The sequence below is a fragment of the Myotis daubentonii genome, chromosome 4 (assembly GCF_963259705.1).
Source record: "Myotis daubentonii chromosome 4, mMyoDau2.1, whole genome shotgun sequence".
NCBI lineage: Eukaryota > Metazoa > Chordata > Mammalia > Chiroptera > Vespertilionidae > Myotis > Myotis daubentonii.
This window is the reverse complement of record NC_081843.1, coordinates 51,462,605-51,750,962: the sequence shown is the minus strand read 5'-3', so window position 1 is coordinate 51,750,962 and position 288,358 is coordinate 51,462,605. Positions and strand designations below refer to the sequence as shown.

General features: G+C 38.6%; 2 protein-coding genes and 1 pseudogene across 4 annotated transcripts; 2 read left to right on the top strand and 1 right to left on the bottom strand.

Moving 5' to 3' along the window:
* Nucleotides 1-105,564: 105,564 nt before the first annotated feature.
* TMEM232 (transmembrane protein 232) lies at nt 105,565-266,797 on the bottom strand. Its single transcript, XM_059693928.1, has 14 exons — nt 266,672-266,797; nt 259,556-259,691; nt 245,475-245,586; nt 244,003-244,108; nt 241,551-241,708; nt 235,225-235,324; nt 231,087-231,253; nt 220,936-221,090; nt 213,351-213,474; nt 211,734-211,983; nt 206,679-206,857; nt 187,311-187,540; nt 108,875-108,968; nt 105,565-106,114 (listed from the first exon to the last, which is right to left on the bottom strand). The coding sequence occupies exons 2-14, from the start codon at nt 259,672-259,674 to the stop codon at nt 105,908-105,910; spliced, it is 2,001 nt and encodes a 666-aa protein (XP_059549911.1). The 5' UTR covers nt 259,675-259,691; nt 266,672-266,797; the 3' UTR covers nt 105,565-105,907.
* Nucleotides 266,798-267,035: 238 nt separating this feature from the next.
* Nucleotides 267,036-287,767, top strand: SLC25A46 (solute carrier family 25 member 46). Of its 3 annotated transcripts, none has more exons than XM_059693930.1 (8): nt 267,036-267,485; nt 270,189-270,231; nt 272,133-272,190; nt 272,790-272,867; nt 273,327-273,427; nt 280,330-280,386; nt 282,044-282,101; nt 286,211-287,767. In XM_059693930.1, the coding sequence occupies exons 1-8, from the start codon at nt 267,167-267,169 to the stop codon at nt 286,787-286,789; spliced, it is 1,293 nt and encodes a 430-aa protein (XP_059549913.1). In that variant the 5' UTR covers nt 267,036-267,166; the 3' UTR covers nt 286,790-287,767. The 3 variants fall into 3 exon arrangements, with proteins under 3 accessions (XP_059549913.1, XP_059549914.1, XP_059549915.1); XM_059693931.1 differs by having other exon boundaries at nt 267,037-267,458; XM_059693932.1 differs by having other exon boundaries at nt 267,217-267,458; nt 270,194-270,231.
* On the top strand, nt 275,579-275,701 carry LOC132233948 (small nucleolar RNA SNORA66; annotated as a pseudogene).
* Nucleotides 287,768-288,358: the final 591 nt, after the last annotated feature.

Here is a 288,358-nt window from a genome sequence, read left to right as displayed (position 1 = left end):
TATTCACCAGACCCTCATTCTAAAGAAGTACAGGTGAATGACATCAGATTAATATCACTACCATACAAATGAGCTTTGTTGTTGGGATATTAAAAAAACAGCCCTGGTCTCTGGCATTGAAAAAAAATTTAGCCTAATAAAAAAGGAGAACAGAAGGGCATACAATAATGAATGTTTACAGGCATTCAGGGAGAGAGCTAGATTAGTGCTTCTTTTCCTTGCAGGCTCACTGTTGAAAATTACTAATCATCTGGAGGTCTACTATTAAAATAGAATCAGCAGTGACCTCATAGGGAGCCCTAACTCTCAAATTGCACTCCCTCTTCCATTCACTGGTTGGGAGCAATCCAAAAGTGTGATGACTATGAATGGCCAGACATCTGCAAAACAGCTTTTCTTTTCTCTAATTCTTGCAATTGTTTTAATATTTATTTGAAACAAATGTACTTTTAGTTCTTAAGCCCTATTAGCATGTTCTAAAATCATGGTTGAAAGTATAAAAAGGAAAAATTACACGCCCTCCCCCCCAACTTCCTCTAATCTAGGGCTTTTGAGTTTGGTTATAGGGCCAAGATGTCCCGTAAAGCCAAGCTTTCTTTATGTTTATGAACGGATGCTAAGTGTCGAGCCTATGAGTATTGCTATGGCACTGACTTGTTTCTCCTCCTGTCCTTATTACTATGCCTACCAACTTTGATCCAGGGTGCACTGTTTGCTAAGTAGTATGCATTCTGGCTTCATAGGAATGATCTCTTTTGATCCTCATAGCCTCTCTTTGAGATTATAATTACTGTTTTACAGATGAGGAAACTGAATCTAGGATAAATGATATAACCTCTTCCAACTCATGCAGTCAGCAAACGGTGTTGCCAGATTTGAATCCAGGCGCCTAGCTCCAAAATTCCTTGTTTTAAACCCTTATGCTATAGTATCTCTAATGCTAACAGGGACCTACCACCTGAAGAAACACAGGTATTTCAGGTTCCCAATTGGTGAATTCTATAAACTAGCCAACCATTATTCATAAAATGCAGAGGGCTCACAAGTATAGGGAAAGATCAAAAACTTGTCAAGAAAGAGAGCTAATGCCCCAGGAGCAAGCCTCTCTGCCTTCTTCCTTCTATCTTACAGTAATGGGAGGTTATGATATAGAGGCAGAAAACTGGGAGAGAAGTTAATTTTAACTGGGAGCATGAGAGCCTGTCTCTGAATCAGTCTTGTCCAGGACTTGTTGTGAGTCCTGTGGTGGGCTGTGCTTTATGACCAATAAACACACCTACTATTCTGCCACCAACCAGCCTCTACCCTCCTCCTCACCCCCCGGTGCTCAAAAGTAATTTTCATTACCCCAGGACCACAGGGACCATTACTGCAAGAAGGGATACTTCCTCTATCCTTGCCCCACTCCCATTCCCCATTCTGCCAGAGGAAAAAAATAACAAGCTGAGTTAGTTGCTCTGTTTTCAGCAATTGTTTAGTCCTCTTTTTTTGTATTACAGTGTGTGTGCATACATACATGTGTGGTGCATCTAAAACACTCTATGCTGGAAGGTGCTTCAGTGTCTGTCCTGTTGCCAGGTGAACCCAGTAGGAGAGTGCTTGGGATATGGGCCAGACACTGGTCAAGGAGGGCCAGGAACATTGCTAAGGAACTCCCTGCTAGAACACTTGCTCACCGGATGCCACCCAGTCACGAGGGAAGCCATCCTGCAGACTTCAAAACAAGAGTGCAAAAAAAAAAAATAATAATCTTCCTTTTGCAATCCAGAATTTTCTTTGTACAAGCTGGCGGCATCTCCTACCTGTCTCCATCTCTAGTGCTAACAGGGACCTAACACCTGAAAAAACACAGGCATTTCAGGTTCCCAATTGGTTAATTCTATGAACAAACCATCCATTATTCATTGCATACCTGCTATGTTCAGTTTCAATGCCTGATGCTTTAGGGGGCACAGACAACATGAACTTACACTCTTAGATTTTATATTCTGAGAGGGGATATTATACTAATTCAATCACAGAATATAATTAAGGCTAAATTGGCTTTCAGGACAATACTGTATTGTCATAGCATCGTGTCTGGGTTATAAACCTCATGTTGAAAATAATATTGTAAATTACAGGGATGGTGTGATGTACTTCTCTATTTTTAATGAGAGCAACTTGTATAGTCCTGGATACATAATAGGCCCTCATGGATAGAAATGATGGTTTGAATGTTATGGCGCTCTATACAAGTTGACCTGGGCTACTGTTTTGCTAATTGAAAAGAATTGGAGGTATGGCAGAGAAATCATGTTCTAATCCCAGGGCACATTTCAAGAGAAAGAATTATATGAGCCATGCCAGAAGCACTTCTGAAGGAGATCGGCGTTAGTTGATCCAGAACATTTCAAGGTATCCTTAAAAAAGGTAGCATCCCTGACACTGACCATGTCATGTCTGGGAGACCAAACAGTGCTTTGACACTTGGTATCCTGGGCTCCCTAATTAAACTAGTGCCAACGTGTCAGGAGCCCGAGCTCCATCAGATGCCTGGGAAGCTCTTCATGGCCTCAGTGCATTGTCTGCCTGCTTTTGTTGTTGGAATACCTGCTCTTTTACTGAGTTTAAGTTTGCCTTCTTTTGTTCAATTTCTTTTTCTGACCAGCTGCCCTGAACCTCATTCAAATGCCATGTGCGTGTTTTTGAAACCTGGCCATTTAATTCACAGAAGAGCCTTGGGAAACTTTTAGGTTTCAGGTTGTGCAGGGGTCACATTGCTTTGAATTTCAGCTTCCAATTGATGTTTAAAAAACCCCCACATAACTTAAAGAGGGACTCCAGCTGCACGTTCTGAATTTCACCAGGTGTGTTAGCAGAAGCCAGCAAGAAAAGGAGGCAGGCCGATTGGAATCACATCGCAGTATTTCAAATGGATTTACTGTTCATGTTATATGACATTTCATAGATTGCTATTACTGTGCATTGTAAGTGGAAAGTATAAGGAGAGAGGAATAAGAAAGCACTAGTGAAAATGATCAGCCTTATGTTACTGGGACCCCCAATGTGAGAACCAGAATTCAAGATGCAACAGTCTCTGCTTTAGGCTGCCTGTCTTTCCAGCAGAGGGAGGCTTTTATAAGTTCCCCTAGTCTCTGCGGACCTCTCCGCTTATATTTGTCTGAGAAGGAAACTGACCCTACATGTGTTCCCAGAGCTTTAGTACTGTGAGTGAATGACCAGGTGGAAAGATGTTCTAGAAGTTCAAACTGTTTTGCATCTTAGTAACAGAAGTAAGGAAAGATCTCAAGAGGTTCACCTCTTTCCTCCAGAGCAGTGTTGCACCCACCCACCCACAAAGACAGTTATTGATTGTTTTATTATGAAAATGTCCCTTGAAAAATTAGCTTTTCTTGTAAAAATTTATTTCCTACTACCTCTTGTTGTGCATTAGGGTTACATACAGAGCAAGAGAGGCGGAGAGGTGAGAGAAGTGGGTGAACTATCATTCCAGCAGGGTTGGTGTGCACCCCTGGGAGTCCCTCTTCATTGCACAGTCCTAAGAATCTGCTTCTCCAATACACTCACCCATAATTTGGTCCTTGAGTAGAGATTTGACACTGAAGAATTATTCAATTGCTACAAAAGATGTTGTGTACATGAGAGAGGGTAAAAAGCTTGAGAGAAGAAGGGTTTCCCCTTTAAAATAGAGAAAGCTAGCCAGCACACACCCATGTTTGCAATAAAACCATTTTCCTTACCATGTTAGTCTCTATTGGTTCAGGATAAGAGTCATGTTTTCAGTTACATCATCTGTATCATCTGTACATCATAATGAGAGCACTGGACCTTGAAGCCAATTCATGTCAAGTTGAAAGTGTTTTAAGCTTTTCGTTCATCTAAACCTCATCTCAACACAAAACTTTTATTTTCCCTGAAGCTTTTCAAATTGACCTCTTTCACAGGGAAAAGAAATCATTGCATACATTAAGTTCTTTGGACGCCCCTATTTCTATTTCCTAGCTGGCACATTGTCATTTCCTCTGTCACACACAATCTGGCCTTATTGAATTCTTTGCCATTTGATCTCCTTAAGTAGCCTGGTTTCATCAGCCTATTCCCTTGAATTGAGAGGCTTTGCCTTATGCTGAATGTAAATTGTCATATTCTAGTTCTAAGAAAATCACAGTTTCAGATTTTATCTGGGTTTCTCAGAATGACTCTGTGAAAATATTCCCAGTAGCAGAGGTCCAAAAATGATAAGATTTAAATTTGGGTAAGGACCAAATTTGCTGACTCTTAAGTTCTTCCATCTGCTTCACTTTTTAGTTTATGCATTGTATCTTGTTATACTTTCTTGAAACTTTGGCATTCTATCCACCAAGAGAATAAATGCCCTCTGCCCCAATTAAAAATAAAAGAAGAAAGAGAAAAATGAGGGACAAGGAGGGGCTGCAAAGGTGCAGGGAGAGATTGATTCATTCAATGTAAACAAATTTCCCTGAAAGGAATGAAGTCTATGAAGCCATTTCAGCATGAGAAATTGCCCTCTCTGTTAAGTTACTTCCTTTTTTTAAAAAAATGGAGAATTTATTAGTACTTACTTTATTGGGCTGCTAATGGATTAAAAGAGGTGCTGCATGTTCAGTATTTAGAATAGTACCTGACATATAGAAACTGTCCCAAATGTCATTGTTATTATTATTATCGTAATAATTATTAGGTAGGTTATTGAAATGGGTACGGTGCACATTGTTACAATGTAATTTGCTTTCCTGTATCAGGTGTTAGAAATGCTAAAAGATCATTTTGGACAGAATAGGACTCTCCGTAAATATCTAAGTGATACTGAGATGCTCCAGCCACATCCTGCAAGCACCTTGGAGTAGTCACCATCACATGGTATTAGTTTGCCTCCCTAATAAAGACGACACTGCATCTTACTCTATATTCTTTGCATAGTCTAATGTCCCTTATTAATTACTTTGTGTTAATCCCTAAAAAATGTCCACTTTTTATAGGCAACTATTGCAACTAGAACAGGCATTTTCCATGTTTTGTTGGTATCACAGGATCCATAGAAGCCAGAGGTCATTTAAGTGTTCCCACTGTCATCAGATGGATGCCAGATCACTCACCTCTAACAGATGAGCTACTCTTTAAAGATATCTCCATAGAAGGACACTGCACATTGTCCTTTGTAACTTATGTCAAAATGCTGACTAAAAAATTTTATTTGACTTAAATATTTTCAAGTCTTATTAGTCTTGCTATTTTTGCTCCAATATGTTTCTAAGGCACTTAAAACAATTTTTACAATTTTTCTAAGGCACATCCTATGCCTTTTTGTGTGTTTAAATGATGTCCTCACTAATTTTTTCTTAGTAGATATAGTGCATATTATCTGTTAAACTCAAGTGACAGAAATATCAATTCAAACCAACTGAACAGAGATGTAATATAAATTAATAGAGAAGAGCAGGGCTAGGATGGCTTCAGATGCTGTTTAATCAAGGGCCAAACAAATCACCAGGATTTAGTTTATCCTTATGTCAGTTTTCCACTCTTTTCCTGTTAGTTCCATTCTCCTCCAGGTGATACCTCCACATCCCTTCACTTCCATAAGATACTGCAACAGTTCTACACTTTATTCTCAGCTGTAGTCCAGGAGGAAAGAAAGAGAATGTTAGTAAAACAAATTTTGATATTTAAGAACATCATTAAGTGTAGAATTCTGGTAGAAAATTGGTGATAGGATGAGTGCCTTAGACAGGGTGCTTAGGGGAGAACTTTTTGGAACATGTTTTGTTTAAGCAAGAACTAAATGAGGGTTTGGAAGAAAATAAGGTCAGAATTTGGCTGTGTCAAACTTTATGGATTCCTATAGACCATCACAAAAATAATTTTTGATTTTATAATAAAATAAAACCGCTGGAATGTTTTTAGTCAGGGACAAATTGTTTTGAATTACCTTTAAAAGACAATTTTGGCTGCTCTAAGAAAGATGGACTATGATGTGTGTTATCCTGGTGGCCCCTGTCCCCCATGCTCCCAAAAGTAGAGGGTTAAGATGAGAATATGTACATAGTGTATATGAGAGATTATTCAAGGGAGCCCAAGTGAGAGAAAAAGAAAAAGAAATAGCTGTATAGAAGCTACTGCAAGTTTCAGAATTTGTCACCTTATTTCTCACCATCTCTGATTAGGTTACTTGCCCTTCTCTGCACCAGTCACTTACTTAGGGAAATACCCTGATTGGATGTGACCCAGGTCACACACTACACTCTTGGGTCAGCAGTTAAGCCTTTCCCAGAGGATGAGAGCTAACAGTGGGGTGGGACGATGGTTCAGAAAGGAATTGAGGTACAATTAGCAGAGGATGATGGACAGATAATGAATTACCAGAGAGGTGATGAACGGATAATGAATGGCATAAACAATAGATCATCTTCATAGTTCCTCTTTCTTTAAATTCATAGAGGTTTGAACTCAAAAGTGATAGCAGCTGGGTCTTGTATATTAGAATTTCTTTATTAATGTGTGATATTGAGTGATAGGCTTCAATTTTTTTATTGTACTTAAATAATACAGGTGAAAAAAACACAGATGCACATCATTGATGGTGGGAAAATGTTGACAATAGGAAACCGAGTTTTGAGAGGATATTCTGCTGGAGTTGCTTAGGTAGCATTATTATAATAATTTTTGCTGAGCAATCTGTTATAGGATAGGACATTTATTTAGAATTCAATACATCTATGAAAGAAGACTTATCTTGTGAACGAGTCATTTTAAATATTTCATATCTCTTGCTTCATTTGGATTTGAATATAGCACAGAATAATTTTAGAGCTAATTTCAATTTCAGATTCTTTCAAAGAACCTACCTCTTATTCTCTCTAAAAAAGGGAAGAGATTGGAGAACACATGAAAAGTTTTGAGATGGGAGGGCCTGATACCACAGTTGAAGATAAAAGAGTGACACATCTGTGTGTTTGTGGATTGCTAACAAGGCGAGATTCAGGAGAAATGTGCCTATCTTTGCATGTGGCAGAGTGTCAGCGGAGAAAGGATTCAAGCCAGGATGCATTTAAAAGGATCATGCTAAAAGATAAAGGGAGAGACCCCATACTGTAAAAGATAATATTGTTGAAGGTATGTGGAAGCATTCCCAATAAAAGGGAAAAAAGAAACAAGAAATAATGACACCCCAAAGAGAGAGAAAGAATGTTGCACACATAACTCAAAGGTCAGATGACTGAGCTACATCCACTTGCAGGGGGAGGAGGAAGCATTTTGAACTTGGACCAATGACCACAGGCTATCCTGTAGGGATGGCTCTCTCCTGGGAGACTGGTCAATGTTGTCTTGTGGAGACCTGATATTCTAAAAATTAATTTTTTATCCTGGTCTTATTTGCTACTTCCTTTTAATGTCACTGTTCAAGGATACAATTTTAATATGTTATTGTTGGAGTACATGCTTTCCTTCCTGGTATCTAATATTTCCTACTTACCTCTCCCTGATGGCCCTACAGAATTTTATATCCCTAGGCTTAGAAGCTGTTAGTCTTTAAAAAGGTTGTCAAATCACAGGTGGATTTTGTTTTTCAATGCAATTCCTACTCTGCAGGAGCCTGTTCTCTGAGATTCATTTCTCTGACCCCAATCTTGAGTAGTCTCCACAGTGGAGCATAAGCCTGAAGAGAAGATAGAGAAACAGTGAAGATAGACACAAAACACAGTTAAGACCTTCAGTGCAAAGCAAAAGAAAACTCTGCAGTGATTTTATATTTGTTGTGGTATAAAACACTAGTTGCTATGACAGGTAAGATTTGCTATGAAATCTCGGTACGTTAACAAAGTAAAATATTTTTCTTGCTCATCTCGGGCCTGTTCTGGTCAATATGCAAATGGGTGGGTTGGTGAGGAGTAAGTATGAAGGGATTCTGCTGTACATCACTCTTAAGGAGCCAGGTTCCAGGTTTTGGTGCTTCTGTTTTCCGAGAATGCAGATGAAGATTAAGCGCTGGTTGTTGAACTAGTCTTGAGCATCCACAACAGCCTCAGTCACATGAATGCACCTTTGCAGGGGCATCTGGAAGGCTGAGCTGTACTTGCCTCCTCTACATCTCATGTAGTTTCTCCCACAGGATATTTAAGGTCCTCTTTGAAAAAAATGGGATTATTGGGGTATCATTGGTTAGTACCATTATATAAGTTTCAGGTGTACAATTTTATAGCACATCATTTATATATTCCATTCTGTGTTCACCACCCAAAGTCTAGTATACTTCTGTCATCCTATGTTTGACTCTCTTTACCTTCTTCATTCTTCCCCCAACACCTTTTCCCTCCCATAATCACTATATTGTTATTTATGTCTATGAGTTTGTTTGTTTGTTGCTTTTTGTTTTATATCCCAGAGTTGATGGAATCATGTTTCTTGTCCTTTTCCATCTGACTTATTTTATTTAGCATGATACTCCAAAATCCATCCATGTTGTTGTGAATGACAGTATTTCATTTTTTAATGGCTGGTAGTATACAATGAAATATATACACTATTTGAAATTCTTATAAGGAGGCTCAGGGCTCCAAGAGAGCAGGAAGTTCAAATACCAGGTAAAAACCACCTGATGACCCAGTAAACACTTAAGGATAGAAGAATCGCTCAGGTGAGATCTGCCTAAGTTCCTAACCCCAAAAAAGGTGAGATGGCATTAATTGGGAAATTAATGACCTGGAATAAATTATTTATTACAGAAATTGGATATTATAATACTCTGAGAGAAGCTGGTGAAGTAAAAGTCTAGAAGGAATAGTTGGAGAGTCAGAGAAGTCATTAACCAGAGACCATGAAAGGAAAGGAGTCTAAATGCCTTAGATTGTTCAGGCTACTATAACAAAATACCACAGACTGGGTAGCTTACGAAAACACTAATTTATTTCTCATAGTTCTAGAGGCTAGAAAGTCCAACATCAAGGCAGCAGCATAATTGTGCTCTGGTTTGAGACTTCTTCCTGGTTCATAGATTGTGGGAGGGGTGAAGGATATTTCTGGGGTCCCCTTCATAAAGTCATTAATCTCATCTTTGAGGGCTCCACTCTTATGACCTAATCACTTCCTAAAGGCCCCACCTCCTCATACCATCAACTTGGGGGATTAGGATTTCAGCATATGAATTTTGAGATGACACAAACTTTCTGAACATAGCACTAAGCAAGACTCTTGCTTCTGCAACTGGGATAGGCTTTGATCACTGTATGTCCCCGGGACAGGCAGTGGGAAAGAAAAGTTGGATGGAAATGAAGAATATACTGGAACCTATAGGGACAAATGGAATCCATGAGGACAAAGTAGAGATCACATTAGTCTCTTTCTACAGCCAATCTTGATGTTAGGGAAAATCTGCAGAAGGATCTGGCGCCCCTGGCTGCAGAGTTGCACAAGCAAAATGAGTTGATTACTCTTGGATGTTTGAATGAGCCAGAAGTATAAATGTGGATGAAAACTAGGATCCTTGGCTCTGAGTCCACCTCCCTCTCCTAAACCAAGTTAAAAAAATAGTGAATTCATTTATTTCACTCTGTGCCTTTTTTCAAAAATCCTTTAGAAGCTCAGAATTATTTAAATGGGTTCTTTTTCTCCTTAGAGGAATGTTTATTATATTAGCTATTTCTTCCCTGGCAGAATTGAAAGTCTCATCATTAGCAAATATCACCATTTTCACTTCTCCTCAGGGGACTTGATGGGTTGGAACTTAAGCATGAGTGTTCAGTGGAGACCATACCCTGTGATTCAGGTTAAATGTGACATAATTCCATAAGCACCCAGCCTCTTCACACCAAAGTAGCATTATCACATATAGATGGTTATTTTCTTGGCTTTCTAGGATTTAGTGTCACCTCTGAATCTTGACACTTCATGTTTCTTTTGAGGGAAAACTTGAGCTTTCCTCTCATGTTGTTTTCATGTCTAATGAATGTGTTTTTCCTGAGAGGCTTTGATGTCAGGTTATTTCTCACCCAGAGCTATACTTTAATGTGTTATCTGTGGAGTGCAACTACTAGAGCTTTACAGTGTCATTAAATTGGATAGGCAAGGGAGCTCTACAGCAAAGGAAGGCTGAAATCTTTTCATTTTCATATTAAAGGGTGCCCACTGGAAAGGAAAATGGGTTGTTTTTAATTTTTTTTGGTCTATGGTCTTATGAAGGAAAGAGAGAGGAAGGTTTTTATTTGTACTGTGCCATTATGGGATTTCGAGTAATATGCTGTACAAAGGTGATTACATTTAATTTTAGTCTTTGTGAGAACTCAGCTACCAGAACTCAGTCTCTCTAAAGAGGTTGAGTTACATGGAGAACAAAATAAATTACTGGTTTCAGAATGGTGGGGAAATAACAACATCAAGAAAGACAGTTCCCCTCTTTATTCTTAATGCTTTGGCAGGGGACGCCAACCCTGCTCTTATGTTATTCCTAGTGCCAGTGGGATGACTAACATGGACTTCAGTTCTCAGGATTTCTGAGCCCCTACAGGTTAATGAGCACCTAGTCCTAGACTAACAGCTCTATGGGGAATTCAATTTAGAGTTTTATGTAAAGTAACATCTACTTCCAAGGGAATAAACATTTCTTATCTACACATAAGGTTTGGCTCTTAGGACTAAAGCAAAGTCATCTACTAGATAATTTCTTCTGAAATATCTTATTCAAGCTAAGGTAGCCGTAAAGTCTAACCTAGCCTTATGATGGTGATCGTCATCATTTAGCATCTTCATCTTTTTAGTTCAAAATAGCTTATTCTTTAAATGAAATGCAAACTGACCTGAACCTATGCACGCAGTCATAATAAATGCTAAAGAGAAAGGCTACTCTGTATTAACAAATGCATTGCATTAGATTTGGCTAGTAGTCTCTTGGCTATTCAGATGTTACCAGTTGTCACTATATTTGTATTTAGCTCTTGTGACCTTTAGATGCTAGCTAACATAGAGGAAGAAAGGAAGACATATCTGACTGTGCAGACAATACACACTGTAAGGCAGGTTGCAAAAGCTATTGGTTTCATGACATAAATCTCTTTGCCACAGAGAGGTTGGAAAATCTTAGTGATTCATGGGCACAACCTTTTATTTACTCCTTTCCTGGGTGTCACTGAGGGATGGTAGGAAGGAGAAGCCTTATTATCAGGAGCACCATTCTTCTATTGGAAAACAGGAAGGATGCGAAGAGAGGATTCAATGGCTAATTATTACCATGCATTTGCTTGTTATCAAGGTGAATAAATGAAAGTGTTTGTGCAGAATTGAAAAGAGGTCTTGCAGCATTATTAAGCTTCTTTTGGACTGCTCATATACACTGAGGCACTAGCTGGCACTTTGAATAGTTAAGTTGTCTGTTATGGCAAGATAAACTGAAGAAAATTGTCATGAGTATCTCTTTTTATGGGAACCCATTTTTTGGAGTATCTCTTGAAGTAATGTGTTGGAATGGGTTTAAGAATCTAGTGAGGGACAAAGGAGGCAAAAGTGTAGCATGTACTTTCCTTTTTCTTAGTGGGATTTGTCATGATTTTCTGGAGAGACGTTTTAAAATATGAAAAGCAGCCAGAAAAGAACAAGCTCTTTAGACTATGATAGCGCCCTTGTTTGCGATGTGGCCTGCAGCATCGAGATGGTTTTGTTTCTGATAATGCTGTATGGTCCCATTTCCTAGCCCCATGGTGGAGCCTTTTTATTGTTATTATATACAGTTATCCTGGGGGTGCAATAGAGAGTAATTTCTGGCAGAGACCAAACCCAAAGCACAAACACTTTAACATCTCATTCAACACTTGAGGCTGCATTGTCAGAAATGTGAAGCCACAGGAAGTTCCTCACAAAGTGATTTCTCGGTGTTCACAGCACCGCTAGAAGTCCTTCACCTGTCAGTGATAGGTGTCCCTGGCACTGTTTTGCACATCATAAGCCTCCTTCCCAAGGCTCTTCCAAAAGAGAGGCTCTTGAGGCAACACTCAAACAGCGGCACAAACTCTAAAATGCACCCGGGATCTCAAGAGCACAAATCATGCCGGCAAATAACATTTGACAAATAAATCAAATAGTACGTTCGTTATCTCCATGCACCTTGAAACTTGCACTAAAATTAAGGTGTGTTTCAGGCCACCAGTGTTCTGCTTTGAGGAAAACAGCAAAGAATTGGAAATATTTTCACAGACATCAATAATGCCGTGGTTTAGAAATTTAACCCCTATTGAAACTGGTGATTTATACATCTTGGAAATAGTCGTGATGGTAAAAACAAAAGAGAACTTTTTTTCCAGTAACATTCACAAGTGGGCAGGTAAATCACATCAGTGGAATTAAGCCCATGAAGGAAGTTTTCTCATGTGCCCCTTTTCTCTGGCCCAGCAAGAGGAATTTTCCAGGTACAGTGCCTGTCCCTCAGGGGCTGGCATACTCAGGACAGCTCATAGTAGGTACAAAGCGGGGCATGCTATAAAACAGGTGTAATTGCCATTTTCCACTGGTATTTCTTTAAATACTAAATTCTTCTAAACCCATTTAGACATTGTACTTTTGTGACAGAGAAGTATATTAAAATATTAATTTATATTTGTTTTTCCAAAGGTTTTCCAGGCAGGTAGACAAACCACAGTATTTTCATTCTTCAGGTGTGTTTGTAGAGCCAAAAGCAGAAGCCACTTAAAGTCAGTGGTTATTTCTGTTTTTCGTAATATCCTAAGTTCTTTTAAGGATTGATGCTGGTGTCTCAGAGGGCAGAGGGAGAAAACGAGCCTCTCAGGGGAAACCAGTGCAAACCTCCTGGATGCCGCAGCCAGCAGCGATGTTTGCAAACCCCCGGGAAGGAGGAGCTGCAGTTAGGATGGCAGTGGGACTCAGAACTGAATTTGAGTGCATTTTAAGAGAATACATTTGATATTTTCTACAGACTAGGGTTTATGGGGTGAGATTCATACCCTCCCATATTTTATTCTCCTGGCAGTTTTGTGATAGCATGCATCATAGTTTGCATAGGTCCGTCTACTAGATTGTAAACTGCAAGGGCAGACGGATTAATACGCCACTGTCTCTCAGCTTCCAAGGCACCTTGATGTTCTACTTTGTGATGCTGGCATTGAGACACTATAGTCACTTTCTGCTTTGCCCTACCGTCTCTCTGTTAGGCGCAGCCAGTAGGGAAACCAGAGGGAGAGGAAAGCTGGAAAAGGAAGAAGGACCACTCACCTTCCTGTTTGCTGCCTCTGCTTGTCAGTGTCACCCAGGAACACTTCTGCCTCTCAGCTGTGGCAGGTCATTCTAGTAGCAGCACTTGACTAGGTTTAAGTTTTCGGTTTTCTAAATCAGAACCAATGATGTTTGCCTCTCAGAGACCTAGCACAGCTGGTCAGTTAGGCCTCCCTCCTCAGAGGCCTGGTTACCAGCCCCCCACAACCTTTTCTGAGATGAGAGACTAGCACCCGCTGGCCCACCCCTCCTCAGAGGTCTGAGCGGCAAATCTGTGCATCCCCACCCCCCCAATTTTAAGTTTTAAAAAACCTGAACTTTTCTCTCTGACCCTTTATTGTAGGGGAAGAATTTGTATCCTAATACATTTGTGATACTCATGCATTTCTTTATTATGCCTAGCTAACTGTTCTCTGCACTCTGTACATGATATTTCCTCCATGAAAGTAACCGGTGTAGTTTCTATCTCCTGACAGGACCCTGACAGACACAAGGGAATATTTTTTTTTTTTTTTTGCATGTGCCACTTTTGCCTCTGATGCCTAGAATGATATCTTGCATTCTCCATATGTTCATCCACTTCTCCCTGTGTCCCCAGATGACTTATTCGGAAATGTGTGCTAAATACGAAAAGGAAACTGTCTTGTGAGCCTAAAATCAAAGATGGGGCTTTGTCTTATCTGCTGTCCTCGTGCCTGTATGAGGAAGGGAAGCACCAAAATGCGTTGACATAAAGGTGCTGTTAGATCAAAGGGGCTGAAATGCTGAGCTAATACCTGAAAGATAGCTACTTACAAACTTGTCTGCAGAGAACTTGTCCAAAGAGAATTTAGCATAAAGGGGCTGCGAGAGATTTGAGGTTGTTATCATAGGAAACCTAACCTCTCTTGACTCATATACTATCTTTGATGGGTAAAGGATGGGGTGTAGCTCTAAATAGTTACATATTAATGTTCTTCAGACATGCATATTCTCATATAATAATCAAAGCAACCCTATAGATACGTGCTACTTTTATATCTGTTTTATAGACAAGGATACAATGGCTCAGAGAAGTGGATTTGCACAAGGGCACACAGCTGCTAAGGTGGCAGAGCTGGGGCTTAAACTCAGGTCAGAGTCTGTGCTCTTAGAGTTCACACTCCATTGCCTCCAACAATGTTCATTCACTCACCAGGTGAGGCACTGGACTGTCTTTATCTGACATCAGGATCCTCCAATATCTGGTTAGTACCAGATGCATTCATGGCCTCATCCCAGATGGTTGTATAGCAAATTTAACTAGAGGAGAGGTGTTTTTCTTGGTTTTATTAAACTGTTATTTCCTGTTGGTTATGATAGTGTAAGAAAACTGATTAAAAGAGCAATTTGCCTATAGTTAACAAAACTGTATTATACACTTTAACATTGATAAAAGAGATAGCATGTAAAATGTTCTTGTGCAATTAAAAAAAAACTTGAGAAATTGGCTTCCTCACAAAATATATATAAATATGCAAATGCACACATGCATATTGTCATGGTATAACTGCTCTGTCAAGTAGTGAATAGACACACTATTTATTATACTGATTTATAATGTACATTATTTTATTTTCAGAGTGGACACTGAATAGCCCAATTCACGGATTAAATACATTTCAGTGTTGTACATATAACTAATCTATGGAAGGCATAGGTAAGCAAATCTATGTAAAATGAGATTAGTTCATGTGGAGTCAGGTACATTGAAATGACTGTTTCATTTCTGTCCCTTTTCCTAGTTGGTTGGTTCAGCAGAAATGTCCATTTTTCCAAACTAATCCAGTGATCCATTCTGCTGACCTCCCTCTCACTTGCCTTTGCAAGTCATACGTTTCCCTTCAAACTACTCCAACTCTTGTGTAACCACGCTTCACAAAGCTTTATGAAACATCAAGTTCCTGTCCCTGAAATAAAAGTCTAGTTACCTTCATTGTGAATTACTTCCTTCAGCTGGGTGGAATTGAAACTTTTCTGTTTTCATCTGTTCAAATAACTACCAGGTCACATGGAGGCCACAAAGAAATCAACAAAAATACTTGCTGCTTAACACTTCGGTGGCTCTAGACCAGTGGTTCTCAACCTTCCTAATGTCGCGACCCTTTAACACAGTTCCTCATGTTGTGGTGACCCCCAACCATAAAATTATTTTCATTGCTACTTCATAACTGTAATTTTGCTGCTGTTATGAATCGTAATGTAAATATCTGATATGCAGGATGTATTTTCATTGTTACAAATTGAACATAATTAAAGCATAGTGATTAATCACAAAAACAATATGTAATTATATATGTGTTTTCTGATGGTCTTAGGCGACCCCTGTGAAAGGGTCATTTGACCCCCAAAGGGGTCGCGACCCACAGGTTGAGAACCGCCGCTCTAGACGCTGCAGTTAGAAAGTGAATAGGATGTATTTTCCTGTTATAAACTACCTCTTCTTAAATTTTGCCTACTCCAAATATTTTCATTGAATATTTTATCTTTACTAAAGTGTATGAGTTTTAGATATAGATCAAAAGGTCTGCAGTCTGTGACCTCTGGCCTCTAGATTTGCTACTACATTTGATAACAACTACAGCAGTTGAATCTGCAGCCATCAGATTTGATTGTTGTTCCTGCTACAGTAAGCCTTTGTCAGTTTAAATTATATTTTAAAGGCTACTGGAACAACCAACTAAAATTTATAAAAATTATTAATGTTCTGAGTATTCTTACAAAGCAAGAGAAACACTTTCTAAATTTCTTGGTGCTTTTGCTCTAACATAGGCTCCTTAAATTCTGCATTTACTGATATTTTGGGGTATCTGATTATATGCTTACTGGTGAGCATGAAATAAAAAGTCGTCAATGGTGACTACCAACTTCAAAGAGAAACTCAAGTGGCTTCTTATTATAACCCTACACTGAATATTTTTCTAACTGTGCCCGTCAACAGAATACGGGTTCCTTTGTTGAGTGAAGGGAGTCAGGGTTTTTTGGTCACAATTGCCTCTAAGTAGGTAAAGGATTCCCAAATTCATGTAATGCTATGTCTTTGTTTTGCCTGTGCCACCACCAACAAGATCTAAAGGTTGGTGTGAAACATTTTAGTCCTAGTATCCTGGTGAAAACTACATGTGCTTTACAACAAAAGCCATGCACTTTTCAATAGATTATAAAATTACCATTGTTTATATATCTGAACATCTCAAAGCTCCTAAATAGCCTAGTTTTTAAGAAAGACAATATATTATAGAACATTTTCTACTCGAAATCGAATAATTCTTTATATCATATAAACAAAGGCTGTTAGTAGGAATCATTTTTTCAAATTCAGTCTTTAATGTATGCTTTGCTACTCTATTGAAGCATAAATCCTACCCCAAAACTTAGTGTTTTAAAACAAAAACAAATTAAATAGAAGAAATATTTGCAAATGATATATCAAATCTATGTAATAGAAGCCTAAACGACCACTACAGCGGAACAACCAGAATGACTAGTCATTATGATGCACACTCAATGCAGAAGCTGCCCCCTGGTGGTCAGTGTGCTTCCACAGGGGGAGTGCCACTCAGCCAGAAGCTGGGCTCACAGCTGGCGAGTGCAGCGCTGGTAGCAGGAGCCTTTCCCGCTTTGCTTCCGTGTCAGTGCTAAGGAGCAGCAAGCCTAGTGGTAAGGAGCAGTGAGCAGGCAGGTGGTAAGGAGTGAGGGGAGGCATGTGTGACTGCCAGCGTAGGCCCACTTCTGGCAGGCAGACATCCCCCGGAGGGTCCCAGACTGCAAGAGGGTGCAGGCTGGGCTGAGGGAGGTCCACCTCCCGCCAGTGCACGAATATTCGTGCACTGGGCCTCTAGTAAGATTATAATAGCCAAACTATTTAAGCAACTCAATTATCAGGAAAAAAAAAATCTGATTTAAAAAGGGTAAAGAACCTGAATAGATGTTTCTCAAAAAAAGACATACAAATAGACAAAGATATATAAAAAGGTGATCCCTAATAATGAGGGAAATGAAAATCAAAACCATAATGAGATAACACCTACTATGTGTTGGAGTGGCTATTATCAAACAGACAAAAGATAAGTAGTGTTGTTGAGGATGTGGAGAAAAGGGAACCCTTTTACACTATTGATGGGAATACAAATTGGTACTGGCATTTAGAAAACTATGCAGATTCCTCAAATTATTAAAAGTAGAACTACCATATGACCCAGCAATCCCACTTCTGTATATTTATCCAAAGAAAATGAAATTAGTACCTGGAAGAGTTATGAGTTATCTGTACCCCCCATGTGCCCATTGATGGATAAAGTAAATGATATATATAATAAAGCCATGAGAGAAAAAGGACATACTGTCATTTCAGACAACATGGATGAACCTGGAGGCCATTAGGCTGAGTGAAATAAGCCAGACACAGAGATATTTATAGTGTATAATCTCACTTATTTGAGGAATCTAAAAAAAAAAAAAGAGTTAAATTCATAGGAGTCAGTTGTGTCTCAACACACTAGAAAAAAATAGAACAATTATTTGTTCATGGATTTGTAATTTGGGCAGTATTAGGTGTGGGCAGTTTGCTCCTATTCTGTGTGGTATCAGCTGGGGTGGCCCAAATGAGGTTGATGGATTTACTGATAAGATGGCTTACTAATGTGGTAAGCAAATTGTTGGTGCCTGTCAGCTGATAGCTCAGCTGGGGCTGTTGGATAGTTGCTTTGATTCTTCTTCACATGGATATGTCTCTGTAGCTGCTTGACTTCATAGCATGAGAGCTGGCTTCCAAGAGGGTCAAAGCAGAAACCTCTAGTTCTAACTTATGCTGTATTTTAATGGCCAGAGCAGTCCCAGGCCAGCCAGGATTCTATAGGGTGAAGTATAAACTCTACATGATAGGAGACAGGCAGGAAATGAATTTATAGTGGCCATTTTTGCATACAAACCCCCACATTGTAATAATAGAGGACAATAGGTTTAAAAGTAGGAATGAGTAACATTAGACATTTGATCTTTGGTCAATATTGACATCTGTATTTATCTCAGAAAGCTTTTAGAAATCCCTTTTTAGTTGTTGAATAATCAATTTCTGCTTTGTAAATGTCAGCTACCAGTATTTGTTTGAAATATAGAAGAGGTTGATGATATCTACCACAACTTTTTTCAGACACAGAGAGAACGCAACTAGTTTGAAGACAGGGTACTTGAAACCACAGCATGACTCTCCGTTACTACCTTCTGATTTGCTCAGCAATATCTGAAAATCTGACTAGCTTTCTGGATTTTCATATTTCTCAATATGACCATAACTAATATTAGGTGCTTTTTGCTATCAGTTAAAAAGAATACTTAAAAGACAAGACATGAAATAGAATATGTGAAATGCTAAACAGCTGACTTTGCTGGATATTAACTTAGAATACAGGAATAAATGCCTGCATCCACAAAAGTAATAATTTTTGGTCTAACTCCTTCAGAGAATTTTATCTGAGAGAATGATTTCTTTCTAGGCAAAGCTAAAATGAACATTTTTGGCATGCATTACTGATCTCTATGTCAACTTGGGTACTTAAAGCTTGATATAATATGGCTAGTGAACTTGAGAGTGTTATATCAATGTTCATCAACCTCAACACTATTGAAACTTGGGCTGGATAATTCTAGATTGTAGGTTGCTGTTCTGTGCATTGCAGGGTGATTAGCAGCCTACTTGTACTCTATTCACTAAATGCCAATAATTCCCACCAGTTGTGACCACCAAAAATGTCTCCACACATTACCAAATGTCCTCTGGGGTAAAATTATCTCTGGTTGAGAACCACTGGGTTTTAATAAATTCATAAATTGAAAAAATATTTTCCCTGAAGCAACTTTTCTTGTCTCAGTAGCCTTCCTCCATCTGCCCCTTTAGAATTTGAGGTATCTTAATGAGCTAGATTTATCTTCCATTTAAATTAAAAATAGGCTTCTTTAATTTAAAATTTGAATTGCTATTTCAAGAGATAGAAATGGATATGTTTGCTTATTTTTAATGCATTTTCCACCAATGATATTTGTGAGTGCCCCCCAAAAGTGACTTTTTAATTAAGAATTTTAAGAAAGAAATTCATAAAAAGGAAATATAAGCAAAACTTCATAGATTATAGTGCTGGAAAGAACCTTTACTGTCATCTATCATACACTTATATGACAGTAGAGCTAGAAGGGCTTTAGAAAGCAGGTTTGTAAAAAAAAAAAAAATTATTTACAAATGAAGTCAAGCCCTAGAGAAACCATTTGACTTGGTCACACTTCAGTTTTAATCAGAGATTGAATAAAAATTAGAAGCTTAAATCTCCCAATTTTCAGCCTAGTTCTGTTTTCACTATCCCAGGGTGCTTTTCAAGTGAGCTCTCTTATTATCCTCCTGGTGCAGTATTTTCACAAACATATGCTACAGTATTTTTAGACAGGACCCTATAGCACAGTGGGTGTAAGATTGAAAAGCTGCAGGAAGGGAAGAAATAACAAAGAATGCTTATTTGAAGGAAATGCCATGTCTGTAGAGTCTGTTAAGAGGAGGTTTAAGTGTACTAATAAACAGTTGTATATATATAGACATATATATAAATATATCGTTTCTATTTCCAGTGTTTGGCTATGACTATATCTACCTATGAAACTATCTCTGCCTATATTCTCTCACTCCCAATAGCCCTGAGAGATTACTTGGCATTGATACCACCCTCTTGGGAATATGATTTACTTATTTATTTAAGAAACAGGCAAAAGTTCCAAAGTTATTCTCTAGGGATAAAGCCACATCGTGGCTTGAATGTATTTTGACTGTTTTCCCAGAGAAACTAGCTCTGAGGAACAAGATCAAAGGAGAGATTGGCAGTAACCCACATTGCAGTGATGGGAGAAGAGCCCAGAGAAAAGGCTAACTTGCAGAAGGCTCATCAGAGCCAGCAGTTTCTTTTCCAGGGTTCTACCCTCTCTACTTTCTAGATTCCTTCCAAACCTCTCTGTCCCTGTGCTGCCCTTGTGTCAGTCCTGATGCCATAATTTTTTTCTCCTTTGAGTTTAGCCAATCCGTTTTGTATTTAGCCTTTAAAAATTATGATAACTCTTCTAAACACTTATTTCTTGAGAAGCAATTTACTGACTCTAACAAGTGACATAGGATGGGCAGTTCTGATGGACTGTAGGACATATTCATGTTATTCTACAGATGGAGAAATATTGGCACAAGAAGTTAAGGATGTGTCTAAAGACTCAAACCACTTAAGTGATAATACTGACAGTTCAGTGCTTTTTCCTAGACCCAGTCATTCCAGTACCTCTTAATGCACAAGCTTTAAAATTAACTACTGAGAAGTTAAATATTCAGCATCCTGCCTGTTGAAAATCTGAGCTGTGGAAGGTAAAAGTAAAGATTTAAAAGGTGGGAGAAAAGAGTAGGTTTTCTCTCCTAGTTTTCAAACTCCTTTCTTCAAATAGTATTTGAAAAATAATTTATTCCAAAAATAGAAGGATTAAATAAAACTACCATTGTTTTCCTGGAATTCGATTCAAACCTGTTGGTTAGGGTCAATGCTCTAAGTAGAGAGAGAGCAGTAATCATGAATTCAACAAGACAGTTTCTGAAACATCTGTCAAGTGAACCACTTCAAATTCTTTGCATATTGGCAGGGAATAATACATGCATGGATGGGTGGATGAATGGGTAGATAGATGGATAAACAGATGAACCATACATAGGCATTAAAACTTAGGCTTTCTACTACATAATTAAGTATATAAATCCAGCTTTTGATTGGTTGAAACATTGCTCTGAGGCTATACATTCTCTTTCTTACTCCTGTCTCATAATTGGTACACACACTCCTTCTCCTACCCCAAATGCAATCAGTATCTGTTTCCCCTTGGGAAGGAATGGAGACTTTGAATTTCTGAACTCCTTCCAGCTGACACCCAAATAATTATGATAACTTCTGATCAGGTTCAAAGGAAGATCACAAAAAAAGGGGGAAGGTACAAGCTTTTCTATTTTTTCTTAATTGTTTTATTTATTTTAGAGAGAGAGGCAATTAAAAGGATAGAGATAAAAAACATCAGTGAGAGAGAAACATCTATTGGCCGCCTCATGCACACCTCACTGGGGATTGAGCCCGAAAGCAGTCACATGTCCTGACCTGGAATCAAACCAGTGACCTCTTGGTTCATGGGTCAACACTCAACTACTGAGCCACACCTGCTGGGTCAGGCTTCTCTATTTTAATCATTGATACTTTTTAGGAAGTCAAAGCAACTAAGTAATTACACATATTTAATGATTATAAAATGACTGAATAATAAAGTCCATATTACTGTCCCAATCTTATTTTTACTTGGTATCCATTACTTATGTTCAATTTCACTGAGAATTTATTGATTTGAATATATATATATATAATCCTAGAGCATAGAAACTTCTTTTTATAGCAACTCAAAATAGTCAATAATTAATATCCTCTCTGTTAAAGATTCATGTATGATTGATACCAAGAGGTTCCCAAACATTAGTTTTCTATGTGTTTCTATTTTTTATTTTCTCTGCTAAGAATAATTCTCCTTAGGTCATTTTGAATGATATGCTCTACTTTCAACAGTTTATATAAGAAGAAAAAATTAATTGTTGGTTGTCAGAGTGCAACAAAATTGTTAGGTAGTCTTTTGAAATGATGGCTAACACATTTTAAAAGACTAATGTACATATACATTTACATTGCCTTTTATATAAAGAAATAATTTGGGAATAATTAATATTCCAACACAGTAGATTAAATTATGGTATATCCAAAAATGGGACAGTGCAACCATGAAAAGGTAAGCCTTCAAAGATTTTATTAATTGAGAAAATGCTCACCAAAAAAGTGGCATGTGCTGATTTCTTAGGGGGAAGTGTATACAAAGATTATTCTCTGTCCTTGATACTCCTGGGCCTTTGGCCATTCTACTAGCGGGTGGAGTTTATGGTATTGGCAAAGAAAAAAAAACATAAATTCTCGTGTCTATGGAGAAGGCTTCCTTGAATTTCCTTACTTGGTCTTGGAACTCTTGTCTCTCTTAAAAGTACATTATATGCCGAAACCGGTTTGGCTCAGTGGATAGAGCGTCGGCCTGCGGACTGAAGGTTCCCAGGTTCGATTCCGGTCAAGGGCATGTACCTGGGTTGCGGGCACATCCCCAGCCAGTCGGGGATGTGCAGGAGGTGGCTGATCAATGTTTCTCTCTCATCGATGTTTCTGACTCTCTGTCTCTCTCCCTTCCTCTCTGTGAAAAATCAATAAAATATATTTTAAAAAAAAAGTACATTATGAGTATAGAGGTCTAGGCCAGTGGTCGGCAAACTGCGGCTCGTGAGCCACATGCGGCTCTTTGGCCCCTTGAGTGTGGCTCTTCTACAAAATACCAACTTCTGCTCATGGGCCACGAAGTTTCAATCGCACTGTACGTGTGTGCCCGTATGTGGTATTTTGTGGAAGAGTCACACTCAAGGGGCCAAAGAGCTACATGTGGCTCACGAGCCGCAGTTTGCTGACTACTGGGCTAAAGGGAACGACAAGGCCAGTTAGTCTAACCCTAAACCAGAGGGACTGGCACAGTCCCTTGTCTATCAGATATAGTCAAATTTCCTAAAGGTTGGTTCTAGAGAGAGGCTTAAAGCTAAAGCCTGATAGTAATAACAAGAGTAGCTCCTTTGAGTTTTTGTGTGTTTGTGAACTCTGCTGTCTCTCAATCTCATGCATGATCTATTTTTACATAAAATAATTCAGTTTATCAAATGGAATTTATGAATGATACATATGAATTATATTAAAGATGTGATGGATATAATTTAAAACAATAGTGGTTATCTGTGAATGGTGCTTATTTTTCGGATGCTTTTCTGTATTTTCTAATACTTATTTGTTTATTAGAATAATCACATGTATACAGACTTTTACTCACAAACATACATGCCCAAGGAATGAAACAGTGAGAGTGTATTTCACATTCTGTGGGTATAAGTTTAGAGGCAAGATAATAATAATAAAAAAAAAAAGCATACCTCAAATATCCAAGATATCACACACTGTGATTGTGTCTGAATATTAGTTTAAATCAGTGTTCATTTGGTCATTTTATGCAGAGGGCCCATATCCTTAGAATTTCTAAATGAAGCAGGGATCATTGTTTAAAGTCTGTCCAACTGTAAACCCTTATTTAAAAAGGTTGTTTGGTTCCCGCTCAAGAATGAAATGAGCAGCTCACTGAGCAAAGATAAAGATCTATTTGTCTGGCTCAGCTCTCTCAGGGCCAATGACACAGAGCTAGAAGCCAAAGTGATAGGACAGCCAACATTTCTCCCAGTTTTGCACCTTGGTGAAGCCAGATTAGTTCTGAAAAGTCTGAATTGGAGGAGCACGGCCACAGGAGGCAGCAGCCACACACAATGAGAGCAGATTAGGCTGGCCCATTGTGGGCGACAGATAATTGCTCCCACAACTTGTCCTTCAGGGCCCGGAGGTGTTTTTGAGCCAGGTTCTTAGCTTATATGGCTTTTCACCTCCAACTCCTGCCCAATAATTCTGACCTTCCTCTCTTCAGAGTGGTCTCAGTTGAGCTACGGATATAATTCTGCACAAGATCCTAACCCTCTTAGTCTCCAAATGAAAAGCTGAGAATTGAGAAAAAGAATAGAATGAGGAGAACTGAAATTTTTCATGTCTCACCCCTGAAAATGTCTGGTTATTCTCAGAAATATATTAGCTACTAGTGCTAGACACTGTTCTGGGTGCTCAGCAATTATTCATTCTGCTGTTCAGAAATACTGGGGATTCTAATCATCTCCAGATTGGTGATGCTTCCTAGGCACCTGGGTGGATGCTGGAGAACTATAGGTGTTGCTCTACACAGCCAGACCCCAGTCCAGCCTCCCCAGGAACCTCTGGAGCATCACTCATCTGGAGATGGCCTTGTCTCAGTCAGTACTGAGGTCAATGTCAGACTGTAAAATCAGCCCAGGAGGCATATTTTGTTTACCCAAGAGATCTCTATGGATGAGAGATCTCTATTTATGAGAACCTATGGATGGTCACGGAGCTGTGAGTTCTGGAACTTATAATTGGAAAGCATATTGTGTTAGACAGAATTCTGAGGTAGCTCTTAACATTCCTGCCCCCCTGTTGTATGTGCCTTGTCTAATTATCTTCCCTCTAGTATGCACAGAACCTGTGAATATAAGGGGATGTCATTCCCATGATGCGGTTATGAATCAGTTGAATTTGAGTTAATAAAAAAGGAAATTATCTGGAAAGGGATGATCTAATCAAGTTAGCCTTGAAAGTTCTTGGGCTCTTCCTGAGAGTTTGAAGCGTGTGAATGTGAGAGGGTCTAAAATGGGCCATGGCACAAGGACTCAAGAGTAGCCTCTAATAACTTAGAGGGACTCCTGGCCAATACCCATCGTAAAAACAGGGACTTCAGTCCAGTAATTGCAAGGAATGAAATTCTGCCAGCAGCCTGAGTGAACCTGGAAGAGGACCCCAGGCAATTTGATGAGACCCCAGAATTAGTTGACTCATTTTTCAACCTTGTGAGGCTGGGCTAACTCATACCCAGACTTCTGACCCATGGAAACTGTGAGATGATAAATTTGTATTATTTAAGCTGATAATATTTTGGTACCTTGTTACAGAATAGTAGAAAACTAATATTCACTTCAAAGTTCATTTAGTTTAATATGCAAAAACCATAATAACCACATCCATGAAAATGATGCTGCTACTTCTCCTCACTTACCTTCAGTTCAGGGAACTTACTCTCTTTCAAAGAAGCTCATTCGATTGTTGGAAAGCTTTAATTATCAGGCATTATTGTCTTTTTCATATTGACTTAAAACCTGCACTATAATTTTTACTCATTGATCTTAGATCTATATTCTGATATGACATTTAAAAAATCCCCACTCCCTCTTTTATATGCTAGTCTCCCAATCTTCTGAAGGCAGCTATCATGATCTAACTACGTCTAATACTGGTATACCCTATATAAAAATTCAAAGTCCTGGACTTCCCATTTAATAATTTTTCTAGATGTTTCAGCAACCTATGTACTTGAACTTGCCAAACACGGTTAAAACATGAGACCCAGAACATTGTCCAAGTTGTGTCTTACAAGTACAAACCCTGTGCTTTCATCACCTCTCCTGTTCGGGTATGGAGCAACTAATGATCTGACCAAAATTTGTTTTACTTTTTTTAATTTCTCAATCACAGTCAACATACAATAGTATATTAGTTTCAGGTGTATGACATAGTGATTAGACATTTATATATCTTACAAAGTGATCACCTAAATTAATCTAGTACACATCTGACACTATATACAGTTATTACAATATTTATATTCCTATGCTGTACTTGAAACGTAAGTGTACTTGTAAGTGCAATGTAGGTACAGCAGAGACCCCAGCATTCTCCACAGTGAGCTTAGGATCCCTGATGGCCCTGCAGAATTGTTATAAATTGAGTATATAACTGAGCCTTTATATACTCATATCAACCAGTCATTAGATGTAGCCTGCTCCTGGGGAGGAGGTAAACGCCGCCACCTTCAGCTCAGGCCAGTTTCCAGGGAGGACCTAATCTGTGAGCCCTTAGCTAACAAGACCCCTGAAGCTGGGGAAGGAGAGTCTCAGGGTATCTGCGTGGCACCCAACAGTAGTCATTATAGTCCACTTAGTGCTGCTCAGGCCCACTTGTCTGATACAAAACTGCCATCCCAGCAAGGAACAGCATTTCCAGGATTCAGGTTGGTTTCACTTCCTGGGGAACTAAAAAGAGGAATTTGAATGCCATGAACCACAGCCCCTGAAGTTCATCTCAATATGTAGTTCATACTAATTTCTTCTCCTATATCACCCAATTTAGATGCTCCTTACCAGCTCAGTGAGGGTGGCTGCTGATCTGGGTGGATTGTTTGATAAAATGACTCACGTTCATCACCAAAAGGTTAGAGCCTCTAGACACCATGCCTTTTTCAGGCCCTGTGTACTGCAGTTGTCCATTTATTGATAAGGTTGGGCAGGGGAGTAAAAAGAGAGGCTCCAGAGAATCAGCTGGATGTCCAAGTGTTCTCTCCCCCCACTGTGAAGCAGCTGATCTGCCTCCTTCTCATGGCCAGGTTCAGTTCTCCGACAGATGTTAACTCTTCTTGCTTATTTGTATCTTGGCATGAGGAACCTGATGTAATTGGTGACAGATATAGCTTAAAGTTTAAATTGACTCTTTCTGAGTCTCCTGAGAAAAGTATTTTCTGTTGGAAAGTAGGGCCTGGGACAGAGCCTAGAATTTGGGGAAGAAAATACCAAAATTACCCAAGTGGGTCACTTGGAATAATGCTAAGTAGGACTATTAACTGCTATCTCTTGGTTTCTGAACCCATGAATTTCACATACTGGGAACATAATACTTTAAAATGATAGTTGGTTCAGGGCATATATTCTGTTATGGGGATGAGTAAGACAGAGTATCATAACCAAGGTGATACTTCAGCTGTGTCTTCAAAAGGTCATTTGATATCTGCATTATCCTCTGAGGGCTGATATATATATATATATCAGGATTAGTGGCTACCACAATCATATGCCTACTGTCATAATTCTTGCAGTGAAACAGGACCGTTAGGCAGATGCCACATATCAGATCCCACTTCAGGGAATCAAAAACTTGTAAATGCTCAGGTAAGCTAGCTAGCTAAAACCCCGTGTGCAGAGAAGGCTAACATATATTCAAAATATATGTTACTTTTAGTCAAGTTGCATTGCTGACTCTTCCAGTGATTCCACCAGAATGGCAGAGGTTCATTGTTATGAACTTGTCACACTGACTGGTTGGGCTTTTCAGGGAATAGTGCCATCCCAGGGTCACAGCATTCGTTTTTGTTTCTGACAGGCTGAACATTTGGCAGTGGCAGAAACTAGACTGGCATTTGTGAATAAGAGTTCATGCATAGCCTACACTCCTGCCACTGAAATGACTGTATTAATGTACCGGTGGTACAGGCACTGAAGTGGCTGCCAATGGAGGCAGGTGAAAAATCAAGTAGTTAAATCATTCTTTCTATTTCACTGGTCAGTCTCTTCTACAGTGGATAAACTCTGGTGGCCAGTAGCATGCAATATGAGGGTCTTCACCCTTTGTGCCTGCCTCCACAGGCATAATCACATGCCTCTTTTCAGATTTCTTTGTTACAAACTTCTAATCTTTCTCAATCTAGTTCAAAAATTAATATGCCAAGCCATTCACCACTGTCAATGATTTAACATATATTATTTTATTAGGCTACTTTTCTGTTTACATATAGTGGATAGCCAAGTTCACTACTGAAGCCTGCTTTTTGGGAGGATTTCTTCTCACTACTATCTTTCAACAACATACCACAGTGGGGAAATAGTGCAATTTGGTTTTGGATTGTACCAAACGTACACAGCCAACCTATCCATGAACCAAGCTTATATGGATCCCCCCCACCCCCTGCCCCATAAGCTGGTCATAAGGGCTCCTATGCAGCCATAGATGTGAAGAGAGAGACAGAGGCAGTGGCAGGAGTCATAAGGGTTTGTAATACCTGAGTATGCCACTAACTTTTGTCCTCTGGCCTTGTTCATGCCAGTTTTCAAATATGCCTCTTCCATCTGGTGACAAATTGCTGTTGGGCCCACCCAAACATATCACTAGTGGGTCTGAGAGAAACCAGGTCATAATGGTTAGTCTGGTTGCATGGTCACTTGTATTTCATGATGTTGCTCTACCTCTCCCAAGACCAGCTAACATGCCAGAAGCTATTTTTCAAATGATGAAACGCTGGCATATCCTTTCTCCAACCCCAGGGTTTTGTGTTGTGATTGCTACTGGAGCTTGTCATAAATGCCAGAGAGCATCTTTTACCATAAATACTCTAATGCCATGGGATCTACCGAGTAGTATAGGCCAGCCAGCAGGGCTACTTACGTCACAGCCAGGGCCTGCATCAGAAACCTTTCCTGGCCTGGACCCTGAGGCTAGCAGCCATCTGTGTGACTCAGTGGTCAAAGCAGTATTCCTAAGAGTGAAATATGCTGTTTCCAGAACCTAAAGAAGCCAACGAGGCATTGTTCTTTTTTCTTAATAATGAGAATCTTTATATGCAATAACGTGGTATTTTCCTTTGGATGGTGAAGTCCTAGCATGTCCCTTATTACTGAATTCCTAAGAAGTTCACTAATGTGACAGGACTGAATTGCTGTCAGTTTTCTCTCCTCTCATCTCAAGCACGTGTGTCTTACTAAGGCCTTCAACATTTTTGCCACTTCTTGCGCATCCAGTTTGATTAGTTTGATGTCATAATGCATGGACCAATGTAATTTCTGCTAGGTCCCTTAGAATTGTATTATGCAGAGGGCAAGAGAATTAACATAGGCTAGGGCCAGACTGATAGAATAAGCTGTGGTAAGTCTCCTGTAAATGCAAACTTCATTAGGTCCTGCATCCTGATTGGGATGAAAAAGAACTCATTTGCCATATCAGGGGTCATGTACCAGGCACCTGAAGCCCTGTTAATTTGCTCTACTAAAGATGCTACATCAGGCACAGCAGCAGCAATTGAGGTTATGAATTGGGTGAATTTAACATGGTCTGCTTTTATTCTCCAGGCTGTTTTTTTTTTATTTAGGTCACACTGTTTATATGATGTGGACCACCTCCTAGGCAGTCTTTCAGGCCATTAAGAGTGGCATTAATTTCTGCCATTCACCTGTATCTGCACTGTTGTTATTTACTTGACTTTGTTGGTTGGGGATGGGGAAGGGAAGTGTAGTTTTACAGGCTTCCAATTAGCCTTCCTCCTTGCTGGTTGCTACCCTGTAGGCCAGAGGGAAAATACAGCAAACTGTCAACCACGGAGTATGTCATTATACATTCAGGGTCCTGGAAAATGACCACTGAGAGGGTTTATGGAGCCACAGTCCCACCATACTAATCCAAGACACCATTTTACCCCATAAAACCCACTAGAACAGGAGGGCTATGATGACACTTTGTCTCCAGGTATAAATGTCAATCTGTCAAAGTTGTACTTAACATTTCCTTTCACTAATGTATTATTATAATTCAGGCTTCTATGACAAAATGCCACAAATTGGATGGCTTGTAAACAAAATAAATTTGTTTTTCACAGTTTGGAGTCTAGAAGTCTGAGATCAAGGTGCCAATATGGTCTGGTTCAGCTGAGAGCCCTCTTCCAGGTTATAGATGGCTGCATTCTCATCAACTCTTCATGTGGCAGAGAGCAGAGAGAGAGAAGGCAAGCTCTCTCATGACCCTTATAAAAAAGCACTAATACCTTTCATGAGGGCTCCACCTTTATAACATCTAGTTCTAGCTATCTCCCAAAGACCCCACCACTTAATACTATCACACTGGGGGACAGGGCTTCAACATATTAAATTTGTGGGGGAAGGTACTAACATTCAGTCCATACAGGTATGGTTAGAAAAATGGCCATGGATTTATTGGGGAAGGATTTGATGGATCATAGTCATTACTGTGGTATTGCATGATCCTTCTTCCTGGGACTGATCCTATTCTTTCACCAGTGGGTTCTGGATCTAAAAATGGGCTCACATCCAGAATTTGGGTAAAGGATCATGAGCTTTTATTGAGGTAACTGTCTTCAATTTCCTAACCTGTCATTTTTTCTTTTGAATGTATAAATTAAACAACAAACTTGTTGGCTACCATCTGTTTTGCTCTTCTACACAGTTGTGTGTGTCAGGTTATTATCATTGTCACTCTGAGCTTGCCACTCATTCAGATAATTGTGTCCACCTTGCTCCTGATGGGTAAGTATCATGTTCTGGTTTCTATTTCTTCGAGATCCCACTCCCTTCCTATGAGGGAGTAACGGCTTTTTTTAAAATCATATTTTGAGGTATAACCAAAAGGATTTGCTGATAAATTAGATGTGAGGAATGAGAAAAAAATGAGATATAATAGATGACTCCTAGAGTTTTGGCTCAATGAGACAAAAATGTAACCATTTACCACCATATTTGAAAATTGCAAGAGTAGCAGGCTTGGAGGAAGGGGAATCTGGAGGAGTATGGAAACTTGTAAATATGGAATTTATTTTTTGACTGGATGATAAGACTGCATATAACACTGCTCCATTTCAGCAGCTTATTTTTGGTGTACATGGTTAGCTTAGCATATTGAGAAAATAATCATTCACCTTTCTTTGGAGTTTACTTACCAGGAAAGGCCTGAGCCAGAATCAAACCAACGTCTGGGGTGGTAAAGTGTGAAGTAAAGGAACATGTCAAGATGCTTGGCACTCTTCCAGTTCTCCCCATTTCTCTATATTCTGTATGGATCTGTTTCTTGGGTTACTGGAAACAGCTGCCTTCAGGATTTAACATCCACATGGAAAGACATTTTCAGACGATGGAGGAAGAAGGTGACACTATTGCCACTATAAGTCATGGATTTTCAAGGAAATTAGATAAGACACATCACTAAAGAGCACACTCAACTAGAAATGGTTCCAGTATTATTCAGCATCTAGAAAAATCTGACTCTCTCTGCTTGACTCATTACTGGATTAGATGGTTCTCCAGGTTCCCTAAAAGAATTAAACATCAGATTCAAATGCTGGCTTTTCAGCAAGCTCTCCTCACACTCTGATGATGGGGGAGACTGAGCCAGCTGCCTCATTTAGAGCCTGGCTTTTAGAATAGGCTATGTCAAAGAGCAGAAAGTGGTTACACCATTTTACAAATGAACAATGAGGGAGTGAGGGGAAGTTTTGGAGTTTTCTAAACTCATATTGAAAAATGCCAAAACTGTAAAAGAGGGGTACTGTCTGATTATGGGGTCAATTATAGGAAACATGCCCTATGACACAGAAAAATATAGCCTGGAAATGGACTCTGGCAGCACCTGTGTACATGGCATGCTGATAAAATGATGGCAATCAGATTGAAAATAAGGTCGTGTAGGCAGAAGTGGTTTTTAATGGCCCAGCTCTGTACCTCTGAAAGGTTTATTTTAGCACATTTATAGAGGATTACACAGGAAAGGTACTTTGTTGGAAGCCCTTCCAGTCTCCTCTAGCCTTTCCTCAAACAAATGTTGAGGCAACTGCCAACCTCTATTTAGGACGAACTGATTTTATTATTTATTTATTTATTTATTTATTTATTTATTTATTTATTTATGCAAACTCTTTTTTCTGGTCACTAGAGATTTGGGTCTCAAATGTCTCTGACACTTTTAATTCATTTATATTTGGCACTTTGTTGCATCATATGATGATACTTTCTACTTTAGAAATATTCAAAATGGAAAAGAAATTCTCCAAAGTAATCAATCCCAGACCCTTGAGCTATCTGAGATGATTAGTTAAAAAGTTCCATTCTCAGAGGATAAAGTCCTCTAAAGACCTCAATCAATGAATACAGTAGGATGAAGAAATATAGATGGCAGCTAAACACTGGAAGTTGGACAATTAGGATTAGAAGAAATCTTTCGTCATTGTATGCAGTGATATTTACTTCATATCTATTTACAAGTCCTATATCAAATAATTATAGAGCAACTGAGAAGCAGCTAAGTCAATAAATATGTTATCAGAAATGGTTTATACCTTTGAAGGTGTGGTAGGGAGAATAATGGTTGCCCAAAGATGTCCATGTCCCAATCTCCAGAATCTGTGAAGATGTAACTTTACATGTAATTAAGGTTGAGGACTTCGAGATGGGGAGATTGTCCTGGATTTCCTGGGTGGGTCCAGTCTAATCAAATGAATCCTTAAAGTGAAAGCCTTTCTGGCTGAAGCAGAGAGAGATGTGACAATAGAGGAAGGATCAGAGAGATGTGATGTAGTTAGATTTGAAAAAAGAAGAGGGCCAGGAGTCAAGGAATGCAGGTGACCTCTAAAATCTGGAAAAGGCGAGGAGGTAGATTCTCCCCTAGAGCTTCCAGAAAGGAAGACAGCTTTGCAGATACCCAGTGAGGCCTGTGTGGAATTGCTGACCTCCAGAACTGTAAGATGATAGATGTGAGCTGTTTAAGCCACTAAGTGTATGGCAGTTTGTTAAAATAACACTAAAAGAACTAATGTGGAAGAATTACACCTTTGATAAATTTTATTATAACTAAAAATCTTTGACATGTACAAATATCCTATAATCACCAAAAGGTGAAGTACAAGCATGTGGACAGATAGCTATGAAGAAGCCATTTTCTTTTAAAAAAATAAAATTTATGTGTTTTTGTTATATTTCTGATTCTAAAAATAATTCTTATTCAATATAGAAATTCAGGAAAAATGAACAAAATATGTCACATAAAATTTCAACATTCTTTGTCAACTATTATCAACATATTATTCTAATTCTATTTAAACATTTTCCTAGGTATGTGTGTCTATATCTATAATAGTAAAAGTATAATATGCTAATTAGAACAGACGTCCTTCTGGACAACCTTTCAGACTAAGCCAGGGCTGCAAGGGAAGCCTGGGTCCTGGGTGCCAGAGGGAAGGCAGTGCCAGCAGTCAGGGGAAGGAAAGCCTAATCTTGCATGAATTTCGTGCATTGGGCCTCTAGTATCTACATAAATAAACAGATATACATATGTATCTATGTATATGTACATACATGTATATATAGGCCTATGTAAATGTACATTTTATATGTTTATAAGCATATATTTGTATATATACACACACATAAATATACATACACAGAATAAATGGGATTTTATCATGTATCTGTAAAAGCAAAAATACTTATTTAGAATCCTTTCTCTACTCTAAGAATGGTGGGTCCAATTCACTGCAAAGCCTTTGTTTTCCTGAGCTCCTTCATGGATTTTTAAATGCATTTGTACTCAGTCTACGTAGTTACCAAACTAGAAACTTGACAGTTGTCTTTGACATCTTCTTTTTCTAAATTTCTTATCCTCAGTCCATCATCAATTTCTTCCAATATTGTTGTCTTAAGATATTGTCTGTCTATTTCTTTCCTTCTCTATTACCACCACCTTTTCCCAAGTCTGTTGGCACTACATCTCTTTACCCTCCTATGTTCATCTCATTCAGGCTCTCAGAAGCGGATTTCACATGCACCCAAAGTGACCTTTCCAAAATATATTTCAAATACCACCCTGAGTAAGATATTTCAATGATTTGTCATTGCTCTTACGGTCAGACCAAAATATCCTGAATTTAACAAAAAACAATCTACATCATATACTTCCTTTCTATTTTTCCAATGTCTTCTTGTGTAAATAAAAGCTTCGGGGGAAATGTAAAGAAGTTTTAAACTTTTGGTCTGAATCTCTGTACAGTGAGGAGACAATGCAAGAAAAGTTCCCCATGAACTAATTTTGAGGATATTTTTGCCAAAGATGTCCCCCACTGAAAACCGGATCCTCCTTTTAGCTAAATATTATGCGGTGCACGTTTTTGGTATCATGAGTTTTTCAGAAGCAGTAGAGAAGAGGAGAGGCTTTGGAGGTGTGACAATCCAAGAATCTTCCCTATGAGGGAGTAAATAGTAAGGGGATGTGTAGATCCTGTCAGAACAAACCCCAGGATTCTGCAGTTGCTGGGTCTGTGGTAACCATCTCAGCCGCTGGTCATGTGGAAGAGTCTCCTCTTCTGCCTCAACAAAGTGAAGGAAAATAAGCTGCCATTCATTAGGAGCCTGTGCTCTGCCGAGCATATGCTATGCCATCTGAAGTATACAAGCAAAGATAAGCAACTCTAATCTCAGTCGTTCTGCAGAATTTCAGAGAGAGGTCCAAAGTTAGTCATGCCTCTGAACAGGAAAATCCATGGAGCAATCAAAGGGCTAGTGAAGGTTATGGGGGCAAACTTGCCTGCCTCAGAGAGAGAGCCGAGTGCCCTGCTTTAGAAACACTTAGAACTAGAGCATGGGTAAAGAATAAAGGACAAATTGCCGAGAGTCCTATACTGATGTCCTTGCAGCCCATTTGTTTATAACACATTGATCTGATGGGTGTGGGCCTTATCATTTTCAAAATTTAATTGGTTCATCCCATCTTGTTCCAAACAGGTTTAAGGTAGACTGTAGGCTAGGTAAATACAATAAAATAACATTTATTGGAAGCAGATAAAAAATTAAAGAGGGAAGATCAGGAGTTATAAAGTGGAACGAGTAGCTAAGTATAGGAAAGTGATGCCCTGAGACAGTTGTAGACTCAGTACCAACCTCTGTCAACGTAGCACCTGCAGGCCGTGGTGACTTAAGCCCTGATAAGGATAAGGTAGTAGGGCTTAGCCCACAGTTGAGGCCTCTGCATTTTGGGAAGCTCCCAAGCAGACAGATTCCCATCCTGTTTGCTCCCCAAGCATCTCCATTACCTCTTTCAAAATGTTCATAATACCTATGGTCACCTGTGCAGTGCCTATTTGTGTTTGACTGTAAGCTCCACGAAACTTGGTCTGGTATATTCAGTACTATATTCTGTCACCTAACACAGAGTCCAGCATTTAGTAGTTACTCAGTATGTGTTCTTTTGAATTAATAATACAGATCAAGGCAGGAGAAGTCAGAGAGAAACACTGGCAGAGTCAAATTGATCCAATCAGAGCTGGGAATAAAATTTATTTTTCAAAATGTCACTTTTACGATTGTAAAATGTGCAATTATATGAATAGTGCCATGCTATGTTTAAACAATGTCCTATTGTTGGGTATCTTTTTTATTTCCAAGAGCACTCTGCTGAATATCTTAATCACAAATCTTCCCCCCATCACAGTTTGACTTTATTTTTAGAGTGAAAACATTGTATTGAGTTTGTGAACTATTAAAAATGAAGTATTGCCTTCTCTCAAAGGAGTAACTGCCTTTCAGTGCTAGCTGGATGTTTATATTTCTATCTTTTGTTATTCAGGAATCATTTTAAATTTGTGATTCCCAAGAAACTACTGCATATTTAAAAAGGCACTGTGGGCAAAACCTGTACCCACCAACATGACACACTTTTGGCAGGCAGAATAATCCCCCACCCCAACATGTCCATGTCCTAACTCTCATATCTGTGACTGTTACATTGCATGGCAAAGGGAACTAAGGTTGCAGATGGACTTAAGGTTGCTAATCAGCCAATTTTACATAAAGAGAATATTCTGGATTATTTAAGTGGGTCTGATGTAATTAACAGGCCTTTCAGATGTGGAAGAGGAAGGCGGAAGAGTCAGTGTCGGAGTGATGTGAGATGAGAAAGACTCACGACACCATTGCTGGCTTTCAAGATGGAAGGGATTAAGAACCAGGGAATGGGGCAGCCTTCAGGAGCTGGAAAACATAAGAAAGCAGATTTGCTCTTAGAGCCTCTAGAACAGTGGTTCTCAACCTTCCTAATGCTGCGACCCTTTAATACAGTTCCTCATGTTGTGGTGACCCCCAACCATAAAATTATTTTCGTTGCTACTTCATAGCTGTAATTTTGCTACTGTTATGAATCGTAATGTAAATATCTGATATGCAGGATGTATTGTCATTGTTACAAATTGAACATAATTAAAACATAGTTATTAATCACAAAACAATATGTAATTATATGTGTGTTTTCTGATGGTCTTAGGCGACCCCTGTGAAAGGGTCATTCGACCCCCATAGCGGTCGCAACCCACAGGTTGAGAACCGCTGCTCTAGAAAGAACCAGCCCTGCCAACAAGTTGATTTTATCCCAGTGAGACCATGTGGGAATTGTAACTTCTGAATTATAAGATATACATTTGTGTTGTTTCAAGTCACCAAGTTTGTGATAATTTATTACAGCAGCCATAAGAAGCTAATACAACACTCTTCAGCTTCCAAAGACCAGCTCTGCCTAGCCTCACCTGTACCCTCTTTAACCAAGAGAATAACACTTTTCCATTCCAGCAGCAAGTGCTCAGCCAGCTGCTCATGCTGCTCCACCTTCTGTTTTATGGTAGTGCCCCTTAAGATAGGAAATAAAAATAAATACAGAGGAATGTGATTGTCAGCTCTAAGCTCAAAACTCCAGTTTGGAATTTACATTGATCGACAGTCTGACCAGCAGATCAACTGATATTGACTGAAAGTAACCCTTGGCCATGACCCTACTCCTTTGGCTATTGTCCCCAGCTCTGTGTCCTTTGATAGGTACTAATCAGCGCATATTCTCTAAGGGCAAGAACAAGCTATTAGCACTGGTTTTTTAACCTCTTTTAGAAGCTGGGTCCTTCTCCTTACAGATTCCAAGCTGGGAAATCATTACACATTTTTAAATACCAGCAGCAGACTCAGGTATAGCAGATGACTTTAAGCAAGATGTTCACTTAGCCAGTGTTAATTGCACCCTCTCTGTCAACAAATCCCAAAGAGGAGATCAGTCTCTGTGTGAGTCTCACTGGGAAATAGATGATTTTTTTATGGGATTCTTATTGCAAATCTCTGTAAACTCTAACATCAGTCATGGTCTGCTGCTGTAGTGTAGGAATTTAACAAATACACACAGTCCTTGCCTAAGAGCAGTGCTCTTGGTTCAGGTGCTCAATCAAGGGTGCCAGTGTCAGATCCAGATTCAATTAATGTTTGGTGAGTACCCACAGTATAATAGACACTGTTCTAGAAATGTTCACGTTATCTCATCAATTCTCACAACAACCCTCATTTTACAAAGAAGAAAATTGTGACATATCAGGGTTAAAACATTTCTTCAGCTCACAACAAGATAGTAAGTGATGGAGCCAGTTTTTGACTCTCTCGTCTTTTGCTATGGATTCAATGCTTTTTCCACTACGCAGTTTCCAACTCACAGCACTTGGACTAGGAGTGAAGGAAACACTGGCATGAAGCTAGCTTCCACCGCAGCCTAGCCCAATGGCCAGTCCCAGTCTTTGTATAACTCCTCCCTTTCTGTCAGCTTCCCTGCTCATGGGCACCCATTATGGCTAATCTAGAGCAAGAGATGGTTGGTGCAAGCCCTGGGGGCAAAAACACATCTCTAGTAGGCTTGGAGCAGAAAGTGTGCCAAGAGATAGAAAGAACTTAAATCTCCAAATGTAATCTCACATGGGGGAATTATACAAATATTTTAACAGTGGAAATATTATTTAAATAAGTGGGGGTAAATCACAATATTATAGATCTGGAGAAGACACTAGGCATTGTCCAGTTCTGTTCTTCACTTCACTGAGGAAACTAAGGGTAGGAAATATCAAGGTGCATGGCCAAAATCGTATATAAAACAATCATGGAGGTTAAATTAAAGCCTCTTGGAACTTAGGGCAATATTTTTTCTTTATACATGATGTTATCTCTTCTAAAGGACTATAATTTTAGGTAATAGCACTGTAGAATTTAGCTGTTGAGTTTCCGTGTACATTTATGAAAAAAAAAAGAGTCATTTCTTGAAAGTAAAATACCTTGTTAAATCTACTAAAAAAATGCTATACAGCTCTAGTGAATTTTGCAGCCACTTATTGAAAGACCCAGAGTAAAACTGTAAAAAGCAGACAGACATGATTTGTCTGCATAAGTGGAATCCTCTGATTGTGGCTTTTCTGCACACAAAACAATTAAGGTAAAATAATGGGTCTTATACTAAAAGACAGATTTCTCTTATCTTTCATTAAAATATAAACACCCATATTAGTGATGATGAAATGGCAACTGAGTAAAGCATAAATATTTTGTTTCCAAAGCAGCAAAATGACCAATAACTTTATCCCCAATGCCTACATTTCTATGTGTACAACAAGAAAAATAAGCCAGAATAAAAACAAAACAAGCAATCTTGGAACAGTTTCTAAAATTACCCACTTCATCCATACATCTTAAGTTGACTATGTAAATCTGTCACTGTGGATTCCTTCATTGATCCTGATTAAGAACTCGTGGTTTCTGATTGGTGGTAGTAAAAATAAAACTATAAGGAATGAAGAAAAGAACTTTGCATGATACACTATATTCTACTAATTTAAATTTTATATAATTGGCTACTGAGTGTTCCTGTGATTTGATTTATATGCATGTTAGAAAACTTCATCTTCCTTAGTTATATTATACTAGGGGCCCGGTGCACGAAATTCGTGCACTGGGTGTGTGTGTGTGGGGGGGGGGGGGGAGTGTCCCTCAGCCCAGCTTGCCCCCTCTCACATACTGGGAGCCCTCAGGCGTTGACCCCCATCACCCTCCAATCGCAGGATGGGCCCCTTGCCCAGGCCTGACGCCTCTGACAGAGGTGTCAGGCTTGGGCAGGGGACCTTCATTTCCCCCCATTTCTGGTTCTGCCCCCAGCCCAGGCCTGATGCCTCTGGCCAAGGCATCAGGCCTGGGTAGGGGACCCCCAGACCACTCCGATTGCTGGCTCTGCCCCTTGCCCAGGCCTGATGCCTCGGCCAGAGGCGTAGACCCCCATCACCCTCCGATTGCCTGATCGGCCCCTTGCCCAGGCCTGACGCCTCCACCAGAGGTGTCAGGCTTGGACAGGGGACCCTCACCTCCCCCCGATCACTGGCTCTGACCCCCGCCCAGGCCTGAGGCCTCTGGCCCAGGAATCATGCCTGGGCAGGGGACCCCCATCTCCCTCTGATCGCTTGCTCCACCACCCGCCCAAGCCTGACGCCTCTGACCCAGGCTTCAGGCCTGGGCAAGGGGACCATCATATCCCCCCAATCCCCGGCTCAGCCCCCCGCCCAGGCCTGATGCCTCGGCCAGAGGAGTTGACCCTCATCACCCTCCGATCACCAATCACCGGATCGGCCCCTTGACCAGGCCTGAGGCCTCCGGCAGAGGTGTCAGGCCTGGGCAGGGGACCCCCAGCTCCCCGCAGTTGCAGGCTCCGCCCCTGCCCAGGCATAACGCCTCTGGCCTAGGCGTCCGGCCCGGGCAGCGGGGACCCGCAGCTGCAGAGGCCCCGCAATCGTGGGCTCTGCTTTAGGCCCAGGCAAGGGACCCCTAGCTCCCGGGACTGCCAGCTTCGACCGTGCCCAGCTCCCATCGCTGGCTCCACCCCTACTTCCTGCTATCACTGGCCAGGGCGGCAAAGGCGCCTGATTCTCCGATCATGGCTGGGGGGCCTTTGCCCTGCCCCCCAGCTCTTAGCTCCCCCCTGGGTTTCCGATCACTATCAGTGGCAGGGGGCTTCTTCTTGCTTTCCCTTTCGCCTCCCTGCATTGTGCCTACATATGCAAATTAGCCGCCATCTTTGTTGGCAGTTAACTGCCATCTCAGTTGGCAGTTGATTTGCATATAGCCCTGATTAGCCAATGAAAAGGTTAGCGCCGTACGCCAATTACCATTTTTCTCTTTTATTAGTGTAGATAGAGTTCATAAAATAGAATGTTCATGCTAATTTCCTCAAAATTGGGTGGCAAAAATTTGTTCAGGAATACTAATTCTTATTATGCCACTTTATTTTAATGAAAAAATAAATTTTCAACTCTGCAAATTCTAACTTATAATACTTTACTCTAAATCAGTGATTTTCAACCCCTGTGCCACAAGAAGTTTTAAAACATGCAATACTGACCTCTTTTCCCTTAGACTGTCAAATAAAAAATCACAATGTCCAACACAACAATACCTGTCTTATTATGAATGAATGAATCAAGTGTAAATGAATCAAAATTATACCTATTTTTTGTCAGATGAGCAAAAAATATAACACTTTTTGGTGTGCCTCAGAATTGTAATAATTAGTTTATATGTGCCATGAGGTGAAAAAGGTTGAAAATCACTGTTCTAAATACATAACTCACTTTAAATTTGATGAACATTTGTACTAAGAAGAATGCCAGGATCCAGCTCGTTAGTTAGTAGCCCATTCAGAAAGTTTCTATGCCATTGTAGGAGCCCAAATAACTTTTGTTCAGATTTCGCTTTAATCTAGATAATTTTTATAATCAGAAGTTCCCCAGGATGGCGACATCTTTTCTCTTTTCTCTCTGTTATCACAGAGTTTTCAGTCCCTACCCACGGGGATAATTGTTTGCAATTAGAGTGTACAGGGCTCATTCATTAAGAGACTGCATGCTGAATTCCTTGGCTTGGAAATAAGGCATCTTAAAACTTGATGTACTGAGGAATTATTCCCTTTTCGGTGGTCAGCCTAAAATCTATGGATTTTCTTTTCTTCTGGATCCATGGGGGGATAATAGGCAGTTACTTTCTTCCTAAATCACTTTAATTCTCTCTAGATAAAATAGGCAACTATATTTGCATTAATTTAATTAATGCGGTTACGTACAGATTCCTATTGCCTAGTAAAAAGTAAATCAGGTGCAAAGAAAATTAGTTCTGCTCAGAGACTAATTTATTTCTGTCCAGAGTACAATACCATTTTTCTTTTTATTCTTAGTGATTCAATGATAACACATTATTATATCACCTACCATAATGTGTGCCATTGTTGGTGGGGTATACATGGATGTGGGTATATGTGTATGCATGTGTGCACTTGAATGATTGTATATATTCTGTATATGTGTACATATTGCATACCTAGTAAGAATTAATATAAGTTAAAGCAGGAATTAGAAATTAGCATGCTTGCTGTTTTCAAAATGAATCCTAAGGATTTGGGGTCCTACTAAGGGTCAATCAGGAGTGATACTGAGAGCTCAGATTGGGTTTCCAGTCATTTTGTGCACTAGGAATTTGTTCTCTGCTATTTTCAGACACTATGTAAATTTTTTTTTACAATTTCTTCAAAGTCCTGGTGAGGCTGCTGCTGTTTTACATCTCATATAGGAAACAAACCAAATATGGAATGCCTCAAAGATGTAATTATGTTAAAGAAAAGGAAGGGGGAAATGATGGATCAAGATCTCTATGCTGGAAAGTCTTGGCAGTGCCAGTCCCAGTTCTAATTCTGGGTGGAACGGAGACCTACTTGGCAAGGGCCTGTCTTTAGGGAGCCAGCACAGGAAGGCAAAGAGTGAAAGCGAGAGCGGACAGACTCTTCTCTGCGGAGTACACTTCATTCTTTGATTATTATATATTTTTTTTTGAGTAGATTTTTTGCTTGGCTCAAAATTTTGTTTTTATTTTGGCATTAATGACTTCGTAGTGACTTTCAGGAGAGTCTTCTAAATTTAAGTGTTAAGTGTTTTAAGATGTTTGTGCTAGTAGAGAGAAAACACTAGACATGTCCATAAATAGAATATGAATAAGAAGTGTTCTACAGTCATTGGAAAGAGCAAAGAGATTGTGCTGATGTGTGTGTATTTATGGGGCTGTGTACATTTATTGCCACACTAAGCTCAGAGTCATAGGTCACAGATCATAATTCCCCAAACTAGAAGACATTCTGACATCTTTATTGCCATAAAATTACTATAAAAAATTAGAAAGAAATATCAGAAGAAAACACGTATATAAAGTAGTCCAAGAAACCACATCACAACAACAACAAATAATAAATTCACAGCCTTCTGAATTTGCAATATGGTGATCTAAATAATGGAGATAAATTTCCCACTAAAAGCATCTAAAATAGCTGAGTTTAATATAAAAAAAACATGAATAAAAGACAGTTTAGATAATCATATTAATTTTGAACAAAGTGCCTGTAATGAAATTTTATTAATAGAGTGTCACTTCATAATGATAATAGATTTAATTCACCAAGAATGTATAACAATTTAAAATTTTATGCACTTATTATTACAGTTCATATTTTTTAAACTTGTAAGTGACAGAACTATAAGAGAAATATACAAGTCCACAGTGTAATTGGAGGGATTTTAAAAATACAGTAACTCACAGGTCAAGCAGACCTGTAAGAATATAGATATTTTTAACAAATTAGCTTGAAATAATAGACATATGAGGACATTTTCACCCAACAAATGGGGGGTCACCATTTTTAAAAATGGTGAAAATTATAACTCTTACCCACATACAGGAGTCTGCCACTTACTGGATTTTTTCCCTTTGAGAGTATTTAAAACCCTGAGTCCCAATTTCCTCAAATTTAAAATGATATTAATGGCAGTTACTTTGTAAGACTACTGTGAGAATTATATTAAACAATGTATGTAAAGCATCTGGAATGTGCAAGTTGCTAAAATAAAGGCATTTCTGCCTTAGTCTAATATTTACCTCACCCAGGTTTCAAAGAGCAGAGCCTTCATAACACTGTCCTAATACATCAAGAATTTGGAAACAAGCTTAAATTAAATTTGTTCCTAATTTTTATGATTTCGTATGATTTCACTTTTTTTCTGCCTCAGCCCTATACTTTTACAGTCTAAATATTCCAAATATGCAATATAAAGCATTCTCTTCTTGTTTGAATCGCTGTCATTTTCCCTTTCTAGACTTCCTGTAGTGTGTGTTCTATTTTTAGAGTGTGATAATGCCAGTTGCTGCAAGGTGAGTGCATGAAGGTTTCTGGCATAGCTCCAGAGTTCAGAGGTGATGAATTCTTCCTCATATATGTGTATTCTAATTCAGTTTCTATAAATTTCCATGGTAGCTAAATGGCATTACATAGAAACTAAAAGTTCTGTGGTTTGTTCATATGCTATCACTTGCAAAAATATATATAGCAGTTAGAGTGTTCTCATGTTTGTTGGTTTTGGTTTGCAGAATATATATGTCACTTAGCCAGAATCCAAATGCCTAGAAAGACCCACAGTTAGTATTCATTCACAGTTCTTAGCAAGCATTAAGTGTGGTCATTGCTCAATAAATACACATTGATTGGTGAAGGACTAACCAGACACTTACTAAATTGGAGCATGGCACAGAAAGAGGAAAGGAGTCAGGAGGGCTGGGAGGTAGCACAGGAGAAGGAGAGACTGAAAGAGAGTTCGAAGACTGAACATTCTGGAAAATCCTGCAAGTGCAGTCATTTTTGAAGTGTGTGATGGTGTGCGATTGCTCAGTCCATTGATGATGTAGAGGGTATGTACAGTACAAACTAGAAATGCGAGCAGGATGATTTAATTTTTTCGTTAACAGTGGCACAGACTATAAAATATTTATGTTCATATTCTAAATATGTATGCCTGGAGTAAATAAATAATTTACTATTCAGGCTGTAAATTATTTACTAAGTTATTCTAAATATATAATACAATTTGCATTCTACTGAAAGTAAAACAGGTAGACTAATGGTCTTTTAGGGCTTTGAAATAAAAAGGAAAAGAATAAAACATCAAGACTTAAGCTATAATAGGAAGTTTTCTATAAAGGAGAAAAATAGCAGAAAACAGCCCCCAATATATTGGAAACCCTCCTCCTCCCCGCTCCAAAAAACCCCCAAAAACCTAAAAGCCCCACAAATTAGCCTTCCTTGTTGAAAATACCCATTTTACCTGTTATTCCCAAATGCCCAAACATGATAGATTTTCTTTGGAATTTTTGAGCTGGGTTTCTTGATTAGAAAATTTGGCACCACAAAAACTTTTTAAAAAATCCATTTTAAAGCTTGCTGTGACTTCAAAGCAGTAAGCAAGATAATGTCCTGTTTGGGTTGGGTGCTCAATAAAACGTGGCTATCTGGCTGGTTCATTCTTTGGAATCAGTCTGCCAAAGATTTCAAATCCCTAACAATGACTCAGAAGAAAGGTTCTTCTTGAATTAATTTGCTTTCTTCTTAAGCATAGTATGTGTTGGTTGGCCATACAGTTCAGACTCATTCCCTTGGCAAGCAGAGTTCTGAGTCAGAGTTGTTTTTGATACATCTGTTCTCAATATCAAGCATGGAGTCATGTCTTCTTGTCTCCCACATACAGAGCTGGATGCATCCTCAGAGTGGTTTGTGGGAGCTAAATCTATGGTGATGGAGGGATAGATCTTCTGTCCAGAGGTGATGGACTCCACTGCCCAGAGTTCTCATTTCATGGGCATTGATTTGGTAATTATTGATTCCTCCTTATGTGCATAGATAATACAACTTATACTGTATACTAACGAGAACAGAGGCTCTAGAGGCAGACATCCCAGGTTACCTCCCTGTTTTATTTGGGTGATCTTGGGCAAGTCAACCTCTACATATCTCAGTTTCCTTATCTTTAAAATGGTGACCATAGTGCTAATCACCTCAAAAGCTATGAGAATTAAATGAGTTAAAACACACAAAACACTTGAATGATGCCTTACACATAGTATTCAATGAGTGTTAGTTCTTGTTATTACTACTATATTATTGATACATGTTTTTTTTTCTATTAAATTTTGTGTTTATTCAAGAAAGAGATTTTTCCTTATTAATTTTGGTAACTAGCATGGTATAGGCCATGTCAGATGATCAGTGAATACTTATTGAAAGAATGAATAGGTAGATACATATGAATAAATGGATTAGTGAGCAAATGAAGTAAGATGCATACATCACCAGAGTGGATTATTAAGTTATTGAGAATGTTCAATGTAACTAGCTCCAACATGTACATGCATGTAAAATTCATGATATAATTGCTATATAATTAATAAACTTATTGACAACTGTGTGTCATTTAATCAGGAATTCCTCTGTTGGTTTTAAATAAAAATGTGCCCCCACTTTGGTTGGAAATTGAAAAGATATTGGTCTGATTTTCCTGTGCCATAGGCTGATGCATTTACCTGAAATTTGTAAAAATGGTGCCCTCAGAAAGGAGAATCTTGAACTTCTTGGTAATCTTTTTCTTTTACATCGTTGAGTCTCTTTACAAGCTTTCTACCAGTGAACCTGGATTCCAAACAACAATCTTCGGTGGTAGAGTGGTGGAAATCAGGGCTCTTTCCTAGGAACAATTGTACTTAAACCTTTCTCTAGGAACTCTAGCGTCACTGGCTTCCCCGTCCTTGGGGACACTGCTACCATGAAAACATGGACTCTGATGGAGGTAGACCTGGTGAGAACTTGTGGCAGCCAATGGGAGAAAGCAGTGACAACATTTCTCTCTGTGCTTTCCATGGGCAACCCAAGGCCTACATCTGGCCTTGGCTTAATGCAGTTGCCAACCCCTGAGCAGGCAGGGTGAGGTGTTGCCTTGACCATAGCCAAGTGAAAAATCTGTGTTGTCAGACCAGAACCACCGGTGGTCAACAGGCTATAGCATCTTCACCTTGAATGCCAGAGGGACGTGTGGAAGCCAACAACAAAGGCTGTTCTATTATGGCTCAAAAGGGAAGCTTCCTTGTTCTGCTCCTTTCTGCATGTCCGAGGGGGTTGCAGAGAAGAATATTTATGTGATGGCTTGATGTGGTCTAAAAATGACTCTTGGTGCTTACCCTCATTCCTTTCTTGATGTTCATTCTACCACTGACCCTTGTCAAGTCAATGTCATTTATATCAACACTGAACTATCCAAGAGACAGAATAATAAGTGAAATAAAGGAGGATGGGACTCAGGGACGGGATATGGGAAGTGGCAGGGACCTATTATATATAGTATGCGGTCATAAAGCTATGTTGATGTTTTCATGTAAATATATCAAAATATCCTGGTTTCAATTATTTTTACTTTTGGTGATGACATATCTGATAATGATTAATTATTTTCCATCTAATTTAGAGTGAAAAGTTTTCATAGCTTTTTGCCACCTCTTTCTTTTGTTTTTCTCTTAAAAATATTCTTTGATCTGTTAGAGTTAAAAAGTTAATAATGCTTTTCTTTAACATAGTGAACGGTCTTTATTTTCTTTTCTGTGCTTGTGTGTACTTTCTAAATATTATACAAAGGACCTCCATCACTTTAGTAATCAGAAAAAACTATTAAAGTAATAATGGGATTGCAAAAGAAAAGCTCACAATACTTCCCGTGAGGCCGTCCTCTGGCTTTCTTCCATGAAAACATTTTCTCTCTGCATGGGAGTCACAGAAATTGCTCAATGCTTTGTTGTTTTATTTCCATGGAGTCTGTCCCTTTTACATGACCCCCACCTCATTTCATCACCCCGCTTCTATTTTTTTAATAAGATAGCTTATAGAGGAGAAAATAAAGATGCACTATTTGTCAGTGACTCTATAAAATATTTCTGCCAACTTTATGGCTTTGATTGCTACTCTAGACACTCTAGTGTACCTTCGTCCTCCCCCAGCATCTGCTCCATTAACATTTTGTGGCTGAGCATGAACTTAAAAGAAGAAAGCTATGAATCTTCTCCCATCTTCCCCACCTTGGGTACCATGTCTAGTCTGGCACAGGATGGGAAAGGGTGATGCTCCCATCTCTATAATATATGGAAAACACTTCTTATTCTTGGTTTTACTTTGGTCTAGCCATTAGCTCATGGTAAGCATTTTTTTGTCCTTTATATTTGCTTCTTAACCAATAAAAAAAGAGCAAAGCTGACTTTACTGCTTAAACTTTCTGTTTCCACTGCTGATTCAGTGTCTGAGCTGAGTTGCTCAGGGATTGTCGCTGCCTTGGTAAACTCCTCTGCTTTCTCCACCCTTGAGTCTTTCTTTTGGGAATGTCCTTGGCTTTATTGAGTCTAGGACTTCTTTCCAGGGAGCTTCTGGGTGTGGCTGAGGCTTTGGAGGATGTCAGTTTCTTTCATCTCTCCCATTCTTTCTTCCTCTCTACCTTTTAGAAATACAACATTTCTGGATTATTTCTCATTGAAAAGTATTCACAGTGAGATTGCTAGAGATTTCACAATCAGAATCCTAGGCATGAAAGAGAGAAGAGGAAAGGGTAAGTTGCATATATTGAAGATCTAAACATTCCACATTGCAATTCCTGAAAAACCCTCTGAGGGAAGAATGGCCTTACTCTGTTTAAACACTTTCTTCCATTAGGTATGGCATGACCAATGAGAAGTCATCTACTGTTCTCTCTATTGGAACACTTTCCCTGGACTTACCTGCCTGGCTAATTTCCAGTCACCCTTCAGTATTCAGCTCAAACACAAACTCTTTTTGGAATTATTTCTTTCTGCCTTAATTTCAAGAATGCCTTTGCCCATGTCTCACTCCTGATTAGCTAAGTGAGCATTCTTCAAACACCTACAATACACTCTAGTCCTCATCATCTTGCACTGTAATTGTTTATTTTTACCACTAGATTGAGAGCACTTTCAGGGAAGGCCCTGCCTCTTCCTTTTCTTTTTTCCTTGATACCTGGCCTGGAGCTTAGCACACAGAAGGATCTCCGTGAGCATTTGCTGAATGGATAAAGGTTTGTGGCTCTGGTACTTCTGTTGCTGTATCGAAGACAAAGAACCCATGATAGGGTACAAAGGCCACGCTGTGTCCCAGAAGTTCCTCTCTGTGACTCAGATTGCCAGCAACATCTTTTTCTAGTTTGAAATCTAAGATGCCAATAGAATCAGGTTTTCCTGAAAATAAAACTCCTGTCTAGCTTCTAGGACTCCATAGCAAGGTTCCTATTGTGCAGAGGGCTACACTGCACCATTGTGCTCCATTGCAGTTGTTAGCACTTAGCCATCTCATGCAATTTTCATTTTGGTCGCTTTGTGATTCTTCATCTCTAGGCAAGAGGAGGGTAAATAAGAAAAAAGTCTCTGATGTTCCACGGCAGCTTGGCAGTCACAGAGCTTTGGAAATCCGGATACCATCCTACATTGTCTGTGCAGTGGCGTAGCTCCAAGTATTTTAGCTCTGAAAAATGAGCTTGGTTTCTGTCTGTGAGCTAACACATGCATTTTGCACACACTCTGTTAGCTCTGTGGGAATGGTGTCTTAGAATAACAATACCAGAACCCAACAGGCTCCTTGAGATCATAATCTTATTTTTAAAAAGAAGGATGTGATAGCCAGAGAGGTGGAGAGATTTGCTCAAGGTCATACCTTTAAATGGGAGTAGAACTTTAAGTCAGGTTTCTGGTGCCCAGTCTAGAGATGTTCTAAATACAATGGTCTGAGTTTTCTAGCCTGGAGAAAAGCTTGTGGCTTACAAACGATCAGAGGGAAGAGAATGACTTTTCCTTTAAAAAAAGTGGTGGGGAGGAATTCCACAAAGACTAGCATGTAACCTTAGACAGCTATGGCACCTAGCTGGGCCTAGTTTTCCTTATCTTGAAAGTGGGAATGACAATGGTTCCCCTACCAGCTATTTTGAAGATTAGGTGACATCATGTCAGCACAGTGCCTGGCACAGAGCCTGGCCTTAGGGGAAGCTCAGTGAACAAACTCAGTGAACAGGGGCCATTATTACCAACAAGCATGTTGTCCAGCTCCGTTCCCATTCCAGCTCCAGAAAGCTTCCCAGCGGGCAATCAATGCAGCAACCCGCTGGCTGCCGAGCAGTCACGCAGGACACATTTGTGAAGGGTTTGAGAAGAAATCTAGTGTGCAAGAAAACAACCAAATTCCAATAAAGCCCAATTATTTGCACTGTTTATTAATAGCTTTGCTCCTCCGCCTCTCCCCCAGCAACAAATGAGGATCTGACTTGAGGTATGGCTCTGGGAAGGGAGGCCTGGTGTGCATTCTGCAGGGGGTATCTCCTGCATAATGCATCCTGGCATCCAAAGGGGGTCTGGATGGCTGCCTGCTCTCAGCGTCCCTTTGTATCTCCCATCATTACCCATAAAAGCCTTCATTATGATTCGGGTCCCCTTTATTGCACAAATGAATAAAATCTGACAAAATTGTAAGTAAATCCTTTAGTGGTAAATGCTAATAGAAGAGGGCAAAAATTAATTTTATGCATGAAGAATCTCATTAAGTAGCTTCACAGAAATAAAAGGAACTGGCACCAGAGACTGGCAGGGTGCTGGCTTCTCTGCAGCCTTGCCCTGGAGGAGGCAGCGCACTCCCGCTGCTGCTGGTGGCACCAAGTACCACAGGTGGCTACATGGCTCCAGAGCCACACTTTCCAGGAAAGGCTTTTACTCCAGGCAGGCAAAGCCTAGCCCCAAGGCCCTTCCACTCCAGAGGCCCTAGGGATGCACAGGGAGGGCACTAGGATGAAAGGTCTCCCAGGAACCTTGAGCAAGGCCCTGGGGCAAGGCAGGAGGCATGCTCCTAAGACAGCACTGCCTGGGCCAAGCAGCCACAGCTTTCAAGATACCTGCAACCAACTCCAGTCCCTCCTCTGTAGGGCCCTCTAGTGCTAACTTAAACCTGTAAGCTGCTCTCAAAGGAGGATGAAGGATGTGCTGGAGAGGTAAGGGGAGGAGAGGAAGGAAAGTGTGGTGCAGCATCCGGGCTTTAGCAGAACCCATATTGGTCCACTGGGGATAGGAAATGGACAGTAGGCTCAAATGCTCTGCCAGCGAGGCCCACCCATCAATGATTGATTCCATATTAGTTCTTGACCGATTAATTCTATACATTTCTTCACTGTGTTTTTCTGGTTTTGATTCATATTCTGTGGGATAAATGATCCACTTAGCATGGTTTACTTCCCCTCCTGGAGAGGAAGCTGTTGACATCAAGACAAAAGTAATTTGTTCAGTCCATCTCCTCTCACCAGCTTTCTGCTTTCAGCCATTGTACGTTCCAGACGATGCTATTCATCAATACATGTTTTCTCTAGATGTAAAATAACTCATTCTCAGTTATTTGTGGTTTCAGTGTACAAAGACCATACACAAGTGTCTTATAATTTTAATTGATCAACTATGTGTGCAAATACAGTAGATTTTAAACACACAGTGAAGATCTGCTGAGAGGATAAGGTTTTAAGAAAATATTACACCTTTTACTTATTCCCCAGTGTGGCTGCATGTCTCATAAGGAAGAGACACTCAGATACAATGGGAACTATATTGGGTATCAGAGAAAACAAGCAATAACAACACTAATAAAAAACAGAAAGGAAAGAACAACCCTTCAATAGCAGCCCTTATTGATGTTAAGTTGTTCCAGGGAAATTCTGTAAATCCCTGAAAACATGCTGAGAAGACACCAGACACACTAAAATTTGCCTGTGCACCTGGCATCAATAGGGCAGAAACGGTATTAGAATAATGGTCAGAAGGGAATTGAATTCAGAAGCACCAGAAAGTGACAGAATTACATTCGAATCCCAGCTCCATCTCTTAGCAAGCCTGAGACCTAAATGGTGTAAAAGAGTTAATCTTTCTGGGCATCAGTTTCCTCAAAGTTCCTTTGAGGGTTGTAGAAAGCAACGCAGTGCCTGTTTCTACCACAGGCTCTCCATAAATGACAGCTCTTACGAGTCTTTAGGGAGCTGAGATTGGATGTGTAAGGTGAACCAGATTGTAATCTCTGGGCCTTTTCCAACCATTTGCATCTGACTATTCCTTTTGAATATCTTCTGTTCCATATGTCGTGCCTTCACTTTGATGAAAGCACCAAAGCGATTAGGAGAAAGAGCAAATACATTTTTGAAATGTCAGCCCCAGAGCATTGTTTAGATATCATTTCCAAGTTCCATTCCAAATTGTTTTTAAAGAATTCAATTTTCTTTTTAACTGTGCTTGCTGATCAAAGCACCTGCTTCATTGGTTGGGAATTTGGTTTTATCAAACTCTGTCTTCATCATATGCCCCAATTTAATTGCCTTGCTCTCATTTTAATTGCTGGATTTGCCTTTTGTTTTCATTGTGACCAGAAAAAAGGTAATATTTTAGCTCTCCTCCTTTAAACTGAAAAAACACACACTAAAATCTGACTGTCATGCAATTTATTAAAGAATTATCCATTTGTGATTACATGAAGATAGTTTAGTTTAGTAGTTATATCATGAAATCTATGCAAGTTGTTTGCTGCTCTTTTAGAAAGCTGTTCTTTAATTCACACTTAATATTGAAAACTGTGAATTTACCTATTCTTCTTAGGTTCTTTTTCATGCTTGCCCATGTGTTTGCACCATTGTGTGACAAAGATGAACTAGGAAGTACAAGAAACCTCATGGTTTTCCAAACTAGCTGCACTTTCTAATTTTATAGACCTTAAAAAATATAGAATATTGGGACTCACCCCAAATATTCAGGTGTATAGCCTGTGAAGTCCTTTTAAATTATCGATGTGCAACTGTCCCATGAACTTGTATTTAGGGAGCATTAATCTAGTCCACAGCCCATATTTCACATCTGAGGAAATTACAGTGAAGGAGAGTTAAAGCAACTATCAAGGTCACAGAGCGAGGTAATGACAAACAAGTTTCTGACCATTGGGATATTCTGAACTCACCACTTTCATTATGCTCCTTGGAACAACTAATTTGATGCTATTATCTGTATGAGATTTTAAAAATTATTTAATATATGGCTAAATGCTTATCCCAAATCATAGCAAAGAATATTACAATATCAAAACAGCAAAATACCAAGGTTACAGTAGAAGATGCCTCCAAAAACATCCAAGTCTATGGAGCGAATGGACAAAACTTAGGAAATCTGTTTTGCTTTTTCAGTAGTTTCTTAAATGCATCCCACTTATTTGAATGACACACTGAGTCTTAAGATGGCCAATCTAGTTATCTTTGGTTACTTAGCAACCACATCTGATTCCTGCATTGATGGCCCACGTACCATGGAACTGGTGCTGTAATTGGTCAATTGTATGACATGACTGGCTTACATGAGAGGAGAAACCAAGGTGCCATTTCACAACTCTTTGAGAAACAGGATTATCCCAAGTGATAGAATCGTCCATTCTTCCTACTTCTTTTCTTATTTCTGCCTTCTCTTCAGACTGGTTCTAGAAGAAGCAGTTGGAATAAAGTTGTCCAATAGCTGTGGTGTAGCTAGAGTAAGAGCCGACGGCAATCTTGACATCCTCAGACTCTTTTTATGTCCTCTGGGTTGACAGCTCTAAACTCTTGTACATTATTCCTCTCCTCTTTGTCTCAGGTCTCCTTTTTCATGGTGATGGCAGAAACAAATTACTTTGTATGTTTTCAGTGTTTGGATGGTTTGAGTTCCCGTGAAGAAACTAAATGTAAAAACAATTTGTATGATAAAAACCTATTAAATTTTGAGCTTCAATTTCCTCAATGGCAAAATGGGAGAAGTTAGCTATTAGCATTGTGTTTGATCACCAATACAAGTCAGTAATAATTAAAAAGAGCTACTGATGCCTTTGTATTACTATTCCTTATATTAACAAATTTGATCAGAGTGTTTTCTTATGAAAAATTCCAAATCTTTCACCATATTCAGAAACAAATATGTTCAGCCTGCACAGTTAGCAGCTCTTTAATCTCCTATCTACAGCATCTTGCATTAGAAAAACATAGTTCTTCAGTGTATTTATCACAAGGTATTGAAATTATTTGTTTTTAGGTCCTTATTTACTCGATTTTTAGCTCCTCAAGGAAAAATGCTGTCACTCATTCCTTTCTGAATCTTCAGGGGCCTAATGCAATACCTGACACATAGTGGGTGTTCAGAAAGTGCTTGTGGAATGAATAGAGAAGTGCTCGGGCTCAGAGACACGGGGCAATAATGGTGGCCAACACAAGGCTCCCCAGTTTAAGACCCACAAGCACAGTGGACTTTGAGTTTTGGTTTTCCAGATTACAAAGAAATGAAAATCAGCTTCGTCCTCCTCCTGCCTGCCTTATAACTCATGCTGTTATGGGTTAGAAGTCTTGGCAGGGATAAGGCAAAAAGCCATTCTGTCAAACTTGGCACCTTGTTGTAAATGTGGATAATGGGTCTACTTGGTTAAAAAAAAAAAAAAAAAGGAAGAAGAAGAAGAAAAGAGGCAATCTGGGCATTTTCTTCTCTTTAATGGAGTCAGATAGTTGTAACATTTTTTCCAGCTTCATTTAACTCCTTTCTGTGTTAAGAGAATTGGAAAATCAACTTTGACAGGAACTCGCATTAAGCTGCTGATCTACAGCTATGTGGCCATTTGCCTCAGAGGGGGATTGTTTGTAAGAAAACTTTTTTGAATTCAGAGGTTTCTGCACAGACACACTATAGTGGCTTCTTGGTTTAATACAGATTCCAAAGAAGGCACACCTGATCTATGTATTCATCCCATAAATATGTGTTATGGTTCCAATACATTAGGACAGATTTTCCTTACAGTCACTTTTAGAGATAAAGCACCAGGTAAGCAAAAGAAATTTCCTGGTCTCTAAAGCTTTAGCAGATATTTAATTCTCATTTTGCCAGTGTAGAATCAGCAGATGTTGCCAAACAAGACTCCTATAATCTATCAAGGGTCACATCCTAGGGCCCTGGCAGGTAGCAGTAGGCTGCACTAGATAATGAGAGGAGAGAAAAAGCAAACATTGCCCTCTGCACCACCCATGCTCCACCCCAAATGCATTTATGCTCATCTTGCTGACTTGGTAACTGAACTTAAACATTGCCTGCCCACTTTGATTTGCTCCTTTCTCTTAATGATTTCCAAAAGGTAACAGGAGAATTGCAAATTAAAGAACAAATGAGGAAAAGAAGATACACCCTAAGTAGTTTTTAAACAATTCACCTGGAAAGCTTATGCACAGCTGCTTACATGTCTGAAGGCCATTACCAGTTCCTGGAAGGATAATATCCCCACTTCCTGTTCACTGCATTTATCTTCTCTGCTTGGCAGGAGAAAACCATTCTACTTTGCCTTTCAGGACATAAGGGAACAATTTTCATATCACCTGCTTTCATTAAGCTCATAGTACCACCTAGTAGGCTTTGGGCATGTAGTGCTCAGTAAATATTTGTATACTTTACTCAGTAGTGCTATTTTCCCCTGTACTAATGAAAACAAGACCAAGTCATTTGAGTCTGTGTTATCTGTAGTAGGGTCTGTTTAGAAACAATTTCTAGGAGAATTCCAGGCATCTTTAGTAGAATAGCATATCATACCAGGTCACAGCCATCTTTTCACACGAGATGTGACACTTTCTAACCCCCAGTCTATATACATGCTCTGATGTTTACCATTCCCTGATGACTACTTGCAGTGCTTCCTAAAGAGTAGAGTGACTGTTAGGTTCCAGTCCTGACACTATGTGACCTCAGAAAAATTATTTAACTTTTTTGGACATTTACTTCATCTATATAACAAGAAGACTGGCTTGGATTATCTCTAAAATTAGAATGGTTAAGGTTTTTTCTGGGTACCAATACCACTCTGTCAGCAAACTGCCTGGAGCACTGTGCTTATAAGAGTTGCGAGTCCATATTCTGGCTCAGAAAACAAATACCTGGGTTGAATACACTGTCTGTCATTCAGATGGAAGCATGAGTTTAAAGACTGAGTGATATGCATACACCAGCTTTGTTCTGACCCTTAGCTGTGTGGCTATGGACAACTTAGTGAATCGGTTTTCTTATGTGTAAATGAGTATAACATTAGTACCTAACTTAAGTAGGATTAAATATGGTGAAGTATCAAGTGCATTTAGAACAGTGACTGGAAAATGGTTTACACTGAATGAAAGTTAGCTATTACTATCTTTTTTGGTTAATGTTATATTTAAATTATTTACCTAAGATCTCTTTCAGTTCTGACATTTAATTATGATAAACCAGCACTTGCACTTTCTGACAAGTACTAGCCCAGAACCACTGGTAACCACTATGCTGTAAACCCAAAATTAATACAAAATTATACTGACTGAAAACTGTAATTGAAAAAAGAAATTTTAAAAAAGGTATCCTCACTAGCCCAGCCTTGTGGTGTGCACTGAAATATCTGATTTTGGATAATCTGTTAAGTGTCAGTAGTGGTTTGCCACTGGAGGTCAAGAGCAATCATTCTTCATAGGAGGTTGCAAATATTTTTACCCTATTTCTACACCAAATGGATGGCTGGGTAATAATAAATGCAACTGGGGTTCTTTTTATTTATTTATTAATTAATAAAATATATAATTAGTTACTATCCACTATGTACTATTGTGGACACTAGAGATGGAGTGACATTTACAGCAGAAAAGATCCCTGTTCTCAAAGAGCTTAATTGTAGTAAGGCAACAGGCGATAGGTAAACAAATAAAGAAAAAGGACAGTCTCAGAAAGTTGTAAGTGCTATGATGACCATAAAGCCGTCCTGTGATAGGGAACAATCACACTGGGCGATCAGAAAAGGCTTCGATGGGGACAAATGTGTGAGCTGAACCCCAATTCCTGAGTAGGAAGCAGCAACACGGATATGAGGAAGATTTTTCTGGTCCTGGGCAAAGGCCTTATGCAGGAGCGTGGCATAATCGAGGAACAGAAAGAAGCCCAGTGTGGGTGGAGTAGAGAGGAGCACAGAGGAGAATCGTAGGGCTGAGATGAGGAGTTAAGTGGTGCCCAGTAGTTTTGGGCATCACAGGTCCTGGTAAGAAATTTAGGTTTTACTCCAAACATATTGAGAAGCCACATGAATGTTATAAGCAGAGAAGTGACACAATCTGATATATGCTATACATTTTTTCTGTGAATGGTCAACTTTATATCTGACTTTATTTTGCTCCATTGTAGCAGAGGATATCTTTTTTAAAATTTCTTTTTTCAATTACAGTTTTCAGTCAGTATAATTTTGTATTAATTTTGGGTTTACAGCATAGTGGTTACCAGTGGTTCTCAATCTTCCTAATGCCACAACCCTTTAATACAGTTTCTCATGTTGTAGTGACTCCCAACCATAAATTATTTTCGTTGCTACTTCATAACTGTAATTTTGCTACTGTTATGAATTGTAATGTAAATATCTGATATGCAGGATGTATTTTCATTGTTACAAATTGAACATAATTAAAGCATAGTGATTAATCACAAAAACAATATGTAATTATATATGTGTTTTCCGATGGTCTTAGGCGACCCCTGTGAAAGGGTCGTTCGACCCCCAAAGGGCTTGCGACCCACAGGTTGAGAACCACTGGGTTAGACAATCGTATACTTTACAAAGTGTCCTCCCTGATATTTCCAATACCCAACTGGCACCATACATATATTTTTAAATGATTGCTATGGTTCTTTGTCCCAAAGGGATGGTAGTGGAAAAAAGTGTAATCAGGTTAAGCAGTTGCCATTAATCTAGGTAAGAACTAAAGGGACTTGGAAGGTGAAAAGATTGGATAGATTGGCATATGTTTCAGAGGGGAAGATGAAAAGATTTGCATTAAAAAGTGTTTAAGATTTTATCTAATGTGGCATTTGTCTCATATCTACAAACTTCTTTAAGGCTCCAGGCCACTTTTTCCTCAAGTATTGCATTAGTTCCTAAGTATTCTGCTTGTTCTAGAAGCCTAAAAATGTTAATGCAACTTTCTTGAGTATTTGTCATGGAAAAAGCATCACTTCCACACAACTCACACACTGAGAAAACTGAATCAATAAGCACCGCCAAAATAAATGTCATTGCGTGGTCTTTAGAGATGTCACTCTAATTTTATTGTTCTTCCACATGAAATAAATTAAAGTCCACAGCAAATGATTAAAAGCCCATTAAAATAACCATGTACTAGAGAAAACATGAACAAACCTGAATTCTTAAACCAAAGAACTGTCAAAATTTACAACATTCCCCCTGCTGGGCCGGCCCCGTGTGTGGCCTCCTTGCTTCCTACCTTCCTTCAGAGCACTAGAGATTGAACTCCTCAACTTGCAATGCCTAACTTCCCCAGAGGAAGCTCTGATCCAAACATATGCCTTGCAGTATCTTTGTTCCTGCTACATTGCTCTCAAGATAAGTTATCTGGGATTCCTCCATCCTGGAGGAGGGATCCAGAGTTCAAGTCTCTTTGCTTCCCATTCAGATAAGCGATGTGACTCTGCCTTTATTGACCTTTCTTATCTAGTGACTTTCACATCTTCCTGCAGACATGTTTCTCCAGGATACTTTGACTTCTATCATGGCGAAGTTTGGGGTGTGTGTGTGTGTGTGTGTGTGTGTGTGTGTGTACACCCGCAAATCACAATTTATTTAACATTTTACAGGCATTTGTGTTGTTACTAGTTTGGGGCTATTACAAATAAAGATCCTCTGAATGTTTTTATAAAAGTTTTGTATGTACATATGCTTTTATTTCTCTTGAGTGAATACCCAGGAGTAGAATATCTGGGTCATGTTGTAGGTGTATGCTTAACTTTTTCAAAGCAGTTGCAATATTTTTCCACCAGCTGTACATAAAAGTTCCAATTGTTTCATGTTGTCCCCAACACTTGATGTGGCCAAAAATTGGTATAGTCAGACTGTCATAGCTCAGGTAACATATTTGGTTCATGACCCAATGGAAAAAAAAAAAAGAACATCTCCTTTCTAATACCATATATAAAATATTAGGGAATAATTCCACTAGTGTGCCAATCATTGGCCCATGATGTTCTTGGCTAAGAGCAGAGAGACTCTGTAATTGGAGGTAACATGATGGCCACAGAAAATGGGGAGAAAAAGTTTCCTAAAGCATGACAGGGTTATTATCAGAGGAACGGAGAGAGTAAATCTAGGTAAACAAAACACTAGGCATTTTAGTATTGCCTTGAGTTTAAGGAGTGTGGAGCCTGGGGGAAACCCTAGTAACAACGTTCAATAAAGTTTATGAGTAATACCCAAAGTAGACAATATAAATCCGGCTTCCTATGTCCACAAGGATCAAGGCAAGAAGGGGTTCAAGACAAAGACCTGAAGTGTATAATTCTACCAATAAGCTCCCCCATGAGCTGACCTGGAAGTTCTCAGTGGGAGGTAACAAATGAATCTTGGAATAATTCTCTGAGCCAAGGGGGGAAAAAAAAAAAGCAATGTAGTGGCTTTTTGGTATGTCCTGAAAGCTTGAAAGTGCCTACTAGGAGGCCATACTTTATCACTTAACTATTAGTTATGATCAAAAATTCTGTCTGTAAATCATGTATAAATATGGAAAACAGTAAGTTTAGAAATATTTAATTACTCCCAAATTAAGATAGCCCTAGTCCTAGCTTTAAAAGGTTCTATGTCTTCTCTGTATATTCCACTTTTTGTTAAAGTCCAGTGCTCTTAGAATGTGCTCAGCCAGTGGGAATATCAGTACCATTGATGATTCTAGGGCTTGGGTAGTATTCAAATAGAAATGTGGATTGTTATTTGGAGGTATCAGTTTGTCTTCTGCTTCAATAAGCCTGATCTTTTTTTGTATTTTTATCTCCAGTGTAGAAATGACATTTTTAATATTGATATTAATTATATTGTATAATTATAGCTTGCTGATGCTTTACAGTGCATGATGGAGTAGAGATTGGTATGGGATATGGATGCCTCTGAAGTGTTTCAGGATTTAAACCAATTAAATTGTTTCCATCTCTTATGAGGTTTGAATAATTATCTCATGAAACTCATATGAAATTATTACTATTATAAAGAAGCATTTTATTGAGAGTTAAGGCAATTTTGAGTTCTGAAAAAAAGGTGAGGAGAATCATTTGACTTGCTGTGCTCCAGATGTGTTGGCTTGACATTGAAATCATTATTCTTCATCTCTACCTTACTCACCTGATTTCTCTCTATCTCATTAAATTGCTGTGATAGACGTGTTCACCAGGAAAAGTTTGTCTGCCAATGTAAGCATTGCTACCACATTCTTTCAGGTATAAACACTCCTTAAAACCAGGCACATGGGCCTTGGCTTTCAGTGCTCAGTCTTTCATGTAAATTTTCCAAGGCCAGTGTTCTGTCATCTGACTAAAACAGTTTTAAATTCCAGGTGCTCAGTGGCATGGCTCCATGAAGACTACAGGGACTGAAAAGATGATGCCATTTTATTTTATATACTCTAACTTGCCTGACTAATTCTCTCATATTCATCTCATAAAAACAGAGTGGCATCTGTGCTTTGAATTTTAGGCTACACTGAATTAAAAAAAAAAAAAAAGAATGTTACATCACAATCAGAAAATGTCCCCACGTGGGTTTCATGAAGGAAAGCTCTACAACTGCAATTACCAGGAGGCTCCTAGGGATCTCAACAATCCCTCTGGGAACTCATGAAAAAAAATGGTACTTTTCAATAAATCCATCCCAGGAACATGAGTGAGCAGGGTCTTTACAGTAGAGATCACAGGAGTTAAAGTTTCTTAGGGAACACCATCAGTGGATCATAGAACATTTCCATGTAAAACATGAGCATCACAATGATAGCGTTCTTTCAGAAATTTCATTGAATAAGTGAGAGTTTTTGTTATCTTGATGATATGATAACTCAGCTAAATAGTTGCCAAGAATGTATGTGCTCAAAACTGGGATACAACTAGGGGAATTGATAAAAAGGTAGAAAAAATAATCTGTTGCATTTTTCAATCCTGGTAGCATATTTTTAATTTTGAAGAATTTTATTTTAGATTATTTTTCTTACTTATACATATAACACTCCTTGTATGTTTCTGGGAAAATTAAGATAACATTGTATTTTTAGAGTTAATCAATTTCAATTCTTGTCAATACTTTGACTATTGTGTGTCATAGCAGCCAGTTGGACAGTTTAACAGTCAGATGGTCGCTTAGGCTTCTATATATATAGACTAGAGGCCTGGTGCACAAAAATTTGTGCACTCGGGAGGGTCCCTCAGCCCAGCCTGTGCCCTCTCGCAGTCTGGGACCCCTCCGGGGATGACAACCTGCTGGCTTAGGCCTGCTCCCCGGGGGACTGGGCCTAAGCTGGCAATCAGACATCCCTCTGGCAGCCTGGCAGCCCTTGGGGGATGTCCACTTGCCAGTGGGGAGCAGACCTAAGCTGCAGTCGGACATCCTTAGCGCTGCTGAGGAGGCAGGAGAGGCTCCCACCACCACCGCTGTACTGGCAGCCATCAGCCTGGCTTGTGGCTGAGCAGAGCTCCCCCATGTGGGGGCACACTGACCACCAGAGGGCAGCTCCTGCATTGAGCGTCTTCCCCCTGGTGGTCAGTGTGTGTCATAGTGACCAGTCATTCCCAGTCTTTCTGTTGTTAGGGTCAGTTTGTTATTACCCTTTTACTATATAGAATAAAGGCCTGGTGCACGGGTGGGGGCAGGCTGGTTTGCCCTGAAGGGTGTCCCGGATCAGGGTGGGGGTCCCGCTGGGGTGCTGGCCAGCCTGGGTGAGGGGCTGATGGCTGTTTTCAGGCTGGCCACACCCCCTGTAGGGTCTGGGTCCCCACTGGGGTGCCTGGCCAGTCTGGGTGAGGGACTGAGGGCCATTTTCAGGCTGGCTGGCGACTGAAGCTCCCAGCCTCTCCTTTTTTTATTTTTCTTTTTTATTCTGGGATTTATTTACCTTCTATAATTGAAACTTTGTTGCCGTCACTGGAGCTGAGAGCCGGGCTCCTGCTCGCTCCAGCTCTGAGGCCATGGCCTGCTGAAAGCAGGTATCTGGGGTTTGTTTTGCTTCTATAATTGAAACTTTGTTGCTTTCGGAGCTCAGAGCTGGGCCACGGCAGGCGGGGAACCTTGGCTTCCTCCATCACTGGAGCAAGCAAGCCTCCTGCTCGCTTCAGCTGCGTGGCTGCCGGCCACCATCTTGGTTGGCTGATTAGCCAATGGGAGGTGTAGCAAAGGTATGGTCAATTACCATGTTTGTCTATTATTAGATAGGATAATTGACATGTCACAGAATTTACCCATTATAAATGTACAGATGATTTTTAGTAAATTTACACTATTATACATTTATCACCACAATCCTCCCTCCCTCCCTCTCTCTCTCTCTCTCTCTCTCTCTCTCTCTCTCTCTCTAGTGAGTGTACAGTGCTTTTTCATTGTGGATTTTATTTTCAATTCCTTATTGTTCAATGGTATTGAGAAACTTCTCATGTGATTATAGTCCGTTTGTATGCAATTTTCCCCATTTTAAAATTGATTTTTTTTTCTGTATTATTGAGTTGTACGAGGTCTTTGTACAAGATACACAACATTTATAGGATATATCATTAGAAAATATTTTCTCCCATTCTGTGGCTTGCATTTTCATTTTCTTAATGGTGTAATTTGCAGTACCTATATGTTTTTAATAATGTTCTATTTATCAATATTTTATTTTATAATCATACTTTTAGTGTCATAACTAAGAAATATTTGTCTAACCTAGATTCACAAAGATGTTCTCCAGTAATTTATTCTGAAAGACACATAATTTTAGCTTTTTCACCCAGATTTGTGATCCGTTCTGAGCTTATTTTTGTGTGTTGCATGAGATTAAAGTATTAGATCATTTTAAAAAATATGTGGATTTTCAGTTGTTCCAGCAGTTTTTTCTAAGACCATCCTTTCTCCATTGAATTTCCTTGGTAGCTTTGAAAAATAAATTATTCATAAATATAAGGATATATTTCTGGACACTTGGTTCTGTTTCAATGATGTAAATATCTGTTCTTAAGCCACCATTACTGGAAACAAAAATTAATTTTGTTATTTTTCAAAATTATTTGGCCATTCTAAGTCTTTTGCATTTTCATATAAATTGTAAGACCAGCTTATCAATTTCTATAAGAAAGCCTGATGAGCTTTTTATAGGGATTGAAATAAATTATAAATTATTTTGGGGAGAATTTCCATCTTAAAATTATTTGGTCTTCTTATTCTCTAACATGATATGTCTTTCAATTTATATAAATCTTTTAAAATTTCCCTCAGCAATACTTCATACTTTTCAATGTACAGGTCTTGCACTTAAATATTTTTCTAAGTACTTAAGTCACTTTGATGTTATTTTGAGTGTAATTTTTTTGATTAACTTTTGGATTTTTCTTTCCTAGAAAGGTAATATGCATCAATTTTGTATCTTGCAATTTTCTTAAATTTGATTATGTACTCTAGTAGGTTTTGGGTAAATTCTCTAGGATTTCTACATCCAGGATTATATTATCTGCAAATAAAAACAATTTTACTCCATCCTTTCCAAAATATATGCCTATAATACTGTACATGATGTAAGCTCTGAAAACCTCCCCAACACCTTCTCTATCTACTCTATCTTTCATTCAGTCCCACGGATGTTTCTTTCAACAAAGCTTATGCACCCTTATTTCTGTCTTAGGGCATTTGCACATGTTACTCCTTTTTTCTGAAACATTCTTCATCCAAATATTTCATGACTGCCCCCCTTCATCATATTTATCTTTCATGTCTCAAGTCAAAAATCATCACTTCAAAATAAACTTTCCCAGGTCATCCTGAGGAAGTTAACTCTACAGCCATTCTGTATCTTTCTGTAAGCTGTTTGATTCAGAGCATTTACAACCCCCAAATAATTTTATCTTTTTGTACATTATTTCTGTCTCCCAACTCAATTTGAATGTAATCGTCTTAGATACTGTGAACTTGTATATCTTTTTCCCTGATCAGTCCCAGTGCTGAGAATAATGCCTGCCTAGTAGTAGATGTACTTTTTGTTTTCTTTTTCTTTTTACTGTATAATTAACAAAAGAAAGAAGAAGAAAAATTTAAAGCATGCCAAGAAAAACTCTTCTAAGAAAGTGACTTTTATACTTTTAGTTATTGCTATAAAGTGGACTGGAAATTATCATAGGGATTAACTGTTCTAAATGGAAGAAAGGCTATTAAATCAAGGTAACCTGACACATTCTGATTATGTGTTGGCTCTTCGAAACACTACAGGATATAGTGTCCTAGTGCACTCATGCATGGTATTGGGATTGTCTCAGATCCTGGAGTTTAAAGGAGAGATATTCAATTGTATCGGTACAGATTCTTTCTGTGAATTAGTTTGGGAATTAAGAGTGCAATCTTTAATTCTGGAAGTTTCTGTAAAGCACAGATGAGCTCATGACATATGGGCTTGACCTTTGTTCTTCTGACCTATGCTCATCCTGTCCTCACTGCTCGGCCTGATGTCAAAGTATCACCATCCTGGGATGTGCTGTTGCAAGGCTAATGGTGCTGACACAGAGCCGTGGGGACCACTCTGGTACACCATAGCATCCACTGTTGGGCCCACCAGATCATTTATTAATTTCCTTGGTGTCATTGTCTTGACAAGTAACTCTGGGAATTCAGTGCATATTTTCCCTTCAGCTAGATGCTGCCAGAATATTTGACTCTCTGGATGTGTCAGGCAGTCTCTGTAATTAAATGGCTCAGCATTTCTGTTTGTCAGGGTGATATAAAATAAGGGGAAAAAATGTTTGCTTTGTGAAGCCCTGCCATAAAACCTTCAGGAAGGATTATACATCATCAGGCCTTTGGCTCCCAAAGGAAACTGCTCTGAAAGACAAAACATATTTAGTGTCAATTTTCAACCAGGATAAAATTGAATGAAATAAAGTTTGACATATGGAACAGTTTTCCTAAGTTGTTTCAAACATGAGTCACAAGAAAGGTCACTTTGAGGATATGGCAGATCAGGGAGATGCTTCCCATAATTTAAATAGAGCCCAGAGCTCCGTTACCATTGTGCGCTCATGGGTCATGCCATGGACCACTTTCAGTTAAGGAAGGAGTGGATCCATTAATCATTTGTGACTGCAGAGTTGGTATTTGTGTCTTACCGTTGCTTCTATAGATAGGGAGACTGAAACTAGATTGGATAATACTTAGGAAGATTATCTCTACCTTCATTTACCTAAGCCCATCACTTGAAAACAGCCCTGTCACCAAGTATTTCCATCCACATAGAATTTTTTCAAATCCTTCTATACCAGCAACTTAAATACATATAGCTAGACACATAATGAGATATAACTACCACAATTGCATCTTCAAGTTATATTAGAAATTCAACCTATAAAATTAACACTAATATGCTTTGATGAAACATAGTTATAATACCAAACCAAAGATTGTAAGAGGAGTATATTTCTTGGAAACTATGGTCACATATGCATTTTGGGGTGTTAATAAATTAATATGGTTAAAATACAACTTCATAAATTATTCATAGTTGGCTAGCCTCAGTTCTAGATTCACTATACACCACGGAAGAATTACTTCAGATTCAGTTTTTAAAGGAATTAGGGTTTACCAAGCCTTGCATCATGCATTTCTTTGCATGGCTATGAATCAAACTAATACACCCTCTTCCTCATTGCCTCCTCCCCTCTTCATAATCCCATTTCCCCAAACACACAATAATATGTAGATTTGTTTCTGTTTTCTTGAAGTTCGTGGAAAGTTAAATTACAAGAGCTTAGCGTAGTAGCTCTCTGTCCTAATTCACAACCTCAGCAAACACAAGAAATTACTGAATGCATCTTCCCTTGGAGAAGTAGCTGGAAAGGTAAATTTTCCTCCAGTATGTTAGACACAAGGAAATAAAAGGGAGCTTTTCATTTTACATTTGTGATCCCATGTCACTGTCCCCTCACCTAATGTCTAAGCCTTTGTAGATTATACTTCTTTTTTGAAATAATAGCATGTCAATCGAGATTCATAGAGTATAATTGTTCCTTTTGGTGCGAGCAGCCGATCATCATAAGTAGCGACAAGAAACATGCAAAGATACAGGAGCAGATTGCCTTTTGACCTGAGTTCCCTGCACCCCATTTCCTGGGGCTTTTTCTGTAGCATCAGAGGCAATTTTGTGAGTGCTTCTGTGGTTATGTTTCAGCTTCCCACACAGCCCACATGCTAATTCTTAGTGAATTTAAAGCACCAGGCCCTTTAGTATTAGTCATGCTGATCAATTTTAATTGAAAAAGAGAAATACACATTTTACACAGTATGACACAAAGTGCACCCACCAAAGAAGCTGCCGATAGGGAGGTCAGAACATTTCCTACCTGCTCCTCTCCTCTTTTGCTGGAGTCTATGTTTCTGGGAGAAAGCACAGAGTAGAGAAGGAGAAGAAGGGCTGCAGGACTGCTGGTCATCTCTGGTTGTCTGCATGGAGAAGGATGTCACAGCCATACCACCCTCTCTGTTTTATTCTTAAGAGAAATCAAGTCATTGGACAGTGGCTTTATTGTGTCCTAGAAATAATGAGTACCGTTTGCTAAACATGGAGGCTAAGCATTCCCCTTATATGATCCAATTTCCTCCTTACAGTGGATCTTGCCCTGTGCCTACCTCAGCATCCATCCCTATGCTCTGGCCTGGTTGATCTTCACATGCCTCAGTCCTTCTTTTTCTATAACCTTCTCTCTTGTCTCTCATAGTCTTGGCACTCAGAGTTCTCTTTGCCTACAACATTTTCTGGACATCTTTGTATAGCTGGTTTCTTATTTTTCTGTCCTTTTCTCAAATATCATCTTTTCTGGACCATCTGGTCTATAATCATCCCGCACCATCACTCGTTATTGCATATCCTGTTACTTCCCCTTACAGCACTTTCCACAGAGGGAAATTTTCTTGTTTATTTACTGAAGTTGTCCGTCTTCTTTCCCAGAATGTAAGCTCTATAACAGGAGAGGATTTCTGTCTTCTATCACTGTTGGCTCTAGTGGCACATGTCCTACATATAGTATCTGTTCATCAAACACTCATGGCAAACTAATCTGAAACCAGAATAATTATTATCAATGAATAAATTAGTAAATTGCATTTTAGAAATGCCAACTAACTTGTCTATAACCTCTAAATACGAGTGATAGGATTTGAACCCAGGTTTTCTTAGCTTAGTTCTAGGGTTACAGGTTGAATGCAGAGCTAGGAACCTCTTTTCCCACAAATTACTTTGCAGTGTCTTCAAGAAATTTAACTCATTTATGTAGCTTCTCTGGTAAAAAAAAAATCTGATCCACAACTAATCATTTATCTACACAATTTCTCAGACCTCTTTCTAAACAATTTTTTTAATTATTTGCCATTTAAAACAACAAATAAGCAAATAAATTTAAAAATAAAAATAAACAGAAAAAAAACCCTCCTTTCCTAAATGTGCTTTTGGAATTTGTAAAACCCAAACTAATAGGTTTGTTGTTATTTTGTTTTTAATAACAGCTTTGTTGAGACATAATTCACATACCATAAAATATACCCTTTTAAAATGTACAATTCAGTGATAATTAGAATATTCTTAGTGTTGTGCAACTCTCATCACTGTCTAATTACACAATATTTTAATATCCATTAAGAAATCTCATACCATTAGCATTCTCTTCCCATTTGTCTTCCTCTCAGTTCCTGGCAACCACTAATCTATTTTCTTACTCAATGCTGGATATTTATATAAATGGAATCATACAGTTTGGGCCTTTTGTGTCTGGCTTCTTTCATCTTATATGTTTTCAAGGTTTATCCATATTATCACATGCATCAGTATTCCATTCCTGTTATATTACCAAGTAATATTCTCTATGCCACCTTTTTTTATACACTTATCAGCTGATAGACATTTAGGTTGTTTCCATTTGGGGGCTAATGTAGATAATGTGTTATGAACATTTGTGTAAAGTTTTTTTGTGTGGACATATATTTATATTTTCTTAAGTGCACACCTAGAAATGGAATTGCAGGGTCATATAGAAAATCTAGGTTTAACTTTTTAAGAAAATGGTAAACTATTTTCCAAAGTGACTACACCATTTTCTATTTCCATCAACAATGTATAAAGGTTTCAATTTTTCTACATCCTTGCCCACACATTTATTATTCATGTTCTTGATGATAACGATCCTAGTGGGTAGGAAGAGGGTATCTCATTGTGGTTCTCACTTTCATTTCCTTAATAACTAATGATCATAGGTTTATTGATCATTTGTTATCTTCTTTGGAGAAATATCTATTAAATCCTTGCCCATTTTTAAATTGGGTTGTCATTTTATTTTTGGGTTATAAGAATTGTTTATAAACTCTGACTAAAAGTAAGTTCCTTATCAGGTAAGTGATTTGCAAATATTCTGTCCCTTTCAGTGGGCTGTCTTTTCACTTTCTTGATGATAGCCTTTGGAGAACAAAAGTTTTTTGTTTTGTTTTTTAATTTTGATGAAGTCCAATTTAACTATTTTATATTATACTAGAGGCCAGGTGCATGAACTTATGCACCAGTGGGATCCCTCGGCCTGGCCTGCGCCCTCTTGCAATCCAGGACCCCTCAGGGGATGTTGGACTGCTGGTTTTGGCTCAATCCCTGCAGGCCAGTCCAAGGGACCCCACCAGTGCACAAATCTGTGCACCGAGCCTCTAGTATGCATATAAGATCTTTGGTTAATCTCTTCCCATCCTCCCCACTTCCTTCTGAGATTCATCAGTCTGTTCCATGTTTCCATGCCTGTGCATTAAGCGTCTGCCTCCTGGTGGTCAGTGCACATCATAGTTACCGGTTGAACGGTCGAACAGTCAAATGGTCACTTAGGCTTTTATATACATAGTTCATTTGTGATTTTGGTGTCATATCCAAGAAGCCATTATTTAATCAAAAGTCACAAAGATTTATACCTATGTTTTTTTCTAAGTGTTTTATACTTTTAACTCTTACATTAGGTCATGATCCATTTGAATTAATTTCTATATAATGGTATGAGTACAATTTCATTTTGTTCCTTTTGCATGTGGATATCTACTTGACCCAGCATAATTTGTTGAAAAGACTATTCTTTCTCTGTTGAATTGTCTTGGTACCCTTGTCAAAAATTATTAGATCACATAAGTAAGGGCTTATTTCTGGTACAAAACTATTTTTTATCACCTTATTTTCTGAAAATGTCGTGGTTTTAGAGTATTAAGTTTCAAATCCCTATCCTGAGAATTTCAAACCACATTCTTTGGACAACATGCTCTTTATGTATGGTTCTCAAGTGTTGTCTTAGGCTGGATTTTCCCAGCAGCAGATTCTAAACCAGGATTTAAGTGCAAGTTGTTTTTTGTTTTTGTTTTTTTATTTGTTTGTTTGTTGTTTTTTACTTAGGAGAAATAGGAACATAGACAGGGTGGAAGACAATAATTAGAGTACTTTGTTATTAAGACAACTCCCCTAGAGTGGGAAACTGGAGGTCAATCTTGTGGGGAAGCACTAAGAAATTACCAAGATATTGCCCCAAGTTTTTATACTAAGAAATGACAACCTGGAATGTTTTATACATCTCCTAATCATCATTGGTTGAGGCTTGCTCCTGAGGTTGTTAATTCTCTGGAACATCCAGCCTGTGTGTACAGGGGGAGAGTGGCTCTCTGCAGTGCTTGAAGAAGCTTTAAGCACACAAATGCAGATACTGGCATTCAAAAAGTCTGGAGCACACCAAAACAGTAATGTCAGAGGGTATGGGAAAGGCATGGGCAGTGTCTGTTCCATGAACAATGAGAGGTTTTCTTAGAGGGTGCTTAAAACTTGGGCCCTACTTAAACACTATCATTCTCTACCCCAACTCTCACTTCTAGAGGAAGGCAAAAGGAATATGAAACACGAGAAAAATACCAAGATACTATACTTGCAGCAGTATACCATTTTCAGCAGAAATACTAGATAAAATGAAACAATTCAAATGTCATACATACAGCAGGAGGGAGAGACACTTTTATATTTGAGGTCACTGACTTAGTTAGGAATCTTAGGTTGCAAGAGACAAAAAGTAAATTTCCTTAAACAAAAGAGAATTCTACTGGCTTATGTAAGCAAACTATAGAAAGAGCCGGGGCAGCTGGCCTTTGGGACATCTGGAACTAGGGCCTCAAATAGTTATGATTCTGTCTCTACATTGTAGCTTCTTAAAATATGTAACTCCTCTAAAGCAGAAGGAATATGACTTTCTGCTGCTCTTGGCTCACTTACTTTTAGCCACCAAATTATAGACAAACTAGAGGCCTGGTGCATAATTTTGTGCATGGGTGGGGTCCCTCAGCCTGGCCGGCAATCGAGGCCTATCGGAGGGCCGGCCAGTGGGGGAGGGGGACCATGGGAGGTTGGCTGGCCAGTGGGGAGGGGGGGGTAGGGTGACCAGCCAAGGGGAGGGGCCGCAGGAGGTTGGCTGTGGGAGTGCACTGATCACCAGGGGGCATCTCCTGCATTGAGCGTCTGCCCCCTGGTGGTCAGTGCGCATCATAGCAACTGGTCGACCAGTCATTCGGTCGTAAGGGTCACTTAGGCTTTTATATATATATAGATGAGCACTTCTCTGGCAACTTTAATTAAAAAATATTCATAGGAAGCAACCGACTCTGATATCATGTCCTGTGCTAACCATTCTGTCCAGAAGGATGTTGCTCTGATTTGGTTCATGTGGCCAGAGAATAGAGCTGTTACCAGAAGAAAAGCTGGGCAGTTGAAGCAAAGAACCATTTATTTCTGGGGAGGTTACAATGCTGCCTAGTTAACAAGAGCTGTTCAGCTGTTTTAGAAATAAGTGAGTAACATCAAATATCAAAAAATCAGTTTTCAAGCAAAGATTAGAATGAGAAAAAGTCTAAAAATGCCTGGGAAACTCCAAAGTGTTTCCTTCATCATTTCCCAATAATTATCACCATTTATACCCTCCAGGAATCATCCAGACAGACAAGACCCACCAGCCATTTCTGGGAAGGGCAAGTCTGACTGCTTGTGAGGGAGCAATCTCTTTAAGAAAAAAAATAAGAACATTGAAACTACTTTTACTAGTGATGTGACAAACATAGCAAGTAGTTACATGCTAATTTAGCCTATCACCTTTAATTAGGATTTGGGGAGGCTGAGTTCTGCTGTCTTCAGTCTTTGGAGATGAGCACTCATGATCAAAGAGCTCTCTTCTTTAAATAATTTAAATAGATACCCATTTTAATTAAAGTAGATATTGAATATTGGATATGAAAATGGCTGCTTTTTTTAAACCTTTAGATTTGGCTGCTGCTGCTGCTGCTTAAACGAGTAGGTTCCTGTATGGAAGAAAAAGCATTGGAATAGTTCCTCTTCAGGGCTGAGGACCAAGCACACACACAGCTGAAGGCCTTCCATGATCCCAACAGCTCCCTTGGATGGAGCAGGTGGGAGGAACCCCTTCCAGAGTTACCTGTGGGTCACTGTAAAGGTCTCAACAGCTGACAGAGGACAAAGCAATCTGGTTTGTGGCGGGATAAAAACAGAGAGAGGAAGAGAGAGAGAGAGAGAGAGAGAGAGAGAGAGAGAGAGAGAGAGAGAGAGAGAGAGAGAGAGAGAGAGAGAGAGATTGGATAACGTAGAGCAAATTTTATTTAGTCATATTTTCTGATTTCTATGTGCCCACAGATTTCTTTCTAGGCCTCTAAAAAGAACTGTGCTCTTTTTTCTCCTCCTTATTTTCTTAAATGTTTACAGATCCTGATTAAACTCACCAGTCTAAGGTGATTTCATTCACCTAGCATTTCACTGAAGTGGAAAGGACAGATTAAATTCACTGCGATTCATTTTACAGGTAGATTCCATTAATCAATGAAAATATTCATGAAAAATCATAAAAATCAATCCCGGATAATACCTGTCTAGATGGTCATGAAAACCCAATAGCATGCTGTGGCCGACCTCCAGTGAGGATTCTCCATGGATTCCCATTCGCTGGGTCAGATTTGCATCCTGTCCCTTTCACACGCTGTGACTGCTCATCTCTATCACACCACAGGTCTAGCTCCCTTGCTCTGAGTAACCTTTGGCCATCCATCACCAACTTGACTCTTGGCATTTCCTTTGAGATGGGCTTTCACCATTGTTTCCTGATTTTATGCACTGGACATTTGGGCAAGAATAGCTGTCTTTCAAGCACAGGATCCCAAAGCAGGCTGCCTTCGAATTCTCTTCTCTACTTGGCCTTTACCTCACAGAAGGAGGATCTCATACAAAGGGGTTGGGCACCATGTACAAAACAACTTTGTTAAAGGAAAATAAATAGAAGTTAAGACTTCCAAACAGTTAATTAAGGCAGTGCAAGGAGAATATGGGTGGGACAGGCAGAGACAGTGGGTGGCTAATTCGGTAATGATGAGCAAGGTGTTTGAAGAATGCCAGTGATTTAGGGTGGTTAGTGTCACACTGACTGAGTCAGAAGGTAATGTGAGCTTAATCACGGTGGAAAAGAGTAAAGGAGATGATGGAAGAAGGCTCAAAGCAGGAGGGTGTGCAATGTGAGAAACATGAAAAACATTTTTTTCCAAGACGTCCAGGAGGTTGAGATTCAATTCACTTGGGCTTCTGTTTTCTCTAACACCAGCAAATTAATGTGTGGCTGAGCATAGAACTCATACATCCAGGGTAACAAGATGATGATTTTGAAACCATTCTCTTTCAAAACTAATCAAAGGTACTTGATAACTCTGGGTACAAAATTTGTGCTAAAGTAAAAGTAAAATTTGTCTTATCCATTGCATCGAATTCTGAAATGACGCTCAGCTGGCATAAAAATTCAAGATCAAGAGAACACAAACATACTGCATGACCTTGCATTAGAATAAGCCTCCCAAATGACTGGAGGTACTATAAATTGAGCAAGAATCAGGCTCTTTTCTAAATGCCAATATCAGACAGGTATCAAGATTACCATGTTTCCACTGGGGCTCAGGAAAACACTGACACTAGAAATAAATGGGCCACTGCCTGTCAATGCCCAGAAGCCCAGGTTCATCCTTTGCTCTGCCACAGTGAAATTCATAATAAAATTTGAACAAAAATAAAGAGCAAGTCAGGCCTATTCATGTCAGAATAAGTGTCTGCTAGGATGATCCTATGCGCCAAACACTGGCAATCCTGGTACGTGCATATATCTGTCAGAGAAGGGTGCATTCTGTGAGGGATGAGGACTGACCTGCAGATTTGCATCTCCTGTCCTTGGGGAAGAGTAAGAGATGACTGCATGTTTCCTGAACATGCCCATAGCCAACTGAGCTTTTTGTATCTAAGCCACTCTCTTTCGTCCTTGCTGTTCTTGCGACTGCCCTCTCCCTATTCCATGTCTATCAAATCTCTGTTCAAAGGAGAAAAATTGAATGTGTAGGTTTAAATGGTGTCATCTCACTGCAGGAGGGTCCTACCTCACAGAAGAGAATGATCAAGTATTTGGCCAAAAGAGTTTTCTCTAATCCCTGCAAATGAGAAGGCTTGGAGGATGTCATAGTCTGCCACCCTGTACACTTTGCAGAGTGACCCTTCTTTATTGCTCTCTGGAGATGGATCAACCTTGGCTCAGTGTTGCAGTCCAGCTATTAATCTCTCTTGCATTCTCTTTATACCCCGCCATGTCTTTTTTTTACTCTAAAGAAAACTTTGAAGTAGACAGAGTCAAGTGATGGGTGATAAATGGCCAAAGGAGCATTGAAATATTCCCTGTGAGTGCCTCACCCAAAGACACAGGAGAGCCAAAGTAAGGAGCTCTGTGGATATCAGAACCTGGTTATGTATAATATGAGCAGCTGGATGTGGGACTCTGAATTCCTCTTAAAATACATTGTTTTGACCATGCGATTGTTTAGTGATAATATTTTTGTAAAAATAGTGTGATAGCCAAAGGCCAGGTCCCTGAACTAAAGCAGAGAATTTGCTTGCTGGCAATGTTCACCTTTGGGAAGAGTCACCTGCCATGTACATGGTGACAGTTTCAAATAACTAGCCTAGTTCTTCAATTACAGCACACATTACAGCATACACACCATAGGGATTCACTGCCTCTGATGGGAATTAGAACCAGAGGAGTTCCTTCAGGACACTGCTGACACAGTGCTGCCATAGCGGCTTAGAACTTCTATTTGTATTAGCTTGTGTATACGTAGCACTAGGTGCTTGCTTTATTTTATTCCTTCTGTCTTGCAATAAACTATCTGGGCAGAGATGGCCTTTTGTGCTACATTGCTTGCAAGTATGTCCTGAAGCTAATAAGCATGGGCATGTCTGATGAATATGATGAGATGACTGTGTCAAATGCTGCTGGAGAAAGGCTGGTACATGTCTATGAGCAAAGAAGTCTGAGGCTCCCATATGAATAAGAGTGTGTGTGTGTGTGTGAGAGAGAGAGAGAGAGAGAGAGAGAGAGAGAGAGAGAGAGAGAGAGAGAGAGAGAGATCTCAGTGAGATATCCTGCATGCATGTATTCATTCATTCATTCATTCAATCAATTATGCAACAGGTATTTACTGAGCCAGTGCGCCAGGTGCAGGGGATAAAATGAACAAAATATTAAAGTGACTATTACTCTATGATAGGCAGTACTAGTTGGAAAGGAAATATAGTATGCTGCCTAATGCACAGATCTTGGGTTAAATAATGAAATTAATTTGGTTAGAGGTTTTGGAAAAGAAAGTTATAATTATGTGCTCAAGCATATTTAGGGATATGGTAGATATTATATTTTCTTGATAAAGTAGAATCTATTAATCCAATAGAATTAGATGAAATTGCTTTTGTCAAAAGAACATTTGATTATCAAGATATTTAGAGATTAAGTCAAGATAAAAGTGAACAAATGGTACTGCACTTATTTTGACAAGAGAATCGTAATTACTGAGGGAGAGTGTGCAGGAGCTTGGGTAGGGCTAGAGAAATAAACCAAATGGATGAGGTGGATGGATGAAAAAGACATGTAGAGCTTACATCCTTAAGGATCTATAGAACTTGGTGCATGTCATTGTGTCTCTTACAAGTACATTGTTAGCCTAACTAGAGAAACAATGAAAAGCTCACATTGCCTTGTCTACTCCACCAGTCAACCTTTTTGACTCTTTTGTATGAGGAATTTCTGTTACTGAGAGGTGGCAGAGGTCATTTTCTGGATAGTGTTATTGAATTAGTTAGAGTTGCTAGCTATTGTGGCAGCCTAATGTTTCAATTGCTCTTCAAAACCCTTGCCTCCCAAAGGAGGACTGAGTCAACACTGAGAGGCAGAAAAGGAATAGATACAGGGTGGGACAAAAGTAATTGTTTTTATGGAAAATAATACAATAATTAGTAACTAATATAAGAATAAACTTTGTTTTGTGTACTCACAATGATAAACCCACATTTGTTCCACCCTGTAGATTAAGGAGCCAAAATCTTGAAAAAATGAGCCAGGAAGCAGAAAGAGCAATACACAGCTAAGATCAGCATCTTGGTAAAGGATATACATGATTTGATGGACTGAATTAAACTTAGGTGTAGATGTCTCCAACTCAGTAATATAAATGAATTAGTCAATTCAGACGGCTTCACAAATTACCGTAGACTGGGTGGCATAACCAGCCGTCATTTATTCCCCCCAGTTCCAGAGGCTGGGAAATCCATGATGCAGATGCAGGGTAATTGGGTTCCTGGTGAGAACTTGCTTCCTGGCTTTGCAGGCAGCGGTCATCTTGCCCTGTGCTCACATAGTGGAGAGAGACAGCAAGCTCTGGTTTCTTTCTCTTTTTATAGGAGCACTAATCCCATCCTTTGGGTCCCATACTCATGACCTGACCTAAACCTAATTACCACCTAAAGCCCCCACCTCCTAATTAGGTGGGTTCAAGTTATGAATTTTGGGGGATACAACATTCAGGCAATAATAATTGCATTCAATATTTTTGTTCCAAGACCTAACATGGAGTCACTCTGTCCGGATAATCACTGTATTTATATGTCTGTATGGAGAAGAGACTACTTGTTCTCTCCCAATTGTAGAGAGAGCCTGGGAAAGGCCCCTGGGCTGATTGTCATCTGAATCCATGCCCTGGAAACATACCTTGCCAGAGGCAGGTGTGTTGTCAGCCTGACCTTTAGCTCAGGCGCCAGGGGGTGGGTTTCATTATCTAAATCCAGCCAAGTACCAGGAACAAGCATGATTATCCGGGCCCACCCAGAAGTGACGATTACGAAGAAGCCACAAGAATGCACATAATCTCCTTTGTAGCTTTAGTAAAACTTCCTGGTATTTTGCTATATAAAATAAACTTGCTGTATCGGCTCTGGATCACTGTCTCTCCATCAGAGGACAGATGTCCCACCCGGCCCCAGCTTTTTCCTTCTATCTCTGTGTCTCTCTCTTTCTTTCATTTTCTCAATCCCCAGCCGTCCCTATTCAGGAACCAGACCATTCTCTAGCCATGCTGGACGTGGAAAAGAGAGAAATATTTATACCCAATATTTCATTTTCTCTCTTTCAATAGCAATGGAATACCTAACATTTAGAAGTGAGCTCATTTCCACATATTTTGTGATTTTCTAGATTTTTTCTCTTATTGATTTCTAGGTAATTCTGTTATAATCTGAGAATATACTTTGAATAATTTCAATCCTTTAAATTTGTTGAGGTTTGTTTTATAGTACAGAATATGGTCTATTTTGAAGAATGTTTCATTTGCACTTGAAAAGAACATATATTCTGCTGTAATTGGGTGGAATTTCTTAGAAAAGTCAATTAGGTGAAATTGGTTGATAGTGTTCTTTGGATGAACAATATCCTTACTCATTTTCTGTCTACTTGTTCTATCAACTGCTGAAAGACAAGTATTGAAGTATTCAACCATAATTCTGGATTTATATTTTTCTTTTCTTTCAGTTTTTGCTTTATGTGTTTTGTAGCTTTGTTATTGGGTATATAAATATTCCGTTCTTCTTGAAGTATTTACTCCTTTATCATCATGATATATATATATATATATATATATATATATATATATATATATATATATATATATATATTCTAAATAACATTTCTTTCTCTGGCAATAGTAATATAGCTACTTTTTAAATAATATTTACATGGTATATCTTTTTTCATCTATTTTTTTTTTACTTTTAACCTATCTATGTTTTTATAAATGAATGGATTTATTATAGATATCATAGAATTGGAATTTATTTTTTAATCCAGTGTAATTTTTTGTTTTTCTATTGGTGTTTTTAGACAGCTTATATTTAATGTAATAATTTATATGTTTGGATTAAAGACTATGATCTAACTATTTTCTATTTGTTCCATTTGTTCTTTATTCCTTTCCCCTCATTTTCTGCCTTCTTTTTAATTTTTCTGTTTTATTTTTATTTTTTTAAAATCCTTCTTATTGAAAGTATTACATATGTTCCCCATTGACCCTTCTAGCCCACCCCCACATGCTGCCCCAGCCTTCACCACACTATGGTCTGTGTCTATGGGTTTTGCATATATTCATATAAGTTCCTTGGTTGATCTCTTTTCATTTTTTTATTATTCCATTATATCACCACTATTAGCTTATTGTTTATATTCCTTTTAAATATTTTGGTGATTGATCTAGAACTTATACATCAAATAATTTATTAGCACTTCACAATAGTAAAAGGCCCTCATAACAGTATAGTCTCAATAACTTCCTTTTAAAAATATATATATATTTTTATTGATTTCAGAGAGGAAGAGAGAGAGGGAGAGAGAAATAGAAATATCAATGTTGAGAGAGAATCATTGATTAGCTGCCTCCTGCACACACCCTATTGGGGATTGAGCCCACAGCCAGGCATGTGCCCTTGACTGGAATCTAACCCAGGACCCTTTAGTCCACAGACCAATGCTCTATCCATTGAGCAAACTGGCTAGGGATCAATAACTTCCTTTTATTTTTTGTGCTATTGTTGTCATATGCTTTACTTTTAGGTATGCTATAAACACACAATACATTATTATTTTGCTTTAGACAGCCATTTCTCTTTTAAGACCAATTTAAAAACAAGACAAACTGATATTTATATTTAACTACATATAATGCATTTTTAGTATACTTTATTTCTTTGTGTACAGGTCAGTTTTACTGGGTAGCATATTATTTCTACCTGAACTTTTTCCTTTAATATTTATTATAGTGTTTATCACTTTGCTATTAATTTTCTCATTTTTTGTTTGTTTGAGGAAAGTCTATTTCTTATCAAAAATATTTTATATAGACTTCACATACAGAATTCTGAGTTGACAAATTTTTTGAACTTTCATCACTTCTGGTTTGAATATTTTTAATGAGAAGCCTGTAATTCTATTTTTTTCCCTCTCTATATAATATCTTTTATCTCTGGTTTTCAACAGTATAAATATAACATTCCTAGGTATTTTTGTTCATCTAGTTGCTTATTTGTTAGTTTATTTTTGTATATATCTTGCTTGATGTTCTCTCAGTTGAACTTCTTGGATCTGTCATTTTGTGTATGTCACAAATTTTGGAAAATTCTCAACCAGCATTTCTTAAATATCTTTCTGTACTGTTTCCTCTCTCTTTCTCTCTCTCTTTCTCCATTTTTCTTTTTATGTTTTAGTTTGATTAATTTATACTGGCTCACCTTTAAGCTCAAGTTCACTATTTATTTCCTTAGCTATATTGAATCTACTGATAAGCACATTGAAGGCATTCTTTGTCACTCTCCTTTACATACCTAGCATATCTATTTCTTATATTTTTATCTCTTCTCAATTATTCATCTGATCTGCCATATTATTCACCATTTTCTTTAGAACTTTTACTCTATTGATGATATAAATTCTCTATTGGATACATCCACATCTGTGCATATCTGAGTCTGATTGTGTTGATTGCTTTGTCTCTTAATGGTAGGTTGTTTTTATATGTGTTTTTGTATGCCTCGTAATTTTTTGTTGAAAGATGGAATTGGCCATCTTGTGTAGGATAGGAGAATCTGAAGTAAAAAGAAAATGTTTAGGCATATAAATGGACATATCTTGCCCTAATCGGTTTGGCTCAGTGGATAGAGTGTTGGCCTGGGGACTGAAGGGTCCTGGGTTCAATTCCAATCCAGGTCACAAGCCCAGTAGGGGGTGTGCAGGAGGCAGCCAATCAATGATTCTCTCTTATCATTAATGTTTCTATCTCCCCCTCTCCCTTCCTCTCTGAAATCAATAAAAATAGCTTTTATAAAAATAAAAAACATAAATGGACACATCTCTTCTGTAGGCTTAGTGTGAAGTGTATCTGTGTCTGTGTGTGGTGGGAATGATTGGGTCATTATTGTCATGAGTTTAGATAGATTTTAGAGTTGTTGCAATGATTATTGTCAGTATAACATAGGCTTTAAATAATGTGGACTGGTTTGCCAGAGGGATTTTCTTAAATGTCTGTTCCACTCTCATTTTGGTCTTCCCTTTAATCTGTGCCTCAAAAAGGGTCTTTCTGCATGCTCTTTCCCATCTTCAAGCAGTAAACCACTGGCAGCTGTTAGCCTGGTGGGTGGGTTGGTGGCATTCTCTGCTGTTTTACGTCTCAGTTGTAGGTAGGCACTGTGTTCCTGAGTCTTGGGTCTGCCTCAGTGATTCTTCCCCACTTGTAGCTGTAGGTTTGGGTCCACGGGTATTTCTTCTATTCCTCTCTCAGGTGTAGAGGGTATGGTTTTGTTCCCTTCCCTTGGCATCAAACTTCTTTCAGAAGTTTTTATAGTGCACTAGGGGTATGAAGTTGTTTCCCTCCCTCCAATAGATTAAACCTCTTATTTCACAGAAGACATAAGGGAAAATGATCTGTGCTTCACCCCATTGCCCTTGCTATTCCAGACCTATATCACAAGGGACACATTTTTAGGACTCTTGCTGATTTTTTTCTGGGAGCACCTGGTCCTTCGCAGAAAAGTCTGTGATGAGTGCAAGTTCTCCATATTCTTTTTCCCCGTTTGTTGGCCTGTAGCAATTCATTGAGTAATTAAGTTGAATTTCCACTTATGACAGATAGCATCTGTTCCATGTAAGCAAGTGTTCATGTCCTAGCTCTTCTTGGATGGCTTTCCTTATATTTCTGTTAGGTTGGTAATATTAGTTTCCTGCAAGGATTGAGAAAAGTTATGGATTTTCAGATTGTTTAGCATTTCTGCTGCTGTTCCTCTTCCTGCTATAGTTGTTATTTTTGTAAATGCAGGAGGACTGGTGCTCTTTACAGCATTCTACATCCTAAGCAAAATGAAAGTCCCAGAATACACAATATTTAGTTGGGCATGTGACCAGTTGGAATCAAGACTCTATTTCTTGGCCTTTCACAGGGCTAGATCTGTCCAATTATGTATACATGGAAGTTGTAAAATTCTAGCACATATTCTTAAAGGGAGAAGGAGCATGCTTTTCTCCTTCCCTTTCCTTATTCTGCTGACTCAAATGCAGACATAAGATCTGGATCTGATGCAACCATCTTGCAACTTGAAGTGAATTTAGGAAAAAAGGCCAATCTTGGTACTACATAGAAGTACCAAGAGAGAAGGAGCCTCATACAAGCATTGGGTAACCTATATGGATATTCACCTTAGAGAAAAATAAATAAATAAAATAACCTCTAACTTGTGTAATTTACTGGATATTTTCTTTGATTGCTGAACCTAATTCTAATGTATAAATTTTATAAGCATTCAGTGATGAGCAATTAGTATCCGGATGAGTACCATTCTGCTGGTTAGCATCTCTGATGCAATAGACTTTCTCTCGCCGTAACTGGTTTGGCTCAGTGGATAGAGCGTTGGCCTGCAGACTGAAGGGTCCCAGGTTCGATTCCGGTCAAGGGCATGTACCTGGGTTGCAGGCACATATCCAGTGGGGGGTGTGCAGGAGGCAGCTGATCGATGTTACTCTCTCGTCGATGTTTCTAACTCTCTATCTCTCTCCCTTCCTCTCTGTAAAAAATCAATAAAATATATTTAAAAAAAAATAGACTTTCTCTCTCTCCATCCCCTCATCTTTAGTACCCAGTACCTAGTTCAGGGACTCACACATCACTGGTGCTCAATAAATATTCAGTAATGAAAAATGCAGGCATACCATCTGACTATAACTTCTCTAAACTATACATTTGTGCTGCTATTTTTATTCTTTTATGTAATCATGATTTATAAGTACCTCCTCAACTACCCCTCTTAACCCCACCTTCAATCCTCAGTCAAAGATATATAATGGACAGAATGAATTACTGGTCTTTCTTTTTTGCTTTTTCCCCTTTTAGGAATATAAAGAAAGCTGAAAAGGTGAGAACATGTCTACAGGGGAGAGGAAGATGAGAAGCAGGAAGCTGAAAGACTCATAACTTTAAAAACGGACCCTCATAAATAAGAGGTGACTCCTGGTCATCTACTGGGATAACTCTTTGATTCTGGTTGAGCATTGGGCCGTAAAAGTGTTCGTGGAAGAAATATTTCCTTTTCTTTTCCAGAAAGCTACTATCTTCCAGTTATTTATATCCCATGTTGAAGAGAAAAACAGTAAGACAGTTCTGCAATCTGTCACTGGACATAGAGCAAATGCTCGAAGATCTTACCGAGTCGCCAAATGTGGCCTGAAAGCACCTGTGCCATTTTGGGCAAACTTGAAATTTCTCAGGACCAGGATCTATATGCCATCTGTTTAAATTTCAAATGTCACACCATAATGAACATAATATGTAAGATATTTCTTACACCTACAGCTGCTGTAACTGCAAAAATACCAGCAACTAGCAACTTCAGGGATTTAATTGTAAATGAAGGAACTGTATTGAGAAATGACAGCTCTCCATGCAAGAAGTAAAGAAGAGGCACGTTTCTCTTTCCTGTGTATGATTAGAACTTGTCTGCCCTCCTCAGCACATCAGCACTAATGATGCTGAAGACCATGAAAGATAATTGCCTTGAGTCATTCTCTAGCCCCAGAGAAGGTAAGATTAATAAAGAACATTTATTATAATTTTGCATCTAATTTATATAATGGAACCCATAATAAATAACCACACTTAACACAAACATTCATCAAAGTCAATTTATACATCAATTTGCTCACTATAAGTTAAGCCAACCATTTATCAGAATAAGTTCGTTTCTCTGTTTTTCTTTCTTTCTATTAAACTATAAATTATTGTTATATATGGTAAATTTTTTTGCCTTTATAGAGGCAGCATTGATAATGATATATGTTGACTTCTAAGCTGTTGCTACATGATATATAATTTTGCACAGCACGTTGCTTCTGTCTGGACAAAGAGAAAATTATTGTTTTAAAAATATAAAACCATTATTGATAGTCTATTCTTCTCTCAGTAACTTGTCACCTCAGGTGAATATAGTTCATAAGAGAGGTTGTGGAATGCCATGGACTGTCACCTCTTAATTATTTACAGAATAAGAGGCCGATACAGTCTAGTAAATAAAATTATTATCTCTAAGCATTTTTTAAAAATCATTTTTATGATACCCTATTTCCAAGCTTTAGGCAACATCATCACTTCTCCCATTTTTTATCTACCCACTACTGCAAGGATAAGGTGGCTTTTACCCATGTATCCTAGAAAATGCTGCCACTACATAGTCATTTACAAATCTATGTAGCAGTGGGGGTGGGGTGGGGAGGAAGGATCCAGAATCTTATATTGACACAGAATAATTGAGGTCAGAACTGTTGTTGATGTATGTAGTACATTTCTATCAGGAAAAGACCAAGGTCATAAATGGTTGGTGGTTCCAACTGTGGTAGGCTGAATAATGTCCCCCCTTAATACGTCCGTATCCTAATTCCCTCCCAGGAGCCTATGAATATGTTACTTTTCATGGCAAAAGGGAATTGGCAGATGTAATTAAATCAAGCTCTTGAGATGGGTAGATTATCCTGAATTATCCAGATGTCCCCAGTGTAATTACAAGGTTCCTTATGAGAAGAAAGTAGGAGGGTTAGATAATAGAAGGAGAGGTGGGAGTGATGCAGGGTCATGAGCCAAAGCATGTGGGAAGCTTCTAGAAGCTAGAAAAGGCAAGGAAACAAATTTCCCCCTAGAGGTGCCAGAAGGGATGGAGTCCTGCCGACATCTTGATTCTAGCCCACTGATGCTGACTGGACTTCTGACTTCCAGAAGTATAAGGTAACAAATGTGTGTTGTTTTAAGCCACTAAATTGTTCATAATTTGTTATAGTAGCAATAAGAAACTCATGCACCCACAAAGCCAGAATAGCACTTATGAACTGTTCCTTATAGAGCCATCTCTCTAAGAAAAGTAAACAAAATCAAAATTTAAGATGCATTTGAACTAGTGGGAAATTATTTGAAATTGCAAAGACTACTTTGAATTCCCAAGAGGTCATGTTAGTTTTTTTTTAATGTAATATAGTTCATACTTCCTAGTAGACAAAAATTTGTAAGAATACATGTATAACACAAAGGAATGTCCACCTATAAAAGCAACTGTATTTATACCTGCATCCCTTTTTTAAATCTTTGAACAGGACCATGCATCTTTGTTCAGATGTACAAAAATATTCATATGATGTCAGGTCATCAGATGGTGACTTATAGAGGGGTATAATTTTTGAGATCAAAATCCATATTTGAAGACCATATTTAATAAGGTTTCTGGAAATTGATACAGTCATACTGTACGTGATATGTGATTGAACTCTCTTCTCTTCTACCCCTTATTTTTCAACGTTAGCAATGTATTTATACCATGAGGGTAATGCCTAAATATTCAATAAGTCATCCCTGGAAACATGATGTCCTATGAGATAAAATGCTAGTCTTTAAAAAACTCAATGTAATAAATTGTATTCTAATTTACAACCTGAATGTACCTTATAATGCCAAATTATGCATGTGAGTTATCTCTGGCTCCCACAGTATGAGCTACCATTTACTGCTTGTCTTTTTTGCTAATAGTATCTACACTAATAAAAGAGAAAAATGGTAATTGGCGTACGACGCTACCCTTTTCCTTGGCTAATCAGGGCTCTATGCAAATTAACTGCCAACTAAGATTGGCAGTAAACTGCCAACAAGATGGCGGTTAATTTGCATATGTAGGCACAATGCAGGGAGGCTAAAGGGAAAGCAAGAAGAAGCCCCCTGCCACTGACAGTGATCAGAAACCCAGGGGGGAGCTAAGAGCTGGGGGGCAGGGCAAAGGCAGCCCTGGGGCCGCCTTTGCCCTGCCCCCCAGCCATGATCGGAGAATCAGGCGCCTTTGCCGCCCTGGCCACTGATAGCAGGAAGTAGGGGTGGAGCCAGCGATGGGAGCTGGGCATGGTTGAAGCTGGCAGTCCCAGGAGCTAGGGGTCCCTTGCCTGGGCCTAAAGCGAAGCCCACGATCGCGGGGCCGCTGCAGCTGCGGGTCCCCGCTGCCCGGGCTGGACGCCTAGGCCAGAGGCGTTATGCCTGGGCAGGGGCGGAGCCTGCAACTGCGGGGAGCTGGGGGTCCCCTGCCCAGGCCTGACACCTCTGCCGGAGGCCTCAGGCCCGGTCAAGGGGCCGATCCGGTGATTGGTGATCGGAGGGTGATGAGGGTCAACTCCTCTGGCCGAGGCATCAGGCCTGGGCGGGGGGCTGAGCCGGGGATTGGGGGGATATGATGGTCCCCTTGCCCAGGCCTGAAGCCTGGGTCAGAGGCATCAGGCTTGGGCCGGGGGGTGGAGCAAACGATCAGAGGGAGATGGGGGTCCCCTGCCCAGGCATGATTCCTGAGCCAGAGGCCTCAGGCCTGGGCGGGGGCCAGAGCCAGTGATCGGGGGGAAATGGGGGTCCCCTGTCCAAGCCTGACACCTCTGGCGGAGGCGTCAGGCCTGGGCAAGGGGCCGATCAGGCGATCGGAGGGTGATGGGGGTCTACGCCTCTGGCCGAGGCATCAGGCCTGGGCAAGGGGCAGAGCCAGCAATCGGAGGGGTCTGGGGGTCCCCTGCCCAGGCCTGATTCATGGGCCAGAGGCATCAGGCCTGGGCTGGGGACAGAACCAGTGATGGGGGGAAATGAGGGTTCCCTGCCCCTGCGATTGGAGGGTGATGGGGGTCAACGCCTGAGGGCTCCCAGTATGTGAGAGGGGGCAGGCTGGGCTGAGGGACACTCCCCCCCCCAACACACACCCAGTGCACGAATTTCATGCACCGGGCCCCTAGTTATGTATATTAGTCTTATTTTCCTACAAAGTCAAGTTCCTGAAAGATATAGACCATGTTTTCTGAGTCCTTAAGAAGCCCTCTGTATATTTATGATTAGTTAAAAATAGACTCCATTTTATTTAAATCAAAGCTATATTAGTACATTTGTCTGGGATAAGTAATTGATTGTTCTTTCAGCCTAATGATATTGAGGTTAAATGCGTGAAACAAATAGCATTTCCAGGAATAAGTTTCCCATAGGATTTTTCTTCTGGATTTTGTATTATTATTATTTTTTTACTTTTATCTCTCAAGAAAAGGGTATCACCATATTAAACCATATTTCTAAAAATACTTTGTTTCCCCTTGAATAAGAACGGATGTGTATTGTTCTTCTTTATCCTTACTTCAATATTATTATGGAATAGAAGTGACATGTAGACTTACAACACTTCTCTAAGACAATGGCTTCTAACCTTGAGTCGTAGACTCCAAAAAGTCTGTAAAGGTGTTACGTATAACTTGGTAGGTGTCCAGGGCTCTTATGGTTTGGGAGTATGAGCAAAAGCTACAGCTGGTGCCACAGAGCCCACAACCGCCCTTGCTTCTCGCTCCAGACAGATTTGTAAAACCCACTATGTAAGCCATGAGCCCTGATGCCACGTAGTTACCTTCAGTTAGTTTGGTGCAAGCTATGTGCTTCATGGGATTGTAAAGCATGTGAAATGTGATAGTCTCAGAATGTGTCCTGATGCTGACAAGGCTACACCAATGTGTCTACATGGCTACATTAAGTCAACATTCAAATGATTCCTTAGTCTCCCTTCAGAGCTCTTAATATGAGATTGTATCCATTTCATAGCAATTCTGCAATGGACCATCATGGCTGGGATTGTTGTATGGAGAGACAACAAGAACATCAGCTCTCTACTTTGCTCACCATAAATGAATAAATATATACCTGAATAGAAATGGTTTGGTTTGGCAGCTAGAGTAGTGGCAGAGCAGCAGAGTATCTGCAGCCCATTGCGCAGTGTGTATATGCAGCTATTTCTGGAAGCTCAGGCAACAGTCTCTTTCCTGGGCCCTCCAAAGATTCTGTGAACTAAACTACCTACACCCTTTAATTAATCCCCTCTGCTTCATCTGGCAGGTCCGGGGCTCTGCCATGAAGAACCTTGGACAACACACCATTTAATTCAGCAAAAAAAGCTTACATGGCACAAAGAAGTGGAGGACAACTGCAAAAGGTAAACTTTTTCTGACAGTTGATTTTCTTCTGAGTACAGCCATTAATCCTCCTGTCAGCAGGAATAAAGATACTTCCTGAGGAAGGTGTGAAGCAGGTTCTTGTAATGCTGAGCAGTGGCAGCATGCAAATGAGAATAAGCCTCCGGCCCTCTCACCTCCTGTTTAACTTTGCTCCAGAGGGTTTCAGAACTTCAATCAAAATGTGTGTGTGTGTGTGTGTGTGTGTGTGTGTGTGTGCGCGTGCGCGCGCGTGTTTAATCTACTCTATAGGAAAGATGCTTCATTTTTTTAGGAGACAATGAGACCACATAAAATCCAAGGTATTTTTATTTACTGATTGTAACCAAAATGTATTTATGGGGGAAGAGGATAGATTTTGTAAAGAAAATGAGACATGAAGAAAAGTTACTTTAAGTCCCCTGTCTCAACCCCGTTTAGAATAATAAAACAATGTATTTCCCAGAGGCGTTGCTTTATTCCCTCATGACTGACTTACACTGTGCCAAAATGCCCTGAGTTGTCTTTTTGCCCCCATGTTGCTCAGATCGTCCTGAGCTGCACAGGGCAGCCATCTATCTCTGAGACTGTTTTTGTCAGGCTCAGTAGCGAGGCCACTCTCAAATGGCTTGTTTCTCACTGCCAACCAACCGTGGCTTTCTGCTTTCTCCTTCACACCGTGGTCACAGATAAGCCGGTCATGTTGGGCCTTGTCAGGCCCGTCTGTTTCCCTTGCAAGACCCACTTTATCCTTCTCCCAATATCAATCTGAACTCATTACTGCTCAGCTGAACACCCCCTCCAAGGTACCATGCAGCGGTCCACCCATCCCCTCCATCTATGGTTCCTTTCACTGCTCTTCCTTTTAAGTCGCTGGAGTGGGACAGTGGGCTCAGAAGCGTGTTAGCTCTTCTTGGTTTCCATCGGCCTCAAGTGACTTCAAATCAATACATATTAGCCACAGTGTTCTTTTCACACAAGTGCAGATTCAAGACAAATTCCCTAGTTGCCCTTTCTTACCAGGTGGCTACCCAGGACCTTTCTTTCTAGATATTCTAAAGCCACTACTCAATTACGTGCACACTCCCAATCAGAGCATTAGGCTCTTCTCCCCAAATGCCCTATACTCAGTGACACTGATGTTTGATCAATGCATATTCACCAGGCTGCTTTTGGTAAGAGACCTCTAAGGTGTGTACTTTGTGGAGGGAATGGGGATACACACACACAAAAAAATAATCCTTGCTCTTAAGACCCTAGCATGTACTTCTAAGAGGAAAATCTTTTCTGTGCCCTGTGGCCTGCCTACCATAGCCCTATACGATCATAAATGTTTAAATATTGACTATCCTATTTAAACAATTCCCTTCACATTTTTCAACTCTCACTCATTCTGCCTTAGATCAGTATAGATGAATGAAAAATGCTCAGTTTGGAATCAGCAAGATTTAAGATCAAATTCTGGCTGTCCTACCTATAAAATGTGTGATATTGAGCCAATTATTTAATTTCTTTGTGTTTTAGGTTTCTCAAATATAAAAGCAGAAATGACATGTCATGATTTAGCTGGTATTTTGTTGTGAAAATTAAAATTTAAGTGAGATAATAAATGTATTACCTGCCATATAATCACTATCATCTGCTCAAATAAATAGCATATTATTTTCTGTATTAATAAGCAATCAGATTTACCCTCATAGAGCTGGCACATTTCACCCAATAACAGAAGCCTGGGAGCATAGGCTTAATCCATATGAAAACAGATAAAATACACATCCTTCTCAGTGCATCAGTGAGCAGGAAAAGTCAGGTGAGCCAATTATTCTATTTTCAGATTGTATATTGCCAGAATCCAAATTAATTACTTTTATTATAAATACGGGGACACAGGATGCTTGGGGTACAAGAAATGAATCGCTTAAAATCAATAAGTAGTGTAGTGGCATTCATTAGGACAAAAATTCCCAAGAACAAGCAGAATCTTCTACTTCCTTAGACACATTTTGACCTTTGTGGCATAACTTTCTGAAAAATTACTATTTATCATGCTAGTCGATTTCTGGCTGTATTCTTTTGTTCTCTCAATCATTTTAATCTTTCTTTCTTCTCTATAATCACTGAAATACAGATATTTAGTCTGTCATTCACCTCCCACTTCCAATCCTTTCCCTAAAAGTGGTGTGTGTCAAAAACCACTTTCTGCCTTAGTATTTGGGAGCCTTGTGTCAGTGTCGGAAAATACCCATTGCCGGCTGTTGCTGTTGGGTGTAAATGAGGCTGACGTATTTTGGAAACTACCTGTCCAAAGCTACTGTAGTTTGACTAATGGATCTGAACAGTGATGTCAATCTTATTCTCTTCTTTGTTTGAAGGTGCTCAGTGGCAAAACAGTGGTTTATTTTTCTAGGTAACCCATGTAATCTAATGCAGTAGTCTAAAAGCAACTTAATATTAATGCACCATTCTTTGTTTAGCTTTGAGCACTCCAAGAAAAGAGATGAATTAGCTTTATTAATTTGGAGTATCAGTATTTAGGGTTTTAATGATTCCTTCCTATGTAACTTGGGGTGTGACTAAATCACTTACCAACGCAGGTATGACTCACCTGTCTGGCACAGCAAAGTACATCAATATGTCCTTGGAGGTACCAGCACCAGAAGAGCCTTCCCCTCTCTGCTCATCCTCCACCACTTGCTGGGCCCTGCAAGATTTCATCAGGTCACCCCCCGGGGATTTGTTCCATGACCATAGTGGCTTATTCTAGCTTATGAGTTTGATTTTTTTAAAAAAATTTTGTTTGCTTAAATGTTGAGCTTGATATGTGTTTGAGGCCTGGTTCTCTTCAGTTGTCTCACTTATTGTTGTGCCATCCAATGTCTTCCTAACACATTCCCTTTTGCTTCACTAGGGTTTGCTTGTATTGTTTACAACCAAAGAAAACCAACTCATGCAAATGTTACCAAAGGTAGTGAGATGGTAGAGGGTTTTAGGAGTAAGTATCTGCTCTATAATATGTCTCTGATTCCCTAACTGTACTGGGAAGTTCAGTAGCAGGAGTGATTGACAGCTCCATCAACATTCTGGTGATGACAGGTAACATCTCCAAAGGGTACTTTGTATTATTTTTGCTATCCAGTAACTCAAGACTCAAAGTTCAGATGTCAAGATGGCCTGGAGTGGATGACACGTGTCCCAAGAGAGGTCACTGTACCTTGATTGATAGAACTGATACAGATTTGAGAATCTGTATCAATTATTAGAGCTCAGCTCCTTAGTATATAAAGGACAAGAACAGAATGTATGCTTGTTTTCCTGGGGTGAAAATAGTATTTTAACCCAGTATTTTTAATCAAATTGGTTGCCAATATATAACAGTATTGTACCTTTAAAAAAATCAGTATTTTTTAATTCTTTTCTAAAAATCAGAAGATGTAGCATTTCCAAGCCAACCTTCCTGCAAGACAGTAATTGGCCAGAGTGAGGATTGTTGGCCCATGGATAAGGCACATGCTCTCTAGTTCCAGAGTCCTTATGATTCTGCTGTTTCCCTGAAAAAGAGAGTGAGTTTCCGTTGCTATTTATCGTTACACTGGCAGTGGTGTTTGCCTTGGAGTTGAGCAGTGTGTTTCTGGGCAATGTCTCTATCAGAGGGGGAAACTGAAAACAGAGACCAAGGAAAAATGGGCTGGAGTATTTCCTCATGGTAGTGAGAGAATCCTGGATGACTCACCCATTTGCATCAGTCTCATTCCCTACAGATACTTTGGTCTGCCACCCCACTTCTAAACCCCTCTGGATTGAGGAACATGAGAATTACATTCCTAATGCAACATTTTATCCCCAGAGAAGATGGCCAGTGCTGCTTATGGTTGTTTCCTGACTAAATCTTTTACATTGTGTTGTAGTCTCACAAAGTATCAACTTCTATTCGGACTGCTCTTTCAGAACTTTAATATAAATATTAAAATAAATAGTTGTACAGTTAGGGAATCAGAGACATATTATAGAGCAGCTATTTACTCTTAAAACCCTCTACCATCCTCACTACCTTTGGCAACGTTTGCATGAGTTGGTTTTCTGTGGTTGCAAACAATACAAACAAACCCTAGGTAATTTAAGTAAAAGGGAATGTGTTAGAAAGACATTGGATGGCACAACATCAGTAAGAGAACTGAAGAGAACCAGGCCCAGCAGCATAGGGACAGGTACAGCTCAGGGAAGTTCAGTAGCAGGAGTGAGTGACAGCTTCATCAACATTCTGGTGATGACAGGTAACATCTCCAAAGGGTACTTTGTATTATTTTTGCTATCCAGTAACTCAAGACTCAAAGTTCAGACGTCAAGATGGCCTGGAGTGGATGACACGTGTCCCAAGAGAGGTCATTGAACCTTGATTGACAGTCTCACCAAAACTGCAAACAGTGGAGGACATGTAATTTTGTAAAAACAAATAAAAATAATAAAATTCCAGAACCCTATGAAGAGAAGAAGAAGAGAAAAGTAGCCAAAAATATAGAAAATTTCACTATAACCTAACAGATGACTTCTAATGTCTTCTTATTCTGCAATGTTTTGATATAAAGAAAAATAAGAGGACCCACTGTGTGCTTTTGACACATTCTCTACAGATTGCCTTTCATGGATATAAAGCCATATACTGTTGGCCTGACTCCTTACAAAAACAGTCCAGTGCCTAAATATGAATAGAAAGGCTCAGTCTTGGTATTTCAATTCCAGAGAAGAATTTAACAAATAAATCTCTTAGACTGTGTGCAAAATTAGAAAGTCTACTTAAACTACCATAAGGCAGATAAATAGATCTAAGTGCTAAATTATATTTGCTAGTTTTCCCCCAATATAAATGGCCCTCTTTGCCATCATCTCTCTCAGCTAGGTAAAACCTCCTAATCTATGTTGGTGCCTCAGGATAGAACACTTATTTCCCCTGCAGGATTTTCTGGGATAACTAAGGATGCCCCATATTCTTATTTTGATTTGTGTAGCTTCAGCTGTCCATAGATTGTCAGACGCTAAAACAATTGCTTGACAGAGAGCTGCCTAGGACCATTCAGAGCTCAGGAGATTTACAAATGATATCAGAGGATATCTAAAGCCTCTGAGCTACAGACCTGCTACAAAGATTTGTTAAAAGCAGAGGAATTATTTATGCTGGAGGGAAGAATTACCATAGGAACACATAGGGATTTGGTCTAATGAATTCAAAACTGAGTTGAATTTAGTATATACTATGAACCCCTATTTCTCAATATAATGCAAAAACCTTTAAAAGTAGTAGCTGGAGGAGGAACCAAGATGGTGGCATAGGTAAACACCTGAACTTGCTGCCTCGCACAACCACATCTAAACTACAACTAAAAGATAAAACTGATATCATCTAGAACCACGGGAAGGCTGGCTGAGTGGACGTCCGACAACTAGAGGGCGAGAGAAAAACGCATCTAGACTGGTAGGAGGTGCAGAGGTGCGGAAGTGTGGAGGTGTGGAGGAGCAAGAACAGGCTGGCAACTGGGTACGCTGTGGTATTTTTCAATCGGGAGGGAGATACAAACTCCCAACTGCTCTGAACTCCAGTTCCAGGTGAGACTATGGGGACCCAGACTCATATGGGGAGAAATTGGACTGTCTGGTATCAGGCCCGAACACGAGGAAGACTTTCTCTGAGAGGTGCTTGCAGCATTCATTGTTCCTACATAGAGACCCAGGGACCTATCTGGGGCAGAGCTGACAGGCAACCATTGCTGGTTGCACTGCCCCTGATTCCCTGAGACCCCACCCCACCTAATTTACAACCCCACCCCAAGCTGTGTGCAGAGGCTTTTGTATATGAATGGCCTGGCCTTTTGTAATCTAAAATCTAACAAACTGTAGCTGGGTCAAAGAACCCCAGAGCTTCTAAAAGAAGGCCTAATTTTGCCTGCATTGCTTCACAGCTGTGCCTCATCTGGGCACCTCCAAACTCCAAACAAAGAGGAGGAATCTGAAGATCTCTCTGTAGCTCCTGCTGGGTGGCCTCAGGCAGTGGCTGACTTTGCACCTCCTTGGAGATCCAAGAGCCAGTGTACCCAGTGGTCAGAGTGAGACCACACCAGATTACAACTCTTCAGATCCATAAGAGACACACTCAGGGGCAGACTCAGTGAACACCAAAGCCCCACTGAAGCAAGTCCTGTTCCATAAGGGTGTCTCCAGCACAGAAGTTCTCCCATTGTAGACATAGCTGGTCCTCACAGCCAATTGGTCTGGAGGTCAGTTTCTCAGTGATACCAACAGCAATCAAGGCTTAACTACAACAAGACTGTGCACATAGCCCACAAAGGGGTGCAGCAAGAGCATCCACCTCAGGTGACTGGGGAAGCTGAGCCACTGAGCCCTATAGGACACCAAGCACACAAAGCCACTCTATCAACACAAGGAAGCAGCCAAAATGCAAAGACAAAGAAACAGGTCGCAAATGAAAGAAATGGAGGAAAGAAAACTACTGGATATAGAGTTCAAAACCACAATTATAAGGTTACTCAAGAATCTTCTAGAAACCTCCAAGAAATCTAGTGAGACCCTCAAGGATATGAAAAAGGACCAATTAGAAATTAAGCATAAACTTACTGAAATAAAGAATAATATACAGAGGTCCAATAGCAGACTAGAGGATCCCAAGAATCAAGTCAAAGATTTGAAATATGAAGAAGCAAAAAAACAGCCAACTGGAAAAGCAAAAAGAAAAAAGAATCCAAAAATATGAAGATAGTGTAAGGAGCCTCTGGGACAACTTCAAGCGTACCAATATCTGAATTATGGGGAGGTCAGAAAAAGAGAGAGAGCAAGATATTGAAAACTTATTTGAAGAAATAATGACAGAAAACTTCCCCTACCTGGTGAAAGAAATAGACTTAGAAGTCCAGGAAGTGCAGAGAACCCCAAACAAAAGGAATCTAAAGAGGACCACACCAAGACACATCATAATTAAAATGCCAAGGGCAAAAGACAAAGAGAGAATCTTAAAAGCAGCAAGAGAAAAACAGTTAGTTACCTACAAGGGAGTACCCATACGACAGCTGATTTCTCAACAGAAACTATGCAGGCCAGAAGGGAGTGGCAAGAAATATTCAAAGTGATGAATAACAAGAACCTACAACCAAGATTACGCTACCCAGCAAAGCTATCATTTAGAATTGAAGGTCAGATAAAGAGCTTCACAAATAAGAACAAGCTAAAGTAGTTCATCACCATCAAACCAGTGTTATATGAAATGCTAAAGGGTATTCTTTAAGAAGAGGAAGAATAAGAAAAAGGTAACGATAAACATTATGAACAACCAAGTGACAACAAATACATATCAACAAGTGAATTGAAAAATCAAGTGAATAAAAAATATGATGAACAGAATAAACTGGTGAATAGAATAGAATCAGTGGCATTGAAAGGGAGTAGACTGACAATTCTCAGGGGGAAGGGAACGTGGGAGGTGTGGGGAGAGACTGGACAAAAATTGAACACCTATGGACAAGAACAATGAGGGGGTTAAGGACATGGGGTGGGGTGGGAACCGGGTGGAGGGGAGCTATGGGGAGAAAAAAGAGGAACAACTTTAATAATCTGAACAATTAAGACTTTTTTTTTTTTTTTAAGTAGTAGCTGGAGATATTCAGTGGGCATTTTGGGCCTGTAATCTAGAGCTAAAAAGATTTCTACACTGATTTTCAACTGTGTGTTCAGTGAGGTGGGGAGTGAGGAGGGAATGTGTGGCAAGAAGGGAATAGGTTGAGCAGGGCCTATCTTTGTAAGCAAATTCTTTAAGCTGAAAGATAGGAGGTGCAAAGTAGAATTAGGTATAAGATCAAAACAGTGATGTGGGTTGTGGAAGAATGGGTATTGGACAGTGGTGTCACAACTGTTGCTTAGCTGACCACAATTGCAAAGCACCATCTATTGAACACATTCCAATTTCAAGGTGTTAAATGTAAAATGAATGTACTTCTTAGAATCAATGGAAAATGGTACATCCCTGATCACTATATTCGCAGCCTGAGTGCTGTTGCTGGACCTGGGCTTCTCTTTATGAAAGATGATCCTTCTTTTCAATATGCCTGTTTTCAAGAAAGGGTTTAGAGGTAATCTTTTTTGTCACTCCCATTCCTCTGTCTGTTGAATATCTTCTAGTCCCTGCTATTTAGTCTTTCTCTTACAGGGTTGGGATGGTGTTGTTGTTGTTTTTTTTTTAATGATTTTGCTCTGTACTTGTAATTAAGGGATGTGGAATCAGTTTCTGTTACACATTGTCACCTGTAAATGCAGCCACGAAGAGCTCTTGCTCTAGGCTGCAGACATGAGCAAATCCTACTCACATCCTCTGGCCAAGGTCCTCTCTATAGGGCAAGGAGTTAAGGAAACCAATTGGTGTCTCTCTCTCTCTCTCTCCCTCTCTCTCTCTCTAACCTTCTCTCCCTCCCTTTCATTCTCTCTAAAAATCAATGGGAAAAAAATATCCTCTAGTGAGGATTAGCAATAACAAAAAAGAAGTACGGTCTCAGGTTCATCCACCCAGCTACCCCTCTTGCAGATGCTGTAATAGCATCTCAGCGCCATGCTGGATGAAAAGGATGTTTAGCTATAGGCCTGTGTCCTTCTGGTCTACCCCAGGACGGTTACCCTGATGCTGCCAGGTCAGAATATTCATACACTTTCCCCCCAAGATGTTTATATCAGAACACATCCCAGAGAGTAAACAAAGACATATGGACTAGACCACTCTTCATATCAATGTTTCTCATTTTGATTTTTCACACTTTTCCAGGGGTCCGATGTCTATTTTTCATTTTTCTATCAATAAGTGACATACCTTTCTTCTTCTTCTTGTTTTGATAGTTACCCTTTTAACAATATTTTTATAAATTGTGATTAAATGCACATAACCTAAAATGTACTATTTTAATCATTTTTAAGTGTTTAATTCCATAGTGTTAAGTATATTCACATTGTTTTTCAACCAATCTCCAGCACTCTTTTATCTCACAGAATTAAAGTTATATATACATTGAACAGTAATCCCCATTTCTTCCTCTCTCTAGTCCCTGGAAACTACCATTCTAATTTCTCTTTCTATTAAATTTTGTTTGGTTAAACTACTCTAGATACCTCAAAAAAGTAAAATCATACAGTATTTGTTCTTATCTCTAGCTTATTTCACTTGGTATAATGTACTCAAGGTTCATCCATGTTGTAGCATATGACAGAATTCCTTTCCTTTTCAATGCTAAATACTATTCCACTGTATTTATAAACCCCAGTTTATCCATTCATCTGTCAGTGAACACTTGGATTGCTTCCACCTTTTGACTGTTGTGAATAATGCTGCTACATGTGTGTGCCACCTTTCCTTTGAGTACTGTATTATTTAAATAATGATAAAGGAACATGATATGTGAGGGGGAGAATAAAAACCACAATCTATATTGGTTGAATATTTTCAAAATAATATTTACTCCTCTTACATATGGTATCTCATCTCCTTAGTACTTTGATCTCATAGCTCTTCAGAGCTTTGATCTCAGAGACACAGAAATGAGTTGTCAAACACATCCACTCAGCTTTCAATGTTATTAGTGCTTTCATGAGAAAAAATAGTATTTGTCAGTTCTTCCCACAGAGGAATATCATTTTAACATTAAAAACATAAGTCAACAGAAGAACTAATTACATTTGATGCTGGAGACATTGCTTTATTCTGCTTCTTAAAGTGGGAAATAATTGGGAATTCAACCCTAAACAATCCTATCTCTTGAAAATATTCTTAGAAGGCAGCTACTGCCAAATCCAATCAAACCTATTTTCTTTGCCATTGATATGGCAGCTACAACGTGAATAAAAACCATCAAAACACCTTCATGCACCATTGTGAGAGCTCCCTTGTGCCCTATTTCGAGTTCCACATCTCTGCTTGGCTTGAAGCAATCATGGCCATTGATATGTTCAATATATGCCTTTCTTACTGAGAAGGAAAAATGAAGGCCACTGTATCAGTTTAACAGTAAAACTATAGTAGCTAAACTCTCTTTTTGGAATAGAACAACAAAAACAAGAAGAGCATTCTTCTTTAGCATATGTATTTTTACTTATAACATCTTTTCCCAACAAAATCTTAATACAGCTGAATAAATTTTAAGTTCTTGTTGTTTAGTTTTCCTTCATCAAATTTGTTTCATTCATTTCATAAATTTCTGTTTCCAATGGAAAGATGCTTAGATCCATCTTTTTTTATATTGAAAATTATTCTAAGTATTAGGTTTAAGTTGAAATTTTTTCAGCTCCCAAACCACCGTTTTATAATTTGTTATATTCTTAGCAGAGCATATTAAAATTTTGGTGAATTAAATATCAACTTCAAAAGAAAGAAATCATTACATCTTTTAACATGAGTTTCAAAGCATTACAGATTAGACTTAAAGTTGTGTGTGTGTGTGTGTGTGTGTGTGCATGTGTGTTTCATCATCCCCCTGCAATAATTTTCCACAACTCTCAGTTAAAAATCTAAACATGGAACATGGCTCTCATATGCAGTTGTACCTGATCTGGCCCAAATTTACCTCTTTAGTTTTATCTCCTTTGATCCCTCTGGGGTCTAATCTCCAGCCCCACACGATTCGTTGCTTTTCTTTTGAACATACTAAACTCACTCCTCTCACATCAGCATAGGCTGCATTATTCTGCAGTGATATATTAACTCCCAAATCTCAAACTCTTAAAACTTAAAGATTTTGTCTTTTCATACCCATCATTTTTATTAAGGGAGCCCAGATTGAGAAAGGACTCCATATGTTGAACATTGTTAATTATTTTTCTGAAAGGGAATAAAAAAGAAACGCTGTAAGTTTTTAAGTCAACAAGTAAATGCTCAGCCCAGAAATGGAACACAGCATTTCCTTTCATAATCCATTGGCCAGAATTTGCCATATGACCTTCCACAACACAAGTGTGCCATTAAACACAGTGCTACTATGTGCACAGATGGGAGATGAAGCAGAAATATTCAAGAAAAATATGCATGACTACTCCAGTCATCTTGCACTTGCTGTCAGCGCTGCCCGGAATGCTCTTCCCTCAGAACGTCAGATGGCTCACTTTCTCTTCACTCCAATGTTACAGAAATCTTTAGGTCATGCCTGAAGGCTCTCTCTAAAACAGACCTTCTTCAACACTGTTTTATTTTATCCTTCACTTATTCCTATCTGAAATTATATTTTTATTTGTTACTGGTTTTATGCACACCGACACACATTATTTTTAATATGTAGAATGCTATATTTTATGTCATGTTCATTGATTCATTGATATATCCTCGGTGCCTAAAAGAGTATCTGGAACTGGGCAGGTAGTCAATAAATATTAGCTGAATGAATGGTTAAATAAGTGCATATCCCAGATTGGTGAATAGCTGTTGAGATTATCTGTTCATTCGTATCCATATGTTGGAATGTCAGTTTCACAGATATGTTGCAAGGATGCAATTTTAGTTTCTTATAGCATTTTAATGTAAAGAGAAAAATTAGTTTCTGGAGTTTTATAAGACCATTGGATCTTCTTTCAGGCTCCCTCTGCTGGTTATCTTGGGCAGTTTTAAAATAATCCAAATCTAGGAAATCATGAAACCATTCAAATGTTAACTTGTTTCTTTGGGATAACTGCTTTACATTTCAGCTTCCCATCCACCCTCCACCCCATTTTCATTTGTAAGATGGCATTTGAATATCTGGTGGAGAGAGGTATGGGCTGTATAAGACAGTAGAGGGGAGACTGGTCCTTAAATCTTCCTAGTGTTCCCAATGTGCTGTGGATTTTCCCAGGCCTCTGCAGTAGCATGGATAAAGGGTGTGCCTTCTGCAGTAACGTGCCTTGAAGCAGATCCAATCCTCTCTGGCGATGGGTTTACTATGCTAACACCAGAGACTGAGCTTCCCATCTTTCCCCTACTGGGTGTGTCATTGGAAATGGCTGCATACAACACCTCTCCCTTCAACTTATTGACTTGCCAGTTCCCCAGTAGTGCAGGAGTCAATGCCACTAACCTGATGTGCTCAGGCTCCTGATCTATCTGAATGTTTATAAACAAGCCCTATCCCTTGAAGTGAGGAGTCAGGGTATCAAACAGCTTTGAATCTATACCTTCTGACTCTTGCTTTCCACAATGTGTACTTGGAATAGGGCTGGGCCTTCTCTTCCTCAGGGCTCTAAGTATCATGACCTGGTGATCATGCTGGAAGGTACATACAATGGAAGAACTTCTACTGTATGTGTTCTCCAGTCATCGCTTTTGATTGGGAGGCTTTTGGTTGGGAAGCCAAATGAAAAATTGGAACTGAGACTAATAGGATTCCATATATTTGCATAATATAAAAATATGCCAGTATTTATAATACTTGTAAATAAACTCATTTTCTAAAGGCTTTATTATGCTCTCAAAAATAATTTTTATGTAAGAAGAAATGTAACAGACTGCTAATGTACCTGAAATCAGGTAACCTGTGAAGGGCTTTACATTTTTTAGATCTATCCTTGCTTTCTGTTGTAAATTAGAGGAAGGTTCTTTGTTCTCACAGCATTTTCCCACCCCTATCCTGACTTCAGTATTATAAAGGATGGCTTTAATGTTAGTTGCAATGGGACTAAACTATATATTATTTTGCATGTGTTATGTATGATAAACAGGTCTTTGCATTTATAATAGAAATGCATATCCATAGCACAGCAGTGAATGGCATGAAGGCACACTCACTTTACTCTTAAATGAACAAACTTCTCTAAAAATGAGCTTTTTGTTTTTATAGAAAGATCTTGAGCCCTCTTAATATCATTCATTTACCCATTCATATAATCATTCTAGAAATACATGTTGAGAGTTTACTATGGACTACATACATACTGTTGTAAGGTTGGAGTAATTCATAATTGAACAAAATTACAAAATCCTTACTCTTAAGAAGTTTATTTCATTCTCTTCCTCATATCCGTGACTGTTCCCATATTCAACCTTAACTGAACTTGCTGATATAATTGCAGACTCAGGCCTTAGGAACACAGGCCTAGAAGTCTGTTAAGTCAGTTTCAAAAAGGCTCACTCCTCTATGTTATGCAACTTTGAACAAATTCATTGACCTCTCTAAGCCTTAGTTCCTTACCTATAAAAAGATGATAATAATCCACATGTCCAGAGTTGTGAAATGTTATTAAATGAGAAGCATCAGTACAGTACTTAACCCATAATATAACATAAGGATTCAATATATGTTGGCTTTTATCACCATCATCATCACCATCATCATCATCACCATTACCATCATGAAGTTTACTTGGCTGCCTATTGTCCTTCATCCCTACAATGTTGCCATGTTAGTCATTTTTCTAGAGTGGTTTTAAGAAGGCAAGTGAATAGGAAATGCAAGGTTTAGAATCATCACAGGAAAAGGTAAAGAAACACAAGACAGTCCTTGTAAATCTGCATTGTAAGATCTACTTCACTTCCCAAATGCTGTTTTGCCATCCCTGGAAGAACAGATAAGTCTGCATCTATAACCTTGGCATTAATATTCCATTTACTTTTCATAGGCATGTTTTAAATAAAGTTATGGGTACACTTGTGAGTAAGGTGTTGCTAAAGATTACCTGCATTATATTGATATAGAAGTGGTATAGTCATAAGAATAGGAGCTCAGAAAGCTGAGCTAGAACCCAGGTTTTACCATTTGAATTATTTGAAGCTCATGTCTACTTGCAACTATTACCAAAGTCCTCTTTAAAAACTTATTTTCCTCAAAGGTAAAAATGAAACACATCAATGAAATAGAGTCAAGGAACAATAAAAAACAAACAAAAACACATTTTCTTTTAATTGAATGACTCTGCAAGGAAACAGAAATGGCACAGCCAAAACTTTTTCCCATTGGCTACCTCTCTGCTTCCAAATGAGCAACAGTTTTTCTTAACCTAATTGAAATACAATTTCTCAGCATTATATTTCTCTTTCCCTGACTTTCAGTTGAATTGGCCTACCACGAAGCTACCTATGGTCAACTGTCCTGAGAATACAGCATTTATTCAAACTTAGTTTTCCAATGAAATAAAGTTAGCAGTGTCCTTAGAAAGAAGCTTGAGAGCAAATATAGAGATTCAAAGCATTACTGAGGTGCCAATAGTCTGACTACATATAAAACAGGTGTGCTGGTGATTCCGAAATGCTTAACCTCTACCTTGTTTATTCATTCATAAAAGAAAATCTACCTTTTCCAAAACAGAGTCATCTTGGGAAATTTCACTAGAACGTTAGATGCCTTACACATCTTTGAACTAAAAAATGCATTGGAAATGCATTTCTTTTTATTTTTGGCTTTCCAGTGAAGCAGGAATAAAAAATAACAAGGCACTAGGTATCATGTAAATAGGTCCCTGAGCTAGAAGGATTAGAGGAAAAAGTAAACTTGAATAACATGAAAGCCAAATTATCCTTGAAATCTATGTCACTATGAAAAATGCATGTAGCTCAAAAATAACCAAATCATCAACAGAATTTGCAAAACTATATAAATATATGAATTTATGTTATAGAAGATATGATAATTTAAAGTGAGTTTTGCTCTAAGTTTCCAAACACATCCCACATGTCAGAAAAAATAGCTAGAATTAATAAGTAGAATCTTACAAATATTTTGTCTCTGGTGGCAAGCCTACGGCTGTGAAGTGCATTGTGGGCTGGGTGTACTACTGGACATGTCTTTTCTACATTGGCACTGGCAGAACAAGTTTTCTTTGTCTTTAGCCCATGGGTGGGATGTGTGTGATAAATATCAGCAACTAATCAGGTATAAATGGATCTGGAGGTTATTATTCTAAGTGACATAAGTTAATCTGAGAAAGAAAAGTATCACATGATCTCACTTATTTGTGGAATCTAATGAACAAAATGAATAGGCCAACAAAATGCTAGTAAGATCCGAAGCATGGAGACATGGAACAGACTGACATACCTCAGTGTGGAGGTGGGGGACAAGGAGAGATAAACCAAAGAACTTATATACTTATATGCATAGCCCATGGACATGGGCAATAGGGTGGTGAAGCCCTGGGGGGCGGGGGGGGGGGTGTGCCGAGTTGGGCAGAGGGAGTGAAGGGCGGGGGGGGGGGGAATGGGAGGCATCTATAAAACTGTCAAAAATAAAAAACTCATAATAAAAGTAAATTAAATTTTAAAAAATTAGGACTGCTCTTGTTCATGTTGCTACTTCAGCAAGTATAGCTGTGAGAGGAATGAAGAGGGTTCATGAGATCTGTGGTAATTTTAATTAAGAGTCATTAGCTGACCCAAAGTGAGCTTAATGTTTGAGCAGTTTACCAAGCAGTTACCAAGAAGTCAACTATGAAATTTGGAAGTCAAGTTCAGTGAAACTCTAGAACACTCATTCTCAACCAGGAGTGATTTTGCTACAGGCGACTTTTGGTTGGGGGTGCGGGTGATGTTGGGGAAGGGCTGCTACTGTCATCTTATGGGTAGAGACCAAAGATGCTGCTAAAGAACTGAAAATGTACAGAAAGGCCCCTGCACATTGACTATCCAGCTCAAAATCAAAATAGATGCTGTTGTAAAAGCTTGCTGTGGAACCATTTGGTGGCACGGACATAGTGGAATGGGTATGGTGGTGTATGGGAAGAAGGAACTGTACTTACCACTTATACATTGTAACATTCTTTGGATTTATTGATATTGAAACAGGAATTTTAGGGGAATATAGGCAGGTTTAGGGAATTTTTAGAATTGGGATCCATGGAAAAAAAACACAGAGCTACTGATTGGGAAAAGGTACATTTCCATAACACAAGGAAGCCAGGAGGTGCAGTTACATTTCCATAAGACAAGGAAGCAGCAACAGGTATCCTATCTAATAAAGAGGGAATATGCTAACTGACCCTCACACCATCGCAAAGATGGCAGCGCCCACAGACAATTAGGAGGGAATATGCTAATTGACTGCCATGCCCTCAAAGATGACAGCGCCCACAGCCACAAGATGGCGGTGCCCAGTGCCCTCAGTCCTGCCGGGTGGCAGGTGTGAGCCTGCCTCCAGAGTCCCCCAGACCCCTCAGCCCCCAGCTGCCCAGGGCCGGCCCAAGGCTCAGGTAACCAGGACCTGCAGAGGCTTGCACTGCCAGCAGTGGCAGCAGCAAGAGGTGTGATGGGGCATCGCCTTCTCCTGATGACCGGGTCGCCTCCTGCCCCTGAGGGCTCCAGGACTGTGAGAGGGGGCAGGCCGGGCTGTGGGCCCCCCCCTCAGCCCCCCCCCCACCCAGTGCATGAATCTTCACGCACCGGGCCTCTAGTATTTCCATAAGACCAGGGAACTGGAAGTAGCCAAAAAAGGTCTATATTTACAAAATAAAGAAGAGGGAAGAAAGCACAGAAGAAATTGGAGGGCCTCAGGAGTCACTATAGTAACCAATTCAAAAGGGAATATTGACCAATCAAAGGGGATATCAGGACACAGGAACTGCAGCCTTTATAAACCATGGAAACAGAAAGTCTGTGGGACTCTTACCCCTCCCCACGTGGGAGTCTATGCTGTGAGAATCTTTCCCTCTCCCCACGTGGGGGTCTGTATTGTTCTTCAATAAATCTCCACCTTTGCTGTACCACCCTTTGTCCATGGATTCATTCTTTGACTCTGGGGGACAAAGCATCTGGGTTCCAGTCCAAAAATTCTGTATCAAAATGAAAAAAATTTAAATTGAGGAAAGTTCCTCTAAATTAACTAGTAGACAGTTATATGTCCCAGAGAGGATTTTTATGGTAAGAACAAAAGGAATCAATTACTTGAATTATAATTGTTAAACATTACTAAAGCATTTCTGTCATTGTTACTATGAGCTCCTTTTAATTGTCTACTACTCTGCAGGCCCCTTTTCCCCAAAAACCCACTCACTAGTATCCACAGTGAAGGTGTTTGTTTTGCCTATTTTCTTCCTTAGACCTCTCTTTGTCATGCCGTGCAAACCTTTGTGGATCTTTTTATTTCTCTTTTTTAAGTTGCAGTAGAAGAAATGCTTATTTCTATGCTTCTGTTACTCAGAATTTATAATTTATGTTTTCTCTCTTTTGTTGCCTAATATATGTCTTAATTTCCAGTACCCTAGGGAAACTAGCTAAAATTTCTATAAATATTTTCTTCTCAATAAGGAAACAGGTCTATGATATAGTTTGTGCAAAAAAAAAAAAAGTTGCTTTGGTGGATGCTAAGTCTATAGAGAATTTATAATAAATGGATGCAGGAAGACCTAGGTTTGTCCGTTAAAATAAAAGTAAACAGAGTGTAAAGTGGCATAGAAACAGGTTTTAGATAGAAAGGAATTTAGATCTGAGATAGGTTACCATCTCCTAGCAGTAGAGGCATTTACAGATGAGTAAGAGCTGCAGAGGGTAATAGACAGGGAGTATCTTTCTCCCTTTTCTTCTCCCTCTAGAGTCTAACCAACCTCTAGTGGGAAGAGTCTGGGAAAATAAGTAACCAAGGCTGAGAAACCGCAAGGTGAACAGCAGGAGAGGAGTTTAAAGAATCTGTCTGGTGCCCAAGTCAGCCTGAGGCTCATAGAAACCTTTGTAAATTTTGAGGCAAAATTAATATTAAGGGTATAATACAAAGAGTTCCATTTGAGTTTGTGTTAAGTACTTATGGGAAGAATTACAGATTAGTTATGTTAACCTCTGTTTTGTTTAAAAAGTAAAAATTTCTTTTTATACCATTTACATGAACTTTAAAGGTCATGATGCTTTCTTCTAAGGTTTTTTTTTTTTGTGGTGTTTTTTTTTTCTGGTCTCAGAAAAACTTGCAGAAATGGCAAAAAAAAAAAAAGGGGGGGGGGCTAAAATTCAGGGGGGAAAAGGGGAATTAAATTTTATTGCATGGCCTAATATGTTCTAGGCATTGAGCTTCGAGTTTTTTCCAGTTATTTAACCAGCATCTTTCAGCAGCATAGCCACCCTGCTTTTCTCTGCACTGGAGGAAGTGTTCCAGGATGGGGAGAAGGAACGTGATTCTGTCAGTTTTCTTGCTCTTCCTGGCAGCATGGTTTCTGGAATAGCCAACTTACTCCAGTTTCTTTTTCTTTCTGGGATCCCCAAACAGCCTTATTGTGCCTGGTCAGAGGTACCAGCTGGACAGTGCCTCCTACTCAGAGGGCTGCATCCCACTGTGTGTGCTGCCCCCTCCACAGTCATGATCTAACCCTTTCCTCTCCGATCCCCTGCACCTAGAGGTGGTGGCAGTTTCCTGCAGTAATGGGTTTCTGCCTGTGTCTTAGTTGCCTTTTCATTGGCTCAGTTCTCTAACACCTTTTGAAACAATTCCTTACATTAAACTCTTTGTGAAAAATGAATGATCTGTTTCCATTTTCCTGATTAACTTCTGACTGATACCAGTATATGCACTGTACCCATTTTCTAAATGAGTAAACTGCAGCTCAGGTGAGTTCAGTAACTTGCCCAAGGTTTCATAGATAGCAGGGGGTGTAAGTAGAATGTGGGCACAGATCTATGAGCCCCACTCTTTGCTAATATCCCAGGACATAGGAGGAAAACTATAAGAAGTATGAGTTGCCAAATTTTAAGAATTTTAAAGAATCTAAACTAATAAAAGAGAAAAATGGTAATTGGCGTACGACGATACCCTTTTCATTGGCTAATCAAGGCTATATGCAAATTAACTGCCAACTATGATTGGCAGTCAACTGCCAACTAAGATTGGCAGTTAACTGCCAACAAGATGGCGGTTAATTTGCATATGTAGGCACAATGCAGGGAGGCGAAAGGGAAAGCAAGAAGCCCCCTGCCACTGACAGTGATCAGAAACCCAGGGGGGAGCTAAGAGCTGGGGGGCAGGGCAAAGGCGGCCCCAGGGCCGCCTTTTCCCTGCCCCCCAGCCATGATCGGAGAATCAGGTGCCTTTTCCGCCCTGGCCAGTGATAGAAGGAAGTAGGGGTGGAGCCAGGGATGGGAGCTGGGCACGGTCGAAGCTGGCAGTCCCGGGAGCTAGGGGTCCCTTGCCTGGGCCTAAAGCGGAGCCCACGATCGTGGGGCCGCTGCAGCTGTGGGTCCCCGCTGCCCGAGCCAGACGCCTCAGCCAGAGGCGTTAGGCCTGGGCAGGGGCGGAGCCTGCAACCGCGGGGAGCTGGGGGTCCCCTGCCCAGGCCTGACACCTCTGCCGGAGGCCTCAGGCTTGGTCAAGGGGCCGATCCGGTGATTGGTGATCGGAGGGTGATGAGGGTCAACTCCTCTGGCCGAGGCATCAGGCCTGGGTGGGGGGCGGAGCCGGGGATTGGGGGGATATGATGGTCCCCTTGCCCAGGCCTGAAGCCTGGGTCAGAGGCGTCAGGCTTGGGCGGGGTGTGGAGCCAGCGATCAGAGGGAGATGGGGGTCCCTTGCCCAGGCATGATTCCTGGGCCAGAGGCCTCAGGCCTGGGCGGGGGCCAGAGCCAGTGATCGGGGGGAGATGGGGGTCCCCTGTCCAAGCCTGACACCTCTGGCGGAGGCGTCAGGCCTGGGCAAGGGGCCGATCCTGCGATTGGAGGGTGATGGGGGTCAACGCCTGAGGGTTCCCAGTATGTGAGAGGGGGCAGGCTGGGCTGAGGGACACTCCCCCCCACACACACACCCAGTGCACGAATTTCGTGCACCGGGCCCCTAGTAACTTAATAAAGAATTTTAGAGAATAATATCAGAATAAAGTTATTATCTATCTATACAGCTGATTAATAATAATCCTTATATCTTTATATATACATTCTTTATATATATGCATGTTTATATGTATCTTCTTTTGTAGGTAACAACTTGTGGTCTATGTGTCAAATTTAAACTAAAATTATATGAATTTTTTAGTTGCTTGCCAACATTTTGAAATTTAGTAACTTTTATTTTAAAAATAATCCCATCTGAGATGTTCTTAAAAGACTGGATGATCCCACAGTACTGGACATACAGCACAAGTACAACTGAATGGTGGGAACTTTCTTGGGGTAGAATAGGTTTTCTGTAGCCCTTGTCACTAATTTATATTACCTTCTTGACCTGGTAGTCGTTTGAGTTTGATATCTCTGATAAAGCACCTGTCTCTTAAGTATCATCAAGCCACCTATGCAAAATTAAAGTTGGTTTTTATCTACATTTTTCAGAAAAAGAGTATAAGGCATCACAGGAACCCCATCTCATTACTCTTACCCATAGGCTGAGAACATCAGATGAAGTGAACTGACATTGTAAAGATGACTCCTGATTGGATAATCAGTAAGTGCAACTGTACCTTCCAGGACCATCCAAATCCATTCTCATAAATACATCTGACAAAGTAAAACCACTGTCTCAAGAGTCTGCTATGGTATATGTTAAGGTTCAACTCATTCTGAGATGACTGGGCCATTCAGATTTGCTTATAAACAGTTATTTATCAAATTGCAGTGTCTGACATATGGTTTGATTTGGCACAAATTGACTATAAAATACAAATCCAAGCAGGTCTCTTACTTCTTTTATTTGAGTAATAATTACTATAGGAGTATCAATTAGTTAATGCTCATTCTTTTTTCAAGAAATAATTCTTATATGCGACTCATTAAAAATTTGCAATTTATTTCCATCTAACTGTCCAATAAATATCAATACTCCAAGAATCATTGATTAAGTATGCTGTATGATCACAAGATAAGAGTCAATTGGGAAAAGTCTAGCTGTATTTTTGAAAATGTTTAATTGGTAAAATCATTTCACTCAAATGTGATTAAAAGCTAACTGTTAATTGAGAACTAAGATGTGACTATTACAAAGCATGTACCAGGATAACAATTCCTTTCTAAGAGATTGTTTCCAGTTAATTAGAAGAATGTTTTCCTAACATGTAGCTATCTTGGTCTCTTTTATGCAATGAATTTCTGGCACATGGATCTCAATTTGGGGAGGTCATTTTCCCTTCTAATGAAATTGCTTCAGTCCTAAGAGGAAGCTCATAAGGTTTGGTTTGCTTGTGTAATTTCTCTTCTCTTTTCTTCATAATTTCTTTGAAGTGTTTTTTTTCCTCTAACTCTTTTTCTTTACGTTCTTTGGCCTCACATATTGCATCTTCTTTCTGTCGGATCTGTAGCTCTTTCTCCCACTGTTACAGAGAAAAGGTGTCATTTACATATGATTAGAAATTAACTTCTCAAAATGAAAATTTATATATTCAATTATCCTCTTAGGTTTTCTCACAGATATTCTTCAGGAATTTATACTCTACCACACTGGAAAAAATATATAAGCTATCTATCAGGAAGTGTACAAGTCCCACACACACAAAGAAGAATTCCCTCAACATCTTTAAGAATAAGAAAAGATAATAGGGTTTATATTTCTATATACCAAATGAATTTCCTTTCTTCATCAATATTGGTATTTACATGAAATCATGGAATCATAAAGTAAAAATCAAGCCAAAGAAAAACAAAAACCAAATTAAAGTGAAAGGCAGAAATTGTGATACTATTACATGTGAGGTCAAAAAATGAAATTAATCAGATGATAAATGCTGATCTATGGCTACTATGTAGCTGTGTTTTTCTTTCTTGTCAATCCTACAGATACTACCTCCCCATCCCCACTTCCATTCAGGTTAGGGATTATAAACCAGAAAATGAGCAATGAGGGAGAGTTAAAAAGAAAGATTTGAAGTCCAAAGATTTGGTTTTGTGTGTACACCAATCATTTACTAACTTTAAAACCTTGGTAAAATAACTGAAATGTAAACCACCATTCTTACTGGTAATTATTTTACTGGTTGTTGTGAAAGTTAAAGTAGCTAATGTAAGGACGTTTTATAAAGTGTAAAATGTAACGTACAAAGCAGTACTGCTATAGCTTCCTGAGAGGAAATGGCATATACATGAAGACTTTGTTAAATATGATATTCAAGAAACTTCCAAAAATCTTCCCAGGTTAATACTTTGTAGTTTGTACTACTATTTGATTAGGCTACCCACATATCAAACAATTTGGATTCTATCAAACATCCAACTTATTTTCAGAAAGGATTCCTTTACCCTTCTATAGCTACATTCCAAACAGATTCGTGGTGGGTGATTGCTTATATAATGCTTATGCCTTTGAAAAGAGGAAAAAATGATACTTTTTAGGGTCCATTTCTTAGCCTTCTTTTCCTAGCCTCCTCTCTATCATTCAAAATAATGTCCTCTAGCTCTTCACCTAGCCCCAGGCAGATGAGTTTAATCACAAAGTGATTAAAGTATTTCTATTCTTTCAACAATAAAGAATAGCAACTGAAAACTGAGTAAAAAGATGTTTGTTGTGTTATTAGAACTACATAATATATATGTGTATATATACCTTGACAATTTGCTGTCTCTTGTAATCTATTCTACATAATTCAGTTGAGTGACTGGTAAAATATAGATGCCATATTTATGAACCATTAGGAATTTTTTATACTACCCTGTACATGTGATATACTGGTTTAGCAAAACTTTCATTATTGAATAAAAATATAATACTACAGCTTTCATTTTGTGTTTCCAGGGCATCATTCTGTTTCCAAGTCCTAGTACTTGTAGCTATTGCTAGAGTAGTTTAAATATTAGTTATATGATAAATTATAACTCAGTGGGATCAGTAAATGAAATAATCTCTTATCATTTCTTAAAAGATCACTAATTAAATAAAATGTAAAAAATTAATTATGGGAGAGAACCCTAAAGATTCCATCAAAAAACGATTAGAACTGATAAACTCAGTAAAGCTGTAGGATACAAAATAAATATCCATAAATTGGTTTTATTTTTATACACAAAAATGAACTATCAGAAAGGGAAACTAAGAAAATGACCCTATTTACTACTGTATCAAAAAATACTTAGGAATAAATTTAACCAAGGATGTAAAAGACCTGCACTTGGAAAATTATAAAACACTGAAAAAAGAAATTTAAAAAGATACAAATAAGTGGAAGCATCCACAAGTAAGAATTAACATCATTAAAATGTCCATACTACCAAAAGCATTCATAGATTCAGCATAATTCCTATCAAAATACCAATGGCATATTTCACAGACGTAGAACAAATGTCCCCAAAATTTATATAGAACCACAAAAGATCCTGAATAGCACAGCAATTCTGAGGAAAAAAAACAAAGTTGGAGGATTCATGCTACCTGGTATGAAACTATACTATAAACCATAGTAATCAAAACATCATGATACTGGCATAAGAACAGACATATATATGAATTGAACAGAATAGTGAGCCTAGAAATAAACCCACACCTTTATGGTCAATTCATATTTGGCAAGGGAGGCAAGAGCATACAATATGGTAAAGATAGTCTATTCAGTAAATGGTATAAACGACTCCTAAAACAAAAAAGCAATCATAAAATGATTTAGCAAGAAATGATCAACTAAATAAGCTCAATGGATTAAAGTGTCTTAAGTGAATAGCCTTGTATTGCCACAGTTTAATTCAAACTATGAACAAAGTGATTAAAGTCTTTCTTATATTTCAAGGGCAAAGAATGGTCACTGAAAATTGAGTCAAAAGATTTTTGTTCCATTTTTAAAACTATACTGTAGAAAAAAACAGTGTTCAGTGTTCAATATCAGATTCTTGTTTAAAAAATCTACTAATTCAGGAAACAGGCTAAGGCTAGTATTTTAAAATGACAGAGGCCAATTTTCTGTAGCCCAGTGAAGGCTCTGATATGTATAGACAGTACAGTGAGATATAATTAAGTTTAGCAATGCCCAATCATGGCTCTACTTTTAAGTTCCACATGTTAATATTAAAGTCTCAGAACTACACATTCTAATTAAAAATACCTTTAAAAAACAAAGCTTTTGCAAGTAGTTTAAGAAAGTCAATCTTACATAATGGTCAATGATTCTTGTCAATTCTTCATCTCTCTTGGTGAAGAAATCTGGATTTGAAAACAGGGGGACGTCTATTACAGAAGGATGTTCCCTTCAAAAGAGCATAAGAACAGATCCAACATTAGGTATAGATATTCCTTCTCCCAGGAATATATAACTTTGAAAGTCATAATTCGTTATTAAGCATTTTGATTCTACATTGTTAACATCAAGTACTTAATTCTGTACAGTCTACTATATTATTAGCTTTTAGTTTTGGTAAGCCATTTGGGGTTATTAAAACTGACATGTTTGAGGATAGGGTATGACATATAGAATAAGCACTAGACAATAATAAAAAGGCAGTCTTCTCTTAGGAGATGTACATACTATAGCTTGTCAGTAGAAAATGAGATGTAAGGATATGAAAGGCTAAAGGATGGTTGAAGTCGACTATGATCAATGGGGAGATGAAAGTGTGCCTCACCATACATAGCCCCATGACCTTGGATATTCTGGTGGAAGTCTAAGCCTAAGAATTTGAACTAAGGCATACTACACACACACACACAAACACACACACACACAAACCTCAACAAAAAACAGTGATGTGACTTCAGTATTGCTCCTATCTCTTCGTAATACTAAGAGTGGAACTGTGGCAGACAGCTTAGCAACAGCACAATGAAAGTGTTGGCAGTGCAAAGTGGGGACTAAGCTATTGGAGATTTATTATCATACTGTTCACATAATAATTTTATTATTTTAGATATTTTGAAGTAATTATTATGAGTCCAGAAATAGGTAAAGCAACAAAATGGTGATAGAGAATATGGCTTTGTAGGAGAAAAAGTGGGTTTAAAAAATAAAGCTATTAGGCAAGAACCTAATCAGTGACATAACTGGTGAAAAATTTCCAAGTTCAAATCAGTCTGATAAATTTTTATGACTATAATGTATGTCTACATGCACTTTTTTCAAGTTGCTCTATATAGGGAGCTCTATATTTTTGATACTTGTAGGGTTCCCTCATATCACCAGGCTGTCCTTCTTTACACTGTACTAAATGCTTCTCAAATATTTCCTTTATCTTCATCTTCACCATCATTTCCCTGATTTAAACCATCATTCTTACCTGGACTTAGACCTCTTCTTTGAATCCCTGCATCTACCATGTCTTACCCTCTTCTCCCCCTCTTATCTCTGCACAGGGCTGGTTAATGTCTATTTATCCTTCAGCTCTCAGTTCAAATCCACTACCATAGCTCTCAATCCACCATGGGCCTTTCCTTCATACTTATCTCAATTGTAATTTTAAATTTATCTGTGTGCCTGTGTGAGTTTTAGATTTCCTGGTTAGAATACGAGCTACATGATTGTGCAGATGGTTTACTTATCATTGTCTTATCAGTTCCCAATATAGTGCAAACACTCAATAAATGTTTGCATGTTTAGTGAATTATGGAATGTATAAATGAAAGTTGTGACATTGGTAAGAGTCTACCACAAAACACACTATGTCAGTAGAGCAATGTCCAGTACAGCAGGGGAATGGCAATCTCAGGAGACAAGTCACAGAGTGGAACTAATAGCAGGACTTCAATTCAAGTGCCTGGTGACCAGAGAAAATATATGGAGCCCTCTCCCAACCCATAAGATTCAGAAATATTGTGGGGCAGAAGAGCAGTGAGCTTTCCACTGCATGCGGAATAGGAACTCTAGTCTTCCTATTAAAATAATAGAAGAAAATATAATTTTACAGTGCTGGGGAATCTGGGGACATCTGGGGGCTGACACAGACTAACTATATTTAACAAAATTTGAGCACTTCTGATATTCAAAGAAATGTGCTAAATACTGTGAAAAGGGAATAAGATAGAATAGTATAATTATTTAAAGGTTAAAAATATTCAAGTAACTTGCCTCAAATTCCTTCTTGAATTATAAAGGTTTAAATTTAAGTTAAAGAGATGTATAATAATATATTAGAAAGCCTTTAAAATGGAAAGGTTAGGTGGGTATGCTTGTGCATCTGTGATTTCTAGTTATTTCAGTTGAATAATTTGTACTTGAAAAGAAAGATGCATAGATAACGATAATACAAGACAACCTGAGGCATAAGAGAGACAAACATTCAATGATATAAACAGAAAAATATAGTAAAATGGTTAAGCATATGGTTCTGCCACCTTGTATTATTTAATCCCTCTATTCCTGTTTTTCTTTAATATAAAAATTATATTGGCTTTATTTTTATTTTATAAATATCAAAAAGAAATAAGATATAAAACACTTTTGATTGAGCAAATACTGAACAAATGTCAGGTGCATTATTCTTTTTTTAATTCTTTATTGTTTAAAGTATTACATAAGTCTCCTTTTTCCCCCATTCACCTCTCCCCAGCTATTCCCAACCCCCAGCACATGCCCTCATCCCCCTACTGTTTATGTCCATGGGTTATGCTTATATGCATGCATACAAGTCCTTTAGTTGGTCTCTTACACCCCCTCACCGCCGCCTTCCCTCTGAGGTTGGACGGTCTATTCAATGCTTCCAGGTCTCTGGATCTATTTTTGTTCATCAGTTTATGTTGTTCATTATATTCCCCAAATGAGTGAGATCATGTGATATTTATCTTTCTCTGACTGGCTTATTTTGCTTAGCATAATGCTCTCCAGGTCCACCCATGCTGTTGCAAATGGTAAGAGTTCCTTCTTTTTTACAGCAGCATAGTATTCTATTGTGTAGATGTATCAATGTTTTTTAATCCACTCATCTGCTGATGGGCACTTAGGCTGTTTCCAAATCTTAGCTATTGCAGATTGTGCTGTTATGAACATTGGGGTACATATATCCTTTCTGATTGGTGTTACTAATGTATTGGGATAAATTCCTAGAAGTGGAATTACTGCGTCAAATAGTTCCATTTTAAAATTTTTGAGGAAATTCCATACTGTTTTCCACAGTGGCTGTACCAGTCTGCATTCCCACCAGCAGTGGGAATTTTCTCTGCATCCTTGCCAGCACTTGTTGTTTGTTGATGATAGCCATTCTGACAGGTGTGAGATGGTACCTCATTGTTGTTTTGATTTGCATCTCTCAGATGATTAGTGATTAGTTGAGCATGTTTTCATATGTCTCTTGGCCTTCTGTATGTCCTCTTTCAAAACTAATCTATTTAGGTTCTTTGCCCATTTTTTTTATTAGATTATTTACCTTCCTTTAGTTAAGTTGTATGAATTCCCTCTAAATTTTGGAGATTTATCACCATCAAAAGAATTTAGAGGAAGCCATAGCAAAACAGAGACAATTCAAGTTCTTCTTTAAATTATTCTGATTTGGATGCCTCTATTGTGGGGTCATCCAGTCATTTAAGAATAACACCTCAGATGGGATTATTTTTAAAATAAAAGTTGCTAAATTTCAAAATATTTGTCTGGCTTTGGTATCAGGAGAATACTAGTATTCTCTCCTGTTTGATTTTTTGAAACAGTTTCAGAAGGACTGGCATCAATTATTTAAATGTCTGATAGAATTAATCAAGTTATTTGATCCTGGGATTGTCTTCGTTGGGAGGTTTTTGATGACTGATTCGGTCTTACTTGTTATTGGTCTGTTCAGATTTTCTATTATTTTATGATTCAGTCATAGTAGATTGTATGATGGTTCTAGAAATTTATTCATTTCTCCTACTTTATTTAATCTGTTGGCATATAATTGTTTACAGTGGTCTCATGATCTTTTGTCTTTTTGTGGTATCGGTTGTAATATATTTTATTTTATTTTATTTTATTTTAGTCTTCTCTCTTTTTATCTTGGAAAGTCTAGCTAAAGGTTTGTCAAATTTGGTTACTTTCTTTTAGTTTTATGGATTTCTTCAATTGTTTTCTAGTCTGTTTCATTTATTTCTGCTCCTAACTTTGTTGCTTCCTTCCTTCTGCTAATTTTAGGCTTATATGGTTTACTCTTTATAGTACCTTGAGGTATAATGTTTGTTTATTTAAGATCTTTCTTTTTTTCTTAATATAGGCATTTGTTACTCTAAATGTCCCTCTTAGAACTGTCTTTGCTGCATCCTATAAGTTTGGTATGTTATGTTTCCATTTTCATTCATTTCAAGATATTTTTTATATTCTCTTTGATTTTTTGACTCATTGATTGTTCAGAAGAATATTGTTTAATATCTACATATTTATGATTTTCCAGTTTTTCTACTGTTAATAATTTATAGTTTTATAACAGTTTGGTTGGAAAAGATACTTGGTATGATTCCAGTAATTTTAAATTTGCTTACACTTGGTTCGTGACCTAAAATACTAGTATGATCTATCCTGGAGAATGTTCCATGTTCACTTAAGAACAATATATGTTCTGCTACTTTCGGGTAGAATGTTAAATATATTAGGTCAGTTAGGTCTAAAGTATATTCAAGTTCAATGTTTCCTTTTTATTTTTCTGTCTAGATAATCTATCCATCATTGAAAGTGGAGTATTGGTGTCCTCTACTATTTTTGTAATATTGTCTGTTTCTCCCTTCAGATCTGTTAATATTTGCTTAATATAATTTGGTGCTCCAAAGTTTGGTGCATATATATTTACTAGAGGCCCGATGCACAAAATTTGTGCAAGAGTAGGCCTTCCTTTCCCCGTCTGCTGGCACCAGCTTCCCTCTTGCACCCATGACCTGGGCTTCCCTCTCAGCCCCAGCTTTGTCTGGAAGGTCATCTGGAAGGATGTCTGGTCTAGTTAGCATATTATGCTTTTATTATTATAGATAATTGTTATTACCTCTTGATTAATTGAATTCTTTGTCATTATATAATAGTTTTTGAGTTGAAGTCTATTTTGTCCAAGGTAAGTATGGCGCTATTCTTTTTTTTTTTTTGTAATATATTTTATTGATTTTGTACAGAGAGGAAGGGAGAGGGATAGAGAGTTAGAAACATCGATGAGAGCGAAACATTGATCAACTACCTCCTGCACACCCCCTACTGCCCTCAACCAAGGTACATGCCCTTGACCAGAATTGAACCTGGGACCTTTCAGTCCGCAGGCCGACGCTCTATCCACTGAGCCAAACCGGTTAGAGCAGTATGGTGCTATTCTTGCTCTCTGTTTCTACTTGCAAGGAACATCTTTTCCATCCCTTTACTTTGAGTTTCTTTGTGTTCTTAGAACTGAAATGACTCTCTTGTAGGCAGCATAGAATTGAGTCATGGTTTTTAATGCATTCAGCCACTCCGTAGTTTTTGATTGGAGAATTTAGTCCATTAACATTTAAAGTAATTATTGATGGGTTTAACTCACTTCTCATTATCTTTTGTGTATATACTTTAGGTTTTTGCTTTGTGGTTATTATGGGGCTTATATAAAAGATCTTATTGATATAACAGTCTATTTTAAGCTGATAACAACTTAAATTAAGTCAAAAACAAAATTAGATCTTAAGTTTACCATCCAATTATATTTCAGTACCATTTTCCCTAATTCAATTTTAATTCAGTACTCTTAGGAACCATGGATCTTTCTGGAAACTGAAAGTTGTCCAATCCTTAGAGACACATCCTATCTAATAAAGAGGGAATATACAAATTGACCATCACACCATCACAAAGATGGTGGCACCCACAGTGGAGGCGGAGTTTCTGTAACACAGGATGGCTTCACCCACAGCAGAGGTGGGGTTTCCGTAACACAAAATGGCTGTACCCACAGTGAAGACCGAGCTCCCATGATGAACCTTAACAAGCAATCAGCAGGGACCTGAGGCTGCATGGCTCTGGGCTGGGACAGGGGACCTGAGGCTGCACCCCCCACCCTGGCCAGGAGACCTCAGGCCATGCCCCCTACCCTGGCACCAGGCTGGGGGACCTCAGGCCATGCCCCCTGCCCAGCAGAACTTGATAGGGGACCTCAGGCTGTGCCCCAAGCTTGGCAGGGCTTGATGGCGGACCCCAGGCTGCACCCCCTGCCCCAGCACCGGGCCGGGGGACCTCAGACCACACTCCCCACCCTGGCATTGGGCCAGGGGACCTGAAGCCGCACCCCCTGCCTGGCAGGGCTTGAAGGGGGACCTCAAGGTGTGCCCCCTGCCCAAGTGCTGGGCCAGGAGACCTGAGGCTGCACCCCCCTCCCCGCAGGGCTTAATGGGGGCCCTGAGTCTGCGGCCCCCTTGCCCAGCAGGGCTTGACAGGGGATCTCAGACCATGCCCCCTGCCCAGTGGGGTTTGATAGGGGACCTCAAGGCGCGCCTCCCACCCAGAAGGGCTTGACGGGGGATCTCAGGCCACGTTTCCCACCAGTAGGGCTTGACAGGGGACCTCAAGGCATGCCCCCTGGTCCAGGCTGGGGGACCTCAGGCCGTGCCCCCTGCCTGGCGGGTTTGACAGGGGACCTGAGGCTGCACCCCCTGCCCAGCGGGGCTTGACAAGGATGGGGCCGGCTGGGTCTGGATCTTGCCCAATGGGGGTGGGGCCAGCTTGGTCTAGCTCTTGCACAATTTTGAGGTGCTGCGGGTGGGCGGGGCCTTGACTCTGGATCCCACAGCGTGCCCCAGACTCTGACAGGAGGAAGATTTTCATATACATTTTACTAATTTTCTTTCATCTCTGACACTTCTATTATAGAGAAAGGGCAAATAGCAATATTAAAATATTTTCTCTAATTAATCCCCTTTTAATATGCATGAATTTCATGTACCAGGCCATTAGTTTAATCATAACTTTCATACTCAAAACCCCACCTGCTAATATTTAATCTTTTATGCATCTTTAAAGCAGAAGGATTAAAAATAAATGATTTTTGGACACATAAATGACTGATTTTTCATCTCAAATAATGTTGATTTTCTATTTTATAAAGCTTATTCATTCAAATAGCAAATTGTATGTCTTTTCTTTAAACACTATTCTTGCTTTCTTTCACCATAATTTCCTTGCCTAAATCAGAGAACCTCAAGATTATAGATTTATGTAGGAGACAAGATTTAAAGTATGGATATTTACAACAAAGTTTTCCAAAGTTAAAAAACTAACAACATAATGCTCATTATGCTAAGCAAAATAAGCCAGTCAGAGAAAGACAAATATCACATGATCTCACTCATCTGTGGAATATAATGAACAACATAAACTGATGAACAAAAGTAGAACCAGAGACATAGAAGCATCGAACAGACTGTCCAACCTATGTGGGAAGGTGGGGAGTGAGGGGGTAATATATCAACCAAAGGACTTATATGCATGAATATGAGCATAACCAATGGACACAGATAGTAGCAGGGTGAGGGAATGTCCTGGGAGATGGGGGTGGCTGGGAAGAGGTCTGTAGGGGGAAAAGGAAACTCATGTAACACTTTAAACAATAAAGAATTTAAATAGATTCTAGAGGAACCAAGATGGCGGCATAAGGTACAAACCTGTATGTGCTGCCCCCCACAACAACATTAAAACCACAACTATAAGACAAAACAGCTATCATCCAGAACCATGGGAAAGCTGATCGAGTGGAAGTTCTACAACTAGAATGAAAGAAAAAAGCGCATTGAGACCAAGTAGGAGGGGAGAGGCACCGAGAACAGAGGTACGGAGGCACGCGCAAGGCTGCTGCACCTGGGTGCACGGGTTTTTTCAATTGGAAGGGGACAAGCTCTCGAACGCACTGAACTCATTTACGGCGAGAGGCTGGAGTCCCAGGCTCCTACGGGGAGAAACTGGACTGTCTTGCAGCGGGTCGGAAAGCGAAGGTGACTTTCTCTCAGAGCTGCTGGCAGGGCTGTGCGGGGAATCACTGAGTCGGAGTTGCGGGGCCGCTGATGACATCATTGCTGTTTGCCCCACCCTGGGAACTCTCTGAGACCCCGCCCCACTACATCCCCTCCCAAGCTGTGCTCATGCACAAAGGAGGCACCTGCGCTTTTGCAGCCTAACTGCAGCGAATCAGAGAGCTCCAAAACTTCCAAACAAAGAGGAGAAATCTGTTGATATTGCTGTAGCCCCTGCTGGTTGGACCCACACACATAAGGGTGTCTCCAGCACAGACAGTGGCTTCTCCCAGTCAGCCAAAAATGTGAAGACAAACATGTCACAAATGAAAGAAATGGAGGAAAGCAAACTAATGGAGGACATAGAGTTCAGAACCACAGTTATAAGGTTACTCAAGAATCTTCTACGAACCTCCAAGGAACTTAGTGAGACCTTCAAGGATCTTAATGAGAATGCCAAAAAAAATGGAAAAGGACCAGTCAGAAATTAAACATATGCTGAATGAAATAAAGAATAATATACAGAGATCCAACAGCAGATGAGAGGATCCCAAGAATCAAGTCAAAGATCTGAAAAACAAAGAAGCAAAAAACACCCAACTGGAAAAGCAAAACGAAAAAAGAATCCAAAATATTAAGATAGTGTAAGGAGCCTCTGGGAAAACTTCAAACGTACCAACATCCGAATTATAGGGGTGCCAGAAGAAGAGAGAGAGCAATATATTGAAAACCTATTTGAAGAAATAATGACAGAAATTTTCCCCTATCTGGTGAAAGAAATAGACTTACAAGTCCAGGAAGCGCAGAGAACCCCAAACAAAAGGAATCCAAAGAGGACCACACCAAGACACATCATAATTAAAATGCCAAGGGCAAAAGACAAAGAGAGAATCTTAAAAGCAGCAAGAGAAAAAAAGTCAGTTACCTACAAGGGAGTACCCATACGACTGTCAGCTGATTTCTCAACAGAAACCATGCAGGCCAGAAGGGAGTGGCAAGAAATATTCAATGTGATGAATACCAAGAACCTACAACCAAGATTACTTTATCCAGTAAAGCTATCATTCAGAATTAAAAGTCAGATAAAGAGCTTCACAGATAAGGAAAAGCTAAAGGAGTTCCTCATCACCAAACCAGGATTATATGAAATGCTGAAGGATATTCTTTAAGGGATAAATACCACATGATCTCACTCATTTGTGGAATATAATGAACATCATAAACTGATGAACAAGGACTGATCCAGAGACAGAGAGGCATTGATTGGACTGTAGGGCCCTGGAGGGAAGGTAGGGGAGGGTGGGGGTAAGGGGGAGAAATCAACCAAAGGACTTATATGCAAGCATATAGGCCTAACCAATGGACATGGACAACGGGGGGGCGGGGGGGGGGGGGTGAGAGCATGAGTGGGGGGGGTAGGGGATAACGTGGGGATAAGGACACAGATGTAATATCTTAATCAGTAAAAAATATATTTAAAAAAAGAATTTAAATAAAAACAAACAAATAAATCTTGGATATTTTTAAGGGTGGGTTAAGAAAGTAATAGCTTGTTCTCAACTTGACTATTACTATTACCATTGCTTGATCTCACGTTAATCATATCTTGTACCTATTTAAAATTTGCCTTTGTTTTGTAGTTCTTGCATTATAAAACATTCTATAGATTTAGTCCTTTCAGTGAGAGTTAAAAATTGTTCTGCTCTCACCCCTCCAACATCTATAGCCTGAGTAGTGATCCTGTTTCTTCTTGGCATGAAGAACTGCCACTCAAGGGAAACTGCAGGCTACTTGACTTCTACTATTCCCAGTGATCTTGTCCCAGGGGCTCTTTCCCAGACATCGTCTGCTACAGTTTCAGTCTTGCTTTTCTTTGCCAGCCAGACTATTGATCTGGTAGTTTCCATATACAGTACCTATTATAAAGTTTCAGGTGTCACTTTCACATTGACTAGACCTTACAGAGGCAACTAAGGAACACAAAGTCAAGGCTTTTTGAATTTTAATTTCTTTTCATTTCACTGAGTCAAAACTTCCAATGGGATGTTCCACTGAAACTATTATTCCTACATTTCAGACATAAAATTTTGCAATGTTAGGCCGAGGATAGTTCTCTGCCACCATAGCATTGCTGTTTATCCACAATCCCCTAAATAAATTTAGTCCTTAGAGTCTGAGGTTTTTTCATAAGTTTCATTTTAGACAAAAATCTGTGTGGTTATCAGAACAGAATTGTGCTGTGACTGAAAGATGCCAAAAGACATAGTAAAAGGATGCTAAGTTTCTTTAAAGGCAGTTTATAGAAACTAATGGAGATGGTTTCACAAAGTAAGAGAAAATATATTGTGCTCCAGGCTGAGGTAGGGCTACATGAACACCTCTGAACAACCTGGAAGGATGAGTAGTATTAGTGTGAATAAGGGTGCATATGTCTTAAGTGAGTACATATATCAAAGAGCTTTTTGAATTTGCATAAAGAACAAGTGACCACTTTAGTTTTGAATGTGTTGAGTTTAAGTGTCTTCTTTTTAAAGTATATATATTTTTATTGATTTCAGAGAAGAAGGAGAGGGAGACGGAGATAGAAACATCAATGATGAGAGAGAATCATTGATCAGTTGTGCAACCTGGGCATTTTCCCTGATGAGGAATCAAACCACAACCTCCTGGGTCATTGGTCAATACTCAACCATTGAGCCATGTCGGCTGGGTGAGTTTAAGTGTCTTCTTACACCAATTGGAACTGGTTGTCACTAGGCCTGTCATCCTGGGAATACTCACCACTGTTTTCTGAACCCACTATGTTCCATTTTTTAGGTTTATTCCCTCATTTGGAGAAACATATTCTTGATATGATTTTAATCCTCTTGAATTTGGAGAGACTCTGCCTGTGTCCCAATATGTGGTCGATCTTTGAAAATGTCCCATGTGCGCTTGAGAAGAATGTATAATCTGTAGTTTTGGGGTGGAATGTTCTAAAGATGTCAATTAAATCCATATGATCTAGTGAGTTGTTTAGGATTGATGTTCCTTTGCTAATTTTTTGTCTAGAGGATTTATCCAGTGATGCTAATGGGGTATTAAAGTCTCCTACTATGATTGTGTTGTTGCCAATCACTCCCCTGATATCTTCCAGAAGTTTTTTTATGTATTTGGGTGCTCCTGCATTGGGTGCATAAATGTTTACCAGAGTTATATCCTCTGGTAATATAATCCCTTTAGAATTATGAAGTGGCCTTTCTTGTCTCTTGTTATGTATGGTCTTCACTTTGATATCTATTTTGTCAGATATAAGTATTGCTACCCCAGCTTTTTTTTTCATTTCCATTTGCCTGATAGATATTTTTCCATCTCTTCACTTTCAGTCTGTGTGAGTCTCTTGTTCTGAGGTGGCTCTCCTATAGACAGCATATATATGGGTCATGTTTTCTTATCCATCACTCACTTGATGTCTTTTGATTGGAGCATTTAATCCATTTACGTTTAATGTCATTATTAATAGTTACTTGTTTGTAGCCATTTCTGTACTTTATGCCTGTGTTCCTTCCTCACTTTCTATTTCTTCTTTTTATGGCAGTCCCTTTAGCATGTCTTGCATTGCTGGCTTGGTAGTGATAAACTCCCTTAACTTTTTTTGTCTGTGAAGCTTATTTACTTTCTTGGCGATTTCTCATTTTCTTTCATCTGGGGATTGTTTCGTTGCCTCTCCATTCTAACTATCACCAGAAGGTTCAAATGTAGAGTTGCGTGGGCCTGGGCTATGTGCAGTGGGAACTTCGCAGCACCCAAGTGTCACTGAAGAGCTTTGTTACCAAGATGTGTGGCTGCTGTGGGTTGATGGGAGCCACACTCACCCAGGATCAGAGACACCAGCGCTCAGTGTGGCCTCATATGCACACCTAGAATCAAGGACCCTGCCTGCGCTGCGCTGAAAAAGAGACCCCGCTGGCATGTGTCAAAAATCAAAGTCCCCTAGCACATGCCAGGAGGAGTTAGCGTCCCCCTGTGCCTACACCAAGAATCAAGTATCATAGTCTCTGTTGTTTGGTCTGGCCTTGTGCCGAGAATCAGGGTCCTTGTGTGTGCATGTGCCAAGAATTAGAGTCACTGGCTCTTAGTGTGCATGCACTGGGAATCAGGGATCCCAGGTGCATGTGATGAGAAAAAGAGTCAAGTCACTGGTGCTCAGTGCTGCCTCTCATGTAGAGAATCAGGGTCCCCGGTCTTCTTGGGGAACCAGGTTGCATAGTCACACTGTGTTGGCAGGAGGTCCACTCTTGTGCTATAGAAAACAGACTTCCATGTGTGCTTGTCCAGAATCGAAATCAGGTGGCACTGCCACCCTGCGTGGGTGTGGGGTTTGGTTGCCCGATTGCATTGCGGAGAACAGATTCCCAGTGTCCAAGCATGCACCTAGGCTCAAATTCCTGTAGCAGAGCTGTGGTCCTGTGCGAGGGGCGGGTCTAGCAGTTCCTATGGCACTGCCGCCAGCCTGCGGGGAGGGGGATGGGCTTTGTGACTCACAAAAATCTGCTGCCAGGATGTCTGGATTCTTGGTGTCTATGGGTCTTCAACTGTGGTCACAGGTCTTTGTCCCTAGTGGCTGTAGGGTCCTGGTCTGAGACCAGAGTGGGTGGTACTGATGCTAGGATCCTAGTCTCAAGCAGTTCTGTTTTTCAAGATGGCATGGTCTCTATGCCCGCACTGGCTGCCCTCAGAGTGTCCCCATTGGCAGTGGGATTTCGCCATCTAAGACTGCCTGGTTTGGCAGCCCCTTGGAAGACCTGCAGGATCTAACTGCCCTTAGCTCATGCACACACACACCACACACGTCCATACACTCCTCTATCACTCCCTCACTCTTTCACACTCTCTCCCTCCCTTTGGAGAAAGATATTCTTAAGAAGCATCCTCAGATATGGAGACTAGTAGAAGGTAAATAATTTGAAACTATCTTTATCCTACCCTCAGATTTAACAAATTGAAGCAGTAAAATATCCAGGTGTCATTTGGACTCTACCCAAATGAAAAACAGAATAGAGTCAGTTAAAACTTTATATGAAATGTTTATCTTTTTCCCAATATATTATTAACCAAATATATTAACACCAAGGAATGTTTGTGATTTTAGAGTGAATATTATTTTCCCTCAGTTTATTGAGGCTGTACCATCTTCTTGCTTCTGATCCTGCTTTTGAGGAATCTGATACCATCCTGACTTCCAGGCATTGTGGTAGCCTATTTATTCTCTCAAGAGCTATATTATTCAAGATATTTACTCCTAATTTTATTAATAAATGCTGTCATCTCAATTAACAAAACAAATGTATTTGTTGCTTACATAGAGTCTGATGCAGTTCATAATATCTCTATCAAGTGTTGACAGGGACTGCAGACAACTCAAAAGTCAACAGGGGGAGAATCTACCTTCTAGCATATTTATAGGACTAGTGGCAAGCCTCAGTCCTAGCTGGCTATTGGTCAACGACATCAGTTTCTTGCCACTGAAACTTCTTGGAGCAACATGGCAGTTGATTTCACTCAGAGTGAGTGAGTGTGAGAGAGTCTACAAGAGAGAAACCTCTGTCTATTTATAACCTAATCTTGAAATGGCATCTTATCACTTCTGCTGTATTTATTCATTAGAAGTGAATCACTAAGTCCAGCACATACTCAAAGAAAAGAAAGTATACAAGAACATGAATACTGAGAAGCAGGAGTCACAGGAGGCCCTCTTAGAGGCCTCCTACCACAAGAGTGAAGGCTTTTTCTTGGGGAACCCCAAAATATCATATCTACAGACTTTTTCTTGACATCAGAGACATCAGACAATCTCCTACCTAGGGAGTATCACTCTCTGCCTCCCCTCCCTGCCTAACTCTCAGGGAAAGGAGGGAAGGGGGAAAGTGGGAGTGACAGAGACAGAAAGTCAGGGCTCTGAATCTGACTCTTTCATATGAAGACTTCACCTTCACCCAAGCCAGTGTGGCTCCGTGGTTGAGTGTGGACCCATGAACCAGGTAGTCATGGTTCAATTCCCAGTCAGGTCACATACCTGAGTTGTGGGCTCAATCCCCAGTAGGAGGCATGCAAAAAAAAAAAAGACTTCACCTTCATTCAGTACAACATTTTTGCAGTTAAAACAGTATGATAAGAATTCTGTTTCAAAATGATTACTCTGACAGTTGTGCAGATTGAACAAGAAATACTGAAAGTTGCAAGACCATTTCAGGAGTTATTGAAACAGAGTGTTGGCAGTACATATTAAAGATTGGAAGTTATCTTACCAGAGAAGCAATTGATTGCCATAGCAACTATACAGATTTGGGGGTGGGAAAGTGGAGAAATACAAAAGACCATGTTTTATCCTCTCTTTTCTGCCTTTGAATGACTCAATTCTTGCTGGTTAAAGAGCATAATAGTACAAATTTTTAGGCTTGAAGCTAAACTACTAAGAATGTTTAAATATTAATATCCCACTAGTGCTTTATTCCAGAGGTTCTAAGCTATAATTTCTTGACATGTTGGCATTTCTCCATAATTGTGAGGTATACTACAAATAATTTCTTATTAATAATAGCTAAGGACTGAATTCTGAAAATTATTCATGCTATTATAATACACTATACTAGGCTTACAATATCCCCGTAATAATACTCTCATTCTTGTCTACTTATAATATGTTCTTGAATGGAATATGATAAATGGAGCATGCTGAAAATGGGACATAATCCAGAATCTGTATTTACTAGTGGTAATCTTTAGTAATATAGGAGTCATTGTAACTGGATTGCAGAGTGGAATTGAGGATTCAACAATACTCTGCTAACAGAAATAGGAAAAAGGCTCATTTGAAAGCAGGTAGTCTTAGCTTTAGAACTGTTTGCTCCCAAGGTCTTTAACAACCAGAATTACAGGCACTGAATTTTTGCAGCACCTGGAGAGCTACTTTTTATGATCCCATATTAGTTCCCCTATATATATAGTTAGCTTCTTCAGGTCATAAAAAATAATTAAAAATTAAATAGAAGAAACTGATGGGTGAGATTATATTGCATCCTACAGAGGTTATTTACCACAAATGAAATTCTATTGGGGGAAAGAGAAATATCTCAAAGATAAGAAGAGCTCTATTTTTCTAACAGACTGTTTTCCAATAACACTGTTTGGAGATCTGAGATCCAGACAGAATGGATAGAAAAATACCTCCTCACATTCCAGCATAGCCACATTAGATAAAAGCCTGCCAGATATTGAAACCATATTAGGCAATACAGTCATCAGTGTGCTACCCAGTTGTAGGTCTAAGGAGGGGTTTCTACTGGCATACAATTGTGTAGAGTGGGACACAAAGACAATGTGTAAATTCTGTCCATTGGCAATCACCGGTCGTATAGAGAACTCTCGTTAGTACACAGCAAATTGAAGAAAACTTTCAAACAAATCTGTAAATTATTGATAGACATGAAGAATTATACATTATCTCATATATCCAGAAGAAAATAAACTTTTAAAAATTGCTGCAATTTTAGAAGACATATGAAACTGAAAGAAAGGTCAGAAAACTACTTGGCACTCAATAGGACATAGGATCAATAAAATAGGAGCTGAAAAGTTAGAGATAAAAACAATGTGAGATGAGGAAGGATGGTATGAAAACATAAAATGTTGTGGTAAAAGATCAATACATAATAAAAGCAGTTTTAAAAATAAGAAAAAAAAACATTATTTAAAATGAACCAGTGTTTTGGATTACCAATTCAAAAAGATTTCCAAAGTTAGAGGAAAGTAAAACATGAAAATAAATAAGGAAAGAAAGTATAACTAAAATGGAATAAATAAAATGTGATTCAACCTAAGAATTACCAATTAAACTAGAGAAAAATTTTTATAGAAACAATATTAAAAATATGACCACAGAAAATTTATAGATCTGAAAAATGACCTAAGTACATGGAAATGATTTTCTGTACCAGTTCAAAAAGGAAGTAGAGACTCAAGTAAAAAAATAAACTACAAGGATAAAAGTAAAATTCTCCACATACTGAGAGAATAATAAGTAAACATAAATAAAAATCACCCTTAGTTTTCTCCCCTACAATATGAAATTTTAAAAAAATGATTTGCTCTTAAGAATCTTTAGATTTTTACATACTTAAAAATAAATTCCTTCTCTATACTTTCCATGAAGTACTTACACTAGGAGATTAAGAATGGGGATAATTCAAACTTTGGTGATGCTTCTAATGAAAATAGAAAACAAGAAAGAGCAATCCTATTGAGAGAAAGCCATTAGACTGTAAGCTCTTTGAGGCCAAATGAACTGTTATGTAGTTCTGGAAATTAACATTTAGCCAATACTTGTACAAAGACTAGCAATGAGAATTGAACCAAATTAAATGTAAATTCAGTCTAAATAATTGTGTTAAATTTGTTACACCATTAATAAAAACATAATTTTGCTTAAGGAGAAAATGTAATTTATTTAATAAATTTAAATCATATTAATATGATCTAAAATATATATTATAGTTTTAAAATATGAAAAAATGAACTGAAAATGTGTTACATTCCTCGTTACATGGAGTACATAAATGATCAGAAGAAAGATATTCTACAAAATATATGTTTTATTATTTATTTAGATACTTTTTGTCATACAGAATTTTTTTAGAAATGTAATCCCCAGAGGGAAAGTAGGGGAGGGAGGGGGCAAGGGGAAGAGATCAACCAAAAGACTTGTATGCATGCATATAAGCCAAACCAATGGACATGGACAACAGGGGGATGAGAACATGACCGGGGGGGGGGGGGAGGGAGGGAGGATGGGGATTTAATGGGGGGGGGGGATGAGGACACATTTGTAATACCTTAACTAATAAAGAATTAAAAATAAAATAAAAAAATAAATAAAAACAATATATATGCCTTTCTAATCATTGGGGTAAATAAAAATAAGAATAACAAATTCTAAATAGAAGAAATGCAAGGAATTATACATAACACTTAAAAGAAAAAGACAGAAGACATATAAATTGTAATAATAACATGAGATGCCATTAATACCATATTAGCCAAATAAAAAATTAAACTAAATGTACCTTACAAAAGACTGTTGGAACAAAAATTAAACTTAAAAGAGAAAAGGAATAAAAATGATTTGCTAGGAAAATACAAACACTAAAATGTTACTTACAATATTATTTTCAAACAAAATAGAATTCAAGACAAAAATCATTAAATGGTTCAAAGAAAGTAACTTTATATTGACAAATGATGCATTTGACAACTGTTGCATTCAACATTGACTATTGCCATATTCATTTAAAATAACTGGAAGGAAATATGCCCATTTTAACAGCAATAATCTCAAAGAGATGTGATCATAGATAATTTGTACTTTCCTGATACCTACTGTTAGTATTCATATTCATAAATATTTGGAAAGAAAAAAGCAATTGAAATAAAACCATCTATAAAATAAAATAAATGTAACTGGTTTTTGACCCCTAATTGTTAAATGAAATGATTGTTTCTTTATTCTTCACATGTTGATATCACTTACTATGCCTGATCACCCCTTTTAAGAGTGTTTCTCTATTTTTAGACACAAGTTTCTTCTAGGTCTTTTCTTCCATCTATGGTTGTACCTTCTCTGAATTTTCTTCTCCTTTAATTATAGGGATTTCCCCAAAGTTTTCTCCACTTGCTGTCACTTTCTACCTTGTCATCACCTGGATTTAATTCCTACCATTATCTAAGAGGTTTCAATTACCTCCTTATCCTGCTTCTACCTTTGCAACTACTTGGTGGACATCTCTACCTCAACATCTTAATAATGCCAAAATATCGATATATCTAAAACTGAAGTAATTTGGTTTCATTCACCATTAATTAAATGAGTATCTATGGAGCATCTGCTATGTGCTTAGTGTTGTATCAGATTCTAGGACTACAAAGGATCTAGTGGATCCTTCCAAAATTTGCCTCTTTTCTGGTTCTCTATTTTGGTACAAATGCCAGATGTAATCAACCAAGTACAATACCAGTGCTTTCCATCATTTCTGGATCTACCTACCCCCACCCCATAGTCAGATGTGTTCATGGGTCAGAGACTCTAAGGTATTCACCAAAATCCTACTGTATTTGTCTGGGACACGCAGAGAAACTGCATTTCCAGTCCTAGTACTGCTCATCAATGGAATAAGTATGAATTTTCTCAGCTGAATTAGTTAGGCATTTATGCCTCCCTCTTGCTTATCCTTACCCATATAAATAATATGGAGGATCTACGGCAAGGTAGAACTACAAAATGAAAGCACCTAGGTCCTTGAATGACAAAACAAGGCCAACTGAGAAGGAACACCACTTTGGCTGTGATAAAACAAGAAATAAATACTGGGTTAAGCCACTGACAATTCATTATTTACCTATTTTTTGAGCTAGAATTGCCCTACTATATCATTCTCTCCTCTGTCTCCTTAACACCTGTCTGTCTCTATTTGAGAAGCATTCAAACTATAATTCATTTGCCTTTTATTTTTACCTCTATCTCTTCCTTGAAACTCAAAACTCCTTTAAACTCAAAACTCCTTAAGAGCCAGAAACTCCCTTTTATTTTATCTCTAGCATATTTGCATGAAGTTAAATAAACCCTAAAATTATGCCTCTTTAGTGTTGCTTTTATGAATGATTCCTTATATTTTATGATATGTTTCAATAGTCCTAATACTCTGATGGTTCTTCATAGCCTAAAAAGAAAAGTTCAAAGTCTTGAGCTGGTTTGCAAGGGTCATAATTATCTGGCCATGGCAGGCATATTTTATCTTACCTTATACAGCTTTCTTATTCAGTGTCTTAATCTTATTATACTCACTATTTTCAATAAATTCCCACAATCCACTGCTTCAATGACTTTGTTTATACTGTTTCTTACATATAGAATTAATTTTTAATCTGTTCAAAATATATTTCTTCCTTAAAGCTGAACTTAAGTAACTTACTATTAATTAACATTTCCTAATTTCTTCCAGCAGGAAGTTTTCTTTGCCTTCTAGGAAGTCTTACAGCTCTTTAACTTCCTTATATCATTTATTATTTATATTTAATATTATAGGTATTTATGAACCACACTCATTACACATTTGGTATTTTAAAAACTCAATAATATGATATATTGCCAAATATTGGATCTTTTTCTAAATATGATAAAAATTACTATCATTATCTCCTTACTAGAGGCCTGTGCACGAAATTTGCGCATTTGGCGGGGGAGTCCCTCAGCCCAGCCTGTGCCCTCTTGCAGTCCGGGAGCCCTCGGGGGATATCCGACTGATGGCTTAGGCCCGCACCCCACAGGGGAGCTCCTGCATTGAGCGTCTGACCCATTGTGGTCAGTGCATGTCATAGTGACCAATCATTCCACCGTTGGGCCGAAACCAGCTCTCCAACATCCCTGAGGGGTCCCAGATTGCGAGAGGGTGCAGGACAGGCCAAAGTACCCCATCGGTGCACAATCAGGGCCGGGAAGGGACACAGGAGGTTGGCCAGCCAGGGAGGGACCATAGGAGGGCTTAAGGACGTGTCTGGCCCTTCTTGCTCAGTCTTGACCGCCGGACCCCAGGAGCAAGCTAACCTACTGGTCAGAGCATCTGCCCCCTGGTGCTCAGTGCACGTCATAGCAACTGGTCGACCTCTCAACTGTCTTCCCCCTGGTGGTCAGTGCACATCATAGTGACTGGTTGACCTGTTGACTTCTGCCCCCTGGTGGTCAGTGCATGTCATAGCGAGCGGTTGAGCAGCATTAGCATATCATTAGCATATTATGCTTTGATTGGTTAAACGGCTGACTGGACGATCAGACATTTAGCATATTAGGCTTGTATTACATAGGATAGTTCAACAGTTTACTTAAGGGAAATTTGTTTACAAGCTCTATCTAAAATACTGAGAAAAGTTCCAACTACTATTTTTTGTTGATTCTGGCTAAGTAGTGCAGTATGTTCTAGCAAAGTAAACTACCATAGACTCTTATTCAGTTTAGAATGCTTTTTTTAAACATCTCACTTCTAAAGTAAAGCTGGCTACAGAATCATGACTTTAAGAAATTACCTGTTACAACTGCAGTAGAGTAACAATTGTCCATCATGCACAAAATATTACATATACTTAAAAGAAATATAACAAAATGCTATTTGAATTGATTTTATAATAATTACTTTAAATGATAGGAAAAGCAATAATTAGTACTAGGTAAGACAAAATGCATTTTGTAGCACAGGCAACTGATGATTGTTGACTAGTTGATTAGTTAATCTCTTCCAGCTTCTTAATTTTCCTTCATTGTTCCTCTCAATTTTGAACAGCACAATATAGTACACTTTTATTTGAAAAACCTATCCAGATGGCTTACATTTCCATGGGATTGATTTTGCAGCATCTGAAGTACAGGTAGTAGATTGTTTGGTGTGCACACAGAAAAACCTTGAATTGATTTAAAAGGAAGCAGGTCAGTGTAGATCAATTTAGGCCATGTCAACCCATGAGGAGATGCAAATTAGGATTGTCCTACTGAGACTGAAAATAGATTCCATCAAATCTTCTCTAAACAGATTCTGAAAATGTATCTTAAAAGAGACAGCCATAAAAATCCCAAGATTCGTGTAGTATTATGAATAAGAGCAGGGGATAAAAAGATATTTCAACAAAATAATTTCCCAATATATAGCCTAGAGTTTTTGTTTTCTATATTAATTAGTTTAGGAGGCACTGTTGGAAGAACAAATAAAGGAGCAATCTACTAATGACTTTATGCCAACTGAGCTTGTCATTTATACTTTCTCCTGCAAAAATGACAAAGGGCAGTATTCTATTCCAAATTTAAGGTACAACATTGCGTCTGAATGCATGCATAAACTCTTTTCATTGTGTGAGGTACTTAGCAGAAAGATTTTTAGTGAAGCACCTGGAAAACCAAAAATTTATAATATATAAAGCCACTGCACCAAAAACTGGACTTGGAGAAACACATTGCTGTGGCATAGCAATTGCTTGGCTGATGTCAGAAGATCATTGCTCTACCTTGTCAACCATTTCATCTTATAAAGAGAACTAGAGGCCTGGTGAACAAAATTCGTGCAGGGGTGTGTGTGTGTGTCAGACAGTCGGACATCCCTCTCACAATACAAGACAGCTGTCTCCCAACCACTCGCCTGCCTGCCTGATCAATGCCTAACTGTTCCCCTGCTAGTCTGATTGCCCCAAACTGTTCTCCCCTGCCGGCCTGGTCTCTCCCAACTGCCCTCCCTTGCTGGCCTGATTGCCTACAACTGCCCTCCCCTGCCAGCCATCTTGTGTCCACATGGGGGTGGCCATCTTATGTGCTGGAGTGATGGTCAATTTGCATATTATCTTCTTTTATTAGATAGTATATGAAAAATGACTTCACAATGTCTTTTGGTCTATTTCTCTACAGCACAATGAGCTGTTCCTCATAATTTGTTACCAAAGAGAAGTGAATTCCCTATTTTGAGAACCTCATGTATAAGATACCTGACTTTAAATCTCTATTGTATACTTGAAACTGTTAGATAATAAGGTGCTCATTCAGAGCAAATTCTTTGGCAGACATGTTTTCAGCTTGGTTGGAACTAGAGATTCCTCAGTGGGGATATTTTATTTATTTTTTGTTAATCCTCATTGGAGGGTATTTTTCCATTGATTTTGAAAGATAGTGGAAGGGAGGAGGAGAGAAAGAGAAACATCCATGTGAGAGAGACACATATACCTAGGCTCCAGTGGGGGCCCCGACCAGGAACAGGGCTGGAGCCTACAACCGATGTACATGCCCTTGGCCAAAATAGAACCAGGGACCCTTCAGTCCTCAGGCTGATGCTCTGTCCACTGAGCCAAACCAGCTAGGGCTGCAGTAGGATCTTAGTCCTGGTCTGCCACTACCCAGCTAGGTGTAACACAGCCTCACAGCACTTCAATTTCCTCATCTCAGCCTCTCATTTGAACCTCTCTTCTGTTTGTTTGTCTCTCACTAAGCCTTGGTTTTCTTATCTGAGTCATTCATCTCAGTGGCCTCTTCAGGTCTTTTACTATTTCACTTTTTAACAAACAAGGCTCAGTTTTAATTCAATAATCCAAGAAATAAAGGCCAGTGTTATAAAACAAATACCTTAGGGCTAAAAAAGGACATTACAAAATGATGGAAAAAAATGTAATCCACTAAGAAAACAATCCTAAATGTGTGTGGATCTAAAAACTGTGCTATGGAATACATGAAGCAAATACAATGGGACTGAAAATAGAAGTAGACACATCTACAGTTTGGATTTGACATATCCATAATACTTGGATAGTTCAACAATTCTCTCTCAGAATTTAATAAAATGAATAGACAGAAAATCAATAAGGATATTGAAACCTGAAATAACACTATCAATCAACTTGATGTAATTAACATTATAGAGCATTCCAACTAACAGCAGAATACAAATTATGGCTCAGAATATTGTCTGTATTCACCAAGATAGTATTCTAAGCCATAAATCAAATTATAACATATTTAAATTAATGAAAATCACAATAGGTTTATTCTAAGACTGTAAAAAAAAACTTAAATTAAAAAAATGGTAATGGAAAACTACCTGGAAAATCTTCAAATACTTGTAATTAAGCTACATGCTTCTAAATAATCTATGAGTCAAAAAGAAAGTCACATGAGAAATTAGAAAATACTTTAAATTTAAAGAAAATAAAAACAAAATTTGTGGAATTGCAGTTTAAGCAGTGATTCTTAGAGGGAAATGTATAAAATTAAATGTTTATATTAGGAAACAAAGAAGTCTCAACTCCTTGATCTAAACTTCCACTTTAACAAATTGGTAAAGAAAACCAAATTAAGTCCTAAAATGTAGAAGAAAGTATAAAATAGACATGATACTCAGTGAAATTGAAAGTGGGAAAAACTATAAAGTAAGTAGAAACCAAACTCTTGTTTTTCCCAAAGATCAATAAATATAATAAAATTCTAGTCAGACTTACCAAATAAAAAAATAAAACAAAACAGAAACAGAAGATACAAATTACCAATATCAGAATAGTAATGGAAACATCATTACAGATTCCACAAACATTAAAGGGATAATAAAAAATTATAAACACTTTAATGCCAATAAATTCAACAACTTAGATGTAATAGGCAAATTCCTTAAGGCAAAAACTATCAAAGTTCACTCAAGAATAAAAGGAGTATAACCTGACTACTCATATAAAGGAACGGAATTCTAAGAAAGAAAATACCAAGCTCAATCAGTAATGCTTCTAAACTTTTAAGATAGAAATGCCGATACCATAGAAACTTCATAAAAGTAACATTTCCTAATTCATATTATAAGGCCAGCATTGCCCTTATATAAAACTAGAAATAAGAGTTACAAGAAAATATTAGGGATCAATATATTTCATGAACATGAACATAATATTTTAAGCAAAATAATAGCAAATCAAATCAAGTAATATATGAAAGGGATAATAATTATGAACAAATAGGTTTTATCCCAAGAATGCCATTTCAACATTGAAAAAAATCAATCATAATTACCATATCACTAGACTAAAGAGGAAAGCCTTTATATGATTATTTCTGTAAGTAAAGACAAATTTTTAAGAAAATTCAATATTTATTCATGATAAAAGTCTTTGAAAACTAGAAATATTAGTAATTAGTATTAGTATTAGTATACTTAATCTGATGAAGGACATCTATGAAAACCTATAGCTTCCATTCTCCATAAAGGTGAAAGCTAAACGTTTTGCCTTTAAGATCAGAAACAAAACAAGGATATTTGCTCTCACCACTCCTACTCAGAATTGAACTAGAGGATCCTAACCAGTGCAATCAATACTTTTTAAAAAGGAATAAGTAGAGACTGTCTTGACTCCATTGTATGCTCTTGCTTCCTTTGTCAAATATTAATTGAGCATAACAGCTTGGGTTGATTTCTGGGTTCTATGTTCTGTTCCATTGGTCTACATGTCTGTTCTTGTGCCAGTACCAAGCAGTTTTGAGAACAGTGCCTTTTTTTTTTTTTTTAACAATGTCAACATTTATTGAGTGCCAATAAGTTATGACCTAAAGACGTTACAAACATCAGGAGTAGCTGGTATCATTAGTAAGAATTCAACAAGAAGCTGTTTTATTTGGACATGATTTTGGAGTTCCTGCCTTCCAGAGGCTTGAAGACTGGCATGCATCCGTTTATCATTGCACTTCCTCCCACACCCTCTCAATGTTTCTGTCGCTTCCACCTTCCAGTATGGTTAAGAGTAATTCTTTTTCTTTCCTTTAATTTCTTTATTGCTTAAGGTATTACAAATGTATGCTCATGCCCCCCATTAACCCCAACCTCCCCCCTCTCATGCTCTCATCCCCCTTTTTTACCACAGCGTAATATACCACTGTGTAGATGTACCACCATTTTTAATCCACTCATCTGCTGATGGGCACTTAGGCTGTTTCCAAATCTTAGCTACGGTGAATTGTGCTGCTATGAACATAGGGGCGCATATGTCCTTTCTGATTGGTGTTTCTGGAATGTAGCTTGATATAGGTCTTGTGATCCCTCCAACTTTGTTGTTCTTTCTCAGGATTTCTGTGGCTATTCAGGTTCTTTTATTATTCCAGATGAATTTTTGGAGAGTTTGTTTTAGGTTTGTGTAATATGCCATTGGTATTTTAATGGGAATTGCATTGAATCTATAAATTGCTTTGGGTAGTATGGATATTTTAATGATGTTGAGTCTACCAATCCATGAACACGGTATGTTCTTCCATTTATTTATGTCTTCCTCCATCTCTTTTTGCAATGTCTTGTAGTTTTCTGAGTATAGGTCTTTTACCTTCTTCCTCCTTAGTTGTTATTCCTAGGTATCTTAATTTTTTTGGTGCAATAGTAAATGGGATTTTTTTTAGTTTCTCTTTCTGTGAGTTCATTATTGGTGTATAAAAAGGCCATAGATTTCTGGGTGTTAATTTTTTATCCTGCTACATTGCCAAATTCATTTATTATGTCTAGTAGTTTTTTGATAGAGTCTTTAGGGTTTTCTAATAAACTCAAAATGGTTAAAGGACTTAAGTGTAAGATGGGAAACCATAAAAATCTTAGAAGACTCCTTGGGTAGCAAAATATCAGACATATGTAATAGCAATATCTCTACCGATACAGCTCCTAGGGCAATGGAAATTAAGGAGAAAATAAACAAATGGGACTACATCAAAATAAAAAGCTTCTGAACAGAAAAAGAAACCATCAGCAAAACAACAAGCAAGCCCACTGCGTGGGAGAACATATTTGCCAATGTTATCTCCTATAAGGGTTTAATCTCCAACATTTACAGGGAATTCATACAACTTAACAAAAGGAAGATAAACAACCCAATAAAAAAATGGGCAAAGGACCTAAATAGACACTTTTCAAAAGAGGACATTCAGAAAGCCAAGAGACATATGAAAACATGCTCAAAGTCACTAATCATCCAAGAGATGCAAATCAAAACAACAATGAGGTATCATCTCACATCTGTCAGAATGGCTATCATCAACAAACGACAAGTGCTGGCAAGAATGCAGAGAAAATTCCCACTGCTGGTGGGAATGCAGACTGGTGCAGCCACTGTGGAAAACAGTATGGAGTTTCCTCAAAAAGTTAAAAATGGAACTTCCATTTGACCCAGTGTTCCCACTTCTAGGAATATATCCCAAGAAACCAGAAACACCAATCAGAAAGGACATATGCACCCCTATGTTCATAGCAGCACAGTTTATAATAGCTAAGATTTGGAAACAGCCTAAGTACCCATCAGCAGATGAATGAATTAAAAAACTGTGGTACATCTATACAATGGAATATTATGCTGCTATAAAAAGGAAGGAACGTTTACTATTTGCAACAGCATGGATGGACCTGGAGAGCATTATGGTAAGTGAAATAAGCCAGTTGGAGAAAGATAAATATCACATGATCTCACTCATTTGTGGGTTATAATGAACAACATAAACTGATGAACAAAAATAGATCCAGAGACAGAGAAGCATTGAACAGACCATCCAATCTCAGAGAGAAGGCGGGGAGTGGGAGGGTGAGTAAGAGATCAACCAAAGAACTTGTATGCATGCATATTAGTATTACCAATGGACAGGGACACTGGGGAGGTGCGGGTTTGTCTTGGGGGGTGGGAGTGGTGGGGAGGGCATCTCAATCAGGGAAAAGGAGACATATGTAATACTTTAAACAATAAAAAAAGGAATAAGTAAAACTGTCTTTACTTGTAGCTGATATGATTATCTGCTAAAAATCCTATGAAATCTACAAAAAAGTAATTAGAACTAATAAGTGCATTTAGCAAGTTTACACATTAAAAGGCCAATATATAAAAACTAGGGGCCCGGTGCACGAAATTCATGCACTGGGTGTGTGTGGGGGGGGAGTGTCCCTCAGCCCAGCCTGCCCCCTCTCACATACTGGAAGCCCTCAGGCGTTGACCCCCATCACCCTCCAATCGCAGGATCGGCCCCCTTGCCCAGGCCGGACGCCTCTGGCCTAGGCGTCCGGCCCGGGCAGCGGGGACCTCTGCAGCTGCAGCGGCCCCGCGATCGTGGGCTTTGCTTTAGGCCCAGGCAAGGGACCCCTAGCTCCTGGGACTGCCAACTTCGACCGTGCCCACCTCCCATCGCTGGCTCCACCCCTACTTCCTGCTATCACTGGCCAGGGCGGAAAAGGCACCTGATTCTCCGATCATGGCTGGGGGGCAGGGCAAAGGCGGCCCCAGGGCCGCCTTTGCCCTGCCCCCCAGCTCTTAGCTCCCCCCTGGGTTTCCGATCACTGTCAGTGGCAGGGGGCTTCTTCCTGCTTTCCCTTTTGCCTCCCTGCATTGTGCCTACGTATGCAAATTAACCGCCATCTTGTTGGCAGTTAACTGTCAATCTTAGTTGGCAGTTAATTTGCATATAGCCCTGATTAGCCAATGAAAAGGGTAGCTCGTACGCCAATTACCATTTTTCTCTTTTATTAGTGTTGATTAATTGTAATTCTATATACTATCGATGAATAATTAGAAACCCCAATACAAAGGTTTTATAATAGCAATGAAAACATGAAATAATTAGGTATAAGTCTAGCAAAATATATGCAGCATCTATATTCAAAAAATTAGAAAACACTAATAAAAGAAACAAAAAAACTATCTAAATTCAGGGAGAGATATTCATGTTCATGAATTGGAGAAGTCAATATTGTGAAGATGTCAATACTCTTTAAATCGATCCAGAGATTAGTGCAATCACAATAAGACCTCAGTAAAATTTATATTTAGCCACAGATCAATTGATTATAGCAGTTACATAGAAAAGCAAAAGAGCTAGAATAACAAAAGCAATTTTGAAAAATAAGAACACTACCTGGGTTTATTATAGAGCTACAGTAAATGAGGAAGTGTGTTATTGACATCAGGATAGACAATGAGATTAATGAAAATACATCCACAAAAATGCAGTCAATTGTATTTTGATAAATGTGCAAATGCAGTTACAATAACCTTTTAAATGGTGCTGAGATAACTGCAATGATACATACCAAAAAAGAGAAAATAACATAAAGAACTAACAAAAACTTTGTATAATATAGAAAATTAACTCAAAAAGCAAAAAGACAAACATAAAACTTAAAATTATAATACTTCCATGTGAAAATCTATATATATAAAAGGCTAAGTCACTGTCTGACTGGCCGACTGGCCGACCAGCTGGTATATATGACACACACTGACCACCAGGGGGCAGATGCTCAATGCAGGCATTGCCGAGCTGCGGTGACTTGGCAGCGGCAGTTCTTGGGTGATGCATCTCGGCACCAGAGAGGAGGGAGCCTGATTCCTCACGGGGTCATGCAATTCCATCTTCCGCCATGGGCTACGTTGTTGCTGGGCATGTTATGTTTTCAGATGTGGTCAGTTATATGTTGTTTTCTCTTGAGTTGGAAGAGCGTGTGACATTAAAGTTAAAGTTGTAAATACTTCATCACAAGGGAAATTAGTCAAGCACTCTGAAAGTGTTTTTATTCTTAATATGGTATACAGGGAGATATTAGAATAAGTTTAGTCAATTTATTAGTCATTGTTTTTATCACTGTTGTTTTTATATCATGTTTTTGTTATTTTCATATCATGTTTTTGTTGTTTTTATCATGTCTTTGTTGTTGTTATATCATGTTGTTATTATTTATTTATTAATCAATTTATATATTATTTTCATATACATTTTACTAATTTTCTTTAATCTCTGACACTTCCATTAGAGAGAAAGGGCAAATAGCGATATTAAAATATTTCTTCTAATTAATTTCCTTTCAATGTGCACAAATCCATGCACCGGGCCACTAGTAGGAGAAAAGTGTTTGTGGGTTATGCAAGATTTCTTACTATACTAAAAGCATGAGGTATTCAATTTTTAAAAAATCATAAATTGGACTTCGTCAAAATTAAAAACATTCCCTCTGTGAAGTATACTGGTAAGAGAATGTAGATATATCACAGAGAGGGAGAAAATATTTGCAAAATAAATATTATTCAACAGAGTAATATCTACTATTTTTTAAAGTCTCAAATGTCATTAATTTAAAAACAATAATAAAAAGTGGGCAAAGGATTTCACAAAGGAAGATCTTTGGATGCTAAATAAGTACATAAAAATGTGCTCTATATAACTAGTCATTAGGTGAAGGAGATTTAAAACCACAATGAGATACCACTACATCCCTATAAGAATGGCTGCAATTATAAAACTACAACAAAAAAGCCCGACAATACCAAGTGCTGACAATTAGAATATTCATATAGAATTTCTGATGAAAAGGTAAAGCAGTTCAGCTACTTGAAAAACAGTATAGCTGTTTTCTTTAAAGCTAAAGATACTTTTAACATACAATCCAGGAATCTCACCCCTAAGTATTTATTGGGGGTAAATAAAATTATGTTTATCCAAACTCTTATCTGAATGTTTAGTGATCATGTTTACAGCCACAGAAAACTGGAAACCAAATGTCCCTGAACTGATATATGGATAAAAACTTGGTACATCCATGCAATGAAATCTACTCTTCAATATAAAGAAATAGATACTAATACATACACCAATGTAGATTAGTCTCAAATACATTCTGCTTAGAGAAAAAAAGTCAACTTAGGCACTATAAGTTAAAATGGAATGCATGTAAGTTATTCCAGTGAAAATAACACTATATAGTGCAAGGAAACTATTCTATCTTTTTATAAAAATGACTGTAAAAGCCACAGTTAGATAGTAATAAATGACATACATTACAATGCATTCTTAAGTGTGTATGTATGATGTATGTTGATTAGACAAAGTGGCAAAGTGTGTGTATATATATATATATATATATATATATATTATAGTCATAGTTATATATATATTCATAACTTATTATGCTAAACATATTATATCTATCTTGAGAGAGAGAGAGAGAGAGAGAGAGAGGGAGGCTCTTTGAGGATAGGGGAATTGTGTTTTTCTGTCAAAGCTTATCATATCTTATAAAGGAAGATTTTCCATTAATTGTATCTTTTAAAATCCTGTGTCTATTTATTATAATTGTTTTTCTATTTTAACTTTATCTTAAATTAATTCATCTTTCAACTGTTTTATTTTCTTTACCTAGTTCCCTTGCAGCATTCATTTGTGGGAATTTAGGCTGCAGGCTAATTTAAGTTGATGTTTTTATTTCTCTCTCTCATCGCCACCCTTCACTTGTTTTCCTCCTCTTTCTGTCTTTGTTGAACCTTGCTGGTGTCTTAGTTTCACAGCCATCTTCAGGTTGTCCCTGTGTTCTAGTACAATACAAGGTCATAAGTCAGCTTTATAGTGTTCCCTTCCTTTAGTGATAAGGGGATATTGCAGATTCATGAGCCAACTAGTGTAGAGGTTACATCTGTGTCCTAATTTCCAGGTTCTAAGCCACGGGCTTCAGCAGCATTATAGCAGCTGTCTTTAGTCCCTTTCAGGAGATGGGGGGGCCTGACTGAAACTTCAACAATGAGTCTGGCTGTGACCCCTAAACTTATGTGGGGTACCTTCATTTCCTGAAATCCTCATAGCAACGGACCCATGGAAGTCTCTTCCATGCTGAGTCCCTTCACAACTTTCTATTTCTTTTATGATTTAGATAAGCAGATATGCTTTTCTTGTTTGTTTTGTGTGACTATAAATTTTTAATTTTAAAAACTACTTTTATAATCTCCTGTGTGTTTGGAGCAGTGAGGAGAGATGGAAAGCTCTTTGGCTTAAAGCATGAACTTACTGTGTTAGCCTGGTAGGAAGTCTTGTATATAAATGACTCCAAATAAATACTTGCTTAACTGACTTGTATAAAATTACATCTAATGTAACATTACAGTTATATTCTACTAAGCCCCCCTTCCCTTACTTTCAGCCTTATGTATTGCAGTAAATCAAAATGAATCTCTCTGTGAGGGTAATAAGAATTAAATCTTTGGGATAATCTGCAGGCATTTTTGAAGAGATGAGGCCACTTGACAGCATTTACAGAAATTGATCTAGGCACATTTCTTTCCCAGCCTTATTATTTTATTTGCGTACTTCCCAAAAGAAAAGATAGATGTTAGAGGTCACATTTTATGCTATTGTCTTGGAAACGTCAACTTTCTGCTCTTCTCAACAGTATCAGTAGTAGTTCTTGCTTCCTGGTGCCAGGCAAGGTAGAACTCCTTTAGACTACAAGGACTCTCATTTGTACTGAAGCTTTTATTTTTTGACCTATTATCAGGCTGATGTCTCTTAATGTCAAAGGTGCACAAAGCTTCAAAATGCATAGCACTGAGCTTAATCTTTAAAATACAAAACCAAAGGTTTTTTAAATCTTACGAATAAATTCTGCTTTGTACCTTACACTAGTGAATCCACAATGTAACAGTTTTGCCTACTGGTCATTGATATAAAAAATAAGTAGCTGTGAAAAAGGAGTCCAAATGCTTTTCTAAGTACTTGCCTTGGTGAGACACCAAGAACCCTTTGTTTCTTAATGGTTTCTCAATACCGTCTCCCACTGAAAGGAACCAAGGCTCCTTGAAGAAATGGCTAACCTCAGAATTGGGGCAAAAAAAGATATAAGGTGAGAGCATCTTGTTCCAGCAAGCATGGAAGCACTTAAAAAAGATTAGGACAAATCAAGATGACACAGTGGCCTGACTAAAGGGCCTCTCATTGGCAATATATGGCACCAAGTAAATAACAAGAATAGCAGATTAAAACTCATGAAATAAATAAAAATCAAATGAAACCACTGTGATATAAGTGAATAGCTAAATAAATAATTGCATATATAAGGAAGGAAGGAAAAAGGAAAGTTGTTTTGGGAATGCTGACTCAAATATAGTAGATATGATAGAGGTAGGAAATCATAATTTTGAAATTATGATAGTTATGCAAGTGATAGCAATGGATGCCAAAACTACGGGGTAAAGGTTTGTTGTGAAATGAGGTATTTAAATAGTATCAAAATATTTCCCCATCAATTAATTAATTACCAATGGAATATTGAGTAACTTTATGGTGCAGAAATCAATTACACACTCCCTTCACCAAGGGATGAACATTAAAATCAACAATAATAGAATAAACTAAAATCACCCCTGATATGATACATTGAGAAGGACACATCATTTTTGTGCTATTCTTGCTGAATGAATCTAATCATGAGGAAAATTTAAACTCAGGTTGAGTTTTGTTCTACAATGTAATTTCCTGTAGTCTATAAAACGTTAATATAAAGAAACATAAAAAAGGTTGAGGATCGGTTCCAGAAAAAAGAGACGTGACCATCAAATGCAATGTGTGATCCTGGACTGGATCCTGGGTCTAGGGGAAAAGAGCTTTGAAAGAATTTTCAGAACAAGTGGAAAATTTTAAATATGGGATCTGAATTCTAAGATAGTATTGTATTAATTTTATTTCCTGATTTTGATAATTGTTCTGTGTTTATATAAAAGAATGTTCTTGTTCTAAGGGAATATACTGATATATTTAGGGATAAGGGACATAATGTCTGAAATTTAATCTCAGATGGCTTAATAAAAATGTGTGTGTGTGCCGAAACCGGTTTGGCTCAGTGGATAGAGCGTCGGCTTGTGGACTGAAAGGTCCCAGGTTCGATTCTGGTCAAGGGCATGTACCTGGGTTGTGGGTACATCCCCAGTAGGAGATGTGTAGGAGGCAGCTGATCGATGTTTCTCTGTCATTGATGTTTCTAACTCTCTATCTCTCTCCCTTCCTCTCTGTAAAAAATCAATAAAATATATATTAAAAAATGTGTGTGTATAACATACATACATCATATATGTGTATGAATAGATCAAAGGATAGATGGATGGAGAAAGATATTAAATGATAAAGTAAATGCAACAAAATGCTAACAATTTGTGATTCTAGAAAAAGTGTTTATGGGTGCCTTTGTACTACTCTTGAAATTTTTTTTGAAACTGTATCAAAACAAAAAGTTAGCCCCCATACTTGCATTAAAATACTAAACATTTATTCTAAGAATATTACAAATTAATTATTACTTTTGCTCACATTGTTTTTTGTTAATACTTCAAAAATTGTTTTTGTACTTTGCCTCTTCAGACACACACACACACACACACACACACACACACACACACACAGTTGGATGTTTATTAGGTATCTTCAACTTTATTGTCCCAAACATGCTACTTTTGCCCTTTAGTCCTATTTTTTCCCTTGATCTCATTTCAAACCATTCTTATTTTAGTTAAGTGACAAAATTATCCCTGTTGCTGAATTCAAATGCATGGGACTTTCCCTCTTTTCCCCACCTTTTCGCCCACTTCAATTTATTAGACTGTGCTTGGTTCAGCCTTCAAAACATTCATCTCTAACCCCATTCTACTCTTTCCCTACTCCAGACCCCCTATTGCATCTCACCTGCCCTACAGTATTAACCCCCCCAAGACCTCCCTGTATCTCCTCTGGCCTCTGTTCTTCAGTTGCACTGGCCTTCTGTCAGCCCCTTACACAGGCCTGGTGATTAATTCTCACCTGAGGGCCTTTTTTATCAGAAACATCCTCCAGAGGCTCATGCGGCTGTCTCTTTTCCTCATCCAGATCTTAGCTCAAATGCCACCTCCTCTGCAGGGCCTTTACTGCATACCCTATAGAAGGGAGCCATCTTCTGCCTAATTTTTCATCCTATTACTTGAACTTCCTTTATAGCACTTATCACACACTGAAATTATGATAATATAGTTATTTTTATCCTCCCATTTTAAAGAGCCAAAGAGGAAGGACTTACCTGTCATTGTTATCTGCAGAGTGCAGTGCTCTGTACGTGCTCAAAGAATGTTATAAAACAAGTGAAAAATGAACAGAAACTACACAAGAAATAGAGTCCCATAATCTTGTTTCTACTGGACAATAATATCTCACCACTATTAGCATGAGTCAGCAACTTGGGATTATGTTGATGCTCAGGAGAGAAAAATAAGGAAAAAAAACGCACAGCCGGCCGAAACCGGTTTGGCTCAGTGGATAGAGCGTCAGCCTGAGGACTGAAAGGTCCCAGGTTCGATTCCGGTCAAGGGCATGTACCTGGGTTGCGGGCATATCCCCAGTAGGAGATGTGCAGGAGGCAGCTGATCGATGTTTCTCTCTCATCGATGTTTCTAACTCTCTATCTCTCTCCCTTCCTCCCTGTAAAAAATCAATAAAATATATTTTTTAAAAAAAAAACAAAAACGCACAGCCGGACAAGCCATCATGGGGCCAGATTATGTCTGGAATATGGATTTATACTGCCAGTTTTCTCAAAATGCCATTAATTGGTAGATGGTTGCAACAGGAAGAATGCCATACATGTAAATGAATACCTGGGAGTCTGGCCCTGCTAGCATAGAGTGTGACATTTAAGCTCCACTTTATTCAGGTGTACCACAAAGCAATAGCCAGAGGATGTACAATTCTCCTATTTAAAAACATCATCTTTATATGACAAGATAAATCATTCCATATAAAAAATAAAGAACTTTACATTTTGATCAACAGAGATAACTGAGATAGCATGTATCTCCGTGGTATTTGGAAAGACCTGAGAGATAAACCTGTATACCATTAACCTACTATAAAATTCCATGCTTCCAGCTCCCTAAGCTGTTAGGTGTTTCCCAAGGACCTTCAAGCAGTAAATCAACAACAGAACATGTTAATGCCTGTCCTGGTAACACTCATGGAGGAAGCCAGTCAAAAACTGGGACTGACTTCCCTAAGTCAGTACATCCTTGTAAACAGACAATTTTCCTGAAGAAAAGTGAGGCTAGCTAACAAATCACACCAAGAAAAGCACTACCAAAAGCCACACATTTTCAGTGTAGATACTGAGTGAAAAGCTGTCTTTACTTTCTGCGCCTGCTTAGCACACTGTCAAATGAATATGCTGATAGACGAAGACAGGGAATACCAGGTCAAGATCAGTCTGGTTGGGAAGCTATCTTGATAAAATGTTATATCAGTGAGGCATCAAACTGGAAGTTCCATAAAAGGTGGTTGTGTCCAGCTTTCTGTTTGTCACTGAGACCTCCACCTGACAAAGCTGTCACATGCAACTTGTTAAGCCATTCCATCAGTGTCAGCTATGATTGGTGGTTACCATCCTATGACAAGGCAGGTCCATGAATGGGTAGTCTAGAGCCCAGACTCCTTACCAGTCCTGAAGTTAGGCTGCCTAATATTAGCTGCGTCCAATTTCAGTCTAGGGATCTGAATGTACCAGAATATTATTTTTTATCCTCCAAAGTGTATCATTTATTTAATAAAGACTTCCATTTTATTTTGTTATTTACAATAACATACTACTAATTTGGTATATAAATAAACAATTCAAGGGATGCTTGAACAATTTGACAATTCCAAAAATCTAACACATATGTACAACCACTAATTCAAGAACTTGAAATAAATGACAAATGTGTCCAACAGTATAGCTACAAGTTACTCATCACGCATTGCTGATAAAAGTAAAACGTTTGGATATTAACTAAATGACCAATGGTACTGAATTGGTTAAATGAGCTGTGACTCCTGCAGGCAATATGGCACTCAAAACTATTAATTGGTTAGAAAATAATAGTCCATTTATTAATTTATTCTCCCAATATTTACTGAGTATCTCCCATGTGTCAGCTTCTGCTCTAGTAATGATATACAGCGAGGAACAAGACTGAACAATCTGTGCTCTCATGATATTTTCATTCTAGAGAGATTAATAAGTCTGAAAAAATTTAACATTATATGAATAAATGAAAATAGCAGGTTACAAAATTGTATGTACAAAATAAGCTCAATTATGTAAAATAATAAAGCTATTTACTAAGTGAATACTGCTATTTGAATAGAAAAGCATCTGTGGATTGATTAGGTATTGCCAGAGAAAAGGCAACAGCGACTCTGACAGATTCCCATGACTTTATTACCTCAGTACTGAGACAGAAACAAGTTGTGTCAGTGCACGTGGATCACACTCTAATGTAGATTCATATAAACCACATTTTTAAAAAATAAATGCACAAAAACAGAATGCCAAGATATTGATTTACGAAGAGAATTAATTTAATAGCATGATTTCTCCCTACAGGCAAGGGAGTTATTTTCACACAGGAAATCAGTTATTTTTAAAAAAAATGCATGTTGAGCAAAAGAGCAGAACAAAAGGAACTAGGTAGATGAGAGTTGGTTTATGTAATGCTCACTTTTGTCTGTTTCCACTGATGATTTGCCCCAAAATTCATACATTTTTTAGATGAGTTTGTTCACTCAGAAGAGTTAAATAACCTGATTGAGTGGGGGTCATTGAGTAGTATAATCTCTCTCTTATACATTAATGTATATTTATTTCTAGGTTATGAAGTTCATAGGTCAATAGTCATATCTTAGTGTTGGCCGAAGTATGATGTGTGTGTGTGTGTGTGTGTGTGTGTGTGTGTGTGTCCCCGTGTGTCAGTGCGCACACATGTGTATGGATTCTGTGTGTATGGGTTCTGGATAAACCATCTCCAAAAACTAGATCTGGAAGGGAAGACACTGAAATATTAATCGTGATTACTCAAGGTTGATAGAAAAAATGGATAATCGAGGACCTACTTCTTTTCCCCATTTTTTAATAAACATGTATTATGTTCATAACCAGAAAAAACAATCAAAGAAGATGGGTGACAGACCAATACCCCCACCAAGAAAATGGGGGGGGGGGAAAGCTTATATTATTCATCTGGCTAAAGGCATCATCATGCTGCTGACACAATGAAGAGTGGATAAGGGAAGTTTTCAAAGGAAGAGAACCATAGAGGTGAGCTGACCATTCCTAAATACTATTTCTCGATGTAATTCATCAATTCTGAGTGCAGAATGGGAAGCAAAAATCTGGGTTGTGCTTTGGTAGGTGCCTACTGGTGGGGGACAGAAAAACTAGGAGGACTCTTGGTGATCTTCTAAGGCTAGAGACAAAACTGAATAATTGAGCTTCAAAATCCAGCCAGTTTTTCTCCAGAAGTATTGCCATAGTCTAAAGCTATGCAGTGTGAGAAATTAATAAATACCCCGAGAGAAAGCCTCTGAAAATCAAAGCAGCATTTGCAACATAGTTTCAAAACTATGAAAAACACTAGTTCCAAAATACAGGAAATATTTCAAAAAGCTTGCAAACAAACAAACAAAATAATAAGAAAAATACAAAGAAATTAACATCTAGATATATCTTATTAAAACTGCTAAAAACAAAAGATAAAAATCTTCAAATAAGATCCGTATTAGTTTGCTTGGGCTGCTGTAAAAAGTATCATGAAAAAAGTGACTTCAACAATATACATTTGTCTCACAGTTTTATTTTTATTTTTTTTATTTTTAAAATATATTTCATCGATTTTTCACAGAGAGGAAAGGAGAGGGATAGAGAGTCAGAAACATCGATGAGAGAGAAACATCGATCAGCTGCCTCCTGCACACCTCCCCCTGAGGATGTGCCCGCAACCAAGGCACATGCCCTTGGCCAGAATCGAACCTGGGACCTTTCAGTCTGCAGGCCGATGCTCTATCCACTGAGCCAAACCGGCTAGGGCTGTCTCACAGTTTTAGAGGCTACGAGACAAGAAGATCAAGGTGTGTCAGTCAGGGTTTTGTTTTTCTTTTTTCTTTTTGAATGCTATGAGGAATATATATGCTCCATGCTTCTCTCCAAGCTTCTAGTGGTGTCTGGCAGTCTGGCATTCCTTGGATTTGGCTGCATCATCTTGATATCCACCTTTATCTTCACATGGCATTCTTCCCTGGCATACCTGTGTCCAAATTCTCCTTTTTAGTAAAAACATTAGTCATATTGCTTTAGGGGCCTGTTCTACTCTATATGACCCCATTTTAACTAATCCCATGTGCAGTGTCCTATTTTTAAATAAAGTCGCATTCTGAGGTACGGAGGGTTACAACTTCAACATGTTAATTTTTGAGAGATACAATTGAAGCCATAACAAATTATTGCCTTAAATAAGTTTAAAACTCCGAATACAAATGTAGAAAATAAAGGCTAATTATTAATGATATTCCTTATGAACATGAATGTGATAATACTAAATGAAACATTAGCAAATATTTGCATGATATATAAAAATAATACTATGTCATGGTAATGTGGGCATAAATCCAGGAATATAAGTTTGTTTTTTTTCAGTAAAAATATCAAGCAATATAATTTACCAGCTTAATAGAATAAGAAAACATATTTAATAGAATAAAGCTTCATGAACATATTTAAGAGATTCTAAGATTCTTAATAAAATCTTAAAAGGTTAGAAATGAGTTACTCCCTAACATGATGAACATAATTTTTAAAACTTACAGGTTTTATTACACTTACAGGTAATATTACACTTAATGGTGAGTTATTGAAATCTTTACCCATGAACCTAGGAATGACTCAGAAAATACACTCATTATTTCTATTCCACTATAAATTGGAGATCTTAGCCACTCTAATGAGGAGAGACAAATACGTAAAATCCATAAGTGCTGTTATAGAGAAAAGAATAACTGTATTATCCTCAGTGACTTTTGTACATAAAAGATAAGAATATCAATTTTAGACTTAATATGTGTATTTGGCAAGGCTACTTATATACAGTTAATGTATTCATAGTTAGTGTACAAAAATATTGTCATTTCTTTATGACAACAACAAATAAATAGCAGGTGAACTTTTAAAAAATACTATTTACAAAACATCAAAAAAAAACCTAGAAATAATGCTAACAAAAAATATTTGACTTCTATATCAAATAGTATAAGGAATTAAAGAATATCTCAGTAAAGTCAGGAATATACTTTGCTCATGGACTGAAATGCTCAATACTAAATATGGTACTTTTCTGAAAATTAATTCCTACATTCAAATTTCATAAGCTGATGCTAAAATTTGCTTGAAAATGAAAAGGGCCTCAAGGCAATCTTGAAGCAGAAGAACAAATCTTTTAATCAAGATTTATTATACAGTTACAGAAAGTAAAAGAATAATATTAGTTAATATATAGAAGTAGACCAGTGGAACAAAACACAGTCCAGAAAAAGAAATGCGGTGATTTGATTCATTGCAAAGGTGACTCTGCAGTGCAATGAAGAAAGGTTATTGCTTTTCTTTTTTCAGTTACTAGGATGAATTCATTGGATATCTATAGATAAGAAAAAGTTTGATACCTATAGCACCATATACAAAATTCTATCCCTTATAGATTGTAGTATTTAATATGAATGACAACTTCCAGGCAAGATGAAATAAGGAGTCTGTATTTATGTTCCTGTCTGCCAGACAGAACTCAGCAGTCCCCTGAATTGAGGCGATAAAGCTGGTTATACAAAAAGGCTAAGCTGGCTAGAGTTTGCAGGGCAAATTACTGAGGAGGAGAACAAGTTTAATAGAGAACTCTGGAGATCTCTGGAGGGCCCCATCAGCTGAGTACTGATCAGCACATATATTTGAAGGCCCTACCAGGGACTGAGAGGAGAATTACTGGAAAAATTTAGAGAAAATAATTCTTGGTGCTCATATAAGATGAAAAATAGTTCATTTCCAGCCAAATGTGGTAATCCTATATTTCATGGGCATCAGGCAAAATATTTACATTTTGCCTCAGTAAAGGGAAAAAATTATCCCTAGGTCAAATGCTGCCCTTGTCTTACCTAGCAAAGCTTAAAATTAAGACCCAACATGATTAAACTCTTTCTGAGTAACTTAACCATGTACCAGAACAAAGGTTAAATTAGGCAAAATTCACCATTTCTGGCATCTAATTAAAAAAATATTACTATGCATTTAAGCAAGCAACAAAGTGCATCCGATAATGAGAAAAGTCAGTCAAACCTGATCCAATAATGACATTAGTCACAGAATTGTAACTATAGTCTGTATATGCAAGATGCTGGAGAAAAGACTGAACACGTTGCAGAGAAACCTGGAAGGTATTAAAAAAAAAAACCCAGATCACAGCTCCAGAGATAAAAATATCTTTGATATGAAGAAAAGACATTTTCTGGGATTAATGGAAAAGAAACATTTCAAACAAATTAGTAAATTTCAAGCTATATCAATAGAAAGGGAAAACAAACAGAGGAAAATAAGGTGAAAAATAAAATGAACACAATATTGGTACATTATGGAAATTTTTCAAGCGATTGAATATGCATATACTTGGAGTCTCTGAAGAAAAGGAGAAATAGGGGAGAAACAAAAAAAATGAAAAAATAATGGACACATTTTTTTCCATAAGTGTTGAAAACTACCAATCCAGAGATCCAATAAGCTCAACAAACCCTCAGCAAAGAAACAGATTTCCCAAAGTACATCATAATAAAATTACTGAAGAACAGTGATAAAGAGAAAAATATTAAAACTAATCAAATTATAATTATAATTATACTAGAGGCCCAGTGCATGAAATTCATGCACAGGTAGGGTCCCTAGACCTGACCAGCAATCAGTGCCAATCGGGACCTTCCAGCTGCTGGCCAGAGCCTTCCTTCCAGCTGCTGGCCAGAGCCTTCCTTCCAGCTGCTGGCTGGGGCCTCCCATCATTCCATGCCACCCCCTGGTGGTCAGCGCATATCATAGCAAGTGATGGAATTCCCAGTCTCCTGGTAAAACTCCTGAGGGAACACTTTGCATATTAGCCTTTTATATATATAGACTAGAGACCCGGTGCACGAAATTGGTGCAATGGGGGGAGGGAAGTCTCCTCAGCCCAGCCTGCACCCTCTCACAATCTGGGACCTTACGGGGGATGTCCAACTGCTGGTTTAGGGCCAATCCTGCAGGGATCCCTGCAAACTGGGCCTAAACTGGTAGTCAAATATCCCTCTCGCCTGCCTACCTGATCACCCCTAACTGCTCGCCTGCCTGATCACTCCTAACTGCCTCTGCCTGCCTGCCTGATCACCCCTAACTGCTCGCCTGCCTGATCACTCCTAACTGCCTCTGCCTGCCTGCCTGATCACCCCTAACTGCTCACTGGGGGGCGGGGCCAGATGGGGTGAGGGGCGATGGTCATTCTGGTCTCAGGTCATTCTGGTCTTCCACCGTTTCAGTCAGTGGGCTTTTATTTTATAGAATAGCATTCGCAAGACAGAAAATACTAGAAGATGGAAGACAGTGGGGCCACATTTTTAAAGTACTAAAACAAAAACAAAACAAAATGCTGTCAACATAGAATTCTTTCCCACAAGAAATATCTTTTTGAATTTAAGGCAAAATAAATACCTTTTCAAACTTACAAAAACTTGAAAAATCCATCACCAGCAGACTTGGTTGTTTTGCATTAAAAAAATGTAAAAGAAAGTCCTGCAGGCAAAAGGAAAAGGATGCTAGATAGAATTCTGGATTACACAAGAAATAAAGAGTACCAAAAACGGTAGCTCCATGGATAAATGTAAAATCTTTTTCTCACATTAATTAAATTATTAGCACAGTTTCTCCTTCTGTTCATTATTCTACCTTCACAGCTGGAACTGCAGCAAGCAATGATTGTGTTTCTATCTTTTACTGTAAGTTTACCATTTACAGCAAAAAAATATATGTTGTGTAATTTATAACAGAGGTAGAAGTAAAATTCATGAGAAGAATAACAGAAAGGCCAGGAGGGAATAACTGACATGTAGTGTTCTTATACAATATGTGAAGTGTTACAAGAGCCCTTGAAAGTAGATTGTGATAAGCCAGCGATTTTCAAAATATTTTTAGAACATGAGATACCTGTCCGTTTAGTCAGGGATACTCACCTCTTTTCCCTTAGTTTGTCAAGTGACAATAGCCAATATAACAATAGCCACATGGTGTGAAGAAATAAAAATTATACCTATTTTTGTCACATCTGCAAAAAATATAATATGTATTTGGGAGTGTCACAGAATTTTAGTAATTAGTTTATGTGTGCCATGAGCTTAAAATAAGGTTGAATATCGCTGTTAAGCTAAAGATGTATCTTATAACCCATATAGCAGCCACATAAGTAACATAACAAGGACTTATAACTAAGAAGCCAATAAAGCAGATACAATGAATAATAAAAATACTCAATTCAAAATTAATTCAAAAATAAGTATGCGCACACACACCAGAGAGAGAATAAAGAACAGACAGAATAAACAGGGAAAAAATAGAAAAATGGTATAGGTAAATCAAATCATATCTATAATTATATTAAATGTGTATGGTGTGAACATTCTGATTCAATGGCAAAAAAGAGAGACACAATACAAGCTGCCTACAAGAAGCCTACACCTAACCACAACTAGTTTAAAGTAGGACAGAAAACAATATACTATGCTAACACCTATTATATAACATGCTAATGTTAGTCAAAAGAATGCCAGAGTGGCTATGCAAGCAGCCAGGTGTGGACGAAGCCTTCCACAATGATCATGAGTGATCCTCGTCTAGCAGAGTACAGTGTGAGACAGGGATGGCAGAAGTGAGACCATCAACCACATTCTCTCCTCCCTTTCATTATCCCACCTTCATGGCTGGAACTGCAAGCAGCAGTGGTTGTGTTTCTATCTGTTGTTGTAACAAACATTGTATTTGAGCTATTGTTTATAAAGAGTACTCACCACTGATGGGGCAGGTTGCTCAGAACAGAAGTTCAAGAGGCCATTGTCTCCAAGGCTACATCTAGTCTGGATGCACCCAGTGCACTCTATGCAGAACAATAATCCAAATATAATAGGATGCAAACCTTTTATCAGGTTATAACCTATATAGAAAAAACTAACAAGCTCTTTCTCAACCTTACCTGTAGCAAAGAGAGAAGCTATTGTTATAGTTGTTGTTGTAATTAAATGACATTATCTTTTTGATTATCAGAAGGCCTAGTCAGCAGATCAAAGGATGCTTGAACACCAGTTTCTTAGAAGAAAGGTGTTTTTATTTAGAAAATGCATTTCAGAAAATTTGAATAATGACCTTTTATTTATGGTGTAAAATAAGAATTTGAAATTATTAAAATGAATTAGCTTTTGAGATGAATAAAATTCTCCATAAATACTGAGGACTAAATAAATTATTTCATAGGTAATATTTCATTTAATCCTTTCATGAAACCCATGAGGCAGACAGAATTATTCCAATTTTGTATTAAGAAATTGAGGCTTTGAGTTTACATAGTTTAACACACAGAGCTAGTAGGCTGGACTAAAGTTTTTCAATAACAAAGTATTATTAATGCTATATTGGGCTATCTCATGACACATGTTGCTAATGAATTTAACCTAAATAATTGACCCTTAGGTAAAAATTATCTTTAAAATTATAATCTCTTTAAATTTGGATGAGAGTAATGAGAAAAATGTTGGCTTATTCAGTATTGATTTTAATGTCAGAACCAGGGTCTATATTTAACTATCAAATTGATTATTTTATTTTTCCAGACATGTTAACCTAATTGAGTTGCTCTGGTACCATCTATTAAATTTAATCAAAATCACTGGGGAAAACATTTTTCATTCTTATAAACACTGAAATCATGATTAAATGGCTCACTCTTTCAAACATATTTGCTGCAGTGTGATATGTCCCCTACTTTTTCAAAATAGTATATTATAAGGTACTTCAAATTATAATTACTTGTATCCTAAATGGAATAATTTGACCCAGGAGTTCCATTTTAGTCTTGCCAATAAATCAATTACAATGCTTGCTGAACATTTATTATCAGATCAATGCAAAAAAGCATACAAATAAAATATATTATCTTAGTACTCAATGGATTTACATTGTGGCATTGAATATAACAATAGGGGAACCACTAAGTTAAATAAAAGGGTACAGAGATAATGAAGGAAAACTAACTTTGAACAATAAGGAGTTAATAACAGACCTAAGGTAATAAAATCAGTATACAAACCATATAAAACAACATGTTTCTAGAAATAAACTAATGTGAATTGATGGGGACTTCTTTAACTTTGTAAAATATATTTGTTCAAAACCTATATAATATATATATATATGATAGTGAGACTTTAGAAGGATCTCTTGATTCAGAGAAAATGTAAAGATGCTCATTAACCCTACTTCTTGTCAAGATTATCAAGACATCCTAGTCTACATATAAGAAAAAGAAATAAGTAGAAAGTATTATTTACAGATGTTTTGATATATGCATAGAAATACAACTGAATCTACAGAAAAACTATCAAGACTATTAAGAGAGTTCAAAAGTTTTACAGGATACACCAACTGGAAATTTCCCTTCAGCTGTCAAAAAACTCCACTTTGACCCATTGTATAAGTTACAAACTCATCATCCATCCCCACTCCCCACAACCTTTATTTCTTCTGAGGACCCAGTCTCAGTTAACTGCTGCACAATTCATCCCGTTGCCCCAGACAAAAATATGAATATCATCCTAGACTCTTCCATCTCCCTCACCCCTAAAATCTAATCAGCTACCAATCCTATTAGTCTTCCCTCCAATCCAGCAAATTCACATTGCTTCACTGACATTTCCTAAGTAAAGCCATAACTATCTCTTGTCTAAAGAAATATTATAGTTAAATATGTACTTTTTAAAAAATGAAAATAATATAGAGAATATGATAAACTAATATTCTCATCTAAGAAGCAACCAGATCTCACCTGGCCTTCTAATTTTCAGAATTGTATCCCTCCCTCTATTTTATAGCCCAAGTGATATTTTTAAACTGCAAATTATATGTGGATTACCCTCATGCTTAAAAATTTGTTGATGCCTATCGTTCTGAACATAAATTTAAATTCCTTAATAGGCCTAAGAAGGTCCTGTACTATATTCCTCCTAATCACCTTATAAAGTCTTATTTTTCTTGCCTCAAATTCCTGCTATACATCCATATTGACCTTCTTGGAGTTCTGGGAACACACTATCCTTGTTCTCATATATGTTTTTTCTCCCACCTATAATACATCTCTTTACCCTCCCTCTCTCTCTCTTCCTCCTTGTTTACCTAATAATTCCTACTCATTCTTCAAGTCTCAGTTTAGATCTTATTTCCTTCAGAAAGCCTCAAATCTGGGTTATATGTTCTTCTTGCATAATCCCATGTATACTCTATCATTCCCATTATGTCATTTTACCATATTGCATTATAATTATTCTATATCCTCATTAGATTGTAAACTGCAAAAGAACATAAATTATATTTCATCTATCACTGAATCCTTAGTACCTACTATACTTAAATAAATATTACTTGACTAAAGTATTTGAATGAAAAAAAATGTTAAAGGACACCATATCAATGTGGAATGATTAATAGGTTAGCCATGTAGTATCCAACAAGAAGTTTTTCAGAAATTAATTTCATTTTATTAAAGGACAAAAGATCTAAATAAAATGGAAACATATCATGGAGATCACAAATATTCCTAATTGATCTATGAAACCATTACACTTCAAATAAAAATTTCAATAAGACCATTCAGAAAATTGGACAAATTGATCCTAAAACCTTAATAATTGATATGACCATGTAGTGCATGAAAAACTAGAGAAAGGGATTTGTCCTGATATACTCAAAGACTCATTGTAAAGCTATAGTCATTAAAGCAGTGAGTTGTTGGTATGAAAACAGAAAAGCAAACAACTGAGGAGAGAAACAGACTATATGTATATATAACAGACTATATGTATATATAACAGACATAGCATTGCAATCTGTTGTAAAAGAATAGATTATTCAATAAAATGATGCCAAGACAACTTGTGTTCCATATGAGAAATGGTAAAAATAGATTCCTACCTTATACTATGCAAGGAAATGAAATAATCCAGATGGGTTAAAGACCAAAATGTGGAAACCAAAACTGTGGAGGTTTCTCAAGAAAAATGGAAGAATAATTTTAGGCTATCAAGATGGAAGGATTTTTCTTTAAATAAGCCAGAAAATGTAGAATACTTATAAGAGATTGTAAATTAAATACACTAACTTTAAAAACTTTCATAGTAAAAAAAAGACATTCTAAAGAAAATGCAAATAAAACATATTTTGGAAGTAAAATCTGGACAATATTTGAATTTAAATTAAAAATGTAAAATTAATGGGAAAAAGTAAAACAGCAGTAGGGAACAAATGGCATTGAGTATGGTCAGGTATTTCACTGAAGAGAATTCAAAGTATCCTATTCAACCTATTAAGACATGTACAATCAAAAAATAATAGCAGAATGCAAAGCATAGCAACACCATTTCACATTATGAATTTGGGCTAAAATTTGGACTAGCAGGAATTCTTATATATTGCTGTATAAATTATAGAACCACTTAGGAGAACAATTTGGCAATACCTGGTAAAGCTTAATATGCATACTTGTATCACTCAGCAATTCCTTTTCTAAGTATGTCTCTCTGGGAAGCTCTTACTCATGTTCCCAAGGAAGCATACGCTAGAAAACTCTAACACTGGTTGGAATTGAAAAATAAAGAGTTAGAATTACCTAATTGTCCATTTGTAGCAGAATAAATGATCTGAGGTTTAGTCACATATTTATATACCTTACAGCAGTTAAAATGAGTAAACTAAATCTATAACCATCAACACAGGTAGTTCCAACATATATAATGTTGACAAAAAAACAATTGCCACATTAGTGAATTTCAGAAGCACCAGACTGAGTAAAAAGCCATGTTGCAAATAAATATATCTGTTTTTTAAAAGTTTAATAAAACACTGAAACAAAGACAGTGGATTGCTTATAGGTATATGTAGAATAAGTATAGATACTTGGACATGAATGTGTCCCTGAAATTCTAGAATAGTGATTACTTCTCAAGAAAAATGGAAAGAATATAAGTAAAGTGAAGGAATTGTGAATAGAACTCATCTCTAAATCTGGGTACATGGGTGTGTATGTTATTTTGTTATTTGGTTCATATTTGACAATTTTTATATTTTTAATTTAAAGGTGATCTTTATTTAATATATGTTATGAGCTGAATTGTGTGCCCCAAATTCATCTTGAAGCCCTAACCCCATCTCAGAATGACTATATTTAAAGATAGGACCTTTAAAGTGGTAATTAAGGTTAAAAAGGGTCATATAGATGAGTCCTAATCAAATCTGACTATTGTCCTTATAAGGAAATTAAGGACACAGACATCAGGGATACCAGTGAGCACAGAAAAGTCCATGTGTGGTCTTAGTGAGAAGGCAGCCATCCTCAAGCCAAAGAGAGACACTTTAAGAGAAACTAGACCTTGCTGACACCTGCATCTTAGACTTCTAGCCTCTGGAACTGCTCCCCAATCTGTGGCACTTTGTTATGGAAACCCTAGTAAGCTAATATAGTACACGTAGGTGATCATAAAAAATAGAGTTCATAATAGAATTACCATAAAATGGATTTTTGATCAATGTTGAAGAAATATTATAAAGTCTAGATATTTTTTCCACACAAAGAACTAAGTTGACAGCAGATTGCCTATGTTGTAATGAACAACCCAATGAGATAAACATCTCAACTTTGCTAGCATTTTCCAGATGTTATTCTTACTGCACTTTTGACCATCCTGATATTACTTCATGAATGGCCCAAGGGATATATGTGTTTGATGATTTGCATTTTTATGAAAAATAGTAACTTTTTCAGTTACCTTACTTCTTGTATTTTAAAGATTAAACTTTTACTTTTCAGATTTGTTGGCCTAATAGCACAAAGAGACCGAGAATGATAACATACCTGGTCTTGGGAATACAAAATTCGTTTACTTTAAGACAGTCAAAAAAAGGACAAGAAGGTATGTGAAATCAGATCTGCCTTTGGGAATAATAAGTTAACTGTATTAGTTTGGCTCCATTTAAAAAATTGGAAAGGTTCTCAAAGCAAACCTGACGCCTGTTTTAGATATTCAAGAAAATAGAGGTATTTCCAAATGAAACATGATATTCTAAACACATTTACTGAGATGCATTCAACTATTTTGTTATTATTTTCCACAGAAGAAAGCAAGCAATAGGTTTCAATTTTCTATTGGGAATAATGCTTTGTTTGGCTGCAATGGTTGAGCTTCCTTCCATAGGAAGCCCCAAACTATCTTGTACAATGAGTCTTTGTTGTATTATAATAATGCTTAGAAATATAGAATGATGCTCCAGTCAAATGGTATCAATTGTTGTTCAGAAATCATTACTCAAAGTAACAAAGCTAGTTTTGTAAATTCACAGTAAAGCATTCTGAGGAGTTCAACTTTCTTTGTAGCATTGTGGCTTTTTGCTCAAATAATTATATTTAATTATTATGTTTTGCCTCTCAGAAAGTTGAAATGTGGAACTATAATATTAACAAAACTATTACCCACAAACCTTTTTGGGTACATCAATCATGCAGTCCCTCAGTTGTTATATTAACTATTTAGTTTCTTAAGAAAACCAACCTCCAGCTAGTCAGAAACCTCTATTTCCCCTTAATCCAAAAGTTGTTTCCCAAAACGTCTATTTCTTTGTTAAACTGCCTACAAGATTACAATAATTTCATAATGATGATAAACCACTATCAATTTACTACATCCACATACATCAATTGAATTGATTAAACTTACATCTCATTTTGTATAATAGAAATACAATCACTGCAATAAAACATTGTCGTGGAATTAATGTCTTCCTACACTGAAAATATAAGTCTTGCCTTTGGCTTGGTATTTTATGAAGCAGCAGGAGACCATTATCCAGTGACAACACTTTATTTCATTGACATCTCAAATATATTCTTAATATCCTTTATATTTATGTTCAGTTTAGAATGAGAGGATTAGAATAGGTGTTATTATAGTGGAAAGGCATTCATTATTACATTCTGAATAGTATTACCATGTGACCTGTCTCAGCCATAAGAATCTCTTGGGAAGCATTGCATCTTTTATCCTTACACATTCACAGCAAAGCTGACTGTATTCTATGCTTTGAAATTTTCCTGTGTTGATCACCAACATTGACCCAGTTTTGTTGCTATATCATGCCCACTTTAATTAACATACTATGGAAATTACTCTGATCACTAAAATGTTTACAAAATATTTTTTTAAAGTTATCTAACTTTAAGCCAAAATAATAACCATAAATTCAAATTCTTACTTCACTTTAAAATAAATTTCTTCCTTTCATTTTGAAATCACTGCCCTCAGCACTTTTCCACACTGAATTCTAAGGATTTGCCTATGTATGTAAAATACAGAATTGCAATATTATCCTTATAACTCAAACTAAGAGAAACACAACTTCATTTGAAATATCTAGGCAACTAAGGCCATTTTGGGGCTTGGATTATCTAGTTTTCTATCACATTTTGCATATATATATATATATATATATATATATATATATATATATATGCAAATAAGTGGTAAATTATACAAAACCAGATTCTTAAATGTGACATAGAAAACAGAATAAGAAACTATGAAAATTCATCTGTGGGCATTGATGTTGAAAGTCTGTATGCACAGCAAGGGAAATTAACACAGTTTTTAGATAGTACTATAAGAAAACATTTTTAATGTATTGTTTTTAAGGTGCCAAAGTTGCCTTGTTTGTGTTACACCACTGCTATAATCACAATTCAGCTAGCTATTGAAATGCTAAGTAGTGTTTTGTCTGTGCATTATTGTAGAAGTAGAAGTGTTTTGATTAAGAGCAGATGAAGACATTGATTTTTTTTCTCTTTCTTTGTGGTTTAAGCATAAGGTAGTAAAAAGTCATGGATTGGTTTCTTTGGCTGAGACTTAAAGTGTTCATGTAGAAATTCTTTAAACTCCTTAAATTTTATAAAATTCTTTAAATATAAGAGTTCTTTAAAAAGTTGTTGGCTGGCTCCAATATACCATGGCCAGTTATATAGTAGTAGTTTTGTGACTTCTCTTTTCACCTAAAATATCCAAGAAGAACTCACGAATCAGAGCAAATAATGACTTTAAGATCTGAGGTCCTAATTTCATTAATTTTTGCTTTGTTTTGTTTTTGCCTATCTGCTCTTGTCAAAATACTTTTAGATATAATCTGTAATAGAGATAAGAAATACTGTCTTTTAGCATATACCCTAGATATTTTCCTCTATGATGACTCATATAAATTGTAACAAATATATAAAAAGTAGTGTATACCATCCCTAAATGTACAACCTGTTAAATTATCATGATGTAAATAAATTCAATTAAACAATACGCATATCAAGAAATAAAAATTGCCAAAAATTATCTTTATCCTACAATATAATACTACAGATTAGTTGTGATTCTTTTTGAACTTTAGATAAATGGCATTATAAAGCACATAATCTTTTGTATCTTGATTATTTAGCTCCACAGTATTTTGCATATAACTATAGTTTATTCATTTGCATTACATAACATTACATAACATACTGTGATGTTTATATCACAGTATATTTGTCTGATCTATCAGTGCAGATTCTGTATTTTATAGATGTTTACTAGTTTTTACCTATAGTATCTTTTTGTGGTGATTGTTTATTAAATGCATCATTTTTAAAACATAGTTGTTTTAGAGTCTGCTAAGGCACTAACTACAACTTACTTTCTGTGGATGGTTAATGCTCTAACCCCAAGTGCAATACATTTTGTAAAGAATTCACTTCAATCAATACCCACATGTACCAGGCATGTATTGTACACATATTCAATTCAACATAACATTTAAAATGCATATTTTTTCTGGTGAGAGGAAAAATATATAATCCTAATGTTCTTCCCTAAATCTACTTAATTTATAGTATTAATATGATTTTTTTCCCAATTTTTACTTTAGACAATCATCCTTGAAATAGCTATTCATTATTTTTATATTGTTTGTCTTTTAACTCTCAGGGATATTTAGAGTGTGTTTCACATCCTATAAAAATAAAAGTTGGAAGTTAAAGTTATGTAAGAGCAGTCTACTTCAGTGTTACTTAAATAAATAGCAATGGTCCTTTCAGCGTGGCTCAGTGGTTAAGTGTTGACCTATGAACCAGGAAGTCATGGTTCGATTCCCGATCAGGGCACATGCCCAGGTTATGGGCTTGATCCCCAGTGTGGGACATGCAGGAGGCAGCCAATCAGTGATTCTCTTTCATCTTTGATGTTTCTATGGCTCTCTCTTTCTCCCTCTCCCTTCCTCTCTGAAATCAATAAAAATATATTAAAATAAATAAAATAAAATAAATAGCAATGGAAGAAAAAAACCCCACAATCCTCTATATTCTCCATGAAAAAATATCATCTCTAGAGATTAAGAAATGAGTTACCATTTCCCTTTTTAATAGTTAACTCTTACTTAAATAGCCTAACAATATATTTTCATTATCTGCTATTCATATCCAAATGCAAGCCTCTAAGCAACTCACCTTATCAATGAAAAAGAATTCACAGATATTTCTCCCTCGAAAAATAATTAGAGATAACGAAAATGATGAATAGGTGTGTAAAAGAATTCTTTAAACTGGACAAAAGTTCCTAAGTAATAAATTCAACCTCATTAAAATTAGGAACTTATATCAGCATAAAATAGCATAGCAAGTATAGTAAAGCAGACTACAATTTAATCAATAAAATGAATACAATAAAGGAAAATGGAGATGCCAAGATAGCTATGGAGTAGGTGGAAGCTATACACGTCTCCTCCAATGCCAAACCAGAATTATAGCTAAATTATAGAGCACTCGACCTGAATAACCAAATGAAGGACAGCTGAATAGGAGTATTATACTCAAGGATTTACAGAAGCTACATGAAGACTGGTAAGAAGGGCAAAGATGCAGAGAGGGCTTGCCCCTGCACTCATGTGTAGCAACTGAGGAATACCTCAGCTGCAGAAGTCACTTCTGAGGAGCGTGGGGTTTCAACCCCAGGCTGGGATCCCCAAGGTGGAGCACCAGGGCCCAGAAAAGAAGCCTGCATAGCATCTGGCAGTGAAATTCAGTAGGGACTTCATCCGCCTAAAAGAGGAGGGAGTCTGCCAGAAACCCAGGCACTTTCTTAAAAGGCCAAAGCACAAAAACTTGTTCATGACACTGACCCAAGGCTCTGGTAGAGGGAAGGCAAGCCAGGGCTGTGGGAGTCCTGAAGAGATCTCGGTGGCGTGGCCCTGAGAAGAGATCTGGAGGTCCAGCCACTGAGGTCCTGTGCTGAGTCCCTATCCCACACCTCACTCAGGGGCATCTTCCCAGGGTCCAGGACTCCTGCTCTTACAGCACCAGCCTGGGAGTGCACTCGATTTCTGCCGGGGTCCAACCCCCCGGCAGATTTCCTAAAATAAAATAAAAGTTTGACAGTAGTAAATGTTGGTGAGGATGTAACCCTTATATTAATTAGAACCAAAAGGAGCTGATCATTTTGAGACACTGAAGGACTCTATTATTATAAATTAAAGCAAATAAATATCTATTGAATAAAAAAAACAAAACATGAATTCTTCCTTTCCTAGTTAAAGAACCACTGAGCTAAAAGTATAATAGGGACAAAAATACAATGGGCTTAAACATTTTATTCATAGAGAAGTTTACAGTTTCTATATTATTTTTCAAGTTAGATATAATATTTTGTAATATAATTTTATGATTTCTTAGTAAAATTGCATTTAAATCACCAAATTACAACAAAAAGTTTTACTCTCAAAAAAACTATGGAAACTTGCAGGTTTTGTTTAAACCTTTATAGTCATTTGACAGTTCATTATAGGAAGATTCCATTGTTCATGTGCTAAAAATTAGGTGACTATATTAAAGTTAATTGTGGCGTATAATACTTAAGCTCTTTGGCAATTCAAAATGATAGTGACTGCAGTTTTATTTCATAAAAAGAGTTGCTACTTTTTATAGCAGGCTGTAAACAAAGAAGTAGCAAATAATTTTAATGAATTGAAGCTCATGAATAACATTACTCATCTAGATTTTTGTATTAGAAAAGCATTTGTTTCAGACATGCAAAGCCTTATGTTTTTATTTCAGTGTTTCATTATAGAAATTGATTTAGGATGCCATCGTGTGGCACAATGACTATGTTCAAAAGGCAAATGCATACTAAAGTAGTATACCTATCTATTAGAGTAATGCTACAGTTTTCTTAAAATGTATTTCTGCTTAAGAATCTATAAGAGAATAGGTAGCTCAGATGAGAGGACAAATTCTGTTCTTTAACAACTAGGACACCTCCTTGTCTGTAAAGGGAAATAGATACAGTTAAATCAAAATTTTGGAAACTACAGAGTTAAGCTGACTCATAATCTTCCCCATTACAAAATTCCCCATTGAATGAGGTCATAAAATACTCCCAATTTCAGGGAAAGATACTTCATTTTATCTTTTTGGCTTCAAAGAATATAATTTTATTTTATTCAACTACTCCAGAAAGAAGAAAAAACAAAGAGGTAGAAACTTTTGCTATTGAATGGAAAATTACCGTGGCCTAAATCCGTGAGTACTGTTGTCTCGTGGAAAGATAAACAGAGAGGAGGTTTGAATTCCTGAGATGTGGCCATTAGCTTTCTGATTGATCAATGGTTGTCATTTAACTTATTGAACTTTGGTGTCCTCATCTCTCAAATAAAAAGTTTTGGTAGGATACATCTATGATCTCCTCTAAGTCAATAATCTTCCTACAGTTTCACCTTCCCTCACACTTTAAAAAGCCTTATGTATTAATACCAATAAAAGAAAATTGAAACCCTATAGGAGAAATAAAGATGCTGAGAATTTAATACACAGTGTGAAAGGCAATAAAATTAAAATATATACAATTTTACAGATTTCACAGAAGGGGAAGATGGACAACTAAGACTGAATGACTCTCAGCAGCTTTATGAGAATGTAAAACTTGAAACTGAGCGTAGAAAACCAGGATTTGCATGAGGGAGTATTCTAAGTGAGTGAGGGAGAATGAGAAATGCAAGAAGAGCCAACAGTAGAATCAAGGGAGCAATTAAAGAGACAGAGACTCTGTACACTACTTGCTATAGACAGAATGTTTGTTTCTCCAAAATTCATACGTTGAAACCTATTCCCCAATGTGATGGAATTTGGAGATGGGACCTTTGGGAGGTTGTTGGTCATAAGGGCAGAGCACTCAAGAATGGGATTTGTGCTCATATAAAAGAGACCCTACAGAGCTCCCACCCCCCTTCCACCACATGAGGATGCAGCCAGAAGGTGGCTGGCTATGATCCAGGAAGCAGCCCTTACTAGACACCAAATCGCCAGCACCTTGATCTTGGCCTTCCCAGCCTCCTGAACTGTGAGAAATAAATGTTTGTTGTTTAAGCCACCCAGTCTATGGTATTCAACTATAGCACCCCAAACTGACTAAGACACTAATCAACTGTATTTGATTTGACTTAAGAATGCTTTAATAATCAGGACATTTCACATAGAAATTCTTATTTTCAGCTCCTCCTATATATAGGAATTCTGGCAGCAATGGCCCATAGATCCCTGTGTGGCAAAAGCTGATGAGGTTGACCTTTTACATCATACATGCTTTCTCCAATCCTCCTCATTCTCCAGAACTCTCTAATGTTTCCCCATGCTGACCTACTCTACACACTTCTGTTATTTGTCTAGGCTTGCAGGCATTAATTCATCTGAGTATGCACCTCCTGGACATAGAGTCATATAAAGCCAAGTTGGAGCAAATGAGAACAGGAGACAGAAAATAAGTGAAGAGACTGGGTACTTTCATTGTCTAAAAGACAGTTTAAACACATCTATTCTATGAAACTTAAGTTAAAGACTCTTGAACTAAGCATGGAAAATTATGTGGAATATATATAAAAGCATCTCCAAATCTGAAAGTTTTTGTACTCCCTAATCATATGCTTATAAAATGAATTTTATATTAAAGCAAAAATAAAACAATAATGTCTGCTTTACTCAATAAACTGTGTCCCATAGCCACATCATGTGATTCAACATAAGAATACGGAAGTTGATGATAAAATTGATTTTTTAAAAGGCTGTTCATCTCTTTGCACATAGTTTGTTCATATCTAGATCATTTGACTTGCTAAGTTCTGTGAGGCTCAGAATCTTCCTCAGGTTTTTCATAAGGGGAGCTTTAATATTAAAAAATAATCATTTTTCCAATTCCAGTTCTGGGAATAACAAAGTAGTCTAATTTAAATTACCCTCCCTGAGGTGACAATCATAAACTAGGTAAAATATAAAATCCAAATACTTAATGGAACTGGACAGCAACCAAAAGCAGGCAAGCTGAAGGCAATTGAACTGAAGATAATGCAACTGGGGGATATACAAATTTATGTAACTTCTCTTGAGGGCATACTCCAGTCTTCCCAGATTCAGAATGGCTACTGTTCATGCAAAAACTTTGAAGCATATCACCTTATGTCTCAGAGGATAGAGTTTAAGGCTTCTGTAATGGATGGAAATTAATAGAGAAAATCTCAGAAAGCATGGCACTCTAAGGAACAAAGCCTGAAAATCTGTACATGAATCACCTTTAATCCTGGGATGTCCTGTGAACTGAACACAAGACTACAGAGAAGAGTGAAAAACAGCAGCAGGAAGGCTAATGGGCTGAGCAGAAATGTCATCTGTTGACCACTGCAGGAAAGAGAGTTTAGGATTTGCATGCTGCGAGGTCTGAGCAGCTTGTCCAAACTGTTAGCTGGCCATTAGATCCCAAAAAATATATATGTTAAGAGTAAAGAATATGTTTCAGGATTAAAGAATTTTCCCTAAGACGACAGCTAAACTGAAACAGATCTTCTTAATAAAGTGAAAACCAAACCTCCACAAGTTAAAGATAATGAGCCAACAATTAAATTGCTGACACTAACAAAATCAAAACTTTTGACAGGATTCTACCAGAATTCAGAGTCTCTACAATGTTTCTACATTTTATATGAAGCAATATAATACTAATGAGACTGTGACATGTTGAAGATGCACACTCCAATAACTTAAACAACCATTGACTAATATAAAATAAAATAGAAGGGTTGCAACAAAAAGGCCAATACATGATATAAAATGGAATAGTAAAACATATTACACTAATCCAAAAAGGGCAGGAACAGAGGAGAAAAGATGAAAACATAGAGAACAAACAAAAATTGGTAGCTCTGAATTTAATCATGTCAATTTTAAATTTAAGTGGATAAAGGATTCCAATGAAAAGACAAAAAATATAAAACTCTTTTTTTTAAAAAAAAAAAAGACCTAACCATATGTTATCTATAAGAGAGATATTTTAAATTTAAAAAATACAAATAAGGTTAAAGGAAAAGAGTAGGGAAAATATAGAAGTACATATCATGAAAAGGTAAGCATTAAAAAATAGTTTGGAAATATTAATATCAGATGAGGTTGATGTTCAGATAAAGGAGATTAACCAGAATTAAAGAGAATAATTCAAAATATTAAAAGGCTCAATTTCTCAGGAAACATTAAAGGGTAACTGTGTACTTAATAGGAGAGATTCAATAAATATAAAGCTAACTCTGACAGGGTAATATAGTCAAATCTACACTTATAGCTGGGGAATCTTACATCTCTACCTTATAGTAGATACAACTAAAAAGTAGTTTAAAAATTAGTAAAGATAGAGAAGAGTTTTATTATTCTTGTAACCATGGTGAGCTAATTTGACATTTATAGAACACTATACACAAGGACAGAATGCATATTTTCAAGTGCACCCAGACATTCACTAATATAGACCAAATGCTCAATCATAAAAAGTATCACTGTATTTTTTAAAATTGATATTTTACAAAGTATGGCCTCTGATAACAGTGGGATTACATTTTATGTGAATAAAAAATGGTAGCTATATATCCCCTACATATTTGTAAATTTAAAAGTATATTATAAAGAACCATGATTTAAAGAAGAAGTTATAGGTCCAATAAGAAAATATTTTGCACTCGGTTAAAATGAAAATACAAAATCTCATTAGAGAGAAATTTGTAGCTTTGAAGATACACCTTAGAAGAGAATAACAGCTTTAAAAATCAATGCTCTAAGTTTCTACCTTAAAAGGCAAAAAAAAAAAAAGACAAAGTATATCTAAAGTAAATAAAAAACAAACTATGGTATAATAACACCAAATGGATAGTCACAATAAGTACTTTTTAAGATAAAGTCAAGGCTGGAGTTGAGGATAGCAGACTCACTACTGCATCTTGGGGCTGAAAAAACCACTTGGGAAGCTGAAATCTTCAGAAAAATCATGCTGTGAAAGTGCAAGGCTTTCTGGATATATAAATAGTTCTGGACATATGAATAATTCTGGGCATACAAATAGCTCCAGGCATATAAATAGCTTTAGATGTATAAATAGTTTTAGACATATAGACAGTTCTTCCACGATACAAAGAACTTTGAACATTTTTGTAAATCCTTATAAACTCATCAAAATACAAGATATGTAATGGTGCGGTTTGTTTGCAAATCATTCATTTGCCTGTTGTATAGGGACAATAATTTTATTTCTTGAATAAGTATACTCAATATATCCCACTAAAATGTTTCCTTCAAAGAAAGTGACATTGCTCCCGTTGTTTCCAGGGCTCTTGCAAGCATAAATGGGTGTAATAAGTGGTCTGGACACCTTTTACCTGCTTACAATGTAATAGGAGGGAAAATCTGCCTTCTGTTGCACTGTGCTACACCAAAGAGGAATGCTGAAGAGCCAGTTGAGCTAACAATAAGTCATAATCTAAAGTGATAAACTCTTTGAAGACAAAATACTGACATCTCAGCTATTAATTAGCTTCTGTTTAAAATGGAATTGCAAGAGAGAAGTAAACTGTAAATACTCGTTAGGTGTGTTATAATTAATTATTATACATCTCATCTTTGTGATGTTATATAACCCTTAAATTATGATGACATTTTGAGTATAATCAAAGATAAAAACTGTTTTTCAGGAAGAGGATAAAACTTTTATTAATTTTAATCTTGGTAAGTTAAAAGATAAAAATTTTTGAGTGCCCACATTATAAAATTATAGGATAACTTTTCATGAGACAAATTTATTGTAGGCAGGTATAGCCTTAGGATGAATGCAGCATAGGTGACCATTTTGTGGGTTCTCGTGGTAGATGTAATTTAAGATAAGAAAGGCCTTCCAGACCCCAAACAGCCCTACATGACTTAGCTAGGTTCCTGGAATTTCCCACATTAAAAATTCATTTTGTAGGATCAATAGTTGTTGGGCCTTCAGGAGCCCTCCATGAAATTTTTAGTAACTGTTAGAAGAAAAAAACCCTTAAGACAGTGTAAACTAACATCTCAAAAATCACTCATTGAAACTAGAAAAGTATACAAGAGATAGTTGTGGGGGAAAAGCACTATTAGAAGTATGAAAGAGGTCTATTATATTTAACATATTTAATTTGCTTAGCCCTAGCTGTATCAAGAATATTTTAGGGAAGTAAATTTTTCTTTAGTTTTTTATGAGCTGTATTAAATTTTTCTACAGCTAGTAGAATAATCTGAAAGCCTAAAGTATAAGAAAAGTACATGCAATATAAAATAAACTGTAGAAATAAAATCATTATCAAAATGGAAAATGTCCTTGTTTATTGCTTGAAATGTTGTGATAACAGGAAAAGAGATGACTACCACAGATGTGCATGATGTTATTGCCATTGCTGGGATGGTAAATATCTTAAGTTTAAAAACAAATATTTGCTAGGACATAATTTTTTTCTAAGTCTTGTTTGCATGTGTGAGTGTGTATGTGTGATTCGTTTTTGCTGTAAGCTCCCTATGCTAGTAAAGTGTGTGTGTGTGTGTGTGTGTGTGTGTGTGTGTGTGTGTGTATGATTTATAAACAAAAATATGCAAATATCTACATTTTATAAAGCAGCAACTTTGAGTCTCTTTTAGATTTTTAATTTAAAAATCAGTATTGTTTTCATAAATACTATTCTATCCTTATGATTATTCCAACCCCATTGAATGAATTGATCAAATGTTGCCCTCATCAGGCCAGTAAAGATTTACCAGGGAATTTCTGCAATTGAAAGGGACTGAAACTCTGACCAAATAATGCAGCTGTAGGTACAGACTGAAATTCCAGTCCGTGCTTGAGGAAGGGTAGGTCTCAGCAAGAAACTTGTCAACATTTAGTATAAACCTTCAAGACCACTTTTAAATCTTGAAAAAGGGGATAAAAGAATTAGAAGAAATGTCAATTTAATTCAGCCTTCAGCTTCAGACCAACGTCTGTTCTCTTTAAAAGGTAAATGGGCTCTGTGCTTCATCTGGTTAAAACCTTCCAATGACTTCCTTTTGCACAATAATAAAACCGGAATTCCTTATCTGGATTTACAGTCCTTTGAGGTCTGGCTTCAGTAACAACTTCACCTCCTCTTACTTTACCCTTCCTCACTATTCTTGCAGCCACACTGACCTTTTTAGTTACCACACAGGTTGAGTTCTTCCCTTCCCCTGGGCCTTGCATTCACTGTTCCCTCTGCCTACATTTTTTAAAAAGCACGCTCATTCTCCTGCAGCGGGCCTCTGCCCCTAATCACTGAGATGTTTCCTGGCTGTCTAAAGTAGAATCCTCCAACTACTTTCTTCCCTCCCTCACCCCCCCAACCCCCCCGCCCCCAAGATGTCTGAAATTAGGAGCTGCTGCACAATGTAGTGAAAAACACATGGGATTTGCAATCAGAAAATTTGGACTTGGGTCATAAGTACTAACTAAATGAACTTAATTCAATTTCTTATCTCTCTGAACATCACATTCTGATACAGAAAATGCAGGCAATAAGCATACTGATTCTATAGGGTTATTTGGAGGATCAACTGAGTTAAGGTATTATCACCAAGTGGAAGATGCTAGCAATAACCTCGAAGGACTACTCATACATCATCCTTTTCTTCATCCCATGTCTAATACTACTTGCAAATTAGTCAGACTTCATCTGTATCAAAGATACCAAATGCTTTCCATCTTTTTGCCCAGTTAATTTCACTCATGGAATTTTATATAATCTGTAATTACCTCATTTACTTTCTGATTGATCTGATCTCTGTTTTAAATTATAAACTATGTGAAGGTGAGAAGCATATTTACCTGATTTACTAGATCTTTAGTGCTTAGCAAGTTGCCTGATCTACAATAGAGATTCCAGCTATTGTTAGTGTCCTATTAATTCTACCATTATTGCAAGTGTAGCTTCCACAGCTAAACTATGCTGTCCCAAATGACAATTTGCTTTCTTCTTTTTTGAATCAGGTTGAAACAGTGGATATGGTGAAAATTTTTGAGATATTTTGAAGGTAAATACCACAGGATTGTCTGGTAGATTGAGTGATTGAACATGGAATGTGAGTGAAATAGAGTCAAATATCGTTTCAAGGTCTGAGTTAATAGATGAATTTTCCATTTACTGAGAAAATAGTGGAATGGGCAGGTTTGGGTCAGAGAGAACTGACTTAAACTTTGGATATGTTAAATTTGGGGTCTTGTCATGTCAGTGGTTGTGTACCTGAGCACAGAATTCAAGGGAAAATTAGGCTCCTAAGGGTCCAACATAAAAATGGGTATCATTGTGAACCTCACTAACTTAAATTGAATAATTTATACTACTTTTCACCCATTTGCTTTAGACATATACACCCAAAGCCTTATTTGATCAGGTTTACCTATGTTGAATTCTACAGGTCAAATTTGGTCAAGATCTTTATTCTTCTCAACAAGCCCATTCTTGGAGCCCTATATTTCAAAAATACAGAGCAGGCCCTAAATTTTGCTGCTGAATGCTCAGCAAATGTTCTTGTTCACCTTATCTTCTGCTTTAAGAACATTAATCTGCGTTGTTGTCAAATGACTATGCATGAAAGAGCTGTGTGACTTCTTTTAGAGGGAAATGATTCCCTTGAGTCTTCTATACCCAAGGAACTGACCCTTAAAATTGTATAAGAACATTGGATAATTGATCCTTGATATGTGTTGGAGGTTTTTTCTTTCCCTCTCCATTTGTCGTTTGCAAGTCATGCAATGCATTCCTTTGAATATCTTGGCAGTATATAATCAGGCAACTTGTGAGAATGAAACAGGATTTATTGTGCATCTATAAATGAAAATAGCTATTAGTCTATCTTTAAATATAATAGTCACTTTAGACAGTGCCATTTTAATTCATTGTTGTTTTTGTACTAGTTTTCATCTTATAATGTGGACCTTTTACTATCTTTATTAAAAGTCTCCTTTGAGATGGAAAGCTATAAAAGACCAGTCAGGAAAAAAATAAAATTTTGAGCACACTTTTTAAAATAGCTGCTTGAGTAGAGGAAAGTTATTCCTTAGAATATTAAAATTCTGGGCTTTTAAAAAGAGATGATGCCGAAACCGGTTTGGCTCAGTGGATAGAGCGTCGGCCTGCGGACTGAAAGGTCCCAGGTTCGATTCTGGTCAAGGGCATGTACCTGGGTTGCGGGCACATCTCCAGTTAGGAGATGTGCAGGAGGCGGCTGATCGATGTTTCTCTCTCATCGATGTTTCTAACTCTCTATCACTCTCCCTTCCTCTCTGTAAAAAATCAATAAAATATATTTAAAAAATAAAATAAAACAAAAAGAGATGATAATGCTGGAATACAGGAGAGCATAGCTATAGCATCGAAAATAACACAAAACTTGCTACATAAATTGACTAGACAATTTTCACACAAGAAATCCTAAAGATTTTAGCTCAGAAAAGTTAATAAAATTGTAGTTAATTCCTATCAATGTGCCCTTTGAAAAGACTTTACTTCAACTATTAGAGTATTGCCACATCTCTGAGAATTTGAGGTGTTCAAATATGAAACCATATAGGGAGTAAGGAAATCTTAGGTTCTTATCCAAGGCTGCAGTCTTTGCTCCATATCTCCTACGTAACCTTATGAAATCTTACTTTCCTCATATACAAGAAGGGCATTGGACCAAATGACGCCTATGGTTCTTCCATGGAAATGGCTCTTGCAAATGGTGACAACTCTGACTGGTTGGCCTCCTCACAGTTGTAGTGAACTCCCCAGCTCTTAGGCAAGAACAAATCCTAGCAGTGATCATGGCGGTTAAAAAAGAAAAGGAAGGGAAGCAACATGATCTGCTAACTTAAATTGTTCACAGTGGCCATAGTGGAACATTAGGTCTTCAGTACCCCTTATGTTCTCAAACAGGCATGCTTAGATTCACAAAATTATAGAAAACAGAACAATTCTCCTTTTTTTATTCCATTGAAATGTCTACCAGAATATGAGCAGGGGATGGAAGTGGTAATGAGGGAAGGAAGAATGAGAGGGACCTGATTAGTACAACTTGCATGAATAAATCAGACTTACACACCTAATTTCTTAAATTTCTTTATCATTAAAACTTAGAAGGTGTGTACTGTTCTGGGCTAGTTTCACCATTAGGGACTCTCTAATAGTAATCTGTTTTTTCTTCCAACACACTGCCAACCATAGTAATCTTTTGTAGTCCCTGTTATATAAAGTCTAGAAATTTATTTTCTACTACACCTTACAGATATCAGTGGGTGTTAAATTGAATTTTATTTTTACCAAACTTAATTATGGTTATTGTGGCAGCAGTTATGTGTTTCTGTCTTTTAATTTTTTGTACTTTTTTGTGGGAAAGCTCTTTTTCCCTCATATTCAGTCTACTTACTTTTAAAAAATCTACTTGAATTTGAATATAATTCTATAGTCCCCAACAAAATATAAATGCAAGTGGGCTGAGAAAACAGTTTTAGAGGTGGTTGTCCACATACTGAAGGGAAAATATGGTAATTAGCACACTGTTGGGACTCACTGAGACAGCTAAATAGGATCATTCAAGTCCTAAAGGGAGTTTCAGGGGTCTGAATTACCCACTTCAGCTGTCTACATCAATCAAATTAACTGCCTTCTTGTCCAATTCTCATTCATGCAGTAACATATAGTCACAATTAAAGGTAAAAGATATGGAATGGCTCTCTGACAGTGAGGCTTATTCAGCAACAGAGTATATGAATACTGAATAATTTCCATTCCTGATAATTAAAACCCTGTTGAGTCAAGGTTGGATTAGATGCATCCCTGACCATGGAAAGCAAGAGAAAATGTCATCTTGAGAAACTCCCTTAGTGCTTCCATTTATTTAAATATATTATTTCCTAAATATGTAGTTTTATGTGTATATATCCTCCCCAAAAAACAATTATATATATTTTTATATCTTCCAGACACATTACTACTACCTTGGGTCTGTCACTTTATCATACTCTCGAATAGATCTGACCTACTGGCAACAAAACTCTGAAATGCAGGGTTAAAGGACTAAAATGACTGCTTACTAAGTCAGGAGTGGAAGAATTTATAGTAATACTACTGGCCAGTCCTATCTGGACTTATGTGTAATATTAATGGATATTCTGGATATTCTCGCATTCAGAATTTGAAGATTTTCATAACATTGAGATTAAATATAGAGTAAAATATGGAATTGAACAAGAGAGAGAAAAGGAAATTTGTAAATTACTTTCTGCATTTTTTTTTTCTTTTCTATGCATGCACTAGCCAGAATCTCTCCCTGTTTGGTATCAGTTTGTTTAACATACAGTTGGTTCTTTGGCCAGCTATGTTTAGAATTCTGTGACAGCAAGTGTTATGTGATAACTGAGTACAGGTAGGATGAATACAGAAATGTCGGTAGATTTTCCAATATGAAGTAGAGGGTCTTGCTGGTAGATTTTGGGATTCCCAAGCTTGTTCAGTTATTGTTTCCGTCACTTCTTTTGCCATTTCCACTGCTCCCCTACCTCCTCCACAATTTCACAACCGCTGATGAGATACATTGGTATGCTGAAAATAAACCTGGAAAGTCTTCAGTCTGAGTTAATCCAACGCATACTTGACCAGTACGCCTCAGAGGCCAATATATAGAATATTAACGCTGGCCGGGTTCTCAAAGCGGGGTTAATTGCCCCACCTAAGCCCATGGGCTGTATCACTTCACAGGCTCTTCTCTCCCTGCTGGGTATGGAGGTTGTCTGAGTTCCCAGTGGAATTCACTGTCTATTGTCTTTCTTCCCATATTTTATTACAGGGACAGTAGGTAAGCATTATGGGAATAAGACCAATAGGCATTTGGGAATTTGTGAGGATAAGTATGTCAGATTTGTTTTAATGCTTGGCCTTTAGAGAGGAACTCCTGAAAATCACTGTTGGCTGCAAGATAGCCAAGCAATAAAATAAGCTAGTGAGCCCAGCTGGTGTTGCTCAGTGGTTGAGCATCAACTAGGAGGTCATGGTGTGATTTATGGTCAGGGCGCATGCCCAGGTTGGGGGCTCGATCCTCAGTAGGAGACATGCAGGAGGCAGCAGATCAATGATTCTTTCATCATTGATGTTTCTATCTCTCTCTCCCTATCCCTTCCTCTCTGAAATAACTAAAAATATATTTTTAAAAAAGAAGCTAGTGAAATTACTACACATGACTTTTTTTGGGGGGGGGGGGTGTGGGGCTATGGAACAATTATCACTAGCTCTTCTTGCTTAATATCCATATATTAATGGGTGGTTGACTTGTTAGACAGATGTGCTTAGACTTCTGTGTGACAATATCGGTTTGCTTATATAAATGTTTTAGTAAAATTACAATGCTAAGGACAGCTCTTTTCCTTTGACTGCTTTATGTAGAAAATAAAACACAGAAAGGAGACCACTCAACATTAGTTCTAGCTCGACAAGACTCAGGTTAGTGAACTATTGTGAACAGCCAAGAATTTAATGACATATCACTTCAGGTATGATAAATGCTTAGCAATTACTGATCTTATATTACAGTGACAGAGTTGGCACTGAAAGTTAAAGCTGTTCAGAGTGATAAATCGATATGACAATTTATTAAAAATATAAGGCATGATTAGTGTTGGATGTGGATGCACCCTTTTAAAAAGAGGGTGGAAGGTTAAAGAAAAAATCCCAAATGAAAAGAGGATTTAGAATGTGAAAATTAAAGTTTTGGGGGAAAAGACACATATGAAGCACATGCCAAATATATAAACAAGTGTGCAAAGTTCAGACATGCAGCAGCAATATAGTTTGGAGATAAGGAAGACATGCATGGACACATGCAGATGTGTCACACAGTTTTTATACATCCTGGTACCATCTCTCTTTCTCCTGATGGTATTTTCCATCACGTTCTTCTGGTTATGATATTCCTCACTGGGCTCTATATTGCAAAACACCTGAAGCCTGTTAGGTGCATGTTTTGAACTCGCTCTGAGATCTCCAGTTTCACAGCAGCCATTGGCATAAACATTTTCACATAGTCTGGTTTGGGCTGTGTTTTACTTTCTTAAATGAAAATGGAGGACATGAAGTAAATAGGGGGCCTAAAAGTGTTATGGGGAGAAATTAATCCCTTAAGTGCATATCTCTGTGCCTTTTTTGTTGGATAGACTGGTAGGAGAGATACACTGTGCCATTGTTAATGATATCAGTATGTCATTAACAAATCTTTTTAAAAATTGGAAAGGCTAGTAAATTTTTTTAAGGCCTGTAAGCTTGTGAAATAACTAGGAAAGTTATTGAGTTTTTGCTTCTAAGTGATAATCTGCCCTCATGATTTCTTGGTATTTTGATACATGCAAATGTCTCATTAAAGGATGGAAATTCATTTCTATTGTGTGTACATAGATATACATATGTAATATACAGGATACCATACTTCCATCCACTGGATGTTGTCTATGAACTTAGAGAGCTTCATGTACTGGTTTGGCAATTTTTCCCCATTAGGCAGACAGATACTAAAATTTCCTTGGAAGTATTCTCTCTGTAATTATTTCATCACTTGCATTTGCATTTTTTGTGCAATGAGCAGAAAGTACTGACCAGAGATATTCAAAGAGAAGGATTCAATAGATTCTTTAGGATAGTCTCCCTTATCTTTCCTTGAATTAACATCTACATACACTTTAAAATTTTAGACACATATTATATTTTATAATTGTAACAAATTTTTATAAATTTTCTCAAGTTGTTATAAATCCTCTTGGATTTTCTCCTATGACTTCAGCTGTTCTTAAAGTTTGTTGTTTGTTTTGCTATAACATTCTCATTTTTCCAGACATTGAATAGTGTTTTTCCTTAAAATTCTGCCCATGGCTCACCTCTCACATCATTTGATATTCTTCACCAAGGCACTGCTGCTTGTGCCCATGACTTCAGTTACCACCTTTATTCAGACTTCTTCCCTGTTGACATAACTGTGAAACTCACTGCCTACTGGAAATCACCACTTAAAGAACTCAAAAGCACCTTCAAACTCAACATGTCCAAAACCAAACCCACAATCTTCCCCTATCCCCAACCACATCTTCCTCTCCCCCAACTGAATGGCACCACTATTGGACTAGCTGCCTGGAAAAGAGATTCTTCTCTCCTCACCTCCTATCACTTTTTCATATCTAATAATCATCAAATTCTGCTGCTTTTTCTTTCAAATATATGGAATTCATCTGCCTTTTTTCCATTTCTATTGCCACCAGCCATGCTATATTTCAATAGCATCCTATGTACTTTCCATACATAATAAAGCCAGTAATGGCAAGAGTGAAGATGATTATGATATACTAATAGTGAGATAATTATTGTACTGATTAATAGGCCAATATATTTGTTAAATTACATTTATAATTATGCTATCATATATTTATTAATATAATAATAATTTTGTGCTCATTCTGTGCCAGATACTGGAATAAGCACTTTTAATTGACTACTTCATTAATTTCTCATAAGAACCTAACAGGAAATGTGCTATCATTACCTCATTTTATAGACAAAGCCAATTTGGTTTAGAGAAGTTAAGCAACTTTCTCAAGGTCATTTAGCTAAGGTACCTCACACCTATTATCATGTCACAACCTCAAATATATAAATGTACAAACACCCTTCTCTGTTCACTCCTCTCTCTAACACATTAAACACAATCAGTGCCTTCTAAGATAAAGTTGAAAACCCTGACCACCTCTCCAACCTAATCTCCCTGGGATTAAATGCTCCATGATTTCTTTTACCATGTGATCTTGACACATACCGTGCCCTTCTGTTTAGCATACTTGAGCCCCCCTCCCAAGTGCATGTCTTCATAACACCATATACCTCCTTCCCTCAGGACACATCATTATTTATATACAATGTCACACTCTTTCATAGCACTTATCATTGTGGAGACTTAACACATATATTTGTGATTTTCACATGTATTTGTGTGGTTTTAATTAACACCTATCTCAGACACTTGGTTGGGAAGGAAAAATAACTATTTTTATTCACTATTTTACCTGAGACATTTTATTTCATAGTACCTCACCTTATTTATTTATATTAGGCACTCAATAAATAATGATTAGATAAATGAATATGGAAAAAAAAGAAAACTGGGTGCAAAGTCCCAAATTATTTTATGGTAGAAAACCAGTATGCTAAAGATAAAAGCAGTAGTTCTGGACAAGAACCATCAATCACACTTGAGCATGGTTTATTTGTCTTTATATTCCCACTGCCTAGCACAGTGCCTGCCCATAGAGATGTTTAGTTAATGCTTACTAAAGGACTAAACCACCTGTAGTAGCAGTTCTGTCTTCTGCCTCTCATTCAAAGCCATAGTAAGAGATGTTCTAGGACAGGCTGGGTTAGTGGAGGAGCAACATTTGCTCTGAAAGGTGGATAGAAAGTACCTGCCCTGGGCACTAAAGTTTTCAAAGAATTCATATGTCTGATCAAGTATTTGATCTTATCAAGGAAACATGTAGAAAAGGGAGAAGATTAAATCCTTTAACTAACTCACTTAATATTTTCTGAGAGCCTAGAAATTTGGGAGGGTATATCATTTGATTAATGTCATATCCAAGTTTACATTCCAGTTAAGCAGTTAATACATGTTTGCCAACCACTACAAATGCATTTCATCACAAGCTGAACGTTGCCCTTTTCTTTGAAAGAGCATAGTACACATGAAAAACAACAGAAAAACATAGATATTGGTTTTGGTTTTGGTTGCACAATTTTTGTCTTCCATAGGGCTATTATTTTGATTCTCATTGATCTGTATTTAAAACATAGCATGTTGCCCTAGCCAGCTTGGCTCAGTAGATAGAGCGTCAGCCTGCGGACTGAGGGGTCCCAGGTTCGATTCTGGCTAAGGGCACATGCCTGGGTTGCGAGCTCGATCCCCAGTAGGGGGTGTGCAGGAGGCAGCCGATCAATGATTCTCTCTCATCATTGATGTTTCTATATCTCTCTCCTTCTCCCTTCCTCTCTGAATCAATAAAGAAATATATATAGCCCTGACCAGTTTGGCTCAGTGGATAGAGCGTCGGCCTGCAGACTGAAGGGTCCCAGGTTCGATTCCGATCACGGGCATGTACCTTGGTTGCGGGCACATCCCCAGTGAGGGGTGTGCAGGGGGCAGCTGGTCGATGTTTCTCTCTGTCCTTCTCCCTTCCTCTCTATAAAAAATCAATAAAATATATTTTTTAAAAAGAAATATATATAAAAAAATAAAATAAAACATAGCATGTTTTTACATCTTACCCAGTTCATTTCATAACTATGCAATTTAAGAGTGCATTGCCTCATGTCACTATGAATGAAGAACTCCTAGGGTTAATGGTCATATTGAAGCTAGACTCCTATCTTAAAAGCATAAAGTCACTATCTTAAAAGCATCAGCTAAAGGTATGGGCCCATCGATCACACCTAGATTTCTAGTTCAGACTAAGGCTCCAGTGGAAAGGCAGAAGAGGATAGGAGACATTAGAAGATAGATGGGATTGACCTGTCTCTAAGGCAAGACTTCAGGCAAACTGAATCATGTATTGGAAATGGATATATGAAGCATGGTTCTGTCACTGGCAATTGGATTTCACTTGCAATATCACTTCAATCTCTAGAAGTTTTAACACTTCAAATGATTGATCTGAGTTGATGATGTAACCAACTTTTTAAAAATCCAATAATTATTTGAAACTTTCCATTTTAAATTCCTCTATGTGTATATATATTATATACATATTATATTATATATATAATATATGTGACATATATAATTTATATAATTATATATAATACAAAGTAGGTTTACAGTTGTTTATATGGAAAATAATACAATAAGTAATAAATAATAATACGAGAATAAACTGTTTCATGTACTCACAACTGTAAACCTACATTTGCTCCACCCTGAATATGTGTATAATTTAATATAATATATTAACTTAAATTATAGTATACTAGAGGCCTGGTGCATGAATTCATGCATGGCTGGGGTCCAGCCGGACCATCCTGATGGGGGCCGATCAGGCTGGGCCAGCCGGAGGTGGGGCTGTTGGGAGAGGGGGGACCTGCGGGCAGTTGGCCGGTTGGCCTCACCTGCTGGTTGAACTCCCAGTCAAACTCCTGGTCAAGGGGGACAATTTGCATATTAGCCTTTTATTATATACGATTATATACACACACACACACACACACACACACATATATATACACTAATAAAAGAGAAATATGTAAATAGGTCATCACTCTTCTATGCCCACCAGCCAATCAGGATGAGTATGCAAATTAGCCCAACAAAGATGGCGGGTTAATTTTCATAGGCAGGCGTGGAGCAAAGACTAAAGGCTCCGGCCTGAGTGAATACTGAAGACGACTGAAGACTAAAGACTGAAGACGCTTGACTTTTCCACTGTGGCCACAGCGGAGAAGCCAAGCCTCACTGTGGCTGGAACAGAGAAGCCAAACCTTGTTGCGGCCGGAGTGGAGAAGCCTAGCCTCAAGGCTTGGCTTCTCTGCTGTGGCCAGACCAAAGGCCTGGGTCCTGGGTGCTGGAGGAAAACTGGTGCCGGCAGCCAGGGGAAGGAAGGCCTATTGTGCAAATCTTTGTGCAATGGGCATCTAGTATCCTATCTAATAATAGACAAACATGGTAATTGACCATACCTCCGCTACACTTCCCATTGGCTAATCAGCAGGATATGAAAATTAACTGCCAACAAAGATGGCGACCGGCAGCCACGCAGCTGAAGTGAACATGAGGCTTGCTTGCTCCAGTGATGGAGGAAGCCAAGGTTCCCTGCCTGCCGCGGCCCGGCTCTGAGCTCCGAAAGCAACAATGTTTCAATTATAGAAGCTAAACAAACCCAAGATACCTGCTTTCAGCCAGCCGCGGCCTCAGAGCTGGAGCGAGCAGGACAGCAACAATGTTTCAATTATAGAAGCCAAACAAACCCCAAATACCTGCTTTCAGCCAGCCACAGCCTCAGAGCTGGAGCCAGGCCTCAGAGCTGGAGCCGGCTCTCAGCTCCAGTGACAGCTATAGAAGGTAAATAAATCCCAGAATAAAAAAAAAAGAGGGGAAATAAAGAGACTGGGAGCTTCAGTCACCCGCCAGCCTGAAAACGGCCCTCAGCCCCTCACCCAGACTGGCCAGGCACCCCAGTGGGGACCCCCACCCTGAAGGGGTTGTGACCAGCTGCAAACAGCCATCAGCCCGTCATCCAGGCTGGCCAGGCACCCAAGCAGGACCCCCACCCTGATCCGGATCACCCTTCAGGGCAAACCAGCCGGCCCACACCCATGCACCAGGCCTCTATCCTATATAGTAAAAGGATAATATGCAAACTGACCCTAACAGTAGAAAGACTGGGAATGACTGGTCACTATGACATGCTCAATGCAGGAGCTGCCCTCTGGTGGTCAGTGCACTCTCACAGAGGGGAGCTCTGCTCAGCCACAAGCCAGTACACCGGTGGTGGTGGGAGCCTCTCCTGCCTCCTCAGCAGCACTAAGGATGTCTGACTGCAGCTTAGGTCTGCTCCCCGCTGGCAAATGGACATCCCCCGAGGGCTGCCGGGCTGCCAGAGGGATGTCTGATTGCCATCTTAAGCCCAATTCCCTGGGAGCAGGCCTAAGCCAGCAAGTGGTCACCCCCGAAGGGTCCCAGACTCCAAGAAGGCACAGGCCGGGCTGAGGGGCCCCCTGCCCCCGAGTGCACAAATTTTTGTGCACCGGGCCTCTAGTCCTATCTAATAAAAGAGAAACATGGTAATTAGCGTACGACCGCAACCCTTCCCATTGGCTAATCAGGGCAATATGCAAATTAACTGCCAGAAAGATGGCGGCCGGGAGCCAGGCAGCTTAAAGTGAACATGAGGCTTGCTTGCTTCAGTGGCACAGGACTCCAACGTTCCCCGCTTGCCGCTGCAGGCCTCTGAGCTGCAACTCTAAGCAACTATGTTTCAAATATAGAAGCTAAACAAAACCCCAGAAACCTGCTTTAGTCCCTCAGGCTTCAGCCAGCAGGATCGCAACATTGTTTCAAATACAGAAGGTAAACAAAGGCCGGAAACCTGCTTTCAGCAGCGGAGGCCTAAGAGCTGGAGCCAAGCTTCAAAGCTAAAGCTCAGGGGTGGGCAAACTTTTTGACTCAAGGGCTACAATGGGTTCTTAAACTGGACTGGAGGGCCGGAACAAAAGCATGGATGGAGTGTTTGTGTGAACTAATATAAATTCAACATAAACATCATTACATAAAAGGGTACAGTCTTTTTTTTTTTTTAGTTTTATTCATTTCAAACGGGCCAGATCGAGCCCGCGGGCCGTAGTTTGCCCACGGCTGCTAAAGCTGGCCCAGAATAAAAAAAAAAGAAAAAAAGGAGCGGTTGGGAGCTTCAGTCACTCACCAGCCTGAAAACAGCCCTCAGCCCCTCATCCAGGGTGGCCAGGCACTCCAGTGGGGACCCCCACCCTGAAGGGTGTGTGACCAGCTGCAAACAGCCATCATCCCCTCACCCAGGCTGGCCAGGCACCCCAGTGGGGACCCCCACCCTGATCCAGGACACCCTTCAGGGCAAACCAGCCAGCCCCAACCTGTGCACCAGGCCTCTATCCTATAAAGTAAAAGGGTAATATGCCTCCCAGCACCGGGATCAGTGTAACAGGGGGCAGCGCCCAAACCCCCTGATCGCCCTGCAGCTCTGTGTGCGACAGGGATCGGTGCCCCAACCCCCTGATCGGCCCTGCTCTGTGTGTGACAGGGGGCAGCGCCCCAACCCCCTGATTGGCCCTGCTTTGTGTGTGACGGGGTAGAGCCATAACCTCCCCATCGGCCCTGCCCTGAGTGTGACAGTGGCGGCGCCCCAACCCCCTGATCCGCTCTGCTCTGTGTGTGACAGGGGGCGGTGCCCCAACTCCCCTATCGGCCCTACTCTGTGCGTGACAGGGCGGAGCTCCTCAACCCCCTGATTGGCCCTGCTCTGTGCGTGACAGTGGGTGGCGCCGCAACCTCCCCATCGACCCTGCCTTGAGTGTGACGGGGCGGTGCCCCAACCCCCCAATCGGCCCTACCCTGAGCGTGACTGAGGGTGGCATCGTAACCTCCCAATCTGCCCTGCTCTGTGCATGACAGGGGGCAGCGCCCCAACTCCCTAATTGGCCCTGCTCTGAGCCCGACCAGGGGCTGCACCTAGGGATTGGGCCTGCCCTCTGCCACCCGGGAGCAGGCCTAAGCCAGCAGGTCATTATCTCCCAAGGGGTCCCAGACTACGAGAGGGCACAGGCCGGGCTGAGGGACCCCCCTTCCCCCCGAGTGCACAAATTTTTGTGCACTGGGCCTCTAGTATATATATAAATGCCTAAGTGACCGGACAACTGTCCAGTAGCTATGATGAGCACTGACTACCAGAGGGCAGATGCTCAATGCAGGAGCTGCCCCCTGGTGGTCAGTGTGCTCCCACAGCTGGAGCACCACTCAGCTGATAAATAGGTGCCAGACACCAGGCTCAGAGCTGGTGAGTGCAGCTGTGGCAGCGCAAGCCTCTCCCACCTCTGTGGCAGCACTACCGAGAGGCGGTGGTGGCAGGTGTAGTGGAGCCGGGATGAGCAGGAGGGGCACGGCCCTGGCCTGGACTCGGGCTCCTCCCTGACCGCCTTCCCCTTCGAGCACTAATACATCTGTTGGGGATGTCGGACTGCCGGTTTCAGCCCGATCCCCACAGCCCAGGCCCGAAACTGGCAGTCCTATATCCCCCAAGGGGTCCCAGATTGTGAGAAGGCCCAGGCCAGGCTGAGGGACCCCACTGGTGCACAAATCTAGGGGTCTTAAGAGTCTCCAATTTGGCAGAGTTTCTCCCAAACCCAACTTCCCAAGGAGTCCAGTGGCCTTCTAGGAGCACGTCTCAATGACTCCAGATTTGGGGCAGCTGACATTTCTAGCATGCCCTGTCCAGCTGATCCCCAACTTCAGATAGCGTGGCAACTGAGCCCAAGGTCTTTTTCACAATTAAATTGCAGTACACAGGCAGTAGCAGTTGGACAGTGTGTCTTCCCACAAACAAAACACTGACTGTCCAATTGCTTCCCACCACTCCAGTGCACTTCAGTGAGATGAGAAATGAGGATCATGCGCCTCTTTTTGCTGCGAACAGGTCTCTGCAATAAAGCCTGTTTTTAACCTCTCTCCTGGGATGTGGTGGTATTAACCTTCCCCTACCCTGTCTCCATTCAGCAAATGTTGGTTACACCTAGTTCTATCACTTGAGAATTAGCTCATTTTATAAAAGAAGATGCAGAGGATGTGCAGTAACCTTGGATTCATCCATCCTGTTTATGAAGTCAGTCATGTAAAATTTCCTGCCTAAATGACAACAGATGTTTTCAGTCCATTCTTGCTAGTTTCACCTGGGCTCTCTTCCAGGTGCTGGTCTTATGAATGAAGTCTTCCAACATAAAATTTCCAGCAAACTAAGCATGATAAGAGATAAAGTTTTAAGCTAATATTCTCCTAGTCTTTACATATGTGCAAAAAAGTGTTGTTTGTGAGTTTTTAGCAATTCAAGGTATAATCTTAGAAAATACACTTAAGAAACCTCAGAAGCTATATGACCAAAAAGTATAGATATGGCAACTAATTTTTGAAAATTTGGTCTTCAGGGTCCTGAATCTCAGCCTTAAGGTAAATTTAAGATAGTTTTACTGACAAAGAGAGGAAAGGGAAATACTATGCTTTGAAGTAGAAGTATTATATGCCTGTTTTTTTGGCTGCAGCTTTTATGATATAGTAAAGAACCATAATGATTTTTTCATTTTGAAAGAACTGCTGAGGGGCAAAAAGAGCATGTACCCAGCAGCATGGTGCATTAACTTAAAGCAAAACTCAAAAATTCAATGTACAGAAGCAAAATAATACATTTTCTTTTGAAAAATTTTATAAAGAAAAGAAGTAAAATCTTCAAGTCATTCAGAGCAAAATATATGTTTATGAACATATAAAAGACAGAATTCCTGCTTTCAAAGAATTTTATAGGCTAGAAACACAAGTAAGAAAAAAATGTTTTTGGAGAAAATTATAGGTCATGCGATGTAGCAGATGCTTCATTAATAAGGGAAGCATTCTTCCACCCTTGAAAAAGCAAGCTCCCATTTCCTTTTTACTAGTAAATTTTCAGATCTTCACCCTGAAATAAGTATACTTTAGTGCTCTAAGGCAATAAGGAATCCTATCTTAAATTTTCTTTCCGCCTACCTCTTATATGTGCCCTATATTCTGTAGGAGTCCTTAAATGTTGGCCTTCTTGTAGGCTTTCACATTGCTATTGGTTGAAAACACAAAGTAGAGATTCCTAGGAATACTTGATGAAGAATTGGTGATATGACCCTATGCATGAAGACCTTTAAGAGGTGAAAAAGAACTTAACATACAAAGGGATGTACATTATGTCTTTGTGCTTTACCTATGCACTTCAACATGCTCAGATGTTCATTAATTGTATTAAATTCCAGTTTGTGGACTTGGACATGGGAGGTGGAGAATTAACAAAAGGAGTTAGCTATAAGGCTGTTGAGTAGATGGAGGACCAAGCAAAAAAGAAAATTTTCCACTATTGTTTAGTAAGCCAGTGGCTTCTTTTTTTTTTTTTCAATGCATAGCTTACATTTAAGCTTGCTTTCCAACAACTTTTTAAAAAACAGGGATATCCCATACCCTTTTTAAAAAATATATATTTTTATTGATTTCAGAGGGGCAGGGAGAGGAAGAGAGAGATAGAAACATCAATGATGAGAGAGAATCATTGATTAGCTGCCTCCTGCAGGCTCCACAACCAGGCATGTGCCCTGCCTGGAAAATGAACCATGACTTCCTGGTTCCTAGGTCAATGCTCAACCATTGAGCCATACTGGCTGGACTATCCCATACCCTTAATAGACAATAGAGACTAGGCCTGACCTAACTATGTCTTGATGTCATTGAGCTATAGCCCTACTCCAATCACCTCTTTTGTACCCAGATATTAGTTTGCACCAAACTGCACCTGGAAATGTGCACACTCCAGGGGGCACTGTCTACATGCACTACAGCATAAATGTGAGAGTCACCATGGGAGCTTCCGCTAGAAATGCCCAGGCTGCTGTACCCCTGGGAGTTTCTCATGTGAGCCTGGGACTCTAAGCTTAATTGCTAGGGCTCATTATGAGCAGTGAGGAAATGGATAAGGAGATAATACTTACTCAAATATTTACTCAGTGATGAATGCTTATCATTTAGGTAATGAACTATAGGCTTTGATGAGAAGCTTTTTAATCTTTAAAAGCCTATAGGTTTCTTTGGGTCTTAACCCCACTGCTCCTTTTTGTCTCTTCTCTGAGGTTGCATATTCTCTTCTCGTACTCCAAGGCCCTGTGCATACCCCTCTATTTTTACTTTTCATCCTCAGTGTGTCTGACTTTCCCCTTATATCTTCTCCCTTTCCTTTTGGTCTCTCTCATCTTTCTCTCTACTTATAACTTTTATTGCTCTGTTCTACTATTTTAAGCATTCCCAGTATGTCTCCTTTTCTCTCTGTCTTTCCTTTCTATGTCCCAGCAAGCACCATTCATCACCATCTGTCTCTTTCCCTTGCTGTTTGTTTAAACTCCTTTTGTCAAAATCTAATTTCTTTTATTTTTCTAGTTTCTTTCTTCCCTTCCTTTAACTGACCATGATGAGAAACCAAAGTACACTTTTTCAGTGTCCTCTCATTGTGGTTCCAGATTGATTTTTCTTCGATGTCTGCAATCCCTTAAGAATAGACAGGAGGCATTTGGGGACTCTAAAGTAAATCTCAATAGCCATGACATTTAAAGCTGGCATTTTCATTGTACCTTGATCACATTGCAATTTTTTGTGTTTTTATTTTTAGAGAGAGAGGGATAAAGATATAGAAACATCAATGATGAGAGAAACATCACCAATCAGCTGCTTCCTGCATGCCCCCAACTGGGGATCGAGCCCACAATGGGCATGTGCCCTGACCAGGAATCAAACTGGTGACATCTTGGTTCACGGGTTGATGCTTAACCACTGAGCCACACTGACCAGGCAGATCATATTGCAATTTTATAAATATTTATAATATATGCTGAAGAATATTTTTAAATGTTTAGTTCTGTACCTGAGACTACTAAAGTGCAGGCTGTGTGATACTTAATCACAAATTTACAAATCTTCCTCATTGATTTAAAAAAAAATTTTTTTTAATGCTTACATCTATTTAAAAATTCCCCTCAAGCATGTTTATTTTTCTGTTGACTCTGCACAAAAGAAAAGCCTGCCTACTAATCTTGCTCCATCCAATAATTATACCTGCAATAATTGGGCAGCAACAGACCCATGATTTGGGAACTCACATAATGATTCAAACAAAGGCTAAAAAAAATTTTTCCAAATGATTTAGCATCTCTTTCAAGAAATTAGAAAATCAACCACAAAATAGGTCAAAGGATAGAAGCAGTAACAGATTAATAGACATAAGAACATACATGAGTTAGAATCCAAAATCTGGTTTATTGAAAAAAATAATATAAAATAGATAAAACAATAAATGAATGAAGGAAAATAAAGGGACAAAATGTAAATTTACAGAATAACAATTGGCTGAGAGGAGAAAAACGACAGAAACAGAGAGAATGAAAGGAATCTTAAGACACTACTTTGTTCAATTATGGCTAGGTAAATTCTGAAAAATGGAGTGAAATAAATAATATTCGATGGAAGCATAATATGCTAAAATTGACTTAAGAAGAAAGAGAAAGTTCAAAAGAGGCTGGCATTCAGGATTGACACTCCAAATAATTGTATGGCAAGAGCCTCAAAAAATAAGAACTTAATCTAGCTGTTCTTGCACATTATGACTGAATAACAACCTTGCCAATACCCATATAAAATGGAAAAATTTGACAAAGAGCTACCCTTAGAAGAAGCATAAGGTACTGATAGTCTAAGAGGGAATTCTACCAAAGTTTGACAGTAGATAATTTAAATTACTGAAATTATTTTAGAACATAGAAAAAATAAGTTGGAATTTAGTTTTTAATTAAGATAGCAATTAAAATAAAAATATTGAAGAAAGATAGATGACAATAAATATTGCTGGAACAACTTAGTGGTCACATGGAGCAATCCCTCACACCAAAAACAACAAAACCCTTCCATTAGACCAATGATTAAAAATGTTTGAAATGAGTCCTTAAAAGTACCAGGAGACAGTGTGACAAATTTTTAATCTAAAGCATGCTTAAACCATAGTGAAACTTGATAAATGTTATTATGTAGAAAGATGGCAACAAAATATTATAAACAAAATTTAAAGATAAATTTAAAATGGTGCAAAAAATAAACATTTGTAATTCTAACCATAAACAAAAGGACATATTGATTAATAGGTAAATAGTTCTTGCAAAGCAGAGAAGAGAAAAGACAAAAACACAACAGAAAAATGGACAAAATAAGTACGAGTTATTCCCATATAAAGAAAAAAACAAAAGGCTTTAACATATAAAAGGTGTTTGAAACACTCATCTTAAGAAAAATAAAAATGAAAGCTACTTCTGAAAACTATATTTTTCAGAATGTCAAAACCCAAAGTTGTTAACATCATCTGTTGGAAATACTAAAGAAAAACTAGGAAGTCTCATATATTGACAGGCACTAAGATATATTAAATTTGCACAACTCCACTAAAAGGCAATTTGGAAATATCTACCCACGTTACAAAGGCATCTGCCTTCTGACACAGCAGTTATACTTCTTTTTTTAAAAAAATATATATTTTATTGATTTTTTACAGAGAGGAAGGGAGAAAGACAGAGAGTTAGAAACATCGATGAGAGAGAAAGATCGATCAGCCGCCTCCTGCACATCTCCCACCAGGAATGTGCCCGCAACCAAGGCACATGCCCTTGACTGGAATCGAACCCGGGACCCCCCAGTCCGCAGGCCGACGCTCTATCCACTGAGCCAAACCAGTCTCAGCAGCAGTTATACTTCTGAGAATTCATCTTACAGTCAATTATTCCACATTGAAAAATATATCTATGTGAAAGTTTACTTTTGTGGTAGTCTGTAGTAGTAGACAATAAAAAAACAACCAAATGCCAACCAAAAGGCAGCTGGTTCAATAAATTGTAGTGCATCCTTACTAAGGAAAATATCATAACTGATTAAAAAATAATGATAAAATGCTCTATGTACTGGCATAGAAAGTTCTCTAAGAAATGAAGTTAAGTGAAAAATGCAACAGATGTTTACTATACCAACTTTCATGTAAAAATTGAGGAAAAAATTAAAATTTACTTATAATTTCTTATATTTAGATTGTATAGAACCTGGAATGATTCACAAGCAATTAATGATAAGTGGAGGTGGGGGGTAAACTAGGCAAATGAAGGTCAGTGATGGGAGGGAAGATTTCACTTTATTAAAACATTGATTTATATTTTATAATAATACCTATTTTAAATAATCAAAATTATTTAAAACAATACATATTTTAAATAATCAAAATAATTTTTGAGAAGGGAATACTTGCTCTTGATAGAATACCTAGGTGGTGCTAGAGCCAAAATTTGAATTAAAAAAAAGAAACTGAGTTAAATAATGTGGCACATGATTATAAATAATTTCTATGACTTTGAAATATAATGTGTTAGAATAACAGCACTATTTTGAATAGTGCTTTACTTTACCTTACAGTAAAATGTAGAACTTTCTTCTTCATAGAATCTTGCTTTTTATACAGATATTTGGTTTTATGCGGTTTTATCAATGGTTTTTTCAAAGGAAGAATATCAGCGGAGGGGAAGAGTAGTTTGGAAAGGATGTTGGCAACTCTCCATCCTATATATTTGGAGAAAATTTCATCCCCTGCATTTGATGAAACTCTAGTGAAAGGATCTGTGGGGTCATTTAACTCAGCCTGTTGAAATAAAAGAAAAAGGAACCAGTTAAGATAGCATTAAATGGGAGGGAAAATGATATATTATTAAATAAAAAATAAAATGTATGTTTGTTTTCTTTGACTAATGTTGTAGTCTTTCTGTTAAATAAAAAAAGCCTTTATAAAATAGTAGTTTCCCCCCAAAATATTAAAATAATTACCATTTTCAATGACATACAAAATTAGGCAATAATGAAATTTTGAAATAACATTTTTAATATAGTGATATAATTTTTATTTTAAATTTGCATACTTCCCACACAAGAATTTCATAACCACTTATAGTATTTATTTAATAAGTAATTAAGCAAGCAGTTGAAGAAATATAGGCATTTTATTAAATAAGAATTTCACTTCTCTATGTATAATCCAAACTTTCCTTGGAATCAACAGAAAATTTCTATAGAACAAATTTGTGTCAAGTAAAAAAGCAAAAAGGGCTTTGTATTTAACTTACATTAAAGATGTTCTGGGATTAGATTTAGATTAGATTAAATTGAACATGTTCTAATAAAAAAAAACCCCTAATATAAGAATTCTACAATGTTTATCCAATCTTTACTCAGGAAAGATCTATTTTCTGTATTTTCATTGGCTAAAATTGGTAATAACAAATGAAAATGTAAGTTCCAAAATGTCATGTATTATACTTATTTATAAGGTTCAGAATAGGTTTCTGTTAGGAATTCTCTCTCACAAATAAATTATATACGTTCTCCTTGCATTTAAGATTTACGTTTTTTTATTCAATGATATCAATCTTCATGCAGTTTATTACCAGTCACTAAAGATTCATTTTATATGCTTATCAATCTTATGGTAGAAAATGGAGGAGTGGAAAATGCCTTTTTGCACATGCATAACTAACTAAGACTCTTTAGGATTCCAAGATCAAGCTTGGTTCAATGAAATACTGTTTAAATATTGACTCTTGTATTATTTAAACAAAATTATTGTGGGGAAAAAAATGAGAATCCTATATAATAAAAGGCTAATATGCAAATCTACCAAACAGCAAAATGACCAGTAGCTATGCTTAGCAATGACCACCAGGGGGCAGATGCTCAATGCAGGAGTTGGCCCCTGGTGGTCTGTGCACTCCCACAGGGGGAGTGCTGCTCAGCCAGAAGCCGGGCTCATGGCTGGCAAGTGCAGCGGCAGTGGCGGGAGCCTCTCCCACCTCCGTGGCAGTGCTAAGAATGTCTGACTGATGGCTTAGGCCCACTCCCGGCAGTTGGACATCCCCAAGGGCTCCTGGACTGCGAGAGGGTACAGGCCAGGCTGAGTGGCCACCTCCTCCAAGTGCACAAATTTTGTGCACCAGGCCTCTGATAATAAAGATTCAAAAAATAAAGGGTTAGAGCAATAAGGAAAATAGGAAAAGGGAGGTAAGTAAATATGGATTACTGTAAAAGCCATTGAATATGGGAAATAAAATGCAAAAAAATTATTAAAAAACTAGAGGCCCAATGCACAAAATTCGTGCAAGGGGCCCAGCCCTCTCAGCCCTGGCTGCCTTGGCCAGCCCTCCCAGCCTCAGCCAGCCCTGGCAGTCTCTCACAGCCCCAGGTGACACTCACAGCCCCGGCCAGCCCTCGCAGGCCCTCACAGCCCCAGCCAGCCCTCGCAGTACCCCACAGCCCCAGCTGCCTTGGCCAGCCCTTGCAGCGCTGGCTACCTCAGCTGGCCCTTGCAGCCCCTAGCTTCATCCAGAAGGTTGTCCAGAGAGTTGTCCAAAATGTCATCCAGATGGTCATTTGGCTGTTTGACCTAATAAGCATATTAGCTCTTTATTATATAGGATAGAGAGAAAATCATGCAAATAGGTAAGCACCAAAATATGAAATGAAGACTCAAGAAAGCCCCAAAATGCTGGAAAGTCAATATTAAAATTTATAAAGAAAACCTATTTTTCATGTTTTAGAAAAAGAACTTAATCAGTAGTTCTCATTGAAATACATGTATTCTTAAAATATCTTTTATTTTCATTATCTCTGGATATTTGAATCAGCATACAATCATGTTTATACTCTTTTCAGTTGTGTATCTTGCTTATTAACTACGTCAAAATCATGAAAAGCACAGTCAATTTGAAACAACAAATTAAACTGTGTCTAGGACACTTAGTACCTATTGTGACTTTGAGGACATTATTTACCTTCTCAAAGTCTGTGGTTTCATCTGGAAAATGGTAATCATGATACCTGGATTATTTATTCTGCTTAGCCTCCATGCCTTAATTTTTCATGAGAAAAGTTATTTCAATATCAATAGCAACATATAGTAGTGCAAGGACCTATTATTATGAGCTCTTCCATTACTAAGAGAGTGATAAATTAATAAATTTGTGAATGAATGAAGTAGCAAACATAATGTCTTCTGATGACAATTTCTGATAAAACACATTGTTTCCAGGGTAGCATTACACTGCTTATAGAATCATGATGCTCTCTCCTATGTCTTGACTTCTTGTTTGCTTCCCCCCAGATTGGATAAGTTGTAGATCCAGATGTCAGCTTTCTCAAGAAGCAAAATGATGGCATTCCCACCTTTCATGATGGTTCCCTGGTTGAAATTCCAGTTAACCCCTCCCCCATTGATGTCCAATGCATATGATTTCAAATATGAGTCAAATGCATCGTTGCTGGATCTATTAAAAGGTTTTGCTTGTTTGTTTTCCTACAGAAAGTAGCCAGGAAATAGTATGGGCTTTGTAGTTAGATCTGAAATCAGGTCTGGCTTTTCCATGTGCTAGTTAAGAATGTAAACTTGGGAAATGTAAATTCTCTAGGCTTATGTTTGGTGCTTGGTTTCTCCCATCTTATATTTCATTGTGATATGAAGTTAATAATAACTGACTTTCAGAATTTTGTAAGGATTCTTTAGATTGCAGAGGGTGATCTGTCTAGTAGACAGTGAGATGTTCAATGGGTGTCAGTTCCTTTCAGGGCTTCTCTAAGGCAAAGCACTAATGCTCCCCTGCATCTCCTTCCACCACCAACCCACGGAAGACTTGGTCCATCCGCTGCTGGGCTGAAAACAGTGTTATGTTGTCACTTTTATATTAGAACTAGAGGCCCAGTGCACAAAATTCGTACATGGGTAGGGTCCCTAGACCTGGCTGGTGATCAGGGCTGATCAGGTTCCCTGCCTCCCCACCTCCTCCTTCCCTCATTCCCTCAGTGCCCCACCACTGCAGCTGGTCACCCGCCATGTTCTGTGCTGCCCCCTGGTGGTCAGCGCATGTCATAGCAAGCAATTGAACTCCCGTTCTCCCGGTTGAACTCCTGAGGGGACACTTTGCATAGTAGCCTTTCATATATATGCTAGAGGCCCAGTGCACAAAAATTTGTGCACTCAGGGGGGTCCCTCAGCCTGGCCTGTGCCCTCTTGCAGTCTGGGACCCCTCGGGGGATGACCACCTGCTGGCTTAGGCCCACTCCCTGGGGGATCAGGCCTAAGCTGGCAGTCAGACATCCCTCTGGCAGCCCGGGAGCCCTCGGGGGATGTCCACTTGCCAGCGGGGAGCAGGCCTAAGCTGCAGTTGGACATCCTTAGCGCTGCTGAGGAGACGGGATAGGCTCCCACCACCACCGCTGTACTGGCAGCCGTTAGCATGGCTTGTGGCTGAGCAGAGCTCCCCCTCTGGGAGCGCACTGACCACCAGGGGGCAGCTCCTGCATTGAGCATCTGCCCCCTGGTGGTCAGTGTGTGTCATAGTAACCAGTCATTCTGCTGTTAGGGTCAATTTGCATATTACCCTTTTATTATATAGGATAGATATTTGTTAAACAGGATCATGATTATACTTCAATTAGTCATATTTTTGTATAATAGTCTTCCTTTTTCTCTTAAAGCCATTATTCTAATGTTACAACATTCAGCAAGTTAAATACCTCCTTGGAAGTAGATGTGCACAAAATATTAATGACCATTCCTTATACCAGAATTCAAATTCATGAACTTACTACTAGTTTGCATGCTAATGAACATTACCACCAGCTCCATCTTTAAATGTTATTTATACATTTACAGTTCCATCATAGGTTCCTATTTTTTTTATTTTAGCAATGCCCATGTAGGCTTTAAAATTCAGGGTTTTTCTTATTGCATTGTTGAAACTTGACATTTTCTTAAGAACAAATGGCATTTTTTAATATCTATGTTAATTTTACTGATTGAGTATTAAAATTGGAAAAGTTGTATTCTTGAATATTTATCTTATTCATATTCTAACCATATGCAGGAGCATGGCTTTGTATTGGGTATAAAGATGGTAAAAACTGCCATTAATGAAGGTTAGCAGGAAGATGGTTAAGTCAACACAAAGGGAAATTCTAAGGATACCATAATTCAGCTAATTCACTATCCTTGACATGAGAATAAAAAGAAAGAAATAGGATGTTAAGCCATTGTAACACAATTTGCAGCTAATTCTACCTCTCTCTTGCTATCTCTTTTTTGTCTCTACCTGTCCTTAACTAATCTCAGAACTAGGAATATTTAAGTTATTTTGTGAGAAAAATGGTAATTTTGTTCTTTAAACCTCAAAATTTAAATATAAGGAACTCATTGTTAGTCTCAAAAGACTATTTCCTACAGGAGTTATAAAATCTTACAAAGGACAAAATTAGTAACTACTTGCTACTCCTTAGACCATTATTATTGTCATTACTTCCTGGGAGCATATTATAAATACAGAATCACAGGCCCTATTCCTTTACACACATTAACGTTTAAGACGGACTGAGGTTGTAGATTAAGAAAGAGACTAGTTGGGAATATCTCATTTTCCAATTTACTAGTTGTCAGATACTGCACAAGTTATCTAACCATTCTGAGCACATTTCCTTATTCCTAACATGAGGTGATAATACTGCACATTCTTGGGTTGTTGTTAAGATTAAACACAAGAATGGAATATATTTTTTCACAGAGTCTGGCATGCAAATACTTTTTCACTAAATATTAATTTCTTACTTATATTTAATTTTGGAAAGAGGCACAGTAGAAATGGCAGAGCAAAGCTTTGGGTTAAGCTCACAAATGTATACATAACTTGTTTTAATTCTGTTTAGACTCAGGTCCTCCTCTCTGTGTGGGTGATGATGGTGGGAGCTATGGGGGTTAAATGAGTCAATATATGTAAAACTAGGGGCCCAGTGCATGGATTTGTACACCTTGAAAGGAACTTTGGGCCATGAGGCGGCAGTGGGCACAGGGGTGGGTCTCAGCCCATCCTCTGCGCCCCTGCCAGGCCCCTCCCACCACGCCCTCCCTCCCCCATCCCATTTGCCATCTGTCCTGCTCCCACCACTGCTTCTACTCCCATTTGCTGATGATGCCAGCCCCACTCACACCCGCTGATGGTGTGCAGTGAGATTGGGGCTGGTGCCAACAGCAAGTGCAAGTGGGGCTGGCGCCAGCAGCAGGTGCAAGCGCTGGGTGGGACTGTGGCATGTGGGAGCAAAGAATTCTCAGTAACCACCAGAGGATCACCCTAATGACAGCGACTGGCGCCCCACCTTGATCTGGTGACCCCGCTCGCTTGCTCCACCATCCCGCTGCAGCTGACACCCGCCATGTTCAGTGCTCTTCTGCCAATGCGTGCCCCCTGGTGGTCAGCGCACATCATAGCGACCAGTTGTTTGGTTGTTCGGTTGTTGCGCCATTCAGTCTATTTGCATATTAGGGTTTTATATATATAGATATTTAGCAGTGTGCCTGGTGCATTGTATAAGCTCTACAAATATTTTGTTCTCTTAAATAATATATCTGTTACATTGGAGTTCTGTTGATTAAGTATTTAAAAGGACTTTGTTGTTCCAAAAATACATCTCCTTTTCCACACTGTTTCCATTTATGTCAAAAGAGGAGGCATATGTGGAGGAGGAGATAGGTACTGAGAGAAAAGAGACTAATAGTGTTGTTTTTTCTATTTTGCTGCTTTATAGAGTACATTCAAAGTATGGAAATATTGTTAAGAATGAAAACAAATTTTATTTTAAAGATCTCACCATGAAATGTTAACTACAAAGTGCTTTCCCTGATGAGTACTCCAAATAAAGTCACCTATTCATTTTATCTATACATATTTCTTTTTGATATTTTAGGTCATATACCAGATGGCATAAAGCATTTATACATGATGACTTTTCCTACGTGTGCCAACATATGCTGCTGAATTGCTTATACAGAAGAGCCTTGCTCATTGCAAGTCTCCCTGGAAGTATTTCAAACAAAGCACATCAATTAACATTTGTTTATTATGCCACGGTGAGTATATGGCAGTTTTTTATTTCTTTCCCAAATACTCAGGCAACAGTTGGGTTTATATTGAGTATGTCAGTTGAAGGGCTCATATTTAGGAATCTATTTAGACCTTTTTTTTTTATTTCAAATCTGCTATTAAATATCTCACCTTTCCTCTAGCCTCCATTAAGCATAAAATTTTTTGAACAGATATAACAAGAATTGTAGATGATAGAAGAGTATAATTAATTTAAAAACATACAAAACATGGGAGCACATAATATAGTTAGTAATGGGTTTACCAATGATATAGAGAAATTGACATATTTATTACAAAATTTTATTCATAAATCAATAGTTTCATATAAATTGCATATTTATTTTTAAAGTATAAATAGAAAATTTCTACTTAATTTCACAAAGACTCAAGTATACTCAACACTTAAAAAATAAATCCTGCCCATTATGCATTAGTTTACAGTTAAGGCTGTTTCACTCTATGTAGGAAATATTACTTTACATGACAAGATGTTCGGGGACCAAGGTATTAGGAAAGGAAAAAAGTAAAGGTTGTGCTATAAACAGTCATTTGCATTAACTGAAATAAGAGTGGATACATATTTGATTTGAGATCACAGCATATGGGGCACAAGCCTCCGCTGAATAGATTTTTTTTTTTTAGATAGTCTCCATTCATGTTGAGTAGTGAGGCATCACCTAAAGACTGACAGTTTTTATCCGGAATAAGAAAGCTTCTAGCTAGTTCATACTATAAAATGTATTGCCCAAAGAGGTATCACAGAGCAATAATATGGTGGTTCAATAGGTTTAGAAATTAGTAAGTTATTAAGAGAAAACTAAGGATGTTTAAGGATAAATAACTAACCTCTGTAGTTTTATTACTGTAATACTGTTGCCATGATAGTGCCACAAAAAGAAAAGATCTTGAGTTTATCATGCTCATGTTTTATTGTAAAATTAGACACACCTGTAAAGATAACTAATATAGAAAGTGTTCAGACTATTTCAGACAAGAAAATATAGTTTTAATAAATTCAGAATGTTTGCTCTCATACATCAAACCTATAGACAAAATGTGCTCATTCCTTTTTTTTTAATGTGCTCAGTCTTTTGAAATTGTTTTTCTTTGTCTTATTCATATGTGTGGTGTTTAATTGTTTAACTTATTCTATAGTACCATTATTAACTCCCTTAAGGTAGACTTTAAAATATGAAATAATTATGACTATTTTCCTCAGAGAAATTAAGCATAAAAGGAATGGAGTTTCGGCTACAAACCTTGCTCCTCTCCAAAAACATTGCTCCTCTCCAAAAAAAAAAACCTTGCTCTTCTCCCCCTCTTTCCCACACTCTCTCCTCACTCTCTTTCTCCCTTTCATCAAGTTCATCTATTTGCTTTAAAATAACCCCTCAATTGAAAATTGAAAACAATTCAGGAAGGAAGATTTGCAACATAAATGGCATCTGTGAGTGCTCTGGAAATTAATCCGTTATATACATCATTCTTTTTGAGATTGTTTTATCTTCCTTCTAAAGAACTCAGAAACTCAATGGCAACTTGAAACGGAACCCAATTTAGTCCTGTCATTAAACCAAGAGGGTTTTATTCCCCCTGGTCCTCTGTCAGATTTTAAATGGATGTGGTTTTATTCCCTTTCTCATCTAATACTGGAACATATCCATCTGCAGCAAGATCTCACTTTTAAATGATGTTCTTGTATTTCAAGAGACCTTTTAAAGGGGAAAGATAATAGCTCCACTCTAGACAAAGCTCATGGCGGGAAAGTGAGTCTATCTCCAAAGATTCAACAAATTCTTACGAAGCGTTGGGCCCAAATTCTTGGTGGCTAGAGGAGGAGGTGGGATTCAGGAGGGGGACATGAATTGCTCAGAGTCACATAGTATGTCACCTGTGCACTTTCTTTCTTCTCATAGCTATTGGGTACTTTCCCTCGAAGCAAGACCCAGACTCTGGTTGGAACAAGAATTCCTGTCCTATGCTCCTCTGAGATATAGCACCCTAGAGAATTAAAATGTTCAGCTGTTGCCATTGTCTGATGTAAATCTCTCTGTATTCACCTGTTTCCCTTGGGAGAGAGTGACTCACTGGACCATGGCTGAAAACCCCACATAGTCCAAACCTTGGTGATCTGTTTGGTTTATTCTCTCAATGGACCTCTTCTCTGTAGCCACACACACACTCTCTGTCCATTCCTTATACTGTTTATAGTTCCTCCCATCACAAGGTCTGTGCATTTATGTATTTCCCACATTCAATTGTCCTAGACCACCCTACCAGCCACTGTTCACCCACCTAATCCTCTCTCATTTTTAGGTCTTATTTTAAATGTCCCCAAGGCAACCACCACCAACCACTGACTTCTCAGACTATCAGAAATATAGCTACCTGTACCATTTATTCATCACACTGATCACATTTGTGATTATTTAATTGAGAGTCTCTCCCACTTCTCCATAAACGTCATGAAAATGGGAACGGAGCTAGTCATTGTCTTCATTGCCATAGAAGTAGTCATGTGTTGACGAATTAGTCAATGTGGCCTTCAGGCTCTGGGGTGGAGGAGAAAAAGCAGGCTTGTTTAATCCCACAGGGTCCCACAGGACCCCATTCAGCTCCTGGATTTTGTAGCTGGCATCAAAGAAAGCAGGTCTCTAATACCCTCACTTCACTTACAAGCTAATCTTCAAAGCTTTCTCCTTAGGCCTCCTTATGTTCCAGAACAGCTTCTCACCTCTGAGAGTCTCCTTCTCTGATTTCATTTCTCCTGCATATAACACTGCCTCCAAATAGTTTTGCTTTTCTCCATCCCCAACCATGGTTGGAGCTCCATCCTTCTTAGCTGAAGATGTGCCTTGTCCATGTTCTGGTTCCCCCCAAATGCAGCTCTATGGATACTCCAGCCTGATTCATAGCCTTTCAGTTTCTCAAGTCCTTTGCTCCCTCAACCCCCAGAGTTCTGCATATGCTTTTCCACTGCCAGGAGTATTCTTCTTCCTACTCTGTTCATTTGGTTAATTCAGACTCATACTTAACACAACAATGCAAATAAGAACCCTTCCCTGACTCTTAGCTTCTGTTAACACCATAAACAGGGCATTTATAAAAAAAAATATTTGGAGCAGTTTACAAGGTTGTATTTGTGAGATTATTCGTGTCTATCTGTTCTAGACTTTAAACTCCAAAAAGGCTGTCCTTTTGTTGTTGTTTTTGTTCATTAGTACAACCTCCATGCCTGGCATGGAGTGTGTGCTTAAAATATTGGTTGAATGAATAAGGGTAGAAATTCTTCAAATCAGATACATCCACCTTGAGCCTCTGCCCTTTACTACTCTAAGAAAATGCGTTGAAAAGCATGGAGAGTCTCTTATATTACCTTCTCTAAATGTCTCCTACAGTAGGGAGGGCAGATACAGATGCCCTCAATTACTAACAGTGAGAGATGAACAAGTACTCACTTGCTCTGCTCCTCAGTCTCTACCTTTCCAAATGATTCCTAGAATAACTGCCTCAAAGGGTATGTTTATTTATTCATCCAACCATCCACTCATTCATTTATTCAGTAAATGGTATTTCTCAAGGTGAGCTCCTAGGACCAACTGCATGGAAACCACCTGGCTACTTATTAATGATGTAGCTTTCTAGCTCCTATGAGAAGATTATAAAACTAAAATCTCTTTACATGCAATTTTCATTTTAACAAGTATTATTAGTGATTCTTATGCACCTTTAAGTTGAGAGCCAATGGGTGTCGTGGGTTGTGATGATTGAACAAGATGCTCTATATAAAGCATATGAAAGCCATTTTATAGCACAGAGCCTGGCTCACGGTTGGTGCCACACACCAGTCCATCTTTCCATCTACTTAACCATCTGTCTCCCTAACCATCTAGCTTCCTCCATCTTTTCTAATATAGTACTTTCATTTCTCCATCTGATTCCATCCTATTCTTCTCTTCTATTTGCTTTTCCCATTTATCTTAAACTAGAGGCTCAATGCACTAAATTCGTGCAAGGGGCTTGACCCTCGAAGCCACGACTCTCACAGCCCCGGCTTCATCCGGAAGGACATCTAGAAGGTTGTTTGGCTGTCTGGTCTAATTAGCATATTACCCTTTTACTATTATAGATATCTTACTCTGCCCAAAACTAACAGGAGGTCCATCACTGAACTAAGTGATGAGAGAAATATAGAAGACAAAGACCTGGTTCTCAGGGAGCTTCTAGCAAAGAGAGGAGATATGGAACTCCACAGCTGTATACAGATGTGTGGGCACATCCTGGCCCATGAGCTTTGACCGGTGCAAATTGCCCCTCCTCTGCTCTTTTCCCCTATCCCTAGTTCCAAGCTCCCCCAAATGACTCTAGCTCTGGTTCTCAAACTTCTCCCTCCTGTGCTTCTTTGTCACTTGGAGATAGACATAGTCACTCATTCACCACATCCCACCTGGGCATTCAGAACTTCCTCCTCAGGGTAATCACAAGATAAGATTAATTATGCTAATCAGCCTCTGCAGGCAGACACAATTAACCAGAGCATGAGATAGCTCCAGAAACCTGTATAGGAGCTGCCTACCTGCTGGGTTTAATTTCACCATCCAGCACAGTAACTAGAAGGGAGAGGTGGGTGGTGCGGTGAGAGGAGTTTGCTCTTTTCAACTAAGGAGCACATTGCTCCATCTTCCAATGGAAGTTGCAAGAAGTTTTCCATGGACTGTCTAGCCATTTAATTTCCCCTCTTCGGACCTGCCACTGGACACCTTCTTGGAGTTAAGTACCAGTACTGTAGCCATTTTTTTCTTGATGGTGATACAAAATGAGGTACTTGTATTTTGATACATTTTAAAATCCTTTTCACTCCCCTATCTACTCTTAAGCACCTTTAATATTTTAAATATATATGTTTCTTATTCAAATATAAGAGAAGTTGGCCTGGCTGGTGTGGCTCAGTTGGTTGGGAATCATCCCATGCACCTAAAGGTTGATGATTCAATTCCCTGCCAGGGCACATGCCCCTGTTGTGGGTTCAGTCCCTGGTTGGGGGTGTGCAGGAGGCAGCTGATCGATGTTTCACTTCCACCTCTCTCTCTCTCTCTCTCTCTCTCTCTCTCTCTCTCTCTCTCTCTCTCTCTCTCTCTCTCTTTCTCCCTTTCGTGCTAAAAATCAGTAAAATATCGTGTGTGTGTTTTTAAGTAAGGGAAGTTGCAAAAACTTTAGATCAAGCATCCCTAACATGAGTTTCAGGAAGTGCTAGTTCTGCAAGTTGCCTTGGGATAAAAGTTTACAGTTCAAGTTTGGGAAGCCCGAATTTCTTTATCCCCTCTTGAAGAGCCATGATCAACATTAGCATATTAAAACTCTTAAATTCCTGTAACAAAGAAAACATGTTTAACTATAGTTAAATGAAGATTTTCCAAATTTATTTTATCATATATTTTAGTTTTTCTCTCAAAGGTGACCTAAGATAAGGCCTTGAGTACAGTTAGTTTGTTGAGAGACAATTTCAGAAAACAAAAGTGAGGGAAAAGTGAGGCAAGTTAGGAAAGAAAGACAATAAAGAGGTATTAATGAACTCATTACCGCTATAAACAATCGGGATTTAGTTTTGCTAAGAACTCTCTAAAGAAACATGTAGAATGCCTACAGAGTTGCCGTGCTTGAGGATAGAAAAGATTCAGCATTCATCCACTGACTCAATCCCTTATTGTTTGGGAGTTGCTCTAAGGGACTTTAACCTTTGTGTACTATTGAGTTCATCAGTTGATAAGCCTTCTCCAGCTTTGGAAAAGCAGACTGGAGAGATTCCATGACTCAATATGGGATATTGGCAATGGAATATGGAGCTATCTACCACCATGATGCTGAAGTCACGAGGATGAAAGAGGTGTGGCATGGTGGTCACAAGCACCTGCTAGATTACATATTCTTTTAAAAATTAGAATTCTAAGTTATTGATATCTAAAATACCTGTATTCCATGTACATCATTTAGGAAATGCTGCTCTGTTTGAAACTGTAGTGTCATCTATATCTAGTTCTCCCTCCCACCACTCACCCCACCCCCAGCCCCACCTGGAACATAAAAGTCAACAGTGCTGGTCAATAGACTAAGAGTAAAGTTACGTATGTCATTTCCAAGCTGAGGCAGTAACAGTCTCTGCCAAACTCTTCATCTCTCTCTTCCCCTGCAGTGGCAACTCTAAATGTACCTATTGAAATGGCCCCAAAAAGGAAGCAGACAGGATCCCTGAGTGACACTGGAAGAAACGACCCCAGTGAGCTGATTGACCTGCAATGGATTTGGGGTGAACAATAAATCAGTTTTTATGTGTTGATCCTTTAGAATTTAAGGCTTTGTTTATTACAGCCAAACCCAGCCTATTCTCAACAACAGAACAGCCTTAGAGAAGCAAAAGTCATTGTAAATCTAGGGTATCCCTTACACGGATATCTGATATGGGCAGCTGGCAGCAGAAAACCAGGAGAGGACACAGAAAGGCTGAATTGTTGATTGTGTTTTGTACTATAACTAATAGAGAATCATAAATACAAGTGAAGAAAGGATCAAACCAGTGGCCCAACCACTACATGGAAATGTCCTATTTCTGCAGAATGAGATGGTCAAGAGGGAGGTGTACCATTTGGTGAGGGCAGATATAAACAAGCTCACCCTGAAAAGTCAGCGTCATCTGGTGCTGTGCTTCTCTGCCCTGCTCTTGACTCTATGTGGGCCCATTGATCTATAAAATATATACTTGTTGGCAGATAGATGTGAATGATTGAAGCAAGTCTCCTACCCATAGTTATTGTAATTTGTTTCCAGTACATTTTCCTATGAAAACTAGCTCTGAAACCTTGGCTCTGAAAACCTTGTTCAAATATTTTTCTGCTCCCTCTTTGGGAAATCTAATTGCACATATATCTGACTGAATTCATCCCATAGCTCATTAATGCTCTGTTAATATTTTAAAATTTTCATACTTTAATTTTTAATGGTTTCTGTTGCTATGTCTTGAAGTCCATTAATCACTTCTTCTGTCACATCTAATCTGTTAATCCCATCTATGTTTTTTAAACTGTCTACCTAAATTTTGAATATTTTGAATATAGTTATAACTATTTTAATCTCCTTGTATGGTAACTGCAATATCTGTGTCCATTCTGGGTCAATTCTGATTAATCAATTATTCTCTTCAGTATCAGCCATATTGTCCTGCCTATTAATTTTCAGTTGGATGCTAGGCATTGTGAATTATGGCTTGTTGGGCGTTGAATGTCTCTGTATTTCTATAGATATTCTTGAGCTTTGCTATGAGAGACAGTTCAATTCCTTGAGAGAAGGTTTCAGCTTTTCAGATCTTGCTTTTATTATTTGTTAGGCAGAACGAGGCAATTCTCAGTCTTAGGTTAATTACTCCCAGTTATGAGGCAAGATCCTCCTGTGTACTCACACCAATGCCTCATAAATCAGAGGTTCTCTTATTTGGCTGGTGTGAACAGGCACTATTCCCAGCCCCATGTGAGCAAGAAGCACTGATACCTCTAATCTTTTGGGTGATTCCTTCCCTCACACCAGCTAGTTTCCTCACATGTGGGGGCTACTCAGCCAAATATTCAATAGGTACCCTCTTTAGGTCTTGCTATGTGAGCAATAAATACCCCTTACCTGCTTAAGTCACTGCTTTTCCTTGTTTTTGTGGCTGTAGCTGAGCATAATCTTGACTCATATCCTTCTGTTCCCTTCCTTCATAGGTAACAACTTTGGTCAGTACCATCCCCCAAACATCAAAAGCAGAAACAAGTCAGTTCTGCTTGGAGGACCCCCACATCCTAGCTCCCATTAGGTTTGATAGAACTGATGTGAAAACAGAAGCTCAGAAGTGGGAATTTTTATTTAAAGCAAGGTAATGAATTATTAGAAAAACTACATTATGGCATATTATTTATGTGTCAGACCCTGGGCTAAGTGCTTTACATAAATTATCTCATTGAATTGTCAAAACTGCACTATGATGTAGGTACTTTTCTATTTATTTATGACAGGTTCCTGGATCATTAGAACTGATTTAGATACTGTGGACATCACCATGAATCACACAAGCTACTTTTTAATCCATGAAATTACATTCTGGCAAGAGAGAAAGACAACAGAATAAATAAATAAAATAAAAATACAAGGCTATGAACAGATCTCTGAAGATCACTAAAACGTGTGATAAAGATAGAACGTGTTGCTTTAGATCAGGTTACTGTGGAAGGTGTCTCTGATGTGCCATTCAGGGCGAAATCTGAATGACAAGAGACAACCATGTGAAAATCAGGACATTCCAGTCAGAGGTCACGGCTAGGACAAAGGTCTTAAGTTGACTATAAGCATGGTGGGTTCAAAGAATAGGAAAAAAAGCCAGTGTGGCTAGGGAGTGGAGAATGAGAGGAGACAAGGCTGAAGGTATTAGTAGGAGCTGAGTAAACCAAGATCAGGAATTTTTATTCCATTCCAAGTTCAATGCTAGAGCATTAGAGGGATGTAAGCAAGGTAGTGCTATAATTTGATTTATATTTTACAGAATCCATCTTGCTGCTCTTCAGTGAATAGATATAATAAGCAAGAATGGAAGTAAGAAAATGAATTAGGAAGCTTCGCAGCTGTCCAGAGGATGAAAAGACTCAGCTGGGATATGATGATAGTGAAGATGGAGGGATGGAGATGAAATTGGAGCTGGGATTTTTAGAGCTTGTTCATGGGTTGACTATGAGCTATGAGAGAGGAGAATCAAGAATTGCTCTTGGGGATTTGGCTAAGGAATTATCACCCCATTTTATACATGAAAAGACAGAGAAAGACTATCTATGAGAGAGATGCACACCTTACCAATGGTTAGAAAATGAACTTATAATGTATTTATTTATTCATTCAACCAATATTTGTGAGATACAACAGAAATCACAGTTGTAGAGGAGAAAGAGTATATAAATAATCACACACACATGTACAGACACACAGAGAATATTTTACTTCCTTATTAAAGTGCTTAAAAGAATCTGAAATTTAAACTCAGTTTTTATAACCCAAAGCTCATACTATACCTCATGTTACAGTTGCCTGAATTTACTAGGGTTTGAAAGAAGAAACCCAGGAGTCAGGACTGTGTAGACCCTCCCTGCCACCCCACTTAGCCCACCCTGTTCTGTGCTTGGGTTCTTGTCATCACACGCAAGTAACTCAATTTTTTTCTTTTAATCTTTCTCCTCACATCCTCCATTGGTGATTATTGAAAGCGTCTTGGCAAACACTTACTGAATACCTACTAAGTGTCAGGTACTGGGATGGTCACTAGAAAATAAAAAATGAGTAAGAGCCCAGCCAGTGTTGCTCAGTGGTTGAACATTGACCTATGAACCAGGAGGTCATGGTTCAATTCCAGTCAAGGGCACATGCCCGGGTTGTGGGCTCGATCCCCAGTAGGGGGTATACAGGAGGCAGCCAATCAATTACTCTATATCTATAAAGGGAATAATAGAGTTCATAGAATTATGCCCACTTTACAGCTAAGGGAATGAAGGCACATAAAATTTGAGTGATGAATCTGCTGTGCAATTCTCACAACACATGGAGTGGGGTGAGGAGAAAGAATGTAACCTTGAATCTGGGAAAGCCTGGGCTTTTCTATTAATTAGCATTCCCTTAGGGCATAAGGTAACTAGGAAAATTAAAAATATAAAAAGAACAACTCTGCCAACTAAATACTGAAGTAATTAGATAGAAGTCAATATTAACCAGCTTTTGTGATTGCAGGGACCCAAAGGCAAGGATTCAGAAAACTCTGCCACTTAGCAATTTTGTAGACTTGTGGCCTACAAGCAAGGATATGACATAGGAATTAATTCTTTGCCAGTTGACTAGTTAGTTGCTCGATATTTCTCCAACAGGTTTAGACCCATCCCAGCCAAAACCACATAGATGTTGCAGACAATCACTAGTTAAATGCTCAGTCTGCTCATTGTTTCAGGGAACAGAGCCCCCTGCCCTGCACACACACACACAATCAGTAAAGGGTGTTTTTCCTACTTTTGACCTTGGCTACCCAAAGCACCAAGCCAAGAACTGATCACCACTCTCAATGTAGCTGACATTAAATTCATTTCTGCAACTGGATAGAGTAATGGAGCTCAAGGGCAGTTCTTCAGGGAGTAGGTGGAGCCCTCCAGCCAGAACAGGCCCATGAATCTTCTTCCTGTTCCACAACCTTAAGCAGTCCCTCACCCAGTAATGTTGGCTCTACCTCTGTGCCCCATTCCTTGCCCAGCCACCAGTGTTCATTTCCATCTTCAACTTCCTGAGCTGCAACAGCTTTACTTGGATCTAGCTTCTAAAAAATATTTGCTATGTCTGATTAACTGACTTATGAGTATCAAATGTAGTTATCTATAGATATTTACTAAAATTTTGAAGAAGAAAAGACTACCTTATACCAAATTATTAGCCCTGGAAATATCCATATAAATAGAATCCTAATTGTGGAAATGACAAATTTGAGTTGGTTTATTTACTTACAGAATAATCCATTTGAGATGTGAAGTGGCATATAAAAATAGATTTTAAAAAAGCAGGAAATAATATAAATAATTGAAAATGTCATAAAAACAGAAAAACAGGCAAAAAGAAAACAGTAAGACTTAGTGAAATGAATACATAGCGTTCTCTATTTCTGTTAGAAAATGGTCAAAACTTTGAATCATTTTTTTTAAGCTCCAGCAAATCGCTTATACAAAATCAGTAATAAGGTTTGAAGAGTACATGAAACTGAGGAGGATTTATTTCCTAAATCCTAAAAAGGTGATATTGGGTGATATCATGGTCATCTCTGTAATAGGTACAATAACTGTCTTTATTTCTATTTCTTTCTGTGCTCCTCAATTCAAAACCAAGGGACAAGCTGAAGCACAGCTGCATAAAGGAAAGTCCATGAAATCCAAAACAATGTAGTTCAAGTAGATAGCTCTCTGATTATCTTTTTCCATGAAAAAAAAATATTTTAAAATCTAGAGGGGAAAAAATGGATAGTCTTTTTTCAGAGCACAGCTAGAGCACTGCTCAGCACTCCTGCTCTGAGTAGATTTGAGGCCATATATTCCTCTAAATTCTTCCCAACTACACTAGGGCAGGTCCTCTCAAACCCTGCCCACTGTACTAACTGTAGGGAACCTAGTCCAAGTTCCTGCCTAGGGCTGGAACTCCTAGGATGCTGGACCTTAGACAGAGAAGCCATGAGAGGCTGTGGGTATATAAAAATGAGTCTTTATTGCAGAGGCCATATAGTCGTCAGACAAAACAACTCCTTCACAGCAAGTCCTGTCCAGGCAGGTGGCCAGATACCGGCTGGTTAACATGTACATCTTTCACACAAAGCGGCATTAGTCTCTGTACCCACAGCTATTATCTGAGCAGCCGCATGCTGCCCCCTAGACTCACCACCTCACATCATAGTGGCACCTAAGCTCTCTGCCTTAGCAGCTTCTCTAGCCTTTTTGGCTCAGCAGCTTCTCCTGTCTCTCATGCCCAGCACACTGGCTGCTCTCTGTAGCCTCACATAGTAACTACCTCCGAGCTTCTCTCCTAGCTCCAGCTCTCCAGCTTCATCTGAGCTCTCTTCTCCTCCCTTTGGCTGGTCAATGACAGGTATTATACTCCTTAGACAAAGAAGGCCACATGCCAATAGTAACATCATTCATTTTGGCTACAGAAGAGATTGCTGTACACCTGCACATAGTCCTTGGATCTGTGTATGGTATCTTAGCCTTGAACATTCTGATTATGAGTCCCAGGCTTAGAGTGGCCTTGACCATTTGGTGCACTCTAAACAGGGTCCCCAGTCGTCCATATACCAAATCAGACTTATGATTAAAAATCAGAGTTGAATATTTTGTTTTCTGCTAAGAATCTAGAATGTAGCTACTCTGTATAGCCAACAACCCATCCATATGCTTTGATGATCAATAGGCAGAGTGGATTCCTTATTTGTTCTTCTCATTCAATATTAATTCATACCCATAATTATTATTAGAAAACAGAGCATTAAGAGCATTAGATTAATTGCATCTGTGAAAGCTAGAAAGAACCAGAAATATTTAGTGACATTGGGGAGAAAAGTGTGTGTAAAGATAATAAACAAATTACCCTGGCTCAAAATAAGACACAGAGAAGAAAAATATTGTTAGGCATAGTTTTGAAATATAGGCTACCATATGAATAAAGCATCACTAGAAAATAATATTTGTATTTTATGAAAAATAGATATCTCATTTCATAATGATTTTCTTTGATGTCATTCAAATAGAACTAGAAAAAAACAAGAACTTGTACAATACATTTTTAACTTTAAAGAAAATTAACTTATTGTTAGTGAGTCCAGATTTGCAATTTATATTGTCTAATGCTGGAAAGAAAAAATACATACATATAAATAAGAAAATTAAATAATTTATTATCCAAATGGAGACTCCTTTGAGAGTGAATTAATTCACTACTAATAAGGAAGCTGGAAAATTAGGCACAGACCCTGGTTAACCTTCGCAATTGGAATGCATGGTAAATGTTTCTCAAAGGCACAAGCCCAAAGTAACACAATTACTCTTCCTAAAAATCAACTCCTCTCTTCAAGCTATTTAATCAGAAGATTGCCTACCCTCTTATCTTTAACTAAAAATAGTTCAGCATTAAAATTTAAAAATCATGTTCTCAGCTGTGTCACTGATGCTCACTGAATGTGGACATTCCTTTCTCCTTAGATAGAAATACCCATTTACTCCCCAGTGTTTATCTTACCTCAGCTATATTTAGTGCATTATGGATCCGCTCATCTTTTTCATGATTCTTTGTTTTCTGTAATGTTTGCCATATAACGTTTCTAAGTCCATCCTGTTCCTCATCTCCTCGAAGTTCCCATGACATTTTCACCAGGTTGTACACTAAGTCGTAGTATCCAATCCATATGACTTCATCACCTGTTTAAAAAGAAATATTCTGCCCTAGCCAGTTTGGCTCAGTGGATAGAGCATTGGCCAGCAGATTGAAGGGTCCCAGGTTCAATTCTGATCGTTGACGCATACCTCAGTTGCAGGCTTCTCTCTGGCCCAGGCCTGGTAGGGGCTCATGCAGGAGGCAACCAATCGATGTGTTTCTCTCACATCAATATTTCTCTCTGTCTTTCCTCTCTTTTCTACTCTCTCTCAAAATCAATGGAAAAATATCCTTGGGTGAAGATTTAAAAAAAAAGAAATATTCCTTGAGAAGATAATCATTTTATTCATAATACTAATATAGAAAAAGAATGAACTGATTTTATGAGCTTTGCAGTCTTCACTGCTTTTACTTCTTTAATTTTAAAAGATCGCATATTCTTTTAAAATTGCTAACCATATGAAAAAAATGAACTGCACCTAATACCAAACCTCATAAATTTCAGAGTTAAACAGGTAAATTTGAAAGTAGGTACTAAAAAAATCTTTGGAATTCATTTGTTCAAGGCAATATGAATACTTAGACCGCCATGGTGAATTTTTATAATAAATCAGAAAACAGGAGAAAAATCATTGGCTGTTATAAGAATGACCAAAATCTATGAAACATAGCATTTGAACCAAGAAGAAAACTTTGAAAACAATGTCAGAAGCAAACGAAAATTTCTGATCTAATTATAGGCTGTACGATTTTTTTTCCTAATAACAGATACATAAGTCTACTGAAATAATGGAAAGAAAGTAATGAATCCAGGAGAGAAAATAAAGTCTAAGACATTTCTAAAACTTATATACCAATTAGCAATTTATATAAATTATGCAGTTCTACTTTTAAAATATGCATTCTCTTACAGAAAAAAACAAGTTTCACTTTACTCTTTACTTTGATGATATATTGCTATGCAATACTATTCAGGAAAAGATAATTCTAATTTAGGTAGTAAAGGGATAAATAAATTTGGAGAATGAAATAATAGAGTCTTAAAGGGAATATGAACTTAATTAGCCATGATAATAGTACAACTGAAGCAGGTAGGAAAGCAAGAGGAAGAAAAGGTTCAGAAATGGAGATGAAGGAGTTTTTAAGCCAAATAAATTCTGTATTGTACTTTCACCCCAAATTCTGGTGATAGTCCATGTGATATTGGAGCTCATCGCTGCCCTTTTTGAAAAGTCACAACCTGAAAAGTCACAATCCTCAACTTTTCCTAATTCAATCTAGAATTTTATAATCCAGGCTAATAATCATCACCACTATTATTATAACTAGAATACTTGGGCATACCTACTAGATGCCCTTATTCTAGTCCTCATTACAATCCTGCCATGTAGACCATATTATACTTAGGATAATAGAAGAGAACATGCGAGCTTCAAGTTGGTTGAAAGTTTCTAGCATCATGCAGCTGATGCATGATGGAGCCAGGTGAAGGCTGGTCTGATTGTGTCCCGTTGAAGCACAGCCTCTCCAGTTCAAATAAGTAATTTTCTTTCCAATCCCCACCTTCTACTCCGCTCATAGGAAAGAAAGACACTAGAAGGTAGAAGGAAGAAGTGGAAGAGAAAGTACTAGTATGTACACATTTTGGAAATAAAAGAAAACATATGTCCAGCCTCCCAACTTAAGACACTTTCTACTCTTTCTGTTGTCTCTTATACTATAGGAGAGAAAGTATAAGCTGCAAATATGAGGCTATAATTAAGTGGCCAAATCTCTTTTATTTTTTAATTTATTAGGATGACACTGGTTAATAAAATTATATAGGTTACAAGTATAAAATGCTATATAATTCATCAACTGTATACTGTATATTTGTGAAATTAAACTAAAAAAACAGACTTATAGATACAGTAAACAGGTTGACAGTTGTCAGAGGGGAGGGAGATTGGAGGGCTGGGTGAAAAAGGTGAAGGGATTAAGCAAAAACAACAACAACAACAATAAACTCATAGACAACAATATGGTGATTATCAGAGGGAAAGGGGTTTGGGGGAGGTAAAAGAGGATAAAGGGAGAACAAATGGTGATGGAAGGAGACTTGACTTTGGGTGGTGGTCAATATTTTTAAAATATAATTTTCACTCATAAAAACTTTATTAGTTAAAACTAGTACACTGCTATATTTGAAGTTATTTAGAGAGAATGATGTCAGCAAATAGGTGGGATAGAAAGTTCCCCATCCTCATCCTCTCACAGAAATATAATTTGGCAGTCACCCATGAACAAATATGCCTTTTGGGGAAACCTTGGGATCCAGGTAGGAGGTTGGGAAACCCCAATGGAAACCAAGCCTGAGAAGGGCCACTTTGATAAGGCATGTCTGGACCCAGGTGTCAGGCCTGACACCAGTGATGTAGTCCAGCTGTGGACCTGGAAGTACCCCTGACTCCTGTGAACTCAGCTCCAACCCTGCTTGTCCAGTCCTGCCACTAACCCTATCCACCAAAGGACCCAGGAGCACCCATGCCTGTTGGTGCTCTTGGTATATGGACACTGACTGTGGACACTGAAGCAGCTCTGTGACCTGGCCCAGCCTCACTCTTCCATAATCCAGAGGCAGCTCTGTACACCCAAGAACCCACCCATAAAGAACCTACCCTTGGATCTGGCAGGAGGCAGCTCAGGAACCTAGTGGGACCCAAATCCATTTGCACTCCTGGTAACAGGCATGAGATCTGCAGACCCAGAAGCGGTCCCATAATCAGGCACCAGCCCAGTTCAACCACAGTCCTGGAGGTGGTCCCATGTTCTCAGGGACCCAGCAAAGACCAAGCTCATCATGCGCACTGACTCCCAGCAGAGAGGTTGATATAAGCAGCGAGAAGGTAGAGGAATATAAAGAGGATCTCAAATTGAGCTGAAGTGGAGAGTTCATATTAGAAATGGGTAAGGTAAAACAACTAAAAATAAAGGGAATCAGATTAAATGGTAGATGTTTGAGCAAAAGAGCAATGTTATATTTGTTCAAAGAAATGTTATATCTATTCAAGCAATAAACAGAGTTTTATGGGCTATTCCAGCTCTTTACTGTGATGAGCAGCAGAAGATTGGAGATTAGAGGAGAAACGTAAGACATTGTGGAGAAGATCTGAGAAGACTTCTTAGGGAAAAGGAAGGAAAGAAGTGTAAAGAAAAAATACATTTTTAAGCTCAGAAAATTGAAATAATAATGAAATCACTTGCATAAATTATGCAGAAGAGCCTAACTGGGAAGAAAGAAGACAAATATTATTTGGAAACTGTGACATGGTAGAGTGTGAGGGAAATCTAATTTTTAGTGTCATGTAGCTTGTCATAAAATTATAGCTAATTTTCTGCCAAAACCGGTTTGGCTCGGTGGATAGAGCGTCGGCCTGCAGACTGAAGGGTCCCAGGTTCGATTCCGGTCAAGGGCATGTACCTGGGTTGCGGGCACATCCCCAGTGGGAGATGTGCAGGAGGACGCAGCTGGCCGATGTTTCTCTCTCATCGATGTTTCTAACTCTCTATCTCTCTCCCTTCCTCTCTGTAAAAAATCAATAAAATATATTTAAAAAAAAAATTATAGCTAATTTTCAATTAAAATAGCAAAATGAAAGTATGGATTTTTAACTAGAAAAAATAAGGCTTGAACTAAATATGAATAAAGAAATAATGAGTATTTAATAACTGAGGAATTATGAAACTCTGAAATAAAAAAGTAGTTTTTGAACAATATGATAAGTAAAAATGCTGTGGATTTTAATCAATTTATAAACTTATTTATAGGCTCCCAAATTCTTTACATTAAAACGAATGATTAATAAAAATATATCCAAACCACTTTCCTAAATATACTTTAAATTATATTTTATGGAGGAACAATATTTTATAAGCCTACAATATTTGAATCATTGAACTGAATATGGTTTGCTTTTAGACTCCACAAGACCAGTGATGAGCCCATAAAATATATTCTGAGAACTGTTCTCAAAACTCAAAAAAATTTTAAAATGCCATTGATTTTAAAAGTGAGCAGTTCACCTGTTGATTATGAGTAATATTTGGTGGAAGAATCTATTACATCCAATTGACTGACAGTTAACAAAGAAAAAAAAACCTTCTAAAAACAGATGGGATGTGTTACAGCTGTCATAAAAGGTAGAGTGCATTCTAACATGCACAGCTAGACATTTGCCTAGAAGCATGCCTGCTATGAAACTCCTCAACCAGGGACCAAGCTGTAGCATAAGGCACTCTTCTGTTCTGCTTTGAGTGACCCTGTGGCAGCTATCAAAGATGTCACTTTAAATATACTGAGAGAAAATGTGTCTCTTTGCAGCTAAGCAGACAGAAACAAAGCTCAACCAAAATAAAATTCTTAATAAATCTTGAAAATTTATTAAGAAACGGTGATGTTTGAAAACCAATATTATGATTCTTTTTGTTGTAGCTATATTTTGGTGTTTGAACTCCTTGGAAGTCTTTAATTTCCAGTCTAGATGTTTACATTTCACATATACGGTGATTATAAAATATGAATATTTCTATTTATATAAATGAATATAAATAAATACATACAACCTTTATAATTTTGACAAATCTAATTTGACACCACAAATTCAAATGTGAAAAAGAAAAAAACAAACTTATGCACATTTCATAAGTTTGCCCAGATCAACTTTTGTTTTCAAGGAATATAATTTGAATCATAAATCAATTGACTCTATATTTCAGTTGTTTTTAAATTATTGATCAAAAATTTCCATTTTATAAAATATTTCTAAATTTATAGAAAGCCCTACTGAATTTAAAATTATTTCCAACTTTAAAATGCTAACATTTTGTGAAAGGAAGACATTTTTAAATATTTCTTATCAAATCCAAAAATAATTTACTTACAATTATCTGACATTTTTGAAGAGAAATAGTCCAAAAGGCCTAAAAAACTTGTTTCCCTCAGTTCTGGCTGTTCTTCTGATTTGTCCAATGGTAAAATATATTTTTTTGAACTTTTACAGTCACAGAAACCAATAAAAGCAGTTTTTCTCAAATTAGAGATGGCTGCATACAAACAAATTTCTGTAAGAATTGTTATATAGATGGAGACAATAATCCAGGCCCAGGAAAAATCAACAGAGCCATTTTCTTTCTAAAATAAGGAAATAGCTATTAGATAATCCAAACATATTCTGTTATAACAAGAACAATATACTGTATTTATAAGAAATATCTTCAAATTTTATAGAGTTGTTAAAAGAATATAATCTAATATTTCTAAATGTACTTATTAAGAGGCAGATTTTACATAGAATGCATAAAATCTAATTCAATGAATATAAAATACATGCAGCTAACTAGTATATGCAGAACAACTTTTCAACTTCATTAGTAATCAATGGAATATAAATTAATCCAATGAGATACTATTGTCCATATATTTTAAAAGAATATTTTTATGTAAAGCTCAATTCTAAATTTTAGTCCTGAATAGACAAGATTCTCTGGAGTGTGTGCCTATCAAATCTTAAGATAATTTAAGATACATTAATCTGACCTTGCTCAGAAAGGAAATTAAGTGAGTCATATCAGGAAAAAAACAAAACAAAACCATGGCACTTTTACACATTTTTCATAGGAAAGAAGAAACATCTTTTCTGGAAAGAAATTTCAACATCTACCCTAAGAATATAAAAGTGTAATTTATTAAGCTATTCTAAAGAAATAGTCATAAATGAAAATAAAGATTTTATATATGAGAATCTGTTTAACATCATTTGTAATTAATTGTGATTAATTGTAAACAAACTCAATGCTTAACAATAAATGATTAAATGATCACATCTCCACTAAAATGTAAATTTTAATAAAACCTAACAACAATAAAAATGTTTTAGAGTCCTAGCTGGTTTTGCTCAGTGGATAGAGGATCGGCCTGCGGACCAAAGGGTCCCAGGTTTGATTCATGTCAAGTGCACGTACCTTGGTTGCAGGCTCCTCCCTGGTCAGGGCTCACAGGAGGCAACCAATCAATGTGTTCCTCTCACATTGATGTTTCTCTCTGTCTTTCCCTCTCTCTTCCACTCTCCCTAAAAATCAATGGAAGATATCCTAAGGTGAGGATTAACTACAACAAAAAATGTTTTAGATATATTTTAAATATTTTTAAAGGGGAAACTAAATCATATATAACCATATGATTTCAAGTTTGTTAATAAAATTTAAAGTCCCTCTCATGTATGTGTGTGTGTGTGTGTCAAGACATATCTATTTCTATAGCTCTATTTCTATTTATCATATATATCATATATATCATGTATCTATATATATATATCTATATCTATCAATCCATACTGGGATATATGGTAAATAAGAATTTAGTTCTATATTAATTAAAATTATTATTTCAAAGTTATGCTCATTATAAGCCATAATATGGTATACAATTTAAACAGTACCAAATTTTTTTTGTTTCTATTTGTGTTTTTTGCACACCAAAATTAATAAATATACTGTTACCTGATTCTGAACAGACATAATGGTTAAAAGAAAATCTCTCATTATGTCCATTAAAGTTTTCAAGCAGGCCATGTTTAATTTGGCAGCCTCCCCAAGGACCAACAAAGCCAGTGCAGAATCCATCCTAAAAATGTTATTAACAAAACACAGACTTTAATGTACAATAAAGTTTTTAATGAAAAAAAAAAGTATTTGGCCAGAAGAGAGGAATACCTTGGATTGCAAGATACATTACTTTCAATAAAGACTAGTATTGCTTCACAAATATAATATTCATCTACCAATAAATTATAATTATAAAAAAACAAATATTGTTTCATACTGTTTATGATAAAAATCTGCAGGAAAGAGTCACATTTTAGCCAACCTAGAAATGAATAGTACTTAAGAACTTAGGAATTGAAAATACTGTTAAATAGCTGACAATGAATAGAAAAACTAGATACATTATAATAAATCAACATAATTTTATATGATCCAAAAATAAATTTAATACATAAATCATAAATACATAAATCATTCTATAAGGAGAAGATAGACATTTTAAATAATGATTTAACCATAATTTTATCAGAAACTCAGGTTTAGCCTGGCTGGCATGGCTCAGTGGTTGAGCATCGACCTATGAACCAGGAAGTCACAGTTTGATCCCCAGTCAGTGCATATGCCGGGGTTGGGGGCTCGATCCCCAGGAGGCAGCCAATCAATGATTCTCTCTCATCATTGATGTTGCTATTTCATTCTCCCTTTCTTTCCCCTCTGAAGTCAATAAGAAGTATATTTTTTAAAAAAGAAAGAGAAACTCAAATTTAGATTAAGGGGCCAGAAAGGGGAGGACTGATATAAATAAACTAGAGGCCTGGTACACAAAATGTGTGAACTCGGAGGCAGGGGTCCCTCAGCCTGGGCTGTGCCCTCTTGAGGGGTGTATGCCTAAGCCCCTAAGCCATCAATCGGATACCCTTAGCGCTGCTGCAGAAGTGGGCAAGGCTCCCACCACCGCTGCTGTGCTAGCCAGCTTCTGGCTGAGCAGCGCTCCCCCTATGGGAGCACACTGACACTAGGAGACAGCTCCTGCGTTAAGCGTCTACCCCCTGGTGGTCTGTGTGCATCATTGCGACTGGTTCCGCCGTTTGGTCGATTTGCATATTAGGGTTTTATTATATAAGACTAGTGGCCCAGTGCACGAAATTCATGCACGGGGGAGAGGGGGTTCCCTCAGTCCAGCCTACACCCACTCCAATCGGACAACCCTCTCGCAATCTGGGACCGCTGGCTCCTAACCACTCACCTGCCTGCCTGATCTCACCTCCAACTGCCCTCCCCTGCCAGCCTGATCTCACCTCCAACTGCCCTCCCCTGCCATCCTGATTGCCCCTAACTGCCTCTGCCTTGGCCCCCACCACCATGACTTTGTCCAGAAGGAATTTGGACATCTGGAAGATGGCTGGTCGACCCAGTCTAATTAGCATATTACCCTTTTAATAGTATAGATAGATTATATAGGATAGGATTGCTTAAATGGGGGGGGAAAGCCTTTTCAGCAGGAGGAGATGCTCTTGGCAGACAAAAATACATAACCCCTATATCTGGATTGATAGCCAGCCATATGCACTATACTGCCAAACTGGTCATTAAGAAATTGAACCGCTTTCTTACACCTTACACCAAACAGCTGTTGCCCTTAAAACCCCTCCTCAGCCCACACCTTAGGTTCTGACTTCCTAGCTCACCCAGATTAGGTTCTGATTGGTCGGTTTCTATGCCAGTCAGGGTCAAAAGCTCTGCCTGCTGTGGGCAGCCATTGGATACTGGCACTTCACCCAGATTTGGTTCTGATTGGTCGGCTTCTATGCCAGTCAGCATCTCCAGGCCTATCTCTGGGCCTGATCAAAGAGGCAGGGCTGATCAGCAGCGCGGAGGCCCAGAGAGAAACAGAGGCGTGGATGCTGGCAAAGCCCAGAGAGAAAGAGAGAGGCAACTGCTGATCAACAGCTGCCATGGAGGCTGCGGATCAGACCCTGCCTCTGTCTCTGCAGGCCTCTCTCTGGGTCTGATCCGCAGCCTCCTCAGCAGTCAGTGCTGGGTTGCTGCGCCATGGCAACCCAGCACTGAGTTCAGGTGTTCGGTGGAACCTTAGGTCGTTGTGGATGTTATGGACCCTGGCTCTTTATATCTATAGATTAGTCTCAATCTTCATTGAACATGGAGAAGAGAGCAGTCAGCATTTCATTCTTGACTGTGAACATTTAGGAAAACTAGTTTAAAGACTGTATTTATTTTGCCAGTGCTTGATTTTTGATACCCAGAAGAGATGGATTATATGAAAAGCCAGGCTTTAGCATGTCTGCTAAAAGGATTCTTTCTCCTGCTTACAGAATTTCATTTTTGAAGCTCCAGAGAAGAATGTGGAGAATATAGGCGATGACTTCTGTCTTGTCAGAGAAGGCATAGGTAGGCCACTGATTGTTTTCTGCCATTCAGCTCTACCAGGCACTTCTCTGACTGTGTTGGTAGTAATTAATTACAGCGGCAGGAACTCTTGTTCTTTTGTTAAAATTGTATCAAGTTGTGAGACCCTTTGGGCTGCAACCTCTGTTCCAGGAAAAGTAGTTCTTATTAAATAATTTTAAGTAGGAGAATGGTATAATCACATTTATGTTGCAGCCCTGGCAGCAGAGTCTGACAGATTATGGAGAAGAAAAATTAAGGCAAAGAAATCAATTAATAAGCTACAAGAGTCATGAGACAATAATGGCCCAAACCAAGATTGTGACAGTGGCAGTAGAGAGTAGGGGACAGTTCTGAAATGTAGTGGGTAAGCTGTCTAATTTGGTTAACTTGAGCAGAAGACATGTGTCAGGTACTGAGATGGAAATTCTTTAGGCAGGACTCTATCTGGAAAAAAATTAATTCAGATATGAACTAGCAGGAAATGAAATATTATGGGATGATGAGTGTATCAAAAGTATTTTCATATTACTTATTAAAATACCCCCAAAGCCCTTTGGGGTGACTATTATTTCTATTTAACTGCTAAACAGACTGTTCAGAGGGGTTATGTGACATTCAAAATTAGGCAGCAAAAAACAGGACTAAAACTCAGGTCTTCTGATCTAAGGTGAATTTTTTTCACTGTACTATATATAATGCAGCAAAGCATAATTGATATATTTACCCTAGATAGAGACTAAATGTTTATATTTAGCTCAGAGGATCAAAGGATCAATAAGAAATCCAGGAAATAAATTAGAAAAGTGGACCTACATTGGCATCTCACCTCATGAATAATGAGAAACATTATTAATGAAAACTTTGTTTGAATGCTGTTAGACTATCACATAAACATAATAATCACTGAGGATCATAAAGACAATGTGGATATCAGTTATCTAGCCAGAAGTAAAAGGCTTCTTGCTCATGCAAAGCAGTTGATTCTTTGATCGATTCATGTCGATGCAAACACAAATACTGTACATCTGAAAAACACTCACTATGTCAATATAATTTTAAATTGTCAAGCTTATTTTGGAATACATACATGGGGCGCATTAAATCGGCTATTTTGCTTTTGGAGATATAATTTTATTTTATACTGCTCTACTGAAATGCCATGCTGCACTTCTCAGCAATCTTCATTGGCTAATAATTCAATTATAAACACAATTCATTATTTTCATGTTGGATTAGAAAGCCCTTTGTACTGGCTTGAGCTATCTCACCAGAGCAAATAGGGCAGTTTACAAAAGGCCAAATCACAAGTTGGAGCATTGAGAGGATGAAGCGTTATATGAAGTGTAACCATATTACATGGAAATCTGCTTTACAGCAAGCTGCTTATCTGCAGTTCAGGGCTGCTAAACTTCCAAGGTAAAGGTTGGTGTATGGCAGCTGGGGGGGGGGCTCATGGATTCTCCTTTTCTCTACTTCTTCACCCTGGTTTATAATTTATTGTCTTCAGTGCACTTCCTTTCCTTGTTTCCCGCCTCCCCCCCCCCCCCCCCCCCATAGAGCAGAGGTTGCTCTAATTCTGAGTCCTCCTTTGAGCCATTTCATGGATTCAGGCTTAGCTGAAACCACATGCTTCCATTTCTTTCCGTTTGAGTTGTGTGATCTTTATAAAAGGGGTTAAGAGAAGTCTGGCAGGCACATGCATGAAGGGATACCCACTGAGGGCAGAAATGGGCAGAGGAGAACCACTTACCTGTATGGACACCAGCAATTTTTGCCAATATTAATAACATTTCTTCTAATTGATCAGTTGAATGGTCTCCCTCTGCATTTTAAATCTCTGAACATTTATTCATCACTATGGTACTTACTTTACATAGTATTTTACATATAAAATAAAATTGCTCCTGTTAATACTCACTTAGCCTTGAACTTCAGGTACTAAACCAAAGATATCTTCTGCCACATGTCACAATTCTAAGGCTATCTGGTCCAGAAAATCCTGACAAAGTCTTAATTTACTATCAAGGTCTGATGCCCCAACATTTCTATTTCATTCTAAGCATACTTAGTTCGTTTTCTTCATTATCACATGTTCCCAATCTTAGGAGTATGTGAGACCATGTAAAGGCATTTCTGATTTGATTTTGATAATTATATCACAGTTTGTTTTATCTAGAATAATTACTTTTTTAAAATTGTTTTATTGCTTAAAGTATTACAAAGAGTATTATATATGTCTCCTTTTTTTTTTTTTTCCTCCCCTTAACCTTCCCCTGGCCTCCCTTATCCCCCAGTGTCTTGTGTCCATTGGTTATGCTTATATGCATGCATACAAGTCCTTTGGTTGATCTCTTTACTTTTTAAAAGCAGTTTAGGCTATTATATAAATAACATAAATACTTTGTAAGAATAAAAGTTATTTTTTAATATTTTAATGTTAGTATAACTAACAGAATATTTGACTAAAGGAAAAGTTAGTCAAACTGTTCATTTAAAAAGACATTAATCTCCTAATGTCAGTGGGTTATTTTTGTTTCAAGAGTCATCTGTTTTTTAAGAAAAGATCAAATCATTTTCTTAAAAAAACAGTAAATATATGAAATAGGATCAAAACTGTCAGTGCTTTTTAAAACAAGTATCTTGTCCTTTCTATTATAAACAGTCACTCTGTTTTGCCATCTTTCAATTTACCCTTCTATTTATTCAGCATTGTCTAAATATTGCCATGCCCTCCCTCAATTGATTTCCACAATGCTCTCCCAGAAAAAAGAAGTCAGGTTTCAATGACAAGGTGCCCCAGAGCAGTTCTCTCCTTAATAATGCAGCCAGAATGACAGTGGGATGATGGACTAAGAAGAGTGCCACACTGGGACCCTTAAAATCTGGCTCCAGCCACTAGTAAGCCTAATAAACCTAGTCTCAGTTTCTTCATTTGTAAAGTAAAAAGTTTTGTATAAAATTCAACACACCCAAATCTATAAAATACTAAGTATAAAAAAAAGAACTGCCTTAAAGACAAATCATTAACAAAGTAAATTAGATCAATGTTGATGCAATATAACAAAACTGAAAATTGGTTAAAGGAACAATTCCTTGACTTAACAATTCCTTAATCAGATATTCTTAATCAGCCACTTTTAGTATTTCAGCACTTATTTGAACCTGTTTACGTGGTAATGATTAGAATACTTTGAAAATAAATTTGGCAAAGTCATTCAATGTTTACTTTTTTATGTTAAAATATAACTTGTTTTTAAAACCAAGTTAGAGTCTTCCAAGAGCTAAAGTAGCGCTAGTTGTTTGTCCTTTGAAAATAAATTGTGTTTGATTCCCCTACAATTTGTTTTCTATAATAAGATTGGTCTGAAAGAATCAACCTAATTTGCACCAATAAAACTCTCTAACTTTTCTTACGTTTAGCAGCTCTATATTAACACATATTTATTAATATTATATTCTATATCATTGATATAACATATTGAACCATGTCCAGCATGATCAGTTGATCAGTGGTGAACCTGAGCGGGGGTTGGGGGGGCGTGGTGAAGGATTAAAGAAGACAGACAAGATAAGACAGTTAGGGCCAGGTGGGACACTGTTCTTAGATGGAGAGACAGTGCCACAGCTTCCAAGCTGAGTTTTTATTTTATAGTCAGATCCCAGGAGGCAAAGCAAGGGCGTGGTCAAAATGTTCACAATGTTCTCTTGAGTTTCAAGTCTACTTAATTACATGCACCTGAGAACTCTATCAGCCTACATCACTCAGCCACCTGGGACCACAGGTTCAGACCATAAGGTCAATCTTACCACCATAGCCTTTGGCTATAATTGTGCTGCGAGGGCTTTGCCCTCAAAGCTGGGACCTGTACGTGGCTTTGCCACGAGAGGACCATGCCCTCTTATTAGTCTGAGGCTTGAACCTGTCCAAACGCTGTAGCTGCCCACCACACATATATTCTATTTGCATTTTGATTTTCCTATTTAAAGATGCTAGCCTCACTAGGAAGGGAGATACTAGATAAAAGAAGGTGAAGGGATTAGCCAAAATATATATGCATGACACACAGACACAGACAACAGTGTGGTGATGGCCAGAGGGAAGGAGGGGCAGGGACTGGGTTGAGGTGGGCAAAAAGGGAGAGTGTATGAGGACATCTGTAATAGTGTCAACAATAAAGTTAAAAATAAATGAAATATAAAAGAATCATGATTTTTGTTAACTGCAATACTGAGTAGGTTCTTCTCATCACACTATGAAATGGAATAAGTTCTTTCTGAACTCTCTTCTAAACTAGGCTATTTCTAGGAAATTAGACAAACTCTAAGCCATCCTCCAGAAATCTTTACTTGATCTAGATTCCCCAAAACTTCCAAATGAAACTGAGAAAACAGCTTTGGTTCATACAGGAGGCTCTTAATTCTTATAATTTACATATACAGAGACCATTGGTACAGAGTGGGCTGCCAGAGGCTTGAAAACTGGAAGTAATTTAAAGAAAAAAATATGACAATTGAATTTGAAACTTGCTATGGAATAACAGATTATTATTATTGTTAGCATTGGAAAAGGAATTCTGATCATCCTCAAATAATTGAAAGGGGTATCGCTGATCAATTTCCTCAGAAATACTCCTTTATATTTTTTCTTTCCTTCATTGAACCCATGCCCTGTTTTGTAGTAATTTAAGACTTCTTTTCCCTTCTCAAATTCACATTTGTACAGGAGGAAACTAACACTTATCAGTCAATATTCACTTTTGTTGTACAAGTAAGGCATAACAAAACAATCTTTTTCCCCCAAAATAATAAACTATACTTCATTGTTGTTTAACAAGTTGGAAAATAAAAAATGTTTTAAATATGGGAATTATTAATAATAGATTTCATTAAATAAAGACAAATTGTAATACATGCATGGTTATCTAGCCCCCCTCCAAAAAAATAGGAACAATTTATTAATGAACTGAACTAATGCAAAATATATAAATTGCCCTTGTCTTTGGAACTCAGATTATAAATTTTTTTTCATAGTCAACTAAGGTGTGATTAACATTTAAGTACAAAGGTTATTTAACATTTAAACACGAAGGTTTCTCCATGAGTTATTTTGGATTTATATACTCCCTCTTACCAGCATTTGTTTTGAAGCTGTGTTTTATGAAAGGTGAGATGTTCAAGCATGTTATTCAAATTAGGACTATTTTTCTGAACACAAGTCCAGACAGCAACACAATGCCAGAGCAGATTGTTAACTTCATAGCTTTTCTGATTGTCTTGCAAATGTTCCTGAAATTAAAATACAAAAATATACGGGGAAAGTATTAGTTGACTTGAATAAACATAAAATAAATTTTAAATATGTGAGTGAGAAGGCATATTTTATTACACCTCATACTTCACCAAATGGAGCAATTTTTCAAGTTAACCTGAATGTAATGTCTTAATATTGTTCATATGGGACCCTGGTATTCAAAGACATCAAGTCTATAGTATAACAAAATTAATTAAGGAAAAAACTATTAGACACAATCATGCTTCTTAGACATCCATATGACTCATCTGTCCATGACAAGGACCCAAAGAGGAGGGGACCAGGGAAAGTCTGAACAACGATCAACCAACGAACTAGGTTTTAAAATGTGATTTCTACTTTATGGACCAAAATACATGCCTAGCTGGACACAGTCAATGTCTGCAAAGTGTTTTAAAAGCCTACAAATTCAGAATACAAATAGGCTAGTTTTAGTTTGTTTTTTTCTTAGAGTGCTAACAGTTTTATAGATTGAATTGGTCTATTAAAGTAATTTGTTTAAGGAAACCTGACTTTATTGTTAGGTAATGATAACATAGCATTCTCATTGAATTTCTGTCAACAGTAAAGATTCAAATACACAACCTATGATATGTACTCAAATTGCTAACTTAGCTGATATTTTACTCTCTTATGCTCAAAAGAAATCCTTACAGAGACTCTACTTGTTTCCAAAGGAATTTAGAATTCTCACTTGTCATATAAAAGTCAGGACTACAGTATAATTTAAAGAAAATTTTCTTAAGATAGAAGGCCAGAAGTTCATACATAAATGCTAAGCTAAGACATGTCAAGTTGTAGTAGGCTGTTTAAGTCCCACAAATGTGTAGTGATCAGCTTCATGTCAGTAACTCAGACAGTGGAGAAAAAGGCAGAGAGAGATAAAATCTTTGCACTCTGCTACTTACACTTGGGAACAATCATTCAGAGAAGCAAATGGAAACAAGTCATTGTTTACAATGTAAAAACATTGCACATAAACGCTTTATTTTAAAACAATGTAAGACATCAAACTGAGACATACTGACTAGTAAATGCATTATTTTTTATCCAAGTAACTCAATTTCCTGCTTTGCAGTTTGGCCCACCCAAAAAATGGAACCCATAAAATTAAGTTCTTTTCCCAAATTGTTCTAGATGTCTCAGCCATGGTGCCTGATGGTCTCATGTAGCAAACTTATTCAGGATCAATATGTAAGTAGATATATTTTGAAACTTGTAGTGGGCTTGACTAATTAATTTAAAACACTTTTTTTCCCCATAATGTACACTGCATGGCTACGCAAACTATTCAGTTAGGTCAAAAGATCTTGTTAACAAACCTATGCACCATCACCAGAGAAAAATTCCCCAAAGCCTTTGGGAAAGCAAAGATTAGGATTTTGGACAATGAACAAGATTTAAGTTTTATTTCCAGTTTTATATGATACCATTTTTACTCATCATTGAAAAAGAATGAAAGCAGCCTCTGATATCTGGAACTGATTTGACATCAATATAATTACAAGCTGCTCTGACACTCACAACCAGGTCATTTTGTTTCCTGTTGGATATAAACTTACAGAATATCAACCTCAGACAGCAGTACTCTGAGAACATGATACATGAACAAACAAAGCTACATGATGAAGTTTAGCTAAGCACAGGCAAAAGTCACTGTGCCACCCGCAAAACAGAATTGTCCCTACTTTCTGGCAGCATCAAATCTTTATAGCTCCCCCCAATCACCCAAACAAAGTCCAAATCCTGTAATAGATTCATTCTAACACCCTCTTACTAAAATAGCCTGTGGGTCCTTGGGCATGTGTTCTCTCTCTGCAACAAATAATAAACCCACTTTGCTTAAAATGCATGTGCAGTCCTGCTGGGCTTTGGGTGAAGGGCAATTGGCATAATCAAGAGCAAATGATGAATTTGCTACACCTGTAAATTTTCCAGGTAAGTGAGGCTGATTTATCCTTGTGCATTTTATACATTTTAAGCATTTGCATGGAAATCTTGCTCAAGTTTCTTCCCTGTGTGTTTTCTTTAAACAAAACACACATACATATATTTGCCAAACTTGAACAAATGGGTATAATAATGATGACTATGTGATTTAATGTAATCATCATGTACATCATCAACATAACAAACCAAAGCTATTAGGTGGCGTAGAGTTCTTTGCCTTTACACTGTACATCCAAACCAGTCTTACTCAGGTGTGGTTAGCAGATACGTGCCATCTGCAAACTGTTATACAGAAATAAAGAATACACATTGAGAAACTTTTATAACAAGTTGACAGAGTTAATTTTATATATTTTGCCTAACAGAAAAAAATTATGCTTGCATTTTTATGTTTTTATTTTTGGTAATTCATTATTATTGTAGTTTACAAAACTACCAGTCTACGACAGTTTGGAAACTAACAAAAAATGTTAAGAGGGATCTTTAACCCTAGTTTGAAAAGCACTGAGCACTGCATTAAATGACTTCCAGAGACCTTTTTGCCCCTTCCCTCTCCCTCCTCCTTCCCTCCCTCCCTTCCTTTCTCCTTTTATTTTTTTTTTTTTTACTTTATGACCACTTCCTATAGTTCTTTCATCTCCCCTCTCAATATCCTGTCCAGTTTTGGGCTACATTGCTTAGCAAACTGGCCCCTGTGCAGAGAGGGTGGGAGAGACCTAAGAATGAGGAAGACCACTTCAGATTGGAGGTGGCAGGTTTAATAAGCAAGGCAACTTACCAAGCTTGTCTTGAAGGGCCACCGGAAGAGTAGATCACATCCACCACCAGAATCTTAAAGTTTATGTAGAGGTCTTAACTGGGTTCAGTCATGTATACCACCCAGATGGTCTGAACAACACATTGCTTTGTCAAGGTCACATCCTTGAAAAGGGCTCCCATTGTGGGAACAGTGAGGAGAATATACATTCTAAGGACAGAGGAGGGTTGAGGAGCTCTGACTGCCCAGGGTCGACTGGAGGTCAAGTCCTCTAGATTACCTCCTCCAACAGTGGCTATCAGTGTCAGTTTGTACAATGCCTACTTTAGGATGCCCACCTAAAAAAGTATTGTTAATTTTTTGTTGGCTGAGAATTCAAAGGGCCACATCAGCTTGAATTCTATGCAAATTTGAGTGCACAAGCTCTGAGGGTCTGACCAAGTTCTCTTTTGTAACAGAGACTAGAGGCCCAGTGCACAAATTCATGCACGGGTGGGGTTCCTTGGCCTGGCCGGAAATCTGGGCCCATTGGGACCATCTCGCCCAGTCCTTATTGGGGTCGGCTGGCCATGGGGAGGAACCATGAGAGGTTGGCCGGCCACAGGCAGGAGTTTGGCTGTAGGAGTGTACTGATCACCAGGGGGCAGCTCCTGTGTTGAGCTGGGCTTGAAAGCCTGGGCTCTATTCTGGCTGCTCAGAGACAGCTTTTTTAGTTCCATTCTTGTTTTCAGCCATTTTGGGATGGTTGACATTTCCCTGAAAGAACCTCTCAATACAAATGTGTTGCTTGGATAGTAGGACATGAATCATAGGATTGAAGGTACAGAACGGAACTGATATCTGTGTCCCTAACTCCTCTCCCAGGAAAGCCACAGAATGTATCAGTTACCCAGCCTGCCCTTATCTCGGCCAATGGGAAAGCAAGGGAAACTAGCCCCTGGCCCTCACTCAACCAACTGGAATTGACCAAGTGCCTCCACCCCTCCTCCCCAAGCCCTATAAATTCTTTGTTCTCTTGGGACTCGGGGCTCTCTTGCATCCAGTAATGGAGGCAAAGAGACCAAGCTAGCTTGAATAAAAGACTCTTTGCTTTTGCATCAGACTCGGCTCCCTGGTGGTCTGTCTTTGGGGATTTTGAAATCTGGGCATAACAGGATAATGCTCCTAATTTTAAAGAACCTGTGTCTCAGGCTAACCCAATTCCTAGTAACCATTTCCAATTACAGTAAAGTACAAAATGTCCCAAATTTAGAGAATACCTTCGGCATACCAGGCACTTAAAGCAGTCAGGATAAGATTGCTAATCATATTTTAATGTAAACTCTGCCTGTTTCCTTGCTTTCAGAAAACTATTTGTACTTTAGGACAAGTGAGCAAGGGGGAGAGTGAGAACTCAATCCAGTGGTCTGGCTCTGCAATCCACAGAAATAATTAAAGTGTACTATTTGTCAAAGTCGGTGGAAACACTGTGTCTGTATCAGCTTAAAAGGATATTGAAAGGAGAAATGGGTTCTAGCAGCAGGGAAAAGAAATGTCTTATTCTTAAATAGAACCAACACCCATTTTGTGAGTATCCTAATGTGTATATCGCACAGAATTCTTATTTCCCCATCAATTTTATAGCAACACTTTGGAAAAAAATTAAATAATTACGTTTATACTCCAATGTTTATAAATATATTAAAAATATTTTACAGTGGCCAAAATATGCTCTCATGGACCTTTTAGCATTATTAAAGGATAAGGGCTATAGAAATAAATCCATAAATCCTCTACAAAAGCATAATAACAATAAATACGGGAGAGAGAATGAATACAAGTATATCTTTTATATTCCCCTATTTAATGAATAAATACTCAATAGAACTGCGTTAGGTTAATAATGGAGAAATGACCTGAAACTGAGGCACAATATTAAATGATGCAATCAAGCACTGAATCAGTTAGCTCAACCAGCAGTGTTAGCAGCACTGTGGCTACACTACCTTTTATATTCTTTATATTATAAGGTAATGGGAGGAGAAAAGGGAGAGCAAGAAATCTGATAGGTTAAAATCTGTTTTAATCTCTTCACAGAATTACACCTATAGAGCTGACATAGAGCTTAGAAAAGGTTGGAACTGTGCCCTTAGTTCCAAAAAAATGGAAAAAGGAACAGAAATTTAGGGAATGGTCCCATTCTAAAGAGATACATTCTTTTCTTGTGTTGACATTTTGCCCCTTCCAGTTCAATCCAAGCTGTACAGCAGTCAACTTCCATTTTCTGGTGCACCAAGAGTGACAAGAACTGGCTGATTATCAGAAAAGCAGAATCTACATTGAAGGTTGCCTCCCTCATGACCAGAACACTCATGTCCTAAAGATCTCACAGTATCCTATGTGTTTAAAAGAAAAACACTCAGATCACTACATTAAGTTAAGGACAATTAACTACATAGTTAAGCACATTTAGTCAGTATAATCATGTCCTTAGATGAAAATTATTATATTTCAATAATCATTATTTACACTTGCATAACAATAATTTACAAGACACATGCTTTTTGCAATTTTCACAACAACCCTATAGATTAGTTAGGGCAACTATGATGAGGAGGATGATGATGATGACAACGACAGTGATAGTGATGTCTTTTTGTTTTTAAAAGTCAGTAATAAAAATCAATTTTACTTCATAAGTAACATGTCTCAAAAGTGATGTTTATAATAAGCAACTCAGAGAAGGCTAAGAATGTTGCATACATCATTTTTAAGTAGAGTTGGTATATAATATTATATTAGTCATATTAGTTTCAGGTGTACGATACAGGAACTGGATGTGTTGATAGTACTTGACAATGTGAGGTGACACCTTTTTAAAGATATGCAGATGAGATTTGGAGAGCTGAATGGGCCTCCTCTGGACCACACAGCGAGGTGGGGTGGTTTCTCCTCTTCATAATCAACGCTCTTTCTGTTGCTCAATATCATAGGTTATGTATTTATTGTTAAAACATTTTTAAACTTAAAAACAAAATCCTTTTTATGCATGCAGCAATTTGTGTTCATTAGCAATTACTAGTAAAACAGAAAAGTTCAGACTGCTCAGTATATGTTGCTCTTTATATAAATGGTTCACCAAGTAATGAGCAAGAGAGAAAACACCAAAGCCCAGAAAGATTTAAAATAGGTGTGCTTAAATGTTTTTCCTTACACACTTAAATTTTAGGTAGTTTTAGAAAGGGCTCAATGGAAAGATGGGAAAACTGTGAGGTAACTTCTAGATAAAACTCTTTAAAAAGCTAATCTTCCTTAAATTTCCTTAGTTGTTTCAACTTGCATTATGTTAAATGTATTTTTTTTCATTTAAAGAAAAACAATTCAAATAGAAAAATCTACACTAATAAAAGAGAAAAATGTTAATTGGCGTACGACGCTACCCTTTTCATTGGCTAATCAGGGCTATATGCAAATTAACTGCCAACTAAGATGGCGGCTAATTTGCATATGTAGGCACAATGCAGGGAGGCGAAAGGGAAAGCAGGAAGAAGCCCCCTGCCACTGACAGTGATCGGAAACCCAGGGGGGAGCTAAGAGCTGGGGGGCAGGGCAAAGGCGGCCCTGGGGCCGCCTTTGCCCTGCCCCCCAGCCATGATCGGAGAATCAGGTGCCTTTTCCGGCCTGGCCAGTGATAGCAGGAAGTAGGGGTGGAGCCAGCGATGGGAGCTGGGCACGGTCGAAGCTGGCAGTCCCTCCCGGGAGCTAGGGGTCCCTTGCCTGGGCCTAAAGCGAAGCCCACGATCGCGGGGCCGCTGCAGCTGTGGGTCCCCGCTGCCCGAGCCGGACGCCTCAGCCAGAGGCATCCTGCAGGGGCAGGGGCGGAGCCTGCAACCGTGGGGAGCTGGGGATCCCCTGCCCAGGCCTGACACCTCTGCCAGAGGCCTCAGGCCTGGTCAAGAGGCTGATCCGGTGATTGGTGATCAGAGGGTGATGAGGGTCAACTCCTCTGGCTGAGGCATCAGGCCTGGGTGGAGGGCGGAACCGGGGATTGGGGGGATATGATGGTCCCCTTGCCCAGGCCTGAAGCCTGGGTCAGAGGCGTCAGGCTTGGGTGGGGGGTGGAGCAAGTGATCAGAGGGAGATGGGGGTCCCCTGCCCAGGCATGATTCCTGGGCCAGAGGCCTCAGGCCTGGGCGGGGGCCAGAGCCAGTGATCGGGGGGAGATGGGGGTCCCCTATCCAAGCCTGACACCTCTGGCGGAGGCATCAGGCCTGGGCAAGGGGCCGATCAGGCAATCGGAGGGTGATGGGGGTCTACGCCTCTGGCCGAGGCATCAGGCCTGGGCAAGGGGCAGAGCCAGCAATCGGAGGGGTCTGGGGGTCCCCTGCCCAGGCCTGATGCCTGGGCCAGAGGCATCAGGCCTGGGCTGGGGGCAGAACCAGTGATGGGGGGAAATGAGGGTCCCCTGCCCAGGCCTGACGCCTCTGTCAGAGGCGTCAGGCCTGGGCAAGGGGCCGATCCTGCGATTGGAGGGTGATGGGGGTCAACGCCTGAGGGCTCCCAGTATGTGAGAGGGGGCAGGCTGGGCTGAGGGACACTCCCCCCCCCACACACACCCAGTGCATGAATTTCGTGCACTGGGCCCCTAGTTATCTATATAAAAGCCTAAGTGACGGTTTGACCATCCAACCGATAGCTATGATGCACACTGACCACCAAGGGGCAGATGCTCAATTCAGGAGCTGCCGAGCTGTGGTGACTTGGCAGCTGTGGTTCTCGGGTGACGCACCCGGCACCAAAGAGGAAGGAGCCCGATTCTGGGGTGCGTCACCTGAGAACTGCCCTCTCGCAACCTGGGACCCCTCAGGGGATGTTGGAGAGCCAGTTTTGGCCTGATCCCCACAGATAAGGCCAACGGCCTCTAGTTTTTTATATTTATACTAGAGGCCCAGTGCATGAATTTGTGCACAGGTGGGGTCTGGCCGGCCCACCCTGATGGGGGCCCATTGGGCCAGGCCAGTAGGGGGGAGGGGCCGCAGGTGGTTGGCTGGCCCTGCCCCTGATCGGGGTGATGAACTCCTTTAGCTTTTTCTTGTCTGTGAAGCTCTTTATCTGGCCTTCAATTCTAAATGAGCTTTGCTAGGTAGAGAAGGGCGTGGCAAGAAATATTCAAAGTGACAAAGAGCAAGGACCTGCAGCCAGGGTGACCTTCCTTTTGAAAGGACGTGGCTGCTCTGCGAGTCGAGGGTTCAGTCTCCTAAAACCCGGGTCAGTCCGGGTCAGTCTTTGCATCGGGTGAGTGGAATCGCTGAGGCCTATTTGAGATTCACCAAGGCTGGGAGGTGATCTCAGAACAGTTAAAAACACATTTGTGAAGGGATGTTATGGGTTCTCTCTCATCAAAAAGCCCACGTGTCTGTGCTACACCAACAGGGTTGCTTTAACACTGAAGCCTCCATCCACAAGCCCACCCACCTCCAGGAGCTGGCAGAAAGTTGAAAGTGGCCATGTCGATGAGGCCAGTGCCAGGCAACCTGGCAGGTGTCAGCAGCTCAGCAGTCTGAGCCCCAGGTGTGGGGAGATGGGCTCTGACATCACCATCATGTGGAGGATTTGTTGCCATCACTGGCGCTCCCGGCATCCCAGAGCTTGTTGCTATTTTGTTTTATTTTTATCTCCTTTTCCCTTTAAACCTCTCCAGGTTGCGTGCGTTCGAGAGAATAGCAGCCTTTGCAGCCTCCTCACCAGAGAGCATGCCTTCAATCTGGGTTCATGTGCAGCCCGACAGAGTCCTGTTTAGAAACACGTTTGGGTTTGCATTCTTTGCGCTGTTACCGATAAAGAGGGTTTTAGATTCTGGCACATAAATATGTTCCCATCCATGAGGGCAGGATGCTGAGCGCAGACACAGGCACAGCCACAGTTCTTCACTCACTCACAGGCCTTTGTCCAGGGGCAGCGATACAGGCCCTTTGCACACGGAGGAGGCCGGGGGGCAGGGTCGGGAAGCAAACGTAGAACACGGCCATCCGTGGGCCTGCTTTCCCAGACCTTCTGTCTCAGTCCCAGTCTTCCCGCTCTGGGTCTGTAGTGTCTTCCTCTTAAGGCAGATACAGGCGGCTGTGGGACATGATGTTTATCCCACGCTGTTTCTCCATGTTGGTGGTCAGCATGGGGTTCCTGAATCAGGCTTCCTTCGGCATTGTGGTGGTGGGGGAAGACAGCATGAAAGTGCGAACACAACCCTTGTGGACCCCTCGCTGAGCACCTTCTGTATACCTTCTGTATACTTGATGGGCATCTCCCCTCAGAAGGGGTGCTGACAACTCAGTTGCGTGCTTCCTGTAGGTGGGGCCAGACAGGGGGAAGGGCCGCAAGAGGTGGGGGGGGGGGCGATCTGGCCCAGATCAGGCTGGTTGGCTGCCGCAGTGCACATCATAGCCACCAGTCATTCCGGTCGTTCCGCCATAACGGTTGTTGGGCTTTTATATATATAGAAACTATAAAATGATAAGTATATACAACAAAAAAATAAGATAAAAGAATCAAGGTTTTAAAGTGTTTACTTCTTTGTTTGGAATATATGCAAGAAAAAGAAATAAAGACATCATCAACCCCAGAGATTGAAATGTGTCATTTGACATACATCATCCCATAAAGTATATAAACAATTACATGGCTCACTGCAGTTCTTTTTGCATAATACATTTTCATAAGAGTTTATTACATACCTAGGAATTATATAAGTGGGACAGCTAATTTTCTCTAATGTTAATGACTAATATCTGAGTTAGAAATGGAAAGGAGATTTTTCATATACTAGGGATTATTTTAATTTTTCAATTTTGAACCACTTAATTTTTTTCAGTTGATTTTAATAGCACATTAAATGTTATTACATATGAATTATGGGAGCATAAAAATATTACACTTGTTCTCATTAATAGACTGCACTTTACACACTTTCCTTTTAATAAAAATGTAGTATCTTAAAATGTTCATTTATGTGTCAAACTAAATTATGTTGCAATTTTCATTTAAACAGCTGAGATGGACTCTATAAAAAAAGGCTTATGATGTTACTCTATTTAAAGTAGTAGTGGTGAATTTTGATGCCCCACTACTAATCCCATTAACTTCTCCTCCTGGTGACATGAATTTAGTGTCTGTTGTTCCCTCCTCCCCGCAGCTAAACTCAATTTAGAAATGCTTACTAAATTGGCAAGCACAAATATTTAATCATAGTAACCTAAATTTGATTCATCCTGCACTAGTATAGACTCACCATATGAGAATCTGTGCCCTCATGTTGATTCTTGTTTTCCACACGGCTAAAAATTGAGTCAGATGGTAATTCTCTTTTACATATAATGTCCATGGTTTTCAGAATAACTTGCACATTTGAAAAAATGTTTGGATACATATAATATATCTCTCCAGAGAAAGAAAGTGCTATTTTAAGAAAAAAATTGTGAGAAATATTTCATTAATATCTTGTATAGTGTTTCATTTGTCTTTTAGTTATTAAAGTATAATTAAATTCAGTACTTCAGTGCTGAAACTGCTGTACAATTCCCCATGCAGATTTATAATGTTATGTATGCCCCCTTGTGGTGTAATAGAAAACTACAAGGTAAATAATTTGTATATGAAAGTTTATATGGCGGAATGCCCACTTAAGAATAGTTACTGCCCAGCTGGTGTGGACCAGTGGTGTAGCATTGACATTTGAACCCGGAGTTCACAGTTAGATTCCCAGTCAGGACACATGCCTGGGTTGCAGGCTCGATCCCCAATAGAAGGCATGCAGGAGGCATTCGATCAATGATTCTCATCATTGGTGTTTCTATCTCTCTCCCTCTCCCTTCCTCTCTGAAATCAATAAAAAATATATTTTAAAAAAGAATACTTACTGAACAACAATGCTTGGAAACTTTCAGCTGATAATAAATGAAGTTAAAATAGATACTATATTTATAATGAATACTTTAAAATTGTAACCCTAGAAACAAACTAATGTCATTGCTTTTAACCCAACATTCTCCATTTTTATTGCTTTTCAAGATATTATTAATTTTTTAAAGTATATATTTTAAGTATAGCAACAATTATGTCATTTAACATAAAACTATATGATATTTAACAGAACCATCTTCATGCTGTTTCTCTTATAAACTTTTAGGCTATCTCTGAGTTTTAGTTCATTGACAAAGTGGAAAAATTCGTAATAACCAATCTTCTACTGGATTGTTATATGGATCGGTGGCATCTGCTAATAGCTTTGGGTAGGAATTAGCCTGTTGTTGAAAACAGAGATATAGCCTAAGTAAGGCTGTACTTAACAGTATTTGATAAGAGGGCAAAATTTGGAGATTTTATCTTTATATAAAACAAAGATATTGGCTTTCTTGGGATATATCCACAAGAATAGGCTAAAGTGAGAACTTCAGGTTTTATTCAAAATTTACTTGTCATCATCCTCTGAATATTTGAGGAATCACTATGTTGAACACTATAGGAATTAAAGAAAGGATCCTACATAATAAAAGCCTAATATGCTAAGTGTTCGGTTGTCTGTTCAACCAATCAAAGCGTAATAAGCTAATGATATGCTAAGGCCGCTCAACCACTTGCTATGATGTGCACTGACCACCAGAGGGCAGTCAACCAGTCGTTATAATGTGCAGTGACCACCAGGGGGTAGATGCTCCGACCAGTAGGTTAGCTTGCTGCTGGGGTCCAGACTATCGAGACTGAGTTAGACGGGCCAGACATGCCCTAGAGCTCTCCTACAGTCCCTCCCCAGCTGGCCAACCTTCCACGTCCCTCCCGGCCCTGATGGTACACTGGTGGGGTCCGTCAGCCTGGCCTGCACCCTCTTGCAATCCAGGACTCCTCAGGGATGTTGGAGAGCCAGTTTCAGCCTGATCCCACCGGCCAGGCCAAGGGACCCCACTGGTGGACGAATTTGTGCACCAGGCCTCTAGTTTATAATATAATAATGAAATCAAAACAAGAAATATGATAAGCATGCCTTCCTATTCTGCCAGTCTACAGCCTTGTCTTGGTTTCAGACCTATCAGAACTTACAGTAGTGTTTATTGGTCAGTCTCCAAAAACACTTCCACTATTACCTTCTGTTCCCTCCTCCATAACTTTTCATCAAATACTATTCTGTTTTTTGTATCTTGAGTCTCTTCATGTCTTATCCTACAACTAGAGGCCCAGTGCACAAAAATTTGTGCACTCAGGGGTGTGGGGCCCCTCAGCCTGGCCTGTGCCCTCTCGCAGTCTGGGATCCCTCGGGGGATGACCACCTGCTGGCTTAGGCCTGCCCCCTGGGGGATTGGGCCTAAGATGGCAATCATATATCCCTCTGGCAGCCCAGCATCCCTCAGGGGATGTCCACTTGCCAGCAGGGAGCAGGCCTGAGCTGCAGTCGGACATCCTTAGCACTGCTGAGGAGGGAGAGGCTCCCACCACCACCACTGTACTGGCAGCCATCAGCCTGGCTTGTGGCTGAGCAGAGCTCCCCCATGTGGGGGCACACTGACCACCAGAGGGCAGCTCCTGCATTGAGCTTCTTCCCCCTGGTGGTCAGTGTATGTCATAGTGAACAGTCATTCCCAGTCTTTCTGCTGTTAGGGTCAGTTTTCATATTACCCTTTTACTATATAGGATAGAGGCCTGGTGCACGGGTGGGGGCCGGCTGGTTTGCCCTGAAGGGTGTCCTGGATCAGGGTGTGGGTCCCGCTTGGGTGCCTGGCCAGCCTGGATGAGGGACTGATGGCTGTTTTCAGGCTGGCCACACCCCCTTTAGGGTGGGGGTCCCTGCTAGGGTGCCTGGCCAGTCTGGGTGAGGGGCTGAGGGCCATTTTCAGGCTGGCCAGCGACTGAAGCTCCAGCCTCTCCTTTTTTTCTTTTTTTTTTTAATTCTGAGATTTATTTACCTTCTATAATTGAAACATTGTTGCCGTCACTGGCGCTCCCAGCTCTGAGGCTGCAGCCAGCTGAAAGCAGGTATCTGGGGTTTGTTTAGCTTCTATAATTAAAACATTGTTGCTTCCAGAACTCAGAGCCGGGTCATGGCAGGTGGGGAACCTTGGCTTCCTCCATCACTGGAGCAAGCAAGCCTCCTGCTCGCTTCAGCTGCGTGGCTGCCGACCGCCATCTTAGTTGGCAGTTAATTTGCATATTTCCCTGATTAGCCAATGGGAAGCGTAGCAGAGGTATGGTTAATTACCCTTTTTGTCTTTTATTAGATAGGATATACTAATCTTCTTTTGACCCTGTTTTTTTTTTTTTATCTGAATTACTGACATATTTCTCCTTCCTTTCATAGCTAAGCTTTTTTAAATAGTTCACCATCTCTGTCTTATACTTTAATTTTCCCTTCACTCTTTGTTTACAGTCAGTCTGAATGTTGCTTTCACGTCTCTACTCAGGAAGCTCCCAAGATCAACAGTGGCTTTCTGGTTGTAGAAACCCATCATGACTTTCAATCCTCCAGCTACTTAATACTACTACAGCTCTTAATAATGTTGATCTTAAACCAAAATCTTAAATCCAAATCTCTTTGGATTTCTATGCCATTGCCCTCTTCCTATTTCCCTCAGTTTTCTGTTACTGATGTCTGTTACTCCAAGGATCTATTAAATGGTTATGATCCCAAGACTTTATTTCTATAATTAATTTATACCCACCACCATCTCCCACCCTCAGGTTGTCTCAGCCACATTAACATGGAAGACGGTCAATTCATCCATGTTAATATCCACGAAATAAGGGAATCTAGGCTTCATGTGTTGCTCTAGTTCCAATCCTGTGTTTCTAACTACTAGCTTGGTATATATACATAAGTGACCTTCAAATTCAACATGTCCAATGTTTCTACAAAATTTTCTCAGTTTAAAACATCATTATCTCGAGCCTATTAATCAACATGTAAAACTTAGGGTTCCTCTTGAATTCCTTGCTTTCCCTTATATATTGCCTAGATCCAACACATCACTTAAGTCCAGTGTCTTTTCAAGACTACTTTACTGAATCCTATTCTCATTTTAATTGTATTTAACATCTCTTGCCTATACTGATATCATAGCTAACTGACCTCCGCATCCACTCAGTCCTTACTCCAATCCAACACCCCCATCATCACTAGGGTTACCTTACTAAAATATTAATTTAACTTCCTTACAATCTAGAGAAGTAGCGACTACTACATATAAGGAAACTGAGTCAGACAAGGTGGTAGAAGTAGCTAAGTAGAAAAGTTAAAAGTAAAAACACATGCAACCTGGTCCAGAAACTGTACCCATCATCTTTCATGAAATACACAGCTTATGCTCTTTATAGTGATAGCCTGAGCTTCACAAAATATAACATAAAACATTCATAAGTGTAGAAAATAAGAGATAGTCTACCGTATAAAAATGGTTGAAGTCTAAGTAAGTGTTCTTTAAAACTTTCTAGGTGACCATACAGGAAATATATAAAAAGTCTTAAGGAGATCAAATAGCCAATCTGTCAAAAGAGAAACAAAAAAGCATTTTTGTGTTGCATCAATAAATGTTTAAAAACCATAAAGAAAATAAACCATTTTCTTATTACATTTGCTTTTGATGGAACAATTTCCAACTCTTGAGATTGTGTGCTTTTGAAATAATTCTAAAACATATCAAGGTTGAAATACTGGTTCAGCCAAAACACATTTATAAATCATCTCTACATTACACATAATGACCAGTACTGAATGATATTCTGTTCTGTGTCCTTTAGAACAGTATTTTTCAAATTGTAAGCCATGGTCTTTAAGTGCGTCATGAAATCAATTGAGAGGGGATTTTAAAATAAAATACCATAGTGCATTGCACAGTTCCTCGTTTCACTTATATATAAGTGAGTATGTTTTAATGTGTGTGCTGGATTGCAATGTAAAATATATTTCTCCCTATGGGTCTCAGTCAAAACAGTTTAAAAACACTGTTTTAGGTAGTTTGAGAAATAGTCTGCCTATTCATAGTATTCTGTACTAAGATCCCCATTCCCTCATGAAAAAATATCATTACTAAATAAAGATAATGACTTATTTTTGTGAAGTTTAAAATACATGCATAGCTAAAACAGTTTTTTCACATAGACAAGAAAATGGAATATCTTCAAAATCATATGATATGCAAGATTTCACAGAAAATAACCAAAAAAAACCCCAACTAAGTATGGAAATAAAGAGAACACATACGCTTTTATTTACTAAATCACAGGATTGTGGAGAACCAAATAATCTTCTCTATATATAAAAGCCTAAGTGACCAAACTACCAAACGACCGATCAACCAGTCACCATGATGCGCACTGACCACCAGGGGACAGATGCTCAATGCACAGGATCGGGCTCCCTCCTGTCTGAATTGGGCCTGTGGGGATTGGGCTTCCTCCTGTCTGAATTGGGCCTGTGGGGATTGGGCTCCCTCCTGTCTGAATTGGGCCTGTGGGGATTGGGCTTCCTCCAGTCTGAATTGGGCCTGTGGGGATTGGGCTTCCTCCAGTCTGGATTGGGCCTGTGGGGATCGGGTTCCCTCCTGTCTGAATTGGGCCTGTGGGGATCGGGCTCCCTCCTGTCTGAATTGGGCCTGTGGGGATCGGGCTCCCTCCTGTCTGAATTGGGCCTGTGGGGATTGGGCTCCCTCCTGTCTGAATTGGGCCTGTGGGGATTGGGCTTCCTCCAGTCTGGATTGGGCCTGTGGGGATTGGGCTCCCTCCTGTCTGAATTGGGCCTGTGGGGATCGGGCTCCCTCCTGTCTGAATTGGGCCTGTGGGGATTGGGCTCCCTCCTGTCTGAATTGGGCCTGTGGGGATTGGGCTCCCTCCTGTCTGAATTGGGCCTGTGGGGATCAGGCTCCCTCCTGTCTGAATTGGGCCTGTGGGGATCGGGCTCCCTCCTGTCTGGATTGGGCCTGTGGGGATCAGGCTCCCTCCTGTCTGAATTGGGCCTGTGGGGATTGGGCTCCCTCCAGTCTGAATTGGGCCTGTGGGGATTGGGCTCCCTCCTGTCTGGATTGGGCCTGTGGGGATTGGGCTCCCTCCTGTCTGGATTGGGCCTGTGGGGATTGGGCTCCCTCCTGTCTGGATTGGGCCTGTGGGGATTGGGCTCCCTCCTGTCTGGATTGGGCCTGTGGGGATTGGGCTCCCTCCTGTCTGGATTGGGCCTGTGGGGATTGGGCTCCCTCCTGTCTGGATTGGGCCTGTGGGGATTGGGCTCCCTCCTGTCTGGATTGGGCCTGTGGGGATTGGGCTCCCTCCTGTCTGAATTGGGCCTGTGGGGATTGGGCTCCCTCCTGTCTGGATTGGGCCTGTGGGGATTGGGCTCCCTCCTGTCTGGATTGGGCCTGTGGGGATCCAGCTCCCTCCTGTCTGGATCAGGCCTATGGGGATCAGGCCTGTGGGGACGGGACTCCCTCCTGTCTAAATTGGGCCTGCAGGAATCAGGCTGAAACCAGCTATCTAACATCCCCCAAGGGGTCCTGGATTGGGAGAGCGTGCAGGCCAGGACGAGGGACCCACTGGTGCATGAATCTCTGTACTGGGCCTCTAGTAATAATAATAATAATAACTATCACTACGTCAATGTCAAACTATATGTGTATCTAAATCCTCTTAACAATAATGAAGAGAATTATTAGATCTACATGTAAAAAAAAAACAACAAAAGAAAATCTAAAAATGATTCTACACAGTCTCAGTGATTCACCTACAACTATTAAACAAATAAGTGTCATTACTAGACTTTGAACCCAGAATTATGTGACTTGCACCAAAAGTCATGAACTTTCTATTACAGCGGGGATTTTTCCCAATATTTTTATCACAAACTTATATCAGTAAAATAAATTCTGAGAATTCATCATCAGTATTTGTAAGTGTATCCTTAAATTATAACCATATACCATTCATAGAATTAAAAAAAAATTTGTTTATAAGGTATGCCCAAGATATCTTCTCATATAGACCACTTTGATATATTTCTGGGCCTCTCTAAGAAACTGAAGTGAATAACTAATCTGAAGAAATTTAGGATTTTGCAAAGGATTAAAGATTGGCATTAAAATAAAAATTAATGTTTTAAAATTTAATGTGAGAAAAATAGAAAACTACCTGAGACGCATATCAGTTTGATCACTGTATTATACCCCAATTTGGTCATGAGTTTTACCTGATCTAGAGTCTGTCTCTCATTATAGCTATGCTTGAGAAACAGGTTTTTAAAACTTTCCTTTATAATATTCTGAAAGGCCAGATTTTCATTGAAAACTCTACTTTTGTATGTCTCTAAAGAATTCAGAAACTTTCTGTGCATCCTGCCTCATGTATCGTTTATCAACATAGTCTCTCTGTTGCTTGACAACTCAAGCTTTACCTCCTAAAGCTCTGCTTGTCAATTTCTCTTTCTTTACTCTCCCATCTTTTTTTCCCTTTATTCTTTACCCCCTTCTCTCCTTCTCTTTCCATCTCTTCTCTTCTAGCCTTCCTTTTATTTCTTTATAATAAAACTATAAAACCACTAGTTACGCTAAATTTATTTTACTAACAAACTTTGCAGCAAGCAACATGATCACCACACATGACATCAATCCAGGAGCTTATAAAACATGAACTACTGGAAGATGATTTCCCATCTGATGGCTCTAAAATGGCTGGGAATACTGAGAGAACAATGATTTTTCTCAAACTGAGCAAGCATTTTAAAAAGTGAGCAAGCATTTAAGGTGATCTGTTGGTATTTTTAAATGAAAAAGTGGCATTTTAAAATCCTTAAAATAGGAGAAAAGCTACATATACTAAGATATAAGGATACACTTGATTTTTAATTGAATCCTAGAGGCCCAGTGCATGAAATTCATGCACTGGGGGGGGGGGGGGCTCAGCCCCACCTGCACCCTTTTGCAGTCCTGGAACCCTCACTCCTTACCGCCCACCTGTTCACTGCTCCTTACTGCTTGGCTTGCTGCTCCTTAGTGCTGCTGCGGAGGTGAGAGAGGCTACCGCCACTGCTGCTGCGCTAGCCAGCCATGAGCTCAGCTTCTGGCTGAGCGGCACTCGCCCAGTGGGAACACACTGACCACCAGGGGGCAGCTTCTGCATTGAGCGTCTGCCCCCTGGTGGTCAGTGCGCATCATAGGAACTGGTCATTCTGGTTGTTTCACCATAACGGTCACTTAGGCTGTTATTATATAGACTAGAGGCCTGGTGCACAAAAATCTGTGCACTCGGGAGGGTCCCTCAGCCCGGCCTGTGCCCTCTTGCAGTCTGGGAACCCTCGGGGAATGACCACCTGCTGGCTTAGGCCTGCTCCCCGGGGAATTGGGCCTAAGCTGGCAGTCAAACATCCCTCTGGCAGCCTGGGAGCCCTCAGGGGATGTCCACTTGCCAGCAGGGAGCAGACCTAAGCTGCAGTCCGGCATCCTTAGCGCTGCTGAGGAGGCAGGAGAGGCTTCCACCATCACCGCTGCACTGGCAGTCATCAGCCTGGCTTGTGGCTGAGCAGAGCACCCCCTGTGGGAGCACAATGACCATCAGGGGGCAGCTCCTGCATTGAGCATCTGCCCATGGTGGTCAGTGTGTGTCAGAGTGACCAGTGATTTCCAGTTGCTCTGCTGTTAGGGTCAATTTGCATATTGCCCTTTTATTATATAGGATAGAGGCCTGGTGCATGGGTGGGGGCCAGCTGGTTTGCCCTGAAGAGTGTCCCGGATCAGGGTGGGGGTCCCACTGGGGTGCCTGGCCTGCTTGGGTGAGGGGCTAAGGGCCGTTTTCAGACTGGCCATATCCCCGTCAGGGAGGGGGGTCCTGCTGGGGTGCCTGGCCAGCCTGGGTGAGGGGCTGAGGGCTGTTTTCAGGATGGCCACACCACCTTCGGGGGGGAAGGGTCCTGCTGGGGTGCCTAGCCATTCTGGGTGAGAGGCTGATGGCCGTTTGCAGGTTGGCCACAGCCCCTTCAAGGTGGGGGTCCCTGCTGGGATCCTTGCCAGCCCGTGTGAGGGGCTGATGGCTGTTTGCAGGCTGGCCAAGCCCTCCAGTAGGGACCCTCACCCCATGAGGGTGTGGCCATCCTGGGTGAGGGGCTGATGGCTGTTTGCAGGCTGGCCACAGCCCCCAGCCACCCAAGCTCCCAGTGGAGGCTGGCTGGAAGCAGGTATCTGGGATTTATTTAGCTTCTATAATTGAAACTTTGTTGCCTTTTGCGGAGGCCACAGCCGGCCAGAGCAGGTGGGAAGCTTGGCTTCCTCTATGGCTGGGGCAACCAAGCCTCCTGCTTGCTCCAGCTCCGTGGCTGCTGGCTGCCATCCTGGTTGGGTTAATTTGCATATCGTCGCTCTGATTGACTTGTGGGCATGGCTTGGGCATAGTGAAGGTACAGTCCATTAGCATCTTTGTCTTTTGTTAGTGTAGAATAGAGGTCTGGAGAACGAAATTCGTGCATGAGAAGGGAGGGTCCCCTCAGCCCAGCCTGCACCCTCTCCAATCTGGGATCCCTCTCACAATCCAGGACTGCTGGCTCCTAACTGCTCACCTGCCTGCCTGCCTAATTGCCCCTAACTGGCCCCTCTGCCAGCCTGATCACCCCTAACCACCTCTGCCTGCCAAACTGATCGCCCCTAACTACCCCCCTGCTGGTTTTGTCACCCCTCATGGCCCCCCTCTGCTGTCCTGGTTGTCCCTAACTGCCTACCCTTCCAACCTGGTTGACCCTAACTGCCCTCCCTGTTGGCCTGGTTTCCCCCAACAGCCCCCCTGCTGGCCTGGTCAACCCAACTGCCCTGCTGACAGCTTGGTCACCCCTCATAGCCCCCCTTTCCGGCCTGGTTGCCACCAATGGCACCCCTGCCAGCCTAGTTGCCCCTCACTGCCCCCCTCTGCCAACCTGGTAGCACCTCACTGCCCCCCCCCCCGCCAGCCTGGACACCGCATGCAGCCTGCTGCTCAGTCATTTGGTTGTCCCTCACTAACCCCCCTGCCAGCCTTGTCACCCTACTCAGTCTGTTTGGTCATCCTTTCGGTTGTTTCGGATGTGACGGCCCCTGGCATACATAGATATAGATATAGATATAGATATAGATATAGATATAGATATAGATATAGATATAGATATAGATATAGATATAGATATAGATAGATATATAGATATAAATATAGATATAGATATAGATATAGATATAGATATAGATATAGATATAGATATAGATATAGATATAGATATAGATATAGAGATATAGATATATAGATATAAATATATATAATTATTTTCTTACATAGTTGGTGATATATTCTCTAGAACTATCTCTATTTGAATAGCAAGCAATAATACATTACCCAGCCCACCCGGTGTGACTCAGTGGTTGAATACTGACCTGTGAACCAAGAGGCCACAGTTCAATTCCAGTCAAGGCATATACCAGGACTGCAGGCTCAATCCCCAGTAGGGGGTGTACACGGGTAGCCAATCAATGATTCTCTCTCAACTTTGAAGTATCTGTCTCTCTCTCTCTCCCTCACTCTTCCTCTCTGAAGTCAACAAAACTATTTTTTAAAAATGCATTGCCCACATTTAGAGAAGACTAACACAAACTGCCAAGTGAGAGAATATTCTATAATAAACCAAACACTCTGTTCAGATCCTAAAACAGATGCTATACAGTTATACATAGTACATGTAGTAATTACAACACATTAAAATTATTTTAAAACATACCTTTGCCAGCTTTATTTCCAAAGAGTATAAGTATGGCTTTAGGAATGCATCACAACAGAGTCTATATAAAATTGATTCCGCAAGAAAAAATAAGGCAGGTGGATGATCATAATAAAAGGAAGCATGGTCCAAGGAAGCATAAAGCACATTTAAAGCTTCTGAAAAATCAAAAAGTAGAAACTCTATAGTTGATAAATTATGCTGTTTTCTATATACTACAATTAAGTCTTACAGTGAACTATTTCCCAAGACCAGACTGAAGTTTTAAAATATTTACAAATTCTTTGACCCCTCCCATCAAGTCCGTCTCCTTGAACCTTGAACCTGATCAGGTCTAGTAGCTGCTTCAACCAATAGACTGGCAGAATTAACACTGCAGGGTTTCCCAGGCTAGATTAGAAAAGGCAATCCAGCTGCCACCTGGATCTTTCTTTCAAGATAGGACCTTTGGAACCTTAAGCTGCCATGAAGGAAGCCCAGCTTTTTCAGAAGTCACAAGGCTCAAAAGACCATAGAGACAGAGATGAGAAAGCAAGAGAGAATGCCTAAGGAGCTCCAAGCTGTTCCAGCCAACACAAAATAGATCACCCAGCCACATACACAATCGTGTGGGAAATAAAACAGAATTGGATGACAAAAGACAGTGCTAAAAATAAGTGCTATAATAGAGAAGAGTAGGAAATCAAGGCAGAGAAAATAGGGCCCAGTGGAACTGAACAAGGAAGAATATTGAGCAAAAGCCCTAAAGAAAATTGCACCTCAAATAATCACAAAGATTTGAAGAACTGTCATGTAAGTATCTGAGGAAGAACAGAAAATGCAGGGACTTGAGAAAGGAAAAGCCCTGGCATAGTCAAGGGACGGGAAGGAGACCGGCATGGCTGGGGGATAAGGAATAAGCAGGGAAGGCAGCCAAGAGCCAGATCACCCATAGCCTCGTAGCCCATAATATAAAGTTAGAGTTCTTTTTAGGTTAAGATAAAAGAAAATATCTGGAATTTAGAATGGTCACTGCTGACTGGAGAGTGGACAGTAGAATAAGGAACCTCCAGACAAGGCTGGACACTGATGAGGAGGGTGTTTCAGTTGTGGAGCTGGTAGAAAGAAATCATACTTAGGTCTTTTATTTGGAGTTCAATATTATCATGAGCTTTTGGTTGTGTGTGACAGAATACACAGTGTCTTCAAAATAACTATGCTTGTAACTTCACAAGATCAAAGTTGGAAAGGCTCCAAGGCTGGTCAAGGTAACTGCCCTCTGTGTGCATGTCTCCATCTTCTAGTTCCCCTGGTGTACCTGATGACTGTGATGACTACACAAGCACTAGGCATTTTGTTCTTTCCACCATAGCATTTAGAGAAGAATCCAGAAGCATAGGGAGGAAAGGGGTGCTTTGTTCTCAGATATGTCTTTATCAAAAGCAGTTCAAAGAATAAGTATTCCTAACAGACTCGTCTTCACATCTCTTGATCAGGACCAGGTCCTGTGACTCCCCCATCTATCTAATCACTGAAGTTTAAAGGGGTGTTGTCTTAATTAGCTTAGCTCAATCATGATTCACCCCTGATGCTGGGAAAGGCCAGTCCACTTCTGAATCACATGACTGCAGGATGCCTGAACAAAACTGAGGTTTAATTGACAAAGAAGAGCAAGTGGCTGCTGGTTGCTGGTAAGCCAAGAGTGTTTACTTCCATATCATTTAAACATTTAATAGAGGTGAAGCTGTGGATGGCACTCTGACAAAGTGCCGTATAGGCAAGTTAAATGCAAAATTGTTCTTACTCTTCTTGTTGCTTGGAAGCTCCCAGACAGCACTACAAAACCCAATTTACACAGGGAAATACTCTCTGACCTCATGCATTTCACATTCTAAAAACTCATTTTAAAAGGCACACACATAAAATGTAGGATAATGATAAAAGCAATTTTACCTCCTTAAAAATAATGGTTTTTAATTTCTTTTTTAGATTAGTTGGAGGGTAGTTTGAAAGGAGACATATAAGTGAGAAGTGATAAATGAAAAGGTAATGAGTAAAGTAGCTGTTTAAAATAAGTAAAAAACTAACGGCCATTTGGTTAATGTTTTATGAGTAAGAATTCTAAAGTGCAGAATCAAGTTTCTCTATAGTCCCTATTATAATTGAAAAATCACTAAATGACACTTTATATTACTTTTTAATTAGTTACTAATTTTAGAAAAAAGCAATAAAGACTATGCTGAGCAAAAGAGTTTAAAGCAAATTTGTAATTAAAAAGTTGAGCAAATTCATTAATTCAAAATTACAAAAGGAACTTTCATAATGAAACATTATCAGGTATTTCGATAGAAAAAGACAAATTTTTTCCTGGATCCTACACAATTTCTAAATATGAAAGGTCTCAAATTACACCTTCACTGCTAATTTAAAAAACACTTAGAGTAACTAGGAAGAATTTAGTTAAAGTACATACCATCTTGAATTTGTCCTTTGCATTGAGCCAGATATGATACTTCAATCCATGTAGTAGGAAGATGCACATGTTCCCCGGTGCCTAATGTGCTGAGACCCAATTTTCTCTGTGATGGGGAAACATGAAAGAGGCAAACAAACATGTACAATTTATTTATTTATTTATTTATTTGTTTGTTTGTTTGAATTATCCCTTAATTATATTTTCAATGTCATTCTATGAGGCTGATGCTCTGTGGCTAGAGTTGTATAAATTTTTATTTTTTATTTTTGCTTTTATTATTTTTACATGTTGACCCTTTATGTAAACTGTTTTAGTATTAAAATGTAGAGAATGTTTGCTACTATTCTGAGTGATATTATTAGTTATTTGTTGAAAATAATTATCACCATTTTCTAGGGCTTTCTTCTATTTTTATCTCATTTCCCTACCAAGAGGATGCATCTCTGATTTTAAAAAGAAAATAAAAGTATATTGATGAAATGTAATTCAATAGGAATTAGTTTCATGCCAAACAGCTGAAAAATTCTGGCTACTGTACTATAGATGGGCAGAAATTAATAAATATGACAACCCTCTGTGCATATATAGTGAAGGTTAAGAAAAGCTTTCTTGCCCTGGCCGGTTTGGCTGGGTGGATGGAGCGTTGGCCTGCGGACTAAAGGGTCCCAGGTTCGATTCCGGTCAGAGGCATGTGCCTTGGTTGCTGGCGCATCCCCGGTGGGGGGTGTGCAGGAGGCAGCTGATTGGTGTTTCTCTCTCATCGATGTTTCTGACTCTCTGTCCCTCTCCCTTCCTCTCTGTAAAAAAATCAATGAAATATATTAAAAAAAAAAAAAAAAAGCTTTCTTCCCTCTTGGGAAACCTGATATTTCAGTTACTTTTTTTTTAAAAGACAAAGTGGAATTTTCATTATCAAAAATGTATTTACCAGCCTTTGATATTTTGATGTGGGCTCTTTGACTAGTGTCAGCAGCAATATTCCCTAATAATTTAAGTGGAATCTTCACCCCAGAAGCCATTTGACATTGAATTATCTCTATATATAAAAGGCTAATATGCAAAGTGTCCCCTTGGGAGTTCCACCAGGAGAACAGGAGTTCGATCATTCACTATGACGTGCGCTGACCACCAGGGGGTGGTGTGGAACATGGCAGGCGACCAGCAGCAGTGGGGTGCTGAGGGAATGAGGGAAGGAGAAGGTAGGGAAGCAGGGAGGTGGTGAGGTGGGGAACCTGATTTGCCCTGATCATCGGCCAGGCCTAGGGACCCTACCTGTGTACGAATTTCATGCACCGGGCCTCTAGTTTGATTATAAACTTTAATTTGCATTAATATTTTTAACTATGCCTACTTATAATTAAAGAAAGGTGTATTCTTACCTTTTTCTTTCAATATTTTAGAACAAGTAATCATCTACCAACTAGAACAGAAAGTTCATATACCAACTAAATCAAATAATGTAACACTACCTTACATTTGAGAAGGATTTTTCTAGCTAGATCCAACAATTTTTCCTTCTCTTTTGGATTTTTTGTTTGGTTGAATCTCAAAATGAATTCTGCTGTGATTGAAAATGGTGGCCTAAACAAAACAAAACAAAACAAATCAATAATTATAGCTATCACTTCTAAATTTTAATTAACCAACTTCTGATGGTTAAGTGTAACTATTTTTTCTTAAAAAGCACCTTATAATAATGTTTCACACAAAACAAATCAGTAAAACAATATGTTTACAGTCCTCCTAGATTAATCTTATAATACTTAGCATATTTGGATTGAGAAACAAAATTCTCACGATGTCAATGAACTTTATAGCCTCTGGAAAAAATTTTCTGCTATGGTTGCCAGAAATCTTGTTGGTATATGCCTTCTTCCTAGGTAAAATCCAGCACAGCTTTAATTATGAAGACTGATTTATATCCTTAGATATGTCACTATTATTTGAATTTAAGATAAACTTTTATCCCATAATGTAAGCTGAATCAGTCCAACGATGGCTGGAGTGGGCAGGGAAGGAAAGATATATGTAGTAAGGTCAGAGTGACAAGTAGCCAAATTAACTCTAGATAAGATGGGAAGCCATTACAGGGTTTTGATAAAGGGTATGGCATGATTTAATTTAATTTTTAACATGATCGTCCCAATTCTGGGTTGAGAGTTGAAGTGTGTGGAGGTAGATGTAGCAAGGGAGGGAGCACACATATTTAAGTGAGAGGTAATGGTGGCTTGGATCAGAGTTCTAGCAATGCAAGTAAAAAGAACAGTTTGGATATTGGATATATCTTCACATGAGCTCTAATCAGACTGCCCAATGAATCAGAAATTAAGTGTGAGGGGGGAAAGGGGATTATGATTGAACTGAGTAACTGGAAGGATGGAACTGCCATTTACTGAGATGGGGAAGATTGATACAGAAGCAGATGTGGGGTGAGGGTGGAGAATAGGTTCAGTATTGGACATGTTATGTTTGAGATGACCGTGGCCATCCAAGTGACAGATGGATATATGAGTTTAATCTCAGGAAAAAGTTTCAGACTTGATACATCATTTTAAAAATCATTAACATATGTAAGATCTTTAAAGTCTTATGAATGAAAAGGATCCCATGAGGAAAGTATAGAGAGAGTACACAAGTATATCAAAGACAAGTGAGACAATTGAGTTGAGGTTGTATGCTAGAAAATGAGACTAAACTAGAGCATGAAAGATTTCATTTACATTCTGAAAAGATCACTACAGCTGCTGTGCAGGAGCAGGGACACTGATTAGGAGGTTGCTGAAGAAAGACAGGAATTAGATGATGGTGACTTAGTGGATGAGGAGGTCATAGAGATGAAGAAACTGCTTAACTACAAAAGGCCAAGAATTCATCTCAACACTAATTCTAAAGCTCACAAAAATCTGTTCCATAATTTAGTATTGATGTATCTGTGTTTTAGTCCTTGCTATAACTTGAGGTTCTTAAGTTTTTCCTTATTGCTATATATACAGTTTGCTTAGTGAACATCTGGTGATTAACTGATACTAAACTGTACTTTCTCTTTTCTACAGGAGCGGGGAAAGAGGCTCAGAGAGGGTAAGTATCAAACGCAAGGTCATAGCTTTAATAGTGAACAGGACCAATATTTGAAATAAGATGTCTAAGTCTTTTTACTCAGGTTTTTTTAAAAGATCCCTCAGAATATATTCCAGTATAGAAATATATACTGGGTGCATTCTTCTTAATAAAATAAACATCAATGTGACTTAAGCCTATTTCTCCACTACCATCTACAGACACCCCCAAACATACCCAACACACACAGAGACACACACAATATTTAGGGTTTCAAATATAAATTAAAAATACATTTTCTGAAATGAGATATTTTATCTCAACTTTTTCATAGGCTCTGAGGAAAAATGCATTTGTATGATTTTATTTCTAAAGCAGAGAAAAGCCTCAGGCTGAAAACAATATGTAATTTAATTTATATGCTTAGAATACACTTTATAAATAATTTAAGTTTTGTTGATTATTTTTCAATATGGATTGTGGCCTGTAATGAATCATAGAAAATATGGAAAGCCAGTGGTTTTCAGCTTTCTGTGTAGATATCACATACTTAATTGGTCTGCCACACTCATGTCAATAAATATATTAATGGAAAATCAATATAGCTATTTTAATCATTTCTTACCCATCAAAAATAAATTGAGATTGTTATAGTTATTTAATGATAAATACAACACATGATAAGAAGCAAAAGGAAACTTTGAAAAAGCAAATATAGGCATTTAAAAAGAAAACATACTTTAGTCTCACACATTGCAATTTTTTCAAATTATCAAAGAATTTCACAAAGATAAATGTAATCTACTCTAAGTGCATGAGTGCAGTTCTGTAGAAAAGGTAGTAGCTGAAGATCATTGTCTTAATTCTATATAATGAAAGCCTGATATGCAAATTGACCGAATGGCAGAACAACCGGTGGAATGACTGGTGGAACGACTGATCACTATGACGTGCACTGACCACCAGGGGGCAGACGCTCGACACAGGGGCTGCCCCCAGCCCGCAGGCCTCAGGCCAGCCAAGACAGGTCCCAGCAGGGGGCCCCGGATCACTCTGCTGGTCACCCCACAAATGGGCCCTGATTGCCGGCCAGGCCTAGGAACCCTACCCATGCATGAATTTGAGGCAGCAGGCCTCTAGTTTAATATAAAGAGAATATATTAAAGTCTCCCGACCACATGAATACCCTGCTCAAACTGACCCTTTATATACATTATCTGTGAATTCAGAATTCTTTTAGATGAAAATTTATTTGTTCAGTACATATTTAATGAAAGCCTCCTACATACAAGGTATTCTGTTAGCTACGATAGGACTAATAGAGGAAACGCCTGGCCTCAGCAAGTTCACAATCTAGGAGGGAAGGGAGACACATCACAAATGATGTAGCATAAAGGAAACTACTAAAAAGAAAAGCAAAGCTATGGGAGCACAGAAGGAGAACTCATGAGTCCAACACTTCCTAGTCCTATAAAGTTTGTTTAATCAGTAAGCTATAATCTTCCATCTGTGGAAATGTGGACAAAATCTTATAGAATTTTGAAAAGCATTAAGCCAGGATACATAGTCTGGTTCCTGGCAAATATTCAGCTGTAGATAACTGTGAGTTATAAGCATTATTGCTTTTGGTTAAATATTCAGAAATAGCTTCTTTGCACATATGGCACTTGAGCTGTCCCTTGAAGTACAGACAGAACTGGAATGTGACAGAGCAGCAGTTATCCCTTCCAAATCTTTCTCTGCTTCTTCCTGAGCACACGATCATCCAGGCACAGTCTTTATTTCCCAGTCTTTCTGGAAGATGTGTATGACCCATGGGCAAGCCTGGGGGATGTGCACATTTCAGGTCACTTCTAACTTACAGACAGGCTACTTTCTCTAGAATAAGACTTTTTTCTCTCTCTTTCCAGTAGACTGGAACACAAATATAGTGCTGAGTCAGCTTTGATCAGGCAAATGAGTACAATGCCCTATGATAATGAGGATCCTGAGTTTCTCACTGACCACGAAAATAGAGCTATTCTGTCAGCCTACACCCACTAGATTCATATGTCAGATAATACATGTCTATCTGACTTAAACCGCTGACATTGGTTGCTTGAAATTTACCCTAACAGAATGCTTAAACTCAAGATAAGAAATGAAGCTGAAAATGCTCAGTTGAGAACAAAAGTAAATGGCATTAAATAGCAATCTATGGCAGACACAGCTGCCTACATCAATGTCTATTCTCCTTCATTTCTTAGGAAAGATTCTTTCTGGCAATTAGGTATGCACTTATTTCTAGGTTTCAGCCAGTGAGATACAAGTAAAATTAAGATAGTAGTTCTGGAAGTCCCCTAATAAAGCACACAAACCTGTTTCCTGCCCTTCCTCTATTCTGCTGCACGAAGCATGACTGTGATGAGTGTCATCGCCAATGGATCATGAGGTGACCTTAAGAATAAGCCATTTACAGCAGAGCAGCTAGTTAGATGGAACCCAGGTCCTGTATCATCTTTCCAGCTCTGGACTAGTATGAAAAAAACTTCAAAGAAATAAACTTTGATTTTGTTTGTCATTGCTATTTTAAATTTTCTTAGTTGCAGTGAGCACTAATCCTATGTTATACATAGACTTTTGAGTTATATTTGATAAATAAGAGGGAATTACTGAACAGAAAAGTGATGACATTACAGCTCTGTTTAAAACGACTAAACTGAAAATCATATGTTCAATGGTTTGTAATGAGGAGTGACTGTAGGTAAACAGTTGGGCAATTATTTCAATGATTTAGATAAGAAGTAATAAAGGTCTGAACTGCAGTTTGGGCAATAATAAAAAAGGAGTAAATGAATATGGGAAATTAAGAAGAAGTAATAGAGTTTGGTGACTAATGAAATGTGAGAAAAGAAATTGTGAGGTTGGACATACACATAATCTCAAACTTTTGGTCCTACATGATTAGTAGTAGAGAGTTGACATCAAGACAATTAGATAGAGGAATTTGGCGATTCTGGACATACTATGATTTACCTGTGAGATATCCAAGAGCAGAGGCCTATAGTCCCAATGAACATGTGAGGTAGGCATTGTGAAGTGAATAAAATCTGGAAATAAATATTTCAGATTCACCTACATATCAGTGATACTCAAAACCATAAAATTTCAAGAGGAAGAGTACTGAAGAAATGGGATATCTTTTGGATAAATCCCAAAGTTAGGAAATAAGAAGGAAAGAAGAAACAAATATGATGGAGAATCAATAAAGTACTATAATGGAATTCAAATATGTGTACAATTTGAAATATAAACTCCTCCTCTGAGAATTATTCATTACTCGCTGCTGAGCCAGTATGTCTAAATTCTATATTAATACCATATGACTCCAAACACCTCACCCCCACACCCAGGGCTAAAGCTGGTTGGCTCACAATAGACATCTGGTTCAAGCTGGGCCAATCCAATCCTCTCTCAAGGGATTTTAAATAATCCTATATAATAAAGAGGTAATATCTAAATTGACCCTCACACCCTCACAAGATGGCTGCCTATGACCAGGCCATCAGGGGGTTAGTGAGGGACGACCAAACAACTGAACAGCAGGCTGCATTGGGCAACCAGGCCAGTGGGGCGGTGGTGGGGGGAGATGAGGGGTAACCAGGCTGGCAGGGGGGCCATTGGGGGCGACAAGGCCAGCATGGGGGGCAGTTGGGGTCAACCTGGCCAGCTGCGGGGGGTAATGAGGGGAGATCAGGCCAGCAAGGGGTGGGGCAGTTAAGGGTGACCAGGCAGGCAGGCAGGTGAGCGATTAGGAGCCAGCAGTCCAGGATTGTGAGAGGGATGTCTGACTGCTGGTTTAGGCCCGATCCCGAAGGGTCTAGATTGGAGAGGGTGCCTGCTGGGCTGAGGGGACTGCCGCCATGCATGAATTTTATTCACTGGGCCTCTAGTTATTTAATAATTTAATTAATTGATGTTATAGCTTAAAGGTGGCTTTTGAAGAAATGTTGTTCAAGACAACAAAACACCCTAAAGCAGAAAGCTAGTTTTTTACAATTGATCAATGTTTGTTGGATAATTTACTTTTGTATAGCCAGATTCCCTATCTTTTTAGAGTTTATAGTCTAGTGTAGTTACAGACTATATCCATTGACCATTTTATCTCCAGTATCTTTTAAAGACCACAAAGTGAATACTGAGTGAATGAGTGAGGTCTGGCTATAACTTCTGCTCTCAGGTTCCACAGGATAGCTCTATATATTGTTCCATTACGTTTTACTTTTGCTTCAATTAAACTGAATGTGCCTGTCCCATGCAAACAACAATCCTATACTGAGATACCAAACAATGGATAGAAGATGAAGACCATGACCAAAAATGCACATCTGCAGAGAGATGAAGGCCAAGGACAACAAGAGATTATTAGAGTTAATGTTAGAAAGTCAGTGGAGTTTCACTAGAGTTTCACTAGATAAATAAAAGCAAAACCCAAATTTAATAGTACTAATGAATACACGAATGAAAAAAATTAGGTACTGCTACACTTTGGGTAAGTATGATATGGGAAAGTAGTGAAAAAATGGAATGGAAACCGACTGATATTTTGAATAACAATTAACCTTAAGAATTAAAGAATTGCCAGGCCCTTTCCGGTGTGTCTATGACACAATTGAATGTATAAAGAATCCAGGAAGACAGATTTATTAAAAGACATAAATAAAGATTTGGTGATATGGGCACGTACAAAAATTTACTCTATAATCATCTCATCTAAATTTATTAATCCTGATGTACTGATTTTGGATTTGGGCTTCTGAAGTCAGATATTGGAAATATCCTCTGCATCCCTGATACATGTGTAATTTGATTATAGCATCTTTACATTGTGGATATCCAACAGACTTTATTCCATGAAACCAGAAATATGGGCCTTCGATTCATTTAGAAAAATATCTATGATTTTATATAGTCTTCAGTCTTAGTAAATGGAATACTGTCTTAAGCCTTGAAAATGCCTTTTTCTACTTACTAATTATTAATGAAGAAAACTCTAAACAGGTAAGAATCAAGGTGGCTGCTAATGCAGATTGAATTTTGAGCAGAAAATCATCTAGAAGAAAATTGAAGACTGAAAAATATTTACAAGTGTAAAAAGTTACTTTTCTAAATGTACTGTATACTCTTATACTTAGAATCATTCTATTCTGCATTTGGTGACAGCTTCAATGGTCCCTTCAAGGTTGTCTGTAAGAAGTCTATACTTAGGAAAATCTGTACTTCTAAAGCTTAATGTGAAGTCTCAAATTCACTTGTTACCTGCAGACTTTCACACCCCAAACACTGAGCTGCCCCTCCTCTCCAACACTAGAGCAGCCAAGGGTGAGTAACATATTCATTCTTGGGAGAACGAATATATTAGCACCTATTGGGTGAATCCTGACCAAGGAAGATGGACAGCAGGGAGCAGAAGAGATGAGTACTTCTTCAATTCTCTCTTCTCCGGTCTCCTGTGAGATGAGGGTTCTTCTTGAAATCGGTCTTGATAAGTCCTGTATGTCAAGTATGTCAAGTTCTTCTATGTTTCTATGTGGCAAGTTATGATTTAGTGATCAGCATGGTAATAATTAAAAATTTCTTGTCTCATTTTCTGTTAATTTATTCACTGCATTGACCTTCTGCAACTGAAATCAAGTATTAAAATCCTAATCTTTCTCATATTCTACCCTGTAGATACTTGAGCCAAGACAATGGTACAAGCCCAAGAATAAGAGGACTGTGGGTTTAAAATCTTGCAAGACACTATATATTTTGTACAGATAATCTTATCAGTAGTTGCTGATATACTATTTGGGGTAATATATCCTAAAGGAAGCTACACTGTAATATATTGATTGTGTTCATGCTTTTTATGGCCACCAGGCTCCTAAGTTACCATATTTTTGGCTAAATCATTTGTTATCCAAGGCAAATGCTACAAGTACAGATGTCTCAATCTAAAATTAACAGGTCTAATTACAAGATCTTAACCATTAGGATTTCATTTAAAGGCTTATAATAATTCAGATGCATAAAGCAAATACTATTGTTCAAATAACAAAAGACCAGCATATAAACGAGTCTAAAAAAGTTTCTTCCTGGTGCTTGACAGCAGACATTTAAAACCCACATAAAGAGCTATATTATATTAAAAATGTATACATATAAAAATCAAAATTATAGAGATATACACTATAAATATATAATATTTTTAAAATATTTAGAATATGCATTTGTTGAGCACATTTTACTAAGTATAAAAGTGTCAAAAACATTAATAAAAAGGAAACATTTCAGGCTTATTAACATTTTAGGAAGCTTTGAAGACTACAGCATCCTAGACATAAAAAATACACAAGCAGCTTCTGTAACAAAGATGTAAAATAATCTTAATAGTTTGCCTAAATCTTCTTAATGTAAGACTTAGATTCTCTTTAATTTTTTTCCAGTCAACTAAAACAAATGTGTATAGTTTATTTAAGTCTTCAAAATCTTTTGGTCTTTTCCATCTCTAGATGATGTAAAAAAGAAAAAAGCATACTATACACAATAAAATAATCTTAGTTATAAAATAAATAGTGGCAAAATAGCATCATCTGAACCAGTAATCCATTGTAAGACTGTGTGATTCTCTCTTTGGTTCAGAAATGTGTGGACTTCAGTACCTCATTTGAAGGATTTACATGGGTCCCCTTGTGTGTCTCTAACAGAACACACTCTGAGCCTCCGAAAACTCATGTTTCTAAGGAAGAATAAGTGAAGCAAGGCTTATGACAATTCATGCAACACCTAAGAAGAAGAAAAACAAAGATGATGATCTTTTGTGTAAGTTAGGTCCCTGCTTCGTCTCAAACAGCTGATGCCAGGAACAGAATCTGATTTCTCTTGATACAAGGGGTCATGGAGAGAAGACCCAGTATGTTTTCCAAGTGACCATACAGTCAAGAGAAGGCCAAGATTTTCCAATTGTGGGAAACTTACTGGAGGTTCCCTCCACATTGTCTGTTATCCCAATTCTTTCTTCCTAATCCCGGGAAGCTGAAGAGAAGGTAGCCTGGGTACCCGGCAAAGAAAGAAGGAAGGAAATGTGTGAGTAGGGGTGTGTGTGTGTGTGAAGATCAGTCTCAATACAGATTTATACCCCAGGCAAAGATATATGGCCAGGAACACTCAGGCAGCAGTTAGTTTCAGCTGTCCCAACTCGTAGCAGCTACAGACGCCTGGCAGAGAACAAATGCAAGATTATCTGGAGGATGACACAAACACTTTTCCCCCCAAGGGTAAGTGGGAAGTGATAAGCCACAACATAAATGAAAACAACAAAAATTAAAAATTTACCAAGACAATAAGCATTGGAATAATCAGACACAAATTATAAAACTATCATACCTATTCCACAATATGCTTAAAAGTATCTGCAGGCAACCAGATACTCTAAGCCTAACTAGAAGATTTGAAGAAAAATATTACTAGAAATGTAAGATATAATTATTAAAATTAAATGGATAAGTTTGGTAAGGAGAGAGACAATTAGTCATGTAGAAAACAGATCACATCAGAATAAATTATTCACAATAGAGTAAAAATAGACAACAATGGAAAATGGAGATGAATAAGCATAACCAATGGACATAAGACACCGGGGGGTAGGGGAGGCTAGGGGACTGTCAAGGGCGGCGGGGGGGGGGGGGGGGGGGGGGGGGGCGGGGAGGACACATATGTAATACCCTTTGTAATACTTTAAGCAATAAAAAAAATAAAAAAACGAAGAAAAGAAAACTTAAAAAAAAAGAAAAGAAAATGGAGATGAAAGAGTAAAGGATGTGAAATATAAAATGAGATGGTCTTATATGCATTCAATCAAGAGTCCAATAAGGAGAGATAAGAGAAAATGGGTTTACAAGGTAATATCTGAAGAAACCATGTCTAATAATTGATCGGGAATTATGAAAGACACAGTCCATAGATTCAAAAGGCTTAAGAAATCCAAGGAGAATAATTTTTAATTACATTCTGACACATCACAGTAAAACTGCAGAAAATGCAAGATAATAAACATTTTTGAAAGCACTCAAAATTGGGGAAAACACATTAATCCTAAATAAAAGAACATAAAAATTTTACCCAACTTTTCAACAGCAATAAGGGAAGCTGTGAGTGGAATGACATCTTTGGTGTGCTGCAGGAGAAGAATAAAAGCAATAACAGACCAAAGATAATTCCATATTCAGCCTGGCCAGCATGGCTTGGTGGTGAGCATTGACCTATGAACCACGAAGTCAGAGTTTGAGTTGCCGGAAGCCGGTCCATCCTTGCTGCTTGACACAGTCGCTGCAGGATAGAAACATCTGCACAGCATATGTTTCAAGGGACCTGGCGTATATGGCATACGGTTCTTAATATGTTTGCTCACCTTCTTGGCGCTGTGTTTTAACCAAGGTCACCTCTCCGAGAAAGGTTGAATCCCCAGGTAGGGATTTTCCCCTGAAGTTAGGGAGGGAATAAAACCTCTTAACTAAGTGCCAGGCGGGTAATTAATCATTTTAACTATGAACAAGCATGCTTAAGCTACATAATCTTTACTCCCTGGAATGGAGATAAGAAACGCCCTAACCTTTGTAATAGAGATTGATAGGATTGAATCAACTGGTATAAATACAGATGTAACAAGACAGCAAGACACAGAACTTAGAAGTCAGAACTCAGAAGACAGAACCTACACAGAACCTAGACACAGAAGAACTTCGCTGGAGAGAGCATGCCGGAGGATCCTGGACAGGGACTGGCCTCGGAGCCTGGAGGCGGAGCCTGGCGAGAGAGCATGGCAGGGGATCCTGGACTGAACCTGACTGCGGAGATTGGCAGGAGAGCCTGACTAGAACCTGGTGACTGAACCTGACTGGAGAACCTGGACAGAACCTCTCTGGAGATCCTAAGCAGAACCTCTCTGGAGATCCAGACCAGAACTTGGCTGGAGATCCTGGCTGGAGATCCTGGCTAGGCTGCTGATCAACTGAACACTGTCTCCGTGTCCTTCCTTCTTCGCCGACTCCGTCCACACCTTTGTGGACCCCTGGACCTGCTGGGGTTGGACCCCGGCATTGAGTCCCAGACAGGGTATATGCCTGGGTTGCAGGGTTGATCCCCAGTGTGGGGCATGCAGGAGGCAGCTGATCAATGATTCTCATCATTGATGTTTCTATCTCTCTCCCTCTCCCTTCCTCTCTGAAAACAATAAAGAAAAATATTTAAAAATAAAAATGACAATATTAATTTTCCAGACTTCTGTATGACGAAAGGTACCACAAAAACAAAGTCAAAAGACAAGCCAGACTGAATGAATTAACAATAAATATTTAAGAATATCAGTCAATTTGAAAAGACAACACAAAAGTAAATTGGTCAAACACATGAGCAGGCAAATACCACTTTGGACCTACTATACCAGCAAATATTAAGAAGTCTGACAATACCAGGTATTGGTGAAGATGGGGGAAGTGATATTTTCAAATACTGATAAAGAAAGTGTAAATTAATTCAGGCACTTTGGAGAGCAATAGCATCAAGTTAAATTTAAGAAGCAAGGCATAAAAAAATCCACTTCAAAGAAACATACAGGTACACAAAGAGAAATGTATAATAATTTCCACTATAGCATTAATTTTATGGCAAAAATTTGGAAAATAAGGTAAGTAAAATAAAAAGAATTTATTATATTTGAACATTATGCCACTGCTAAAGTGAATGAAGAAAATACATTATTAGCAGAATTCAAATAATAATATTAACTTTTTAAAATCAAATCATAGATAAATGTTATAATTTATCTCTGTATGTGATTTATGTAAAGACATAATTACGTTGAAAACCACATGGAAAATACAATTTTGTATTGGGGTATATTAAAGGAGAAAAATTAACTGAAATAACATAGACCACCATTATTATAGTTGGGAGGGCAGGTTGTCAGAGCTACAAGTTGATCTGTTGATCTATTCTTCATTAAAGAAAAATATTTGAAACAAACATAACAGTAAATATATGTTTTATTATATATCCTATTAGAGGCCTGGCACACAAAAATTTGTGCACTCAGTGGAGGGGGCGGGGGTCCCTCAGCCCAGCCTGCGCCCATTTGCAGTCCAGGACCCCTTGGGGATGTCCACCTGTTGACTTAGGCCCACTTCCCGGGGGATCAGGCCTAAGCTTGCAGTTATACATCCTTCTGGCAGCCAGGGAGCCCTCAGGGGATGTCCAACTAAAGGCTTAGGCCCCCAAGGGATCGGGCCTAAACCGTTAGTTGGACATTCTTAGTGCTGCCACGGAGGTGGGAGAGGCTCCTGCCACCACCTCTGCACTGGCCGGCCATGAGCCAGCTTCTGGTTGAGTGGCACTCCCCATATGGAAGTGCACTGACCACCAGGGGGCAGCTCCTGCATTAAGCGTCTGCCTCCTGGAGGCCAGTGCACATCATAGCAACCGGCCATTCTGCCGTTCAGTCAATTTGCATATTAGCCTTTTATCATTATTATATAGGATGTCCCTATTTCCCCCCTTTTGCCCCCTCTACCCAGCTCTTGCCCCCCACTTCTCTCTGGCCATCACTATACTGTTGTCTGTGTCCATGGGTTGTGCATATACTTTCTTTGGCTAATCCTTTTTTAAAATTCACTTCTTTAAATTTTTATTTTCAGATAAGTGCTTATAACTGCACTATTACATATTTTCTATTATATCATTTAGAATTAAGATATTTTTTAATTGAACCCTTGTAAATTTTAGCACAATTTAATAAATTATGCTAGAAGCAATTAGGAGATTTTTCATGTAATGCAGATACATTTCAATTAGTATTTTAGTAATTTTTAATTTTTTAATATTTTAATTTGAAATAATCTCATACATGTAAAAAAATAAACTATAAAATACTACAGCATATTATATGTACCCTTCACCCAATCTCTTAGGTGTTAATAATTTAAACATAACCATTATACAACTAACAAAATTTGGAATATATTTTTCTTATAATCTCTTTAATGTTACTTAATCTATTTACTTTGTTTTTATTAATCTTCACCCAAGGATATTTACCATTGAATTTTAGAGAGAGTGAAGGGAAAGGGAGAGACACATTGATTGGTTGCCTCCTGCACATGCTCTGATAGGGAATGGGGATCAAGCCAGCAACTGAGGTACATGCCCTTGACTGGAATCTAATCTGGGACCCTTCAGTCCATGGGCTAATGCTCTATCCACCGAGCAAAACAGGCTGCAGCTTAATTCATTTACTTTTAATCTATATGTGTCTTTATATTTAAAGTGGGTTTTGTTTTTGATTCACCCTCATAATCTGTCTTTTAATTGGTGCATTTATGTCACTGACTTTCAGAGTATTTACTGATAGAGTTACTGCCATATCTGGCAGCTTCTGGGGCTTCTGGGGCCTGCCAGCAGCCGGGACTGATCCAGTCCGGGCAGCAGGCAGGCGACTCCTGGGGCTTGCGGTGCCGGCCTGCCTGTGGCCCGGGACCGGATCCAGTCCCGGGCGGCAGGCAAGCGGCTTCTGGCTTCGCCCATGAGGGCCTGGATGGTGGCTCGTGCTGGCGGCTCGTGCTGTCCCGCCCTGCCTGCAGTATGCAAATTAGCTGCCATCTTTGTTGGCAGCTAATGTGCATATCTCGCTGATTAGCCAATGGGAGGTGTAGCGAAGGTACGGTCAATGACCATGTTTGTCTATTATTGGATAGGATTCTCTTTTTAAATTTTTTAAAATTTCTTAAAGTCACATACAATTTTAAATTATCAACAAACTTTGACCTAGTAACTTCATTTTAAGACATTTTATCCTAAAGCAAAAATTTGATGCAGAAAAACATTCTACTGTGGCTTAATATAAAATAGAAAAGGATTTAATAATAACTAAAATGTTCACAATGTAATGGTTATTAAATGCTTTCTCATGTGTTTCAGGATTATTATGGCAACTTAAAACATATATTATAAAAGGTTTGCTTATTTTAAACAAATGTAGAACTCAAAATTTTTGAAATGATTAATAATGACCTATTTATTTAAAAATAGTAAATTTTAAGATTTTTTTGTTCTGTACAGCATTTATATTGATGTACAAAACAGCCTGTAGTTATACTTATTGCTCACATTGTCTGTATTTTCTAAATTCTACAATACCTGTGGGTCCACTACTTTAATAATATGAAAAAAATTTTTTAACATATTTTTAACATATTTTTTTAATATATTTTATTGATTTTTTACAGAGAGGAAGGAAGAGGAATAGAGAGTTAGAAACATCGATGAGAGAGAAACACCGATCAGCTGCCTCCTGCACACCTCCCACTGGGGATATGCCTGCAACCAAGGTACATGCCCTTGATAGGAATCGAACCTGGGACCTTTCAGTCCACTGAGCAAAACTGGTCAGGGCAATAATATGAAAATTTTTAAAACTTACTTTGATTTATCAGTCCTCTTTTTCTTTACCTTTTGCAAATTAAACCTCAAGACGTTTTCTTTGTAAGAGGGAGCTATTACTCCAAATATATCAGTCACAGATGATTTCTTAACAGGCATATTCACAGATCATAAACCTAAAGAGAAATATTAAATTGTATATTAGAATACAAATGCCGGGAGCCGGTCCATCCTTGCTGTTTCAAGAGACCTGGCATATAAGGCATACGGTTCTTAATATGTTTGCTCACCTTCTTGGCGCTGTGTTTTAACCAAGGTCACCTCTCCGAGAAAGGTTGAATCCCCAGGTAGGGATTTTCCCCTGAAGTTAGGGAGGGAATAAAACCCCTCAACTAAGTGCCAGGCGGGTAATTAATAATTTTAACTATGAACAATCATGCTTAAGCTACATAATCTTTACTCCCTGGAATGGAGATAAGAAACGCCCTAACCTTTGGAATAGAGATTGATAGGATTGGAATCAACTGGTATAAATACAGATGCAACAAGACAGCAAGAGACAGAACTCAGAACACAGAACTAAGGAGACAGGGGGCTTGGAAGACAGGACCAAGAGAGACAGAGCCTAGGCACAGAACCTACACAGAACGTTCTCTAGGGACAGAAGAACTTCGCTGGCGAGAGCATGCCGGAGGATCCTGGACAGGGACTGGCCTCGGAGCCTGGAGACGGAGCCTGGCGAGAGAGCATGGCAGGGGATCCTGGACTGAACCTGACTGCGGAGATTGGCAGGAGAGCCTTACTAGAACCTGGTGACTGGACCTGCCTGGAGAACCTGGACAGAACCTGGCTGGAGATCCTAAGCAGAACCTCTCTGGAGATCGAGACCAGAACTTGGCTGGAGATCCTGGCTAGGCTGCTGATCAACTGAACGCTGTCTCCGTGTCATTCCTTCTTCGCCGACTCCGTCCACACCTTTGGGGACCCCTGGACCTGCTGGGGTTGGACCCTGGCATACAAATATACTCCGAGTGCCACATAATATATTTCATGTAAATTTATTATTTATGGGGAAAAGGATGGCAAGAAAGAAATCAGGCTGAAGTATGAAATTGTATTAAGGAAGTATTTAAATTTAAATTTAAAATGTCAGACCTAAGATTCAAACCCAACTTTGAATAAAAAACCATGTTCCATACATTCTTACTACTATAAAATTAACCTTTCATGTAATATTTAGTCTTTATTGTACTTTACTAGTTTTATCAGCAAAAACCATTGAAAGAACAGCATGGCATAGTAGTTAAAAGAATACAACCAGACTAACTGATATACTTACCTGCTCTGTGCCTCAGTTTCCTCTCCTGTACAAAGAGAATAGTACCTTTATAGTATTGTTATAAGAAATAGGTTAATATATGTAGATTGCTTAGAATAGCCTGACTCATAGGAAGTTTTACATAAATGCTTGTGATCATTATTAGATTACCATGCTTTCAGTTTTTAAGGTTACTTATAAATTTCTTTTTATGTCTCCTGTCTTTTGACCATTTAGATTATGCTTTTTCTGCTTGCCCTTAAATCCAGATTTATTTTCCTTTTGAAGCATGTCTAAGCACATTTTATAGGTGTATGACCAAAACTAGGGCACACTATTCGTGTTTAGTGGAATATTTAAACAGCAAAATGAAGTAACAAAATGGGTAGTCAGAATTATATTGAATCATTTTGCATTTCATTTTTAAGATATCTGATTCTTAACACACATCATTATATCAGTCAAGGTTTTTGCAGGAAACATATGACACACTTAAATGGGGTAACTGAATAAAGAGACTTTCCAATGACGTTGGCAGTTATTTAAATGAAAAAGAAAAGGAAATCTGAGATGGTGTTGTTCTCAGGGGCTGGCAAGAAAGGGATAAACCATTACCACTCCCAGGACTGGACTCCAATTGTCTGCCTGTGCTTTCCACTGGTGTGCCACAAGGATTTTTTTTTTTTTTTTTTTTTTTTTTTTTTTGCCATAGAAACTAATTCTGAGGCCCCTTGAGAAAGGGTTTTGGGGGAGGATGGTTCTTTTCACTCTGACTGGTTGGTCGAGGCACAGAATCCCATCAGAGAACAAAAATGTGTCCAGAAGAAAGAAGTGTGTAAGTATCACCAAGGTAGGGGAGAGCCTCCCCAGGCAAGAGATGATCTCAAAATTACATGGGACCAGTAGAAGTACCTTGGTAGAGGGTAAGAATGAGATTGATTCAGCTCGCAGGCCTGCTAGCGTGTTATCAATTACTTGTGGGTTGATTGACTACTCTTGGGGTGTGATTAAGTAATTAAGCTGAGGAGCCACTTGGAGCCGCCAGGTGCCCACCCTTGAGGTTTTCGAAGAACCAGCTGGGCCAGAGCCTCTGCTCCTCCCCAGGGATGAAGCTGGCAGCCTGGGCTCCTCGCAGGCCCCCCATGGCCAGGCCCCCCACCCTCTGTGCTGCCAGGCTGCTGTGGCTTCCATGACCCCAGCACCGCACTGGCACTACCTCACCTTAGCTCAATCCCTGTTGACTGTGACGCTGTTGCCCCATTTTGCCTCCATTAAAAATGTCTGTGTATTTCCAGAAAAAAAAAAACATAAAGGGGTAGGAATTAAAGGGAAGTTATTGTATAAAATCAAAGTTGTAGTCAGTGTAAAATGGACTTTTATGTCTAGATGAAGTTTTACATAAGCTCCAGTAACCACACAGCAAAAAACCTACAATAGATTCACAAGAGAGGAGAAGGAAGATGCAAGGAAGAAAGAATTCTACCCAAAATCTCAGAGGGTGGTGGCCCTTCTGATACCTTGATATAGGACTGTGATGCAATAAATTTCTGTTCTCTTAAAAAACAAACAAACAAAAACCACCTATGTATAACTAACCCATATGTATAAATAATGCATATATATAAATAACCCATATGTATAAGAAACCCATATGTATAAATAGCCCATATGTATAAGTATCCCATATGTATAAATAACCACTTTTTTAGCAGGAAGCTGAGCATATCCGGCGCCGTGCATATCAGGCTCTTCCCCAGATCACACTTGTTCCAGTGACCCCACAGCTATAAAGCTCACATCCCTCCACATTATTTACTCTTTTCCTTGTGAGAATCAAGTAGAAAACAAAGTACTATTCAGGGAGTTCAGCAAAAAGCATTTTATCAAGTGTCCTCTAATTCCTTTTCTTAAATGATTAACATAGACAGAAATGACTTTGGAAAGAGATGGGGGGGAAATAAACAAAGCAAGAACATCACCTTCCGATGATCAGTATGAAACTGCTAACCTGTGAATGATTCACTTGGGAACCAACTGGAAAAAAAAATTAAATTTACTATGTATATGAAAGAAAAAAAAGTTATTTGAGACATCAAAACAAAGAACATATATGCACTGAAGAGGTATGTTTCAGTTGATGAAATGGCTCCAGCAAGCAGTCTAGTGCTTGGCAGTTCATTTGCCACCTGGCATAGACCCAGAATTTTAAAAAAAGAGATTTCAACATTAATCCCTAGTGTATTTTTGTTAAAGTTCCAGTTAAATAAGGTTAGAAAAGGTACTCTTGTTTAAAAAAATTTTTTTTCCTGAGAACTGGACAATGTTAAAAATTATAGCAAAGCCTTTGGCTAGGTAACCTGCATTACAGAATGTAAGATTTAGACTATAATCTTAAGAAATACAGGATAATTGGACCAAAGACCACCAAAAAAAGAAGATATAATTCAGACATATTGTTGAAATAAGGTAAATAAGGGAATCCTATAATCATCTCACCTCCTCCTAGAAATTTTTCCTAGTCAATAACTTGTGCCACCTTCTCGATTGCCTTTTAAAAAAATTGCATTTCACATCCTCAGTGACCCCCCCTCCCCAAACACACACACACACTGCAAATTTTTGAACGAGAGAGAGAGAGAGAGAGAGAGAGAGAGAGAGAGAGAGAGAGAGAGAGAATGGGAGGGGCAATTTCACCTACTATACAAGGACTTAACTGTCCAGCGGGCTGGCCTGCCTAGGGGCGCGAGTAATGATGGAAGCTTCTTCCAACAGCCAAATCCATGGAACCCTAAAAAAACAGGCTCAGTGCTCCCATGAGTGGGGTTTTGTGGATCTCCTGGTTGCCCAGGGTGGTGAGTGTGGCGATAACCTTAATTCAGGTCCTCAGAAGCAAAACCTAGCAGTCACACACAAACTCACCACAGTGCTCAGGGTTGCTAGGGACCAAGACTGGTTGCTAAGGACGCTGTAAGAGCCGCTCTTAGAGCCCGAATGTTACTCTTTTAGCGTCTCCTGACTAGGTTTAACCAATCAGGACCTTTAAGTGCAATTCCACCGTCCTTTCCCCGCCTTCACCACATTTGTGTTCAGTATCGAACAAATAGATGCAATTATACGTGAAAGACCTTCATTAGCTTTAAAATATAATCATAAAGCACATAGTAATGATTCGGGATAATAGTTTTAATACTGTACATACGTTAGCTATCCAGCAGTGGCTGCAGCGAGAACTGGAATGACAGTGCCAGTGTCCCCTCAATGCCTGAATACCCCCTCCATAGCCTCGTCCCCCAAAACATAATAATCTACACTTAAAATTAAAACAGCATACTTATACAAAGGTAGCTGTTTCTTTTAACCAAATTGCTGTTCAAAGGCTCCTTTTACATAGAAAATCTGGATCTAATAGTGGATAAACAAAACATCCAGGGTGTTCTGTATTAACCACAAGGGGGCAAATTTCAATTCAAAAGAATGCCTATTTTTGTAGATAGTATCCATTAGTATTTTCTAATTCAAATCCTTATAAAATTCCCTGTCTACCAAGTGACGAGCAACTTCAACTTCAATAACACCACAAATTTTGAGGAATTCTGATTATCTTTAAAGTTAATTTACAGAGATTGTTCTTGTTAAGTAAATTGCCTTAAAATATTAAGAACTTCAAGACACTTTAACTGATGAAAACTTCAGATACATCAATCCAAAATTGTTTCTGTTCATAACAAGGATCAGGTAAGTCTTATGATTTTATAGCAAATTTTTATATTTTAAACAGAAAGTATTAACCCAAACCAGAATGTATAACACCAAGAGTGAACTCTTAAACTGTGAACTTTGGACAATTATGATGTGTCAAGTTCATCAATTATAACAAATATACCAAATGGTTGGTTATTGATAATGCAGGAAGCTATGCATGTGTGGGGGAAGGGAGAGTATGGGAAATCTCTGTACCTCTTATTTTGTGTGTGTGTGTGTGTGTGTGTGTGTGTGTGTGCAAACTCAAAACTATACTAAAATATAATAAAAATGTAAAATTAATTCATTCACTTTAAAAAGTAATAAAGTTTGAAAAAACAGAAATTACAATATCCAGTCCCAGGCTTCTCTGAAATACATTTCTCCTAAAAGATCAGTAAGTTGAGGGTAAAAATAAAACTAAGATATAGCAGAGAGAACAAAAACATGGTCTCTCTGTTTTCAAAGACTGAATAAGGCTGACAACTTCCAGAATGATAATCTCTTGTTCGTATAACCATCATCCCTTTACATTTCATTTTTATGATTTGCCTCTTCATGTCCTTTGCTCACATTTCTACTGATTTCTACTGATTTATTGGTAAGAGCTTTTTTCTTTTTTTTTTACAATAAAGTGACCCATTTTCTAAATCATGTTAAAAATGTGACATTTCCCAATTTGTGACTCATTTTCCAATTTTGATTAAAATGTTTTTCCTTTTTTATTTATCTAGAAATTTAAGCCCTAACTGGTTTGGCTCAGTGGATAGAGCATCGGCCTGCGGACTCAAGGGTCCCAGGTTCGATTCCGGTCAAGGGCATGTACCTTGGTTGCGGGCACATACCCAATAGGGAGTGTGCAGGAGGCAGCTGATCCATGTTTCTCTATCATCAATGTTTCTGATTCTCTATCCCTCTCCCTTCCTCTCTGTAAAAAAATCAATAAAATATATATTTTTTTGAAAAAAGAAATGTAAACGTACCATGGTCAAATTGATTAGTCTTTCCTTAGATGGCTTTTTCCTTTATTGTCACTTTTAGAAAGTTTTTCAATCTATTTGAAAAATATTCACCTTTTATTTTCTTTCTGTATTCAATATTTTTTTAAAGGGAAAAATACAATATATTATAGCTGGAATTTATTTGGGAATAAATTGCGAGAGGGGGCTGTTACTGTATCTCCCCTCAACTGGCTACCCAGTTGTCCTCCTTTTAATAATTCATCCTTTCTTCACTGATATGAATGTAAATTGTAAGATGCCATTGCTTTTACTGGGGTATTTATTAAAAGCATACACACACATACACACACACCCCTTTTCCTCCTTCTCCTTTTAATAAATAAATAAAATTTTGGATCTGAGCTAGTCCCATCTTTGAGCCAATATTCCTAAGGAACAGGGAAATATTATTTTATTGCCATGTGCTGTAACTAATACTGGTTACATAGTCACTTGGTACTCGTCCTCAAGTAATACTGGATACACATTTTAAGGGAAAGACTACATACATTTGCCCAAGCCCCATCACAACTCAAGCATGTCAGTCCACTTCAGACGAATTTGATTATCGCTGTAAATAAAGGTTCCCTTCTAGAAGATTGAGAAGAGTGCGTCAGGGTTCTCTTCTGGACGCCCTCGGAATGCTGGGCCCCAGTGGGGAGAAGGGGCACAGGAAGAACCCACGGTAGGCTCAGTCAGATCTAGGGACAGGGACTCCGCCCGAAGAGCCCTTGGAGCTGATGAAAACAGGTAGTAGGGTCATTTTAATTTTCCAACTAAGGTCTTGATTTGTAAAGGTATAAATACCCTGATTTAGATGCAGCATAAAATACCCACAGAAGACTATTTGTAGGTCTTTTGTGGCCTTGGAAAAGCAAAATGCTTAATTCCTTAAGTCCCTGAGTGTAGTTTATGATCATGGCGAGGAGCCGGAGAGGACAGAAGAGGGGGGTTGTCTCCCTGCACCTTCCTTTTTAATGCTTACTTACGCCGTCCACACCACTTCTGCGCTCACCGGGCCGAACTTATCTCGATTTTCCCTAAAACGCCAAGTGCGGGAGGCAAAGTTAGATGTGTTATTACAAATATCTCGCACCTGAGCAACTCCCCTGTGGCAGGTGAGGCGCCAGCCTGGTGAGAAAACACCGAGATCCGAGGCCTTTGTGTGGAGCGGGACGTTCAGGCTGAGATCTCCGCGAGTCAGATCCCGCGAGGCCTTCGTTATTATTTCCCTATGAGACGTCTTCATTCGACCTTCTCTGACCCAGGTCGCATCGCCCATCCCTGTTTCCTCACGGCATTTCCTTGGTACAGTGTTCCATTAACTCCAGTCACTTCACCACTTGACAGTTTAAAGGCGGGCTCCGTAGACCCGAATCGTCTCCCTAGCAACCGCGTCTCCGAAGACCGCCGGAAAAGGCTATGATCACGTGCGCTGTGAACTTCCGGGTTGTCAACGTGACTTCCGGTTGTCAGTTTCTCCGGACGCGGTGGCGGCGACGGAGGAGGAAGAGGAGGAGGAGGAGGGAGAACTGTGCGGCCCCAGTAGTGGTGGGCTCCAGGGGGCTCGCCTCGTCCTGCCCCGCCTGCGATGCATCCGCGGCGCCCGGACGGGTTCGATGGCTTGGGCTATCGCGGGAGTGCACGGGATGAGCGCGGTTTTGGCGTGGCCTTCCCTGCAAGGTCCTTCAGCTCCGGGCCGGAGCTGGGCCACTGGGTGACCACTCCCCCAGACATCCCCGGGAGCCGCAACCTGCACTGGGGCGAGAAGAGCCCGCCGTATGGCGTGCCGGCCCCCCCCACCCCCGAGGGCCCGGCGGAGGAGCCCTTTCCCGGCGGCGGCGGCGGCGGCAGCCTCGGCGGCGTGCCGGGCCCGAGCACGGGTGAGGGACTCCGGGAGCCAGGCCGGGGTGAGGGGACTGGCGGGGCGGCGGCCCGCGGACCCCGGGAGCCGCGCCGAGGGCCCCGCCTTCGGGTCCTTGGGTTCTAATCGCGCGCCACACCCGGCGCCCTCCCCGCGTCCTCTGCCCTTGAAGCGGGCCTCCTCTCTCGTCCTCGCACGAATGTTTTCTCCGGGGTGACGTCCAAAAAAAAGACACCTGTCTTAGCTAATTCAGTGACCACTGCATTCACTTGATGTGGTTCATTGTAGCTTTGTGTTCTGCAGAGTATTGTGTGTGTGTGTTTCAGCATGGACAGGCTTGGGCTCAAACCCGGCTCTACCGGTATTAAAAGCTGAGAGATGGTGTAAAACGTCTGTGAGCCCTCAGTTTTCTCATCTTTAAGGTGGATAGAAGAATAACAGGGTTTTTTTTAAGGGTTAAATAAAATGAGATGTGAGTGATGCACAGTACGTTGTGGAGCAAATATGTGTTTCCTTCCTTTTCCCTTTTAATTAAAGCAGCTGAGTCTGTTTTCTAAGCCCCAAAATACCCCCTGGCATCAAACCCCTTTTTGGTAGAAGAGAAAATGTTTATACTTTCCCGTTTTCTTCTGTTAAAACTTAATGGTAATATCAAATTGAGCCTCACTCATATTAAATGATTCGCTTGAAATACATAGAGAAGTTGTAAATTTATTCTTTTTTATTTTTAATGGGCTAGTAACACTTTTCTACTTACATAAATTATAGACCCTAAATTCATGTACCCCATGGGAACTCTGTAAAGATTTATGGAATTGAGAAATATACCCACCTTCTGCTTTTTTTTTCTGACCTAAAAATTCCTCTAACAAGCAAAAATCACTTGATACAATTTCAAGATAAGACTTTGAATTCAAGACATAATTATTTTCCAAAGGATTGTCAGAAGACCTGTCTTTTAATTGCAATACTTTGTGATTTAGATATTCTCAACATCTTTTTTAATTCATAAAATGGAAATAATGGCACCCTCTTCCCATTCTCCTGAAATTGTTAGAATAGTAGATTATATTAAACTAGAGGCCCGGTGCACGAATTCGTGCACAGGTGGGGTTTCTTGGCCTGGGCGGGGATCCAGCCGATTGGGGCCATCTCACCCAGTCCTGATGGGAGCTGGTGGCTAACTTCCTGCAGCCCCTCCTGCTGGCCAGGTGAAGGGACGGTGGGAGGTTGTCCGGCCAGGGGGGAGGGACTATGGGAGGTTGGCTGTGAGAGCACACTGACTACCAGAGGGCAGCTCCTGTGTTGAGCATCTGCCTCCTGGTGGTTAGTGCACGTCATAGCAACCAGTCGACTGTTCGTTTGGATGCTTAGGCTTTTATATATATAGATATAAATGTAAGTATATTTATCATTGAATATAAACTATAAGTATATTTTAAACATCAGTTTTATTCTCATTTCTTCTATTTTGACTTGCAGGTATAATAAGATTGATTTGGGATAACTAGGAGGAATAGACTTTACATGCAGTATGATAAGCAAATGATGTGGAGGGGGACCAGTGATTTAGTGTCATGCAATTAGCTTGTTCACTCTGTCTGGTTTTCTTTCTGTTGGTCCCAAGAGGAGTACTGGAAAATTATAAATGAAATAATTCCAAATGCATATATACCTGCTACATAGTTACATTCTTAGGCAGTAAAGTTTAGACTATTTTTCATAATTTATGCTTTGATGGGTACAATGAGGAGGAGCTCTTAATGTAACTAGGGCTGTTGTTTTTTAGCAACAGTAAGAGGCTGGTGAGTCTACTTTGCAAGGTGGATAGAAGCCTGAGAGCATTATACAGTTAACAATAATAAACCTTCCTAATACCTTCCAGAAAATATGGTATTTTCTGTTAATATTAGGGGATGATCGGGACACACAAAAAGGGGAAAGAGCTGAAAGAAGGAAAATACCTTAACTTGGGCAAAGAAAAGCTATCTCGCTTATACATTTTCCAAAATAAGGGTGAACCAAATAATGTCCTCAGGGACATGTTTACATGGTCTTGTTCTGACTGTAAGGAAATAGGGTGTTGCTTCATTTAACAGAGCAGAGTTGAGAGAGAGTGGGGAGATGGGATAAGAGAGGAGAGAGAGAAAAGAGATTGAGAGCCCTTTATTGCCCATTTTGATTCTTTCAATTTAATAATTTCGTGGTGTTTTACTTGTGACTGTTGGTTTAACATAGATGCTCTCTACCACTAACAGTGAATGACTAATTTTATAATATGGGAGGTAAAGTTGTTGGTGTACGTATCAGAGCTTTCTAGAGAAAAAATTGTATGTTGTTTGCAGTCAGAAGTTACAAACTGGTAGCCCTTAGATTCTACCTGCAGATATGTTTTATTTGGCCCACATAATGTTTTACTGCTTTTAAAAATAGTTGACAATCTTTTTTATTAAAAGATACCACATAAAAATAATTTTTTTAGAAAAATCACAGCTAAAAAACCAACCCTGAACCCACAGTCCCACATTGCAACAATGAATTGGAGCTGAAGAGCCGTTGTGCTTTGCAACTTGCCACAAGCCCAATAGAGTTCTTCACTCATTCAGATGAATTCCCTGGCCCCTATCAGGACTTGACTTGGGGACCTGGATTTAAATGAATGTCATGTTAATAAAAGAAAATATTTTTTGTTGTTTTTTACAGTAAATCTAAATATTGGTTATGAGTAATCTTATTTCTTCTATTTTAGAACAGTTGAGTAGATTTGCTGGATTTGGTATTGGACTTGCAAGGTAATGTTTTATCTAAATTTTAGTTTTTATTTATAGTTTTTACTGTTACAATAAATGATTAGTAGTGTTCCCTTTAGATTGATTCTTTGTAGCAGTAGATTAAATATTGAATAATATTTTGCAGAAAAAATTATTTAAAATTTATAAGTTAATTTTTTCCCCCAGTAAGGACAGAGAATAGTCATTAAATTTTATAATCACAAAATAATTTTTAAGGAATAGTGTTACACCTTTCATATGTATCTATCCAAAGAGTAAATCATTAATTCTAATGTTATCTATTCTCCTCCAAAAACCAAGTCATTTTACAATGAATCTTTTTTTTAAATTGAATTATAACAAGATATTTAGCAACATGGAGTCTAGGTTTCAGTTATAGTCAGCATTTAATGAGCATCTTTTTTATTATTTTATTTTTAATGATTACTTTGTATTAGAAAAACCTCTAGTCTTGATTTATGTGACCTTTAGTGAATACTGTTTCAAAAATACTGGAATTGCACAAAGGCTGATATATGCTAACATAAGTCATTGTTTTAAACATTTTAATCAAGAAAAAATGACCTTATTTGTATGATTAAACTTGAGGATGTTAATATCAATAGAAATAAAATTTGTGTAGTAAGGATTTCCTTGTGCTGTAGTTAATTTTTCTTCAGTCTCACCGTTTATACTTAAAAGTTATTATCATCCTATATAATAAAAGTCTAATATGCTAAGTGTCCAACCATTCATTTGACCAGTTGCTATGATGCACACTGACCACCATGGGGCAGATGCTCTGACCGGTAGGTTAGCTTCCTGCTGGGGTTTGGCCGATCGGGACGGGGTGAGACAGGTCAGACACACTCTGGAGCCCTTCCACGGTCCCTTCCTGGCCAGCCAACCTCCCGCAGTCCCCCCACAGCTGGCTGGCCGGCCCTGATCTGCCGGCCCTGATCAGGACTGAGCGAGAGGGGCTGGACATGCCCTGGAGCCCTCCTGCAGTCCCTCCTTGGCCCTGATCGTGCACCGGTGGGGTCCCTCGGCCTGGCCTGCGGGGATCAGGCCATAACTGGCTCTCCGACATCCTCTGAGGGGCCATGCATTATGAGAGGGTGGTTCTTGGGTGACACACCCCGGAATCGGGCTCGCTCCTCTCTGCTTCTGGGTGTGTCACCTGAGAACCCCAGCTGCCAACTAACCACAACTCGGCAGCTCCTGCGTTGATCATCTGCCCCCCGGTGGTCATTGGGTATCATAGCTACTGGTCAGATGGTCGCTTAGGCATATCTATCTATCTAGATAGATAGATAGATGCATCTATATATATGTGAGTGTGTGTAGATGCGTGCATATCCATACAGGCATGTGTTACTGTTGGTACTTAAGCCACAGTTGTAATTAGTTTGTGGGAAATATTTTCAGAACTATTTTGTAAATAAAATACTAATCAATTAACATGGTCATTGAAATCCCTATAACTTAAGCGCAAAGTACATCAAAAACAAAATTTATAGAATGAGATTCATGAAAAATAGATAGCTCTTCTGATAGGAACTTTGTGCATAAGACATCTGAAAGAAATTGAAAGGGGCATTTAAATTGTCTAGGAAAGGAGTTTCCCATATTAGATATACAGAAATGTCGTTTCATCTTTATATTATACATGTTAGTATTATATATTGTTTCCCTTGATTATCAGTTTCCAAATCTGGCTTTAATTCTTTTCATGTTGAATTTTGTTACTGGTACAGTGATTTGTAAACATGATTTTTTTTTAATTGTTTTTTTATTTATTTTAAGAATGGGAAACATAAAATAATGCATGATTCTTCAAACAAAATTTATTTCAGATACATATATGTTATAAATTAACTTTTAAGCTATATTACATATGTTTATAAATTGTTCTTATATAGTCTCTTTACAGAAAATGTACTGGCTCATCCTTGCATTGTTCTACGCCGCCAATGTCAGGTAAATATACTTCCTATGCAATAATCCCAACTCTGATTTGAAGTACAGAACTCAGTCCAGCTGGAGTGGTTCAATGGTTGAGTGTCCCCACATCCCAATGAGAAGGGACTGGAATATGTGCTTCATCCTAATACTTTAAAAAAATTATTTCACTTAAGTATTGGTCCTGACCCCCTTTACTGATTTTATGATTTGCTAATTGTTTATAACTTATAGCTGGAAAAATACTAACCATTGGGAGACACATACCTCCTGTTCCTGAGTTCTTTGTGGTTCCTGAATGCTTTGCCACACTAAATGTAATTTGACTATTTTAGGAAACAAAAATATCAAACCAAAAGGCCCTATTACATAGGCTATATTATTGTGTATATTGTGCATTTGTTTTCAGGGTTATATTTATATAACGATATGTACTTTACTTTTAATAAGTTATTTAAAGCACTTTTAAGAGCAATTTTGCTTTGCTTATGTGTAATTTATGCTGACTTTAGAATTGAACTTTTGTTTATGATATGACTCCACACTATTTCTTTCATACCCTTGTCATTTCTTGCAAAGCAAAAATAGAAAATAATTATGAAATATATTTTTTACAGGTTAATTACCATGCTCGGCATTATCATCTCACTCCATTTACAGTCATCAATATTATGTACAGCTTCAATAAAACTCAGGTGAGAATTAGTGTATAGGTTTTGTTAAAATTATTTATGTGTCATTTTGCCATAGTAATAATTAAAGCAACAGTCATTTCTTATAATCTAGTTAATAAAAATATCTTAACTCTTGTACTAAAACTAATGTAACATGATAATGGAATCTTTTTGGTGTCACTGAATAATCAGTGAATTTACACCTTTGCCAAAATTAATTAAATATTAGTGGTATTTAATCAGTAGTAGAGATACTCAGTTAATTGGAATGTTCATCTTGGCCTAAACATAGGCTACCAAAAAATATTAAAATAATGTTAGAAATTAATTTAGTTGTAGTTTTCCACTAAAATGTCCTTTTAAATAATGTCTCATTGGAAATACCAGTAAACATTCAATATCAAGTTTTATTAAGTCTCTTTTTTTGGTGTTTCTTATTTACCAATTAACAAAAATAACAATAAATTTTGTTTATTGCAGGGACCAAGGGCCCTTTGGAAAGGAATGGGAAGTACATTTATTGTCCAGGGAGTCACACTTGGAGCAGAAGGAATAATTAGTGAATTCACACCTTTACCAAGGTACCTTTCTTGGCATTTTCTCAATATTAATGTCATATTAAAAATATAGCAAAATATGATAGTTTCTAATAATACATTGAATTTAAAAACTTGATTTGCCTGAAGTAGCTAAGAGGAGAAACAGAAAATAAGTTTAATTGCTATCTTATTGAATTAGCATATGATAAAGATAAGTGCTTCCTGGTATAGTATCTATTGAGATATATCTTTCAGCTCCTGCTGCTGTGTGTCAGCAACTAGCAATTAAGGAATAAGCGAGTATGTGAGTAATTCCTGCTCTTTAAGTAGCTAGTTTGATGAAGGAGACACATGTAAATAAATTACAGTACATTATGTGTTCTATAATTAAACAAACCCCTTTCAGAGCCAAAGGGACACTTTGCATAGAGTTATTGTTAGGATTTCAAAAAAGAACTGAAATCTGAGCTAAGTTTTGACTTATGGTCAGGAATTGACTTGGCAAAGAAGGAGAGGATTCAGAGTAGAGGTGACAGCATGCCCAGTGGAGGTTGGAACATCTGGGTAATAAGTGTCTTATGCTAAGAATAGTGAGCATGTGTGGAGTGGAATAGAAGGAAACGAGGTTAAGATGCTAAACTGAAGCATGGCAATGCCTTTGTAAGGGATATAGGTTTTATTCTTTGTGAAATTGGGAATCGAAGGTGTTATTTGTTGTTTCTTGTTGGTAACATATGGGTGATTTGATCAAGGATAATATTCAAGTGATAGTGTGGGAAAAAAAAAAAGACTGGTGTAGACTGTCAGTAATCTAGAAAAAAGAAAAAGAAAAAGAAAAAAAGACTTGTGCAGAACTGTCAGTAATCTAGGCCAGATTGAGAAGGGTTTAAACTATGGAATAGAATAGAAAACAATGAGCTGGAGAGACATTTCTGAAGTATATTTGATAACTGGTGATAGATTGGGAATGGGCATATGGGAGAGTGAGTTGTCATCAGTAACTGAGATTTCTAGATTGGAATCAAGTTGAAGAATTCATGAAGGAGAATAAATTGGAATGGGAAAGAAGATAAGAAATTTAACTTTCAATAGATGATGTTTGAGATTTCTGCAAGACAATTAGGGGGAACATGTCTAATAAGTGGTTGGAACCGTGGGTCAGAGTCTTAGAAAAAATTTGAAGCTGAAGGCTTAGTTTTGAATGTAGTGATATAAAAGCAGCAGTTGGAACATTAGGAAGGATGCATTTCTAAAGGCGATAATGTAGACTAAGTGACAGGAAATGGACCAAACACAGAATCCTGGGTAATGTGTGAATGCACACACACATGTGTACCATACCTGTATGTGTATTAGGAGAGGTAATTGAGGGGAGTAATAAGAGATGATCACAAAACTCATTGAAAATAGCAGCAAACTGTAGGACAATAATGTCATCGAAGCCAAGAGAGGTGAATTGGAATTGTTAGATACATTTGCAGGGAGAGGGTAGAGAAATTGGGTAAATTTACTTGTGCACTTGTTTTCTCTCTGAAACAGGATACAAGGTCATTAGGTGAAAGAAGAATGAGGGGAAGTATGAAAAGAATGAGGAACCTAGGTTCTCAAACTTAATATGTTCTTGAAGGCTGTTAGAAAACTGAGTCATGTTTTCCCATTAGAAATAATGTAAATTGAATTAATCTGTTCCAGATCCCCAAATGATTCCCTGCTTTAACCTTTCTTATATACAGTACATATTTAATTACTGATTAATCTATAAGTAAACACTTTAAAAATAAAAAGGACATTAAATGTAAGTGAAAATTTAACAAAAAAGAAATGAAAAATTTCATAATAATAAGCAGCAACAACAACAACAAATATTCACAGCATAATTTCCTGAGATGTTAACGTAAGATTTAGTGGTAAAATGACTCATAATCCCGCATTCTCTCCTTTGTCGCCTGAGAGATCAGTGACTGATTATATAGGTATCATCATTGAAAGGGCTGTTGGTTTGAGAAGTGAATTGTTTAAGATGGGAAACATTCGAGAACCAGGTTCAACTGTATATGTTTGGGACAGTCACGGCTACTATGTGTAACAGAAGGCGAACCTTACTAGGAATATATGAAAGGAATGGTAATAGATAGTATTGGAAAATATAAATTAGTGTAAGTGCTATTTGGTAGGAATCTTGTGATTTTTCCCTATCAACACTAGATCCCAGAGATAGCATTAAAGATCTTGAATGGTTTGCTAACGTAATGGTGGTGATAGAAAGGTATTAGCCTCAGAAGCTACTGTGGTGATTCATTCTATCCTAGTACAGTGTAAAAAAGAGATTTTGAATGGTTTGTTGATCCAAAGGTGGCCCCTGGCAGGTGAATTTTTGGGGTTGATAAGGAAGTGAGGTTGTTGCCGGTACAGTCAACTGGCATCTCAATCTTGGGATTCAGTCTTTATAGGGAAGAAAAGGAAGACAGGCAAGACTGATAGTAGGCTTTTTGCCAGTGTTTGCTTTCAAGGACTGTATAGTCTTGAAGGTCTTAAATTTCTTTTAACACAGCTTTGCTAAATGTTATAAACAAAACAAAACATTTGGTCAGCGACAAGTTTCTCATCATACTTTAAAAATCTGAATTTATGATGTTGGCTAACTTTATTTACCCTATTGCTTTTTATATCACAGGATAAAATGGAAAGTTAGTACTTGTCATCAAATGTTCTTGAAGTTTTGCCAGAAACACAAAATTTTATAAAAATTTAACAAATTTCAGGAATTTCTGTATGGTAAAGTGTAAAGAATTCTACATTTGCAGTCAGACACCTTTGGTCCTGCCTACACCACTTTTTAGTTCTGGGAACTTAGGCAAGTAATGACACTTCTCTAAAGCACAAGTGAAGTAGTAACTTTCACTCCAGGTTGAGAAGGAAAAAAGAAATGGGAATGGGAAGGCACAGAATTTTATCAAACTTTCTCATTCTGTAGACATACAGACACATCAGATTATGTGGACATTTTGAATCATATTTAGGAAGACATGAGAGGTTATCTTTGTTGTATTTTATCTGGATAATTTTGGTAATAAGTCCCACTCATTAATTAATTTATTTACTTAATTTACTAATATTTCCTGAGCACCTACTATGTTCTAGGACTAGGTCCTGTACTAGAAATCAGGTATACAATGAGAAGAAACAAAAAGTACCTTAGGTCTAGTATAAGGGACATTCATTAAGTAAAATAGTCCCACTAATGAATAACTAAGTACCAGTTGAGATTGTTCACAGAAGAAAAAGAATATGGTTCTGTGAGAGTATTATAGGGTTAGGAACAGTGTCAATAATAAAATGACACTAGTTTTTGTGTAGATTATGCATTAACTATGTATATTCATCTATCAAGTGAAAGAAACACGAGTGCCTGATGGCTGCTGAAAGGACAAATAAGTTGCCAACTAAAAACTGCATTGGATTTAGTGTCATGCAGGTCATGGGAACCTTGGCAAGAACTGTTTTTGTTGGAATAATTGGGTAGAAACCAATTTGGAGTGCATTTAGAGGTGAGTGAGAAGTTAGGACGTGGAAATAGCAAACTTAGAAAGTTGGCTGTGATGAGAGATGAAAAAAATTAGCTGAAGATGAGAGGTTTGGGTTGGATTGAGGGAAGATTTTTTTAAGAGGGAAGCTATTTGAGCATGTGAAATGAGAGACAATGGAAATTAAAGACTGCTTAACTATAGTTATTTAGACAACTAGGGGCCCAGTGCACGAAATTCGTGCACTGGGTGTGGGTGGGGGGGGAGTGTCCCTCAGCCCAGCCTGCCCCCTCTCACATACTGGGAGCTCTCAGGCGTTGACCCCCATCACCCTCCAATCGCAGGATCTGCCCCTTGCCCAGGCCTGACGCCTCCGCCAGAGGTGTCAGGCTTTGACAGGGGACTCCCATCTTCCCCCGATCACTGGCTCTGAACCCCGCCCAGGCCTGAGGCCTCTGGCCCAGGAATCATGCCTGGGCAGGGGACCCCCATCTCCCTCTGATCGCTTGCTCCACCCCCCGCCCAAGCCTGACGCCTCTGACCCAGGCTTCAGGCCTGGGCAAGGGGACCATCATATCCCCCCAATCCCTGGCTCCGCCACCCCACCCAGGCCTGATGCCTCTGGCCCAGGCATTAGGCCTGGGCAGGGGACCCCCAGCTCCCCGCGGTTGCAGGCTCCGCCCCTGCCCAGGCCTAACGCCTCTGGCCTGGGCGTCCAGCCCGGGCAGCGGGGACCCACAGCTGCAGCGGCCCCGCGATCGTGGGCTCCGCTTTAGGCCCAGGCAAGGGACCCCTAGCTCCTGGGACTGCCAGCTTCGACCATGCCCAGCTCCCATCACTGGCTCCACCCCTACTTCCTGCTATCACTGGCCAGGCCGGAAAAGGCACCTGATTCTCCGATCATGGCTGGGGGGCAGGGCAAAGGCGGCCCCAGGGCTGCCTTTGCCCTGCCCCCCAGCTCTTAGCTCCCCCCTGGGTTTCCGATCACTGTCAGTGGCAGGGGGCTTCTTCCTGCTTTCCCTTTCGCCTCCCTGCATTGTGCCTATATATGCAAATTAACCGCCATGTTGTTGGCAGTTAACTGCCAATCTTAGTTAGCAGTTAATTTGCATATAGCCCTGATTAGCCAATGAAAACGGTAGCGCCGTACGCCAATTACCATTTTTCTCTTTTATTAGTGTAGATGGGGGAGCAGTGGGGACGGGCAGGCTGGAGAGGATCAATGGGGGAGGGGTGAAGAGAACATGTAATACTTTCAACAATAATGAATTATTTTAAAAAACAAAAAAAATAAAAATTCTATTGTTTTTGTGTAGATTATGCATTAAGACACTATCAAATAGAAAACTATTTTGAGAAAAAGCAAGTCACTTCTCTCAGTTTTGTTGCTTGTTTGAAGGGTAGTTTTTGCTTGTGAAAACAATGACTTAAATGTATTTACACAGGTTTTGGTATTTAATAATGAAATATAAAAAGGTTTAATCACAAGTAGATTTCTACACTACCCTCTTTCCTGAAGCACTTAAATGTGCTAATTTAAATTTCTAGAGCTGTGGCAGTTAGCTTTCCTCATTTTATAAAGGAGTAGAGAATAGATACAAAGAAAAAAGCCTTAATTTGTTATAATTGATTATAAATTTTATTTTTCTCTTTTTTACCTTAATAATCTTCCCTTAATAATTAGTTTTGTATTCAAAGGGAAGGTGGCCCTGTCCTTTCAGAAACAGGCCACAGACCCGTCTGTCCATAATGTTAACAACAGTTTCGTGCTTCAAATCAGTGTCATAATAGCCTTGAAAAGAGTAATAGTGCCCAGATGATTGGCAAACCATGTAGCATATTTTGTTTTATAATTATAAAGTCACTGTCAGTAAGATGAAAGGCCTAAATTTTTTTTCATTTTTCATCTTAATCATTAAATATCATCTTGGCTCTATTTTTCTGTGGTTGTTCAGGCCTGTAGTATTCAAGTCCTAATCAGAATGTGACCCGGAAGGTTCCCTAGGGTCTAATAAATCAGAGAAGGTTATTCTATTGTCTAAAAATTTCTCTGCAGACCTCTCAGTCTCTTGTAAAATGTAGGAAAGTTCACCTACCACCCGTGCTATAATTGTACTGAGTCTGTTTTTACAGCACTTATATTATTAGTGATTAATTATTTTTGCCTTTTTAATGTAAAATATACTTATTCCTTTATCTCCTTATGTTTCTTATATTCACTTACTTGAGATAGAAAATGTTTTCTCAGTTTCCTGCTGTGGCTATTGTGCAGTAAGTGTCAATTTTATCAGGGGAACTGGTAGTAGCTAGTCTCTTCTTTATTTTACACCCTCTTTTCTTTGTTATTCTCCCTCTCCCTTCCTCCTCCTTCCCCTTCCCTTCAATCCTCACTGTCTGACTCTTCATTTACTCTCCCTTTTGCTCTCCATATTCTTTTCTCTTTTTTTACTTTTCTCTTGATACAACTTTTTCCTTTTTTGTTCTTTCAGCTTGCCTCTCCTCTTTTTCTTCTTTTTCCTGGTTTCCAAAGGTAACCTATAAATAGCAGGAAACACCCAGTGCTAGACCTTGGTTCCAGATCTAGCATTTTTTATGTGTCTTTTGAACATGTCCCTGTGACCTTTTTGAAAACCTTTATTTTCTCAAAGTAAAACAAACACAGTACCTGCTCTGCTGCTATCACAGGGTTCCTTCTTGTATCAGATGAGATGAGAGGGAGCGGAGGCAGAAGCAGACTTCACGTCAGAGACCAGGGTTTAGAGCCCTTGTTTTACTACTAACATTAATCTGCATATAATTACTTCATTTTGTTTATTGTTTTTTATTCCTATTCTTTCATACTTTTTAAAGCTTTATTTGTCCCTTTATCCTATTCCTTGTTACCTTTTCCCTTTCCCACCCATTCTTTTTTACTCAACCTATCACTTTTTTAAAAATATTTTCTTATTGATTTCAGAGAGGAAGGGAGAGGGAGAGAGAGATAGAACCATCAATGAGGGGGGAGAGAATCATTGATCGGCTGCCTCCTGCATGCCCCCTACTGGGGACCGAGCCTGCAACCCGGGCATGTGCCCCAGAGGTAACGCTTCAGTACACAGGCCAATTCTCTATCCACTGAGCCAAACCAGTCAGGGCTCAACCTATCACTTTTATATCTCCTTTAATTTCTCATGTTCATTTTTGTAATCAGTTATAACTTCCTCCTCTGTCAGCCAATACAAAAATACTTTGAACATTGTTTTTCTTTTCAAACCACTACAATTGTTTCAAATGTGTCCCAGAAAGGAAAATGTTTTCCATTAGAATATATTTCTCCTATAGATTTTTTTAAATTAAAACTTGATTGCCTTTTTGCAAGTTGGGCTAATTCAAGATGTTTTAAGTAACATGACTTTTGTTTTACTTGAATTTATTTTTTAGGGAGGTTTCACATAAATGGAATCCTAAACAAATAGGAGAACACCTTCTGCTGAAATCGTAAGTGAAATTTATATTGAAAATTTATATTAATTTTTATAGCATTATAACTGAAAATTTTATTAAATAACTATACTGAAGGAAATTAGAGCAATGAAATATTTGAGGGACTAGAATTTCAAAGGACAAGTTACAGGGTTTAGGAATAAAAATCCTGAACTATTATTATCTTTAAAATAAATCTTTCTAATTTGAAAGGGTGAAATCACAACCTAATTTTTCTTTGTGTTCTTAGGAAGTTAGCAGAGGTCCTCAACTTTTTAAACACAAGTTGCCAAGAAAGTTATTATTATTATTTTATTATTAATTAGAGATAACAAATTTATTTGTATGGTGATGAGCAAACTAAAAAATGTAGTCCTGAAGGCACTTAGTGATTTTACAACATTGACCATTTTCGTAGATTAGAATTTTACTCTTCACTTTTTAATTTTTTTTGAAGATTGTGAATTGGAAAGCCCCTCCAGCTTGCTGGCTCCCTTGGTGGGGCATTCTAGCTCATTATTACTTAGTGATGTTCCATTCACCTTGAAAACCTACTACTTGCCAGGACCTGGCCCGTAGGGTTAGGTAAGTCCCACCTTGATATTATTTTAATAACTATATTTTGCAGGCTTGCAAAGTTGTAATATTACTCTGCCTAATATTAGTGGTAGGAAACAACTTTGCAAAGCTGTACAATATTGTTTTTTAATAATAAAAGGGGACTTCACTTACCATTGAAGACTGGCTTAACTCTGCTGGGTGGGAAATCTGGGAATGGATAATGATAATATAGGATAATAGCAGAACTTGTTCAGATATCACTGAGAAGGCAAGCAATAGAATGGATCCCACACCCTATATTTTAAGTGTCAGAGTTATAGGCTTCATTACCTATGTGCAGGTAGAGGTCCAAACAATGACTCAAACGAGCCTCCATTTCATACTGCTTTAAAATAAAATCTATGTTATTTGCAGGCTGTCCCTGTGTTATTATTAATACTTAATGTTTCATTTCTAATTGTTGAATAAAGATTTTCTGTTACAGGTCTCTGAAGTATCTTTAGGCTATAGGTATTAATAGTTGAAAACCTTACAAATATAACTCAGGCTTGAATATAAATTATGTTGATACATTAAAGTAGATATTAAAAGATCTTATCTAATAAAGAGGGAATATGCTAATTGACCCTCGCACTGTCGCAAAGATGGTGGCGCCCACAGCCAATAAGGGAATATGCTAATTGACTGCCCCGTCCTCAAAAATGGAGCGCCCACAGCCACAACATGGCGGCACCCAGTCCCCCTCAGCCCCGCTGCACGCCTGCCTCCGGAGTCCCCCAGTCCCTTCAGCCCCCTGGCCGCCCACGGCCGGCCCGAGGCACAGGCAAACCTCGGATGGCGGCTGCCCAGCCGCCCAGGGCTGGCCGAGACTCAGGTAACCAGGGCTGGCCGAAGCTTGTGCTGCCGGCAGTGTCAGCAGCAGAGGTGTGATGGGGCTTTGCCTTCCCCTGTTTGCCGGGTCACCTCTTGCCCCTGAGGGCTCCCGGACTGTGAGAGGGGGCAGGCTGGGCTGAGGGACCCACCTCCAGTGCATGAATTTTCATGCACCAGGCCTCTAGTTTAGTATAAGTATCTTGTTTCAATAAGCTGATGTTTGTTTTAATTTCTACAGCCTAACTTATATAGTGGCAATGCCTTTTTATTCAGCAAGTCTGATTGAAACAGTACAGGTAAGCTATTTTTTATGGTCATTTGTTACTTAATAATGTTTTTGGAATATTAAATGTATTATTTATGCCTGGTTGTATAATAGAGAAATTTAAAACAGTATCCTTTTAAAATTTTATTTTGCAAATACACACATATCAAAGATTATATACTAGCACTTTGCTGGTAAGTATATTTCCTTTGCAAACCTACTTCACACTTTTAGTTTTAATTTATTTTATCCCTTCCGTAAACAGCTGTATACTCTTTATCCAGATATCTCAGAATCCAGCCTATGACTTGCTTTGGATACAAAAAATCCAAAGGGTTGTGTTTGTGTGTTTTTTTCAACTTTCTAAGACACAACTCAGAATGGTGATGGCTTATCATAGGTCAATAAATTAAGCATGAAACATGATAATCATCTTAACAGTGAGAAGGTAGTCTGCATAGTAGTTTACTAATAGCATTCTTATTAAATATGCTTTTTAAGGAACATTTGATGCTATGGTGTGGTAAGTGCTACAAAAGCTAAAGCAGTCTCCTGCTAGTGTTTTAAATTGTTTTATTATTTCTAACCACAGGGTGGCACTCAAGTACATCAAATTCATAGATTTTTTTTCACCATTGGGTTCTTACACTTAAAACTGTCAGATGAAGATAGTTTAACTTCACCTATACACAAAATCCAATTAATTGTTTATCACCTATCTGCCATCTCCATCATCACATCCTCTAGCATATTATTTGTCTTCAATAAGTATGAATTCCTTCTCTATAAACACCTCAATGGATCAGCCTTTTCTCTTCAAATTACTCTTTTCCATGTAATTGCTTTTCTGGCCCCATCGTTGATCATTTATTTATTTATTTATTTTAGAATTGACTTCAGTTAACAGAAGTTAACATCTTGCTACTCAAATACACTTTTCTCTGCTTTTGCACTTGGCATTGTGTTAAATAAATGATATTACCTTTGTTTGGGACTACAGCTTACAGTTATTACTCTATGAGATATTCTCATAAATAAGGAAAAAAACAGCAAGAAGGTGATTGTTTAAGAAAAAACAAGCAACATGATATTAAGTATATCAGAATCACATGTCTGTTTAGATCTGTGACTTTAAACAAATATCTTAACCTTTCTAAATCTTAACTTTCTCATTCATAAAATGGGAACAGTATTTTAATAACTGGGTTGTAAAAATTGAGTTACTTATATAAAGTGCTCAGCTCACTATGTTTGTTTGCTTATTTAACCCAGTATCTACCCCTCTTTTTCCTGCTCCAGGTTCTACCTGCTAATTGCCTCATTTTGATTTCTTTGGTCTGATTTTCTAGAAATCTTTTTATGTCTTCTTAAGTTTCTCCTCTTGCACATCTTCCTCTTCTTTAAGTAACTTCTTTGCCACCTATTCTACCATACTCTGATACATAGTCCTTGACCCTGTCTGCTTTTATCCTGTATTCACCATCCTGGAGAACTCACTCTCATAAATCATTTTGACTCTAATCTTTAAAATGTGAATTAAATCATCATCACCTCAAGACTCAGCGCATAAATACAATATTGTCTTATTCCCCTGAAAATTAGCTTCCTTTTGAGCATCTCCTTTCTTATTAATGTATTATTGTTATCTTCACCCTAGAGACTTAAGACTTTAGTTCTTATTTTTAGAAATGTCTTGGTTTTTATATTTCTTTCATCCTTCATAACCAGGCAGTCATTATGCCTTCTTAGTTCTAAATCCAAAATGTAACTGAGATTTGTCTGTTTCTCTCCACTGAGAGGCAACCATTCCCATCCCTTCTTTATCACATACTTGGTTTATTATGTTAGCTTCTTTCTTCCTTTTTGACGTCCAGTGGGTTTTTGCCCTCCTGGGAGATCTTTGAGAACATTCTTCCCTTGAAAAATACACATTCATACATAGATCTCCTGAAGACCTCCTTGGTCCCTTAAATATGAACTTCCTAGTGAGCTGTTGTCTTCATTAACAATCCTTGTTCTAGTCACTGCATTCCACATCAGTGTAAGATTGATGTTCTTCACTTTCAGTTCTTACATCCTTTTGCTGATTAAGGATCCACACTGACTCATACCTCCTAAAATCAATTTCAGACTTTTCAGCATAGTATTCAATTAAGGTTTTTATTGACTACACTTTACCTTTTCAGTTAATCTTCCTTAACTGATCATTTTTTTTAAACATCATTAAATATTTATTGAGTGTCAACCTATATCAGGCACCATTATAGACCTTGGGGCTATAACAGCAAACAAAACAGACAAAAATAGTCTGCCTTCATAGAGTTATATTTTTGTGGGGAAGATAAACATAAGCAAAATCAATATAAAGTATACTAGGTGGTGCGTAGTGCTAAAGAGAACAAAACTAAAGCAAGGAAATTAAATAAGATTAATGGGTTGAGAGGAGCAGCTATTGTTTTGTTGTTTTTTAATCAGAAAGGCCTCACTGAGAAGGTAACGTTTGAGTAAAGATCTGAGCATATGAACTACTTAGATATTTGGGAGAAGAACATTCTAAGCAAAGGAAAAGTAAGTGCAAAGGCCCTGAGGTCAGATTGTATTTCATGTGTTTGAAGAGCAAAAAGGGGGGCAGTATAGTTGAAGCTCACTAAGCAAGGGGGAGAACAGGAGGAGATGAGGACTGAGAGGTAAGAGGATGATAAATCATAAAGGACATTTTATTTTAGGTCATTGTAATAATTTAGCCTTGACTTTGAGGGGCATGGAAAGTCTTTGGCATATTTGAACGAAAGAGTGATTCTAACATGTCTTCATTAGGATCTCTTTCGCTGCTGTATTAAAAATAGACTAGAGTGGGAAAGGATCAGAGATTGGTAAATGGTCTAGGTGAGCTGATTTTAGTCTGTGGTTTTAAATGTATTATATTTACTGAAAACACATTGATATGTTCAGCTTGAAGCTTTTTTTAATCATTTAAAATGTAAATGTAAAAGTTTACCCCTTAGACTTAACACTTCTGAACTCTTGATTTCTCCCCAAAATGCTACCCCATCCATATTTCCCAACCCAGTAAGAGCCATTGCTATTCCGCTTCCTCTGGCCAACAGCCTTGAGGTTATCCTTGACTTCTCTCCTTCATACCCAAATCCAATGCACCAGTAATTTTTATTGGCTGTAATTTTAGGATAAAAGCACAACTGACGCACTTCCCTTCCATTACTACCTGGTAGTCCATCATCTCTTTTCTGGATTATGTAATAACTTTTTAACTGGTTTCTCAGCCTGCCCTCTTGTTCTCTGCACAATAGCCAGTGTTAACCTAAATTATATCTTGTCCATCTTCTGCTTAAAACCAGATATTTTTCCATCTGATTTTTCCATCTGACTAAAAGCCAAAGTCTACTCAATGGCATGATATGGCCCCTGACTACTTTATAACTTCATTTTATACTTTCTCTTCTTCAATCATTACTGTAGCCAAATTGGCTTCTTGCTGTTCCTTTTATGCCTGTCCATGACTCTGACCTGTATCACAAACTTTGTTATACATATCCTCAAAATTATAGATAGGCAGAAACATTGCAGATGATAATGACATTTATTCAGTGCCTTCCGGCTTTCAGGCCTTTTTTCACTTAATCCTAGCAACTCTATTGATAAAACATAGGTGGTACTAATTCCATTTTTATAGAATGGTAAACTGACTGTTAGGAGAAGTTAAATAACTTGCCAGTGGTCATATAACCAGTAAGTAATGGAGGCAGGGTTGAAACCCATTTGTAAGAAGTCTAAGCACTATACTACCTCTTTTGGTGTTTTGGTGTTATGGAGTTAATGTGTTTCAAAATTATTTCTAAGGAGCTTCTTGAAGCCGGGGGAACCAGGTGTGTCCCCACCCACATCTCCTTCTCTATTTTCCTTGTCCAATAAAAGTAGCTTCCACTTCACTGCTATCTGTTTTATGAAATTTCATTTGAAAAAAGAATTTAACACCTAGGTAACATTTGAAGTCTGTAAGCTATTGATGTTTTCCCTTTTTGGTCAGCAAATTAGTATTTAAAAGAAACCTAAAAAGATCCCTTCTGGGGGGGCAAAATAAGCAAATATTAACTTCCACTCATTTCATCATTTTTATTTTAGAGTGAGATAATTCGAGATAATACTGGGATTTTGGAATGTGTTAAAGAAGGCATTGGAAGAGTGATAGGCCTGGGAGTGCCTCATAGCAAACGACTACTTCCTCTTCTCTCCTTGATCTTCCCCACGGTGCTGCATGGGGTTCTTCATTACATCATCAGCTCCATCATTCAGAAGATCGTCCTACTAATTCTAAAGAGAAAGACTTATCATGGCCACCCAGCTGAGAGCACTAGCCCAGTGCAGAGTATGCTGGATGCTTATTTTCCAGAACTTATTGCTAACTTTGCTGCCAGTCTTTGCTCTGATGTTATACTTTACCCCTTGGAAACAGTTTTGCACCGCCTTCACATTCAAGGAACACGCACAATAATTGACAATACAGACCTTGGCTATGAAGTGCTTCCAATTAATACACAGTATGAGGGAATGAGAGACTGTATCAATACCATAAAGCAGGAGGAAGGAATGCTTGGTTTTTATAAAGGGTTTGGTGCTGTTATAATACAGTACACACTGCATGCAGCTGTCCTACAGATTACCAAAATCATTTACTCTACGCTTCTTCAAAACAGCGTTTGAGATATAAGTTCCCGATTAGTCTAAAAGGCACAATCTGGACACTTTGCTATGAAATTGTAGGGTATAAAAGTGATACTGGGGGGGAAATGGAATATAAGTGAAACTGGTAGAGAAAGCCCATGCTCATTATATTGACTTTTTTTTAAGGCCTAGGTCTCTCTGGGATCAAAAGTATTCCAAATTTGAAAACTCAATAAAAATAATACTCATCAATTAAATTCTAGCTAGTGTAGCACGCATACTGAACTAAAATTGGTCTTGAGCAGAAGCAAAAATTTATCAGCAAACACAAAACAAAATTTTACAGAGCTGAATTTATTCCATCTAACTTTAATATTTATTACATGTTAATTTTACCTTCTTGGTTGATATTGGTATGCCATCCTTAATATATAGTATCAAGAGGTCATAGTTTACTTTCAAGCAAATAAATATGTAACCAATGATAATGATGAGAAGGATTAGATTTGGCAATCTGTAATCAGGAGTTGAAGTTTTAAATTGTATTATCCCTATATAACGTTTTAATGGCTGCATATTTATTACATAAAGCCATTTATGTTCACATACAAAACTTGGAATTTCCTTCCTTTCAACAAATTTTCCATCTTTAGATCAGCTTATTGCATAAGATGAAGTCACACACTTTCTGCTTAAATATAAAAATAAAATATTAAAAGCCAAGTTATCCAAAGATTTAAGGCAAACAATATACTTGTCTATATCCAAATACAGCATTTCGGTGCCAGCAACTTAATATTCGTCATATGTTTATAAAGCTTGATTTGCTTACCTAGTTATGTGAATCATCAGGCTGTTTTTAGAGCCACTCTTAACAGAGATAGAAAATAAAATAATCATGACAACTATTACTGTTTCTAAATTTAGAAATTGTGTACTGAAAGGAATGTCACTTGTTTTTCATTTCTGAATGACCTGTCTTAGTGGAGACGCAATTAAAATTCACCTGGGAATTTGTGCCTCTTGCCTTCTGTATAGTTATCATAAATTAATGTCTTCAGTTTTTATTCCAGGTTTGTTTAAAATTTCATACTCGAAACTAGATATACATAAATGGAAAAGCAGGTCTCTCCATATCGCCTTTTATTTAAACTTGTTTGGATGAATACTGAAGAAAAAATACAAACTTTAAAGGAAGTTTGTCCTCGCTTTTTATGGATGAGGTAAAGAGGTAAATTTCAATAAATAAGCAAAAAAAAAATCAGTTTAATAAAAAAAAAATTGTATGTTCCTAAATGGATGAAGCTCTTTGTGTAGTAAAATGATATGCATTTGACTGATCCATCATTAAACATTTTGAAGTTTCATTTCCTCCTGTAAGTGGTCACAGTTTTACTATGAGCCATGTAGCACACTGAAGTGCAGTGACTTTGCACTTACATTTTCCAACCAGATTTATAAATAGATTTATTTTAGTTGCTAAATATCAGCGAAGTGGTTACTTTATGTGGTTAATAATGTCGGAATCAAAAATGATATCCAGAAAGTGTGAAACAGTATTTAAGTAGCAACTCTCTTTACTATCCTGTGTTGTATGTTTGTGGGTGG

Coding starts and splice junctions, on each gene's coding strand:
- SLC25A46 (XM_059693930.1), top strand. CDS start 267,167: ATGCATCCGCGGCGCCCGGACGGGTTCGATGGCTTGGGCTATCGCGGG. Junction 272,191..272,789: donor TTCTACGCCGCCAATGTCAG/GTAAATATACTT, acceptor TATTTTTTACAG/GTTAATTACCATGCTCGGCA. Junction 282,102..286,210: donor GTCTGATTGAAACAGTACAG/GTAAGCTATTTT, acceptor TTTTTATTTTAG/AGTGAGATAATTCGAGATAA.
- TMEM232 (XM_059693928.1), bottom strand. CDS start 259,674: ATGCCTGTTAAGAAATCATCTGTGACTGATATATTTGGAGTAATAGCT. Junction 241,709..244,002: donor CAAAGGACAAATTCAAGATG/GTATGTACTTTA, acceptor TTGATTTTTCAG/AAGCTTTAAATGTGCTTTAT. Junction 231,254..235,224: donor ACTTCAACCATTTTTATACG/GTAGACTATCTC, acceptor TTCTTAAAATAG/CACTTTCTTTCTCTGGAGAG.